Genomic DNA, 288,358 nt, shown 5'->3' with positions numbered 1-288,358 from the left:
GCATTAAGTAACAGGGTCTCCTGCTTGGGCAAGGGGTTGGATTAGAAGACCTCTGAGGTCCCCTTCCAACTCTGAAATTTCTGAAATCTCAGTTGCCACTCGTGTGCCTTGTACTTGTGATTTCTGTTAATTTGATTTCATTTTCATAGGAAGAGAATTGCTCTTTGTTCTCTTCTCACTCTCCCAACTTGGTTTGAAGGGGAGAACGCACCGGTTTGGGGAAACTCACTGAGTGAGAGGATATTCTGAAGAAATAGCATTAGGGAGAGGAGAACGTAGATAAGAATGGGGATGCCAAACAGAAGGAACTTTCTGAGTGCAAGAGAACCTCTTGACAGACAGACAAACATGCCAATAGGTAAAGGTAAAGGTTCCCCTCGCACATATGTGCTAGTCGTTCCCAACTCTAGGAGGCGGTTCTCATCTCCGTTTCAAAGCCCAAGAGCCAGCGCTGTCCGAAGACATCTCTGTGGTCATGTGGCCAGCATGACTCAATGCCAAAGGCACACAGAACGCTGTTTACCTTCCCACCAAAGGTGGTCCCTATTTTTCTACTCGCATTTTTTTAACGTGCTTTCGAACTGCTAGGTTGGCAGAAGCTGTGACAAGTCACAGGAGCTCATTCCGTTATGCGGCACTAGGGATTCGAACCGCCGAACTGCTGACCTTTCTGATCGACAAGCTCAGCATCTTAGCCACTGAGTGACCGTTTCCGATACCTACTGCAAAAAGACCACAAAGGGGGTATTTTAGCCCACAAAGACAGATAACTATGCAGCACAGATGGTCGGTGTTTAACCTGAGTTATCACAATGGATCCAGAGTTGGGTTTTTTCCCCCCCTAGAATTTAGCAGACATGCTGCAGACGCATCTCCTGATACCGAATTAAACTCATTTTATGGATGCACCCATTGAACAGTTTAAGTTGGCAGAAGACACTAATACCCATCCTTCTCCTGGTTAAAATTTACCTTGCACTGTAAGGCTGGTGGGCTTGGAAGAAGGATGTGTGTATGCTTGCGTATCAAAATAAGCAGGCAAGGATCATATATGCTAAATATTGGGGAAATGTGAACACCTCACCAGAGGAGGCTGTGATTCGAAAAATTTTAGACTGTGCCAAAATGGTTAGATTAACCTTCAAAATTAAGGATGAAGGAGACACCGAATATTATATGCTTTGGAATGAATTCTACGAACGGCTAGAGGCAAGAGGTGGGAATGAGAGAAAGTAAGATTCTAAAGGTTAGCACTGAAAATAGAGATGTATATAATTATAACTACCATAATCAATCAAAATGTAAATATGCTAATGTAAGAAGAAACTTAGCTAAAGACTTTTGGTTATATTATGACTATTGCTACTGTATCATCATTATTGGTATTAGTTCGTATGTTAATATTTAATACGGTACTTCTCTTTTGTGGGGGGGGGGTTTCTTCCTTGTTTGTAAATGCTATACCCTGACAATGCACTGTTTTCGAAAAAAAGGGTTTATGAATAAAGTGTATTTTTAAAAAAAAAATAAGCAGGGAAGCTTGGCACGGTTTGTGGATGCCATCTGCAGGTGTTGAAGCCACCCAACTAAACTGATCGTGGGAATGTCGCCATCGGTGGCCAATAAACAAGATACGAAAACAATCCCTGTTTTTTCCTGGATCAACCACCGAACCTCCCGAAAGGAAAATTCCTCTGGATTTGGATCATGCTTTAGAACAGGGGTCTCCAACCTTGGCAACTTTAAGCCTGGCGGGCTTCAGCTCCCAGAATTCCCCAGCTGGAGCTGAAGTCCGCCAGGCTTAAAGTTGCCAAGGTTGGAGACCCCTGCCTTAGATCACGCTGCCAAGAGCATGCGCACAAATGAATCTAACAGAGGCGAAAATCTCAGCGGGAAGGGTTTTTTCCCTCTCAAATGAGAAATGTTAAGGGAGGGCAGGAGAGGGAGCATTGATATGATTGTTATTGAGTTCAATTAAACTATTACTACTAAGATCACCGTCTTTCTCTTTTACACGGAACCTGCCTCTCTGTTAAAACCTTGCACGCTCTCTGGCTTGCCGTTCGTAAATGAGAATCCATTCTCACAACCAAATTCTTTAAGTTTTCTTTGCTGCCCACCCCCTCAGTTTTGGAATTCCAACACTAATAAGAAATTTGCAGAGCAAGTCAATATCTTCTTTCTTCCTTCCTTCCTTCTTTCCTTCCCTCCCCTCTCCTTTCCCCTTCCTTCCTTTCTTCCTTTCTTCTTTCCTTCCTTCCTTTCTTTCTTTCTTCCTTCCTTCTTTCCTTCCTTCCTTCCCTCCCCTCTCCTTTCCCCTTCCTTCCTTCCTTCCTTCCTTCCTTCTTTCCTTCCTTCCTTCTTTCCTTCCTTCCTTCCCTCCCTCCCCTCCCCTCTCCTTTCCCCTTCCTTCCTTCCTTCCTTCCTTCCTTCCTTTCTATGTCAGATGAAGATTTCTCGGTCTTAGGCTGATTTTTTCTTATTATTGTTGTTTTGTGACATTATTCATTTCTTAAGGACTGTCCAATCTGCATGTTGGGCATCTGTGCTAAGAAGGCTTAATGCATTTGAAGAATGGGGTATTAAAGTGTAAGTAAACACTCATAGATACCCTATGCAATTATATCTACGTTACAGGTTTCCTTCCTCACCTTCCAGGGAAACTTTCTGCAACTGTTTCTTAGGACTCTACTGTGCTCATTCTACACACGTCAACAGTGTAGAGTTACTCTGAGTAACTCAGAGGTAACTCCTGAGAGAAAAGAACCAGTTATTCTCAGTTTCAGAGCAGCCAGAGAAGGAGGCTGCTGTCTAATCCACGTGCCAATAAGGAATTGAATATAATACTTCCAACTGGCATAGAACAGCTACTCCCTTCGTCAAACGGTGCCAGAGTTAGAGGGGACCCTTTCTCAGAGGTTTACTCATAACATACACACACATCTTGCAAAGCCAACCTTTCTTTTTGCATGCCTTTATTTTCACTTGCCCCGCTGGGTTGGGAGAAGAACCGGTTGCTTCTGCACCCAATTCTCTCTTGGTTACCTACACAATGACCACTCTAAGCTAGGAGGACCTCAACTCAGCTCGGAAGTACGGTTCAAAGCCTTCCTTCCTTTGTGCACCCCGGAGTAGAAAGCCCAGTTTGCCGATCTTGTTAATCGGCTGGGGTTTTCCGCCCCCCGCCCCCCACGCCCTTCCTTTTTCTTTTTTCTGCTCCTGGGATGGCAACTGATATTGGGGAGACGTGGGGGATGGGAGAGACTGAAGGTCTGCTAAGGAGAACCGTTCCTTGGCAACCGCGAGTCTGCCCTAGCATGCTAATTGCGCCGGGCTTCGGCCGTAGCTGGCGACGCCGGGTGAGGCGGGAGGGCGGAGAGGGAGGAAGCGAAGGAAGGAGAAAACAACCTACGAACTGGCTGGAGAGCTGCGGGGGCCACGCAGTCCCGCCAAAGCCAACAGGGCAATTGTCACTGTCCAAGAGCTGCGAGACCCACACGAGAGGCAGGATCCAGGCAGGAAGCAGGCAACCTAGCTGGACTCGGCTGAGCGCATCCCGCCCACACACACACACACACACACACAGAGAGAGAGAGAGAGAGAGAGAGAGAGAGAGAGAGAGAGAGAGAGAGAGAGAGAGAGAGAGATCCCCTTAGATCGTTCAGATTCCTTGCTACCATCTCCCACCCACCCCTATTCTCCAGAGGGGAGCACCCAGCCTCTTCCCTAGTCCATAGGGTGCCTTGGTCCCGGTCCACGGGGAAACGCAGCCGCCTTCCTCCCCACCCCACCACCCCACCCCCACTTTCCACAAACAATGAAGACAGTCTTACCGATGGGGTTTTTGGAGCCAATACAGCCCATAATCGACGGGGGCAATTTAGGATGGAGGTAAACCGTTGCTCCAGACCGCAAACATTGCCACAATACCTCATGGGCCGGCAACTGGTAGGCAAACCGGGGAGCCGGTTGGATGACAAGACGAGCCCTCTTTTTTTTCCTGCGGGTGGTGGTGGTGGTTTGAGCTGCTGATTTGCCGCGAATGCCAGAGAGGTAGGTTGAGAAAACACGGGGGCGCGCGGGCGCGCGCGAGGGCGCGCACTTTCATAAACACACACATACACACACACAACCGCCAGCCTCCAGGAAGCGCGCTGGCTCGCTTGTCTCCTCCCCACTTCGGTTTCTGCCCCCCTCGACAAGCTGGCGTCTCGGGGACTTTGGGGCTGAGCCGCCTGCACGTTCGCCCACGTCACTGCTGCTAGCGCGAGTGGCGGGCGGGGGGGGGGGGATGAGAGAGAGAGAGAGAGAGAGAGAGAGAGAGAGAGAGAGAGAGAGAGAGAGAGAGAGAGAGAGAGAGAGAGAGAGAGAGAGAGAGAGAGAGAGAGAGAGAGAGAGAGAGAGAGAGAGAGAGAGAGAGAGAGAGAGAGAGAGTGTTGACGGGTTGGTTGACGCGCTGTTCGCTTTCAGCACTTTGGACAGCGGCGAGCGCACATGCCGGGTTGCCTTCAGCACCTTGGACAGCGCCACCGGCCCTGCAAACGGACTGTGGGAATTGAGAGAATCTTATTTTGTGTCCGCGATGGATCTCAGCAGTTGGATCAGCTTAACCAAGCCTCAAATTGGGCTCCCACGGCTCCTGAAAGTGGCTTTGAAAGGGCTTTGATCCTCCCTCCTGCCTGCATATCTTCTGCTCTGCCACTCCCAGATTCATTCTTCAGCTTAATGAAACTGAGTGAATTGACCCTGGAGGAGAAGGTGGTAGTCCCTCCAAGAAGACATTCCAGATGTGCAACAGGCATAGCGACCTTTCCCTTGAACTGATGATCTCTTGCTTTTTCTGACACTCTTTCTCCAAAACCCATGGCTGGCTTTTGAGGGGTTCCCCCCCACCCTGAGGCATCTAGAACTCCCAGGTCAAGTGGAGACACGACTTGTTTATTATTGCGATGCGCAACAATACGTGCTGTTGTGCCTCCTACAGTGAGAAGTACTGCATGGAGTGTGTAGGGTGTACCACACGTTCTTCTTGGGGTGGCTTTTTATTTATTTATACCAGCTAGTAATAGGGCTGGAAAGTCATCCCCATTCTCTTCGCCTTGCTCCCACATCTTATGCAATCCTTGAATCAATTTATCAGAATCTGCGGGTCCAGAGACAGTGACACACTACGCCTTTCTAATAATATTACCAAGAATGGCAAGACATAGACCGAGGGCTTAAAGATCAAATCCAATGAGTAAAAGCTGGGAGAGCTTTTGTCGCCCAGAGGAGAAATTACTAGGAGGTGATATGACTGCCATCGCCAAGTGCCACTTGAAGGATTGTGCGATGTTGTCTTATAATTCTACAAAGGTTAGCAACCAGACTAATTGGTTCAAAATATGTGTTCATGTAGCATGATTGTTAATGACTAACAGAATTATAGCTTGTTTAGTTCAGTTTCACTACGTTTGCATAATAACGGAATTATAAACCAATCCCCAGATAGGTTCCCATCACACAGCCAACTAAAGATGTGGTTTAGGATACTGTGCATTCTCAAAGTTGAAACAAAGACATTATCTAAAAATTAGGTACCTGTCAAGACTGACTTGAACTTTCACCTTTATTCCCCTTTGCTTGCAACTTGACACATGAATAGGGTGGGGGGGTGGGGTGGATAGGAATGCAAGGGTGAGGCGGAATGGCATCCAAGCATCGTTGGTTCCTGTGAAACATTGTCCCCCTCCCTCAAGGACGCCCAGCTGTCCCAGCATGGCTGATTGGTTCCCATAACAAAAGGAACGGAAGTGGTTGGTGGATATAATGGACTGTGGGTGGCCCGTGGCAAAAAGGGGGAATGAACTATGCACGGTTTTGCATGGGAAGTCCAGAGTTGGTTTTGCTTCTTCTTTACCAATGTGGATTTATTCAGTAAAGTTTGTACTCTTGGTAAAATAATGTCTCATGAGTTTCTTTTTCCGTATTCACCAACTGGACAGTTGACATTACCAATACAAAGAGAATATTTCTAGCCCGGGGCTGAAATGAGGGGTCCTTGGTGATCTCTGAGCTTGGTTTTCTTTTTCTTGCAGATGTTTCATTACCAAATTAAGTAATATCATCCATCAACCAATGATGCTTGGGTAATCAAATGTCTGCAAGAAAAGAACCAAGCTTAGAGAGCACAAACGATCCCTCAAAGATTAGGTAGAAACGCATTATGATACAAAGCCCTACAGTCTGAGAAACTAGTGAAGGGACCTTTAGTAGAGGTTTTTAAGCAGAAGTTGGATGGGAGCTTCATCATTTGAGACTTTCAAGAAGAGACTGGACTGCCATTTGTCAGAAATGGTAGAGGGTCTCCTGTTTGAGTGGGGGTTTGGACTAGTTGACCTACAAGGTCCCTTCCAACTCTGTTAATCTATTTAAAAGGATGACTGCTTTTCAAGAATGGGGTGTGCATTTTTTTCCACTACATGAGTAATGGTCTCTCATAGACTATGTGACTTTTGTGTTCCTGTTAAACTCCCAGATCCTCCGGGAAGGGACTATGGCATCTAGATCTCAGATCCCAAAGAATCTCAGCAACTTCTATGCTGAAAAATGAGGGCTGGTAAGACATCACTCATTCTTGATGGGCATCTCACCTTGATTTCTTTTCTGTGGCATGAAGAAATTACTCATGGGATTGGCACAAGGCAGAGGAAGTAATGTGCCCATTGCATTGTTCACTAATCTAGATCCCCAGTATTGCCAGGAGAGCATTGGCAAAGGGTAGGTTCCCACCATCATACTTTGCATTTCTAATTACTTGGCAAAGAAGGCAATGAGGAGGAGGATATTTAGACCACGCTGGCTCTTAAAATAGAGGGTAAAGATAGTTTCAAACCTGTTCAGTAGGAGGAGGAAGGGTTTCCAAAGCAACTGACTGCGAAACAGCTTTAACATTTTCCAAAAAGTTTCAGAAAGACTATACTTTGAATCCCGGGCCTGCTGCTAGTCAGTGTTTATACACAACCAGGTTGGTGATCTGATGACAACCAGGTCAACACTTGCTGAGTTTCCCCACTTTTCTTTTCTACTCATCTTTTCCAGAAATTTCAGGGACAGCAGCAAATGTTTCTGGGGTGGCCGACCAAATGGCCGAGTGAGTGGATGGATCTTTAGAAGGTTCTGGAGTTTGGCTATTGAGATGCTACAGGGGGTTGTGCAATGCAGTGAGCCTTGTGTCTTTTGCTATTCCGATGGTGGTAGGTAAATCCTATTATGGTGAAGTTTCCAAAAGATGACCTAATTATGACCTAATGTATTTCCATGACTACTATCAAGTTGACAATTATATCCTAAAGGTCTTGTCCTGTTCTTAGAATCTGGGTGTGTGTGTGTGGGGGGGTGTAAATTCTTAATCCCATCAGCTCCAGCTTTCTGTGGGAGCTATGGCTGATGGCATTTTATGAATAGATTGGCCCAGTCTTCTTGAAAGGATACCTAATCTCCATTCCAAAAGTCTCCACTGCTTGCTACTGTTTTCCTATGGCAGGAAGACTGGGGCTGCTTTCTGCCTTTAAGAACATGTCTCTCCATTTCTCCTTTGGGGAAATATTCTATCCTGCCTCTTTTGAATATTAAGAACAAAGAGTATTTTAATCTGGGGAGGAGAGACCTCCTTTTTGGGAATGATGGAAGGGAAAAGGAGAAGGAGATGGCAGAGGATGAGATGGTTACATAGTGCCCTCAACACAATGGTGTTGGTTACTATCTTCAAAGCGCTCCATGGCATGGGACCTAGTTACCTGCGGGATCGCATCTTACCTCACACATCCTCACGACCAATTCGCTCTCACAGGGAGGGACTCCTCCAGGTGCCATCCGCCAAGCAGTGCCAGCGGGTGGCGCCTAGGAGTAGAGTGTGATGGGCCCAACCCTCTGGAATGACCTCCCTCCCAATATTAGAACTACTAACGACCTCCGCTCCTTCCGACAGAAGCTTAAGACCCACCTGTTCCAATTAGCTGGCTTGACTGATGTATAGTCCCATCTTTAACCTCCTGGCAAACATCTTACTGTGTAATTTTTAAGGGAAATTTTAATTATATTTGTATTTTAATTTAAATTTGGTACAGCACATTCTACCTCCTCCGTTTATATGTTTATATGTTTATATATTTATGCACATCTATATTTTGTATCTATATGGTTTTTAATATGTCTGTACACCGCCCCGAGTCCTGTTTAGGAAAGGGCGCGGTTTAGAAATAAAAGTTTACTTACTTACTTACTTACAATGAACTTAAATTTGGCATACATTAAAATGAAATTTCATTGAATTCAGCTCTTCCATATATCCAAATCTATTATATGACACAGAGATACAACACAGTCTAGTTCGGATGTATATATGTACATGGCGAGAAAAACGAATCTTGCGAGTTTACCAGATGGATGGCATAGGGAGCAAAGCTGTTACAGAATCTGGTAGTCCTGCTAGAAATCAGAAGGGGAGCAACAGAAACAGACTATAAAGTGGGTGTGTGGGGTCTCTAACAATGCTTTGAGCTCTAAGCACATAATGCTTATAAGCAGTATCCTGAATAGTGGGAAGCGAGCTTCCTATACTCTTCTCGGTTGTCCTTACCACTCTCTGTATGGACTTTCTACCTGCGGTCCATGGGATCGCAAAGGGTCGGATATGATTTAACAACCGAACAACAATAGCAACAAAGCAGTGATTCCTGAGCCCTCAGGAAAGGGACTGAGACCACAACAATAAACCACAACAATAAAGTGACAAACAATTATACGACAAATACAAAAGGTGCATCAAGAATTAATACATGGCATTGCCTAGGCCCCCCCAAGTCTGCAATAAGGAATCAGCCAGGCCTAAGAATCAGCCAGCTCTTTTGATTAACTTTGATCTACATCTTTTTTTAACTATGATTTTATCCCTAAACATAAAATCTGTTTAACCCTAACATCAAAAATGTCATCAAAAAAGCACAACAAAGAATGTTCTTTCAGTGCCAACTCAGAAAGCTCAAATTGCCCAAGGATCTGCTAATTCAATTCTACGGAGGAATTATTGAGTCTGTTATCTGCACCTCCATAACTGGTTTGGCTCTGCAACCCAACAAGAGAGACACAGACTTCAGAGGAGAATCAGAACTGCAGAAAGAACAATGGCTACCAATCTGCCTTCCATTGAGGATCAGTATACTGAACAAGTCAAAAAGAGGGCTGTGAAAATATTTACAGATCCCTCACATCCTGGACTTAAATTGTTTCAACTTTTACCCTCAAAACGATGTTATAGGGCACTGCACACCAGAACAACTAGACACAAGGAGAGTTTTTCCCAAATGCCATCACTCTGTTTAACAACTAATTCAACCAACACTATCAAATTATTTACTAAGACTGTATTACTATTATTCTTCTCTTCCTTCCTAGTATCTATTTCCTCCCACTTATGACAGTTTTTTAACGATGATTTTAACCCTGAACATCAAAAATGTTTAACCCTAACATCAAAAATGTCATTAAAAAAGCACAACAAAGAATGTTCTTTCTGCACCAACTGGGAAAGCTCAAACTGCCCAAGGAGCTGCTGATTCAGTTCTACAGAGAAATTATTGAGTCTGTCTATCTTTAGAACTTATAATGTTTTATTTGATTCCTAGTATGAGTTGATTGCTTATTAGTAACCTATAGCTATCACTAAGTGTTGTATCTTATGATTCTTGATCACTGTGTTTTATTTTTCTTTATGCACACTGAGAGCATATGCATGAAAGACAAATTCCTTGTGCGTCCAATCACACTTGGCCAATAAAGAATTCTATTCTATGCTAATTCTATTCTATTCTATTCCACTCCATTCCATTAATTTTATATATTCTATTCTATTCCATTCCATTCCATTCCATTTGTTTTCTATATTCTATTCCATTCCATTCCATTCATTTTCTCTATTCTATTCTATTCCATTCCATTCCATTCGTTTTCTATATTCTATTCTGTTCTGTTCTATTCCATTCCATTCATTTTCTCTATTCTATTCTATTCCATTCCATTTGTTTTCTATATTCTATTCTGTTCTGTTTTACTCCATTCCATTCATTTTCTCTATTCTATTCTATTCTATTCTATTCCATTCCATTCCATTCCATTCATTTTTTATATTTTATTCTAATATAGTTAGTCTATTCCTATTCCATTCCGTTCCATTCCATTCCATTCCTATTCCTATTCCTATTGCATTCCAATCCATTCTATTTTATTTTATTCTATTTTCTATTCTATTCTATTAAGATATCAATTTTCCATGCTGCTTCCCAAAAACGCAAGCCAGCCTCTTATTATTTCCTTTTTCGCCTTGTTATTCGGGGTAATTTTCAACTGAATCAGAATTTCAAAGAACATCTTGAATCCCCATAACTTCCTTTCTATATAATTTTCTGCTGAGACAGGAAACATGATTGAAACATCAAAAACAACGCTTTAACGTTTATCTTTTTCTTTAAAAAAGGAATTTTAAACTGCTACAAGGTGAAACAGATGAAGGAATGCCCCCCCCAACCCTCTTGAGTTAAGTACAAGTAAATTGGATCAACAACATTTATGTTTCTGTGTTTGTGGCTGTTTATGAGGACAACGGTAGGACTTTGCATCGATGCATTCTTTGGATTCATTTATAGGTGTACAGATAGTCCTCAACTTACGACCCCAACCGAGCCCAACATTTCTGTTGCTAAATGAGACATTTATTGAGTTTTGCCCCATTTTACAACCTTTCTGGCCACAGCTGTTAAGCAAATCACTGCCGTTGTTAAGTTAGTAACACAGCTGTGAAGCACATATGGCTTTCCCATTGATTTTGCTGGTCAGAAGGTCGCAAAAGGGGACCACATGACACCAGGACACGGCGACCATCACAAATAGGAGACAGTTGCCAGGTGTCCGGATTTTGATCGCATGACCTTGGGGATGCCTGCTGCGGTTGTAAGTGGTCTTCAGTCAATTTTTTTTCAGTGCCATGGTAACTTTGAATGTTCACTCAATGAACTGTTGTAAGTCAAGGACAACATACGCTACACAAACATGACTAAATAAATATTATGCACATACCCACATATAGTATTATATGAGGCAGAGAAACACCACAGTCTAGTTCAGATGGATGCATGTGCATAGCGAGAAAAGTGAATCTTACTGACAACACTTCCACCAGGCATAAACCATGGATTATGTGTAACCAAGATAAGGAAATACAATACAATAAAATACAATAGCAGAGTTGGAAGGGACTTTGGAGGTCTTCTAGTCCAACCCCCTGCCTAGGCAGGAAACCCTGTATCGTTTCAGACAAATGGCTATCCAACATCTTCTTAAAGACTTCCAGTGTTGGGGCATTCACAATTTCTGGAGGCAATTTCTGTTCCACTGATTAATTGTTCTCACTGTCAGGAAATTTCTCCTCAGTTCTAAGTTGCTTCTCTCCTTGATTAGTTTCCACTCATTGCTTCTTGTTCTACCCTCAGGTGCCTTGGAGAATAGTTTGACTCCCTCTTCTTTGTGGCAACCCCTGAGATATTGGAAGACTGCTCTCCTGTCTCCCCTAGTCCTTCTTTTCATTAAACTAGACATACCAGTTTCAGCAACCGTTCTTCCTATGTTTTAGCCTCCAATCCCCTAATCCTCTTTGTTGCTCTTCTCTGCACTCTTTCTAAAGTCTCCACATCTTTTCTACATCGTGGCGACCAAAACTGGATGCAATATTCCAAGTGTGGCCTTACCAAGGCATTATAAAGTGTTATTAACACTTCACGTGACCTTGATTCTATCTGCAGCCTAGAACTGTGTTGGCTTCTTTGGCAGCTGCTGCACACGGCTGGCTCCTATTTAAATGGTTGTCCACTAGGACTCCAAGATCCCTTTCACAGTTATTACTATTGAGCAAGGTACCACCTATACTGTACCTGTGCATTCCGTTTTTCTTGCCTAAATGTAGAACCTTACTCTTAAAATAATAGAGAAATAGAAAATGTGATCTTTAGCAGGGGTGTGTATGTGCCTGCTTGTTTAGAAAAAACACAACACACAGGCTTTAGCTTCTCAGAGGCACAGATACTCTATAAATTATTTCCTCGTGTTATTGTAGCAGTGTGACTTGTCTATAAACCTGGAGAAGTTTATTGTCTTTCTCCTTGTGTAAATCAGCATGGCCAAATCTCCTTTAGACACACAGCACAGAGTCAAGAATACCAATCTTGCCAATGTTGTGGAGATTTGGTTAAAAGTCTGGGTGTGTTGGTAGGTTCGAAACCCGAGTGCTGCACGACAGGGTGAGTTCCCATCTTCGCCTCAGCTCCTGCCAACCTAGCAGTTCAAAAGCAGTCAACTGCAAGGAGATAAATAGGTACCACTCCATGGGAAAGGTAACCATGTTCCGTGACGTCAGACTGGCCACACGGGAATGTTGTCGGACAGCTCTGGCTCAATGGCCTTGAAAGGGAGATGAGCACCGCTCCCTATAGTGGGCAACTAGAAATGTGACCTTTCTTCAGAGTGAGATGAGAAAAAAGCTGCATTGCCAAATGAAAACTAAGCAGCTTCATGCAGGCTGCCAACTGTTACAGTCTTCTCTGCAGTTCACGGGGTTTATTGAAATACACACACACACACACACACACACACACACACACACACACATATGGGAGGGAGCTCACTACTCCCCCTTTCTGTCCTTCGGCTCATTACAGAGGACCATCCAGGCAGAAAACCATATTTTTATTTTTAATGTTGCCTTGTTATATTTGTGTTGTATTTGTGCTGATAAACCTGGTTCGATTCCCAGTAAGGGTATGGCTAGCTGATAAGAACTAAATATCTTGAAATAGATCTATACTAGTCTCCCTTTATTTATTTATCAGCACAAATACAACACACACACACACACAAACACATATACATACATACATACATACATACATACATACATACCAGTGACGTGCAGTCAGGTGAGGCAAGTGAGGCACGGCCTCACCACTCTCATCATGAAAAAAAAAGTAAAAGGAAAAAGCTGAGCTAGTTGCTGCCTCACCGTGGATGACTCTGTTTAACCTCACTGGTGCTCTCCCTCCTCAAGTGTAGTGACTTCCTCCCCAGGCCCCCATTCATTTCTCTCTCACACACACACAGCTGGATAAAACTATATAAAAATCTAGCCCAGCTTCACTGATTACAAGTTTGAAAGGGCAACGTGGCTCCACCTGCAATCAAACTACACTTGGGGAGGGAGAGCACAAGCGAGCACTGAGGAGACCACAGGAGGAGGCAGGAAGCCAGGCAAAGAGCCATGCTGTAGTACACACACTTCCCCCCAGCCTCTTTCTTTTGGAAGGCTCGGATCGGCTCCTCTCCGGCTTCTCTGCCTCTCCTTTCACCCCAGCCTGCCAGCAGGAGGTGGTGGGTGGGCTTTATTGTGTTCCAGGCATTTCCCACCCAGACAGCAGGCTGCATTTGCAATGGTGGAGGTGTTTGGGAAAGGCAGCAGGGGAATGGGGGGGGGATGGCAGAGGAGCTGCTTTCAAGCCACTGGAAAAGATATCCAATCCAACTTTTGTCTGTGGGGGGGTTTGTTTGAGAGTGAGTGAGAGAGGGAAGGGGTAGGAGAGATAGTCCAATCCAACTTGTGTGTGTGTGTGTGTGTGTGTGTGTGTGTGTGTGTGTTTGAGAGAGGGGGAGGAAGGGAGAGAGGGAGGAAGGAGGGGAAGGAGAAGAAAAAGAAAAAGAAAGAAGGAGCAAAGGAGAAAAACAAATGCTGTCGCTTTAAATTGGAACTGAGCATGCCTGGCTGTGGAATTCTGGGAGTTGAAGTCCACAAGTCTAAAAATATTTGAAACCCAGCACTGTGTCAGTGCCTCACCAGTCATAAACCTCACCGCACGTCACTGATACATACATACATACATACATACATACATACATACATACATACATACATACACATGCATGCCCCTGGGAAGTTGAGATCCTAATGGCCTTGAGGGTTTCCTGGTGATCTCCCATCTGAACACTAACCCATAGGTATGATCTCCTGAGATCCTCAAGATCAGCCAAGGTTGTTGTTGTTGTTAGTTGCGAAGTCATGTCCAACCCATCGCAAGTCTTAAAGTTGCAAAGGTTAGGCACCCCTTCCGTACAGAAAGAATACAGAATGAGTAAGGCAAAATTCAAAATAACCAAACATACAGAATTGGAATGTTGGCCACCGCTCCATTCTAAGCTCCCTTCGCCCCCTTCCTCACAGTCATGTCACCCAGTGCAGCTCCCCTCCCCTCCCTGCGCAAACATCCCCCGTGTATACACACACACACCCTCCATATCGAAGCACACCCCAAACCAACGGGCACTAAACCCGCTACAACTGTCAGAAAGGCTTGGACAAGCCCCACTCTGCAGGTTTTCCCTTCCTTTCCGTCCCGTTTTTAAGAAAAAATGGCCTTAGCTTGTAGGAAGTTAAAACCCACTCCTCTCCTAGGAAAATGAAATATCCTGGGAAATGTTGAAAAGGCAGAATATTACATTTCCCTGGATGTGAAAAGGGAGAAACATGTTTTAAAGACAAAGTAGCTCCCTGCAGCTTCCTGCCCCCATCCCCCTTTGTCCATGAGCCATTAAGATGCCCAAGCCAGTCTATTCTACATAATAAAGAGTTCTCCCCTTCAGCTCCAGGGGGATGGGATTAAGGCATGATAATATTAGCCCTTTACCCAACTCCCCACATGGCATCTGAGAACTCAACCAAACCTGGATTCAAAACGCAGCCTAGAGAGTTGCCTCTGCATGGCCCCATGGGAGTCTGACAACCAATCAGAATACAAGATCAAGATCAAAGGCCAGAGAGGGCATAAAATCAGGGACTTTCAGCATCTCAGCATCTCTTCTTCTTCCCAACATTGAAGCATGGGATCCCCATTTTCTGTGCAGGACCTCAAGTCATGTGATCCTGTCCACCATTAAACCATCTTTCCAAGCAACCTCCATGTCTCCAGTGTCTTTTTCCCCACTTGGAATTGGACCCAGGTGGACGTTTCTTTCATCAACCTCATGGATTTTTTCCCCCAAAGCTTTTCCTTTCGGCATCTCTAGCTAAATTTTGATGTTAAAAAGAAAAAAAAACTGGGTTTGTCTTTAACCAATGAACCCACCCACGATGTATATATATAGTTCTACAATTTATAGGTCGCCCAAATCCCAACGGCTCTGGGCTGCTTACAATTTAAAAGTTAAAAAAAAAAATTACAGAAGACAGAAATAATTTTTTTTTTATTTTAAAAAAAAAGTCTTCTTCCCTCTCGCTACCGATGAGCCTCTTCGGGCTTGGGTGATTTCTCTTTCTGCATTTGGCACCCGGCGCCATCTCTCTGCCATTGAGAGCTGCCAACTCCTGTCCTTGTCTAGGCACTTATGACAGGGGTGACGCAGCTGGGACAAAATGTCACACTCGGAAAAAACAATGACAAATGTGCCCAGTCAAGCAAGGTCCAGAAGGGAGCGCTGGCAGATGCGGGCAACCGAGACACAGAAGAGAAGCAGTCAGCACCAGGGCATCGCCTTGGCTCCTAGCCTGCCCCGTGCAAACAAAGGACCTAGGAAAATTGGGCAGCTGGAGGATCAACCTAAAGGTGCCCAGAAGTCAGCGTAAAACTCTGGCACAAGGAGAGTTAGGTTTTCCCAGCCAATCTGTGCAGAGAAAATCACAGACCAAGCAACTTTTTATCTTTTAAAAAAAGAATTCAACAATCAATAAAGGGGAATATTTGTAGCTCAAAGTTGGAACGAGGAGTCTCTTGCAGACCTTTCATTACCCACCTAGGCAACCTCATCAGTGCTAGTAGGGAGTAGGGTTTGCAGGGGGGGAGGAGCAGGAGGAGGAGGAAGAAGAGGAGGAGGAGGATTTTGAGGTCCTTGGTGCTCTCTGCGTTGGTTGTTTTCTTGCAGACATTTCATTACCCATCTAGACAACATCATCAGTGCTAGAAAGGAATGAGATTTGCAGAATGGAGGAGGAGAAAGGCTGTGGGCTCCTTGATGCTCTCTGAGTTGGCTGTTGTCTTCCAGACATTTCATTACCCAATTAGGTAACATTATCAGGACTAGCAGGGAGGGAGGTACAATAATACAATAATACAATAATACAATAGCAGAGTTGGAAGGGACCTTGGAGGTCTTCTAGTCCAACCCCCTGCCTAGGCAGGAAACCCTATACTGTTTCAGGCAAATGGCTATCCAACATCTTCTTAAAGACTTCCAGTGTTGGGGCATTCACAACTTCTGGAGGCAATTTCTGTTCCACTGAATGAGTTTGCACTCATTTTATAAAATTGCACAATTGCTTCTCCAAATCCTGCCTTGTGGGCTCCCTTCTTTCTCATCCGATGAATGGGTCTTTAAAAGGGATCTCTTAATTTTTTATAAAATGTGAACAAACCCCACTTCCTACTAGCCCTGAGGATGTTGTCTAGTTTGGTAATGAAACGCCTCAGGGGTAGTATTCACTTATCTTCGCTACTGGTTCGCAAATGTGAGCATGCACGAGACGTGATGATGTCTGGGCAGGTGGGCGGAGCCTCCCTCCGCCGCTACCGGTTCGTCCAAACCAGATAGAACTGGCTGAATAGCAGCACTGAAACATCTGCAAGAAAACAGCCAAGCTCAGAGAGCACCAAGGACCCCACAGTCCTCTCCCTCCTCCACTCTGCAAACCCCACTCCCTACTAGCACTGATGATGTTACCTAGTTGGGTCCTGAAACGTCTGCAAGAAAACAACCAAGCTCAGAGTGCCCCAAGGACCCCGTAATCCAACAATCATGATTAAAACTGGGTTGGTTTGTAAGGATAGTAGCCAAACCCATGCCATCAAACCTTGCCCTTTTGGTTTTATTGGTGATTACGGAAAACTGAGGTATACATTTGATGAAATATGATAATATTTAAAATACTAAAATATTGGTGATCTTATAGGGGTCAATAAACATATTGTAAGACATGAAACTGATGCTTAAATATATCTTTGGAGAAAGTGGTAAGGAAGCATTGAGAGAATAGTATTGTTTAAAGATAAAGAGATGAATGTGGAAGAACTCCAACAAGTGGGAGGGAGTATAATTTGGGAAAATAGTTGTGTGTGTGTTCCAGCATAACTCAAGCAATTTCAAGCAAACTTGGTACACAGGTGACTTACTCCCTGGAAACAAATACTATGGGGGTAAGACACCCCTAATATCCCTCGGAGGGAGGGGATGTTCTGTTAAGATACAGCCTGTTGTGCCTTAAAATGGCTTCTACTGTACAGCACAGCGGAGTTGCCATGGTAACAGCTTCACAGTACTCCACCAGGGGGCTCCCTCTGGTATGGGGAAAAATCCAACATTAGAAATTTCGTTTGGTCCGGACATTTGTGAATATCTAACCCAGGATTGGGATAAACAAATATCCGGGCAACGCCGGGTTAACAGCTAGTTGATAGAAAAAAGAATGTTTTGTACCCGTAATGAGTTTATTAAGTTAGAAGTCGGAAGACGAATGCTATGTATAGGTAATCGTAATATCACTGTTAGAGTTGTGTAAAAGTGTATTGACCCAGTCATCACACTGTCCACAAAATATATTGGTTGTTAAAGAAAAACTGCAAATAAAATATGTATTTAAAAAGAAACAATTTTGCCCTTTTTCACATGAGTTGTGAATGTCAATTCGTCTGGATTTTTGGTATATTTTTTAATAAAAAAAACAATAAGGTCAGAAGTGTAACTCTTGAAGAGATGACGGCTCCCTCAACAGCCTCGTCCCTTCAGGATGTGCTTAACCTACTTTTTTCCTCCTCTGGGGAAGAGGCAAGTATATAATTACAAAATGTAATACAGGATAGTCCTCTAGTGAGGATCACCATGCAGTCCAAATTTTCCATTGTTAAGCAAGGCCATCGTGAAGAGAGGACCCTATTTTACGGCCTCCTCGCCACGGTTGCCAAGCTGCCATTGTTAAGCGAACCACGTGGTCCTTAAGCAAACTTGGTGTCAGGGTTCCAAATAGCATCCCAAAGTAAATCAGAGCCCAAGGCAAAGTATTCCTCAAAGTTCCAATCTATTAAGAGATTCATGTTGGCACATCTGGGAAAACCCGAATCTGAAAGCTTCCCGGTTTTCCCCACCCAGTTGAAAGTTCATGATCTTGCCCCCACACCCACAAGTCCATTCCATGGCCCAATCTCCCACTGCCTTGCTGGCAGTTCTACCTATCCATTTCTGGTCAGGTGCAAGGGTGCAAAGACAAAGGATGACCTTGGCTTTCTAGAAAGAATTTTGCTTTGGCTATGTAGCATCTAACTCCGTACAATCCCCCCTCCCATTTTCCCACAATAGAAAAGGCATAGTAGAATAATAGAAAGTGTGGCAGGCTAAGACCCAAAAGGAATATGGCTGCAGGCCTGACATTTGGCTTCCTCCACCAACTTTGCTTGTCAGAATGGTCATCGCATCACCCTAGGACAGTGCAACTGTCATAAATAGCAACAGCACTTAGACTTAGATGCCGCTTCACAGTGCTTTACAGCCAGAGGTGGATTTCACATAATTTTATCAGGGATTCACCGTGCAACGAAAATGCGAGCGTGCGTGCACACTTGCTTCGATCGTGGCTGCGCTTTCCGTGCATGTATGCAGCCTTCCATGCATGTGCTTTGCTTGTGCGTGTGGCTTAGAAAACATGGCTAAATAGGATGGCATAGCGCCAGGTTGCCACTACCGGTTTGCCCGAACCAGTCCGAACTGGCTGAATACCACCACTGTTTACAGTCCTCTCTAAGCGGTTTACAGAGTCAGCCTATTGCCCCTCAACAATCTGGGTCCCCTCCCCTCCCCTCTCCTTTCCTTTCCTTTCCTTTCCTTTCCTTCCTTCCTTCCTTCCTTCCTTAGCACTTAGCATTAGCATTTATATACCACCCCACAGTGCTTTACGGCGCTCTCTAAGCGATTTCCAGAGTCACCGTATTACCCTTGACAATCTGGGTCCTCATTTTACCGACCTCGGAAGGACGGAAGCCTAAGTCAACCTTGAGCCAGTCAGGATCGAACTCCTAGCAGCGGGCAGAGTCCGCCTGCAATACTGCCTTCTCACCACTGCGCCACTGACATTTTACCGACCTTGGTGTCAAACATGTTTTTATGTTTGTTATTAAGTATTATAAAATATAACGTGCAAAAGAAAATAAAAGAGTAATAAAGTGGGAAGGAAATGGAGAAAGAGAAGTGAGGAAAGGTAGGGGAAAGAAAAGAAAAAGAATCATTGACTTCCAACTCTCTCTGTTGCAGTAAAATATGGTGTTAGCCTCAAATCACAGCTTTTTGCTTTTCCATAATAATATAACCAAGTCATTTCTATAAAGATCTATCAACAGAGATGATATTCAGCTGGTTCGGACCAATTCACCTGAACCGGTAGTGGAAATCGCAGGTGGGCCCGCTCCCCTCCTCCTCTATGCTGTCCTATTTAGGCATGTTGTCAAGCCAAAGCGCATGCATGCTCACATTTATGAACCAGTAGAGAAAGTAAGTGAATACCACCCCTGTTTATCAATCGAATCTATAAAACCCAGAATCAGAGTTTCATTCTTTTCCACATCAAGCATGAAGTTCAGAAGCGGTTTCCATGTGGAAAGTACTTGTGTTCTTTTCTTTAATCAGAGTAGTCAGTTTTGCCATTTACCGACTTTGGAAGGATGGAAGGCTGAGTCAACCTTGAGCTGCTGTGAATTGAACTGCTGACAGCTGGCGGTCAGCAGAAGTAGCCTGCAGGTACTGCAGGTTCTAAACACTGCACCACCATGGCTCTTACAGGTCAGTTGACCAACTTTTGATCACTTGACCCCAGGGACTGCTGCTACAGTCATAAACATGAAAACCGGTCATAAGTCCTCCCCTCCCCTCCTCCTTCCTTCCTTCCTTCCTTAGCACTTAGCAATAGCACTTATATACTGCTCCACTGTGCTTTATGGCCCTCTCTAAGCGATTTCCAGAGTCACCGTATTACCCTTGACAATCTGGGTCCCCATTTTACCGACCTCAGAAGGACGGAAGCTTGAGCCAGTTCAGGATCGAACTCCTAGCAGCGGGCAGAGTCAGCCTGCAATACCGCCTTCTCACCACTGCGCCACTGACATTTCACCGATGTGAGCGAAAATAAGAAAAGCAAGCCTTTGGTGTTAATGCTGACTTTTGAAAAATCTCTCCATTAACAGTGCACAACCTTTCCTGTTTGAAGAAAGTGAAGTGGACGTACTGTAAATAGCTTCGAAATCATTCGGTGTCAAAGAAAAGTGACATGTTTCCCCCCGTAAACTCCCAAATAACCTTTTAATCGCCACCTGAGCAGGGTGACAAAAAACCCCGGCCTCATTTTGACCAGCTCCATTATTTCTTTCATTGGAATGAATAAATCGCACCCTCCATTTACTCGGTTTCATCTTCCGTTCTTTTCCCAACAGAGAAGGTTGTTTACTCCTTCTTCCCAACCTTAAAGATAGCGGTGCAGAAATGATGTCATCATAATAACCCATCAATTATCTCCCGTGTAAATTAGACTTTTAACTATCGGAAGACTATTGCGTGGGATTTTCTGCCTCACCGAATACCAGCTCTGCTTCCTCATCACACAGAGAGTCCTTGACTTAAAACCACAACCGAACTCCAATGGGCATTGTTAAGTGAGCTGTGCCCCATTTTATGTCCATTCTTGCCTCTGTTGTTAAGCGAATGTTCAGGATAGGTGTGGCAGCTCAACATCACTCATATTAGGGCAGGGGTGTCCAAACTTGGCAACTTTAAGACTTGTGGACTTTAACTCCCAGAATTCTGGGAGTTGAAGTCCACAAGTCTTAAAGTTGCCAAGTTTGGACAGCCCTGTATTAGGGGAACCTGTGATGGCCAAGTGCTAAGGTAGGACTTCCCTCAGACCCTTACTCTCATTAGAATCTCCTCCCTCCCTCCCTTTTCTTCTTTTTCCTTCCCTCTTCATTCTCCTGTCTTCTTCCTCCCCTTCTTTCCTTCTTTTTCCTTCCTTGCTCCCTTCCCATCTTCTCTTCTTTTTCTTTCCTCTTTCCCTTTCTCCTTTCCTGTCCCTTCCTGCATGCTCAAATGCAAAAGGGGGAAAACAGTTCTCCTTTTGTTTTGTTTTTAGTTTGTTTAGCTCGCTGCCAGCGGAAGTGGAGAACGACGGCGGGGGCAGTGGTGGGTTGCTACCGGTTCGTACCGGTTCGGCCGAACCGGTAGTGGTATGAGGAACTGGAAGCAAATCAGGCCTGGCACGCCTCCGTACCGGTTCTCCAGTCGCCACCATTGCCATTGCTGCCGCCATCTTGCTTTTCAGTTCTGCACATGTACAGATCAATTTTAATTGAATTATGCATGCACATCCAGTGCGAGAGAGAGCGAACCGGCAATAAAGTCAGGCAGAGCCCACCCCTGGGTGGGGGCTGCACACCCTCATCTCCATGTCCTGTTTTCAGCCACGATAGCCTCCTGCAGCCCTCTGCCAGGGAAAATTGAGATCATGCATGGCCCTCCCAACCTCCGTTTTTGCTGGGAGAGGCAGCACACACCGATCCTTCGCTGTCTCCAAGGCAGCCCCGGATCTAAGCTCCCCATGGCCCAGATCCGGCCCACGGGCCTTGAGTTCGACACCCCTGCTGTATGGGAAATTTTCATCAGGTGTTTGACAAACATTCTTCCTTGGCATGATAAACAGTTATTTTCATTCAAAGGGGGGGGGGATTGAGAATACCGTATTTTTCGGAGTATAAGACACACTGTGGTAATAAGATGCACCAAGATTTTGAAGTGAATAAAAAAAAGCTTTTGCACTCTGCAGACCTCCCCCCAAAAAGGGCATGAATAGCCTTTCGGAGGCTTATAGAGTATTCCTGGGGGATGCTCCCCCCAAAAAAATGAATGCTCCCCCCCAAAAAATGAGCAAAAAGTGGCCCGTATTTTATGAAAACGGGTCCGTTTTTTGTCAAAAAAGTGCATGAATAGCCTTTAGGAGGCTTGTAGAATGCTCCTGGGGGCTGGGAGGGGGGGCAAAATTGAGCAAAAATCAGCCCGCTTTTTGCTCATTTCTGCCCTTCCCAGCCCCCAGGAGCACTCTGGAAGCCTTCTACAGGCTCTGCATGGCCATTTTGGCAAAGGGGGTGGGGGTTTCAGGAGGCCCAAAAATGCTGTATTCAGTGTATAAGATGCACCCAGATTTTCAGCCTCTTTTTTGAGGGAAAAAGGTGTGTCTTATACTCTGAAAAATATGGTAAGTTGTGAAGCAAAACCTGGCCTCAAGGCTGGATTTTAGTTTCAGGAATGCCATGGCACTTCTCTTATTATTTATGTCCTCATTTTATAAAGCTGTATGCAAGTTACTTTCCCATAGCTCTGGGCAGGTTGAAAAAATATATATAGTATATGCTAAAACTCCACTACCAGCAATACTGAGGAAGGGGGGAGGGGAAATCACTAAAATTGTTGAGTTTATTTATTACTAGCGGGATACCTGTGCTTCGCGATGAAACTATGAGATCAGGCAATGAAGTTGGATTTGGAGGTTCTCCAAACCGGACATAACGTTAGTTAGTACCCCTGTAGCAGCCCATCCCTGAACCTGTAACTGGGAGATGTCCAGAGCTGCTTACAGGATGAGCAGCAATACACCATATTTTTCAGCGTATAAGACGCACCTTTTTCCCTCAAAAAAGAGGGTGAAAATCTGGGTGCATCTTATATACTGAATACAGCATTTTTGGCCTCCCGAAACCCCACCCCTTTGCAAAAATGGCCATGCATAGCATTTAGGAGGCTTCCAGAGTGCTCCTGGGGGCTGGGGAGGGCAGAAATGAGCAACAAACGGGCTGTTTTTTGCTCATTTTTTTAACCCCCCCCCCCCCCAAGCCTCTAGGAGCATTCTGGAAGCTTCCTAAAGGCTATGCATGCCCTTTTTTTGACAAAAAATGGGCCTGTTTTCGTGAAAAATGGGCCATTTTGGGGAGGTCTGCAGAGTGCAAAACCTTTTTTTTCCCCTATGTGCCTGTTCAAAATCTTGGTGTGTCTTATACTCCGGTGCGTCTTATAGTCTGAAAATTACGGTAAATGTTTAAAATCCACCGATGGACCACAATGGACACCGTACTTGCATCATAATTTTGCCGGGGGCTAACTATGGGCTGACAATTCCCGCACAATGTCAGGACCCCACCTCTGATTGGTCTGAGGCAACCTCAGCTCCACCCTCTCACATACACCAGATACCTCTGCAGCAGACCCTGGCACAATTATGTCAAGGTTATACCGCTCGCTGGTAATCTCAGAGGGGCAGGGGAAGGGCTGCCAGGCTCTGCCCATCGTCTGATGTGCTGAATGAACTTGAAGCCCAAGAACAACATTGCGCATCAGGAAGGGAGCTGAGTCACCAGTTCCTTTGCTTTCAACGCATAGGCCAGGGGTGTCCAAACTTGGGAACTTTAAGACTTGTGGACTTCAACTCCCAGAATTCCCCAGCCAGCATGGCTGGCTGGGGAATTCTGGGAGTTGAAGTCCACAAGTCTTAAAGTTCCCAAGTTTGGACACCCCTGGCATAGGCAATAAAGGCTGGCATTCCATTTTTATTTTGACTTCTGTTTAGACATTTGTTTTCCTGCCTTCATTAGTTTTTACAAATAACCCAAGGTGGAGAACATGCCTAATAGTCCTTCCTCCTCCTATTTTCCCCAACAAGAACAACAACCCTGTGAAGTGGGCTAAGAAAGACGGATTGCCCCCAAGTCACCCAGCTGGCTTTCATACCTAAGGCAGGATTAGAACTCACCATCTCCTGGTGATTGGCCCAAAGTCACCCAATTGGCTTTCTTGCCTACGGTGGAACTGGAACTCACAGTCTCCTGGTGATTGGCCCAAAGTCACCCAGTCAGTTTTCATGCCTAAAGTGGGACTAGAACTCACAGACGTCTGGTGATTGGCTCAAAGCCATCCATCTATTTTCATGCCCAACGCAGGATTAGAACTTGTAGACTCCTGGTGATTGGCCAAAGTCATCCAGCCAGTTTCCGTGCCTAAGGTTAGGCTAGAACTCATAGTCACCTGGTGATTGGCCCAAAGGCATCCAATTAGTTTTCTAGCCTAAGGTGGAACTAGAACTCACAATCTCCTGGTGATTGGCCCAATGTTACCCAACTACTTTACAAGTCTAAGGAGGAACTAGAACTCACAGTCTCCTGGTGATTGGCTTAAGTGGAACTGTGCATGCACACTCACCACTCCCACAGTTCAGTTCTACCAAGACAGTGTGTGTGTGTGTGTGTGTGTGTGTGTGTGTGTGTGTGTTCCAGCATAACTCTGGAACGCCTCGAGCAATTTCAACCAAGCTTGGTACACAGATGACTTACTCTCTGGAAACAAATACTGTGGGGGTAAGACACACCTAACACCCCTCAGGGGTATGTGTTCTGTTAAGATACAGCCTGTTGTGCCTTGAAATGGCTTCTACTGTACAGCGCAGTGGAGTTGCCATGGTAACGGCTTCACGGTACCCCACAAGGGGTCTCCCTCTGGTAAGGGGGAATATCCAACATTAGAAATTAGGTTTGGTCCGTATATTTTCCCCCTATAAATAAATACCTGGACAGCAAGGAGTTATCACCTAGTGATTAGATAAAAGAAACCTCAGCCTGGGCTAGAACTGTAATCTGAGTGGGGGGGGGACACATATTACACTAGACTTTCCCTAGTTTTCATGAATGTGGAGGAGGAAGGGTATTCAGACTTGCAAGATTCTGTTGCTCTTAAGAGGGAATCTTCAATTTACAACCATACTTGAACTCAAAATTTCTGTTGCTAAGCAAGACAGTTGTTAAGAGAGCCCTGTCCCATTTTACAACCTTCCTTGCAACAGTTGTTGAGTGAATCCCTGCAGTCAAGTTCTGAAGTGAACCTGGCTTCCCAGTAGACTTTGCTTGTCGGGAGGTCGCCAATGGGGATCGCGTGACCCCAGGACCACGGTCATAAATATGGGTAAGTTGCCACATTTCCGAATTTTGATCCTGTGATCATGGGGACGCGGCAACTGTTGTGCGAAAAACGGCCGCAAGTCATTTTTCAGTGCCGTTGTCATTTCAAATGGTCACTAAAAGAACTGTTATAAGTCAAGGACTACCTGTACGTACTTTTTTTTTAATATCAAGAGCAGTGACTCTTATTGCTTTTCTACCACACCTTAAAATTTTGCAAGGCCCAGTCTCTGTCTCTTCTTCCAGCAGGTTTATCTACTTCCACTGATATGTTTTCAGCTCCAATTTTGTCTCCTGACATTATCAAGTGTGTCGTGGCCTGGAGCAGATCGGGAGATCATGAGCTGTAGGATTAAAAGGTGGAGGGGAAGGGAGACATTCACATTTTCTTCCCTACCGGTTCTGTGGACGTCGCTTGGGGGGGGGTTTCCTGTGACTGAGTGGGCATGGCCAACTCGATGTCACTCCCGCCCACTCAGTCACATGATCCCCACTACCACCAAGCCACGCCCGCAGAACCCGGTAGGGGAAAAAAATTTAATTTCTATCTGTCAAAGGCCTCCCACTTTCCCTTCGCCACGTGACGAGTCCTTACCTTCCTGCCATGGCTGACTGCCAGGGAAGTCCGAGTGGAGCGGCGCAGCAGGCAACAGTGGGCACATGTGCGTCAGCACATGGAACAGGGCATGGGCATGTTCAAGAAGTAAAGTGGCTCCGGTAATTTTTGCTGCAAGAAGCCTGCAGCCGCCGCAGCTTTCGGCGCAAGAAACACCTCTGGGCACACCAAAAAAAAAGAGGTTGCAGCTGCAGGCATCTCGCAACAAGGGGGGCAAGATGGGGGCTGGTGGGGAACCCAGCGGCAGTGGCCCAGCCGTGGCTTGCCTTTCCTAGCAGCCAGCCACGGGAGGAAGGTAAGGACGTGTCACGTGGCAAAGAGCAGGTGAGAGGCGGGAGGCGGCTGTGGGGCAAGGCCAGAAGGAAGGGCACATTCCCTGACCCGGTCAAGGTGGACAGTGGCTCCGGGGCCTTGGCGAATGGCTCATCCCTGGGCTCCGGGCCCCAACCCTAGGCATAGGGTGAGCAGGCAGCATGCATTGCTTATCTTTGGTGAACTAAGCGGGCAAGGCAACTGGAGAGGTGATTAGCTGGACCCTGAAGGCAACATATATAGGGCGGGGGTAGGTGGGTGGGTGGCAAGCAGTTGAGCGAGGGATGAGCGAGTGGCCAGAAGGGGTGAGCAGTGACCAGGCAAACAGGTGACCGGACGGGGGTGGGCGGGGCCAACCAGGGGTGTTTTTTACCAGTTCGGCCAATCACTTCAAATTGTCCCTACCGGTTCACCTGATCAGGTCTGATCCGGTGGAATTTCACCCCCTGGAGGAAGAGTGGAAAGAGTGAAGAGCTACCAGGATGATTAGGGGATTGGAGGCTAAAACATACGATGAACAGTTGCAGGAACTGGGCATGGCTAGTCTAGTGAAGAGAAGGACCAGGGGAGACATGATAGCAGTCTTCCAATATTTGAGGGGCTGCCACAGAGAGGAGGGGGAGTCAAGCTATTTTCCAAAGCACCTGAAGGCCAGACAAGGAATAATGGATGGAAACTGACCAAGGAGAGATTCAACCTGGAAATAAGGAGGAACTTTGTGACAGTGCGAACAATCAACCAATGGAACAGAAGTTCCCTTCGGAAGTTGTGGGAGCTTCATCACTTGAGATTTTGAATAAGAGATTGGATTGCCATCTGTCAGAAATGGGGTGGGGTCTCCTGTTCAAGCAAGAGGTTGGACTAGATGACCTAAAAGGTCCTTCCAACTCTGTTAATCTGCATCAAATGAATGGGTAAAGCAGCCATACCTCAAATCTAGAGGAAATGGCTGTCTTTGGGGAAACTACAAAGCATGGGGAAATTGAACGGGATTTTGGAATCTGCAGTTATGCCTCGTTTGCTGGCTGAGGAAATTTTGCAGCTATGCATTTTGTGTTTTTGTCTCCATCCGAGAAGCATCCTCTTTTAAGCGACAGGATTAAACAGGTGCTGGTAGTCATGGCATTAAGGGAAAAGGGAGCCTTTAAAAAAAAAACTTTAAATGCCCATCTGGAAACAGAGGGAGGGTGGGAGGATGGGAAGGGGAAAATTTAGCTGATCGTGTTAGATATGGAAAAATCTCCTTGGTACCCATCAGATGCTTTTCTACGAAAAGTAATATAAATGCATTCCCGTGTATTTTAATCTTACTTACTTCACCCCAGTAGTGGGATTTTAAAATGTTTTACTGCTGGTTCTGCGGGCGTGGCTTGGTGGGCATGGTGTGGCTTAGTGGGTGTGGCTTGGTGGATGTGGCAGGGGAAGGATACTGCAAAATCCTCATTCCCTCCCCACCCAACTAACCTGCTTTCCAGCTCAGTTCTCCTGTGCAGGGCAACAAAAAAGACCCAGCCGATCAGCTGGGAGGCAGACAATAGATGGGGCGGGGCCAGCCAGAGGTGGTATTTGCGGTTCTCCAAACTACTCAAAATTTCCGCTACCGGTTCTCCAGAACTGGTCAGAACCTGCTGAATCCCACCTCTGCTTCACCCCTTTCTTTGTACAGGTAGCTCTCAACTTAAAACAATCCAATTACGTCAGAATGGCACTGAAAAAGCAGTTTCTTGCAGATCCTCTCACTTACGACTGTCTCAGCATCCCTGTGACCACATGATCAAAATACTCCGGTGTGTATTTGTGACAGTTTGCAGCATCTTTGGGGAGGGGGGGGTGTCACGTGATCCCTGTTGGCAACTTTCCAAGCTGGTTTCCAATAAGGAGTCGATTTGCTTAACGACAGCATTATTCGCTTAACAACTGTGGTGATTTGCTTAGCCGCCATGGCAAGAAAAGGTCCTCAAATTGAACGTGACTCACTTAACAACTGCCTTGCTTAGCAACAGAAATTCTGATCTCAATCGGGGCTGCAATTTGAGGATTACCTGCAGGCAGATTCCTACAGAAATTTTAGCTGGGTCTGTGCAGTGATTTACGTAAAAGATATGAAGAACGGTTGCTGGAATTGGAGATACCTGGTTTAATGAAAGGAAGGATTAGGGGTGATGTGACAGCCGTCTTCCAATATTTGGGGAGATGGTGAGATGTAGATTTGTCAATATTTATTGATTGCAACTCAATGCTGTTTATTGTCAACCCCGAAGCTGACCTGACCCAAGCCATGTTGGAGCTTCAGTGCTACCACACTGGAGCTGAGGGAAAGGGAGGGGGATTAGAGATAGCTAAGGTCTTGTAGCCAAAACAAAATACTTTCTCTTGGGAACCAAGGACATTCTCACACCTGACCAGAGGAAGCAGTCTTCCAATATTTGGGGAGCTGCCACAAAGAAGAAAGGGTCAACCTATGACCCCAAAACACCTGAAGGCAGGACAAGGAGAAATGGATGGAAACTCATCAAGGAGAGAAGCAACTTAGATCTAAGGAGAAACTTCCTGACAGTGAGAACAATGAATCAGTGGAACAACTTGACTCCAGAAGTTATAAAAACTTTTTAAAAAGTTTTTAAGAAGAGATTGGACAACCATTTGTCTGAAATGGTATAAGGCCGTGGCCCACTACTGGGGCGTGGTCCATTCGTAACCAGACTGCACAAGTGACAGGTGAGTGTGAATGTGCTCTCAGCTCCACTCGTGCAAGCAGCGGGCACTTGCGCTCACCCAAATACATCTGTGCCCGTGCATGCCTGCCCCCCACCCAGAACCATCCCCTTGTTGCCCCTGCCTGCACTAAGCCGCCAACCAGGAATGCGTTCTGGCTGCTGCTATTCTGGTTCGCTCAGGGACGCACTTCGTGTGCAGCGCTTGATGCGGGCTGCACATGCATGCACAGTATTTTAAAAATTGTGTATGTGCAGAAGCAAAAAAACAAGATGGCGCCACCGAGAGAACTGGTTCATGGGCATGGCAGGCTGAGTCACTAACTACTCGGCTGAACCGGTCCGAACCAGTAGGAACCTACCTCTGCCACCAACCCCAAAAGGTTGGGCACTATCGGTATAGTGTTTCCCGCCCGAGCACAGGGTTGGACTAGAAACATGATGGCGAATCTATGGCACCTATGGCACGTGGAGCCATTTATTAGGGCACATGAGGTGTTGCTGGCCTTCTTTGGAGGCCGTTTTTCGCCCTCTAGATGTTTGGGAATGGTGACTTCCGGTTTTGTCTGTAGGGCCGATTGTTGACCTCCGGAGCCTTCAGGAGGCTTCCTTGAAGCCTCCGGAGCGTGAAAAACCAGCCTATTGGCAAACTAAAATTCAGGAACAGATTTCCGGTTTGTCTGTAGGGCCGATTTATGACTTCCGGAGCCTTCAGGAGGCTTCCCTAAAGGCCACAGAGGGTGAAAAATGGCCCTATGGACAAACCGGGAATCCGTTCCTGAAGTCACCATTCCCAAACTTCCAGGTTCCCAGTAGATCTGTTTTTTGACCTCTGGAGCCTTCGGAGAAGCTCTCTGTCTCTCTTTGGCCTCGGGGTTGGGGGGAGAGGCTGTTTTCGCCCTCCACAGGCTCCTAGAAAGCCTCTGGAGCCTGGGGAGGGAAAAAAAAGCACGCCAAAAGCGGAGGGGTTGCTGGTTGCACACACATGCGCATGGAGGGGGGGTGTCTCACGCATAGCACTATGGGTGTGGCATGCCCCTACACAGCCCCCCTGCTTTCCACCCCTGTTTTGGCACAGGAGCCAAAAAAGGTTAGCCATCACTGGACTAGAAGACCCCCAAGGTCCCTTCCTTTGTTCTGGGATTCCGTTGCTTAGGAAGAAGCCCCCCCCCCCCACTCCCTGAATTCAATAGGATTGACTTCTGAGTAGATCGGGTGGAGCAGCGGCTGCCGGCTGCCAAGCCCTCCCAGCAGAGAATATCGGATTAGCTTTTGTGCCGTAGAGCAGCGTGTTCTCTGCAGTCTTCAGGGGCAGCAACTGGAACTCAGAAAGGGCACTGGTGATTATTTATCCTCCTCGACCATCTCCGATGAGTCACCAGCCTGCCGTCTCACGCGTCTAGCCTAAAGCATATGTACAGGTCTTTTGCTATTGGACTGTTTCAAGCTGACAAACAACTGTTGCAAAAAAAATCAAAACCCGCAAAAGATGCTCAACAGCCAGAGATTGCATTGTCCTATCATTTAGCAGCATGGATACAATCATTGAGGGAATAGAATAAATATATCTTTATTACGGTCACAGACCAGCAATAGACATCACTTTTTACAATATATTAAATAATAATAATAATAATAGTACTGACATGAATAGTGGATAATAACATTCCTGTTAAGAAAATACATGTTTCTCAAACTGTTAGAGTCAACTCCCTAGTTTATGTGGATGAAAAGCCGATAAGTATCCGAGTAAATAGAATGTTCCAAAAATTGTTAAGAGATATCTCCCAAAAATTGGTACAAGTTGACAGCTATAATTCTGTAACCATTTTTTTTCTTGTGGACTTTGCAGCAACACAGAATTTTGCCACTGAATGCGTGGTTGAGGGGTTTGAGTCCTGGAGGAGAAAGCCTACATAAAAATGCTCTGTCCTCCCTGGCTATCTCTCTAGTAAGGGGAGAATAACTGCAGACCTATAAACTCTGTATAGCTCACAGTACAGTAAAACACGAGGGGTATGGATGGATGGATTGGTTTCACGTTGATTGACTGTGCTTGTGTACCACTCCAGTTGGTCTACAAGCCCTGCGTAAGGGAGAATAACAGAAGGACAGAGTTGGAAGGGACCTTGGAGGTCTTCTAGTCCAACCCTCAGGCAGGAAACCCCGTGCCAGGGGTGTCAAACCCATGGCCCATTGGCCAGATGCAGCCTGCAGGGCCAGTCTAGAAAATGTAAAGGGCTGGTCCGCATCGCTTCAGCCCAGTCTACCCAACGCGAAGAGGATGTCAAGGTTCCAAATAGCATCCAAAAGTAAATTAGAGCCCAAGGCAAAGTATTGCTCAACGTTTCAATTTATTACATGTTGGCACATCTGGGAAAACCCAAATCTCAAAGCTTCCCAGTTTCCCCCACCCAGTTGAAATTTCAAGACCTTGCCCCCACACCCACAAGTCCATCACATGGTCCAATCTCCCACTGCCATGCTGGCAGTTCCACCCATCCAGATGGGTCAGGTTCAGAGACAAAGGATGACCTTGGTTTTCTAGAAGGAATTTTGTTATGGCTACATCGCATCTCACTCCTTACAATCCCCCCTCCCGTTTTCCCACAGTAGAAAAGGCATAGTAGAATAATAGAAAGGGTGGCAGGTCAACGATCCAAAAGAAAGATGGCTGCAGACCTAACAGAGGAAACATGCCAGCAGTTTGGGGTGTGGCATCAAACCAGTGGTGAGTGGCAGGCAGTACACCCTGGCATGGGTGTACTGGAACCTACCTGGAGCACTGGATACCGTTCCGGTACGGTGCTCCAGAGGGCCCACCCACCCACCGGAGCTCCTTACCGGTCTTTTAAGTCTTCAGCGCTTCCACGCCTACGCATGGCGCATACAGCACCTGCATGATGCTCCACTGAGCAGGTGGAGTGTCATAAAGGCTCACACTAAGATGCATGCGTGCACAGCGCACATCCATGTGGATGCCGCTGGGCCCATTCCAACCGTACCAGTTGGAACAGGATCCAGAACCCACCACTGCATCAAACTGGCCACACCTAGCCAGTTGGCCACCCCAGGTGAGTGGCATCAAACTGGCGATGCCCATCCAGTTGGCCACACCCACCCGGTCAGCCACACCCACTGGGTACACTGAGGTTAACCACAGTCCTGATGCTGCCCTCAGTGAAATTGAGTTTGACACCCCTGCCCTCTACCATTGCAGACAAATGGTCATCCAGTCTCTCCTTTAAAATTCCAGGGTTGGTGCACCCACACATTTATTTGAAGACAAAAACCCACATCCCATCACCCGCTGCATCGGTGGTGACATGTAGATTCATCAATATTTATTGATTGCAACTCAATGCTCAACCCTGAAGCTGACCTGTCCCAAGCCATGTTGGAGCTTCAGTGCCACCACACTGGAGCTGAGGGAAAGGGAGGGGGGATTAGAGATAGCTGGGGTTTTGTAGCTAAAACAAAATACTTTCTCTTGGGAACCAAGGACATTCTCACACCTGGCCAGAGGAAGGAGGAGGGAGGTCTCCAGTTGATTAGACAGCGTCTTGATTGGACCATGTGACTGACCAAGTAAAACTTTTACTTTTAATTAGGTGAAAATCGTAGGAATCTTCAGAGTCGGTTTTCACCAGATCTGTGCAAATATGATATATCCAACAAAGCTCTTCTTTGAGGAATCTACCTGCCTCAGAGTTCTGTTTATTATGGGTCTATTACTTGGAACCCTGACATTTATTTTGTATTTGGGATCTTATTGTATGTATTTCTATTTTCCCCCATTTCACCTAATCCTGTTCCTTTAATAAAGCATGCAGATCTACGCACAGTCTGTTTTATTGGAGGATAAGGGGGTTTAGTTACATGTCAAGCTGCACACAGAGTAACGTGTAGTAAGGACAGAACAGTGGCCATGTGGCCAGCTTGACTATATGCCAAAGTGCACAGAATGCTGTTACTTTCCCACCAAAGTGGTGCCTGTTTATCTACTTGCATTTGCATGCTTTTGAACAGCTAGGTGGGCAGGAACTGGAGCAAGGAACAGGATGTTCTGACAGAGGCTTCCCAAGAGCATGAAGCAAACTCCTGGTCCCGACAAAAAACCCTTTTATTAATTTACTGTGAATTCTGCTCATTCACATCAAGCCAAGTCTTTCAAGGGAGGATTTACAGTCACAGACCTTCTCTGGCTTGGAGAGCTGGCAGGAGGTTATCTGAACCAATTAAGCAAACTAATTGTCTCCTGCAAACTCCACTCCCCTTTTGCTCTCTTTTCTTTCCTCTGGGAGGGGCCATTCATCATCCACCTGTGGCCTTACTCCCAAGTCAACCCCTGTTCTTTAGCTGTTCCCTTTGTCTGGCAACTCGGCACATGCACACACTGGGAACTGGCTCCAGCTGTTCATCTGCCTCACTGATGTCTGCCTCTGAAGGCTGCTGATAACTGGCATACGGCTCTGTCCCCCTCTCTGCCTCCAACACAGAACCCACATCAGAGCCTTCCCCAGACTCCAAGAATGGCCCAGGTTCCTCCTCAACCTCCTCACTGTCCAAATCTGCTGCCAGCTCCGCTGGCTGCTGGCAGGCCACAACACAGGAGCTCACCTCATTGGAAAGCGCTCAGGTCTTGAACCTGGCCTGACAGCTTTCTAGTTGGCAAACTCAGTGTCTTTACAGAGTCAGCACAGTGTCCCCCAACAATCTGGGTCCTCATTTTATTGACCTCGGAAGGATGGAAGGCTGAGTCAACCTTCAGCCGGTGAGAATCGAACTGTCGAGCTGATGGCAGTCAGCTGTCGGCAGAATTAGCCTGCAGTACTGCATTCTAACCACTATGCCACCAAACGGCTCTTCCTAACAAAAAGTCATAAAGTCATCACAAGGGAGATTGTAAGATAAGCAATTTAGAACCGCATTGAGAGACATTTTTTGAGAAATCGCATCGGAACTTTACATTACAGATCTCAGCTGTGTTCTCTGTTCTTTGGAACAGACTGTTCCTAGATGAAGCTGTTGCAGAAAAGGATTTGCCACAAAATCTGAGAACACCAACAAAAGTTTGTCATTAGACAGGCATTTAAAAAATGGATCCGTCTTTTAAAAATCAAGAAGGAAAATTAAGAAGGAATGCCAATTAGAGTAATTAGAAGGATTTCTTCTTACCGGTCTTACAAAAGAGTGGTTGGATTATTTTTTAAGGTTTGAAGTGGGTTGCAGCCAGTTGAACTGGTAGTAGAATTCAGGCTTGGGTCGCAGAACCAGCAGTGACCCAGCCCTGCCACGCCCCTGTAGCGGTTCCTTGCTGGCGCTTGGATGCCACCATTTTGAATTTTAGTGACTGCACGTGCGCAGTTCACTGTAAATTGATCTGAGCATGCGTGCAGAACAATTTACATTGAACAACGCATGCGTGTGGGTTGTGAACCAATAGTAACACTGACAGCCACCCACTCCTGGTTTGAAGAATTTCGAGACAAAAATTGACACTCACCTGAATGAAACAGCAAGATTGTCTTACACCAAAGGTAGGAATACGAAGTTGGTTTATTTGATCAGGGTTAAAATGGGACAAGTTGTTATTTTAGGTCTGTGATGGCAAACCTATGGCAAAGGTGGCACACAGAGCTCTCTCTGTGGGCATGCATGCTATCACCAGCTGCCCTTCTGGTTTCTAGCAGCTGGTCTTCATGAGCACCAGAGCGCCAGAAAATGGTCTGAAAATAACCCCCCAAACATACAAAAAAGAGGCTTTCTTGGGCTATTTCCAGGCTATTTGGGGGCCATTTTCGAGCCATTTTTTGGGCCAAATGGACCAAAAATGGCCTGAAAACAGCCCTAAAATGACAAAAAATCAGGCATGTGCATGCAGGCCAGCTGGTCTTCAGGTTTCCGATGATCTGTCATGCATGCACATGCATTCCAGTTTGGGCACTTGGTACCGAAAGGGTTTTCCATCACTGTTTTAGGTGGTTCGTTCTAGACTTGCTGACATCTAGCCTGAAAAATGTTGTTTATTGGATTTGCAGTTAACTTGGTGTTTAAGTCTTTTTCCCTACAGTCACTTTATGTATTCTATTCCAACAGCCTCTAATCTTATTGCATTCTTTGACAAAGTGACAAAATTAGTGGACCAGAGGAATGCCGTCGGTATAGTTTACTTGGACTTCAGTAAGGCTTTTGATAAGGTAGACCATAACCTACTACTAGATAAAGTAGAAGAATGTGGGTTGGACAGCTCAAAGTTCATGATCTTATCCCCACGCCCATAAATTCCATCACATGGTCCAATCTTCTTCGGCCACGCTGGCATCTCCACCCAGCTGGTTCCAGTCAGGTGTAGAGGTGCAGAGACAAAAGATGACCTTGGGCTTCTAGAAAAGAATGACAACACATTCCACAATTCTACTCCTTTCTATTCCCCCCTCCCAACTACTAATGAAACAGCACAATGAAATAATAGAAAGTGTGGCAGGCCAAAGATCCTAAAAGGAACATAACTACAGGCCTGACAGGTACCTAGAATAATAAAGTTGAAAGGGACCTTGGGGGTCTTCTAGTCCAATCCTTTGCTGAAGCAGGAAACCCTACACCACTTCAGACAAATGGCTATCCAACATCTTCTTAAAGACTTCCAGTGTTGGAGCATTCACAACTTCTGGAGGCAAGTTGTCCCACTGACTGATTGTTCTGTCAGGAAATCTCTTCTTAAAAACCTCCAGTGATGGAGAACCAATAACTTCTTAGGGCAAGCAGTTCCACTGGTTAATTGTCCTCACTGTTAGGAAATTTCTCCTCAGTTCTAAGTTGCTTCTCTCCTTGATTAGTTTCCACCCATTGCTTCTTGTTCTGTCCTCAGGTGCCTTGGAGAATAGTTTGACTCCCTCTTCTTTGTGGCAACCCCTGAGATATTGGAACACTGCTATCATGTCACCCTAGTCCCATGATAGCAAACCTATGGCACATGTGCCAGAAGTTGCACATGGAGCCAGCATTATGGGTACATGAGCCGTCGCCCGTTGCTCTTCCGGGTTCCGGCACACTAGCCATCTTGTCTTCACGTGTGTGTGGGAGCGCCAGAAACTGGAAGAGCAGCTGCCCAGGGTGCATGTGCCCACCAGGAAGATGATCTTCCAGTTTCTGGTGCGCACATGCACACTGGCCATCTGGTCTTCCAGTTTCTGGTGCGCACATGCACACTGGCCATCTGGTCTTCCAGTTTCTGGTGCGCACATGCACACTGGCCATCTGGTCTTTCAGTTTCTGGTGCGCACATGCACACTGGCCATCTGGTCTTCCAGTTTCTGGTGCGCACATGCACACTGGCCATCTGGTCTTCCAGTTTCTGGTGCGCACATGCACACTGGCCATCTGGTCTTCCAGTTTCTGGTGTGCTAATCATCTTTGTTGTTCTTCTCGCCACTCTTTCTAGAGTCTCAACCTCTTTTTTTACATCGTGGCGACCAAAACTGGATGCCGTATTCCAAGTGTGGCCTTACCAAGGCCTTATAAAGTGGTATTAACCCTTCACGTGATCTTGATTCTATCCCTCTGTTGATGTAGCCTAGGATTTTGTGCCAATGTTATTGTATAGTAAGCAACCCATTGGACCATAGTTTCAGAGATATTGCCTTACCTAAACAGAGAAAAAGAATGACCAACGATGAACTTAAAAAAACAGTGAGAATAAGAGACGCTTGATTTCCTACAGGCTTCCCCATTGCTTTTCCTCGTAGGAATATAGCAGGCATCATCATCAATGACAGTCAACATGACCGCGATTGATTGCAGCCATTTGGCAGCACTGAACTGGCCATAATTTTGCCAAATTTCACTCCCCCAGGAATGATGGCTCCTGGATTTTTGGACACATTCCATAAATTAGCCCATTTGAGGTATGTTGATTCAAAAATGGCTGTCCTCTGGCTAACAGTTTTGAAGGTTACAAACAATCAAACTGACAATCATGGCATGGCTAGAGAAGAGAAGGACCAGGAGAGACATGATAGCAGTGTTCCAATATTTGAGGGGCTGCCCTAGAGTGGAGGGGGTCATGCTATTTTCCAAAGCACCCAAAGGCCAGACAAGGAATAATGGATGGAAACTGAACAAGGAGAAAGATTCAACCTGGAAATAAGGAGAAATTTCCTGACAGGGAGAACAATCAACCCCTGGAACAGAAGTTGCCTTTAGAGGTTGTGGGAGCTTCATCACTGGAGGCTTTCAAGAAGAGACTGGACTGCCATTTAACAGAATTGGTGTAGGGTCTCCTGCTTGAGTGGGGTGGTGGTGGACTAGATGACCTGTGAGGTCCCTTCCAACTCTGTTAATCTGTTAAACAATCAAACTGACACAAAGGTTTTAGTAGAGCCTACATTGTAAAAGGCTCTTGGTCTCCCACCCGTACAAGTTCCAAAGCATGCCTCAGCTAAAAATGTTGGTTTAGGAACAGCTTGTCATCGTGAGGGACACAGATACAGTATGTAGAATTGGGCAAAGATCTATTACATATTCCGGCTATTTTGGCAGGGCTGTATTTATGGGAATTATATTCCATGATGGTTTGAGGATGCAGCTGCTAAGCAAACAATACCTCCAAATGAGGCTGAACAAATGCAACTGATCGTTGTACATCTTGTTTTTCCAAAAACACCCAATTGCTAATAATAGTCTGGGGAAAATTTCCAGGACTTGGGGAAAAGGCATCACAATTTATTTTTAATTTTTTTTTTTGTAGCAATGCAAAAACGATGGGAAAAGCTCACATCTAAAACGTGGACCCTAAACTGGGGTCCACATTTTAGATTATTTCTCAATATATTTTTCATGTATTAGCTGCTGTTGCACCCCTTGCTTAGTTATTTATCAGGTGGTCCTCGAATTACGACCACAATGGAACCCAAAATTTATGTTGCTCAGTCCATGTTTGGTTTGCTCCATTTCACGGCCTTTCGTGTCACAGTTGTTAAGCGAATCGGTGCGATTAGTAACATGGTTAAATGACACTGGCTTTCCCTTGGCTTCGCATGTCAGAAGGTCACAAAAGATGGTCTCGGTAGGCTAAAACCGTCACTAATATGAATCTGTTGCCAAGCACCTGAATGAATTTTGATCACATGACCATGGGGTTACTGCAAAAGTCATAAGTGGGAAAAACCCATTACAAATCATTTTATTTATGATTTATTTATTTATGAGAGGGATCTTGAAGTCCTAGTGGAGAACCATTTAAATATGAGCCAGCCGTGTGCAGCAGCTGCCAAAAAAGCCAACACAGTTCTAGGCTACATCAACAGAGGACAGAGAAGAGCAACAAAGAGGATTAGGGGACTGGAGACTAAAACATATGAAGAACGGTTGCAGGAACTGGGTATGTCTAGTTTAATGAGAAGAAAGACTAAGGGAGACATGATAGCAGTGTTCCAATATCTCAGGGGTTGCCACAAAGAAGAGGGAGTCAAGCTATTCTCCAAAGCACCTGAGGGCAGGACAAGAAGCAATGGGTGGAAACTAATCAAGGAGAGAAGCAACTTAGAACTGAGGAGAAATTTCCTGACAGTTAGAACAATGAATCAGTGGAACAACTTGCCTCCAAAAGTTGTGAATGCCCCAACACTGGAGGCTTTTAGATTGGACAACTATTTGTCTGAAATGATATTGGGCAGTGATGGCGAACCTTTTTTGGCTCATGTGCCAAAAGGGGGGGGGGTAGTGCAGGGGAGTTGTGCGTGTGCATGCCACACCCATAATGCAATGTGTGATCCCAGCGTGCAAGTGCGCATGACCAGCGCTTCGCCTCATTTTTTGCATGCTTTTTTCACTCTCCACAGGCTCCAGAGGCTTTATAGGAGCCTGGGGAAGGCAAAAGCAGCCTCCCCCCACCCCTCTGGAGGCCCTCCAGAGGCTTCAGGAGCTTCCCTGAAGCCTCCGGAGTGCAAAAAACCAGCCCTACGGGCAAACCGGAACTTCAGGACCAGGACTTGCTCGTAGGGTCGGTTTTAGCCCTCCGGAGCCTTCAGGGCCCTTCAGGAGGCTTCCCTGAAGACTCTGGAGGGCAAAAAACAACCCTATGAGCAAACCAGAGTCACTTCTGGTTTGTCTGTATGGCCGTTTTTGTCCTCTGGAGGCTTCAGGGAAGTCTCCTGAAGGTCTCTGAAGGCTCCGGAGGGTTAAAACCGGCCCTACGAGCAAACCGGAAGTCCATTCCCGAATATCTGGTTTTTCCATAGGGCTGTTTTTTTTGCGCTCTGGAGGCTTCAGGGAAGCTCCTCAAGCCTCCGGAGGGTCTCCAGAGGGGTGGGGGGAGAAGCTGTTTTCGCCCTCCCCAGGCTCCTATAAAGCCTCTGGAGCCTTGGGAGGGCGAAAAATGGGCTCAAAAAAAAGGCTGAAGTCAGCTGAGAGGACAACTCCTCGTGTGCCCTGACAAATGGCTCCCCGTGCCACCTATGGCACGCATGCCATACATTCACCATCCCGGGTATAGGGATATTCAATTCCTATTCTATTCAATTCAATTCTACTCTACTCTACTCTATTCTAGATTTTATATTCTATTCTATTGTATTTTCTATGTTCTATTCTATTTTATTTTCTGTACCCTACTCATGTTGTGCCATTTTTCCAGGTTGTAAACACTGCCACTAAATCATCCAGGGCTTATTGCTAAATTTCAAACAAATTCACTATAATCTTTCAAGTCCAGCCTTTCTCTTTACTCCAGTCCAGCTACTGATAATTCTCCAAAAGAGCACCTGTATAAACAAATCGTGCTCTTCCCACTGTTCCTTTCAGTAAACCAAGTCAAGGACTTTGAGATATAAAATATAAGTGTTCATAGGATTTAGTGTTTCCAAGCCTCCAGCTTCTAGGTGGCAGTGTTACTTCTTTTTCTTTTACTTTTAGCCCTTTCTTTGTTCCGAGTTTGAAACAAATTTTTTTAAAAGGTGAAATCCACCTGAATGTTACAAAAAGAAAGAGATTCTTCACAAATACAAAAAATGAGGAAAAATAGAAGAAGAAGGAAAAAAGAGACCACTCCCATTTAAAAAGAAAGAGGCATTTTTAAGAATTCCATCCAAAAAAAGAAAATGAAGTTAAGGAAATAAAGATAACACTCTAATTTTAACACAAGCTTAATTCGCCACTTGCTCTCTTCTGTCTTCAATTTTAATTTTGCTCTAAGTCTTTTGGGGTGTTCTCTTCTCCAATAATAAAATTTATCTCACCAATTTCGACAAACTCTCCCTCCTGTTCTGCTTCTGTTTCAGGGGTCTGTCCCAACATTGTGCAGCTTCAATGGCTTCTTCTCTTGTAGCCGGAGGAAAGAGCTTCTCCTGGATCGATCAGGGTCTTTGTGATGCTCCTGAGATCAGCAGGATGTGCCCCTCTCTATCACTGTCTCTTCAGGATGGTTTAGGTCCAAAAGGACCGTCCAGCAACAGAGATATCGACAGCAATCCTGGAGCACCAAGATTTCATGTGGTGTTGTAGCAACGTCAGTCCCACCTCCCCTATAGTTTATATTCTATTCTAATGTATTTTTCTATTCTATTCTATTTTATTTTACTGTACTGTACTCTATTCTATATTTTATATTCTATTCTATTTAGTGGTGGGTTTCAAAATTTTTTAGAACCTCTTCTGTAGGTGTGGCCTGCTTTGTGGGAGTGGCTTGCTGGCCATGTGACCAGGTGGGAGTGGCTTGCCAGTCATTTGATTTGGTGGGCATGGCCAACTTGTCAAATGTGGTGAAACTCACTTAACAACGTTCTTGCTTAGCAACCAAAATGTTGGCTCAGAAACTCTGGCATTTGAAGCACGCAAGTCTTAAAGCTGTCAAGTTACAAGACCCTTGCACCCCTAACCCTTTAGAAAAAAACCTCCAGGGGTGTTCAAACTTGACAGCTTTAAGACATGTGGACTTCAACTCCCAGAATTCCTCCTCCAGTCATGTTGGCTCAGGAACTCTGGCATTGAACTGTGCAAGTCTTAAAGCTATCAAGTTACAAGACCCTTGCACTCCTAACCCTTTAGAAAAGAAAACCCCAGGGGTGTTCAAACTTGACAGCTTTAAGACATGTGGACTTCAACTCCCAGAAGTCCTCCTCCAGTCATGTTGGCTCAGGAACTCTGGCATTGAACTGTGCAAGTCTTAAAGCTATCAAGTTACAAGACCCTTGCACTCCTAACCCTTTAGAAAAGAAAACCCCAGGGGTGTTCAAACTTGACAGCTTTAAGACTTGTGGATTTCAACTCCCAGAATTCCTCCTCTTGCTCTTCATCTTGATGATGTGTGGACGGGCAGGGGGAGGGAGCTGGAACCGGTTCTAAATGGCACAGTAGATTTGTGGAACCTCTTCTATAGAAGAGGTTAGAAGTGGCAGGAACCTACCCTTGATTCTATTGTATTTTCTATGTTTTATTCTATTCTATTTTATTTTATTGTACTCTATTCTATATTTTATATTCTATTCTACTGTATTTTCTATGTTCTTTTCTATTCTATTTTATTTTACTGTACTCTAGTCTACATTTTATATTCTATTCTACTGTATTTTCTATGTTTTAGTCTATTCTATTTTATTTTACTGTAGTCTAGTCTATATTTTATATTCTATTCTACTGTATTTTCTATGTTCTTTTCTATTCTATTCTATTTTACTGTACTCTAGTCTATTCTTTCAGTGCCATTGTAACTTTGAATAGTCACTATAGGAATGATTGTAAGTTAAGGACTGTTCGTACGGCCATCCATCTCACACCAAGGGACTTTACCGTTGTTGCTGCACTCATCCTGTTCCTGGTTCTATGCAACAGACTGCTCCCTAACCCAATTAAACAAGGTGGGTTAATGCACTCCGTACCACGAGGTCTTTATCTGAGTGGTTAAGTGTGTTGGGTCAACACAGCCAGAGAACCATGAAGGAACAGATGAGCTGAGTTCACACAACATCCTTTGAGTGCTCGGCCCCTTCCACAACGCACACGCAAACGGAAAAAAAGCTTGAAACTACTCGGCGGTGGCATGAAAGACGAGGGCAGGCGCTGGATTTAAAGAATCTTACCGGGCACATACAGATAGTCCCCGTCTTACGACAACAGAGCCCAAAATTTCTGTTGCTAAGCAAGACAGTTCTTAAGGAAGTTTCCCCCATTTTACGACCGTTCTTGCCACAGTTGTTAAGTGAATCATTGCAGTTGTGAAGTTAGTGACATGGTTCTTAAGTGAGTCTGGCTTTGTCAGAAGGTCACATGGCCCCAGGGCACTGCAAACCGTCATAAATATGAACCAGTTGCCCGGCACCCAAATTTGGATCGCAGGACCAGGGAGATGCTGCGATGGTCGTAAGTGTGAACAACGGTCATAAGTCACTTTTTCCTAGTGCCGTTGTAACTTGAAACAGGCAGTACATGAATAGTTACAAATCAGTGACTGCCTCTACTAAATCTTACCATACATACTCGTGGATAAGCCAATTCCTAATTAATTTGAACCCAATTTTTTTTGGGGGGGGGGGGAGCAGGTACATTTTGGCCCCTAAATGCTCAGATTATTAATGCATACTGTATATGTGACAAATAAATTGATTTAGATGCGATAAATCAGTTTGTTGCTTTTCACTCTTTTATAAAGTCAGAACATACTAGGCTCAATGGCTGAGACTCTGAGCTTGTCGATCAGAAAGGTCGGCAGTTCGGCAGTTCGAATCCCTAGCACCATGTAACGGAGTGAGCTCCCGTGACTTGTCCCAGCTTCTGCCAACCTAGCAGTTCAAAAGCGTCTAAAAATGCAAGTAGAAAAATAGGAACCACCTTTGGTGGGAAGGGATCAGTGCTCCGTTCACCTTCGGCGTTTAGTCATGCTGGTCACATGAGCCCGGAGATGTCCTCAGACAGCGCTGGCTCTTTGGCTTTGAAACAGAGATGAGCACTGCCCCCTAGAGTCGGGAACGGCTGGCACATATGTGCGAGGGGAACCTTTACCTTTATAAAGTCAAAGGCAGAAAGAAAGCAGCATTGATTTGCGCAGTTTGGTTGAATGCTTAGAAACAGGCCGTGCTCGACTTACGACCACAATATTTGTTGCTAAGTGAGACATTTGTGAAGTGACTTTTGCTAAGGGAGACATGTGTTATGTGCCTTTTGCCCCATTTGATGACATTTCTTGTCACAGTCGCAAAGTGAATCACTCCCATTGTTAACTTAGGGTCCTTAAGTCAGGGGTGTCCAAACTTGGGAACTTTAAGACTTGTGGACTTCAACTCCCAGCTGGCTGGGGAATTCTGGGAGTTGAAGTCCACAAGTCTTAAAGTTCCCAAGTTTGGACACCCCTGCCTTAAGTGAATCTGGTTCCTGCATGGACTTTGCTTGTAAGAAGGTCGCAAAAGGGGATCACAGGACCCCGTCGTAAATATGAGTCAGTTGCTGAGTGTTGGGACGTTGATCATGTGACCATGGGGAAGGATGCTGCCACGGTCACACCTGTGAAAAACGGTCATCGGTCCCTTTTTGCAGTTCCGTTGCAACTTTGAACGGTCGCTCAATGAACTGTTGTAAGTCGAGGACTACCTGGATTTAGCTTTGCAGTGCTGGAAAGGAAACCATGAAATGTTATAAATAAACACACAGAGCGCAACCTGAATTGAGCTGGTTGACAAGAAAGACCCTACTGTGGGACTCATCAATGCCAAATTGATGCACAATCACTTAGATATCAATCAATCAAAATACAGCTGGGAGGGACGTTGGAGGTCTTCTAGTCCAACCCCCTGCTCAAGTCCAAGACCCTGTACAATTTGAGACAAGTAGCTGCCTTTAAAGTCTCTTCTTTAAAAACCTCCAGTGATGAAGCTCCCATCCATGACTTCTGAAGGCAACTTCCGTTCCATTAGTTAATAGTTCCCACTGTTAGGAAGTTTATCCTTAATTCCAATTTGCTTCTCTCCTTCCTTAGTTTAACTAGTTTCATTAGTTTGATATGAGCTAAGAGTGCGTGATGACAGCCAAAAAAGTCAATGCAATTCTAGGCTGAGTTAAGAGATGGATAGAATCAAGATCACGTGAAGTGTTAATACCACTTTATAATGCCTTGGTAAGGCCACACTTGGAATACTGCATTCAGTTCTGGTCGCCAAGATGTAGAAAAGATGTGGAGACTCTAGAAAGAGTGCAGAGAAGAGCAACAAAGAGGATTAGGGGACTGGAGACTAAAACATATGAAGAACAGTTGCAGGAACTGGGTATGTCTAGTTTAATGAAAAGAAGGTCTAAGGGAGACATGATAGCAGTCTTCCAATATCTCAGGGGTTGCCACAAAGAAGAGGGAGTCAAACTATTCTCCAAAGCACCTGAGGGCAGAACAAGAAGCAATGGGTGGAAACTAATCAAGGAGAGAAGCAACCTGGAATTAAGAAGAAACTTCCTAACAGTGAGGACAATTAATCAATGGAATGAGTTGCCTTTAGACGTTGTAGGTGCTCCCTCACTGGAGGCTTTTAAGAAGAAATTGGACAACTATTTGGAAGGCAGCTACTTGTCTGGAATGGTATCTAGGATCTCCTGCTGAAGCAGAGGGTTGGACTAGAAGACCTCTGGGTGCCTTCCAGCTCTATTATTCTATGTTTTGTCCATGAATTGAAACCCCCTCCCATCTCTCCTCAGTCTTGGCTAATTGAGCCTTGCTTGTTCCAAAATGCGGCCTCTGAAGCTGGCAGAAAAGCTACTTTAGATGTCATGCTCCGAAAACAACAGCTTCTGAGCCATAGGGACAAGCTGTTAATTATTAATTATTCTGTTAATACCATCAGAAACTGTGTTTGCCTCACTGAGCACAGCACCGCTTGGCTTAGCTGCGCCGAGCACATGAGCGAGAGGTTCAATTGATCTTTAAAGGGCAAACTAATTTGGAGGAAAAACGATCCAGGCAGCCTTGAATGAAGCTCCGTTTCCTTCACCCAAACCATTTCCTTCCCAGCAGTCCGGCTTCTTCCAAGATGGATGGAGAGATGGGTGGGTGGGTGGGTGGGTGGGTGGAGGGAGGGAGGGAGGGAGGGAGGGAGGGAAGGAGGGAGGGAGGGAAGGAGGGAGAGATGATAGACAGACAGATAAGCAAACAGAAAGATAGTAGGTAGATAGAAGATAGAAAATAGATGATAGGTTGGTAGGTCGGTAGGTAGGTAGAGAGATAGAGATAGAGAGAGACAGACAGACAGACACATGGTAGGTAGGTAGGTAGGTAGGTAGGTAGGTAGGTAGAGAGAGAGAGAGAGAGACAGACAGACAGACAGACAGACAGACACATGGCAGGTAGGTAGGTAGGTAGGTAGGTCGGTAAGTAGGTAGGTAGGTAGGTAGGTAGGTAGGTAGGTAGATAGATAGATAGATAGATAGATAGATAGATAGATAGATAGATAGATAGATAGATAGATAGATAGATAGATAGATAAAGAGAGACAGGCAGACAGACACATGGTAGGTAGGTAGGTAGGTAGGTAGGTAGGTAGGTAGGTAGATGATAGATAGATAGATAGATAGATAGATAGATAGATAGATGATAGATAGATAGATAGATAGATAGATAGATAGATAGATAGAAAAAGAGAGACAGAGATAGATAGATGATAGATAGATAGATAGATAGATAGACAGACAGACAGACAGACAGACTGACTGACTGACTGACTGACTGACTGACTGACTGACTGACTGACTGACTGACTGATAGTAGGTAGATAGAAGATAGATGATAGATAGGTAGGTAGGTAGAGAGAGACAGAGAGACAGAGATAGACAGACAGTTGGTAGATAGACAAACAGACAGACAGACAGACAGATGATTGAAGTCCACACATGCTGATTGAGGAATTCTGGGAGTTGAAATTCATGCATGCTGACTGGGGAATTCCAAGAACTGAAGTTTCCGCAACTTAAAATTGCCAGGGTGGAGAAATACTGCTCTGGAAGAATTAATTTGACGACAGGAAAGAGCAGCAGAGAATATTATGCAGAAATTTTGTTCATTTATTTGTTATGACATCGATGTATGTATCAGCCAGCTCCCAAATCTCCAGGCAGTTTAGAATAACAAAAGAGCGGGTGTGGGCAATAATTGTCATAACAGAATCGCTTCTTCTAACATCATACATTAAATATTTAGGATGATGAGTAAGAAACACTTGTGAGATGGGCAACTATGTAAATGTGATGAATAAACAGATAAATTAAACCAGTTGAGACATTTAACAGCATTAATGAAGCAACGTCTATGGAGATTCTCGATCGTCTCCAGAGCAGGGTTGTCCCAACAGGATTTTCTTGATTTTTCCTTGAAGACGTTTCGTTTCTCATCCAAGAAGCTTCTTCAGTTCTGACTGAATGAGGGAGAATGGAAGGATTTGTATTCCTTGCAGTCATCTGATCGTTGGCACTCGTCCTGAGAATTATTGAGGCCACTTGGGGGTTTATCTGTACCCTCAAGGTCACAAATGAGTGTGGAACCTTCTTGGATCTGCTGAAAGGACTACATTATAAACAGGGGATAGATGGTATCGGATCCAATGAATTTAGAATTTAGAACAACAGAGTTGGAAGGGACCTTGGAGGTTTTCTAGTCCAACCTCCTGCTCAGACAGGAAACCCTGTACCACTACAGACAAATCGTTGTCCAATCTCTTCTTTTAAAACTTCCAGTGTTGGAGCATTCACAACCTCTGGAGGCAGGTTCTTCCACTGGTTCATTGATCTAAATTTCTCCTTACTTCTAGGTTGCTTCTCTCTTTGATTAGTTTCCATCCATTGCTTCTTGGCCTGCCTTCGGATGCTTTGGAGAACAGGTTGACCCCCCCTCTTCTTTGTGGCAACCCCTGAGCAGTGGTGGGATTCTAAAATGTTAGCAACCAGTTGTCTGCTCAGTTGCTGGGTTGGGAAGGGGGGGATTTTCACCCTCCCCAGGCTCTGGAGGCTTTCCCCCAGCCTTCAGGAGGGTGAGAATAATCTCCCCGGGCTCCAGAGGCCCCTCCGGAAGCCAGAAATAGGCTGCTTCCGGACTTCGGGTAGGTGCATTTCTTGCCCTCCCAAACCCTTCGCCCTCCCAGACCGCCCCTGCACTTACCTGGTGCGGTATGTCCCGGGTCTCCTCCGGGGGTGACCGCATCAAGGCGGACCCACTCAAGGGGAAGTGAAGACAAACACACGGTTTTTCGTCGGGGCGAGTGGGCCCAGAATGAATTCTGGACCCCCCTTTTATTAGCAGCGTATGCGGAAACAAAAGCATTCTGAATTATCATTGGTTACATACAATACATTTGCCTGTCGCTCAAGCGGTGCTTTTTGGTGTTAGTATCTTATCAGCTTGGACTGTGTGTTCCCTAGGCTGCTTTAGCCTGGAAAGTCTCTGTTATGCATTGTTCTATTTTGCAGACACAGCTTTCTAGATGGGGCCCTCCCAGTGGGCATCCAGCTCAACCCGCATTCAATACTCAATTTATTTCAGTCCCAAATTCCGTATATGTGTTCCAATCAGGAAAACTGATCTGCACACATACCATGGCAACCTCATTTCCACATCTGGTATCCAAAATGGGCTGTGTGGTGACTCCTGGGAGGGGTGGGATGGGGTGGGCAAGGCCATTTGGTCCTTTCAACTACCGTTCACCCACACCGGTGCAAACCGTCTGAAGCCCCTGAGACATTGGAACAATGCTATCATGTCTCCCCTAGTCCTTCTTTTCATTAAAGTAGACATACCCAGTTCCTGCAACCGTTCTTCACATGTTTTAGCCTCCAGTCCCCTGATCTTACCTCCACCTCTGTTGATATCTATCCTAATTGTTATCCCTGCCAGGAAAGTTCTCCTTAGTTCTAGGTTGCTTCTGTCCTTGATTAGTTTTCATCCCTTGCTTCTTGTCCTACCCTCCGGTGCTTTGGAAAACTGATCCTTTCTTTTTTGTGGCAGCCCCTCCAACATTGGAAGGCTGCTATCACGTCACATCATGTTTGGACACCTCCCTGTCTACCCCGTCAAAAAAAGAGGCCCGTTGAAGCTGGGACAGCAGCGGAACAACTCCTGTGGGGTGGTTGGCTTTCGATTCCAGCCCCCACAGTTCCTGTGCCTTGGCAATGGCAAGAGGAGTTGATGGGAGCGAAAAAATCTAAAATAGCTCAACCCTCCTGCCAAGAAACACCGACACAAAAAAACACAACAACCTCTGTGCAGATTAGAATTCACATTGGCAGGTCATTTTAAGATCTATAACGGTGATGGCTAACCTTTTATGGCTCGGGTGCCGAAACACCCATAATTCAATCCTCCCTCCCCCACGCACCCCCTGGGCATGGATGCACAACCCCCCTGCTGCCCCCCCCCTCCCTGCACGCATGCACTCTTAAAGCCTGGGGAGGGCGAAAATAGCCTTCCCCGGCCTGCCGGATGCCTGCCAGAAGCTGGAAATGGCCCGTTTCCAAACTTCCGGTAGCCCTGGTAGGCCTGTTTTTCGCCCTCCCCAGGTTTTGGAGGCTTTCTTGAAGACTGGGGAGGGCAAAAATGGCCTCTCCCACCCTCCGGAGGCTCTTCAAAGGGCGAAAATCAGCTGGCCAGTGTGCGCATTTGCGCTGCAGCTGACCTGGGGCAAGGGCTCACATGCCCTCAGAAATGGCTCCGCAGAGGTTCACCATCACGGATCTATAACAATCGGGAGGAAGTTGACAAGGGACCTTTGGCATCACAGCCGTCTTCGGGTGCCCGCAGCAGAAGCGAAGAAGTACATGTCGCTTCTGGACTTAGGGCCACAATTCTGCCACTAAATGAAACATTTGTTAAGTGAGTTTGCCCCATTTTACGACCTTTCTTGCCGCCGTTGTTAAGTGAATTGCTGCGGTTGTTGCATTAGTCAACTGTTGAGAAGGGACGCTGACTTCTGCATCGACTTTGCTTGTCGGAAGTTGGCAAAAGGGGATCGTGGGAGCCCAGGACGCTGCAAACCGTCATAAGTATGAGTCAATTGACAAGCGTCAAATAATAAAATAAAATAAAATAAAACAAAATAAAATAAAATATGAAATGAAATAAAATAATATAAAATAATATAAAATAATATAAAATAATATAAAATAATATAAAATAATATAAAATAATATAAAATAAAATAAAATAAAATAAAATAAAATAAAATAAAATAATAAAATAATAAAATAATAAAATAATAAAAAATAAAATTGTAAAATTGTAAAATTGTAAAATTGTAAAATTGTAAAATTGTAAAATTGTAAAATTGTAAAATTGTAAAATTGTAAAATTGTAAAATTGTAAAATTGTAAAATTGTAAAATTGTAAAATTGTAAAATTGTAAAATTGTAAAATTGTAAAATTGTAAAATTGTAAAATTGTAAAATTGTAAAATCGTAAAATCGTAAAATCGTAAAATCGTAAAATCGTAAAATAATCATAAAATCATAAAACAAATTATAAAATCATAAAATAAATGAAATGAAATGAAATAATGAAATGAAAAGAAATGAAAAGAAATGAAAAGAAATGAAATGAAATGAAATGAAATGAAATGAAATGAAAAGAGATAAATAGTGGCAATTATCACAATCCCACCCACAACATTCTAGACCTCATGGAATCTGCATGGAACAGGACATCCTTGCAAATGTGACAAAGATACATAAAAAAATGGGTTACAAGAAGCTTCTGACAACAGAGCAGCTATTTCTGCCACCAAGACACAAGAATATATATATATATATATATATTATTTAAAGCTATTTTAAATAAAGTTAAAAGTAGTTTTGTTTTCAGAAGAAATACTCTCAATAATAACCCGGACTCTCTTGTGTTTCTTAGTCCAATTAGAAATCTTTTTTCCCCCTTAATATGAAAATGCATTTTACCAAATGTTAGCGCAGCGCAGATAGGAACATTTCAACAGGGGTGGGGTGGGGGGGCTTAATGGGGCCTATTAATCATTTAAATGTTAAGTCCATTTCCTCATATAATCTCATTTTATCACCTCCTTTCTTCTTGCACTTTAGGGCCGGAGTGACTCAGGAGGGACGTATATTTTGTCACAACAATCCGTTTCGTGCATTTACCTCCACCGCTGTGCTAGCCAATTACCCTTCTTTGAGTTTTGTGGGTTTGTTGTTGTTTTTTTATATCTATATTGGTAATTGGTATTTGCTTTTGAGAACCAGGCAAAGTTTTCCGAGGTCTAAATTAGCCTGATTTATGAGTCAAAAGGACGGTGCGCCAGCAACGACGTCATAACCACAGCTGCCACAACTGGGGGTCTTTGGGAGCCATAAAGAGTTGAGGAGAGACCAGGAGGAGTCATTATCCCTGCTATTTTGTCACACAAAGAGGAACGCCATGGATGGGAAATGCAAGGCCTTAATGGCTGCCTGTAACAATCACTGCTTTTTCTCTTCAATACAGGTTGTCCCCAACTTAAGGGAAAGGTTCCCCTCACACATATGTGCTAGTCGTTCCTGACTCTCTCTCTCTCTGTGTGTGTGTTACAATGCAATACAATAGCAGAGTTGGAAGGGACCTTGGAGGTCTTCTAGTCCAACCCCCTGCCTAGGCAAGAAACCCTATACCGTTTCAGACAAATGGCTATCCAACATCTTGTTAAAGACTTCCAGTGTTGGGGCATTCACAACTTCTGGAGGCAAGCTGTTCCACTGATTAATTGTTCTAACTGTCAGGAAATTTCTCCTCAGTTCTAAGTTGCTTCTCTCCTTGATTAGTTTCCACCCATTGCTTCTTGTTCAACCCTCAGGTGCCTTGGAGAATAGTTTGACTCCCTCTTCTTTGTGGCAACCCCTGAGATATTGGGGTTGCCCCAAAGAAGAGGGAGTCAAACTATTTTCCTGTTTATTTTCCTGTTTCCTTTCCAGCTCAGCGAGGCTAAATCCAGGTAGTCCTCGACTTACAACAGTTCATTGAGCGACCGTTCAAAGTTTCAACGGAACTGCAAAAAGGGACTGATGACCGTTTTTCACAGTTGTGACTGTGGCAGCATCCTTCCTCACAGTCACATGATCAACATCCCAACACTCAGCAACTGATTCATATTTACGATGGGGTCCTGTGATCCCCTTTTGCGACCTTCTTACAAGCAAAGTCCATGCAGGAGCCAGATTCACTTAACAACCCTGTCGCTAAGTGAACAATGGGAGTGATTCACTTGGCGACTGTGACAAGAAATGTCATCAAATGGGGCAAAAGGCACATAACACATTAGCAAAAGGCACCTGAGGGTAGAACAAGAAGCAATGGGTGGAAACTAATCAAGGAGAGAAGCAACTTAGAACTGAGGAGAAACTTTCTGACAGTTAGAACAATTAATCAGTGGAACAGATGTTGCCTCCAGAAGTTGTGAATGCCCCAACACTGGAAGTTTTTAAGAAGATGTTGGAGAGCCATTTGTCTGAAACGGTATAAGGTTTCCTGCCTGGGCAGGGGGTTGGACTAGAAGACCTCCAATGTCCCTTCCAACTCTGCTATTGTATTGTATTGTATTCAACCAAACCGCACAAATCAATGCTGCTTTCTTTCTGCCTCTGACTTTATAAATGTAAAGGTTCCCCTCGCACATACAAGCTAGTCGTTCCCGACTCTAGGGGGCAGTGCTCATCTCCATTCCAAAGCTGAAGAGCCAGTGCTGTCCGAAGACGTCTCCGTGGTCATGTAGCTGGCATGACTCAACGCCGAAGGAGCACGGAACGCTGTTACCTTCCCACCAAAGGTGGTTCTTATTTTTCTACTTGCATTTTCTACGTGCTTCCGAACTGCTAGGTTGGCAGAAGCTGGGACAAGTCACAGGAGCTCACTCCGTTACGTGACGCTAGGGATTCGAACCGCTGAACCGCCAACCTTTCTGATCGACAAGCTCAGTATCTGAGCCACTGAGCCACTGCTTCCCTAGCCCTCAACTTACAATGGTTCATTTAGTGGCCATTCCCATTACATGGAGACGAAGTGACTTATGACTGTTTTTCACACTTCCGAAAGTTGCCACATCCCCCCATGGTCATGTGATCAAAAGTCACACGCTTGACAACTGACTCATATTTATGACGGTTGCAGCGTCTCGAGTTCATGCGGTTCCCTTTTACAGCCTCCTGACAAGCAAAGTCAATGGGGAAGCCAGATTCCTCTTGCAATTAGTGACACAACTGCAATAACTCACTTAACAACTGGAGCCAGTCAGGTCGTAAAATGTGTCAAAATTCAGTGAATTGTCTTACTTTGCAACATCAATGTTGGGCTCATTTTCGGCTGTAAGTCGAGGACTACCTGTAATCTGCAGTCATGTTGCGGCTTCTACAATACAGTCAATTCAATCAACTTACGACCACAACTGAGCCCGAATTTTACATTGTTAAGTGAGAAATTGGTTAAGTGAGTTTTGCCCCATTTTACAACTTTCCTTGCCACCTTTGTTAAGAACTACTGCAGTTCTTACCTTAGTAATATAGTTGTACAGTGAATCTGGCTTCTCCGTTGACTTTGCTTGTCAGAAAGTCGTAAAAGGGGATCACGTGACCTTGGGACAATGTGCCCGTCATAAGTGCGAGTCGGTTGTCAGGCATCCGAATGTAAACACATGACCATGGGGGGGGGGGGGTAGTACAATGGTTGTAAGTGTGAAAAAGAATCATAAGTCACTTTTTTTCAGTGATGTAGTGATTTTGAATGATCACTAAAGGAACTATTGTTAAGTTGAAGACTTCAATGGTTAGAATACAAAAATGTATTAGAACCGTTGCACCCCCACAATGTAATCCCAATACATGATGGATCTCAGGGTCTCAACTTTGAAGTAAGCCAGAGGTTTACCTACTTTAGATCCAAGAAGGCCTAAATGTTCTGACCGAGGATTCCCAAGAGCCTGGAGCAAACTCCTGGTCCTGACAAAACTCCCTTTTATTCATTGACTGTGAATTCTGCTCATTCACATCCAGCCAAGTCTTTCGAGGGAGGATTTAAAGTCACAGACCTTCTCTGGCTTGGAGAGCTGACAGGCCGATCTCTGCAAAACTTGGCAAGGAGTCTCGGAGAGTCACCAACCAATTAAGTGAACTAATTGTCTCCTGCAAACTCCACTCCCCTTTCGCTCCTCTTTTATTTCCTCTGGGAGGGGCCATTCATCCTCCACCTGTGGCCTTACTCCCAAGTCATCCTGTTCTTTAGCTGTTCCCTTCTCCTGGCAGCTCTGCACATGCGCACACTGGGAACAGGCTCCAGCTGTTCTTCTGCCTCATTGATGTCTGACTCCGAAGGCAGCTGATAACTGTCAGACGGCCCTGGCCCCCTCTCTGCCTCCGAGACAGAGCCCTCATCAGAGCCTCCCCCAGACTCCAGGACTGGCCCATGTTCCTCCCCAACCTCCTCACTGTTCGAATCTGCTGCCAGCTCCTCTGGCCGCTGGTGGGCCACAACATTAACAGCCTTCCCAAAGATGCTTTTTCAAGAGGCAACTGGACTTTCTGGGTTATTTTTCTTCGAAAACGTTTCACTTCTCAAACAAGAAGCTTCTTCAGCTCTAACTGGATGGTGAGCTGAAGAAGCTTCTTGGATGAGAAGCGAAACGTCTTCAAAGAAAAATAACCCAGACAGTCCAGTTGTCTCTTGAAAAAGTGTCTTTGGGACAACCATGACCTGGATGAGGGAGATTTGCCACAGACCCCTAAGAAGCTTTTGTTTTACTTGGGTGTATCAAAGAATATGGAGGATGGGCCAGAAAACCTCTTGCTGTGGGACCTGTTCAACACCAGCATGCTCAGAGAACAATTTATGGTTTGCCAGGTTTGGGTTGACTTGTATAATGTCAATAAGTGAGGGGATTTTGAGAATTGCACATTGTTGACCTCTGAAGGTGGAGCTCCGTGAGGCCATCTCCTCGATCCATGGAGCTGAGATTATCCGCATCCTGTCATTTGACAAGTTCTGGAGGAAAATGGACTAATTCTAAAACTAAAGTCAAAAACCATTTTCTGCAAGCATAGCAGAAGAATTTAAGAAGTTAAAAGCCTGCAGTGTTTTTTTAACAGTTTATTTGGCCTATTTTTTTAAAAAAATGGTTCCTGATTTTTTTTAATTTCTTCATGGCTTCTTGACCTATTTTATTGCTTTTATGAGGGAGGGAGGGAGGGAGGGAGGGAAGGAGGGAAGGAGGAGGGAGAGAGGGAAGGAAGGTGCATATGGGAATGAGGCAGGGAGAGAGGAAGGAAGGAATATGAAAGGGAGAGAGGGAGAGAGGGAAGGAATATGGAAGGGAGGAAGGGGGGAATATGGGAATGAGGGAGGAAGAAAGGAATATGGAAGGGCGGGAAGGAGGGAGGGGGGGGAAGAAAGGAAGGAATATGGAAGGGAGGGAAGAAGGGAGGGGAGGGAGGGAGGAATAGGGAAGGGAGGGAGAGATCGAAGGAAGGACGGAATATGGAAGGGAGGGATGGCAGGAAGGGAAGGAAGGAATATGGAAGGGAGGGAGGGAATGAGGGAGGGAGAGAGGAAGGAAGGAAAAAGGGAGGGAAGGAAGGAAAGAATATGGATGGGAGGGAGGGAAGGAAGGAAGGAATATGGCAGGGAGGGAAGGAGGGAGGGGAGGAAGGAATATGGAAGGGAGAGAAGGAGGGAGGGGAGGGAGGGAGGGAGGAATATGGAAGGGAGGGAGAGAGGGAGGGAAGGAAGGAATATGGAAGGGAGAGAAGGAGAGAGGGAGGGAAGGAAGGAATATGGAAGAGAGGGAAGGAGGGAGGGAGGAATGAGGGAGGGAGGGGAGGAAGGAATATGGAAGGGAGGGGAGGAGGGAGGGAAGGAAGGAATATGGAAGGGAGACGAGGGGGGAGGGGAGGGGAGGGAGAGAAGGAGGGAAGGGAGGGAGGAATATGGGAGGGAGGGAGAGAAGGAAGGAAGGAAGTTCCTAAAATTGGATAAGACTTGAAAGCAGAAAGGAAGCCAATAAATAGGAGGGTTAGGCTTTCACCCACGGACTGCTAGATTGTAAGAAGTTTGGAGCCTGAAGGAAACCAATTATCCGGAAACAAAACTAGATGTGAGAGATTTATTTCTGTAATAAAGTGGTCTTTAGCTGTCCTCTGGTGGATGCACACAAGCTGCATGCAATAAACACCATTTTAAGAGGTGTTTTAAGGCTATTTATGAGCTGTTTTTCTCTGGTTTTTGGACGCAGTTAATGTCTCTGTATGATGCAAAAGACATTAAAAAAAAAATACTCATAGCCGTATCATTCCACACACACACCCCCAAAAAAAAAACAGCCCCCAAACCAACAACTATTAGGAAAGATGTTTCTTAGAATGAATTAAAAAATGATAACCCAAATATTACAGTTCTCTGTGATTCTTCAACAGGTATAAAGTTATACAAGAGGAACCAATAGAATTTTGTCTACTATTTGTATTTCTTGGAGACTCTTATTTTGACCACTTGGGAGAGACAACCTATTCTCCAAAGAATCTGGGTGGGACAAAGGGGTGGAGCTTCTCTTGATGGACCTTTCTTCTCCGATTGGTTGAAGACCATGGCTTAGGCACAAAGGTGTGAGCCACACTCATCCTACAAGCCAGGTTGGACAATTTGGGATGGTTTCGGGCAACGGACGGAGGCCCCCGTTCCTGGCTCGGATCTCGATCCTGAATCCCCCGGGTGCCGAAAACCATGTCATTCCTCCGAAATGCTCCACTTAAATCCCAAGGAGTTCTGCCATCTTGGGGGACTCAATCCAGCGATCGGTCTACAAGGATCTCATTCAGTTGCTCCAAAGTGTTTCTTTACTCACTTCAACCCAGTGGTGGGTTGCAGGCAGTAACCCCCGGTATGGGCGTAGCGGAGCCTGCCCGGAGCACCGGATACCGTTCCGGTATGGTGCTCCGGAGGGCCCGCCCGCCTGTTCGAGCTCCTTACTGGTCTTTTAAGTCTTTGGCGCTTCCGCGCACACGTGCGGTGCGTACAACACCTACGCGATGCTCCACTGAGCAGCGGGAGCCTCGTGGAGGCTCGTGGAGGCGCTAAGATGCATACACACGCTGTGTGCATCTATGTGGACGACGCCAGGCCTGTTCCAACCGTACTGGTTGGAACGGGATCCAGAACCCACCACTGGCTTTATCCCAAATGAAGTCTAAGGGGGAATTCAGTTTTGAAAACAACCACTTAATTGAAGGCGGCTGCTGGGCAGCCTTCACAACGGAATCTGTGATCGTGAAGTCTGCCAATATTGCATCCATTACCGCCTCGTCCAAAGAATCTGAAGGCAAGACCAGAAGCAATGGATGGATATTCACCAAGGAGAGAAGCAACCTGGAATTAAGGAGAAACTTTCTAGCAGATTAACCAGTGGAACAGAAGTTGCCTTCAGAAGTTGTGGGTGCTCCACAGTGGTGGCTTACGACCGGTACGCCCCGGTATGGGCATACCGGTGCCTGCCGGGAGTACCGGGTACTGTTCCGGTACGGTGCTCTGGAGGGCCCACCCACCCGCTCGCGCTCTTTACCGGTATTTGAGTTCTTCAGGGCTTCCACGCAGAGCATACGGCACCTGCGCAATGCTCCGCCGAGCAACTGGAACGTCGCGTAGGCATCACGAAGCACAGCAGGCGGTAAGTATGCACTCTGAGCACGTTTATGTGGTGGATGCCGGGCCCCGTTGCACCATACCAGTTGCAATGAGATCCGGAACCCACCACTGGTGCTCCACCACTGGACAGTCATTTGTCTTGAATAATATAGGGTCACCTGATTGAGCAGGGGGTTGGGCTAGAAGACCTCCAAAGTCCCTTCCAACTCTGTTTTTTTGTTAATTTATTATAACCCATCTATCCAGTCTCCTAGACCAGGGGTCGGCAACCTTAAACACTCAAAGAGCCACAAAGGTCCTAACCGGAAGCTCCCCGTTCAATTCTGGAGCCGACCGGAAATCCAGTTTCCCCACCATAGAGTCTCCTCCTAGCGTGGCATCCTTTTTCTTCTGCCGATTGGAATTCCCGCTCCCCCACCATAGAGTCTCCTCCTAGCATGGCATCCTTTTTCTTCTGCCGTTTGGAATTCCCGTTCCCCCCACCATAGAGTCTCCTCCTAGCATGGCATCCTTTTTCTTCTGCCGATTGGAATTCCCGTTCCCCCACCATAGAGTCTCCTCCTAGCATGGTGTCCTTTTTCTTCTACCGTTTGGAATTCCCGTTCCCCCCACCATAGAGTCTCCTCCTAGCATGGCGTCCTTTTTCTTCTGCCGTTTGGAATTCCCGTTCCCCCCACCATAGAGTCTCCTCCTAGCATGGCATCCTTTTTCTTCTGCCGATTGGAATTCCCGTTCCCCCACCATAGAGTCTCCTCCTAGCATGGCATCCTTTTTCTTCTGCCGATTGGAATTCCCGTTCCCCCACCATAGAGTCTCCTCCTAGCATGGTGTCCTTTTTCTTCTACCGTTTGGAATTCCCGTTCCCCCCACCATAGAGTCTCCTCCTAGCATGGCGTCCTTTTTCTTCTGCCGTTTGGAATTCCCGTTCCCCCACCATAGAGTCTCCTCCTAGCATGGCATCCTTTTTCTTCTGCCGATTGGAATTCCCGTTCGCCCACCATAGTCTCCTTCTAGCACAGCATCCTTTTTCTTCTGCCTATTGGAATTCCTGTTCGCCCACCATAGTGTCTCCTCCTAGCGCGGTGTCCTTTTTCCTCTACCTGTCCTAACCGAAAGCCCTCTCAATTGTGGAGCCGAGCGGTGAACAGGGAGCCACAGCAGAGGGATGAAAAAGCCACATGCGGCTCCAGAGCCACGGGTTGCCGACCCCTCCCCTAGAACAACAAGAACAGGAGTGGCTTTCCTTTTTGCTACAGGTGGCTCTCGACTTACAACCAACGTTCACTTCATGACCATTCAAAGGTTGTGAAAAAAGTAACCTGTGGCCGGTTTTCTTACTTTACAACCATTGCACGGTTAGTTAATCAAAATTCGGATGCTAGGCACGTGTTTATGACCGTTGTAGTGTCCCAAGTTCACGTGACACACACACACACCCATTCGTGACCTTCTGACAAGCAAAGTCAATGGGGAAGCCAGATTCACTTAAGAACCGGGTTCCTAACATCACGGCTGCAATGATTCACTTAAGAACGGTGACAAGAAAGTTTGTCAAATGGAAGAAATGTCCTCCTGGGTTCAGTTCCGAGTGGGGAAAAAGACACTGGATTCATGGAAGTTGCTTGGAAACAAGGTTTATGGATGAGGGAGAGGACCACACGGTTTGAGATCCTGGGGGGAAAAAAGGGAAGAGGTGTTGGGGGTGCCTGGGTTTTATGCTCTCTGTTCGGCTTTGAATTTGAGCTTGTGTTCTGATTGGTTGTCAGATTCCCATGAGGCCATGCAGCGGCAACTCTGCAGGTTGTCTTTTGAGTCCCAGGCTTGGTTGACTCTTGCTGGGTGATGAAGGGGGTAGATCGTTGTTATGTAGAATAGACTGGCTCAGGCCTTAATGGCCCATTGACAAAGGTGGTGTGTGTGTGTGTGAGAGAGAGTGAGTTTCTGCCTCCCTTTTAGTGGAAAATATTCTGCCCTTTTAATATTTCCTAAAATATTTCATTTTCCTAGGGGAGGGGTGGGTGCCAACTTCCTAGAGAGCAAAAGTCATTTCACAACTGTCTTGCTGAGCAACAGAAATTTGGGGCTCAATTGTGGTCGTACGTAGAGGGGGGCTACCTGTAGTATCTTTTTTTTAGGCTTTTGAAGTATTGGAAGTTAGCACCCACCCCTCTCCTAGAAAAATGAAATCTCCTGGGAAATATTGAAAAGACAGAATATTTCCCTGGATCAGAAATAGAGAAACATGTTTTTAAGGCAGGAAACAGACTCACTCTTAATAGCCCCCACCTTTGTCAATGGGCCATTAAAAGGCTTGAGTTGGTCTATTCTACATAACAAAGATCTCCCCCTTTCAGCTCCAGGGTGATGAGATTAAAGCATGATAGTATTAGCCCTTTACCCATCTCTCCACAGGGCACCTGGGAAGAAGCAATGCTCAACCAAACTTGGACTCAAAGCCTAGAGAGTTGCCCCTGCATGGCCCCCTGGGAGTCTGACAACCAATCAGAATACAAGCTCAGGTTCAAAGCCCAGAGAGGGCATAAAACCAGGGACTTTCAGCATCTCTGTCTTTTCTTTTCTTCTTCACCCAACACCCGGAAGCATGGGGTCCCCCTTTTTCCCCAGGACCTCAAACCATGCGGTCCTGTGCACCATTAAAACCATCTTTCCAAGCAGCCTCCATCTTTCCAGTGTCTTTTTCCCCACAGATGGACATTTCTTCCAACGGAAGGATGCTTGAAAATCCCAGGTGTCCCTTCTTGAAGTGAAAAAAATCCCCATTCATGATTCCTTCCTTCTTTCTTCTTAAGACTCGGCTCAAAGTTGCTCGTCCTTTTGGTTGGAAGAAGAGTTTAGATCGAAGTCCAGCAGGGTAGGATCTAACACATTAGTCATGCTTCGGTCTAGCGATCCATCAAGATAGTATCAGATTTTAATTGCTAGGCCTTAGGACATACACAGAGAGAGAGAGACAGCAGAAGCAACCTGCTGTGAAGGCCAGGCCCATCTGCCAGAAGGCGCAATGACACTCAACAATTCTCATCCCCAGAAGAGACAGACGGGAATGCTGTTGTCAAGGAGAAAGTCGGGTCACTTTGCTAAGTAGAGGAAAATGTTAGGTTTTATTCAAAGGAAGGTTAGGAGCCCAGAGAGAGAGAGAGGCTTGGCACAGAACATAGGACCAACTATGGTAGCAGCTTCGGGAGAGAGACAAGGCAGGCGTTGGAGAAGTCCAGGAAATAGAAGCAGAAATCTTTTGCTTTAGAAAAGTTTCTACCTAGTTCTGTGGAAAAGGTCAGAGGTACTAGGCAAGAATTGGTTCTGTCTTTGATTGTGTGTGTGTGTGTGTGTGTGTGTGTGTGTGTGTGAGAGAGAGAGAGAGAGAGAGAGAGAGAGAGAGAGAGAGAAAGAGAGAGAAATGATAATGATGACAGATAGATTAGATAGATGATGATAGATACGTAGATACATGGATACAAGATATAGATAGATAGATAGATAGATAGATAGATAGATAGATAGATAGATAGATAGATAGATAGATGATAGATAGATAGATAGATAGATAGATGATAGATAGATAGATAGATAGATAGATAGATAGATAGATAGATAGATAGATGATAGATAGGATGGATGGATGGATGGATGGATTCGGACATACAGACGATAGATAGATAGATAGATAGATAGATAGATAGATAGATAGATAGATAGATAGATAGATAGATAGATATGGATGGATTCAAACATACAGACGATAGATAGATAGATAGATAGATAGATAGATAGATAGATAGATAGATGGATTCAAACATACAGACGATAGATAGATAGATAGATAGATGATAGACAGACAGACAGACAGACAGACAGACAGACAGACGGATGGATTCAAACATACAGACGATAGAGATAGACAGATAGATGGATGGATGGATGGATTTGGACATACAGACAATATAGATAGATGGATGGATGGATGGATAGATTCAAACATACAGACGATAGGTAGGTAGGTAGGTAGGTAGGTAGGTAGGTAGGTAGGTAGGTAGGTAGGTAGGTAGGTAGGTAGGTAGATGGATGGATTCAGATAGACAGATGATGGATAGATAGACAGACAGAGACAGACGATAGAGAGATGATGAGAGAACCTATAGCTAGATAATGATAGCTAGATAGATGGTCAGATGATCGGACAGACAGAGATGATTGATAGATAGATGTTCCCCCTTTCATTTTGCCCCACAACCAATAAAACTTTAGGGTGGCAATAGCATAACATTTCAAGAGACAGACCTACCTACGGATAGTTCTCAACTTACAAGCATCAAACATAGGGACTGTTACCACGGCGCTGGGGGAAAAAGTAACTCATGGCCAGTTTCCACACTTACGATCACCCCAGCAGCCTGATGGTCATGTGATCAATGAACTGATGGTCATGTGATCAAAATTCAGGTACTTGCCAACTGGCACATATTTGTGACAACTGTACTGTCCCGGTGTCATGCGATAGTCCTTTGCAACCTTCCCTGGCGGAGTCGGACAAGCAAAGTCAATGGGGAAAAGACAGATTCACTTAATGACCGCATGAGTCACTTAACAACTGAAGTGATTCAGAATTTGTGTTGAATACGCATTTACATTGTTAAGAACTACCATTAAACCAATGAAAGCACTGGAAGCTATTTCTAACGAATGCATAGTCAACATTTTTGGAGTTGAGTCAATTATTATAATTTGATTTGTTCAGTCTCTATTTGAAGAGAATATGCTACACAGTATAGCTAAAATACATCTACTTCTGGACCACTAAGCGTGTTTTAATAAGTTATAGTTTAGCTTTCTGCAGCTGGATTGGAAACATCTGTTCAGCATTGTCCATCACGTTATTGACATAGTACAAGTGCTTGGAAATTTTTTTTTTCTTTGTGTCTATCATTACTCTGGTTAGTATTTATATTTGTATATATTTTAAAAAAAGAAAAATTCTGTGGTTGCAAGATGAACTGCACTAGGTAACTGCATTGGTTTAAAAGAAATATATATTTGTTTAGGTAACTATGCTATTGGTTTCATGTATTTTATTATTGGAGTGTTTATTATTGTGCTGACAAAAATTAAATAAACTTCTATTAAAGTATAAAAAGACAACTGAAGTGACTCACTCAACTGGGGCATAGAGGTCATAAAATGGGGCACAATTGCTGCCTTGCTCAGCAGCTGAAATTTTGAGGTCAACTGTAGTCGTGATTTGAGGATTATCTATACTAAGAGACACAGGTGATTTATAAAATATGTAGAGAAAAAAAAATTAAGTAGGGTGTTACCTAATAACATTTCTAATAAGTAGCCTCTCTTACAAAATGGAAGTTATTCTATTTTTTAACTCTCCATGCAGGTTTAAGAACATTTGAGTTTTCTCTGCTTTCTTGGCCTCTTCTTCCGAACCAGAAAACTGATTTTGAAAACCTTCGTGTGACACGTTTTATGCTGAATTATTTAGAATTCCTTCAGGATGCTTTTATTGATACGGGGCAGAAAGAGGTTGGGATTTATTTTTCTGATTAATACACGCTTTAGCCTGGATTATACCTTCATTAGTTTCCAGTTTACCACAAAGTAACTGTGTAAGTTGAATATATTAAAATGCTTCATTTATTATGAAGCAGATAGATGGATGTTTTGGGGGACGTGTCACAGCTTTGCCTAACGTTTAAAATAGCTTTCCTTTTGGTGCAAACTTCATTCGTTCCTTCCAATGTAAGTTTCTTGAAGCAATCCAGGCAAAAGTGACCCAAACAACTTAGATTTCAACCACGTCAGTAAAAGGCCCAATATCCACATTCATCTATCATGGTTATTCTAACCTCCCTCTTTATCTGTGCTATCTGCAGGTTGCAAAGGATGTGCTTATGATCCAATGCAGAATATAAAACTACCTGTCCATTCTTGGATTCTTTCTAAATAGAAAAAAACTCAAAATTCTTCACGGGAAATTTACACCAGTCTCATGCTAATTTTAGTGCCATTCTCTTTTCTCAGTAACATTTTTTAGTTACTTCACCAACCTGTACAGGGCCGATAGGACCATAGTTTTGATAAAGATATTGCAATACATAGCAATTTTTCCCATACTTCCTTATTAAAGAGAACTTACCTTTCCTACAAATATTACTGGCTTTAAAAGGTAAAGGTTCCCCTCGCATATATGTGCTGGTCGTACCCGACCCGAGGGGGCAGTGCTCGTCTCTGTTTCAAAGCCGAAGAGCCAGCGCTGTCCGAAGACGTCTCTGCGGTCATGTGGCTGGCATATTTAAACACCAAAAGCGCACGGGATGCTGTTATCTTCCCACCAAAGGTGGTTCCTATTTTTCTACTTGCATTTTTACAAGCTTTCGAACCGCTAGGTTGGTAGAAGCTGGGACAAGTAATGGGCGTTCACTCCGTTACGCGGCACACGGGATTCAAACCACCGATCTTTCTGATCGACAAGTTTAGCGTCTTAGCCACTGCTTAGCCCTCCCCAAAATGTCTATCATTTCACATCATTCCATGAGTGAATTAGGTAAAGCAGGGGTGTCCAAACTTGGGAACTTTAAGACTTGTGGACTTCAACTCTGGCTGGGGAATTCTGGGAGTTGAAGTCCACAAGTCTTAAAGTTCCCAAGTTTGGACACCCTTGAGGTAAAGCTAGAAAAAGTGTGACCAGAGAGAGTGAATGGCTTCGGCTACTCACAATTTTATTTTTTACCACATTAACTGTTGGCCTTCTTCAAACAAAGTACTTGAGAATCTTTCATAATCCTTAAGTGATCTGTACCCAAAACCTTGTATATTGCAGTCTCCAAGTTACAACAGTTCATTTAGTGACCGTTCAAAGTTAAAACGGACACTGGATTTATTCACACTTATGACTGTTGTAGCATCCCCAGGGTCATGTGATCAAAACTTAATCCTAGAGACAAACATTTTGGTAAACCTAATGTATGCACCCATTACTCATCGCAATAAAAGTAACGGTTCCCCTCACACGTGTGCTTGTCGTTCCCGACTCTAGGGGGGCGGTGCTCATCTCCGTTTCAAAGCCGAAGAGCCAGCGCTGTCTGAAGACGTCTCCGTGGTCATGTGGCCGGCATGACTAAACGCCAAAGGCGCACAAAACGCTCTTAACTTCCCACCAAAGGTGGCTCCTATTTTTCCACTTGCATTTTTTACGTGCTTTCGCACTTGTAGGTTGCCAGAAACTGGGACAAGTCATGGGAGCTCACTCCGTTACACGGCGCTAGGGATTCGAACCGCCAAACAGCTGACTGTTCTGATCGACAAGCTCAGCGTCTTAGCCACTGCGTCCCTCTCATAGCAATAGCGATACTTGCATACCGCTTCACAGCCCTCTTCTCTAAGCAGTTTACAGTCAGCATATTCACCCCCAACAATTTGGGTCCTCATTTTACTCACCTCAGAAGGAAGGCAAGAGTCAACCTTGAGCCGGTGAGACTCGAACGCCTGGCCGTTGGCGGAATTACTTTGCAAATACAACATTCTAACCATTACGTCACCACGGCTCATTTCGTGTGGCAACATAAAATTGTACTTCCTGGCACGAAGTCCAGGAAACCACAGTAGTAGCCCCTACATCCCACCAGGTTTAGGTTTCGAAGGCTGAAGCCCATTCTAAAAACAGGGCTGGTGCTTTGCTGCTAATTCTGTAGGTCAAGATAGTGGGCAGCCGTTATAAAAAAAATAGTTTAATCACCCTTTTTTGCTTTGTGCAATCCAGAATATGCAAATCTCGCCGTAAGGAAAAAGCTGCTAATGCTTCATGCTTGAATTAAGAGCAGGGATTCCCCAACCGTGGTGACTTTTAAGATTTGTGGATTTGAACTTCCTACAATTCCCAAAGCCAGCCATGCTGGCTGAGAAATTCTGGGAGTTAAAAGTGCCCGTCTTTTTTTTTAAAAAATCACCAAGACCCCCTACTATGGAGATATACAGGTAGTCCTCGACTTGCAACCTCATTTGGGGTTCCAACATTTCCGCTGCTAAGGGAGATACTTGTTAAAAGTGAATTTTGCACCATTTTACGACCTTTCGTGCCACAGCTGTTAAGGGAATCGCCGCAGCTGTTAAGTGTGAAATGCTGCTGTTAAGTGAATCTGACTTCCCCGTTGGTTTTGATTAAGTCACAAAAGCTGATCACGTGACACTCCCCCCCCACCCCGGACACTGGAACCGTCATAAATGCGACTCAGTTGCCAAGCATTCAAATTTTGATCACGTGACTATGGGAGAAATACTCCAAACAGCCATTAAGTGTGGAAAACGGTTATAAGCCACTTTTCCAGTGCCGTTGCAATTTGAACAGTCACTAAATGAACTGTTGAGGACCACCTGTACTGGTAGTCCTTGACTTATGACCTCAATGAGCCCAATGTTTCTGTTGCTAAGTGAGACATGGGTTAAATGAGCTTTGCCCCATTTTACCTTTTGGTTAAGTTAATCACTGCAAGCTGTTAAATTAGCAAGGAAATCTGACTTCTCTACTGATTTTGCTTGTCAGAAGATCACAAAAGGGGATCAACTTGATCCCAGGACCCTGCCACCACCATAAACATCAGTTGACAAGGGTCTGAATTTTGATCGCCTGACCACGGAAATGGGCATAAGGGTGAAAAACAGCTGTAAGTGCCGTTGTAACTATTAACGGTCACTAAACATTACAATACCAATACAATAGTAGAGTTGGAAGGGACCTTGGAGGTCTTCTAGTCCAATCCCCTGCCTAGGCAGGAAACCCTATACCGTTTCAGACAAATTGGGGCTTTTACAACTTCTGGAAGCAAGTTGATCCACTGATTAATTGTTCTGTCAGGAAATTTCTCCTCAGTTCTAGGTTGCTTCTCTCCTTGATTAGTTTCCACCCATTGCTTCTTGTTCTACCCTCAGGTGCCTTGGAGAATAGCTTGACTCCCTCTTCTTTGTGGCAACCCCTGAGATATTGGAGGACTGCTATCATGTCTCCCCTAGTCCTTCTTTGCGTTCAACTAGACATACCCAGTTCCTGCAACCATTCTTCATTTGTTTTAGCCTCCAGTCCTCTAATCATCTTTGTTGCTCTTCTCTGCATTCTTTCTAGAGTCTTCCAAACTGTTTTAAGTTGAGGACTACCTGCGTGAAGTCCTAATCTGCCGTTTAGGATGGGAATACTTAATGCCCTTCAGTTTTAAGGACAAGAGTCGGCCTGCCAGAAGCCAGTCTAGAAAGTAGCAGGGCGATGGCTATTCAAGACTCAGACAAAAAACCCTGTGAAAATTTCAATTAAAACACCGTTAGACCGATCGTTGCGATTTGATATCCCCCCCCCCCCGCGAAACACAATTTGGGAGACAACGCTATAGGCTTCAAAGCTTGCAAGGAACCTGTCGAAAGACTTTATTTTCACGTCCCATCAAAATTATCCATGGCTGCCACGTAAATCATAAGCACCGTAGAACTTCTAAAATCCCTCCATCCTATGTTGCCTTTTTTCCTCGTCCTCGTGTCATTTCTTCAGGCCTATTCTTTCTCACATTACCTGCCCTTTCCCCCCACCAAAAGTAGCACACCTTCGGTTTCAAAAGGCTTCCAACAACATGTCAAATTGTTCCGTCTCGAGCAACTCAAACTTGGGGCAAGCGCCGAGCCCCCTCCCTCATTTTTTTTGGGGGGGGGGCAGGCTGGGTGATACGAGACGCCGCCGTTTTCTCTCTCCCAAAATCCCTGCCCCGATCAGGCAGGGGGCATTGCGACATCACCCACACGTCACCTTGGTTTAGCAATGTTCTTTTTTTTATTTTTTTATTTATTATTATTATTATTATTTCCAGTTTACGGTGAAAAGATGCTTTTTGTTTTTTTGAATCTTCAATTAAATACTCCGTAAAGAAAAAAAAAACGAAAAAGGAGGGGGAAAAAAAGAGAGGAGGAAAAAAAAATATTTACAAATTCACGTGACCGGTAATTGTATCCTTTTTGTGGTTTTTTTTGTTTGTTTTTGTTTTAAGTTTGTTTGTTTGTCGGTGGTTTCGTTGTAGTTTGCTTTTTTGTTTTCCTTTTTCGTTGACAAGCGCAGCTCCGTTTAACTATCCCAAGTGCAGGCGAAGCGGGTCGCAGCCGCCCCCTGATCCGTCCGCTTGGGAGGCGGGCACGAGGCAGGACGGTGAGGGTGCGAAGGGGTGAGGTTGCCCCCCCTCCCCGAAGGCCAAGGCAGCCGCGGTGAGCTTGTGGCGGGGAGGAGGGTCAGGGAAGCTCAGAGCCGCCCTCACCTCTTGGCCAATCAAACGCTGGCAACTCCCAAAGCAGCACAGGTGAAGGTTTGAAATGATTTCTGTTGCGCTTGCAAAACTGTTTTCCAAAGATCTCCGTTCTGGATTGCGGGATGGGTGGGTGGTTTTTAACGTTAATTCCAGGCGGTGATTTCCCTCCCCCCCCTCCCAAAAAAAAAGTGGGCGATGATCTGAGAGGATCGAGGGAAGAGCCATTTGTGGACAGTTTAAAGAGTTCTATTCTCCAACCTCAAAAAGATTTAATAAGTCTATATTTATATTTTATATATATATTTATATAATCTCTATATTTCAGCCATAAAGTGGAGAGGGAGGGGTGGGGGTGGGGAGGAGCAGGAGAGGAGAGAGGGAGAGATGGCAGGAGCGTAGGCATTGGGTTGGCTACCCACCCCCTTCCATCACAGACATGTGTTTCGAGGTGCTTTTGCACCAGCAGAATTGGGGGGGGGGGGTTGCCCCCGCTCATGAAAATCATTCAGGCGCCCGGGCTCGCGCCCGGACGGGGTGGGGGGCTGAGCGGAGCGCCCACAGCAACACCTACCTCCTTGAGCATCAATTTATTATCGTCAGACACAAACCAATACAGGCTGTTAAAACGAAAACAAAACAAAAAATAAGGAGAGAAAAAAAAAAATTCCCAACCAAAAAAGAAAAAAGAAAAAAAAAGGGAAAGAAAGAAAAAAAAAAAAAGAAGTCTTGTGAGGCCAGGCAGGAGAAAAGTTGGCAGGTCATCCCTGCGTCTCGTTCCCCACGCCAGCGCCCAAGGGAGTCCAGGCTCCGAGGAGGGGCCAGAGCAGTGGGGCAGGTTCGGTCTGCCCCCGCCACCCTCCCCTCTCGTGGGCGGCTCAATTGTTGTTGTCGGATTCGTCCTCAGCTTCACGCAACCAAGTGTAAAAGGCTGTGACCGACTTGAGGGCGACGCCTTTCCCTTGCTGCTCGGCTGGGTCCTTGCTCGACTCCCACTTGTAGAAGGCGTCCTCTTTAATGACGTCCTCATCGTACAAGGCATCGAAGAACATTCGGAGGAGATCTGGAAGCAAGGAGAGGACAGGGTCAAGCTTGGGAGGCCCTTTGGCCGCTGAGCCCCCATATACCGGTAAGTCCTCGACTTAACGACCATGGTTGAGCCCAACGTGCCTGTGGCTAAGTGAGTGTTGCCCCATTTTACCGCCATTGTTAAGGGAATTGCGGCAGTTGTTCACGTTAGTACAGGGAGTCCTCAACATATAACCCCCAACAATTCCCCAAAATAAGACCTCCCCGGATAATAAGCCCAATTGGGCTTTTGAGTACATGCGCTAAAATAAGCCCTCCCTGAAAATATTGCAACACAGCAGCAGCCAGGAGGTGACCACGCTTGCCACATCCTGCACCCCAAAAATAATAAGACCTCCTCGAAAATAAGGCCAAGCACTTATTTTGGTGGTGGAAAGAAAATAAGACCCTGTCTTATTTTCAGGGAAAACACGGTAGACATTGGTTAAGTGAGTTTCGCCCCATTTTGCAACCTTGGTCTTTCTTGCCACGTTTGTTAAGTGAATCACTGCGGGTGTTAAAATTAGGAACATGGTTGATAAAGTGAATCTTGCTAAGAAAGATGATTGTTAAGTGAGTTTTGCCCCATTTCACCATCTTTCTTGCCACAGTTGTTAAGTGAATCACTGCAATTAAGTTAGCAACACAGTTGTTAAGTGAATCTGACTTCCCCATTGACTTTGTCAGAGGGTCACAAGATGGGATCACATTTATGATGCTGCAACCGTCATAAATGCGAGTCAGTTGCCAACAAGGGTGGGTGGCTGCCAATTTTACTACCGGTTTGCAACCCGTGTGTGTGCACTTTTCAGCATAAATTGTTTTTCGTGCATGTGCAGGGGGCATGGTGGGAAGGCATTAACTTGTGGATGGGGGCACGTGAGTGCATGCGATAGTGCGCGCCCATGTGGTGAAAAGATTCGGCATCACTGTTCTAGGAAACTTCTTTTTGTTTTTATTCGCATAACCCTTTAATATCCACAAATCTACAGTGCCGCTTAGAACCGGTTCCAGCTCCCTCCCACCGCCCATCCGCACATCATCAAGATGAAGAGTGAGAGGAGGAATTCTGGGAGTTGAAGCCCACAAGTCTTAAAGCTGTCAAGTTTGAACACCCCTGTTTTTTTTTCTAAAGGGTTAGGGGTGCAAGGGTCTTGTAACTTGACAGCTTTAAGACTTGCGTGCTGTAAATTCCAGAGTTCCTGAGCCAACATGACTGGAGGAGGAATTCTGGGAGTTGAAGTCCACAAGTCTTAAAGCTGTCAAGTTTGAACACCCCTGGTGGTTTTTTCCTAAAGGATTAGGGGTGCAAGGGTCTTGTAACTTGACAGCTTTAAGACTTGCGTGCTTCAAATGCCAGAGTTTCTGAGCCAACATTTTGGTTGCTAAGCATCAAGACACTCCCACCCGGTCACATGGCTGGCAAGCCACTCCCCAAAAAGCAGGCCACACCTACAGAAGAGGTTCTAAAAAAAATTGAAACCCAACACTGCTTTAAGGATTTGGCAGCTGGCAATCAGTGTGTGAACATTTGAGAAACAGAAATAGAAATCAACTGTGCAATGGCCACTTTCGAGGGCTGTCCCTCCAAGGCTTTGGAGGATGGCATATAAACCTGGGGCTCAGGTAACATACACCTGATGTTGACTGTTAAGAGGCCCAATGGGAATTGGCACTGTTTGTGGGTTTTATTCCTTGCCAGGGAAACAGTGACTGTCAAACATTGTTAGTGCCTATCATTTAGCACTCCATTCCCAGAGAAATGGAAACAATGAGTGACCGTTCAAAGTTACAAAAGGTACTGAAAAAAAGTGACTTATGACCACTTTTCACACTTACGACCATTGCAGCATCCCCCAGGTCATGCGATCAACGTTCCGATGCTTGGCCACTGACTCATATTTATGACGGTTGCAAAGTTCCAGGGGGCATGTTCTCACAAGCAAAGCCAAGGGGGAAGCCAGGTTCGCTTAACAATTGTGTCACTAACTTTTACTTTACTTTACTTTTATTTAGATTTTTATACCACCCCCTCTCCCCAAAGGGACTCGGGGCGGTGTACAGTCAACTAACGTTAAGAAGTGCAGTGATTCACTTAATGACTGTGGGACGAGCGGTCCCAAAACGCAGCAAAAATGCACAACCTCTCTTGTTTAGCAACAGAAATTATGGACTCAGTTGTGGCTGTGAAGCAGAGGACAGCCTGTTATTATTTTTAACCTTATCAAAATTGCAAAATGCAGGAGGAAAAAGGCCAGCATTGAACAGCCCATTGATAATAAAGTTTGAAAATATATATATATATACCGTATTTTTCGGAGTATAAGACGTTCCAAAGTATAAGATGCACATAGGTTTTGGGGAGGAAAACGAGAGAAAAAAAAACTGCCTCTGCCTCCCAGCAATTTGCCTCCTTGCAGCAAACAGCCCGTTTCAGTTTCAGCACAGCCTGATTAGCACAAGCAACTGATTGTCGATTGTTCAGCTGTTTCAGGCTGCAGGGACTGCCATTGCCTATTACCGCCTCTGCGCGCCCCCTTTTCCGCCCGTTCTGGGCAACGGGGATCAGAATGGGCAGAAAACGGGGCATACGGAGGAGAAAAATGGGATGTGGAGGCCGAAAAGGGGGCACATAGAGGCGGCAATGGGCAATGGGAATCCCTGCAGCCTGAAACAGCTGATGGTCGGGAGGCTGATCCAACTGACAATCAGCTGCTTGTGCTAATCAGGCTCTGAAACAGGATGTTTGCTCTTTGCTGCAAGGAGACAAAAGCCAAAGGATGGGGGAGGAGCTACCTTCAGTGTATAAGATGCACCCAAATTATCACCCTCTTATATTCCAAAAAATGCGGTATATTCTAATCTTCCTATCTTTTTTGAAAACCTTCTGCCAGAACATCTTCAAAATTCAGCCTTAAGGCCCGATAATTTCAGACTACTTTCTGTCACGCTGATCAAAGGATGCTTCTCTATGTCTGTAATTTCCCCCCTTCCATTATAATCAGGCACATGTACCAAAAATATCAAAATCCTGCTATCGGAATACAAGATCAAGTGGAAGAGCACAGCTGGTCCCTAGGGCATCTAAGACCAATTTATCCCTCTTCTGATGCTTTCTGTTCTGCTTCAGGCAGGGTCCTGATTTGCTAATCTAAGGAGGACGGGGTTTAGGAAAAAAAAGTGGAAACTTAGTATTTTGGAAAGGCGCTGTCAAGTTTCCAAGTGATGAAACCCATTCAAAGAAGAAATGTGCAAAGTGCATCTTCGAAAACAAATTCTTAAGGTGGGGGGAGGAAAGAAGGTCACCTAGCCAAAACAATCCTCACTTATCTATTCGCTCCCCCTCCCCACCTTAAGTATGTGGCGAGCCCGAAACCACCCCCCACCCCCACTTATATAGTAAAGAAATAAACGAGTAGAATAGAGAGCTACCATATTTTTCAGACTATACGATGCACCGGTGTACAAGATGCACCAAGATTTAGAGGAGGTAAGTAAGGAAAAAAAAGGTTTTGTCCTCCCCGGCCCCCAGGAGCACTCTGCAGGCTTCAGCAGGGCTGGGGGGGAAGGCAAAAATGCAGTTTTTGCAAAAAAAAATGGGCCGTTATTTGCAGAAACGGGGGGCGTTTTTGCCTTCCCCCAGCCCAGCTGAAGCCTGCAGAGTGCTCCTGGGGGAAGGCAAAAACGCCTCCATTTTTGTGAAAAACATCCCGTTTTTCGCAAAATTGGGATGCAGGGCGGGGCTTCAGGAGGCTAAAAATGGCTGTATTCGGTGTATAAGACGCACCAACATTTCCATGCTCTTTTTGGAGGGGGGGGGAGAAAGGTGCATCTTATACTGCGAAAAATATGGTAAATAAAATAGCTACACATATTTCAAATTCGTGCTCGACGGGCATATGGGCTTGGGATGGTTTGAAAAGTCCAGTATCACAGCACTGGGCGAATTTCCCCCCCCCCCTTTCCATTTGATCTTCATCTAAGCAACTAATGATTTCAGAGATCTAGTGGATTTTAGTAAAAGGTCAGGTAATCTCTGACTTACAACAGTTTGTTTAGGGATCGTTTGAAGTTTTAATGGCGCTGAAAGAAAAATGACTCACGACTTTCCCCACAATCATGTCATCGAAATTAAAATGCTTGTCAGCTGGTTCAGATTGAGGACCTTTGTGTCCCAAGGACCATGTGATCATTTTTTGTGACCTCCTGACGAGAAAAGTCAATGAGGAAGACAGATTCACTTAACAACCGGGTTACTAAGGCAATAACGGCAGCGATTGGGTGAAAAAGTTTGGCAAGAAAGGTCGTAAAATGGGGCAAAACTCACTTAACAGCTGTCTCAATTAGAAACAGATGTGTTGGACTCAATTGGAGTCAAGGACTATCTGAACAACATATCCAAAAAAGGGGGCCAGATCGTAAGGGCATCAGGCGACTCAGAATTTTATTTTGACCTGACTTGTCCTTTAGTCCTGAAGATGGTTTTTTTGTTTCTTTGAAAACGTTTTGCCTCTCATCCAAGAAGCTTCTTCAGTTCAGAACTGAAGAAGCTTCTTGGATGAGAAGTGAAATGTTTTTAAAGAAAAAAAAAACAACGCAAGAAAGTCCAGTTGCCTTTTGGGGAAAGGACCCTTTGGGACAGAGAATGACCTGGGTAATTGTGAACCTCCAAAGACGCCTGTCCTTTACGATTCAAAGTCCAATTCTCACAAGACAGAAACAAGCATGCTGAGTGAGTAAAGCTTACGCCGTTTCCCAGAAAATAAGAGTCGGGTGGAAAATACCGTATTTTTCAGACTATAAGACGCACCGGAGTATAAGACGCACCATGATTTTGAAGAAGTAAATTTTTAAAAAAGGTTTCTGCATTCTGCAGGTCTCCCAAACCCTCTGCACGCCTCATTTTTTTGAAAAAAAAAGGGGGGTGGGTGAGTGGGGATGGGGGTGAGGCATGCAGAGCTTTGGGAGGCTTTTAGAGTGCTCCTGGGGGCTGGGACAAAAACGAGCAAAAAACAGCCTGTTTTTTGCAAAAAAAGGGGGGGCATGTAGAGGCTTTGGGAGGCTTGTAGGGTGCTCCTGGGGGTGGGGGGAAACGAGCAAAAACGGTCCAATTTTTGCTCGTTTTTGCCCTCCCCAGCCTCCAGGAGCACTTTGCAAGCCTCCCAAATCCTCTGCACCTCCATTTTTGCAAAGGGGGTGGAGTTTCAGGAGGCCAAAAATGCTGTATTCGGTGTATAAGACGCACCCAGATTTTCACCCTCTTTTGGTGCGTCTTATACTCCGGAAAATATGGTAAGACCTAATATGAATTTCTCAGGATACTTGTAATATATGCCCTACCCCTAAAATAAGCCTCAGTTAAGGTTATCAGCTAGACGAACACATTCAGTACCGTATTTCTCCGAAAATAAGTCCTAACGTGTCTTTTGGAGCAAAAATTAATATAAGACCCAGTCTTATTTTCAGGGAAATGAATTTCCGGTTTTCTACTCAGGATGAGTTCTGCTCGGTTTCTACATTTTTGGATGGGGGAATTCATGCCACTGACTTCCTGTCCTTCCCTCCCTCCTTGTCCCGGTTAGGATCATTTTGTGGAACGGAGAAGACACTTACTCGCTGGCTGGTCCAGCTTCACCACTAGGGCTTGTAAAGCATAAAGGGCCTGGAGCTCCTTATCTTCATCGCTCAAGTATTTCTGCAGCAGCTTGGCTCGGTTCTTAATCACAAGATTGTCCATCCGGAAAGGATTCTCGACTGTAGCTGAGGAAGAAAGGAGAGGGGGAAAATGAACAAATGGACAGGGGACAGCTTTCTGCGTAGCCCCAAGGACGATGCTAGCAACTTTCACAACCCCTTCCCCATGGCCCTCCCTCTGCTTCCATAATAGGATCCTGGGAGTGTCGGGGGGGGGGGGGGGGGTTGTCTCATTCCCAAACATGCCTGCTATGACAACAGTCTATTCTAACTCTGGACCAGTCCCTATCAAACACGACTCGATTCGGTGAAAGATTAAACTTGGCCAGGGTTTGCACTGTCCTCTCCACCTCTCACACTGTGGGGAATCACCAGCTATGCTGGCTGGAGAATTCTGGGAGTTAAAGTCCACAAGTCTTAAAGTTGCCAAGTTGGAAGACCTCTGTTTTAAGTTGTTCCAAAGGTGCTTTTTCTCTGCCCCCCCCCCCCACCCTCCCCTGAATGGCAACCACACTTTCTTGTTTTTTTCTCTATGAAAACGTTTTGCTTCCCATCCAGTTCTAACTGAGATTAGAACGGAAGAAGCTTCTTGGATGAGAAGCGAAACCTTTTCAAAGGAAAAAAAAAAGTCCAGTTGATATTTGGAGGGGGAGATGCACCTTTGGGACACCCATCGCCTGGATGGTTGAGAATCTCCATAGCTCTCTCTTCCTTAAAGTGGAGCCCATCGATGTGAGTGACGTTGAGTTGGCCACACTCACACGGTCACATGACCGCTGAGCCACGCCTACCCAGCTGGTCATTAGGAACAGACAACCGGTTGTTAAATTATTTGAATCCCACCACTGCCCCCACCCCACCCGCCCATTGATAACAGTAAAGGCTTACAGACTACGGCGGAATGGCACACTGACATCATCAGGGCCCTGATAAACATAATGGAGGAGACCTGTTGTTCACTCAGGTTTACCTGGCAGGAGAGGAAAAAAAGGCTCAAAATCAGTGGTCAGTGTTAGGAATGCAAGCTAACAGTTGGGTCGGCAGTATATAAACTAGGATGGTAGTACTGTAGTTTTAAGTACTGCTGTAAAATGTGATTGGTTGCTGTTACCTCAAGCAGCCATAAGAGGGAGCCAGAATGACTGTTAGCTCTCTGTTTGTTAGATGCTGATCGGTGGATGTATCGTGAGGTACTGTGTTTTTGCTACTGTTAGCTGCTTTGTGTGCTGAACTGACTGAACCATGTATGACTTGGACTGTTTGATGAACTCTGAACACCTCTATTTTCCACATAAGTAAAATACTATCACTTTTACTATTCGGTGTCCCTGTATGCTGGTTTGTGCGTGTTCTTTCACACCACTCTCATTACGCTTCTCTGCACACTCGCTCTCCTAACGGGGAGCTTGCTTACCTAACAGTTCCATTGTTATAAATACAGTCAGAAATACAGACATAGTCCTCAACTTATAGCAGTTCATTTAAGGATCGTTTGATGTTAAAATGGCACTGAAAAAGTGACCGTTTCTCAAGAGTTATGACCGTTCCAGCATCCCCATGGACACTCGATCAAAATTCAGACGCTTGTCAACTGACTCATACTTATGACGGTTGCAGTTACAGCCTTGTGACCAAGCAAAGGAAAACAGTTTCACTTAACAGCCGGGTTACTAATCTAACAACTGCAGTGATTCACTTAACCATGGTGGTAAGAAAGGACGTAAAATGGGGCAAAGCTCGCTCAACGAATGTTGGGCTCAGTTATAGTTGTACGTTGAGGACTACCTGCATAATGTCATGTTACAGCCTGGTCGGTTCTTAAAGAGACGGAAGGAACGAGGAAGACTGCCATGCTATCTCTCAGCAAACTGGCAGAATTGGCTAAGGCAGTGTTTCTCAAACCTCGGCAACTTTTTAAGACGTGTGGACTTCAGTTCCCAGGATTCCTCAGCCAGCAGAGCATAACATTCTGGGAGTTGAAGTCCACATGCCTTAAAGTTGCCAAGATTGAGATACGTTGGTCTAGGAACGCAATAGTAAAGGTAAAGTTTCCCCTCACATGTGCGCTAGTCGTTGCCGACTCTAGGGGGGGTGGTACTCATCTCCGTTTCAAAGCCGAAGCGCCAGCGCTGTCCGAAAACGTCTCTGTGGTCATGTGGCCAGCATGACTCAACGCCAAAGGTGCACAGAATGCTTTTACCTTCCCACCAAAGGTGGTCCCTATTTTTCTACTTGCATTTTTACATGCTTTTAAACTTCTAGGTTGGCAGAAGCTGGGACAAGTCACGGGAGCTCACTCCGTTACGCGGCACTAGGGATTCGAACTGCCGACCTTTCTGATGGACAAGCTCAGCGTCTTAGCCACTGAGTCACCACGTCCCTCTCAGGAATACAATACATTGAGATAAACTGGCCTAAGAAAATAATACATTGATGGTCTGTTCAACCGCTTCCATCCTATGCCCAGAGGCTGCTGGTTTTTTGCACTGGGCTAACCCTGCACCCTGCAGGGCTAATTTATGGGAAAGCACTCCTCCTTCCTATTGAAGTGCAATCCCTCAAAAATTGTCAGGGACTCTCACTCCTTTTGTGTTTAGGTCAACGCTGACCCGTTACCACATGGCCAGCACTTGCATCCTGCCTCCCCCATGGAAAAATATAATTTTTTATTGGCCAAGTGTGATGGTCTCCCGTGCATAGGCTCTCAGAGTACACACCAACAGAGTGATGGGTCATAGATCACAATCATAGTTACAGTCATTACTCGTAAGGTGCAAACAAGTGACAGATCATAAGATACTAATAGGAGAAGGAAACAGGAGAAGAGGAGGAGGAGAATAGCAATAAGGCCTACTACAAGCTCCTGTTGCAGGCCTCCAAAGGATTCCTCACCTCAATCCAATCATATATTCTTTGGTTATCGGCATTTTCTTTTAATAGCTTATCTAATTGTTTGCAGAGTTCTTCAGAGGTCAGCTCCTTCCGACTAGGGGCATCCGAACTGTCGCCCATGGTATATTCGACTTTCTGGAAACAGAAAAAACAGGGGAGCAGATCTGGTTAGGACAGGGGTGGCAAACTCGATTTCATTGAGAGCCGCATCAGGATTGTGTCTGACCTTGGGGGCCGGGGGGGGGCATGGCCAGCTCGATATCACTCGTGTCGGAGGTGCCTGTGGTGGCCCGAGCTCTCTGCCAGAGAAAACGGGCTCCACAACTCCATTTTTGGCTGCAACCAACGGCCTCCTGCAACCCCTGCCAGCAAAAATGGATCTTGAGAGGGCCGTGTTTTCACTGGCAGAGGCACCATGCCAGGCCGGTCCTTCGTTATTTTCATGGCCGCCTGAATCTGAGTACCCCATGGACCTGATCTGGCCCCTAGCCTTGAGCCCAGGGTTAGGATAACAGGTGACAGGCACCACTGGATGTCTATAGCAGTGGTGGGTTGCAGGCGGTACACCCTGGAACGGACGTACCAGAGCCTGCCCGGAGCACCGGATACGGTTCCGGTACGGTGTTCCGGAGGGCCCACCCGCCTGCCCTCCTTACCTGTCCTTTAAGCCTTTGGCGCTTCCGCGCACAGCACGTACGGCGCCTGCGTGACGCTCCGCCGAGCAGCTGGAGCGTCGTGGAGGCTTGCGGAGGCATTGCAGGCAGGTACGTTACATGCGCACGCCACAAGCATTTGCACATCGCCATGTGGGCGATGCCGGGCCCGTTCCGACTGTACCGGTTGGAACGGGATCCAGAAACCACCACTGGTCTATAGGTTGTCCCAAAGGTGCTTTTTGAAGAGGCAATTAGACTTTCTGGTTGTTGCTGCTGTTTTTTGGAAGACGTTGCGCTTCTCATCCAGTCAGAGCTGAAGGAGCTTCTTGGATGAGAAGTGAAAGATCTTCAAAGAAAAACCAGAAAGTTCAGTTGCCTCTTGAAAAAGCACTTTTGGGGCTTTTCATAGGTATTGTTTTGTTCTCTGCTTGCTTGCTGGTCTGTAATTTCAATTTTTTAAAAACTTATGTATTATTAATTTGTTTTTAGCTTTTTCCTTCTCTGTGATTTGCATGGTTATGAGGTGCACGCCCTGATTGTCTCGAGTTGAGGGGTTCTTGCCGGCAGACCGGGCTAACCAGCGCGCCCGCCAAACTCGTAAACATTACAGACCGAAATAAATAACGGAAAGAATTCAATACCTGTGACTGCTAAGAAAATCCAAAGGAGAAAGTTACAGGAGGAGATGTGACTACGTCCCTTTAGGCAGACTGAATTGAAAAACTGATGGGACGAGAGAAAAAGGGAATTGTGGCCAAGTTTATTCAATTCAGTCTCTAGGCAACCAGACCAAAATTAACCCATTCCTTTGGATTCTCTAAGCAGCGCACTGGAGAATTGCAGAGTGCAAAAACTTTTTTTCCCCTTTTGGAAAGCTCTTTAACTGATTGATGAGAATTAGAACGATCAAGTGCTGTGCCAGCAGAAACACCTCCCTATGTACGTATTTCTCTCTCTCTATCCCTTTACCTACCAACCTACCTACTCTCTCTCTTTCTCTCCCTATCTACTGTATTTCTCTCTCTCTATCCCTCTATCCCTACGTACCTACCCACACAAACACTCTCTCCCTACCTATCTACTGTCTTTCTCTCTCCCCCTCCCTTTATCTACCTACCTACCTAACTACTACACTCTCTCTCCCTATCTACTGTATTTCTCTCTCTCTCTCTATTTCTCTCTCTCTATCCCTCTACCTACTTACCTATGCTCTCTCTCTCTCTCCCTACCTACCTACGGTATTTCTCTCTCTATTTCTCTCTCTCTCTCCCTTTATCTACCTACCTACCTAACTACTCTCTCTCTCTCCCTACCTATCTACTGTATTTCTCTCTCTCTTTCTATTTCTCTCTCTCTCTATCCCTCTACCTACTTACCTATACTCTCTCTCCGCCTACCTACCTACAGTATTTCTCTCTCTCCCCCTTTATCTACCTACCTACCTAACTACTCTCTCTCTCCCTACCTATCTAATGTATTTCTCTCTTTGTATTTCTCTCTCTATCCCTCTATCTACCTACACACCCTCTCTTTCTCTCTCTTTCTCTCTCTCTCTATCCCTTATCTACCTACCTACCTACTCTCTCTCTCCCTACCTACCCACTGTATTTCTCTGTATTTCTCTCCCTGTCTATCCCTCTATCTACCTACCTACTTTTTTTAAAAAAATTGCCTCTTCAAAATCTTGGTGTGCCTTATACTCCAGTGCATCTTATACTCCGAAAAAATACGGTACATTTTCTTGACTATAGGTTTCTCGTAAGATCCCCAACAGGAATATTTCAGGTTTCAAGTCAATATGTTGTTTCGGGTTAATGTCAGGATTCCAAATAGCATCCCAAAGTTTATCAGAGTCCGAGCCAAAAGTTTCCTCAAAGTTCCAATTTATTAAGAGGGCCATGTTGGCACATCTAGGAAAACCCGAATCCGAAAAGCTTCCAGGTTCTACACATCTCCACCACATATGATAATATGAGCCAGGTGAAGAGAATTGTGTTCTTCAAGACTTCTGGAAAGCGAGCAGAGCAGAGGGAAGGGCTTTTCCAGAGGGAATGCGCGACAGCAGAGGACCTTGCCAGGTGACACTGCTTAATCGGCAGTGCCCCAAGTGCGTGAACTCTGCCGGAGCTGGGAGAAACAATTGCAGATAGGCAGTCCTGCAACCAACCTGGCTCAGTGCCATGCAGGGATTTCTAAAATGGCAGCCACCACCCTGATTTGCACCCAGGTGCCAGGGTAGCTTGCAGAGAGGTGGTGTTACACGGGCAAATGAAAAACGTGCCCAGAACTTCACTATTACTGCATTAAGCTTAGATTTATACCCGGCCTCTTGTTAATAATAATAATCTCTATATATAAAAATGGCTCTGTGTGTGGCAGGGGGTTGGACTAGAAGACCTCCAAGGTCCCTTCTAATTCTACTATTGTATTATATTGTGTGTGTTTCAGCATAACTCTGGAACGCCTCAAGCAATTTCAACCAAATCTGGCACACAGATGACTTACTCTCTGGAAACAAATAATGAGGATAAGACACCCCTTAACACCCCTCGTGGTGTGTGTTCTGTTAAGCTACATCCTGTTTTGCCTTAACATGGCTTCTACTGTACAGCACAGTGGAGTTGTCATGGTTAACGGCTTCACAATACTCCACAAGGGGGCTCCCTTTGGTAATGTAGCTGACTGGGGGGATTCTGGGAGTTGAGTCTCCACGTATCTTCAAACAGCCAAAGTTGACAAACACCGCTCAAAGCCATAACACAAACTCTCTCCCCACACTTTCTCCTGATCCAACACTTTAGCTAATACTAGGACCCCTGATGGCACAGTACCCTGTTTCCCCTAAAATAAGACCTCCCGGGATAATAAGCCCAATTGGGCTTTTGAGCGCATGCGCTAAAATAAGACCTCCCCTGAAAATAAGCCCGCCCTTAAAATATTTAACTCCATGCGCAGTTGGTTCCCACCATTTCCCGGGGGAGCGGAAGGGGGTGGGGCATGCCCGATGTGCCCCACATGCGCCTACCATCCATGCGCAACAGCCTTGCAGAGGCCACTCCCACAAACCCTAGCTACTGCGCCCCTTCTCTTAGAAGCGGCCGCAAAAAGAGCAGCAGGACCAGGGACACTAGGGCTGGCAAGAGTGTGCCAGAAACAGAGACAGAACTTCCGGCCCTCTCTGGATCAGTTGGTCTATGGGGCCTCCTGCACCTCAAAAATAATAAGATCTCCCCGAAAATAAGGCTAAGCGCTTATTTCGGGGGACAGGGGTGTCAAAAGACCCGAGTCCTTTGGGAGAAGGGCGGCTTATAAATCCAATAAAAACAAACAAGAAAATAAAACCCTGTCTTATTTTCGGGGAAACCGCGGTAGTTAAAAGTGCAGTATTGCAAGCAAATTCTGCCCATAGTCTCAAGTTCGATCCCATCCTTCCGAAGTTGGTAAAATGAGTACCCAGATAGTCAGGAGGGAAAAAGCTGGCTTTGTAAATTGTTCAGAGATGCTGTAAACCCTGATGGAGCAATATACAGATATAAATGTTATTGCTATTGCTACGACTATACCCCAAAATGCTGGTTTTCACAAATGTGATAAAAGTGTTTATGTCCTCCTTGTCGGAGACCCATAAGCGTCCCATGGGAATAATATTGCTGGACTTCACCCTACTTCAGGGTGAGCAATGAGAAAGCAGAAGGCTTAAAGCAGAGTTTTAATCTTAATATTCTGCCATTTGGATATTACCGTTTCCCCGAAAATAAGCCCGGGTCTTATATTATTTTTTGCTCCAAAAGATGCATTAGGGCTCAATTGCATCCATCTGGCTGATGATCTTAACTGGGGCTTATTTTTGGGATAGGGCTTATGTTGTGGCCCCAGCAGGATCTGGTTGAGCTGCTGATGGACTCGGATAGCGAGGAACCGTATGAGTCTGCCCTGGACGATGTGGAGGACCCTGGGAAGGGTTCAGACTCAAGAGCAGGGACCAGAGAGGTTGGTTGGCCACCAGGAGGCACCTGAGGCATGGTGCAGTGGAGAGGATCAAAGGCAGTTTGTCCCTGATGCTAGATTGAGAAGGGCTGAGAAACGGAAGCAGCAACTCCATAGGCAGACTCACAGAAGATGATTAAGCACAGGTGGTTGTGGACTGGCCCCTCCCAAGAGAGTTTACAGGTGAGACGTTGGGAGGGGACATTTGCAGGAAACAACCATTCAAATTAGCAGTGAAGAAAATCTGTCTGTGTATTCTAGCCGTGTCTGTTCGTTTGGAATATTTGCGTTGCTTCATTTGAACTATCTGGGTTGCTGCCATGCTATTTGAAAGTGAGTTGCCTGGGCTCTCAGCCAAAGGATTCGTTATCTCAGTAATTAAACAGTGGTAAACAGCCAAGCCTGTGTTCTGGTTTATTCACAGGTGGGGGGAGGGGGGGTGCAGAACAGGCTTATATTACGAGCATCCTGAAAAATCATGCTAGGGTCTTATTTATGGAGAAACGGGGTATCACCAATCTTACTACCCAAGAACTTTCTCCTTACCTGTTCTGTGATGAACTTATTGATATCCTGGTTCTCCGGCAGGAACTCTTTCCAACTCAATCCACCTTCTCTCCATAATGTTCCGGCCTTCTTGTGGCTCTACAAGGAAGAGAGACAAACTTGGAACCCTTCTGCGTACAATCTCACTGAAAGGACAGCCGTCCTGCACCCCCTGCTTCGTCATGAAGCCTACACTGATAGAGACCCCATAGCTTTACACCCAATATATCCACAAACCTCAGGTGCTATGAATTTGTATTGTGTATTTGGGGCAACAGACTCAAAACAGCATCTGCAGTATATCTAAGATCTAAAGCAGAGGTCCCCAAAGTTGGCAACTTTAAGACTTGTGGACTTCAACTCCCAGAATGCTGGCTGGGGAATTCTGGGAGTTGAAGTCCACAAGTCTTAAAGTTCCCAACTTTGGACACCCCTGACTTAGGGAGTTCATTTAACTACCACCTGGATTGTCAACAAAAATTCTGATTCCAATTGTGTTCCTAAAGCTAAGGACTACCTATCCATCATCCACCAAGAAGGCCCTGCTATCAACTCCCACCAAACCACCTGCTCCGAGCTCACGGATCTTCTCTAGATGTGGAAGGAGAGTGAAACATTGCGTTAGGTGGCATTTTGGCTCAAGGGAACCAAAAACTGTGAAATACAAAGCCTCCTAGATCAGCTGTGGCAAACCTTTTTGTCGTCCATAATGCAAAACCTGTGCGACGCCACCACTCCGCTCCCCTGCGCATGTGTGCGTGACCCTCCTGCGCCCATGCCTGCGCACGCAAATCCACATGCTCCCCCGTGCATGCGAGCATGAACACACACCCCTGTGCACTGTTTTGGGCTAGTAGGCCTCCCGGCAGCCTCCATGCACAGGCATGTGCAACCCCCCTACACTCCGCACATGTGTGCGCATCTTTCTCATGCGCCCCATCCCCCGCGCATGTGTGGCAGAAACCTGAAAATCCGCTGGCTGGTGGGAGGCGCGCGCGCATGTGCAATTGAGCTGAGCTGGGGCAACAGCTCGTGTGCCCGCAGAGAGGACTCTGCCTGCCGCCTGTGGCACAGGCGCCATAGGTTTGCCATCACGGTTTTGAGCCTGATTTATCTGAAGGGGTTTCATCCAGGTAGCCCAAAGACAGGGGCTCATGATGGTGCTAAGGCAGCTAAGGGAACAAGCGACCCACAACGGCCAATCTTCTCACTCCTTCACAGAGGCCATTAAGCAGACGGTTGCTTGCAGGGGAACATACCATTCCTTTGCAAAGTAGGCCCAGGATTTCCACTAATAGAGTTGTGGCCTTGCCAATAGGGACTAGGGGCTTGGCGATCTCCCTGGAAAAAAAAAAAAAAGCAGAAAGGGAAAAGAAGGTCAGACAACAGGAAGCAGGAGCAGAAAACGCAGGGAGTGTTTATGGAGATTCTCAATTGATCCAGGTCACGATTTATCCCAAAGGTGCTTTTCCAAAAAAGGCATTTGGACTTCCTTGTTTGTTTGCTTTTTTAAAAAAAAAAGGTTTCGCTGTTTACCCAAGAAGCTTCTTCAGTTCTAACGTAAGAATTCCCCACCATTCAGTTAGAACCAAAAGAAGCTTCTTGGATGAGAAGCGAAACTTTTTTTTAAAAAAAAGAACCACCACCACCACCACAGACGACCAGTTGCCTTTTTGGAAAAACACTTTTGGGACAAAATGCAGGGCTGTCGCTCGGCTTACCTGAAGAGCTCCTCCATGGGAATCCCGCCTTCTCTCAAAATGGGGGTGATAATCTCTGCCAGGTACAGCCATATATGGGGTATATCAATCTCCATGTCTTCCCCGATCTCCAGGATCTCTTGCAACCTGGAAATCAAAACGCAGGCATGAGGATCGGGCCAGCCTCTAGGATTCCTGGCGGTGTATCGTCGCCCCTCCCTCCCCTCCCCTCCCAACCCTTCCCCAGCTTTTCCTGGCGAGACGCAGCCCCCCCCTCACCCTTACCCTTTGTAGTACTGTTCCTTGGAGAGGTGGCTTGCTTTGACCAAGTGGTAGAGCAGCAGGCCCATGTGCTCGCGTGCGATGGTGCTTCGCTCTAACGTGGACTCGATGCCATTCCGGACAAAGATGTAGAGCTGAGTGGGGCAGCCCAGTTCCTGTACGCACTGCAGAGCTTCCTGGAAAGAGAAAGAAGGGAGATATGGGGGGGGGGGGGGAGCGCTTCAGAACCTGATGCAGATCGCACCAGCAGACCAAGGTCGGGCCAAAACAAGCGAGTTGGAAGAGACCTTGGAGGTCTTCTAGTCCTCTAGCAGGAGACCTTGGACAATTCCAGACAAGAAGCTGTCCAATCTCTTCTTGAGAACCTCGAGTGTTAGAGCACCCACCATTTCTGAAGGCAAGCAGTTTTCACCGACTGTCCCTACTGATAGGAAATTTCTCCTTTGTTCTGGGTTGCTGTTGTGGCCAGCCGGCAGCCAATGAAGCTGGCAGCAGAGTTCAGGCAGTGAGGAGATTGGGGAGGAACATGGGCTATTCTTGGGGGCTGAGGGAAGCTCAGACAAGGGCTCTGTGCCGGAGACAGAGATGGGGCCGAGGCCGTCTGGCAGTTCTCAGCTGCCTCTGGAGCTAGACAGCAGTGAGGCAGAGGAACAGCTGGAGCCTGTTCCCAGTGTGTGCGTGCGCAGAGCTGCCAGGAGAAAAGAACAGCTCAGAAATCAGGGTCGACTTGGGAGTAAAGCCGCAGGCGGACGGCGAATGGCCCCTCCCACGGGAAATAAAAGAGGGGCGAAAGGGGAGTGGGCTTTTGCAGGAAACAATTCATTCATTCATTTCAGGAGTGTGAAGATCTGTCCGTGAATCTCAGAGACTCTGTGCCAAGTCTTTTCTTGCACAGCACCTCATTTGGGAAATATTTACATGGCAGCTTTCCAAGATAGATAAGGTCTGTGGTCATAAATATTCCTTTGAATGACTCTTTACCAGACCTCTGCTGAATGTGAATGAGAGGGGTTTTGTCGGGACCACGAATGACCTAGGAAGCCTAGGTCAGAACACCCAGGCCAGAACAAACCTTCATATCATTGATGTGGAGGTATTCCTCAGTGATGGCCTTGGCTTTCTTCTCCAGCTCTTCCTCGGATAAGGCAGGTTTGGCGGGCGGTTCGGGAGCCACCGGCTCACGCTTGGCTACTGGGAGAGTGAGAAAAGCAGAGAAAGGGAACGGCTGCAATTAGATCGTCACTGGTCACTGTGTCGGCCAATCGTTCCCGAGTCATGGTGGTTCTATCCGGCGGACCGGGGAAAACCAGCGCACGCACCCCGCAGCCAAACAATCACAAGTAACCCTTAGTAATTCATAATTAAGAAATTGCAGAGGGAAAAAACTGAAAATAAATACACCAATTCAAATAATGTTTGCTTAGAAAAATTATTTACGTCTTTCCAAGGCTGGACTGAGTTAAAAAACTGGGTTCTACCAGCTAGAGGGGGTGTGGCCAGGACTTTTAAAACTCAGCCTCAAGGCTATTGGACAAAACCCAGGCTTGGATTCTCCAAGCGGCGCACAGGAGAAATATTGGGAGTAGGATTCACGTCATAATACCGACGATTCTGTAGGATTCTGTACAGCCTGGGTGGTGGCAGTGGTTAGATTGCAGCATTGCAGGCTAATTCTGCCAACTGCCAGCAGTTCGATCCTGACCAGTTCAAGGTTGACTCAGCCTTCCATCCTTCCGAGATGGAGACAGTGAAAACTCAAGATTGTTGGAAGCAATATGCTGGCCCTGCAAACTGCTTAGAGAGGGCTGTGAAGCGGTGTATGAGTCTAAGTGCTACTGCTATTCTCAAGGTGAGTATAAAGATAACACCAGTATGTGGTTATGTATTAAATCTTGGTATATTTTATGATGAAGGACGTCTAAACAATTATAGTCAAATGAAAACGGAGGTATGATGATGGTAACATATTTATACATGTTTAACTCATATATGAGTTAAAATACTTGAGTTCATATGAATTATGTTTGTTGCCTGTGGAAGAGATGCACGAAAGCCTTTTTGAAACCAACTGATACACTTTCTTACAGTATGTAAAGAAGGATGTGTTGTGCTTGTTTTGAAAAATAAAAAATAAAAAAATTTATTTTTAAAAAAGATAATACCAGAGATTTTTTTCTTTTGGGTTTAATGGAGAATGACTTTGAAAGAAAATGTGGGACTTTGAGGCTATATATGTGGATGGCAGCAAGATTACTTTATGCACACAAATGGAAGGACACTTTGATTCCCACAATGGACAAACGGCTGCAAAAGTTAATGGAGCTATCAGAGGTGGTTAAATGACCACTTTGATTAAAGGAAACAATTAATTTGGAAACCGCTTTTGGGTTTTGTGCTTCAGAGGGGGAAGAAATGAAACTCTTGATTTCGGGTTTGCTGATTTGATAGGGTAGTCTATATATTATTATATAAAAAGTTGAGCTTTTATGCTATGACCTTATTCTACTGCATCAAAAGGAGTCAGAAGTTAATGCCTTCTTTCCCCCTGCCCTCTGACCTACACTTTTTGATAAACTAATAAAATTTTGAAATGGAAAAAGGAAGACAAGAGAAAGAGAAGTCAGAGCTCCTTCTGGGCTGGAATTGGGATGGGAGGGAGGGGGGGAGAGGAAGGAAGAGGGAAGGAGAGGGAGAGGGGGGAAAGACAGAGGGAGAGGGGTGGAAAGGGAGAGAGAGGGGAGAGAGGGGTGAGAGAAGGGAAGGAGAGGGGGGTGAGAGAAGGGAAGAAGAGGGGGGAAAGATAGAGGGAGGGGGAGGAAAGGGGTGGAAAGGGAGAGAGAGAGCGAGAGGAAAAGGGAGGGAGGGAGAGGGAAAGGGAGAGAGGGGAGAGAGGGAGATCCTGTTTCACTTCCTGTTTGCACCCCCACTGCTACCCCCACTCACCAGGTTCCCTGCTTCGATCCCGCTCTTCCGTCATGCTAGCCACTTTGCGCACCGTTTCAAGGACTCCTTGCCGTTCGCGCTCCCGGCTCCGGTCGTCCATTTCTTTGCTGAAGCTGCGCTTGGTGATCGGGGTTCGGTTTCTCTCCATCCGCTCTACCCTCTCGGATCGCTCCACGCGGTCGCCTCGCTCCGCCCGCTCTACCCTCTCGCTTCGCTCGCTGCCTTTCTCAGAGCGGTCGCGGCTGCTGCTGCTTCTGCAAACAGAGCAAATACAGCTCCTTGTCAGAGTTTGTTGCGGAAATCAAATCCAGAAAGTACACACAGGTAACTGATTCAGCAGGATTCATTAACTCCTTTATATACATAATAACACATGAATAAATGTACAATACCAACATCAGATTCTTCCAACGTGGTAGAGGAGAGATTCATTTCCAGTTTCAATTAAGAGAGCAGGCTAGATTAGTTCTCTTGCACAGACTCAGAGCTACATAGGTAAGCCACTCCCAGGCTCCGAGCCATCTGGCATGGCTCTCAGTCACCAAATAGTTCCCATTGGTTGACCCAGTTGCCATGCCTATACATTGGCTGACTTTGTTATCATGTCCTATTCCAGCCAGTCCCCAATGGCTGGCCTGTAGCTATGGCCTATTCCAGTTCATGAATATTCTGACATCCCTCCTTTAGGTGAGAGCACCCGTTCCAGCCCTTCATGGAAGAACCCAGAACTCTCTCCAACGGAGTGGAAAGGTGCCCTCATAAGGATCACCCATCACTTAATGCCCCCATTGCATTAAGTGGTACAACAGAAGAGTTAAATAAAACTCCAAGGCAATCCCAAATCAGGAACAGACATATCATCATTTCCCAAGTATCTAAAAAGGTTACATCATGATTAACTAGACCAAAGTTTATTAAACTGGTGTTTTTCTACTCATCCAATTAACGAAATGAAACATTTTAGTTAGGCAGGGAGTCATTGGAATGTACCAACTTGCCATACTGATTGTAGGGTTTCTTCCCAAAATGAAATGCAATATGTAAATGAAGACTCAATTGTCCAGGCCAAAACTACCCCAAGAGGTGAAATCATGGCAAATGCAATGACGTTTATTAAACTGAGACATTGCATTACTCATCCAGGTGACCTCATCAGTAAAAATGAAGTTATGTTGTATGTGACATCATACAAATACCGTATTTTTCAGAGTATAAGACGCACCTTTTTCCCTCAAAACAAAAGGGTGAATATCTGGGTGCGTCTTATACAAGGAACACAGCATTTTTGGCCTCCCGAAACCCCGCCCCCTTTGCAAAAATGGCCGTGCATAGTTTTTAGGCGGCTTCCAGAGCACTCCTGGGGACTGGGGAGGGCAAAAATGGGCAACAAAAGGGCCATTTTCTGCTCGTTTTTGCCCCACTCCCCAGCCCCCAGGAGCACTCTACAAGCCTCCTAAAGGCTATGCATGTCCTTTTTTTGACAAAAAAGGGCCCATTTTTGCGAAAAATGGGCCATTTGGGGGAGGTCTTTTTTTTTAATTTGCCTCTTCAAAATCTTGGTGCATCCTATACTCCGATGCGTCTTATATTCCCCAAAATACAGTACATCCAGATCATTTCTCAAGGGAATGAAAAGACCTCCAGAAGCTGCTGCTTTTAATTGCACTGAGAAAGCCAGAGTTTATTCTATAAAAACAATGTTGGTGGAAGGCAAAGGGAATAAATCTACTCAAGAATATATGTTGCTTTGTAGGGGAAAAGGGCCCAATTGGAATATATTGTATATCTTTTAGTCGTTACAGAAGAAGAAATACAAGGGGAGAAATGGTCTCGGGTGTTTGTGTGGGCACCGTAATATTTGTACTTTTTATTCCTTTTTTGTATTTAGATTTATATGTACTATGTTTGCACTATTTGTATTTAAGATAAAATTTAAAAAAATAATTTTTTAAAAAAAATAAAGCCAGAGTTTAAGCAAAATTCACTTTCCTTCAGGCCTGGTAGATGAAATGCAAATATTCATGTGGAAGTCGTTTCGATTTCCTATGCTGTTAGAACCCAATACATTTTGCAAATTGGATCAATGAACTAAGCGGCGTTTTTAAATTGCACCACTCAACTGCTGATAGCATCAAGCCATGATGGTTTTGACCACGGTTCCCCAAACAACCCGGAATCTGACAGTAATGGTCTGCTTGACCGACACTCTCTATTTATGTCTGCCAGTATTAATCAACACCTTAGCAGCTGTGGATGAGAATTCTGCCCGGGTTGTTAAAAAGGGAGCTTGGTGGGATTAAGTACTCTTTAAGTGTATGCTATGTTTTCAACCTCATGTCAGTGGAGGAAAATGTGAGGCTTTTTAAAACTGTGATTGCATATCTGTGGATCGTGTACGCAAGATTTATGGTTTGAATTGCTCTTTGGGACAGTTCTATATTACAGATTTTCCAGCTTGGTTCGCATTAACCTTGGCTAAATTGTGTTAACTCAAGTGTGGAAACCCAGCCCATTTGACAAGGGTTAATGTATTGTGCAAACCGAGAAGACGGTTTAATTCAGAAAAAAACAGTTGCAACCAGCTTGCCTTCCACTGAAAACCTGTATACTGCACGAGCCAGAATGAGGTCTGAGAAAATATCTACATCTATCTCAGCTTCTGACCTCAGGATGCGTGATCTATCTCAGCTTCTGACCTCAGGATGCCGCGATAGGACACTGCATGCCAAAACAACTGAACATAAAGGTAATCCCCCCCCCCCCGGTGCCATCTCTCTGCTGGACACATAATCTCCACAGCACTGTCTCATTTCTCATCCTTCCTACTACCTTCCCCTATTGCAGTGACGGCTAAACTTTTTGTCGTTGTGTGCCGAAAGCGTGCACGTTAAGCTGTTAAATGTGCCCATGCCCACAATGCAATGCACGTGCCTGCCCCCCCCGCATGCACGCAACTGCCCCACGTTGTGCCCTGTCCCCCGTATATGCACTGCCCCCCAGGAGCATGCGCAGCAGAAACCCGAAGACCAGTTGGCCAGAGGGAGGTGTGGATGCATGGGCAGTGAAGCTGGCCTGGCACAATGGCTGGCGTGCCCTCAGAGAGGGCTCTGCATGCCACCTGTAGCACGCATGTCATAGGTTCGCCATCACGGCCCTGTTGGCTTATGATTTATCAATTGTTGTTTGTAATTTATAATTAATTATTGTAAACTCTCATTTATGATCTATGACCTATGACTTGCTGTTTAGATATACACTATGAGCTTATGCACCGTAGACAAATTCCTTGTGTGTTCGATCATTCTTGGCCAATAAAGAATTCTATTCTATTTTATTCTAGTCTACTAATTTTCTCTATTCTATTCTATACATTCTATTCTATTCTACTCATTTTCTCTATTCTATTCTACTCTACATTCTATTCTATTCTACTCATTTTCTCCATTCTATTCTATTTTATTCTATATTCTATTCTACTCATTTTCTCTATTCTATTCATTTTATTCTATTCTACTCATTTATTCTATTCTAGTCTATTCTATTCTATTCTACATTCTATTCTATTCTATTCTACTCATTTTCTCCATTCTATTCTAGTTACTCATTTTCTCCATTCTATTCTATTTTATTCTATATTCTATTCTATTCTACTCATTTACTCTATTCTATTCATTTTATTCTATTCTACTCATTTTATTCTATTCTACTCATTTATTCTATTCTATTCTACTCATTTATTCTATTCTATTCTATTCTACTCATTTATTCTATTCTATTCTATTCTATTCTATTTATTCTACTCATTTACTCTATTCTACTCATTTTATTCTATTCTACTCATTTTATTCTATTCTACTCATTTATTCTATTCTACTCATTTATTCTATTCTATTCTATTCTACTCATTTATTCTATTCTATTCTATTCTATTCTATTTATTCTACTCATTTTCTCCTATCCTATTCTACTCTACTCTACTCTAATTTATTCTATTCCTATTCGGTCATTCGGTCAAGGGTGTTTTGTGAGCACAGCCCCTGTGTGACCAAAACCTCTTCATTCCACCAGCTCACATATTCCGAAGGAGCAACCACAATGTTGTCAAGGGCCCTGAAACCCAGAACAGGCCCTTCCGCCCCTCTCTTAAGCCACCCTCAAACACCAGGGGAAATTCCGCCCACAGAAGCGAAAAGGAGACAACCAACCTTTGAATCACACGCCGAACATCTTGGCTCTCTGCAGGAGCCGACTGTTGTAAGGCTGAGAAACGATTCAAAGTACTCGTGGCTGGACGGGTGGTGTCAGCAGCTACTGGAAGGAAAACGGTGGGTTAGACGAGTTCAGAATTTCCATGGCATCGCGGATTTCGCAAACGTTCAGTTGCCACCTTACCTGGTTCAGGAGGTTTGGCACCCGAACCACCACTGCTGCCTTTGCCCCAGCTCAGTCGTCCGCCAGGTGCAAACAGCTGACTATTAGTGTCAATTGAACTAGGCTGTAAAATGGAGAAAGACAAGACACAGTTCATTTGATTACCATTACCGTATTTTTTGGACTATAAGACGCACCGGTATATAAGACCTAACCAAGATTTTGAAGAGGTAAGTAGGAAAAAAAAGGTTTTTGTCCTTCATGGCCTCCAGCAGCATTCTGCAGGCTTCAGCAGGGCTGGGGGAAAGCAAAAACACAATTTTTGCGGAAAACAGGCCGTTTTTCACAAAAATGGAGGCATTTTTGCCTTCCCCAGCTCTACTGAAGCCTGCAGAGTGCTTCTGGGGGTTGGGGGGAAGGCAAAAACGCCTCCGATTTTGACAGCCCATTTTTTGTAAAAATGGGATGCAGGGGCAGAGCTTCAGGAGACCAAAAATGGCTGTATTCGGTGCCTAAGACGCACCAACATTTCCACGCTCTTTTAGGGGGCGAGGGAGGGAAAGGTGTGTCTTATACTCCGAAAAATACGGTAGTTAAGTATGCGTGCTTTTCTGCTCCCTTAATTATGCCATCTCCATCATAGGCAAAAAGGTAACAGCTTCAATAAGCATCTAAAACATTACAAAATCCATCAAATATGTTGCAACTAAGTGATACTTATGGCAATTCGAAGTACTACTCAGTGCCCTTATTTATCCCAGGTGAAGTCCCAAAGGTGTTTTTTCAAGAGGCAAATAAATTTTCTTGCGTTTTGTTTTTAAGACTTCCACAAATCTTCTTCAGCTCTGACTGGATGTTGGCGAATGGAAGGATTTATATTCCTTGCAGACAGCTGGTCATTTGCATCCTTTTAGACGAGTGGTTCTCAACCTGTGGGTCGGGACCCCTTTGGGGGTCGAACGATCCTTTCACAGGGGTTGCCTAAGACCAAAGGAAAACACATATTTTCAATGGTCTTAGGAACCGAGACACCAATTTTATGGTTGGGGGTCACCACAATACAATACAATACAATAGCAGAGTTGGAAGGGACCTTGGAGGTCTTCTAGTCCAACCCCCTCCCTAAGCAGGAAACCCTATACCGTTTCAGACAAATAGCTATCCAACATCTTCTTAAAGACTTCCAGTGTTGGGGCATTCACAACTTCTGGAGGCAACTTCTGTTCCACTGATTAATTGTTCTGTCAGGAAATTTCTCCTCAGTTCTAAGTTGCTTCTCTCCTTGGTTAGTTTCCACCCATTGCTTCTTGTTCTACCCTCAGGTGCCTTGGAGAATAGTTTGACTCCCTATTCTTTGTGGCAACCCCTGAGATATTGGAAGACTGCTATCCTGTCTCCCCTAGTCCTTCTTTTCATTAAACTAGACATACCCAGTTCCTGCAACCGTTCTTCGTATGTTTTAGTCTCCAGTCCCCTAATCATCTTTGTTGCTCTTCTCTGCACTCTTTCTAGAGTCTCCACATCTTTTTTACATCGTGGCAACCAAAACTGAATGCAGTATTCCAAGTGTGGCCTTACCAAAGGATTATAAAGTGGTATTAACCCTTCACGTGATCTTGATTCTATCCCTCTGTTGATGCAGCCTAGAACTGTGTTGGCTTTTTTGGCAGCTGCTGCACACGGCTGGCTCCTATTTCAATGGTTGTCCACTAGGACTCCAAGATCCCTCTCACAGTTACTACCGTTGAGAAAGGTACCACCTGTTCTTTACCTGTGCATTTCGTTTTTCTTGCCTAAATGTAGAACCTTACCACAACATGAGGAACTCTATTAAAGGGTCGCGGCATTGGGAAGGTTGAGAACCATTGTTTTAGACAGTTGTTGAGGTCACTTGGAGGTTTTATCTGTGTCCTCAGGGTCACCTAAATAGTGCAAATGGGTGTTTTTCTGCTTAAGGCTCTACATCCATATGCATTACTCAGGTGACCCCGAGGACAGAGATAAAACCTCCAAGTGACCTCAACAACTGTCTAAAAGGATGCAAATGACCAGCTGTCTGCAAGGAATATAAATCCTTCCATTCCCCACCATCCAGTCAGAACTGAAGAAGCTTCTTGGAGAAGTAAAACGTTTTTCAAAGAAAAACCAGAAAGTCCAGTTGCCTCTTGAAAAAAGCACCTTTGGGGCAATCATGACCTCCATAGACATCTCAAGTGAAGGTCTCATTTATTTAACACATTATTTAACTTATTTACTTAACTCATCGTGCAGGTTTATGTGAAAGATAAGGCAGGATGCATTTATAAGCATTATAACGTAGTGAACAATAAAATTTTGAGCCTTGACCCTTTAAAAATAAAAACTAGAACATGTTATCCCAAAGACTATCAAAAATCAAGGTGGGTGGATATATTCTTTAAATGTGTGTGTATTTTCTTCTTGCAGGTTAGTAGTCCTGCTTTCTGTTGCTAGAATATTTGTCAGATCTCACTTTCCACGTTCACATTAAAAAATACTCCAAACTTATAAATAGAATTCATCTGGAGGAGATGCAAAGGCAGTTTAAATAAGACTTGGGTTCCCTGCTTTCCCAAATCCCAGGAAAAGGCAACGTTGTTCAGTATTATGTTGGTTAGCATAATGACCATCACATCCAACGGTCATAAAAAGTAATCTAGATTTTTGGTGACCTAGGCAATCTCACATCAGGCTGATTCTTGAGACTTTACTTTCCGTCATCTAGAAAAAGAAGACACCCTCCCCCAGCCCCAATTTTAGGTAAAAGTTCCCCTCACACATATGTGCTAGTCGTTCCGGATCTAGGGGGCGGTGCTCATCTCCATTTCAAAGCCGAAGAGCCAGTGCTGTCTGAAGACGCCTCCGTGGTCAAGTGACAACGGGGCACGGAACGCTGTTACCTTCCCACCAAAGGTGCCCCCTATTTTCCTACTTGCATTTTTGCATGCTTTCAAACCGCTAGGTTGGCGGAAGCTGGGACAAGTCACAGGAGCTCACTCCGTCACGTGGCGCTAGGGATTCAAACCGCCCAATGGCCAACCTTTCTGATTGACAAGTTCAGCGTCTTCGCCACTGAGCCACCACGTTCCGCCAATATTACTAGTACCCAAAACCTGTGACCAACTTACCTTAGTGATCTTGGTTAACCTGCTGGGGTCAAGGGGCCTGTTGCCCTTGCTGATGGGAACGGTATTCCAACCGTCGTCTGATACCAAGTTTCCTCGTCCCCCTGCAGAGATAACGCAAGTCAAGAATTCGTCTTTGAAATTATTTGAGAGCACCAGCTGTCCTCCTGGCCAAGTCTGGACTTTGGGGAAAGCTAGAACTCTACTTCCACTGGAGCCAAGAATTTGCCACTTTTGGAGTACAGGCGGTCCTCGACTTATGACCACAATTGAGCCCAAAATTTCTGTTGCTAAGCAAGAAAGGTGAATCTTGCCCAATTTTATGCCCTTTCTTGCCACAGTGGGTTAAGTGAAGCACTGCAGTTGTTACGTTAGCCGCCCTTCAATGAACGTGGCTTCCCCGTTGACTTTGCTTGCCAGAAGATCGCAAAAGGGGATCACATGACCCAGGGACACTGCAAAAGTTTTAAGTGTGTATGCCGAGTGTCTGAATTTTAAAACATGTGATCACGGGGATGCAGCAACGGTCTTAAGTGTGAAAAAACAGCCATCAGCCGCTTTTTTCACTGCCGTTGTAGCTTCGGTCACTAAATTGTAACTGGAACTCTGGCAGCAGATTCGGACAGTGGGGAGGTTGGGGAGGAACCTTGGCCAGTCCTGGAGTCTGGGGAAGGCTCTGATGAGGGCTCTGTGTCGGAGGCAGAGGGGGGGCTAAGGCCGTATGCCAGTTATCAGCTGCCTTCAGAGTCAGACATCAGTGGGGCAGAAGAACAGCTGGAGCCTGTTCCCAGTGTGTGTATGTGCAGAGCTGCCAGGAGAAGGGAACAGCTAAGGAACAAGGGTCAACTCAGGAGTAAAGCCACAGGTGGACGGTGAATGGCCCCTCCCATAGGGAATAAAAGAGGAGCAAAAGGGGAGTGGAGTTTGCAGGAGACAATGAGTTCAATTCGATAGGGTGAAGGTCTGTTCCTGACTTCTTGCCAAGTAATTGCTGCTACAGAGTGGCGTTTGGAAGATATCGGCCTGGCAGCTCTCCAAGCCTGATAAAGGTCTGTAGTTGTGAAATCTCTTGTTGGCTGGGACTTTGCTGGAGAGGAATTCCCTTTAACCTAAACAAAAGGGGTTTTATCGGGACGAGGAGTCGGCTTCATGATCTTGGGAAGCCTCGGTCAGAACGTTGGAAAACACTCCAGGCAGCATCTATTTCTCTTGGATTCCGCCTCACCTGCAGATGGGCCTGGAGGGCCTCTCCTGTTGTCCTTCTTGGACATCAGCTGTTGCACTTTAATGTGCTCCCGGTGCTCCTCCATCTCGGCTTCCTTGTGAATCTGGTCAATGGTCTTAGGACCCTGATCCCCTCTCCTTGGCACCCAACTGTTCTGCAAAAGGCATAAGGAAAAGCAGGGAGAGGCATTACCGCAGGCAGATCGCTCGGCTGCGTGAAACTGACGCTGGCAGACCGGGGATGAGAGAAAAGGGTGATGGGCAACACAGCTCCTGGCCATATTCCTAGGTTAGTCTTTCTTTCCTGTATCGATTGCACTTCAATTCTTTAAAACAGGGCCGTCCAAAGTTGAGAATTTTAAGACTTGTGGACTTCAATTCCCAGAATTCCCCAGCCAGCATTGAAAGGACAATTTCCAACTAGGCCTGTTTGGGTAAAGATGGCTTAGGGCAGATTTTCCCAGTTAGATGTCTCTTTCTCTACCCCACTTTTTTGCCCCCCCCCCCCAATTTTAATCTTGACCCAAGAGTGGTCAAATTGGTGCCTGCTGCCGCCACCCTGGTTTCTCACACTTTTATGTGTGCTAAATCAGGGGTCGCCAAACTTAGCAAACTTGAAGACTTGTGCACTTCAACTCCTAGAATTCTTCAGCCAGCCATGCTATGCTAGCTGAGGAATCTTGGGAGTTGAAGTCCACTTTAAGAAAGTTAAGAAAGTTGGTAGGATTGAGACACAGTGATATAAGGTGATAGGAAAGCAGGAGAGAAGGTATTAACCTCTACCATTAATAATTCCACTCTGGCTAGTCAAAAAAAAAAAAAAAAGCATAGCAATTAAAGTATTGAAGCGGACACGAGACGATGGATAGATGATTTTTTTTTACTGTTGTTTTGATTCGTTTTTCCCTTTCCCTCTCCTTTTAAAGCGTAGCAATTAAAGTATTGAAGCGGGCAAGAGACGATGGATAGTTTCTCTTTTTTGTTGTTGTTTTGATTTGCCTTTCCTTTTCTCTCTCTCTCCTTTTTTTTTAGGTAGGTGACATGATTAGAAGTTAGATAGGAAAGAAAGAAAAAGTTGTTTAACAAAGGGTGACGCGATTAAAAGCTAGAACAAGTGATAGAAATAAGAGAAGAGGGAATATTGGTGTATTCATTTATATATAACAAAATGAAAGTAATAACAAGAGAAAATGTGGAACGATTGAACAATGATCAACTGTAACCTAACGTAAATGTGTATTATTATTATTAGAAATACATGAGTTGATTGAATGTAATAATTATGGTTAGCTTTATTGGGTTTATTTGCATTAGAATATATGACACTCGGGTGCCACACTGTTCACGCACTCATTTGAGATATTTATAAAAAAATAAAAACTGGGGGAAATAGTTCCACTCTTGCACTGATGATGTTACTAGTTTGGGTAATGAAACGTCTGCAAGAATACAAGCAAGCACAGAGGGAGCCAAGGCCCCCCAATTCCACCCAGCTAGCCTTGGGTGGTAGAGGCTTGTAATTTATTTACCCAGCTGGCCTGTCCCAGAAGAGAGGAAGGGGACTGTCCAGGGTCCAAAACTGAGCTGCTACCTGCACCTTACCCGCCTGAGGTCAATCACATCCTGCAGCATGAAACGGATCCGCGAGGACGTTTTCTTCTCCTTAATTATTTTCTCCATCTGGTTGAAGTACTGATCCATTCGAGGCTGAAGAGCAAGAAATGGAATGTTTGTTTTGTTTATTTGGTGTATGACAAAAAGAAATGAATAGAGACGACACGATAGAAACAGTACAGGCTGTTCTTGAGTTACAACGGTTCCTTTGAACGACCGTTCCAAGTTACAACAGCACTGGAAAAAGCTGAAACAATAATTAGAAAGGATTATTATAAAATATGGCACAGAATGTATCAGTGGCTAGAAAACAGTGGCTAGAAGCCAAAACAGGAAATTGAAGGGTTTTGTGTTTTTTTGCTTTTTCTAAACTAGTATTGAATAAAAATTAACCAAGAGTTACTAATTACTATCAAACTTAAAGTATCGACCATAATGTAAATATAATGGTGATATGAACCATTATTGTTACAACTGTGAGTACAACTGTTACTACACTATTACAGATGTTAAAACCGATAGGAAGGCAATGTAGAATAGAGAATAATATTATAAAAGTATTGTTTTTTAGGCTTTTATAATACTATAAAAGCTAAAAGCCTAAGTAGTGGAGATGGATGTGGAGCTTTTAAGTTAAGCAGAAAGCACAGCTCCAGACCCCTTTACACTACTTGGGTGACCCTGAGGACACAGAGAACTCTCCCCCCCCCCAAAGTGGCCTCAACGACTATCTAAAACTGTTTCTCAACCTTGACAACTTGAAGATGTCTGGACTTCAACTCCCAGAATTCCCCAGCTGGCTGGGGAATTCTGGGAGTTGAAGTCCAGACATCTTCAAGTTGCCAAGGTTGAGAAACACTGATCTAAAAGGATGCAAATGACCAGCTGCCTTGCAAGGAGTATAAATCCTTCCATTCTCCACCATCCAGTCAGAGCTGAAGAAGCTTCTTGGATGGGAAGTGAAACGTCTTCAAAAAAACAACAACAAGGAAGTCCACTTGCCTCTTGGAGAGAAAAAAAGAAAGCCCCTTTGGGACACCCACGATCTGGGTGACTTGAGAATCTCTATAGGTAGTAACTAAAACACAAGGGGCATCTAATGCTCCTTAAAAGATAAGAGAATTGCTGCTTTCTCCCTTCCGCGGCAAAGGGGGTGAAGTACCTTGGCCTTCTCAAAGTCCAGGTCTTTGCCGATGGTCGTCAGCAACCGACAGAGACACTCCAGGGACTCCTCGTCGTGGTTCTTCAGCAGCTTGACCACGCAGTCGTGCATGATGGCCTCCGTCAGCATCTTGAGCTTGAAGAGCTCCCCGATGAACTTGATGTTGCCAAGAGAGCGCCGTCTGGCTTTGTCCCGGGCGTCATCCAGCTCCTCTTTTAGGCGGGTTTTCTCCTCAGGCTGCAGAAAGAAAGAGGAGATGCAATGGTTGACGGTGGATAACATGACTTTTCAAAAGTCTTAACTTAAAAACGACCCGTCGCAGCCATTTTTTTTTTAACAATCCCAGAGTCTAGAGACGTTGTGCATTAAATGAATGGGATGTGGCCCGATACGTTGTCCGTTTGAGTCTAGTGAGATTCAAATCAATTCTCCTTTTCCCAACAGCAGACCTGTGAACTTCACCTCCTAGAGCAGTGATGGCGAACCTTTTTCACCTGGGGTGCTAAAAGCACACGCACGCCCACCCCCATAATTTAATGTCCCCGCCACACGCCGTGCCCCCTGCACAGGTGTGCGTGGACCCACACCCGCTGCCCCGCGCATGGCTTCCTTGGAGCCTGGGGAAGGCGAAAACAGACTCCCCTCAGAGGCCCTTGGGAAGCCAGAAATGGCCTGTTTTCCTACTTCCAGTGGGCTCAGTAGGTCCCTTTTTTGCTCTCACCAGGCTCCAGAGGCTTTCTAGGAGCCTGGGGAGGGCGTAAAACAGCCCAACACGCAATCCGGAAGTTTGGGAATTGACGTCCGGGTTGTACGTTGGGCTGTTTTTCTCCCTCCGGAGGCTTCAGGAAGTTTCCTTGAAGCCTCCGGAGGGCGAAAAACAGCCCAATGTGCAAACCGGAAGTTTGGTAATGAACTTTTGGGTTGCCCGTTGGGCCATTTTTCTCCTTCCGGAGGCTTCAGGAAGCTTTGTTGAAGCCTCCGGAGGGCGAAAAACAGCTCAACGCGCAAACCAGAAGTCCGTTGCCAAGTAGCTTCAGGGAAGCCTCCGGAGGGCGAAAAACGGCCAAAAATCAAGGCCGAAAATCAGCTGGCCAGCACCCACATGAGCGCTGGAGCTGACAGGGCAACGCCTCGCGTGCCCTCAGAAATGGCTCCACGTGCCAGCTGTGTCACGCGTGCCATAGTTTCGCCATCACCGTCCTAGAGTCAGGATTTCTGCATTACGTATCTCTAGTGACACATAGCAAGCTCCTAACACACAATCAATACCAACATAACCACACCCTCTACCTCCTCTCAATAGGATGTGTGGCAGGCTTTCAGTCAAGTCACTTGTCTGTCCAATCAAAGAAGTCCAAGTGCTCCTATCATTCCTTTCTACCCAATAGAAATCCTTTTCGACATTCCAGAAGGACATCCAGTCTTGGCTATGCCATCAGGCCTGGAGTTGCAGTGACCTGAAGAGATGCTTAGGTGACTCCATTGTTGAGGCCCCTATTTTTATCCTCTCTTCGCTGGGGGGCTTCATGCTTGGTTTTTTTTAAATACCATTTATTCTTCAATGCAGATTTTTGTAGATTTTATACCTGCTGTTTTTATATTTTTATATTGCACCAGTGAGGTTAAAACCAATTTTGATGTATACATGATGTACAATGACAATAAAGATTTGTTATTTTAATCTGATTGTTATGTGCCTCCTAGTGTTGCTTTTGGTGAGATGGGGAGCTAAGCAAATTAGATAAATGAGATAGATAGATAGATAGATAGATAGATAGATAGATAGATAGATAGATAGATAGATAGAGATGGATGGATGGATGGATGGATGGATGGATGGATAGATGGATGGATGGATGGATGGATAGATATAGACACATACATACATGAAATGATAGCTATAAATAAATGATAGAAATGATTGATAAGTGATAGATAATGATAGAAATAGAGGCAGGAAGATGCTAGCTGATAGATGATTGATAGGTGAATGATACATGATGTAGATGGATGGATGGATAGATATAGACAGATAGATAATGACAGACAATGAGAGGGAGGGAGGGAGGGAGGGAGGGAGGGAAGGAAGGAAGGAAGGAAGGAAGGAAGGAAGGAAGGAAGGAAGGAAGGAAGGAAGGAAGGAAGGAAAGAAAGAAAGAAAGAAGGAAAGAAAGAAGCCAAAAATGTCAGAATCCTTTAGGCCTTGGAACCCAAGCGGAAGATCCATATGTTCAAGCTCACTTACAGTAGCCGCTTCATCCATCTCCTTCTGCTTCTTCTCAAAAATCTCATCATCATCCTTGTCTTTCTCAAACTCTTTCTGGCAGCGGTTCAAGAGTACCTTCCGAAAGTTCACCATGACGGTAGGTTTATCAGTGGTGGGGACTTTTAGCTAAAGAATAAGATAGTTGAGGATCACCATGACAAGACAGCCAGATAAGCTCTCCAAATGCCCATTAGTCCAAGCAACGCATACAAGAAATTAATTATCTGGTCGCAATCCTACCACAACATAGGGTTTATGCTCATAGAACATTAACCTGTTTACTGCCCTATTTCCCTGAAAATAAGACCTCCCCAGATAATAAGCCCAATCAGGCTTTTGAGCACATGGGCTAAGCTCTCCCCGAAAATAAGCCCTCCTGGAAAATATTGCAACACAGCAGCAGCCATGAAGTGACCACGCTCGCCACCTCCTGTATCTCAAAAATAATAAGACCTCCCCAAAAAGAAGGCCAAGTGCTTATTTCAGAAGGGGGGGGCGTGTCAAAAGAAAATAAGACCCTGTCTTATTTTGGGGGAAACACGGTAAATGAGTCCATTTTTAGGATTCCAAATACACTGATATACATACATTCGCCACAAAAATCCTAATTTAGGGTAACACTAGCTAAGCTTTACCTGTTGTGGTAGAGCCAACTAGGCCAGTGGTCTCCAAGCTTTCCGGCTTTGGGGACCGGTGGGAGGGGAGAGAGGGAATGGGTCCGTGCAAGCAGAAGGTGCCTGTAGGCTCAGCTCCATTTGTGCAAGGGGAGGGCACGCGTGCTTGTCGCTCACACAACTAGAGATGTGTGCACACACACTAACTGTCAGAATATTCATGAACTGGAATAGGCCATAGCAACAGGTCAGCCACTGGCGACTGGCTGGAATAGGGCATGGTAACAAGGTCAGCCAATGTATAGGCATGGCAACTGGGTCAGCCAATGGGAACTATTTGATGACTGAGAGCCATGCCAGACGGCTCAGAGCCTGGGCGTGGCTTATCTATGCAGCTCTGAGTCAGTGCAAGTACCATATTTTTCGGAGTATAAAACGCACCGGAGTATAAGATGCACCAAGATTTTGAAGAGGCAAATTTATAAAAGATTTTGCACTCTGCAGACCTCCCAAAAATGGCCCGTTTTTCACGAAAGCATGGATAGCCTTTAGGAGGCTTATAGAGTACTCCCGGGGGTCCCCCCAAAAATGAGCAAAAAACAGTCTGTTTTTTCTGAAAAAAAGGGCATGCATAGCCTTTAGAAGGCTTATAGAGTACTCCTAGGGGCTGGAGGAGGGGGAAACAGTTTTCCGCTCATTTCTGCCCTCCCCTGCAGCACTCTGGAAGCCTCTTAAAGGCTATGCACGCCCTTTTTTTGGTGAAGGGGGTGGGGTTTCGGGAGGCCAACAATGCTGTATTCAGCATATAAGACGCACCCAGATTTTCACCCCCACTTTTTTTAGGGAAAAGGGTGCGTCTTATACTCCGAAAAATACGGTCATCTAGTCTCCTGCCTGAATTGAAACTACTTACAATCTCTCCTCTCTACCACGTTGGTATTGTACATTTGTTCCTGTGTTATAATGTATATAAAGAAGTTAATGAATCCTGCTGAATCAGTTATCTGTGTGTGTTTTCCGGATGTGATTTCTCCTGCAAACTCTTTACACTAACCTGCCACTTTCACGGCCCAGTTCTGAACAGACCACGGCCCAGTAGTAGGCCACAAACTTAGGGTTGGGGACTCCTGAACTAGGTAACTTCTAGCAACTCGGTTATTGGGGACTTCTAAATTCTGGGAATGGATCTCCCCACTTACCTATAGTATCTAAGTCAAGGTTTCCCAACTTTTTGACATTTTAAGATTTGTGGACTTCAACTCCCAGAATTCCCCTGCCAGCCTGGCTGGGGAATTCTGGGAGTTGAAGTCCACACAACTTAAAATGGCCGTGGTTGGGAAACCCTGATCTAAGTGGAGATGCTATATGTAACAACTGGGTTACAACCACCAGTTATCAGCATCTACACACCCTATCGTGGAAGGCACTTAAATCCACTGTACTTTAGAAGGGTAGGGGGGAGCATGTAACATTTGTGAGAATTGGTGGGCCTTGATTTCTGAAGAGCTTACCCCCATAAGGCAACGGCACATGTTGGCATAGGCAACGGAGAAGTTTGGCTCAGAGATGGCCTTCTCGAAGATGAGGTCAATGACGCCCTTGAGACGTTCTTCCGTGTCAATGGACAACTCCGTGACCTGCTTCATCAGCTGCTGGAACATCTGCGGTGTCAACTTGTTGAGGATGCTGCGCACCCGTCGGAATAGCTCCTGTGGGCAGAGGGAATGTAAGGGCTGATAAGCGCTATGTGCTTAGAGCTCGAAGCAATGCCAGAGACCCCACACAACCACTTCCATGGTCTGTGTTAAGTAATTAAGCTCCCCGTTGGGAGAGCGAGTATGCAGAGAAGCGTAGTGAGAGTGATATGGAATAACACACACAAACCAGCATACAGAGACACTGAATAGTATAAAAATATAGTACTTTACTATGTAGAATTATAGAGGTATGCAGAGTCCGGTTAACAGTCCAAGTCATACACGGTTCAGTCAGTCAGCCACCAAATAGTCAGTCCAGCACACAAAAATATAGCTAACAGTCGCAAACCACAACACCTCACAAAACACCGACCAGCTTCCAACAAAACAGAGAGAGATCTAACAGCCATTCTGGCTCCCTCTTATAGCTGCTTGAGGTAACAAGCCAATTACATCTGTTAAAGCATTTAAAGTAACAGTAAAGTAATCATAGCTTATATACATTGCCAAGCCAAGCCTAGGATGATATCCCTAACAGTCTGTTTCTGTTTGCACCATCCCAGGGTCCTGTAATCACCAGCTGTGGCCTTCCCACATCAGTAAAATCCATGCCAGATCTGTTTGACAACGGTGCGATCCACTGAACTGCAGCGTTATGCTTAACGACCCTGGCAAGAAAGGTCATAAAATTTCAGGCGCAACTCATTTAGTAACCACCTTACCTAGCCGTGGAAAAGTTGGTTCCAATTCAGTTCTGCCTGTACAGATAGTCCTTGACGTACGACTACAATTGAGCCCAGAGTTTATATTGCTAAGTGAGAAATTTGTGAAGGGAGTTTTGCCCAGTGGTGGGATTCAATTTTTTTTTTACTACCGATTCTATGGGCGTGGCTTGGTGGGCATGGCATTGCTTGCTGGGCGTGGCTTGCTGGGCGTGGCAAGGGAGAGATACTGCAAAATCCCCATTTCCTCCCTATCAGCTGGGACTCGGGAGGCAGAGAATAGATGGGGGCGGGGCCAGTCAGAGGTGGTATTTATCAGTTCTTTGAACTACTCAACATTTCCGTTACCGGTTCTCCAGAATGGTCAGAACCTGCTGAATGCCACCTCTAGTTTTGTCCCATTTTACGACTTTTCTTACCACATTTGTTAAGTGAAATTAGGAACAGGTTTGTTAAGTGAACCTGGCTTCCCCATTGACTTTGCTTGTCAGAAGGTCGCAAAAGGGGGATCATGTGATCCCGGGACACAGCGAAGGTCATAAATAGGAACCAGTTGTCAAACTTCCGAATGTAAATCACATGACCGGGTTGTGTGAAAGATGGTCGTAAGTCATTTTCTTCAGTGCCGTAACTTCAAACGGCCACTCAATGAACGGTTGTTAAGTCAAGGACTACCTGAATATGATTGCATGGGCTGGTCAGCAGGAAGGCAGCCTAGCAGCTACATCGGAATGCTGGATTTGTGCTCAGGGAGCATTCACGTTTGTGTGCTCTACCTCCTTCCTGCTACCTTCCTGTTGGGAGCTTCAATCCAACTGCCTAAGTCTAATTTCTTCCCATTTTCAGCCGTGGCTTACTCATGTCGCCCTCGGGCAGCACATCTCAAACCTTCTTTCTCCTCGACACACTTGGGAAAGCCACATCCGAAAGAGAACAGACAATCTTTGTACATCTTCTGTGATCTTATCTTTGTAAACCTTCAGAGCAAGTGTAAACCAACCGTTGACTTCCCTAAACAAAATCTCTGCGATCCAAGCTGGCAGTCTAAAGAGCTGCCCACTCCCACTCCAGGACGCTAGGAAGTGGGGGGGGGGGGGGAATAAAAGCTGTAAAACAGATTCAGCGGCAACAAGAGGTCGCAAACTCCATGAGAGAAGCAACCTGGAATTAAGGAGAAACTTCCCAACAATTAATCAACGGAACAGGTTGCCTCCGGAAGTTGTAGGGTTCCTCCAATCCTGGAGGTTTTTAAGAAGAGACTGGACAAGCACCTGTCTGCAATGGTATAGTGTCTCCTATTTGAGCAGAGGGTTGCACTAGAAGACCTCTAAGGTCCCTTCCAGCTCTATTATGATTGATTGACTGATGGATTAATACCTACCTGAGTTTTTATGTTCTCAGGATCTTCTACTTCACTGGCCCGCTTGCTGCTGGGCTTCCAAGCCTTCTCAGCCTTGTTCAACTTGACATCTTCATTCAGAGACATTGTGGTAATAATCTTCCGAGGTTCCTTCCGCAGGCTTTGCTGGGAACGCCGTTGTCCTGGCCCAGGCGGCTGTGATGCAGGACAGGGAGAGGGAGAGAGAGAGAGAGGGAGAGAGGGGGGGAAGAGAGAGAGAGGGAGAGAGAGAAGGGGAGAGAGAGAAAGAGAAGAGAGAGGGAGAGAAATAAAAGAGGGAGAGAGAAAGAGAAGAGGGGGGAGAGAAAGAGAGGGAGAAGGAGAGAGAGAGAAAGAGAAGAGGGAGAAAGAGAAGATGGAGGGAGGGAGGGAGAGGGAGGGAGAGAAAGAGAAGAGGGAGAGAGAAAGAAAAGAGGGGTGAGAGAAAGAGAGGGAAAGAGAAGAGGGAGAAGGAGAGAGAGAAGAGGGAGAAAGAGAAGAGGAAGGGAGGGAGAGAAATAGAAGAGGGAGGGAGGGAGAAAGAGAAGAGGGGAGAGAGAAAGAAAAGACGGAGAGGGAGAAAGAAAGATTGATTTTACAAACATTGCCAAAACAAGCATGCTAAAGAGAAGCATGGGCTCCATAGTTGGAAGCTATTCCCCCCCCCCCCCCCCAAAAAGCTATGTTCGGGTAAAACAACTTGGGCTGCCAGATCAGTTCCTCGGTTCCATCACAGAGCATCAGTGGCCCAGACACGATGGCGCTAATTCGGAGTTCATCATGCAGACCCAGAGGGCAGGAAATACCGCACCAGGGTAAGGCCTCAAAGGAACGTACCGGCCCACGGTTGGGTGGGGTTGGACGGCCCAGATTGGCAAAAGAGGGTGTGAAGTCTGGTCCACAGTTCATGGTGCTCAAACGTACAGGGTCGAGGGGACGCAGGGGCATCTTGTTCACCTAGAAGACAAAAAGCAGGACCTATTAACGTGAAAGGCCGATGATGGTTTGCAAAAGAGTTGATTGCCTATAACCGCGCCTTAACATTCTGTGACTTCAAAAGAACTGTAGATCCATCACAACTTTCTGGGACAAATCATAGCACAGTCTTTATTATCCCACCATCTCAAGGTAAAGGTTCCCCTCGCACATATGTGCTAGTCGTTCCCAACTCTAGAAGGCAGTGCTCATCTCGGTTTCAAAGCCGAAGAGCCAGCGCTGTCCGAAGATGTCTCTGTGGTCATGTGGCCGGCATGACTCAACTCCAGAAGGCGCACGGAACACTGTTGCCTTCCCACCAAAGGTGGTTCCTATTTTTCTACTTGCATTTTTATCTGCTTTCGAACTACTAGGTTGGCAGAAGCTGGGACAAGTCACGGGAGCTCACTCCGTTACACGGCGCTAGGGATTCGAGTCACTGAACTGCCGACCTTTCTGATCGACAAGCTCAGCGTCTTAGCCACTGAGCCACCACATCCCACGGGTCTGCATTTAATGGATCGTGTTGCCTAGAACTGGGATGGGCAATTTTGCCTTGGTCAGAGTCCACCATTCAATTCATACCTCAGCTAAGAGCTGGGCATGACATCCCTGGAAGGGACCAGAGGTCAACCTGTAGTTTCTGTTTCCTAGTTTTTGGGCGAAAGTTTAATTTTTTATTTACCTGCATCCCGCCTTTATTATTTTTAGAAATAACTCGAGGTAGAACAACAACACAACCTACCTTCCTCTTCGTATTCTCCCCCCCTCCACAACAACCCTGTGAAGATGGATGGGGTGAGTGTGTGACTAGCCAAAAGTCACTCAGCTAGTTTTCATGTGTATGGCAAGACTATAGAACTCACATTCGCCTCGTGATTGGCCTAAAATCACCAAGCCAGCTTTTATACCTAAGGCACAACTGGAACTCCCAGTCTCCTGTCGATAGGCCTAAAGTCACCCAGCCAGCTTTCCATGCCTAAGACACAACTGGAACTCCCAGTCTCCTGGTGACTGGCCCAAAGTCACCCAGCCCGCTTTCCATGCCTAAGACACAACTGGAACTCCCAGTCTCCTGGCGACTGGCCCAAAGTCACCCAGCCCGCTTTCCATGCCTAAGACACAACTGGAACTCCCAGTCTCCTGGCGACTGGCCCAAAGTCACCCAGCCTGCTTTCCATGCCTAAGACACAACTGGAACTCCCAGTCTCCTGTCGATAGGCCTAAAGTCACCCAGCCAGCTTTCCATGCCTAAGACACAACTGGAACTCCCAGTCTCCTGTCGATAGGCCCAAAGTCACCCAGCCAGCTTTCCATGCCTAAGACACAACTGGAACTCCCAGTCTCCTGTCGATAGGCCTAAAGTCACTCAGCCAGCTTCCCATGCCTAAGACACAACTGGAACTTCCAGTCTCCTGTCGATAGGCCCAAAGTCACCCAGCCAGCTTTCCATGCCTAAGACACAACTGGAACTCTCAGTCTCCTGGTGACTGGCCCAAAGTCACCCAGCCCACTTTCCATGCCTAAGACACAACTGGAACTCCCAGTCTCCTGTCGATAGGCCCAAAGTCACCCAGCCAGCTTTCCATGCCTAAGACACAACTGGAACTCTCAGTCTCCTGGTGACTGGCCCAAAGTCACCCAGCCAGCTTTCCATGCCTAAGACACAACTGGAACTCCCAGTCTCCTGGTGACTGGCCCAAAGTCACCCAGCCCGCTTTCATGCTTATGGCAGGACTAGAACTCACTGTCACGTTCTGATTGGCCCAAAGTCACCCAGCCAGCTTTCATGTTTAAGACAGGACTAAAACTCACAGTCTCTTGCTCTACCCCGATGTTTTTAAACGCTAGATCAAATTGGCTCTTTAATGGGCATGGGAAACCTCTGGAGAAGACACACTGTTTTGACTGCCAATCCTAAACTGCTGAATCCACAGATTAGAGCACAAACATATGAGGAACGGTTGCAGGAACTGGGTATGTCTAGTTTAATGAAAAGAAGGACCAGGGGAGACATGATAGCAGTCTTCCAATATCTCAGGGGTTGCCACAAAGAAGAGGGAGTCAAACTATTCTCCAAGGCACCTGAGGGTAGAACAAGAAGCAATGGGTGGAAACTAATCAAGGAGAGAAGCAACTTAGAACTGAGAAATTTCCTGACAGTGAGAACAATGAATCAGTGGGACAGAAGTTGCCTCCAGAAGTTGTGAATGATCCAACACTGGAAGTCTTTAAGAAGATGTTGGATAGCCATTTGCCTGAAACGGTATAGGGTTTCCTGCCTAGGCAGGGGGTTGGACTAGAAGACCTCCAAGGTCCCTTCCAACTCTACTATTGTATTGTATTGTATTGACCGAACGTCAGTGAGGGATTTAGAGATGGATTTGGGGTCGGGGGGGACCCTGGAAGTTGGGACATAACCATGGAAACAGAAACACTTTCTGGATTTGTCTTGCTACTTGCTAATCTGAACTTTCTCTGGGTGGGATTATGGGGAGGAATAAACAGTAGAAAGAAGAATGATTTATGTCCAGAAGTCAACAACCATTTTTGGTGGTGGTTGTCATCTTGTTGAGGGAGATACGGGGGGGGGGGGGGGGGGGGGGGGGGGGGGGGGGGGGGGGGGGGGGGAAGGAACGGGACTCTAGCAAAGGAATTGTTCGATCATCTCATACGAGAGGGGGGGGGGGATTCTGATGGACATCCGAGGAAAAGGAAGTGGAGGGACAGACCTTTTCCAAGACCACGTCGCTGATGTGGGGCAACCCTTCCGGCTTTTGCATGCTGGCAAACATGAACTGACATCCCAGCAGGAATTCCCGGTCGTATCTCTTCTTTTCTTCTGGGTTCAAGGGCTTCCACTGCTCTGTTAAGGGAAGCAAGGTAAAGAGAGCACAAAGGCTGACATCGGAGCATCCTTCAAGTAGGTCATATATACAGGATTGGCGGCCCTGAACTTATCGGGGAAGCAGGGTTCTGTAGAGGGAGGGTTTTTTCCCGTGGACCGGAAGGGGGGGGGGGGCTGGTTTCGTGTGCTGCCTGCATCCCGCGGACGGGCCTTTGCTTGTTTGCACGGCCACTGTTTTTCAACTATAACCACTTTAAAATGTGTGGACTCGACATATAATGCTCTGGGGATCAGTGTTTCTCAATCTTGGCAACTTGAAGATGTCCGGACTTCAACGCCCAGAATTCCCCAGCCAGCGAATGCTGGCTGGGGAATTCTGGGAGTTGAAGTCCGGACATCTTCAAGTTGCCAAGATTGAGAAGCACTGCTCTAGATGTTTGCAGGCTTTAACACTCAAATGTGTTACCGTGTTTCCCCGAAAATAAGACCCAATCGGAGAATAAGCTCTAGCGTGATTTTTTTCCAGGATGCTCGTAATATAAGCCCTACCCCTCCCAAAAAAAGCCCAAGTTTAAGATGGTTAGCCAGACGGACGCATTTAATCCAGTGGTGGTATTCAGCAGTTTCTGACCAGTTCTGGGGAACCAGTAGCAGACACTTTGAGTAGTTCAGGGAACCAGTAAATACCACCTCTGACTAGCCCCGCCTCCACCTATTCTCTGTCTCCTGAGTCCCAGCTGATCGGGAGGGAATGGGGATTTTGCAGTAACTTTCCCCTGGAGTGGGGAGGGGATGGGGATTTTGCAGTATCCTTCCTCTGCAGTGGGAAGGGAATGGGGATTTTGCAGTAACTTTCCCCTGGAGTGGGGAGGGGATGGGGATTTTGCAGTATCCTTCCTCTGCAGTGGGAAGGGAATGGGGATTTTGCAGTAACTTTCCCCTGGAGTGGGGAGGGGATGGGGATTTTGCAGTATCCTTCCTCTGCAGTGGGAAGGGAATGGGGATTTTGCAGTAACTTTCCCCTGGAGTGGGGAGGGGATGGGGATTTTGCAGTAACTTTCCCCTGGAGTGGGGAGGGGATGGGGATTTTGCAGTATCCTTCCTCTGCAGTGGGAAGGGAATGGGGATTTTGCAGTAACTTTCCCCTGGAGTGGGGAGGGGATGGGGATGTTGCAGTATCCTTCCTCTGCCATGTCCAGAGAAACAATAGTAAAAAATTTTGAATCCCACCACTGATTTAGTACCATATTTTCCCCAAAAGACGCTATAGGGCACTGCACACCAGAACAACTAGACACAAGGACAGGTCCCCCCCCCCCTCTATGCCATCATTTTGCTAAACAACTAATTCCCACCACACTGTCAAGCTATCTAGAAAGGCAGTATTACGATCATTATTTTCATCTTCCTTATTACCTATCTCTTTATCTTCTTAGGACTACAACCTGATTGCTTGTATGTTACGATTTATATTGTGTATTTAGTAGCTTAGTATGATTGATGTTCTTTGCTTATTTAGGATCCGTGACTATCACTAAGTGCCGTATCTAATGTTTTATGATGACTCTATTTTTACAATGACTATGATAATGATCCATTACTATTGTTGTATGTACAGAGAGCTTATGCACCAGAGACCAATTCCTTGTCTGGCTAATCACTTGCCCAATAAAGAATTTTAATTCTAATTAAGACCTAACTGGAAAGCAAGCCCTAATTTGTCTTTTGGAGCAAAAATTAACATAAGACCCGGACTTATTTTCAGGGAAACAAGGTGTATGTAATGGCAAAAAAGTCCTGTGAAACTGTTCTGAGCCAGGCTTCCTTAACAAGAAAGAAGGAAAAGCAGGAGGAAAAAAAGTTGCCAAATCAATTGAAGGAATCTTGAGATTTTACAACAGGGATGGTGTTTTAACGCAGACTTCCTTAGAAACCAAGAAGCAAAGTCTTGGTCCCTGCAAAACCTCTTTTATTTAGACGACTGTGAATTCCTTTCATTCACAGCCAGCAAAGCTTAGCAAACAGTCTCTCAGAGGGTTGTTTATCAAACACGAACCTTATCTCGTTTGGCGAGCTGCCAAAGTAATACTTCCAAACGCAGGGCAAGGCAACACTTGGCGCAGAATCTCTTATAGTGACAAACAGAACTTTTCTCTCTTGAACATGACGGAATTAACTTATTGTTTCCTGCAAAAGCCCCCTCCCCATTCGCTCCTCTTTTGTTTCCCAAAGGAGGGGCCAATCACCTCCAAGGTGTGGCTTTACTCCCACGTCGGCCCTGCTTTCTTAGTTGTTCTTGTCTTCTGGCAGCTCTGTGCATGCGCGCACTGGGAACAGGCTCCAGCTGTTCCTCTGCCTCACTGCTGTCTAGCTCCCTCTCAGAGCCTTCATCTGAGATTTACTCAAGCCTCAGGACTGGCCCATGCTCCTCCCCAACCGCCCCCCCCCCCCACTGTCTGCTCTGCTGCCAGCTCCATTGGCTGCTGGTGGGCCACGTCAAAACCATGGCAGTAATCTAAGAAAAGCCAACCACTCCTTGGGTAATGAGTCTGCTCAGATCCTCAGTTCCATCAGAGTTATCAGTGGCCCAGACACGATGGCTCAAAAGGGAGGTCATCACAGAAGGCTCAATGGGAAGTCCGCCCCCCCCCTCACCCTTCCCCAAATTGTAAGTGCTGCTCAGACCTGGCTCACCTTCCTTGTAGCGGTACTTTTGATCCGCTTGCTTGAGCTTCTCGGGATCCATCTTGTCCTCCTTCTGTTCCCAGGTCTCCTCGGCTTCCTCCTGGGAACGAGCTGGGGCAGGTTCCTCAGGCTCCGGGGCTGGCACTGGGGGGTTGTTCTCGGTCTCAGAGCCCCCCTCGCTGACCTAAGAGGGGTAAAGCCAAAGAGATCCTATGAACTAGGTGGCAACAAACGCCTTTCTCTGCAGGAGGTGGAGGAGTGTTCATCTCTCACCTCCAGGCTCAAAAGGAAATTGGTGTGTTCTTCAACAGCAACACAATGACAACTGAAACCCACAAGGTTCACAGGGAGTTCATGACTTGAAAAGCGCTGTGACAGATAGATGGATGGATGGACGGTGATAAAAGGATAAACAGATAGATATGATAGATAATTATAGATAGGACAGAGATAATGATAGAGGATATATGGATGGATGGATGGTGATAAAATGATAGACAGGTAGATATGATAGATAATTATAGATAGGATAGAGACGATTATAGATAGGATAGAGAATGGATGGATGGATGGATGGATGGATGGATGGTGATAAAAGGATAGACAGATATATATGATAGATAATTATAGATGGGATAGAGATAATGATAGAGGATAGATAGATAGATGGATGGATGGTTGGATGGTGATAAAAGGATAGACTGATAGATATGATAATTATAGATAGGATAGAGATAATGATAGGTAGATAGATGGATGGATGGTGATAAAAGTAAAGAGTGATAGATATGATAGATAATTATAGATAGGATAGAAATAATGAAAGAGGATAGATGGAGGGAGGGAGGGAGGGAGGAAGGGAGATAGATAGATAGATAGATGATAGATAGATAGATAGATAGATAGATAGATAGATAGATAGATAGATAGATAGATAGATAGATGATAGATAGATAGATAGATAGATAGATAGATAGATAGATAGATAGTGTTGTGGTCTGCCACCAGCCTCGCAGCAGATTCGGACAGTGAGGAGGTTGGGGAGCAAATGAGCCAGTCCTGGAGTCTGGGGAAGGCTCAGACGAGGGGTCTGCATCGGAGGCAGAGAGGAGGCCAGGGCCATCTGGGAGTTATGTGCTGCCTCCGGAGCCTCCAGAGTCGGACATGAGCGAGGCAGAGGACCAGGGGGAGCCTGTTCCCAGTGCGCGCATGCGCAGAGCTGCCAGAAGGCAAGAACGGTTAAGACAAATGGGATGACTCAGGGGTAAGGCTTGGAGATGATCAGTCCCTCCCATAAGACATAAAGGAGGAGCAAAGGCACGTGAGCCTTTGCGGGAAGCAACTTTAGTTCGTTCTGGTCGGTTTAAAGTCTAAAGGTCCGTTTTGACTCTGCGCTCTGTGTGGCCTTGCAAAGCTAATTGGCAATTAGGTCTTTGGCAGCGTTTCAAGGGAGAGAAAGGTGGGTGCTTCTCAGCCTTATCCCAAAACACTTTGGCAGACTTCTGTCGGACTCTTTACAAACTATTTGTGACTCATTACGGGCTGTAAATGAACATAATTCACAGCCAATGAAAAGAGTGGTTTGGGGACTAAGCATAAGCTTTTTACCGTCTCAGGAAGCCTAGGTCAGAATGAATAGATAGATAGATAGGATAGAAATAAATATAAATTGTTTGTGTTTATAATTCTTGGTCTTGCTGATCCTTCTTCCCTTAACAATTGTGGCAGGAAACGCTGTAAAATGGGGCATAACTCACTGAACAACTGCCTCACTTAGCAGCAGAAAGTTTGGGCTCAGTTGTGGACATAAGTCGAGGACTACCTGCATTGCTTTCTATCCTAACAAATGTGTACAAGATCCAATTGGTTGAACCTGCAGGATGCTTAGAAGATGAGGACTCCTTCTAAGTAGAACAAAACTGAAGGGCCTACAAAACAGTGACCATAGCTTACACAGAGGTTTCTCAAAACAACAGCTATGCATGTGTAAAGATAAAGGTCCCCACATTCATACCCCCACCCAACCCCACCCCACCCCCACCCAAGAATGGCACAAACATTTACTGTATTTTTGGAGCATAAGATGCTCCGAAGTATAAGACGCAACTAGCTTTTGGAGAGGAAAACAAGAAAAGAAAAAATCTGCCTTTGTCTCCCAGCAATTTGCCTCCTTGCAGCAAACAGCCTATTTCTGTTTCAGCACAGCCTTTTTTAGCACAAGAAAAAAAAAATCTGCCTCTGCCTCCAAGCAATTTGTCTCCTGCAGCAAACAGACTGTTTCAGTTTTAGTTTCAGCACAGCCTGATTAGCACAAGCAGCTGATTGTCGGTTGGATGATCAGCTGTTTCAGGCTGCAGGGATCTCCTAGCCTATTGCCGTCTCCATGCATCCCATTTTCTGCCTGTTCTAGGCAGCGGGCATCAGAATGGGTGGAAAATGGGGTGTGCAGAGGCTGAAAACTGGGCGGTGGAGGCCAAAAATGGGATGTGGAGGCCGAAAAATGGGGCGCGTAGAGGCAGCAATAGGCAATGGCAATCCCTGCAGCCTGAAACAGCTGATGGTCGGGAGGCCGATCCAACCAACAATCAGCTGCTTGTACTAATCAAGCTGTGCTGAAGCTGAAACAGGCTGTTTGCTGCAAGGAGGCAAATTGCTGGGAGACAGAGGGCAAAGGGTGGGGGCAGGACTACATTCGGTGTATAAGGCGCACCCAAATTTTCACCCTCTTTTGGGGTGGGGGGGAGTGCGTCTTATACTCTGAAAAATATGGTAAGTACGGTACGATGGAAAACAGCGAGGAGAGTCAAAAAGGGATAAGCATGGCACTGAACTCCTTTCCTCCGATTTCTACAAATTCTGCTCCGTGGGCATCTTTTGGCATGAAAAGCGAGCTTCTCGGAATGCTGAAATCTGAAGCCAGTGTTATGGTGCGGGGCTGTGATGGAGCAGGGGTACTCAGACAATCTAAATCCTATCCAAATTGCCCTCCAAAGCTTACTTTAAAAACCACAATGAATTTAAGCGCCTTGGCAATAGGGGGGCCCATCCAAATTCCCTGTCACCCCTTGTCACCGGCAAGGACATGTCATCTGCTACAGGCTGGCTGGGGAATTCTGGGAGGTGAAGTCCAGCCATCTTAAAGAGTTGCAAAGGTTCAGAAACATTGCATTAATCATTGCATTAGTCATTTAATTAATTTCCCCCTGGTAACGTGCAGGCTACGCACCTCTTTGAACGCATCCAGCAAATCTCCTACGGCTTCCTTCTTGTTCAGATCCTTCAACTTTCGCTTCTTCTTTGGCACCGATACGGCTACTAGGGAATTATACAGAAGGATGGAGAGACACAAGAGCTACGGGTAAGTCCAGATTAACGGGGAAAGGCACTCCAGGCAACAAACAAGAAGTTAGTGCGAAGTCCTGCTCTGAAGCCATTTTCCAGGGATAGAAAAAGAAGCATAGCTCACGGCAGAGATAAGAGGATGTTGCATCCCAGGAAGAAGCCGTGGCATCTATCGTATCTATCTGGGATATTTTGGGACATCAGCCCTTGAACCTTTTATAAGATGGGAAAGGGACCAACCAGCAAAGGCAGAAGTGCTTAAACGCTCGGAAGACAATAAATGCCTTGGTGTACAGAAAATACCTCTTGTGGCCGGCCAGGGGAGCTGGCAGCAGATTCGGACAGTGAGGATGTTGGGGAGGAACCTGGGCCAGTCCTGGAGTCTGAGGAAGCCTCTGATGAGGGCTCTGTGTCGGAGGCAGAGAGGGGGTCAGGGTCGTATGCCAGTTATCAGCTGCCTTCAGAGTCAGACATCAGTGAGGCAGAAGAACAGCTGGAGCCTGTTCCCAGTGTGTGCATGCACAGAGTTGCCAGACGAAGGGAACAGCTAAAGAACAGGGGTCGACTTGGGAGTAAGGCCACAGGTGGACGATGAATGGCCCCTCCCAGAGGAAATAAAAGGGGAGCGAAAGGGGAGTGGAGTTTGCAGGAGACAATTAGTTCGCTTAATCGGTTCGTCACTCTCCGAGACTCCTTGCCAAGTTCTGCAGAGATCGGCCTGGCAGCTCTCCAAGCCAGAGAAGGTCTGTGACTGTAAATCCTCCCTCGAAAGACTTGGCTGGATGTGAATGAGCAGAATTCACAGTAAATTAATAAAAGGGGTTTTAGTCAGGAGAAGGACTTTGCTTCATGCTCTTGGGAACCCTAGGTCAGAGGTTAGTAAAAGGTTCCCCCTCACACATTCCCGACTCTAGGGGGCGGTGCTCATCTCCATTTCAAAGCCAAAGAGCCAGCGCCATTCAAAGATGTCTTCGTGGTCATGTGGCCAGCATGACTCAAAGCCAACGCTGTGACCTTCCCACCAAAGGTGGTCCCTATTTTTCTACTTGCATTTTTACATGCTTTCGAACTGCTAGGTTGGCAGAAACTGAGACAAATAACGGGAGCTCACTCCGTTATGCAGCCCCTAGGGATTCGAACCACCGAACTGTCGACTTTTCTCATCGGCAAGCTCAGCGTCTTAGCCACTGAGCCACCGGGCCCCTCAATACCACCCAGAAGAGAGAATATTTGCAATTCAGGGTTAAACTGTGGGGTCCTGGGTGCTCTCTGAGTTTGGATGCTTTCTTGCAGACATTTCGTTACCCAACTAGGCAACATTATCAGTTCCGAAAGGAAGTGGGGTTTGTTCTCTGTTGATATACAAGGCTCAGTGTTGGTGGGAGTGTTCTTGGCAATTCCTTGATTAGCTCTTGCTGACTGTTGATAATGCCAACTCAGGAACTAGCAACTCAGGAGCTACCAGCTAAGCTCCAACGAGCCCGTAAATATCACCCACATACGGCAGCCCGTGGTGAAAAGCAGAAGTAACCAACCCAAAGCCTTCTGGTACCACTGAACGGAGTCCTCTAAGATGGCACCCTGCAAAAATACCATGCAAAGCTAAAGCTACAGGGAAGGATCTTAATTTAGCCCAAACTGATTCTGTCAATGGCTTGTGGAAATTGTTCTACGTAATCCTACTCAGCCAGGCCTTGTGATAGATGCTGGATGCTTTAGTTCAGGGGTGTCCAAACTTGAGAACTTTAAGACTTGTGGACTTCAACTCCCAGAATTCCCCAGCCAGCATAGCTGGCTGGGGAATTCTGGGAGTTGAAGTCCACAAGTCTTAAAGTTCCCAAGTTTGGACACCCCTGCTTTAGTTTAAGGGTCGGCAACCTTAAACACTCAAAGAGCCACAAAGGTCCTAAATGGAAGCCCCCCGTTCAATTCTGGAGCCGACCGGAAGTCCGGTTGCCCCCACTATAGAGTCTTCTCCTAGCACGGCACCATTTTTCCTCTGCTGACCAGAGGTCCAGTTCCCCCACCATAGAGTCTCCTCCTAGCACGGCGTCCTTTTTCCTCTGGTGACCAAAGTCTGGTTCCCCCCACCATAGAGTCTCCTCCTAGCACAGCGTCCTTTTTCCTCTGGTGACCAAAGTCTGGTTCCCCCCACCATAGAGTCTCCTCCTAGCACGGCGTCCTTTTTCCTCTGGTGACCAGAAGTCCGGTTCCCCCCACCATAGAGTCTCCTCCTAGCACGGCGTCCTTTTTCCTCTGGTGACCAAAGTCTGGTTCCCCCCACCATAGAGTCTCCTCCTAGCACGGCATCCTTTTTCCTCTGGTGACCAAAGTCTGGTTCCCACCACCATAGAGTCTCCTCCTAGCACGGCGTCCTTTTTCCTCTGGTAACCAAAATCTGGTTCCCCCCCACACACCATAGAGTCTCCTCCTAGCACGGCATCCTTTTTCCTCTACCTGTCCTAACCGGAAGCTCTTATCAATTGTGGAGCCGACTGGCAACAGGGAGCCACAGCCGAAAGGTGAAAGAGCCGCACGAGGCTCCAGAGCTGCAGGTTGCTGGCCCCTGCTTTAGTGCAACCAACCTGGAAGACTTGAAATTTCTATCTCTATATTACAAAAGGGAAAAATAAAGATTCCTGCATATCAACAAAAGAGAATATTTGTAGTTCTGGGTTGAAATGATGTGGGGGGGGGTCCTTGAGGCTCTCTGAGCTTGGCTGTTTTTTCTTGCAGACATTTCATTACCCAAACTAGGGAGCGTCATCAGTGCTAGCAAAGAGTAGGCTTTGCTCTCAGTTGATAGAGAGTAGCTTGCCCTGCTGCTGTTGGTGGAGGTGTAGCTTTCCTCCTTGTAGTTTGTACTTCTCCAGCGATCAACACAGAGATAAGCAGGGATTAACCCCAGACAAAGCAGCAAAAACAATAACTTAAATCGGGGAACTAACAAGGAGAAAAACTACACTTCCACCAATACCGGCAGGGCAAGCTACTAAACTGAGAACAAACCCCACTCCTTACCAGCACTGATGATGTTACCTAGTTTGGCTAATGAGATGTCTGGAAGAAAACAGCCAAGCTCAAGAGAGCACCAAGGACCCCCTCATTCTTCTTAAAGATAGCATCCAGCTGGGTGGGAAAACGTGCTTTGGATACTCACCTTGCATCGTCACTTCCATGGTCTCCAAGGGCGCAGCCACCGGCTCGGCACTCTGCTCTGGGACCTCGGCCGTTTCCTCCACTTCCTCCTCTGGCTCCGCCTCCTCTTCTACAGCAGGCGCGGCCGCTGGGACAATCACCTCCTCAGGGGGCTTCACCTCTTCGGGTTCAGAGATGGGGCTGATATCCGATTCGGGCTGTTCCTCCGCCTCTTCGGCCTCTTGCTTCTCTGGGGTTTCAATCCCCGCAGGTATTGCCTGCTCTTCCGGCTGAGCAATGGGGGATTCCATGGCCGGTTCTGGTTCACACGGGGGCACCTCGGGCATCGCCTCCAGCAGCTCCTCCTCTAAGACCCCATTCGACTCCACGGCCTCCCCTTCGGCCACCTCCTCCGGCGGAGGAGAAGGAACGGGAGGGGTGCACGGCAGCGTTATGGGAGGCTCCTCGGGTTGAAGCGCCTCCTGGTGGGTAACCACTGTCTCTTCTTCTGCTACCGCCTCTTCATCCACCTGCGTTTCTGGGGGTGGCTGGGAAGGAATCTCCAAAACAGGGCTAGCAGCGACCTCTTCCCGAGGTTCTGTGTCCAAAATGATGGACTCCGGAGGGGGCACGAGGCCTCCTGGCACTGTAGTGGTGGTACTAACGGGCTCGAGGATGTCTTCAGGGACCTCCAGCAGCTCCTCTCTAGTGTCCACAGCAACAGGGCTCTCTGGGCGCACCAGCGTCACAGTGGCCGGCTGCACAGGCTCCGCCTCGGTCAGGGGCGGAGGGGGAGATGGGGAAGCCGATTTACTAGTCTCCAAGGATACCGGTTTACTTACTACTGGGCCGGTCTTGGAACGGTCATCTGGTGGGAAAGAGAAGGAAGAGGGTTGAGGGGAGGTGCATCGTATACTCCCAAAAAATACGGTATGTTTAGAAAACGGTGGTTCCTATAAACAGCACTTAGCAATAGCCCTTAAGATTTACGTACTGCTCCATAGGATTTTACAACCCTCTTGAAACAGTTTGCAGTGACAGCATATTGACCCCTACATTGTAGGTCCCCATTTTACCGAAGTCAAACTTGAGCCGGTCAGGATCGAACTCCTGACAGCAGGCAGAGTCATCCTGTAAATACTGTATTTTAGCCACCAGGGGCTGCAGCACCAAGGGCTGGTAAAGGAAGCAGGGGGTTGGACTAGACGACCTCCAAGGTCCCTTCCAACTCTGTTATTCTATTCTATTCTATTTCTGGCTCAGGGTTGAAATGAGGTTTTCTCTGAGCCTGGTGGCTTTCTTGCAGACATTTCATTACCCAAAGTAGGTAGCAGCATCAGTGCTAGTGAGGGTGGTTCATCTCCAAGGACTTAAGGACCCAAACCCTCTAAACCACAGGCTGGCAAAGCCATGACCGGCCATTCGTAGTGAGAAATAACTGGCTACAATGGCCAAGTTGGTTGTGTTCTATTTTCCTTTCATGTCTGGATAATCTTCCTGGATTCAGACAAGCAAAAGGTAGTTTTAAATGCACACATCTTGGGATGAAGGTCTTCCCTAGATTATCACCCGTGCAATGCGCTTCCTGATGAATCTGCCCACACTCTTACATCTGTTCGCTTTCGTCCTGAGTGGCTGAGGCCATAACAAGATGCTATGCCTTTGTTACTAGAGTTTAGCATGAGATGCAAACAAAAAACACCTCTTTTTCTTAGAGCTCTGTTTTAATTTCCTGGAAGAACCCAGGAAAGGCAGCCATAGTTTGACCGTAGTTTCTTAGCGGCTTAATTCTCTTCTAACTCTTAACAGTAGCTGCTGAAATAATAGATCATTGTTGGCTTCACTGCTAAGGATGGGCAAGTACTAGATTTGGTACTAGTGCAGGGGGTTCCCCAACCTTTCGGACCTCAGGGACAACTAAATCCATAATTTTAAATCCCTCGGACCACTAATATGATCTGCCTAATGACCGGCTGGGTGGGTGTGGCTAGGTGGTCATGTGATTGGGTGGGCATGGCCAACTCGATGTCACTCACGTTGAGGGGCACCTCGCCAGCCTCTATTCGCCCCTCCCCTCCCAGTCACTCCTCGCTTGCCCGCCCGGGCTCCTTAGGGCCCCGACAGGAAGAGTTGCTGAAACTAAGCAGCCACCAGGAGAAAGAGTTGGCAAAACAGCTCAGTTCAAATTGGATCTGACCGAGAAGAAGGCTCAGTAGAAGCGCCTCACTGAGGACTAGGAGCATAGGCTTTCCAAGCAGAGGGAAGACCTGTGGGAATGCAAGGCCAGGTACCGGCGCCTGGAGGCTCAGTGGGCTGAGATGGTCAGCCAGTTCCAGGCCATGATGCGGTCCCACTGGAACGAGGCCCTCTGGCTCTTTGCCACCAGCGACTCTTCCCTCCAGCCTTCTCCCAAAATCCAGGAGGCTGAAGCAGACCCCAAGTTGGAATTTTCTGCCCCCCTCCAACCTGCACAAAGAGACCCAAAAGAGAGAGACTCTCTGCAGCAACACAAATGTTCATTGCACTCATCAGGCCCAGGGGCCGTCGTTTGAGGACCCCGGATTTAGTGCAATGTAACGAATGCAAAAAATTTTTATCGCGGACCAGCAGCTGGTGACCGCTGTACTAGAGCGCTAGGCTGCAATAGCCGCCTAAGAATACTGAGAGAATACAGCAGGGGCTCAGAGGAAAACTGGACTAGGCTACAGGTGGTCCTTGACATACGACCACAGTTGAGCCCAACATTTATGTTGCTAAAATGAGACAGTCGTCAAGTGAGTTTTGATCCATTTTACGACCTTTCTTGCCACAGTCGTTGAGTGAATCGTTGCAGTTGTTAAGTTGGTAACACTCTTGTTAAGTGAATCTGGTTTCCCCATTGACTCTTGCTTGTTAGGGGGTCGCAAAAGGGAGTTACGTGGCCCTGGGGATGCAGCACCCGTTTTAAGTGTGAAAAATGAGTCGTAAGTCACTTTTTTCAATCATGCCGTAACTTTGAATGGTCACTAAATGAACTGTTGTAAGTCGAGGACTACCTGTCCAAGTAGCCCTCGACTTAACAACCACAATTGATCGTAGGTAACAATAGTTTGACTCATTTAACAACTACAGTGATTCAGTGATAACAACTGTAGCAGGAACGGTCATAAAACTGGGCAAAGCTCACTTAATAACTGTCTCGCTTGGCAACAGGAAATTTTGGGCTTAATTGTGGCCGTAAGTCAAGGATCACCTGTACAGTAGCAATAGCACTTAACACTTATATGCTGCTTTACAGCCCTTTCTAAATGGTTTACAGAGTCAACATATTTGGGGCAAATATCTGAGTCCTCATTTTACCCACCTCGGAAGGATGGAAGGCTGAGTCGACCTTGAATCTGGTGAGATTTGAACCACCAAATTGCAGGCAGCCGGCAGAAGTAGCCTGCAGTACTGCACTCTAACCACTGCGCCACCGTGGCTCAGTATTTCTCACTCCTGTCTTGGCTGACTCATTTTAAAAGGGTCTGCCTCCTAGTGGCCATAGACTAGAAAGCACATAGGATCTTTCTTGCACAGGTTGTCTGAACTGAACTGATAACCATACATTCATAATGCTACAGATAGTCCATGATTCAGAACAGTTCATTTAGTGACCGTTCAAAGTTACAACGGCAATGAAAAAAGTGACATGACCTTTGTCATAGTTAAGACCTTAGCTGCATCCCCATGGTCGTGTGATCAAATTTCAAATGCTTGGCAGCTGTTTCATACTTACGACCGTTGCTGTGTCCCAAGGTCATGTGAGCCCCTTTTGCGACTTTCCGACAAGCCAAAGTCAATGAGGAAGCCAGATTCACTTAACAACCTTGTTACTAATTTATCAACTGCAGTGATTCACTTAACAAGGGTGGCCAAAAAGGCCGTAAAATGAGGCAAATCTCACTTAACAAATGCCTTACTTAACAACAGAAACGTTGGGCTCCATTGTGGTCGTGGGTTAAGAACTACCTGTATTTCCTTTCGGACTCAATAATGCAAAACAAAGCATAGAAAGGGAGGAAATAAAATTACTGCATAAGGCAAAGAAACTGAGGCACAAGTCAAAAGAACGAAAAGGAAATACAGCTTCCTTTAGAATCATAGAGTAATTCTCTATAAAAGGGAATATAGAGTTAATAAACCTATTTTGCCTTTGTATTTATTCACTATACCACTCTTGTTTTTCTCCACCTTGCCAAACACATCCATGTAACATTTCAAACTGCTTTTGTTTTTTAACAAATAGATATAGATAGATAGATAGATAGATAGATAGATGATAGATAAATAGATAGATGATGATATAGATAGATAGATAGATAGATAGATAGATAGATAGATAGATAGATAGATAGATAGATATGACTGGAGAGAGATGGATAGGTAGGTAGGTAGGTAGGTAGGTAGGTAGGTAGGTAGGTAGGTAGGTAGGTAGGTATGATGAGAGAGATGGAGGTAGGTAGGTAGGTAGGTAGGTAGGTAGGTAGGTAGGTAGGTAGGTAGGTAGGCAGGTAGGTATGACTGGAGAAAAATGGAGATGATAAGATAGATAGATAGATAGATAGATAGATAGATAGATAGATAGATAGATAGATAGATAGATGATAGATACATAGATACATAGATACATAGATGATAGATAGATAGATAGATAGATAGATAGATAGATAGATACATAGATACATAGATACATAGATAGATGATAGATAGATAGATAGATAGATAGATGATGATAGATAGATAGATAGATAGATAGATAGATAGATAGATAGATAGATAGATGATACATACATACATACATACATACATACATACATACATACATACATACATACATACATAATGACTGGACATGTAATATATATGAGAAATTGGCTATGGCCACATATCTCAGCAGTGATTCCTTTTTAAGCCAGTGTAAGATGAAAAAGTGTAAAATGAAAAATGGGGAGACATGATAGCAGTGTTCCAATAATTTGAGGGGCTCCTACAAAGACGAGGGGATCGACCTATTTCTCAAAGCACCTGGTGACAGGAGGAGAAGCGACCCAGAACTAAGGAGAAATTTCCTACAATTAACCAGTGGAACAGCCTTCAGAAGTTGTGGGTGCTTCATTACTGGAGGTATTTAAGAAGAGACTGGACAGACATTTATCTGAAGGGGGTTGGGGTTGGACTAGAAGATCTTCAAGGTCCCTTCCAACTCTTATTATTCTATGTTCTATGAACCTCCAACTACAGATAGCCGACTTACAACAGTTCATTTAGTGACCATTTGAAGTTACAACGGCACTGAAAAGAAATGACTTATGACCATTTTTCACACTTATGACCGTTGCAGCATTTCCATGGTCCTGTGATCCAAATTGAGACGCTTGGCAACTGGCTCATATTTATGACGGCTGCAGCGTCCTGGAGTCATGTGACTACCTTTTGCGACCTTCTGACAAGCGAAGACAATGGGGAAGCCAAGTTCACTTAACGACTGTGTTACCGCGTTTCCCCGAAAATACAACCTGTCCCGAAACTAAACCTTTGCCACATTTTTCGCGTGGGCAAAAATATAAGCCCACCCCCAAAAATAAACCCCCTGGACAACCCCTCCCTCCGGCCAGGCAGAGGACCGCTCACTGACCTAGCGTTATCCCTAAAACGCCAAGTCGCAGGAGCCAGGGGGGGGAGCGCTCACGTTGCTTGCCGCCTTCGGGATACCGCTAGGTTGGGGAGTGGCATTCTGTCTGGCCAGAGGGGAGAGTTGCCGGGCGGCTGCTCCCTTGTGAACTGGCTCCCGAAGAGCCGGGCACAGCCTCAGGGGCGAAGCAGCCATGAGGTAACCATGCCCACGAGCTGTTGCCCGGCAAATCCCCTCTCCATCCGGGAAGAGCGCCATTCACTGACCTAGGGGGTATCCCTAAAGTGCCAAGCCATGTGGTGCTCTGCCCGACCCCCAGCTTCCGCGGCTTGGCACATTCGGGATACCCCCTAGGTCAGTGCATGGAGCTCTGCCTGGCTGGAGAAGGGGGTTGCGCGAGCGCCTGTTCCGCCCGCAGCTTCATCAAGCCCTTGCGCAGCTCTCCCAGGCCACCGCCGCTGCCCGCTGCTGCCCACTGCCGCCCCGCTCCGAGCATAACTTCCAAACTCCAAAACTCGAGGCCGAGTCTTCCAGCATCAGCCGTTCTAGCAGTGCTCTCTATGGTGGGCCGGCTGCTGGAAGACTCTGTCCAGAAGACTCTCTGTCGAGCAGCCGGCCCACCATAGAGAGCACTCCTAGAGCGGCTGATGCTGGAAAACTCGGACCTGAGTTTTGGAGTTTGGAAGTTATGCTCGGAGCGGGGCGGCAGCGGGCGGCGGCGAGCAGCAGTGGCCAGCGGCAGTGGCCTGGGAGAGCTGCGCAAGGGCTTGGTGAAGCTGCGGGTGGAACAGGCGCTCGCACAACCCCCTTCTCCAGCCGGGCAGAGCTCCATTCACTGACCTAGGGGGTATCCCGAATGTGCCAAGCCGCGGGAGCTGGGGGATGGGCAGAGCGCCACATGGCTTGGCACTTTAGGGATACCCCCTAGGTCAGTGAATGGCGCTCTTCCCGGCTGGAGAGGGGATTTGCCAGGCAACAGCTCGTGGGCATGGTTACCTCATGGCTGCTTCGCCCCTGAGGCTGTGCCTGGCTCTTCGGGAGCCAGTTCACAAGGGAGCAGCCGCCCGGCAGCCCCAAAACAATAAGCCCTCCCTGATAATAAGCCCACGGGCATATTTCGTGGGGCAAAAGAAAATAAGCCCCTGTCGTATTTTCGGGGAAACACGGTACTAATTGAACAGCTGCAGTGATTCACTTAGCCAACGTGGCAAGGAAAATCGCAAAATGGGACAAACCTCTCACTTAGCAACCTAAATTCTGGGCTTTATTGTGGTCATAAGTCAAGGACTATCTGTACACGAGTCAGAGCAGTTACTCTCATTAGTAAGAAACGATTTACTTCAAGTTACACATTATTCCTATATAGATACAGAAGTTTACTATAGATCCCTATGAGAACAGGAATGAATTCAAGCCAACAGGCAAAAAACGATGTCTTCAGCTTCAGCCAATCAATTACCTTTTGCATTGACTGGTGTCTACGCATTCACAAAAGAAGGCATAGAGTACGGATAAATGAGACACAAACAGGAGCCGGAATTCCTGCTTTAAATATTGATGGCACTTAGGGAAGATACACCCCAGATTAAGAATGGGGCCTTCCAACATCTGAGAACTTGTTTTTCCGTAAAGTAACATTCCAAACAAATTAATTTTAATGGAATGTTAATACTTTAATATTAATTAATTAAATATTAAGGTAATCATTTTCCTAAAAAAAATACTTAGGAATAAAAGCAGTAGCCACCAAGGAACTGCATCGGTCATTGAAATTGCTCTGCAGTTGGATCAACTATATGCAGCTCTTCTATTTATTTATTTGTACATCTTAAACCAAGCTTTCTTCTAACATTGGTTTAAAAACCAAACGCCACGGCAAACTCTTAAACCCGGGGCCGCCAAACGTGGCAACTTTAATAAGATTTGGGGACTTCAACTCCCAGAATTCCTCAACTCCTTTGGAAAAAGATCAGAGAAGAGCAACTAAGATGATCAAAGGCCCGGAGACTAAAATATATCAAGAACAGTTGCAGGCTTTGGGTGTGGCTAGTCTAGAGAAAAGAAAAAGTTGGGGTGACATGATAGCAGTGTTCTAGTATTTGAGCGGTTGCCACAAAGGAGGAGGAATCAAATTATTTTCCAAAGCACCTGAAGGCAAGACAAGGGGAAAAAAATGTATGGAAACTAATCAAAGAGAGAAGCAACCTGGAATTAAGGACAAAGTTCCTAACAGTGAGGACAATTATCCAGTGGAACAGCTTGCCTCCAGAAGTTGGGGGGGGGGGGGGTTCATCCCTGGAGGATTTTAAGAAGAGCCTAGAGCAGGGGTGTCCAAACTTGGGAACTTTAAGACTTGTGGACTTCAACTCCCAGAATTCCCCAGCCAGCATGGCTGGCTGGGGAATTCTGGGAGTTGAAGTCCACAAGTCTTAAAGTTCCCAAGTTTGGACACCCCTGGCCTAGAGAGTCACTTGTATAGATTCTCCTGCTTGGGAAAGGGGCTGGACTAGAAGACCTCCAGGACCCCTTCCAACTCTGTTATTCTATTCTATTCTATTCTCCTTGCCAAATACGAGCCAGTTGCCAAGCGTCTGGATTTTGATCATGTGACCATAGGGATGCTGCAATGGTCAGTGCTGCTGTAACATCAAACTGTCACTAAATGAGCTCGTTAAGTCAAGGACTAACAGTACTGAGTAGAGCTCCTAAAAGTCTTGGACACCGAAGAGGAACAAAAGACAACCTGTTTTTCTTTCTGATTGCATGGGAAACAGCAATAGCGATAGCCCTTAGACTTATATACCGCTTCACAGTGCTTTTACAGCCCTCTCTAAGCGGGTTACAGAGTCAGCGTATTTGCCCCCAACAATCTGGGTCCTTAATTTATCCACCTCGGAAGGATGAACGGCTGAGTCAACCTTGAGCGGGACAGAATCGAACTGACCGCAGAATTAGCCTGCAAATACTGCATTCTAACCTCCAAGCCACCATGGGTCTTTTAACTCTTATAAATTCAACTCCAATCCTCTCTATGGACAGACAAAAGTGAGGTTGAGTCTGCACTTCACACAAACACACACACACACACATCATCCAGTTCAGCCCTATCAATGTTCCATCGTACCTTGGCGGACAATAACTGCTACATGAGGTGTCTCCCCGTTGGCCTGTGGCTCTGAACCGCTTCCGGCCTAGGAAAACAGAGGAGGAAAGAAGGATTAGCAAGACTAAGAAAACAAATATGAATCTCTCGCTCTCTTCCCCTCCCTCTCTTCCCTTCTCTCTCTCTCTCTCTCTCTCTTGCATAAAGAATAAAATATACTTTGATATAAAACTTCTCACGCCATCTTTAACGGAACCACGGTTTATGCCGTCTACTCAACTTGGATCATGTGACTGATTGGTTGGGAAAAGGGAGGAAAACTTTCACTTTTAATTAGGTGAAAACCGTGGGAAACTTGAGAGTCGGTTTTTAGACACCCTGGTGTAGAGTACACGAGGAAATGCCAGCTGGAACCACCACTAGTAGCAACTGTTTGGGAGAAGGATGAAAACCTGTGTGCAGATCAAGTCGTATTATCTTCCTGTATACAGGTAGTCCTCGACTTACGACCACAATTGAACCCAAAATTTAGGTTGCTAAGTGAAACAATTGCTAAGTGAGTTTGCCCCCTTTGAAGACTTTTCCTGCCCCAGTTGTTAACAGTTGGAACATTGCATTTGTTAAATAAGTCACACGGTTAAGTGAATCTGGATTCCCTACTGACTTTGCTTGTTTAATTTTTATAAATTTGTACAGGGGATATTTAATTCAATTTTAGTTATGTATATTATCGAGTGTATGGTTTTTAAATTTGTACCTGTACACCGCCCCAAGTCCCTTCGGGGAGAGGGGGCGGTCTAGAAGTTTAATAAATAAATAAATTAATTAATTAAGGTCGAAAAAGGGGGTCACAGCAACAGTCCCAAAATGGTCACAAATATGAACCAGTCCCCGAGCATCGGAATTTTGATCAAGAGATCATAGGGATGCTACAACGGTTGTCAGTGTGAAAAGCGGTCGTAAGTCAATTTTCCAGTGCCACTGTCACTAAATGAATTGTTGTAAGTCAAGGACTTACCTGTATTATGTGAAAGCAACACAGGATAGAAAATTGCCACCCCACAATATCAAGGTTTGTCTTCACCTTGAAAAAACACACACACCTGATTTGACCAGCCTGTGCAATATGGACAAAAACTGAGCCGAATTCCCACTGGCCGTGAGAGGCCTGCTGAGGCCCCCTATAAGTGTGGCAAAATGGCCTCCCCGAATTGCGACTGTGGGGCCGAAAAACCAATTATCCAACATATAGCATCAGAGTGACAAAACAAACTTTATAATGGAGACTTTGCTCGTTTCCTGGCTGTGACGAAGCAGAAAAAATATTATCTGTAATCTAGACATTGCATTTGTAGCATTTTATATTTCACATTTTTCATTTTTATCTGTGCGTTTTAACCAAAATGTGATGTGAATGTGCCATACGATAAATAACAAATCATCCCAATATCTCAGGGGTTGCCACAAACTATTCTCCAAGGCACCTGAGGGTAGAACAAGAAGCAATGGGTGGGAACTAATCAAGGAGAGAAGCAACATAAGGAGAAACTTCCTGACAGTTAGAACAATTAATCAGGGGAACAGCTTGCTTCCAGAAGTTGTGAATGCCCCAACACTGGAAGTTTTTAAGAAGATGTTGGACAGCCATTTGTCTGAAGTGGTGTAGGGTTTCCTGCCTAGGCAGGGGGTTGGACTAGAAGACCTCCAAGGTCCCTTCCAACTCTTAGATTGCTACTAGAGCTCACCCATAGCAAAAGTTGGCTGTGATTTAGTCCCGGAACTTTTGTATTATAAACACGAGGGGGGGGAAAAGGTACTTGTTATCAGCCTAAAAGCGGGACACGTTTGGAAGAGAAATGGAGTTGAGGAACGAAACTGCCTTACCTGAGGAGGAGTTGGGGTAGAAGAAGTTCTAGCGCCAGACATTATTTCATCTGTGATATCTTTACCACCCTGATTTGGATCTCGTATTCGGATCTGCTGGACAAGAAAGTGGGGGGGGGGGGGGAAATATGCTTTACGCAGGGCAGACAAAGCTTAGAGAGATGCCTACAAGCATTTTGGGTCTAGTGTAACCATTAGAATATAAGCATTGACCACAACCCTTAATCCAGGGATCCCCGATTCTCGGGCCAATAGCAGTAGCACTTAAGACTTATACACTGCTTTACAGCCCTCTCTAAGTGGTTTACAGTCAGCATATTTGCCCCCAACAATCTGGGTCCTCATTTTACCCACCTCGGAAGGATGGAAGGCTGAGTCAACCATGAGGATCGAACTGCCGAACTGCCGGCAGCGGGTGATCAGCAGAAGTAGCCTGCAGTACTGCACTCTAACCACTGCGCCACCAAGGTGCCTTGGAACCGGGTAGCAGAAGTGAGAGGCGAGTACACCCGCGAATCCTCATTTGCGCGAGGAAGCGTGTAGGCCTGCGTTCCATTTGCGTAAGGAGTGGGTGCAGGGGCCCGTCGATTGTGTAAATGGAACTGCACGGGTGCTTGCTGGAACCGTCTCCCCCCCCCCCCTTTCAGCCAGTCCACAAAGCCGGAAAAGTTGGAGAGAATTCTGCCTTAATGGGTCTAACCTACCCCCACCCCCCAATTCCTCAGTGCAGCATAGTTACCGTATTTGTTGGACTATAAGATGCACCAGAGTATAAGACGCACAAAGATTTTGAAGAGGTACATTTTTTAAAAAAGTTTTTTGCACTCTGCAGGCCTCACAAACCCTCTGCACGCCCATTTTTTTTTGTGTGAAAAATGGGGCATGCAGAGAGTTTGAGAGGCCTGCAAAGTGCTCCTGTGGGCTGGGGGGGGGCGTTTTTTTGTGAAAATGGGCCCATAGATTTTGTGAAAAAAACAGGGCATGCGTAGGCTTTGGAAAGCTTGTAGAGTGCTCCTGGGGACTGGGGGAAAGGGGGGGGGGGGCAAAAGCGAGCAAACAATGGCCCTTTTTTCACTTGTTTTTGGCCTCCCCAGCCCCTAAGACTACTTTGCAGGCCTCCCAAACCCTCTGCACGTCCATTTTTGCAAAAAACGGGATGCGCGGGGGGCAGGGTTTCAGGAGGCCAAGAATGTTGGATTCAATGTACAAGACACATCCAGATATTCACCCTCTTGGGGGGGGGGGTGCGTCTTATACTCTGAAAAATATGGTTAGTTCCAAGAATAGTAGCACAAAAAAATGACCCATGAGCAGAGAATGCCTGCGGGTGCTTAGGATGTATTTCAAGCTACCACTCCTCGGGATGTTGTTAAGACTCTCTGGGAATATTCTCGTTTCTTGACTTCTGTGGCCTTCTCTAATCTCACCTTACAGGCTGCACGACGACGTAAAAGAGATTCTGGCCCACGAGATATTTTACAAGGAGAGACAATCTTGAAGGCGGAGGTGAGGAAAAGGAACTGCCAGCTGCCCGTGGACCACGTCAAGGCCTGAAGTCAACCAACAACAACTTGTCCTTGGCAAGGGCTTCACGCTACCCATGACAGGGGGCTAACCTCCCGGAAGCCAGCTGCCATGTCTTTCAAAACTTGGCACTTCTCCCGGACTCGCCCTCCCTCCGCCCTACCACAGGGCTGAGGCCAGGAGGAAGCACTTTCTTCCTCCTGGCCCTAAACGCCCAGGGTGGGTGGCTGCTGGAGGGAGGGAAGGGAAGGCAGATCCTTAGCAGCCAACGATGAGGTCACAACCAAGCACTGTTTGGCACACCTGGACACAGTAGCTGAGTGAGCAAATCAAAGCCTTCATTAGGGCTCAGGAGCCAGGAGGCACAACCATTAAATACAGAGACCTGATATTGTGAACACAGCTTTAAAAAAAAAAAAACTGCACTAAAAACATGTAAGATACAGTCAGTGTGTTGTCGTTAGTTGCGAAGTCATGTCCAACACATCGCAACCCTATGGACAACATTCCTCCAGGCCTTCCTGTCCTCTACCATCCTCTAGAGTCCATTTAATCTCACGCCTACTGCTTTGGTGACTCCATCCAGCCACCTCATTCTCTGCCGTCCCCTTCTTCTTTTGCCCTCAGTCTTTCCCAGCCTGAGGCTCTTCTCCAGGGAGTCCTTCCTTCTCATTAGGTGGCCAAAGTATTTGAGTTTCCTCTTCAGGATCTGGCCTTTTTTTTGAATATATTTTTTATTATTTTTACATTTAAAACAATGCAGTACCACGAAGTCGAAGTGACCATACATTCACATTATATACAGCTAGTCTCAACCATTAACTATTAGCCTACTTAATACATTGTCTATCCTTCCGTCCAATCACAATATATACAGTTTGTTCCAGTCTTGTCACCTTGTCCTATACCAATCATAAAATCTGTTCCAGACTTCAAAATATTCTGATTCCCCTTTATTTTTAAGTTCAAGAGTGAGCCTATCTGCTTCCGCACAGGACAACACTTTTCTGATTATATCTAGCTCTGATGGTGTATTTTCTTTTTTCCAATATTGTGCAAAAGTTATGCGAGCCACAGTTATAGGATCCTCTAACACAAACACTAGATCGTGCGCAAAAGCCTGTAACTTAAATTGCTCCTTTTTAATTTCTAGTCCCTTTAGCTGTTCCGCTTTACGTACATTCCTGGCTAAAACTTCTAAGGTTAATATAAACAGCAGTGGGGATAGGGGACAACCTTGTCTTGTACCGTTCTGGATTGCTATACTTTGCGTTAATTCACCATTTATTATTACTTTGGGTTTTTGATTTGTATATATTGCTCTAATCGTGTTTATAAATTTATACCCAGATTCCATGTGTTCCAATTGTTGATGCAAAAATTCCCAGTTCACATTATCAAATGCCTTTTGGGCATCGAGAAAAAATAGTGCAACCTGCTTTTCATTATGCACTTCATAATATTCGAGAATGTTCAGCATAATTCTCATATTGTTTTTAATTTGTTTTCTGGGGAGGAATCCATTTTTATCTGTGTGGATGAATGATGTAAGGAATTTTTTCAACCGTTCTGCTATTATTAAGAGCAAAAATTTTGTAGTCTGCATTTAGCAGTGAGATTGGTCTGTAATTTTGTATAAACATCTGGTCTGTGTCCACCTTAGGTAATAATACAATATTAGCCTCCGTCCATGATAATGGTATCTTCGCCTCTTTCAACTAAACTTCCAACAGCGTTGATATCCTGGAATTCTTTATATATTTCCACTGGCAGTCCATCCGGCCCTGCAGCTTTATTATTCTTTTGTTTTTGTATGGCCTCAATTATCTCTGATGTTTTAATTTCTTCATTGAGCATATCTTTTATTTCCTCTTCTATCTTTGGCAGAGGATCTGGCCTTCTAAAGAACAGTCAGGGTTGATCTCCTCTAGGACTGACCGGTTGGATGGCCTTGCAGTCCAAGGGACTCAATGCAGGAGTCTTCTCCAGCACCAGAGTTCAAAGGCCTCCATTCTTTGGTGCTCAGCCTTCCTTATGGTCCAACCTTCACAGCCATCCATTGCAACTGGGAAAACCATAGCTTTGACTATAGGCACTTTTATTGGCAGGGTGATCTCTCTGCTTTTTAATATGCTGTCTAGATTTCCCATCGCTTTCCTCCCCAGAAGCGTCTTTTGATTTCTTGGTTGCGGTGATCTTGGAGCCCAGGAAAATAAAATCTGTCACTACCTTCATTTCTTCCCCATCTATTTGTCAGGAATTGTGAGGGCCTGATGCCATGATCTTAGTGTGTAATGTACACTAACTGAGATACAAACGGCACTGGCAATTACAAAAATGTGTGAATGTCTGCAGAGACCCTCAATCCTCCAGTCATGGTTGTTCCAAAGGTGGTTTCCACCCCCAAAAAAGTTAACTGGGCTTTCTTGGGGTTCCCTCTCCCCCCATTGGAAAACCTTTTTTGCTTCTCATCAAATAAGATTTCCTTGGTTCTTCTGAACTTCAGTTCTTCTGAGGAAGCGTCTTAGATTAGAAGCAAAACAAAACAAAATGTTCTCCAAAAACGTTTGGGGTGACCAAAAATGTGTGCGAAACTTCATCCGTGGGTAGGACAGATACGACAATGATAGCGCCAAATTGGGCAGCCTGGCGTGATCTGTCCAGGTTGCAAACAGACAAAAACTGTGATGGAGATTGTGCTTTTTACACAGCAAATTGTTTAAAATGGGATCCATTTTAAACCCTTCCTTGATCCCCTCTAGAGAGGGCAATAAAAAAAGCACTTGGCTTAGGTGAGCATCTCTCTCTCCATGCAAACATAGATACTGCTGAAAAGGAGTAATTTTTATATCATCTCCGCAGGACTGCAGAGTGTGGACCATCCACCCTGGTTAAGGTGAAGGCCTGATGAAATTTCAGAATTAAGTATAATGGCACACAGCCATTTGAGACGAATGTCAGGCCTGCAGCCATTTTTTCTTTTGGATCCTTGGCCTGCCACACTTTCTAATATTCGACTATGCATTTTCTATTGTGGGAAAATGGGAGGGGGGATTATAAGAGTGAGATGCGTTGTAGTCATAACAAAATTCTTTCTAGAAAGCCAAGGTCATCGTTTGTCTTTGCACCTCTGCACCTGACCGGATCTGGATGGGTGGAAGCTGCCAGCATGGCAGTGGGAGATTGGACCATGTGATGGACTTGTGGGTGTGGTGGGCAAGATCCTGAACTTTCAACTAGGTGGGGAAAACCGGGAAACTTTCAGATTCAGGTTTTCCCAGATGTGCCAACATGGCTCTCTTAATAAATTGGAAAAAATTTGAGCAAAACTTTGCCTTGGACTCCAATTTACATTTGGATGTTATTTGACACCCTGACATTGACAAGGCTTTCCTAAAGGCTTCTGCAGCCGATAACAGAGCTCTGGATCGATCCTCAGCTCTGTTATTGGCTGCAGAAGCCTTTCATGAAAGCCTTGCCGGCTGCAGAAGAAGTTCCTGAAGGCCTCTGAGAGCGAAAAGGAGGCCAGGGGCAACGTGCACAAGTTGAGTCAGTGGATAACATCTCCTCTCCCCCCCAAAAATACAACCTGGTGCCTTTTTGGGTGCCCCCCCAAAAGACAGGGTCTTATTTTCGGGGAAACACGGTAGGTTTACACTGGTTCGAAAATCAATATGCCATATCCTACCATCGCATCCTACCCTGATGGTGTTACCTAGTTGGGTAATGAAAGGTCTACAAGGAAACAAGCAAGCTCAGAGGGCACCAAGGACCCTTCATTTCAACCCTGAGCTACAAATATCCAATTTTGTTGTATTTATTTTATACAATGACAATAAAGGCTATGCTAATACTAAAATATCCTCCTTTTGTTAGTAACAATATCCCATAGTTTAAGATGACACATGGCATTTTCAAATGGACAGACATTTTCCACCAAAGGTACTAAGGACTGTGGAGTTTGCCATTTCCTTTTCTTAGCCAAGCTGATTTAAAACGGTCTCTGAGAATCAGTGGAGAGATAAGTGGAGAGATAAGAAAATCAGCGGAGAGATTTAAAAAAAAAACCAATGTCAACCGGCAATTAAGAAGATAGAACTGGGGTTTGGCACTCACAGAAACCAAATCTGTCTCTAATCGTAAAATAGCATTCTTGGTGCATTGTGGAGCTGTGAGTGCTGCCGTTATAAATTTGGATTGGAAAGTTTCCGGGATATTCAACTTTGTCGAAATGCAAATTGGAATACCATAAAGAAGCCGAGAGATGACCTCAACAAGAAAAGCCTTGCAAGCTGCAGAATAAAAGGTGTTCCCCCTTTAAAACAGAACATCTCAAAGGCAGCTGTGAAGTTACATTAGATCACTTGCCCAATAATTAAACATATGTCCCCCAAGATAAGGAAGCCCGAAACCGCACCCCCAAAATATTTAAAATATGTACCACATCTACGGGGGGTCCCTTTTAATTTGCCATTTATGTAACCTATTATTGGGTCATGCAAACACTACGGATTTTGATACAGCTAAGTCCTCAATTGACCAGAATTTCTGTTTGCTAAAGGAAGGCAGGTGTTACATCCATTGTGCCCATTCTGGCAAGGTGTTTTTTTTTTCTTTTGCTATGGTTGTATCAGTGCCAATTTGGCTTCCTCCGTTGACTTAGCTTGTTGGAAGCCCGCTGAGGAGGTTGGCGAGCATATGAGCCCCGGGATGCTGCAACCGTCACAAGTACATGCCAGTTGCCAAGCAGCAGAATTTTGATCAGAATTGTGACAGTTAGTTGCAAGGTTTTGCAAGTCCCGTTCTTCAGTGCCGTCGCAACTGCAAACGGTCGTTAAGTAAATGGTTGCAAGTAGAGGACTGCCGGTTGTTTACTACAAGTTGTTCTTTAAGGCAGGGGTCTCCAGCCTTGACAACTTGTGGACTTCCTCAGCCAGTGAATTTTGGTTGCTGAGTAAGGTATTTGCTAAACGGGTCATGTCCCGTTTTACAACCTTCTTTTTTTGCCATGGTTGTTAAAGCGAACGTGCATTCTATTGCACTTTTTTTAAAAAGACAAAAGTCGTCACTTTTTCCCCCCTTTACATTTTTCTCTTTCTTGTATTTTTCTGGTTTTTTTTTTTTTCAATCTTGTAATGAAAGCAAATAAAATTGATTGAAAAGGGGGGGAGAAAGATGGAGAGCAACCTGATTTAATTACGAGGAGCGGGTAAGCTTTGATGAGGTAACTTTTTTGACTGCTTGCACACCTCTGTCAGCAATCCTGTTCACACCTTGATTAGCTTGTGATTTATTGTTGCTCAATCCTGAGGAAAGTTTCCTCGTGAAATTTTCGGTTTGGGCTTAAAAGGCAGAGAATTTTCCCTTATGCTTTTGTGCAAAGCCCCTCAAGAGTCGCTTTTCAGTAGCTCCAAGTTATTTTTAAAGGAGGCAAATGGCTGAAATGCTGAAATAACAGTTGCTGCGGCAAGCAAGACCTGTTTTGCCATGAATTCAGTTAAGCCAGGGGTGTCCAAACTTGGCAACTTTAAGACTTGTGGACTTCAACTCCCAGAACTCCCCAGCCAGCAGAGCTGGCTGGGGAATTCTGGGAGTTGAAGTCCACAAGTCTTAAAGTTGCCAAGTTTGGACACTCCTGAGTTAAGCCATCCAGTGACCATCGCTTCTCCCCTTCCTTGCCCTGTGCAGTCCTGTTCTTACGGTCTGCAGAAGATACAGGATAACTAGTAGAATATGGACTGCAAAATTCTAGGGCAGTATGAGTCCAGTCTCTAAAATCACCTCTTAGGAGAAACAGACAGCTCCAAATATTTCCTGTTTTTCCTCATTTCTGTTTTTAGGTTCCGTTCGAGAGCCTCAAAATTATTACAGATGGAAAATGGGGTTAATTTACTTACTCTACCTCTGTGATGGCAAACCTTTAGCACGCGTCCCGCCGGCCAGCTGATTTTTAGGTCTCTACTGTGGGAGACACATGCACATGCACAGGGGGGCTGGGGGAGCATGGGGGTGTGCGCCCCCTACCCATGTCCCATTTTTCATCCTAGGAAGATGCAAGGAGGCCTCCTAGGCCCAAAACGGGGCACGGAGGGATATGATGCGGGCACCCCCACAGCCCGTTTTTGGTTCCAGGAGGCCTGCTAGGCGGCCCAAAACGGGGTGCAGGGAGGGGTTGCAGACGCATGTGGGGGGGGAGTGCTGGGGGGGAAGTCACACGTGTATTCACTGGGGGGGGCACGCGCGTGCATTGCATTATGGGTGCATGTACACCTGCGCTTTCGCCACACAATGAGAAAAAGGTAAGCCATTACCGCTCGCTCTAATTTATATCTATCAAATATCTATCTTTTTATCTATGTATCTAATTTGTACCTGTCATCTCTCTATATATCATCTATCTGTATCTATCTCTCTCTCTCTCTCCATCCATCCATCATCTATCAGTCTCTCTCTTCTCTCGCGCTCCCTCTCGCCCTCTGCCTCCCATCTCTCAAATTCAAGTAGCTGCCCATCTCACAAGAAGTGGCTCAGGGTGGCATCCCATGGTCAATTTGAAAAAGTATGTGTACAAAAACAGATCTTTAAATCAGAAAAATTAACATTAAAATGGAAACGACTAAAACTAAAAAGATATACAAACCCTAAGGAGAGAGGGGGAGGGAATAGATCCAGCTCTTTTTCTCTTACGGCAGGGGTGTCCAAACTTGAGAACTTTAAGACTTGTGGACTTCAATTCCCAGAATTCCCCAGCCAGCATGTCTTAAAGTTCCCAAGTTTGGACACCCCTGTCTTACAGAAAAGACCAGCCATTTATGGCAGTTTGACTAGGTTGGAGGAGTGCTGTGAGGTCCTTGGTTCTCCTCGATGCTTTCTTGCAGACATTTCATTACCAAACTAAGTAACCTTATCAGTGCTACAAGGGAGATGCTGTGAGTCCTGTAAGCCCCCATCTCTCAATTATAAGTCTATTTCTCCTCCCTTCTCAGTGCCTGACTCCTACCTTTTTTTCTCTTTCCTAGGACGTTATACCATCTGCTTATTTTAATAAGTCTTAACCAACACTAAACCAGAGGGACAGGAAGAAAAAACAAGAGTTCAGAGATAAGGATGTTCATAGGTTGTCATTTTGTTTCTCACTCTTTTTGCTGAGTGAGCAAAGGCCAGGGATGGGCACCCTCCTTACATCAAGGTGTGAAACTTGTTAGTGACACAGGGACATCACAGAGCTTTGAAAACCAAATCATTTGCAAACGCCTGCAATTTGTATTCTTCCTTTTTTATTTCCACGCCCGTTATCTCTTTATCCTGTCTTACATTTCTATGTAGTACTTCTAAGGTCAATAACAATAATGGGGACAGCGGACATCCTTGCCTTATACCTTTCATAAGCCTTTCAGTCATATCTCCATTTACCATCACATTTGCACTTTGTTTATAACATATTGTCTTAATCATATTCATAAATCTCTCCCCCAAATCCATAACTTTTAGTTGCATCAACATAAACTGCCAGTTCACATTATCAAACGCCTTCTGTGCATCGAGAAAACCAATGCCATTTGTTTCTCTGGATGTGCTTCATAATACTCCAATGTCCTAGCTCCCAAAAGGGAGAGGTTGGACACCTAGATTTCTTTTTTAGCACCAGGCAATAAATCTCTTTTTTCTACAACCTTTTAAGGATATTGATTCGTGCCCAGGAATTCACTGGAGAAAGCAATTGCGTTTGGAATAATAGTGAGCTACACAAGTAGTCCTCGACTTACAGCCACAATTGAGCCCCAAATTTCTGTTGCTAAGTGCGGCATTTGTTAAGTCCCCATTTTACAACCTTTCTTGCTGCATTTGTTAAATGAGTCATTCCAAGTTGTTAAGTTAGCAACACGGTTGTTATATGAATCAGACCTCCCCACTGACTTAGCTTATCAGATGTTCGCAACAGGGGAATCATCGCATGACCCTGGGACACTGTAACCGTCATAAATATGAGTCAGTTGCCAAGCGGCTGGAATTTTGAACACACGGTCCGGGGATACTGCAATGGTCTTAAGTGTCCCTTCTTTCAGCGCACTTGTAACTTCAAATGGTTGCTAAATACACTGCTGTAAGTCGAGGACTACCTGTGAAAGGAAACCAGGCTACAAGAGAACAGGGTGGCTGAACACCATCAAAGCTGACACCAGCCAGAGCAGAGAACAAATCAAAGTAGTAGTGAGTAGTAGGAGTAGAGCCTTCTCTGTGATGGGCCCAACCCTCTGGAATGACCTCCCCCCCGACATCAGAACCACCACCGACTTCCGCTCCTTCCGTCAAAAACTAAAGACTCACCTGTTTCGACTAGCCGGCTTGGCCCATTCATAGTTTTATCTTACCTCCTGGCAGATATTTTTAACTGGGAATTTTTAGGTTATTATTTTAATTTTAACTTTTCGGGATATTTTTAGGGGTTATTTTATATACTGTTTTTAATCGCTTTACTTTATGATACAGTTTTATAGCCTCCTCATCTAAGTATTTAAGGTTTTATGTATTTATCTATTTATTTTCATGTATTCTGTGTGTTTTAATTTGACTGTACACCGCCCCGAGTCCCTTTTGGGAGAGGGGGCGGTCTAGAAATTTAAAATAAAGTAAAGTAAAGTAAAAGAGAAATGGGAAGATGTGGAGAGATGGGGCCCATGGGATCGGCAAGAGTTGGACACAACAAAATGGTTAAATGATCATCTTCATCAAAGAAGATGGATTTGTGTTCACTTTGGTTCTGAATTTATTTTCCACATCCTATTGGCAGGTTAATACTGTGTTTCCCAAAAAGTAAGACCGGGTCTTATATTATTTTTTGCTCCCAAAGATGTGTTAGGGCTTATTTTCTGGCTGGGTCTTATTTTTGGGGGAAACATGATTATCTTTCCACCAAACATGAGGTTGTATCCATTTTTCTCTTGGCCTTAAAATAAGGTGCAGGCAATTTATAAGTGTGCCAGGATGGTAATTTATCCCTTCCTGACTTGTTAACAGCCATAGCAGCAAAACCTGTTTTACCACAAATGGCCGTTTCTTTGATGGCGAATAGGAAGGAAGCCTCCCACTCGCTGTTTTAAATGCATTTCTTTTTTCAGGGAACGGGAAAAACCGCCTCACTGAAGTTCAGTCCCCTAGAATTAAAATTTTGAGAGAACCACTTCAAGTACTGCAAACGAGGTTTTGGGAATCACCCCTTCCATAAAACAAAATAGGAAATTAAATGCAGTTTTGAAAAAAAAAGTGATGGAGCTGGCACAAGTATGGCAAAATTAACCATTTTAAACAAGAGAAAAGAATGTAGTTTTATTTCTATTTGGAAGCCACTTCTAGGCTCAAAACAAGAAATATATATATGAAATTTTGACTGTGGGTTGAATAGGATGGGACAGGACAGAACAGAGTAGAATAGAATGGAACAAAATGGAACTGAACAGAGTAGAATAAAATATTCTTTATTGGCCAAGTATAATTAGACACACGAGGAATTTGTCTCTGGTGTGGAAGCTTTTAGTATACATCCAAAGCAACTGAATAATAATAATAATAATAATACCTATTAGAGGGGACAGTAAAGACGCGGATAATAATAATAATTCATTTGCTGTTAAAGAAATGGAAAGGATTTACTAAACATGTCAACATAAAAAGTTGAGGCTGTAATTCTATTTTGTATTTTACTGGACTGAAAAACTCAATGCTTTTCTTTTTTCTTTTCTACTTATCCTACACTCCTCTTCACCTTCCCCATTTCCCTATTCTCTTTATTTTAATTTGTATTTTATATTATCTCAAAACAAAATGTATGTATGTATGTATGTGTGTGTGTGTGTGCGTGCACACACACACACACACACACACACACATATACGTTCCCTTTTCTCGTCCATTCCACTTAAGAGTTTATTCAAAAGGTGACCACCAGTAAAGCACAGAGTAGCGGTCTCCAACCTTGGCAACTTTAAGCCTTATGGACTTCAATTCCCAGAATTCCTCAGCCAATCTTAGCAACTTTAAAACTTGTGGACTTCAACTCCCAGAATTCCTCAGCCAACCTTGGCAACTTTTAAGACTTGTGGACTTCAATTCCCAGAATTCCTCAGCCAACCTTGGCAACTTTTAAGACTTGTGGACTTCAATTCCCAGAATTCCTCAGCCAACCTTAGCAACTTTAAGGCTTGTGGACTTCAACTCCCAGAATTCCTCAGCCAACCTTGGCAACTTTAAGGATTGTGGACTTCAACTCCCAGAATTCCTCAGCCAACCTTAGCAACTTTAAGGCTTGTGGACTTCAACTCCCAGAATTCCTCAGCCAACCTTGGCAACTTTAAGGCTTGTGGACTTCAACTCCCAGAATTCCTCAGCCAACCTTGGCAACTTTAAGGCTTGTGGACTTCAACTCCCAGAATTCCTCAGCCAATCTTGGCAACTTTAAGGCTTGTGGACTTCAACTCCCAGAATTCCTCAGCCAACCTTGGCAACTTTAAGGCTTATGGACTTCAACTCCCAGAATTCCTCAGCCAATCTTGGCAACTTTAAGGCTTGTGGACTTCAACTCCCAGAATTCCTCAGCCAACCTTGGCAACTTTAAGCCTTGTGGACTTCAACTCCCAGAATTCCTCAGCCAGTCTTGGCAACTTTAAGGCTTGTGGACTTCAACTCCCAGAATTCCTCAGCCAACCTTGGCAACTTTAAGGCTTGTGGACTTCAACTCCCAGAATTCCTCAGCCAACCTTAGCAACTTTAAGGCTTGTGGACTACAACTCCTAGAATTCCTCAGCCAACCTTGGCAACTTTAAGGATTGTGGACTTCAACTCCCAGAATTCCTCAGCCAACCTTGGCAACTTTAAGGATTGTGGACTTCAACTCCCAGAATTCCTCAGCCAACCTTGGCAACTTTAAGGATTGTGGACTTCAACTCCCAGAATTCCTCAGCCAACGTTAGCAACTTTAAGGCTTGTGGACTTCAACTCCCAGAATTCCTCAGCCAACCTTGGCAACTTTAAGGCTTGTGGACTTCAACTCCCAGAATTCCTCAGCCAACCTTGGCAACTTTAAGGCTTGTGGACTTCAACTCCCAGAATTCCTCAGCCAACCTTGGCAACTTTAAGGATTGTGGACTTCAACTCCCAGAATTCCTCAGCCAACCTTGGCAACTTTAAGGCTTGTGGACTTCAACTCCCAGAATTCCTCAGCCAACCTTAGCAACTTTAAGGCTTGTGGACTACAACTCCTAGAATTCCTCAGCCAACCTTGGCAACTTTAAGGATTGTGGACTTCAACTCCCAGAATTCCTCAGCCAACCTTAGCAACTTTAAGGCTTGTGGCCTTCAACTCCCAGAATTCCTCAGCCAACCTTGGCAACTTTAAGGATTGTGGACTACAACTCCTAGAATTCCTCAGCCAGCAAAGCTGCAACCAGCAAAGTCTTAAAGGTTGCCAAGGTTGGACACCCCTGGCATAGAGAGTTTAGGGCAGGGATCCCCAACCTCCCTGGTCCATGGACCAACACCAGGCCGTGGCATGCCATAAACCAGGCCACAAAAACAAGTGAAGCCCCATCTGCGGGATGCAGGCAGCACATGAAACCACAGTTCTACCGGTCCATGGAAAAACCTCTCTCCAAAGATATGGACCCCAGTGTCCAAAAGATTGGAGGCCGCTTGCCTAGGGAAGGGGTCGGCAACTTTAAACTCCCAAAGAGCCACAAAGGTCCTAAATGGAAGCCCCCCCATTCAATTCTGGAGCCAACCGGAAGTCCGGTTGCCCCCACTATAGAGTCTTCTCCTAGCGCGGCACCATTTTTCCTCTGCTGACCAGAAGTCCAGTTCCCCCCACCACAGAGTCTCCTCCTAGCACAGCATCCTTTTTCCTCTGCTGACCAGAAGTCCGGTTCCCCCCACCACAGAGTCTCCTCCTAGTACGGCATCCTTTTTCCTCTGGTGACCAAAAACTGGTTCCCCCCACCATAGAGTCTCCTCCTAGCACGACGTCCTTTTTTCCTCTACCTGTCCTAACCGAAAGCCCTATCAATTGTGGAGCCAACCGGTGACAAGGAGCTGCAGCAGAGGGATGAAAGAGCCACATGCAGCTCCAGAGCTGTGGGTTACTGATCCCTGATCCAGATCATGGTTGCCCCAATGGTGCTTCCCCCCGCCCCCCCCAAAAAAGCCTGTCCTAGGAGGTGGTTTTTCCATAAATAGTGCAGTGAATCCAAATTCAAAAAGGCTTCCCAGAGCAATTCAGAACATAAGTGGTCCCCAACTTACGACCACAACTGAGCCCAATATTTCCATCACTAAGCAAGACAGATGTGAAGTAAATTTTGACCCATTTTGCAGCCATTATTGCCACAGGCGTTAGGCAAATCACTGCAGTGGTTTAAATTAGTGACATGGTCGTTAAATGAACCTGGCTTCCCCATTGGCTTTGCTTGTCAGTAGGTCTCAAAAAGTGGAGCACACAACCCCAGGACTCAGAAACCGTCATAAATATGAGAGAATCATCAAGTCTCTGAATTGTGACCACATGACCAAAGGGATGCTAGAATGGTGGTTAAGTATGAAAAACGGTCATAAGCCACTTTTTTCAAGGCCTTTATAACTTCAGATGGTCATTAAATAAACCGTTGTAAGTTGAGGATTAGTGTTGTGGCTCGCCAGCAGAGTTGGCAGCAGATTCAGACAGTGATGAGGTTGGGGAGGAACATGGGTCAGTCCTGGAGTCTGGGGAAGGCTCTGGTGAGGGCTCTGTGTCGGAGGCAGAGAAGGGGCCAGAGCCGTCTGACAGTTATCAGCTGCCTTCAGAGTCAGACATCAGTGAGGCAGAGGAACAGCTGGAGCCTGTTCCCAGTGTGCACATGAGCAGAGTTGCCAGACGAAGGGAACAGCTAAAGAACAGGGGTCGACTTGGGAGGAAAGCCACACCTTGAAGGTGATTGGCCCCTCCCAGAGGAAACAAAAGAGGAGTGAATGGGGAGGGGGATTTTGCAGGAAACAATTCGTTCCTTCGGTCGGTTCAAGAGTGGAAAGTTCTTTTTGTGATTATAAGTGATGTCTTGCCCGAAGTTTGGAAACTAGTTATCTGGCAGCTCACAAAGCGAGATAAGGTGCATGTGGATAAACATTCCTCTGAAAGACTGTTTGCCCAGCCTTGCTGACTCTGAATGAAAGGAATTCACAGTCGTCTAAATAAAAGAGGTTTAGCCAGGACCCAGACCCTTCTTCATGCTTTTTAAGGAAGCCTGGGTCAGAACAGCCACCACACTGGAGCTGAGGGATAGGGAGGGGGGATTAGAGATAGCTGGGGTGTTGTAGCTAAAATAAAATATTTTCCCCTGGGAACCAAGGACATTCTCATGGTTGGAGGAAGGAGGAGTGAGCTCCCCAAACCATCACACTGCGGCTTGATTGGACCATGTGATTGTTTGAGGTTGAGAGAAAAACTTTTACTTTTAATTAAGTGAAAAACCGTGGGACTTTTCAGAGTCGGTTTTCACCAGATATGTGCCAATATGATATATCCAATAAAGTTATTGGATTATTATTATTATTATTATTATTATTATTATTATTATTATTATTATTATTATTATTATTATTATTATTATTATTATTATTTATTATTATTATTAGCGTTTATATACCGCCCCCTCTCCCGAAAGGGACTCGGGGCAGTGTACAGTCCGTATCAAAATACAACAGATTAAAACATAGAAATAACTACATAAATACATGTATGAAAGGAGGATAAAATATGCCAAACTGTACAGCTAAATAAATAAATCGATACAAAAGTTTAAAATATCAGGTTAAATTTAAAACACTATCCCTCTAAAAACCAGTAAGAATGTGTATGCCAGGAGGTAGACGTTATAAATTATGCCAAACCAGCCAGTCGGAACACGTATGTCTTCAGTTTCTGTCGGAAGGAGCGGAGGTCAGTAGTGGTTCTAATGTCGGGGGGGAGGTCATTCCAGAGGGTTGGGCCCATCACAGAGAAGGCCCTACTCCTTGGTGTCGCCCGTTGGCATTGCCTCGTGGACGGCACCAGAAGAAGGCCCTCCCTGTGAGAGCGGATTGGCCGCAGGGATGTATGTGGGAGGATGCGATCCCGCAGGTAACTAGGCCCTATGCCATGGAGCGCTTTAAAGATGGTGATCAGAACCTTGAAACGCACCCGAAAGACCACAGGCAGCCAGTGCAGCTCGCGCAGGAGAGGTGTTACGTGGGAGTACCTAGTACTCCCCATGACTACCCGCTCGGCTGCGTTCTGGACTAGCTGCAGTCTTCGGGCGCGTCCCAAGGGAAGCCCCATGTAGAGAGCGTTACAGTAGTCCAGGCGAGACGTCACCAGTGCATGAGTGACTGTGCGTAGGGCATCACAGTCCAGAAGGGGGCGCAATTGGCGCACCAGGCGAACCTGGTGGAACGCCCCCCTTGCCACGGCTGCCACATGATCATCCATTGACAGCCGGGCGTCTAGGAGGACGCCCAAATTGCGCACCCGTTCCACAGGGGGCAATTGTTCGCCCCCTATGGCCAGTGATGGAATCAGCTGGCTGAACCGAGGTGCCGGTAGCCACAGCCACTCAGTCTTGGAGGGGTTGAGTTTGAGTCTGTTGTCCCCCATCCAGACCCCGATGGCTTCCAAACACCGGGACATCACTTCGACAGCCTCGTTGGGGTGGCTTGGGGTTGAGATGTACAACTGAGTATCATCAGCGTACAGATGGTACTCAACCCCAAAACCACGGATGATCTCACCCAGCGGCTTCACATATGCGTTGAACAAAAGGGGCGAGAGGACCGACCCCTGCGGCACCCCACAAGAGAGTGGCCTCGGGGTCGACCTCTGCCCCCCAGTCAACACATATTGCATCCGGCCGGAGAGGTAGGAGCCGAACCACCATAAAACGGTGCCTCTGACTCCCATCCCCTCCAGCCGGCGCAGTAGGATACCATGGTCGATGGTATCAAAAGCCGCTGAGAGGTCTAATAGGACCAGGATAGAGGAGCAACCTCTATCTCTGGCCCTCCAGAGATCATCCACCAACGCGACCAAGGCTGTCTCGGTGCTGTGCCCGGGTCGGAAGCCGGACTGGCGTGGGTCTAGATATACGGATTCGTCGAGGTGACATGGAAATTGCTGCGCCACCACATTCTCAACAACCTTCGCTAAAAAGGGGAGGTTGGAGACTGGACGGTAATTAGCTAGCTCCGTTGGGTCAAGTGAAGGCCTCTTGAGCAGGGGCCTCACCACCGCCTCTTTCAAGGCAGTCGGTAAGGAACCCTCGCTCAATGAGGCGTTCACCAGGCCCAGAAGCCAGCCTCGCGTCACCTCCCAGGATGCCAGTACCAACCAGGAGGGGCACGGGTCCATTGAACATGTGGTGGGTCGCAGCTGTCCACGCAACCCATCTAAATCCTCGGGGGCAACAGAGTCAAACTCCTCCCAGAGTGGGCTCACAAGACTCACTGATGACGGCTCGTCCGGTCCACTGGGGGGGGGGGGCATCCGCTCCGGATCTGAGCGACTTTGTCTTGCAGATATTCCCCAAACTCCTCTACTCTTCCCTGCAAGGGTGCCTCCCGCGTCTCCTGCGACAGGAGAGAGCGGGTCACCCTAAACAGGGCGGCAGGGCGGTTATCCGCAGACGCAATGAGAGCGGCACAATGTCTACGTTTGGCCGCTCTCAATGCCACAAGGTAGGTCCGTAAATAGGCTCTTACCTGTGTTCGGTCAGATTCGGAGCGTGAGGACCTCCACCTGCTCTCTAGACGTCTCCTATGGCGCTTCATCACCCTAAGCTCCTCGGTGTACCAGGGAGCCCGGGTGGGTTGCTGCCGTAGGAGAGGTCGCAGAGGCGCAACCCGGTCCAAGGCCCCCGCCATCGCCCTATTCCAGGCGTCGACTAGGTCCTCCGACCGAGCGCGGGTCAGGGCTACAGGTAATGGCCCAAGCTCCGTCTGGAACCTATCCGGTTTCATCAAGTGCTTGGGGCGGTACCAGCTTGAACAAACTGGCTCCACCTCCTCGCGGTGGAGGGTAGCGCCAGGGAAGTCCAGCCGGAGACATGAGTGATCTGACCATGACAGGGGCGTAATCTCTAAATCCCCTATTCCCAGATCACTCGTCCACTGCTCAGATACAAAGATAAGGTCCAGTGTGTGGCCGCCTTCGTGTGTGGGGCCCTGAATTAGTTGGGTCAGGCCCATGGCTGTCATGGAAGCCATGAACTCCCGTGCCACCTCGGACGTTGCTCCCGTCGACGGCAGGTTGAAATCCCCCATAACCAGAAGTTTGGGTATCTCAACCGCCATCTCCGAGACCAGCTCGAGGAGCTCGGGCAGGGCCGCTGACGTATAGCGAGGAGCCAAGTATACAATCAGCAGACCCCACTGCCTCCCTGGGCCCCATTTCATACCCAGCGACTCACACCCGGGTATCTGAGGAACAGTGAACTCCCTCGGCTCTAGACAATCCCGTATAACTACCGCCACCCCACCACCCTTACCCAGGGCCCGAGGCTGATGGAATGCACGGAAACCCGGTGGGCACATTTCCACGAGGGGTAAACCACCCTCGTGACCCAACCAGGTCTCCGTTATCCCTGCAAGGTCCAGCTCCCCCTCCGAGATCAACTCGTTAATGAGGGGGGCCTTGTTGGTCACGGACCTTGCATTGCAGAGCATCAGCCTCAGGCCCTGGCTCTGTAGTTCCCGACCACCTAGGCTGCGGGGGTTGGTACAAACGACCGGGCGTAGCCAGCAGCCACAGTCTCCCAACCGACCTTGCGATCTTTTCTTGTCCTCGCATCCCCCCCTCCCCGCGACCGTTGTAATAAAACAACCCTCTACTGGAATAACTTGTTCCCTCTCCCCCCTCACCCCGCTCACTTCCTTCGTAGACTCACCTGTTTGTCTGGCGTTGGCTTCCCTCCTGGCCTGGTTATCCCCCCTCCCCTTCCTAGAACCCCTAAAAACACAATAAAACATTTTGATAAAAAGCCCCTCAGCTTCCTTTTCTTCCACCTCTCGGGGTTCACAAACCCGTCATCAAGGCTGGCCCTTGAAAGAGCCAGGGGCCATACCTGCGAGAGAGGGGCCTCTCGCAGGTGGAGCAGGTCTAACCTCGAGTAAATTGTTGAATAATAAAAGTCCCAGTAGGGTAAGGTGCTGATAAAACAAAGTTAATAGGTAATAGCCGGCAGGGCTAGGGTCTCAATGAAGGACCAAGAGTCTTAAAGTCTAGATGGTAAATAATGTCTAGATGGTAACTTCAGAGGAAGATGGTAAGTAATAGATGGTAAGTCGATGATAAATAATGTCTAGATGGTAACTTCAGAGGAAGATGGTAAGTAATAGATGGTAAGTCGATGGTAAATAATGTCTAGATGGTAACTTCAGAGGAAGGGGGGGGGAAATGGGAGGTATTCAAGTGTCGCAAATGGTGGAGAGAGGCGAAGATGGTAAATGGGAGAAAGATGGTTCAAATGGTCCCAGGTGAATATAAATTCCTTAATGGGTGGGGGGGGGGGCCTTCTTGTCCCGATTGTTTGATGAATCCAATTGCCTTGAAATGGATTTATTACTTGGAACCCTGACAAAGAGGTAGTTCATAAGGTTCAAACGCTGGGCTGCCGATCGGCAGGTTTGTCGCATTCGAGATCCGTTGCTGCTATAGGGCGGGGTGAGCACCCATCACAAGCTCCATTTCCTGTTCACCTGCCAGTTCAAAAAAGAGCGACTGCGAGTAGATTAATGGGTATCACTTCGATGGGCAACTTCACGGGGACACCAAAGGAAACCCCCAATTAGGCGTCCCCTGGGGAATGGTCATATCACCAGCAAGGAGCAGTGGTTAAAATGCAAACTTGCAGGCTAACTCTGCCCACTGCCAGGAGTTCAATCCTAATTGGTTCAAGGTTGACTCAGCCTTCCATCCTTCCGAGATCAGCAAAATGAGGACCCCGATTGTCGGGGGCAAATATGCTGACCCTGTAAACCTCTTAGAGAGGGGTATAAAGTACTGTGAAGTGGTATGTAAGTCTAAGGGCTATTGCTAAATCCTTTTGCCACAGAAATACTTTGATGCTTCCAACTTAAAGGAGAACTTAAAACATGCCTGACTAAGAATACCACTGACTCCTCTCCAAGCGCAGGAGTTCCCTTGCATAAACATTTACCAGCCATTAACTCAAGGCTTCCTAATGGAGCTTGAAGTGGCTGGATGGAGTCACTGAAGCAGTTGGATGGTAGAGGACAGGAAGGCCTGGAGGAACGTGGTCCATGGGGGTTGCGATGGGTCGGACACGACTTCACAACTAACAACAACAACCACCTATCTCCAAAGGCCAGTTGCATCAATGGGTGTGCCCTTCTGAAAATTCCCACTGTATTCCTCCATCTCTACACAACGATGCACGTTGTGAGATGAGAACCACATATTTTAACATTTAACCAAGAGAAAAATCGTCTTTTGGGATTATGTTATCCGTGCTTCCTTGCTTAATTATTCTACAAGAAACTTATTCCCGGAAAATGAATACCTGAACAATAAGGGGTTCTCCAAAATATTGTGATTGGTGTTTCAGGAAGTCTTTCGACTTACAACAGTTCAGTGACCAAAGTTACAACAGCACTGAAAAAAGGGACTTGTGACCATTTTTCACACGTATGACTGTTGCAGCATCTCCATGGTCACGTGATTTATATTTGGATGATTGACACCTGACTCACATTTATGACGGTTGCTGTGTCCCTGCGACACATGACCTGTTTTGGCGACCTCCGGACATGCAAAGTCAATGGAGAAACCAGATTCACTTAACAGCAATGGGGAAAAACTCACTTAAGTTTCTCAGTTAGCAACATAAATTTTGGGCTCAATTGTGGTCGTAAATCGAGGGCTGCCTATCGCAGTTCCAACCCAGTCCCAACCCTTCCTTTACGGCGGCTGTAATCTGAATGAAACTCCAGAGATTTTATTTACTGAAGTTTCAATCTAATTTCTTAATTGCAGAATCTTGACGAATGCACCTTAAAACAAATAAGGCTTCCAAAAAAAGATGAATAAGAGACTCACAAAACTCACCACAAAATTGTTGGGATATTATAGGAAAACCAGCCTAAAGCTGGTGACAGAAGAAGCGCAGGGCCAAAAATGTTTGCAAAAACAGTAATTTTCATATACTCTTGTGAGTGGTTTTTAACATTCCTTTTGCAGAGGAAATTCAAAGATAGCCGCTCTCGCTAAAACTGGGAGCAAGATTTGGGTGGACAGTATTGTGTTTGGCCTGTCTACTCAAACTTAAAGCTTTGGGGCGATTGATTGATTCGTCAACAAGTACAAGTATGAAAACACATGAAAAAATGGCACAAATAACTGGATATCAATAAGCAAAACATAAACACATAAAAAGAGGACATAGCAATGGGGACAGTAGGACAGGGATGGTAGGCACACTGGTGCGCTTATGCACGCCCCCTTAGGAACCACTTAAGAAATGCGTAAGGTCCACGGTAGACACCTTAAGGCAGGGGTGTCCAAACTTGGCAACTTTAAGACTTGTGGACTTCAACTCGTCCACAAGTCTTAAAGTTGCCAAGTTTGGACACCCCTGCCTTAAGGTAAAAGGTATGGGGGTTAGAGGAACCCACAACAGGATCGGGTAGGGTGTTCCACCCATTTACTACACTATTGCTAAAGTTGTTTTTCCTGCAATGACGATTAGAATGGATTGCATTTAGTTCCTTTCAATTCCTTTCTCAGCCCAACCCACATCACAGGGCTGTTGTGGGAAAAATAGGAAGGAAGGAATATGTTGAGATTTTTGGGGGGGAAGAAAGCACAGAGAAGAGCAACTGAATGACTAAAGGCCTGGAGTCTAAAACATACGAAGAACCGTTGCAGGAATTAGATTTGCTTAGTCTAGTGCAGCAATCTGCAGCTCCGGAGCCACATGTGGCTCTTTCCTCCCTCTGTTGCGGCTCCATCACCGGTCGGCGCCACAATTTTGAGAGGAGCTTCCGGTGGGGGGGGAAGCACAGTGCGCCAGGAGAAGACACTACGGCAAGGGGAGGGTTTTCCAGTTGTCTCCACAATTGATAGGGCTTTCGGTTATGACAGGTAGAGGAAAAAGTACGCCGCGCTAGGAGGAGACTCTATGGTGGGGTAACTGAGCTTCCGGTCAGCTCCAGAATTGAACAGGGGGCTTCCGGTTAGGACCTTTGTGGCTCCCGATGTTTTTTTTCCTGTGGGAAACGGGTCCAAATGGCTCTTTGAGTGTTTAAGTTTGCCGACCCCTGGACTAGACAGACGAAGGACTAGCAAGTCTTCCAGTATTTGAGGGGCTGCCAGGAAGAAGAGGGGGTCAAACTATTTTCCAAAGCACCCGAAGGCAGGACAGGAAGCAATGGATGGAAACTGATCAAGGAGAGAAGCAACTTGGAATTAAGGAGAAACATCCTAACAGTTAACCAGTGGAACAGGAGTTACCTTCAGAGGTTGTGGGTTCTCCATCACTGGGGGTTTTTAAGAAGAGACTGGAAAGCCATTTGTCTGAAATGGGACATAGGGTCTCCTGCTTGAGCAGGGGGCTGGACTAGAAGACCCCCAAGGTCCTTTCCAGCTCTATTCTGATTGATTAGGTATCGAGTCACTTTTAATAAAGGCGAGATCAGAATAAAATAAGCATGTGCATTTTTTTAAAGAAACCAAGCAAAGGAAGGGAAAAACGAAGGGGGGAACATACGGGGAGTGGTCCCCTCAATGTGGATTGCGCCAGCTTTTCCTTGGTCGAGAAAAACAAATTCCAATTACTGATTTATCTCACCTGATTCTCCTCCTCCTCCTCCTCCTCCTCCTCCTCCTCCTCCTCCTCCAATGCTACAGGAAGGACCTACATCATGTGGCATGAGAGCAACTTCTGCAGAAATATTCAGGCCATAAAAGAGAAGCAGTCCTGCATTCAACAGCCTGTCTCTCTGCAGAGTTCCAGCCTGCTGCTTGGGATCAGTGCACCCTTCTGGACTTTTGTACCTCGCCGAACTCTGACCTATCTTGCGACATTCCCCACGGATAGCTTGCAGGCACACACACACACACACACACACACAGAGAGGGCGGGGCCTGTTTCTCCTGCTAAATCCACATCTGGAATCTTCCAAAGGTGAGAAGCAGCTGCTTCCCACCAGGCTAAACTATTCTTAATTTTTTATGAATTATTTTTTTATCCCGCCATTTCTTGTTTTTAGGGACGCGGTGGCTCAGTGGGCAAGACGCTGAGCTTGTCTGTCGGAAAGGTCGGCAGTTCGGCGGTTCGAATCCCTAGCGCCGCGTAATGACTTGTCCCGGCTTCTGACAAACTAGCAGTTCGAGAGCAAGTAAAAAATGCAAGTAGAAAAATAGGGACCACCTTTGGGGAGAAGGTCACAGCCTTCCGTGCCCCTTCGGTGTTTAGTCATGCCGGCCACATGACCACGGAGACGTCTTCGGACAGTGCTAGCTCTTCAGCTTTGAAACGGAGATAAGCACCGTCCCCTAGAGTCGGGAACGGCTAGCACATATGTGCGAGGGGAACCTTTACCTTAACCTTTTACCTTATTGCAGGGGTGTCCAAACTTGGGAACTTTAAGACTTGTGGACTTGGCATGGCTGGCTGGGGAATTCTGGGAGTTGAATCCACAAGTCTTAAAGTTCCCAAGTTTGGACACCCCTGCCTTATTGTTTTCATACAGTAAATAACTCATGGTGTTGAACACAACCAATATTCCTTCTTCCTTCTATTTTCTCCACAACCACCACAGACTCTGTGCCAATATGATATAGCCAATAAAGCTATTCTTTTGAGGAATTCACCGGCCTCGGAGTCTATTACTTGGAACCCTGACGTTAAACCAACTCTGAAGGTTTCCGCTGTTTTCACCTAACTAAAAGTTTCCCCTCAACCCCAAACAATCAGTCAAATGGTCCAATCAAGGTGCTGTCTGCTTGCCTGATGACATCACTCCTCCTTCCTCTGGCCAGGTGTGAGGATGTCCTTGGTTCCCAAGAGAAAGTATTTTGTTTTGGCTACAAAACCCCAGCTAACTCTAATCCCACCCCCCTCCCTTTCGCTCAGCTCCAGTGTGGCAAGACTGAAGCTTTCAAGATGGTTTCGGTCAGGTCGGCTTCAGAGTTGACACCATCCTGTGAGGTGAGCTGAAGGGACAGTGAGGGACTGGTCCAAAGTCACCTAATCAGCTTCAGTGCATAGCAGGACTAGAACTCACCTTCTCCTGGTGACCGGCCTGAAGTCCCTCAGTTGGCCTTCATGCCTAAGGTGGAACTAGAACTCACACGTTCCTGAAGATTGGTCTGACATCACCCAGTGGCTTTCAAGCCCAAGATGGACTAGAACTCAAGAGACTGCAGGTGACTGCCCCAAACTCACTCAGTCAGCTTGCATGCCTAACGTGGGAGTGAAATTTGCAGCCTCCTGGTGATTGGCCCAAAGTTGCCCAGCCAGCTTCATACTTAAGGCGGGACTAGAACTCACGGTCTCCTGCTGATTGGCCCAAAGTCACCCAGCCGGCTATCTTGCCTAAGGCGGGATTGAAACTCAGTGTCTCAGCTTCTAGCCTGGTGCCTTAATCACTTACCTAGCTAGAGCAGAGCTCACTATACCTGTTACACAAGGTAGGGAAGAGCATCACTATGCAAAGCCCCAAGGGAAAGAACCAGGAGATGCCAAGGATGGCCTTTTATGAACTTCCCAGTTCTGCATATAAAATAGGCCGAACTGACTTTTGGGGGGGGGGGGTTGCCCAACAGTTTCATTCAGAGGAATGAAGTCTGCCGGACACACCCCGGAAAACATGGGTCGGTATGAGCCAGAGAATGACCCCGAAGAGGGAGACTCTCTGCCCCAATGCAAGCATTCATTGCACGCGCAGTATAAAAATGCAAATTATTTTTTCTGCGAACCACCAAATTTTTCTCAGGGACCACCAGTGGTCCACAGGCCATCAGTTGGTGACCGCTGTTCTGGAGAATATTAAGGTTTTAACACACCTGGTAAGAACTATAAATGGAAGTTTAATTTAAGGGGACCAGGACGGGCAAGAGGGTGACCATTATTTCCAACTATCCATTAAATCAGAATAACAATCCTGCAGCAGTGACATCAGTATGCAGCCGACATAAATGGTATTATTTGTGTCAGTGGAGATTGTGTGTGGGATATCACGCAAACAATCCGATTCTGTCAAATTACCTACTAAGACTCTACTACTATTATTATTATCCTCTTCCTTCTAGTACCTATCTCTTCCCACATATGGCTATAACCATGTTGCTTGTATCTTTAAATTTTATATTGTTTTGTTTCCTAGGATAATTTGATTGCTTATTAGTAAACTATGACTTTCACTAAGTGTTCTACACTACATTGCCAAAAATATTCGCTCACCTGCCTTTCCTCGCATATGAACTTACTGTAAGTGACATCCCATTCCTAACCCACAGGGTTCAATATGACGTCAGTCCACCCTTGGCAGCTATAACAGCTTCAACTCTTCTGGGAAGGCTCTCCACAAGGTTCAGGAGTGTGTTTATGGGAATTTTTGACCATTCTTCCAGAAGCACATTTGTGAGCTCACACACTGATGTTGGACGGGTTTACGTGGCCTACCACTTCGTGGCTGAGTTGCTGTCGTTCCCAAACACTTCCACGTTCTTATAATACAGCTGACAGTGGACTGTGGAATATTTAGGAGCAAGGAAATTTCACGACTAGATTTGTTGCACAGGTGGCATCCTATCACAGTTCCACGCTGGAATTCACTGAGCTCCTGAGAGCCACCCATTCTTTCACAAATGTTTGTAAAAACAGTCTGCATGCCTAGGTACTTGATAGCCCGAGCATGTAAAGATGAAGTGAGGAAAGCTACGGAAACTACAGACCTATCAGCCTGACCTCAATACCAGGAAAGATTCTGGAAAAGATAATCAAGCAACGAATTAGCAAACACCTAGAAGCAAACAAAGTAATAGCCAAAAGCCAACATGGGTTTGTCAAAAACAGATCATGCCAGACTAATCTTATTGCATTCTTTGACAAAGGGACAAAATTAGTGGACCAGAGGAATGCCGTCGATATAGTTTACTTGGACTTCAGTAAGGCTTTTGATAAGGTAGACCATAACCTACTACTAGATAAAGTAGAAGAATGTGGGTTAGATAGCATCACCACCAGATGGATTCATAACTGGCTGACCAACCGCACTCAACATGTAGTCCTCAATGGAACTGCATCTACATGGAGGGAGGTATGCAGTGGAGTACCCCAAGGCTCTGTTTTGGGCCCAGTACTCTTCAACATCTTCATCAATGATTTGGATGAGGGAATAAATGGGGAACTCATCAAATTTGCAGATGACACCAAGCTGGCAGGAATAGCCAACACTCCAGAAGATAGGCTTAAGATACAGAAGGATCTTGACAAACCTGAACATTGGGCACTATCTAACAAAATGAAATTCAATGGTGAAAAGAGTAAGGTTCTACATTTGGGCAAGAAAAATGAAATGCACAGGTACAATATAGATGTACAAAGATGATTAGGGGACTGGAGACTAAAACATATGAAGAACGGTTGCAGGAACTGACTATGTCTAGTTTAATAGAAAGAAGGACGAGGTGAGACAGGATAGCAGTGTTCCAATATCTCAGGGGTTGCCACAAAGAAGAGGGAGTCAAACTATTCTCCAAGGCACCCGAGGGTAGAACAAGAAGCAATGGGTGGAAACTAATCAAGGAGAGAAGCAACTTAGAACGGAGGAGAAATTTCCTGACAGAACAATTAATCAGTGGAACAGCTTGCCTCCAGAAGTTGTGAATGCCCCAACACTGGAAGTCTTTAAGAAGATGTTAAATAGCCATTTGTCTGAAATGGTATAGGGTTTCCTGCCTGGGCAGGGGGTTGGACTAGAAGACCTCCAAGGTCCCTTCCAACTCTGCTATTGTATTGTATTAAAATGACAACATCAGTGTGTTCTCTCTATCTAGGTGTGTGCAGGTGTTTGGAGGGTCACTCTGTACTCCCGCTGGCAGATGACTCTATGGTTGGGATGGCTGGGGCAGAAACTAGCATCCTAGCGCCAGCCCCCTCAGGTAGATCCTGCAGGAGGCCAAGGTTTATTTTTAAGCTCTCAACCGCCGCATTTTGAACGTGGGAAGAACAGAGAAACTGAGGACAAAAGGTTACAAGCCGCCTATAATTGTGCCGTAGGCCTGGTTCCCGCCCGACCCTCCGTTGCTTTATTGCTGCAAACTCCAATTGCCCATAGCAATTTGCTCCCAGTTGGGAATTGCCTCTGGAAAAACCTCCACTTTTTCTGCTTTAGAATTTGATGTTTCCTGAATGCTAGGATGGAAAACCCTGAACTGCTCTGCTCTGACCCGTGGAGTTGTTTTTATTTAGGGTGCAAACATGTTTCCGTGAGAAGGAATAGAATAGAATAGAATAGAATAGGAATAAGGAATAGATTAGAATAGGGAATAGAATAGAATAGAATAGAATAGAATAGAATAGAATAGGAATAAAGAATAGAATAGGAATAAGGAATACAATAGAATAGGAATAAGGAATAGAATGGGAATAAGGAATACAATAGAATAGGAATAAGGAATAGAATGGGAATAAGCAATAGAATAGAATAGGGGATAGAATAGGAATAAGGAATAGAATAGGAATAAGGAATACAATAGAATAGGAATAAGGAATAGAATGGGAATAAGGAATACAATAGAATAGGAATAAGGAATAGAATGGGAATAAGCAATAGAATAGAATAGGGGATAGAATAGGAATAAGGAATAGAATAGGAATAAGGAATAAAATAGGAATAAGGAAGAGAATAGAATAGGGAATAGAATAGAATAGGAATAAGGAACAGAAAAAATAGGACAACTTACGACTACAATTGAGAACAGAATTTCTATTGCTAAACAAGCAAGCTGTTTGTAAAGAATTTTTATTGCTAAGCGAGGCGGCTGTTCCGTGAACCGGGCCCTATTTTATGAACTTCCTTCTTGCCTCAGCGGTTAAGCGAATCGCCACGGTTGTTAAATGAATCACTTGGCTGTTAAGTGAATCCAGCTTCCCCCTGGGAAGACTCTGATTGTAGGAAGCCAGCTGGGAAAATTGCAGAGGGCAATCACATGACCCAGAGATGCTGCAACTGTAAAATAAGTGTCAATTGCTAAGTGCATCCATTTTGATCACGTGGCCGTGGGGATGGCTGGAAGGATCGTAAGTGCAAGAACCAGTTGTAAGTCACACTCTTTTCCGTGCGGTTGTAACTTCAAACAGTTGCAAAATAAATGCACGTCTCTCTGTACTTAGGTCCTGAAAACGCAACCAATTTCGTTGCATTTAAGTACAATGACAATGAAGATTATACTTATAATATAATGTACCGCTTGTTTTCTTGCAGATGCAAACAGATAAAGAGCACCTACCGCAGAACCTAGCAGTATTTAGCTCCAGGATTTAAATCCTGGTTCTTTCTTCTTCCCTTGCACCCGTGATGGCGAACCGATACCAAGCGTGCCAGAAGTGGCACACAGAGCCATCTCTCAGGGCATGCCAGATGTCGCCCCTTGCTCTTCTGGGTTCCAGCCAGCTGGCCTTCGCGCGCAAGGAAGGGTTGCATACCGGAAGGGCAACTCCCCAGCGTGCATGCATGCGCCGGGAAGCTGAGATTCCGGTCTGGGGGGGTGGGGCGCATGCACTCCAGCCAGCTGGTCTTCACGCATGCCTGAAACTGGGAGACCAGATGACCTGCATGCATGCATACATTGGAAACTGGAAGATCAGTTTACCTATGAACACATGCATGCCGAGGAGCTGCTCTTCCAGTTTAAGGCGCTCCCGCATGTGCACGCCAAGGACCTGCTCTTTTGGTTTCTGGTGCTCTCTCTCTCTCTCTCTCTCACACACACACACACACACACACACACTGTCCCGTTTCGAAAAAGTTCACAAACACTGCCTTACACAGTAAAGGAATTGTTGCTGCTTCCTTCTCAAGTGTAGATCCTGAAACCAATTGCAGAGCATTTGGTTAAAGCCTCACCTGGTCTTACAATGTTTGCTTGTAACTACCGTTTCTTTTGGAGTATAAGACGCACCTTTTTCCCTCAAAAAAGAGGCTGAAAATCTGGGTGCGTCTTATACACTGAATAAAGCATTTTTTGCCTCCCAAAACCTCACCCCCTTCACCAAAATGGCCGTGCATAGCCTTTAGGAGGCGTCCAGAGCGCTCCTGGGGGCTGGGGAGGGCAGACATGAGCAAAAAACGGGCCGTTTTTGCTCAATGTGCCCCCCCAGCCCCCAGGAGTACTCTATAAGCCTCCTAAAGGCTATCCTTGCATTTATTTTGACAAAAAAACGGGCCCGTTTTTGTGGAAAATGGCCCATTTTTTTGCTCATTTTTGCCCCTCCCCCAAAGCAGCCTGCAAGCCCCCTAAAGGCTATTCATGCCTTTTGGGGGGGGGGAAACGGGCCCGTTTTCGCAAAAAAAAGGGCCGTTTCGGGAGGTTTGCAGAGTCCAAAAACTTTTTATTTTAAAATTTGCCTCTTCAAAACCTTGGTGCGGTTTATACTCCGGTGCGTCTTATACTCCCAAAAATACGTTATGTAGGCTTCACTCCTCCCTGTCCCAAGCTGTTAACTTGGTTCTTCCTTAACGCATTTACACTACCCATAAACCATCCCCTAGCTAGCAGAACCTCCTTCTGGTCTGGACTAAATGTCAGTTAAGGAGAACCTTCCTAATAGCGAGAACAATTCACCAGTGGAACAGCTTGCCTCCAGAAGTTGTAGGTTAGGGGTGTCAAACTCAGGGCCCGGGGATCGGGGTCAGCCCACGGGTTGCTTAGATGTGGCCCATGGGGGCTAGTTTGGAAACAGCAAAGGACTGGCCGGCGGTGCCTATGCCAATATTTTACGACCTTGCTTGCCACAGTCGTTAAGTGAATCACTGCAGCTCTTAAAGTTAGTCGCACATTTGTTAAGTCAGGGGTGTCCAAACTTGGGAACTTTAAGACTTGTGGACTTCAACTCCCAGAATTCCCCAGCCAGCATGGCTGGCTGGGGAATTCTGGGAGTTGAAGTCCACAAGTCTTAAAGTTCCCAAGTTTGGACACCCCTGTGTTAAGTGAATCTGGCTTCCCCATTGACTTTTGCTTGTCAGAAAGCAGTTCAAGTGACCCCAGGACACTACGACCGTCATAAATATGAGTCAATTGCCAAGCGTCTGAATTTGGATCACACGATGCTGCAACGTATGGAAGTATGAAAAAGGGTTATAACTCATTTTTTTTCAGTGTCATTGTAACTCTGAAGAGTTGCTAAAAGAACTGTTGTAAGTTGAGACTATCTGTACTAATAAGCTCTGAATCACAACCACTGGAACCCAAACATAGATATATTTGATACGAATATCAAAGCAAACTGAATTTTGCATGTAAACAAGCAAGCTCAGAGAACAGCAAGGACCCTTCGTTTCAACCCTAAGCTACAAATATTCTCATTTATGGGTGCAACTGAATTTTCAACAACAGCCTGACGTTGATTTCTAGCATCTTGGCAAACAGAAGGCCTTCTCAGTTCATTTCATCTCTTTTAGTATTGACGTTGTCAATTCGAAACAGTATTTTAAAATGGCGATAAAGTATTTGTTTCAAAAGCAAGGTATAAATAGTATGCATAAAACAATAAATAACACGAAGTGATGTAAGTTACGATAAAGGGAACGGCTGGGAATGTGAGAGAAGTGAACAAACCAACCAACAAGGTCTGAATACTGCGTTTCCCTGAAAATAAGACCCAGTAGTCTTATTTTCTCTTGGGCTCAAAAATAAGACACCAGGTCTTATTTTTGAGGGATGTCTTATTTTTTTTCCCCACCATGTACTTTAAGAGTACACGGGAGGCCCACTTCTTCTCCTGCCTCACGAGCCTCGCAACAGCTTACCTCAGGACCCCCACAGCGGGGCCACCTACAGCCCGCTAACTGCCTCGCCTTGCTTCCCTGAGGTAAGCCAGTGCAGGGCGCGTGGGGTAGCTCCACCCGCTGCCTCGTGAGCACCAGGGGTGGGCTCCAGCTGCTGCTACTGCCAGTTCACTCAGGGACGCACTACCCATGCATGTGCAGTACTAAAAGAAATGCTTCTACGCATGCACAGAAGCAGAAAACAAGATGGCGGCACCTATGGCGCCACCAAGAAAACCCATTCGGGGGCGTGGCAGGTCGAGTTACTACCTACTCGGCCGAACCGGTAGCAACCCACCTCTGGCGGCCACGGCACCACATACAACCAGATGGAATGGGCAGCCGGCCAGCTGCGCAGGTACTTATGTGGGTCTTATTTGGAGGGATAGGGCTTATATTAGACTCACATGCAAAAAACACACCCCATGGTAGGACTAATTATCAGGTTAGGTCTTATTTTCAAGGAAACACGTAATCGATACTTTATTGTCCCACCCAGCTGCCGCTTCCCCCCCCCCCCCTTTCTCTTACTGTCTTGCGCTCTCGCTTTGGCGGGACCGGTGGTTGAGGATTCATCATGACTTGGGAAGTTGGGAATTGTTGCACGTTCTGCGCAGGATAATATGCACCAGCTGAAAGAGAAAAGGAGAAATTTTGAAATAAAATAAATAAATAAATGTCAGTGGTCAAGCAAACCCAATGGAGGCTGGACTAGCATCTCTAAAGTGTTCAACCTTTGTATAGGTGGTCGTCGAGTTACGGCCACATGTGAGCTTGAAATGTATGCTGCTAGGTGAAATGTTTGTTTTGCCCCATTTTACAACTTTTCTTGCCACAGTTGTTACGTGAATCATTCCATTTGTTAATTTGCTAGCATGGTTGTTAAGTGAATCTGGATTTCCCATGGATTTTGCTGGTCAGGAGGTCTCAAAAGGGGATCACGTGACCCTGGGGCATATCCAAATTTGGATCATGTGATTCCAGGGATGCTGTAATGGTCATAAGTGTGAAAATGAGCGTTGGTTCTACCTGAACGCTGTTTTTCCTCCAACGGGGAGAAAGAAGTAGTCACGTCACTTTTTCAGTGCCGTTGTAACTTTGAACGGTCACTACATGAACTGTTGTAAGTCGAGGATTACCTGTACACACCTGCACAGTGCAAAAGCTCTCATGCAACCTGCAGGTAATCCTCGACTTACAACTACAATGGGAGCCCAGAATTACTATTGCTAAAGGAAGCCGATTGTTGAGCCACATCGGATTTTACAACCTTCTAACCATGCTTGTTAAGCAAATAATACAATAATACAATAGCAGAGTTGAAAGGGAACTTGGAGGTCTTCTAGTCCAACCCCCTGCCTAGGCAGGAAACCCTATACCGTTTCAGACAAATGGCGATCCAACATCTTCTTAAAGACTTCCAAATTTCTGTAATTGCTTCGTGAATCGTGCACTTATTAAACAACGCTGGCTTTGATCGTTGGAAATTGGCTGGGAAGATTGCCCATGACAAACACACGACCCCTGGATGCTACAACAATGGAAAATACCATGTTTCCCCCAAAATAAGACTGGGTGCTATATTAATGTTTGCTCCAAAAGACGTGTAAGGGCTTATTTTCCGGATTAGGTCTTATTTTCAGGGAAATACGGTATTAAATGCATCCTTGCAGCTGACAATAGTAACAGGGGTTTATTTTGGGGGTAGGGCTTATATTACAAGCATCCTGAAAAATCACGCAAGGGCTTACTTTTCCAATTGGATCTTATTTTCGGGGAAACAGGGGTAACACCTGGATTTTGATCAGGTGATTGTTGGGAGGCTGCAACAGTCATTAAGTGGGAAGATTGTCCGTAAGTAACTATTTGCAGGCCTGTTTAACTGTCACTAAACCAATTTTATAACTGTAAGACAAACCACTGTTTGTTGGGCCTCCCATATGAGAGAAAGCGGTTCACTTCCTGAGAGTCTCTCAAAAATTACTTTTCTTTCGTGGCGAAAGTTTCTCTCCCCATTGCTAAACTTCACGTGATCTTAGGCAAGCAGTGCCTCCGACGTGCCCTAAAAAGATGGCTTTTCCAGCAAGCCGGTCTGGCCTGTTAATTTTATCCAATTTTAAAAATGTTAGTGTTATATTAATTCGGTTTGTTTCTTGGATTGTGTCTAATTTTCTTAAGTTTTGTAATATTTCTTTTTTAATGCTGTACGCCGCCCTGAGTCCTTTGGGAGAAGGGCAGCATATAAATCCAATAAAACAAAACAAACAAACAAGCATGCCAAAACCATGCATGACTTTGCAGTGAGAACTAACGGCATCATCTTTCAGCTATTTTGAAACAAATGGGACAAGTGCACCTCTGCGGCATGATGCAAAATTGTGCGATTATCCCTGGATAAGTTGACAACTGTTGCCCTATACACATACACGCTAGATAACTCTTCCTCAAACAGTTTATAAATTATAAATTGTGCTTATAAATTATGGAAGTTCCTCACAGAGGTGGGAGAACATGCACATCTCCGGCATCGGCCAGAAATGTCAAAAAACTGACCCAACAAGCACAAAGAAAGAATGTCTCAGCTTGCTTCTGCCCTCCCCAAGCCACCCCACTTCACCACCCTTAATTTGAAGCTGCCACACCCTTGTCCCTACAGAGATCAAGATTTTCTTCATAGCACAGTTGGATGACGCTTAAATTCGCAAACAGACGAATTGGAGATGGGGAGGAAGAATAAAGAACAGGTAGTCCTCAAACTCGCAAGCACAATTGAGCCTACCATTTCTGTTGCTAAGCGAGACACTTTGGGGGTGAATTTTGCCCCCTTTTTCTCGCCACCGTTAAGTGAATCGCCACAGATGTTTTAGTAAGTAACACGGTTGTTAAACGAGGCAGGCTTCCCCATTTCCTTTGCTTGTCAGGAGGTCAGAAAAAGGGGATTGCGTGACCCCAGGACGCTGCAACGATCATAAATACGAGACGGTTGCCAAGCATGTGAACTTTAATCACATGGCTATGGGGATGATGCAATGGTGGTTAAGTGTGAGATACAGCTGTAAGTCGCTTTTGGCTATGCTGTTGTAACTCTGAAGGGTCACTAAATGAATTTTTGTAACATGTGGACTGCCTGGGGACAATGGCTATCGACTGGAAGAATGTTTCAGAGAAGGCCCTGGATCATTTGCTTTTCCAAAATGACAGATAAAGGAAAACCAATTCAGAAACCAGGGTTAGTTCAGAATCAGAATAGAGCTGGAAGGGACCTTGGAGTTCTAATCCAACCCTTTTATCAAGCAGCAGACCCTATCCCATTTCGGAGAAACGTTGTCCAATCTCTTCTTAAAAGCTTCCAGTGTTGGAGCATTCACAACTTCTGGAGGCACGTACCGTATTTTTCAGAGTATAAGACGCACTGGAGTATAAGATGCACCAAGATTTTGAAGAGGAAAATTTTAAAAAAAGTTTTTGCACTCTGCAGACCTCCCCAAAAAACTTTTTCTTTTTTGTCAAAAAAGGGCATGCATAGCCTTTAGGAGGCTTGTAGAGTGCTCCTGGGGGCTGGGGGGGAGGGCAAAAAACGACCCATTTTTCACGAAAATGGGCCCATTTTTTGGTCAAAAAGAGCATGCATAGCCTTTAGGAGGCTTATAGAGTGCTCATGGGGGCTGAGCGTGGTGGCAAAAGTAAGCAAAAAAGGCCCATTTTTTGCTCATTTTTGCCCTCCCCAGCCCTCAGGAAGCCTCCTAAAGGCTATGCACAGCCATTTTTGCAAAGGGAACGGGGTTTCGGGAGGCCAAAAATGCTGTATTCAGTGTATAAGACGCACCCAGATTTCCCCCTCCTTTTTAAGGGAAAAAGGCGCGTCTTGTACGCCGAAAATACGGTAGTTCCACTGGTTGATTGTCCTCACTGTTAGGAAGTTTCTCCCTTAATTCCAGGTTGCTTCTCTCCTTGATTAGTTTCCATCCCTTGCTTCTTTCCTGCCTTCAGGTGTTTTGGAGAATAAGTTGACCCACACCTTCTTGAATGAATGAATGAATGAATGAAGGCTACCACAAAACTGCATTCATGCGTTGACCACAGCTTGATCCCAAGAAGGCCATGAAATGAGGCAGGTGAGATGAAGCTTCAATGGAGGCCTTAGGTGATCTTGTGGCCCTATCATATAGGGTAAACATATGCCTAAATTCTCAGCAGCGCATTTATCAGATTTGCCTTTATCAAGGCAGGCATCTTGAGATGCCACTTCCAGTGTTCGGCCTACAACACCCACAATTCCTTGTCGCCGGCCCCACGGAGTAGAGCTGGTGAAGTCCCAAAAAACAGTTAAGATGCACCTGGCTGCCTTTGCCAACCTGCCATCTTTCCATGCATTTTTCTGTAGGGAGGGCTGCCCGCTGAAGGTCATATACATTTTCCCACCTTTCCCAAAAAATAAAATTTGAAAAGACAAGAGCAATGGCAGAACGGGGAAAATCATTTCATGTTGCCTTGTGACTATGGCAATATATAACGTTTATACCTGGATTTTAAGGAATTTGAATTTAAGCCACTCTTTGATTTCATCTTAGAAAGCAGAAATATTAGAAGGTTGGGGCTTTTTAGAAGAAGGAGGGGAGGGGATAAGAAGAGGAGGAGGAGAAAAGGAGGAGGAGAAAAAGAAAAGAAGAGGAGAAAAAGAAAAAAAGAAGAGGAGGAGGAAGGGAATGAGAAGAGGAGGAGGGAATGAGAAGAAGAAGAAGAGGAGGAGGGAATGAGAAGAAGAAGAGGAGAAAGAGGAGGATAAAAAGAAGAGGAGAAAGAGGAGGAGAAAAAGAAGTAGAAGAGGAGGAGAGGAGGAAAAGAAGAAGAAGACACTGCATGAAAAGAAGAAGAAGGAAGAGGAGGAGGAGGAGGAGGAAGAAAGAGAAGAAACTGCATGAAACCCAGGACAAGCTTTCTGGGCAACTCCCTTGTTGTTCAGAAATTTGCCACCCGGTGCTCTGAGTGTTACCGCAATTCCTCAGCCGCAACTCCTCAGTCCTTGGAAAAAGAGAGACTACGTGGGGTTGGGGGGGGGGGGAGGCAGGATTCCTCCCAGCTGCTGCACTGACTGGTCGAGCCTGTTTCGAGCACATGGAGGCAGCAACCAGGGCTCTGCTGAGTCATCTGGCCTAATAAACTTTATGGGTGGGGAGGGAGTGCGGTAGCACACACTGGTGACAGCCACCTGGGATGCTGCTGCAGCTCAGCCAGCCATCGGGGCCACCTTGGCTTGCCATTGTGGGGGGGATGAGCTTTGCTAACCCATGCCTGTCCTTTAAGGGAGGGGTCCCCAAACCCTGGGATGCCGCCCACTAACAGGCTGCGGTCTGTTCGAAACCGGTTCTTAGGAGAGGTGGGCAAGGAATGCGCATGTGAAGCGCCGCGCATGCAACTCAGTGGTGGGATTCAGCCGGTTCGCACCTATTCGGGAGAACCGGTTGTTAACTTTCTAAGCAGTTGGGAGAACCGGTTGTTGAAAGAAACCTTATTTTGTTTTTTTCCCACTTTACAGGGCTAATCCTATAAGGAAGGCAGGAAGGAAGGAAACATTCCGCTGTTGTTTCTAGCCTCATCTTGATTGCCCTGCTTACAGAAACTGCCTCTTCAGTTAACCCTTGCTACATTGTAACAGCTAAGGGGAAGCCTCCATCGACCTGAGTGACGTTGAGTTCGCCCGCATGGTCACATGACTACCAAGCCACGCCTACCCAGCTGGTCATTAGGACAAAGAACCGGTTGTCACATTATTTGAATCCCACCACTGATGCAAGTGGAGGACAATTGCGCACGTGGGTGAAGCCCACTTCGCGTGCAAGCACAAGTGCCGTTTGCTCGTACAAGGGGAGCTTCGTGCACGAACGCAAGCCCTTTCCGCTTGCTGGCGAAGCTCCATTCCCACGAGCGGAGGGTGCGCACACAAACACACACACACACACACACACGGACACGGACAAATGGGGTTGCATGAGCTTGTGACTTACGACCCATCCACCCCCATGCCAGGTCACCATGCTGGGAATGTTGGAGACCACTGCTTTAAAGAGTTGGGTGGAGATGAGAAAAGTCCACCAAATTCACCTTCTCCTGCCAACTCGGTCCTAACCGGGATTGCCATCCCAACCTTCTTGCTCTGCCCATCTTAAAAAAGAGACCTCAGGATTCAAAAAAACAAAAACAAAACCCACCCCAACCCTGCCATTCTCGTTATGAAAGATCCCACTGCTAGAAACCTTTGTTACATCCAAGGCCGAGTCAAGCAATATGGCCCTCTTGCTGGCAATACAGCCGGCCACCAAAGGGCCAAACATACCTACCTTTCGGTAAGGGGGTGAAAACTGATGGTTCCTCCCCTCCCCCCACTGTTGGATTAGTAAATAAACAAGGATCTGCAGAAAGGTGGGTGGGACAGGGGCCTCCTCGGCTCACATTTCTGAGCCTGCAGGAGCTGCTGGGCCAGCTCCAGGCTAAATATAGGAAGATCTGTCAGGGAGCATGTGAGCATCATGTTGGGAGAGGAATCCGAACGGCAAACAAGTCAGGAACCAAGGAGTGTTGGAGAAATGATCAGGGGCAGGTGAGGAATAGTGAGAGTTCAAAGTGCAACCATTCTCAATGAGCCAGTTCCTGTCCTGTGAATGCGTGGGTGTTCATTGACCCTCAAACGGCTCCTAGAAAGAGATTAAAGGTGCAACTGGATCAAGAGTTGTCCATAATCCCACCTTTGGATTCTCGGCTATTGTAACTCGGACAAGTAAGCCGGGGCTAAAGTCTGCCCAACAGCTCCCGGTCAGTCAGTTAAACATTAAACTAGTCCCACCAGAAAGAAAGGAAGGAATTGGCAGAAGAGGCCCCTGGAACAGGACGGCGGAGTTTTCCAGCTTTTCTGAATAAATGTGATCCAGGAAAGATTCTCCCTGCAAACACATTTGGGGAAGGGAGACTGAAAAAAAGGGCTAGAAATGTACAAACTAAGAGCAGAGAAAGAATGTACAGCTAGTCCTCGACGTAAGACCACAATTGAGCCCAAAATTCCCGTCGTTAAATGAGACATTTGTTAAGTGAGTTTTGCCCCGTTTTACAATCTTTTTCGCCACCACTGTTAAGGGAATCATTGCAGTTGATAAGTTAGTAACCAATGGTTAAGTGAATCTGGCTTCCCCATTGCGTTTGCTTGTGAGGCCGCAAAAGCTAATCACAGGACATGAGGACACAGCAGCGGTCGTAAATATGAGCCAGTTGCCAAGAATGCTGGCTACATGATCGTGGGGATGCTAACTGTGAAAAATGGCCATAAGTCACTCTTTTCAGAGCCATTGTAACTTTGAATGGCACTAAATCAATTGTTGTGTGTCACGGGCTACACTGTAAGTTGAAGGAAGTGGTGTGGAATTTGCATTTCCTTCCCTGGGATCTCTTGCAAAACCTCCCAGCGACCGATCTGATTGCCTACTGAGTCAAACCAATCTACCAATATTCCACATTAGGTCTGGTTTTAAAAACGTCCTCGAAAGATCCACTTTTCAAAGGTGCCAACTAAGAGGCTAACCTTGGGACCTTTCCAGAAATCTCCCTCTATTAATATTCCAGAAAACGCTGGTCCAGAAAGGATTCTGGAACAAGCTATGACAGGGTGGAAGGTTAAGCAGGAGGAGGAAAAAAAAGTTGCCGAATCAATTAAAGGAATCTTGACATTTTACAAGAGGGATGGTGTTCGGACCCAAGCTTCCTTAGAAAGCAAGAAGCAAAGACTTGGTCCCTGCAAAACCTCTTTTATTTACACGACTGTGAATTCCTTTCATTCACAGTAAGCAAGGCTTAGCAAACAGACTTTCCAAGGAACGTTTATCCACACACGCCTTATCTCATTTGGAGTGCTGCCAAATAACTAGTTTCCCAACACAGGGCAAGGCAAAACTTGGCACCGAGTCTCTTAAAGCCACACACAGAACTTTCCACTCTTGAACTGACCGAAGGAACGAATTGTTTCCTGCAAATGCCCACTCCCCGTTCGTTCCTCTTTTGTTTCCTCTGGGAGGGGCCAATCACCTCCAAGGTGTGGCTTTACTCTTAAGTCAACCCTGCTTTCTTAGTTGTTCTTGTCTTCTGGCAGCTCTGCTCATGCGCACACTGGGAACAGGCTCCAGCTGTTCCTCTGCCTCGCTGCTGTTCTAGCTCCCTCTCAGAGCCTTCATCTGAGATTTACTCAAGCCTCAGGACTGGCCCATGCTCCTCCCCAACCTCCTCACTGTCTAACTCTGCTGCCAGCTCCCCTGGCTGCCGGCGGGGCACAACAGATGGCACCGAACGAAAAAGAGCAGAACTGATGGAACAACTGGACGAACTAAATTAGTTGATTGTAGCGCCACACTTCTCGGAATTCCGCCATTCCATAAGAATGTATGTTATTCAGGTAGTCCTCGAATTATAAACATTCAATCAGTGAGCATTCGGAATTACAATGCCACTGAAAAAAGTGACTTATGACTTGTTTTCATACTTATGATTGCTGCAGCCTCTCTATAGTCGTGTGATCAAAATCTGGGGGCTTGGCGACTGGCATGCATTTAAATCAGTTGCACTGTTCCGGTGGTTATGGGAACAACAAGGAAAGTCAATGGAATATAGAATATAGAATAACAAGAGTTGGAAGGGACCTTGGAGGTCTTCTAGTCCAATCCCCTGCTCAGGCAGGAGATGCCATACTATTTCAGACTTTCAGGTTGTCCAATCTCTTCTTAAAAACTTCCAGTGTTGGAGTACCCACAACTTCTGGAGGCAAGTCATTCCACAGATTAAATTGTTCTAATGTTAAGGAAATTTCTAGGTGGGTTCCCTCCTTGGTTAGTTTCCACCCATTGCTTCTTGTCCTGCCTTCAAGTGCTTTGGAGAATAGCTTGACTCCCTCTTCTTTGGGGCAGCCCCTGAGATATCGGAAGACTGCTATCATGTCTCCCCCGGTCCGTCTTTTCATTAAATTAGACATACGTCCCAAAGGTGCCTTTTCAGGAGGCAACTGGACTCTCTTGTTCTTTCTTTGAAGACATTTTGCTTCTCATCCAAGAGACTTCTTCAGCTCTGACAGGATAAGTGGGGAATGGTCAGAGCTGAGGAAGCTTCTTGGATGAGAAGCAAAATGTCTTCAAAGAAAAAAGTCCAGCTGCCTCCTGGAAAGGGACCTTTGGGACAAACATGACCAGGATGACTAAGAATCGCTACAGACTTGTAGATTAAGGTAAAGGTTCCCCTCGCACGTATGTGCTAGTTGTTTCCGACTCTAGGGGGCAGTACTCATCTCCGTTTCAAAGCCGAAGAGCCAGCGCTGTCCAAAGACGTCTCCGTGGTCATGTGGCCGGCATGACTCAACGCCAAAGGCACATGGAACGCTGTTACCTTCCCACCAAAGGTGGTCCCTATTTTTCCACTTGCATTTTTACATGCTTTCGAACTGCTAGGTTGGCAGAAGCTGGGAGCTCATTCCGTTACGCAGTGCTAGGGATTCGAACAGCCGACCTTTCTGATCGACAAGCTCAGCGTCTTAGCCACTGAGCCACCGCGTCCCTTGACTTTTAGACAGACATACCTCATTTCTGCCATTGTTCTTCCTATGGCTTAGCCTCTCATCGTCTTTGGTGCCCTTCTTTGCACTCTTTCTAGAGTCTCAACATCTTTTTTACCTCGTGGAGAAGCTGGAGTCACTTAACAACCATGTTACAAACCCATGTTCACTTAACAACTGGAGCAAAAATGGTCGTAAAACGGTGCAAAATTAGCAAATGTTTCACTTAGCCACAGAAATATTGGGCTCAACCGTGGTCGCAAGTCGAGGACTGCCTGTACTTACGTATCAGGAGCAAGGCTAAGCTGCAAGCCAATTATCCATGATGAAGGTAACACCAGGTTTTCCTGGCCATGATCTCTGTGTATCTTCCCAAGTATTAGCCATGGTTTCGCCTGAGAACAAAATAAAACAATACTCCTACCTATCAGAGCAAAGCCCCTATATTCAAGGATAATATTGCAAAGGCCAAAAGATACAGGAGATGGAGATGGAAAAGTGAGAATTACAGAAGGACTGAACAGAAGCCATCGTGAAGCAGCTAATTTCATTAGCAGGCCAAGAACTCCTCACTCGATGTTTCATTAACATTTCTCAATTCTGTCTCCGAGCCAGATAAATTCCCATGTGCGGGTAGTTCTCAACTTAAAACCGCTTGTTTAGTGACCGTGAAGATACAAAGGCAATGAAAAAAAGGGTCTTATGACTGCTTGTCTGAACTACTACTGCTGTAGCCTCCCCATGGGGTGCTTAGCGCCTGGTTCATATTTATAACGGTTGCAGTGTCCCGGGATGATGTGATCTCCTTTTTGCGACAAGCCAAGTCAATGGGGAAGCCAGATTCACTCAACAACCATGTTACTTAACAACTGCAGTGATTTACCATATTTTTCAGAGTATAAGACGCACCTTTTTCCCTCAAAAAAGAGGCTGAAAATCTGGGTGCGTCTTATACACTGAATACAGCATTTTTGCCTCCCAAAACCCCACCCCCTTCACCAAAATGGCTGTGCATAGCCTTTAGGAGACTTTCAGAGAGCTCCTGCGGGCTGGGGAGGGCAGAATCGTGTGAAAAACGGGTCGGTTTTTGCTCAATTTCCCACTCCCAGCCCCCAGGAGTACTCTGTAAGCCTCCTAAAGGCTATGCATGCAATTATTTTGACAAAAAATGGGCCCGTTTTCGCAATAAAAGGCCGTTTTTTGCTCGTTTTGGAGAGGGCCACCCCCCCAGAAGCATTCTGCAAGCTCCCTAAAGGCCATTCATGCCCTTTGGGGAGAGGAAATGGGGCCGTTTTTGTGAAAAACGGGCTGTTTTTGGAAGGTTTGCAGAGTGCAAAAACCTTTTTTTTTTAATTTGCCTCTTCAAAACCTTGGTCCGTCTTATACTCCGAAAGATACGGTACTGAACTACTGTGGCAAGAAAAGTCGTAAAGTGAGACAAAACGCACTTAACAAAATGTCTCACTGAGCAACATAAATTTTGGACAGTTATGGTCGCAAGTCGAGGGTTACCTATGCAGGTCCTCGTTTAATGACCATTTGTTTGGTAAAGTTACAATGGAAGGAAAGTGACTTTGTATTGGGTTTTTTTTTCACACTTACTACCATTGCAGCAATCCCATGGTCAGATGATCCAAATTTGGCCACTTAGTGGCTGACTCACTTTTATGACGGTGGCAGCAACCCGGGGTTCCCGTTCTGCGACCTTCTGACAAGCAAAGTCCGTGGGGAAGACACACTTACTTAGCCACCGTGCTACTACCGTGTTTCCCCCAAAATAAAATATTTTCTTTTGACCTCCGAAATAAGCGCTTGGCCTTATTTTCAGGGTTCGTCTTATTATTTTTGAGGTGCAGGAGGTGGAGAGCGTGGTCACCTCGTGGCTGCTGCCGTGTTGCAATATTTTCAGAGGAGGGCTTAATTTAGTGCATGCGCCTCAAAAGCCCGGTTGGGATTATTATCCGGGGAGGAGTTATTTTCGGGGAAACAGGCTAGCTTAACAATGGCAGTGATTCACTTACCAACCGTAGAAAGAAAGATTGTAAGATTGGGCAAAACTCACTTAGCAACAGAAATTGTAGGGTCAATTGTGGTTGTAAAGTTGAGGACTACCTTTACCTTCAACACCCCCCCCCACTGGAAAGGTTGGCCATCTTAGGGGTGAAAACCGAAGTAGCATCTGCAGGTATGCGTCTAGGTCAGTGTTTCTCAAATTTGGCAACTCTAAGGCATGTGGACTTCAACTCCCAGAATTCCCCAGCCAGCTCAGCTGGCTGGGGAATTCTGGGAGTTGAAGTCCACATGCCTTAGAGTTGCCAAATTTGAGAAACACTGGTCTAGGTGGACTTACCGAAAGTGCCAAATTCTGTAGGGTTGGCTCCGGGGTAAAAGCTGGGGGCACCAGGTTGGACAGGATACTGTTGCGTCGGAACAACGTATGTGTTGCGACCCTAGAAGAGGAGGAGAAATGGAGCAGGTGAGCCTTCAAGACAACACTGAACTTAAGTCTCCTCCAACCTTAGCAACATTAGGTCTGTAGGACATCAACTCCCAGAATTCCCCAGCCAGTAAAGCTTCTGCAGCTCTGAGAGGATGGTGGGGAATGGAAGGATTTATATTCCTTGCAGACAGCTGGTCATTTGCATCCTTTTAGGCCGCTTGGAGGTTTATCTGTGTCCTCGGGGTCACCTGAGTGGTGCAAATGGATGTGGAGTCTTCTTGGAACTGTTGAAAGGACTGTATTGGAGATAGATGAGGTCTATCCTTTTCCCCTCTATTGAGAGAGGGCTGTTCAATTTTGACATAGATGGACTCTTTGACCCCTCTTTCAAACCAGCAGTCCTGTCTGTCCAAAATGTGGACTTTGCTGTCTTCAAAAGATGGCCTTTGTCTTTTAAATGCAAATGGACTGCTGAACTACGGATGGGTTTGTTCTCCTGCAAATGACCAGCTGTCTGCAATAAGTATAAATCCTTCCATTCCCCACCATCCAATCAGAGCTGAAGAAGCTCCCTGGAGGAGATGCAAAACGTCTTCGTAGAAAAACCAGAAAGTCCAGTGGCCTCTTGAAAAAAAGCACCTCTGGGACAACCATGACCGGAATGGCTGAGAATCTCCTTAGACATTCCACTCTGCTGCTTTTGCAGGGAGAACACAGGGGACAAAAGCAGTGGTGGGATAAGTGTAAGTATAATCTTTATGGTCGTTGTACTTAAGTACAACGAAATTGGTTTTCACCTCACTGGTGCAAAATTATAGCAGAAACGAAAAAAGAAAGAAAAAGAAAAAAACTAGCCTGTGCATGGAGTGATTGTGGTTGTTTTTAAAAGTCTCACAGCCCAAGGAGAGAAACTATCTTTAAACCTCTTTGTTCGGCTGGCTATGCTTTGATGTCTTCTGTCCGATGGTAGAAGTGCGAAGAGACACTGACCAGGGTGTGAAATCTCTGAGTATCTTCCTTACTCTGCTAAGGCAGCGAGACCTGGCGATGTCATCCAGTGGTGTCAGAGGGCAACCAATGGTTTCTTGTGCCGAATTGATCACTCTCTGTAGTGCCTTCCTGTCCGCAGCTGTTAAACCAGCATACCATACTGTAACGCAATATGTGAGGACCCTTGGACCGATAGAAAGAGGTCATCAGATGTTGTTCCACCTGATTTTTTCGCAGGACTCTAAGGAAATGAAGTCTCCGTTGGGCCTTTCCAATCACCAAATCACCAATCAAATAATTTAACAATTGGTTCTCTGTCCTAATGACCAGCTGGGTGGGGGTGGCTCAGTGGTCATGTGACTGGGTGGGCGTGGCCAACTCAACGTCACTCGATGGAGGCTTCCCCTTAGCTATTACAATGTGACGAAGGTTAACCGGAGAGGCAGTTTCTGCAAACAGGGCAATCATGATTAGGCTAGAAACAACAGCAGAATGTTTCCTTCCTGCCTTCCTTACAGGATTAGCCCCGTAAAGTGGGAAAAAACAAAAGGAGATTTCTTCCAACAACTGGTTCTCCCGAATAGGTGCGAACCGGCTGAATCCCACCACTGGACAAAAGGTAATGAACCCTGTGATTTAAGCAGCGTTCTGCAATCACTTCTCCCTGAAAGGAGACCCGCCTCTATCTGAGACTCTCTGCCTCTTGTACCGTATCTCACAAGGCAATTATGAGGTTCTCCTGCGCGTCTCCGCCAGCATCAAATTTGACCTGCTAGACACACCTCTTGGGATGCTTAGGGTGAGGCCCTCGCAACTACGGGATAACGTGGCCTAAATTAAGAGTTTGGAAGAGGCAAAGAATAGCAGGAGAGGGAACTGGATGGCCTTGCAATGGAAGAGCTCAGGTGGAGCTGAAGGGAACCTAGCAAGATTTCATTATAATTTTCACATGGACTAAAGTGTATGTATCATCAATATAAAGCAGGGGTGTCGAAAGTTGGGAACTTTTAAGACCTGTGGACTTCAATTCCCAGAATTCCCCAGCCAGGCTGGCAGGGGAATTCTGGGAGTTGAAGTCCACAAGTCTTAAAAGTTCCCAACTTTCGACACCCCTGATATAAAGCGATCCCAAACCCACACAATGTGTTTCACGAGAAGCTGCAGGAGGCATCACCTGTGGGGTATTTCCCTTTCCCTTTTATATGTAGGTGGCCTCCATTTTCTAAAACTATGCTTTCCATCTGCAGAGCCTGCGTGATTAAAAGCATTACCACTTTGTTTTAAGCTGGTCTAGATGTCACTCGTATTTATTACAGTGTTGTGGTCAGCCAGCAGACAACAGAGCTGGCAGCAAAGTCGGACAGTGAGGAGGTTGGGAAGGAGCATGGACCAGTCCTGGAGGCTGGGGAAGGCTCGGACGAGGGCTCTGCATCATCAGAAGCAGAGATGGGGCCAAGGGCGTCTGGCAGTGATCAGGTGCCTACAGAACTAGACAGCAATGAGGCAGAGGAACAGCTGGAGCCTGTTCCCAGCGTGCGCATGTGCAGAGCTGCCAGAAGAAAAGAATAACTCAGAAATCAGGGCCAACTTAGGAGTAAAGCCACAGATGGACGGTGAATGGCCGCTCCCATAGGCAATAGAAGAGGAGTGAAAGGGGAGTGGGCTTTTGCAGGAAACAATTCGTTCGGTCAGTCATTAGATTCATTTCAGGAGTGTGAAGATCTGTCCTTGAATCTCAGAGACTCTGTGCCCAGTCTTTCCTTGCACAGCACCTCATTTGGGAAATATTTACATGGCAGCTTTCCAAGATAGATAAGGTCTGTGGCCATAAATATTCCTTTGAAAGACTGTTTGCCGGGCCTTTGCTGGATGGGAATGAGAGGAATTCACATTCGTTTAATAAAAGGGGTTTGGTCGGGACCAGGACTCTGCCTGGTGCTTTTGGGGGAAGCCTAGGTCAGAACACACAAGAACTGGCTGCAGTTGAATAGCCTGGGACAGAATCTTAAAGAGACACCACCCATGTAACTTCTTGACCTTCAAGAGCAATCAGAAACATGTTCACATGTGAACTATTGAGATTAGACAGTAGGTTTGCAGGAGTTCACTTAAGGCGTCCTTAACAGGTCATTCCTCAGTCCTGGACAAGCTACGGAAATCAAGCCAAGCTCATTTCCTTTAAAATAGTGCCAAAATAGGTAATTTTTCTTCCAAATGGCTTGGGACAGATAAGAAAAGGAAGGTGGGAGGAGTCGTCCTTTGGTACCAACTTGGGGTTAGAGCTGTGAAATCCCGTAACATAAAATAATCGGCTCAGAAGCTGGGTTGTACAAGCAGCTCCATTAAGTAGGGGGTCAAGTCCCGTCAGGTAACCCCAATCTCTGCTGTTTATTTCCTCGCCCCAAATGATTTTCTGTGGTCTCTGAGGCCAGCAACACATTCCTACCTTAACAGATAACAGATTAACAGAGTTGGAAGGGACCTTATAGGTCATCTAGTCCAACCCCTCGCTCAAGCAGGAGGCCCCACACCATTTCTGACAAATGGCAGTCCAGTCTCTTCTTGAAAGTCTCAAGTAATGAAGCTCCCACAACTTCCGAAGGCAACTTCTGTTCCAGGGGTTGATTGTTCTCACTTGTCAGAAAGTTCCTCTTTATTTCTCTCCTTGGTCAGTTTCCATCCATTGTTCCTTGTCTGGCCTTTGGGTGCTTTGGAAAATAGCTTGACCCCCTCCTCTCTGTGGCAGCCCTTCAAATATTGGAACATTGCTATCACGTCTCCTCTGGTCCTTCTCTTCTCTAGACTAGTCATGCCCAGTTCCTGCAACCGTTCTTCATATGTTTTAGCCTCCTGGTTGCCGTTCTTCATATGTTTTTCTAGAGTCTCAACATCTTTTTTTATAGTGTGGTGACCAAAACTAGATGTAGTACTCTAGGTGTGGCCTTACTAGGGCATTATAGAGTGGTGTTAGTACCTCCCTTGATATTGATTGTATCCCTCTGTTAATGCAACTTAGGATTGCATTTTTCGCCTTCCCCATTGGCGAAAGGCATTTGCATACATCGACAATGTTGAAAATTTTACCGGTGTGTGTTTGTTTTACCAAATAAAAGCTATCTCCCCGGACAAAAGACAACAAAGACTGTAGGGTTACAGGCAGCTGGAGCCATGACTGGGATGCTATCTGTTGACGGGCAGGAGGGCAGACCAGAAACTTACCCCTCCTCCTTCTTACACCAACCCCAGAGGGAAGGCGAGCTACACACCAGTTCCAGGAGACACAGATCGCTTGGGAAAACACCCACAAGCTCTCCGCCGCTCCACAATGAAAAAGGCCGCAGGCCCGGTCTAGCCCTCACCTGTCCAGGGATGTAGTAGGCACCTTGCGAAGCAGGATAGGAGATCTGTGAAGGGATCATCATGACCTGGGAAGCAGCTGGATAAACATGAGTGGGTGGGCCAGGCCGAGCCGACGTGTTACTCTGCACCCGGGAAGCACTGGTCGGTGGCTGGGCCCTGCTCTGGTAGAAATGCTTCAAGAGAGAAAGGAGAGAGGGACGTGCTTAGTTAGTAAGGCCAGGCCTAAGGTATCCCAGCTGCTTCCCCTACTCTAGCTAGCCCCACCGTAGGCCTCTTGAGACTGCGTGTGGCAGGAATCTGCCCCGGGTCGAAATACAGGTAGCCCTCAACTTACGAACACCATCGAGCCCCAACCTTTTATGTGGTTATGCGAGACATTCGTTGTTTTGCCCCATTTTTCACGATTCTTCTCGGCCAAGCGAAGCACCGCTAAGGTTCAGCGGATCGTTGACTTTGCTCGTCCGAAGGTCGCAAAAGGGGACGCCGCAACCGTCATCAGCGCGAGTCAGTCGTCAAGCACCGGGATGTAAATCACGCTGACCGTGGGGAGGCTTGCTGCAACGGTCGTTAAGTGTGGAAAAACGACCGCACGTCGCTTTCGTTCCTCCCCAAGTACTGTGGGTAACTTCAAAACGGTCATTAAACGAGCGGTTGTAAGTCGAGGACTACCTGTACAAGGACAGCCGCTGCTGGGAGATTGTCTGAATTTTCAGGATGTACCAATTCGCTCCTGAATGAGCGAAAGCTGACTTAGAGCCGAGAAGGATGCCAACGAAAGGCTTGGATGAAAAGCCATCAGGGTTACGCTTCGCCCAAGTCTTCCGAGAGAAAGACAACGGACCCCGATAACAAACTCTCTGTTGACATACACGGTTTCCCCAAAAAATAAACCCTGGCATGATTTTTCAGGATGCTCTTAATATAAGCTCTACCCCCAAAATAAGCCCCAGTTTAAGATAATCAGCCAGATGGATGCAATTAGTACCATATTTCACCCAAAATAAGACCTAACCAGAAAATAAGCCTTAAATGCATCTTTTGAAGCAAATAATAATAATAATAAAAGACCCGGTCTTATTTTTGAGGAAACACGGTAGTCGTGAATAAGAGGCAAGGAAAGACAAGGGAGAGAGGAAAAATTAGCTTAGTTTAAGCTTAGTGGCTTCTCTCTGTGGATTCTCTATACTGGGCTGCATTTATATAGGTGCATAAGTTCCCTTCCCCATATGGACCGAGTTGTGTAAAGCAGGCGTGTCCGACCTTGGCAACTTGTAGACGTCAACTCCCAGAATTATCCTGGCTGAGGAGCTTTGGGAGTTGAAGTCCACAAGTCTTAAAGTTGCCAAGGTTGGACACTTCTGATGGGAAATAAACCTGATTACCATGGACACATGGTGAAAATGCATACAGGTGGTACTCCTCCACTTATACCCACTCGGTTACTTAACCGTTGCATGGTTGAACTTACAACCGTTCAAAGTTACAGCGGCACTGAAACAAAAATGACTTTCTCACACTTACAACCGTTGCGGCATCCCCATGGTCACATGATCAAAATTCGGAGGCTTAGCAACCGACTCGTATTTATGACGGTTTGCAGCGTCCCGGGGTGATGGCGTGTCCGTCATGTGATCCTCTTATGCGACCTTCTGACGAGCAATTTGCTGAACAGCAGGGCTACTGACTTAACGACGGCAGTGACTCGCTTTAACTACCAGGGCAGGAAAGGTGGCAAAATAGGGCAAAGTTCACTCAACAGCTGTCTTGCTTAGCAACGGGAATGTTGGGCTCAGTGGCGGTCGTAACTCAAGGACTATCTGTCATGCCAATGTTCCTATCCTATAAAGATAGAATTATTTGACCCTTTCCCCCTATCAGCCAAACAAAGGACCAGAAAAGTACAAGTTATATTTAATGGAAGTTGATAATGATACTGTGTTTCCCCGAAAATAAGACAGGGTCTTATTTTCTTTTGTCGTCGTCCCCGAAATAAGCACTTGGGCCTCATTTTTGGGGAGGTCTTATTATTTTTGAGGTGCAGGAGGCGGCAAGCGTGGTAGCCTCATGGCTGCTGTTGTGTTGCAATATTTTCGGGGGCTTATTTTAGCATTTGAGCTTAAAAGCCCGATAGGGCTTATTATCCAAGGTGGTCTTATTTTCGGGGAAACAGGATAGGATATTAAAAACCCTAGAAACGTTTGCCACATTTCAGTCAGCTAGTCTAGGAAACTAACATGGAATCAATGTATAACACTTGTAGGGCACATTGACATTAAATGCCCTGGGACATAACAGTCATTTTCTTTAACCTGGTGTCCTGAAAGCCATCCTTTCCCATTTGAATTAATTTTTAACATTGCTTTTCATCACCCTTGTCTCTGTTTAAATTTTAACTGCTCTGTTTATTTTTTTCACTTTAGCATTTTAATTGCACACCGCCCAGAGTTCCTCTGGTGAGGATGAGACACGGGCCAGTCCCAAAATGTGATAAAATAAATTACGTTTCGAGAATTCCTGGTTAGCATGGGTTAATCTGTGAGTAGGGTTTGAGGAGTTGGGGGAAAACCGCTGTAACGCAACACTTAAGAGTGGGAGGAGAAGGGGGGGAGTAGAAGAGTGAAAAGACGAAACGAAATAGAGGAAAAGGATGCATAGGGAGAAGTCAGACGTATGTGGAAAGCAAAGGAAGGCCATTATGAATCACAGGAATTCAGTAACCCATCCCACTTCTCCAGACGTTTATGCAACATGGGATTGGGTTAAAAAAAAACACACACACACCATCATCTTTTAAGACAGAGGTCCCCAAACTTGGCAACTTTAAGACTTGTGGACTTCAACTCCCAGAATTCCTCAGCCAATCTTGGCAACTTTAAGACTTGTGGACTTCAACTCCCAGAATTCCGCAGCCAATCTTGGCAAATTTAAGACTTGTGGACTTCAACTCCCAGAATTCCTCAGCCAATCTTGGCAACTTTAAGACTTGTGGACTTCAACTCCCAGAATTCCTCAGCCAATCTTGGCAACTTTAAGACTTGTGGACTTCAACTCCCAGAATTCCTCAGCCAATCTTGGCAACTTTAAGACTTGTGGACTTCAACTCCCAGAATTCCTCAGCCAATCTTGGCAACTTTAAGACTTGTGGACTTCAACTCCCAGAATTCAGGGAGTTGAAGTCCACAAGTCTTAAAATTGCCACGTTTTGGGGACCTCTGTTCTAAGATCTCATGATCCCTATGGTCTAAATAACAGCTGTTTTTTTAACAGAACCGCAAACTGCAATTACAGCACAAAGGGGTGTGAAGGTACTTCCACTCACACTGGAGGGGGGGGGGGGGTGACGACTCCTCCCACTCCCAACCAGAGTAGGATTATAGAAAAGGGAATTTACCTGGAGAGACCTGAATCCGCCCTGTTAGCAAACACACACACACAACACAGACACACAACACACAGAGACACACACCACACACACACACACACACACACACACAAGGAGAAAAGGGAGAAGAGAGAAAGAAGAGAGAGAAGTTACCTACAGCCATACATGTTACCAGGCACCTGGGAAGACCCCCAACACTCAGCAAGAAAGCAACTGCAGCCATGGGGAACAGAAGCTGGAATGGGGTTGGGAAGGGGGTGGAGGGTGGGGAGAAGAGCAGGTCAATAGGACACACGGCTTGCACCCCAAAAAAAGGGAATAGGAGGGGTGGGGGGAGCAGGGAATGCAGGCAGCAGAGATGGCATCGGCTTGTTCTGGTATCAATCCAGTTTGAAAGTAGTTCTAGAAATACCCGAAATTTTGAATCCCCCCCCACAAACAGAGGCCTGAATGGAGAGTAGGGCTGGTGGGCTGCATGCATCTAATAACAGAGTTGGAAGGGACCCTGGAGGTCTTCTAGTCCAACCCCCCTAAGCAGGAGATCCTCTTCAAGCGGGGATCCTATACCAAGTGGTTGTCTAGTCAAAAGCCTCCAGTGATGGGAGCACCCACAACTTCTGGAGGCAACTTCTGTTCCACTGATTAATTGTTCTGTCAGAAAATTTCTCCTCAGTTCTAGGTTGCTTCTCTCCTTGATTAGTTTCCACCCATTGCTTCTTGTTCTACTCTCAGGTGCCTTGGAGAATAGTTTGACTCCCTCTTCTTTGTGGCAACCCCTGAGATATTGGAACAATGCTATCATGTCTCCCCTAGAGTCCTTCTTTCTCTTAAGCTAAACATACCCAGTTCCTGCAACCGTCCTTCATATGTTTTAGTCTCCAGTCCCCTAATCCTCTTTGTTGCCCTTCTCTGCACTTCTTCTAGAATCTCAACATCTTTTTCATATGGTAGCAACCAAAGCCGGGTGCACTATTCCAGGTTTGGCCTTATTTAAAGGATTATAAATAGCTACCAACATTTCAGATGATCTTGAGTCTATCCCTCTGTTAATGCAGCCTCTGCTTCTCCTCTTTCCCTAAGACTGTGATGGCGAACCTATGGTACATGTGCCAACACTGGTCCACGTGGTCGCCAGAGTGCTGCAAATGGCCCGAAAAACAGTCAAAAACAGGCTGTTTTTCATGCCGCTTTCCAGGCCGTTTCAGGCTGTTTTTCGGGTCATTTTTGGTCCATTTTTGACCCACAAAAGGCTCCAAAAATGGCATGAAACAGTCTGACAAGCGGCCTGAAAATGGTCCAAAAAAACAGCCTGAAAATGCTCCAAAAGCAGGTATGCATGCACCAGTCAGCTGGTCTTTGGGTTTCCGGCACTCCGATACGCGCACATGCATACACATGCATGCGCATTCCAGTTTGGGTGCCGAAAAGGTTCCCCATCCCTACCCTAGGACTATTCTTTTCTTCAAAGCTCTCCATTTCCACATTTCAACTCACTTCCAACTCACTCTTCTGCCCGCCCACCCACCCGTTCTTTCTTTCTCTCCTCTCTTTTCCCAGTGGTGACTTCCTGTTCTGTTTCCATTCGGACTTTAGCCAACCTAGGGCCTGATCCTGATATGTTGGAATTAATGTCTACCTAGCCAAGAATTCTAGAATACAGGTAGCCCTCGACTTACAACAGGGGTGACATTCAATTTCTCTCTCTACTGGTTCTCTGAGTGTGGCGGGGGGTGGGGGTCGTCCTGTGACTGAGTGGGTGTGGCCAACTTGGTGACACTCACGGCCTTGCCCACTGAGTCACAGGACACCCCCCCCCCACCAAACCACGCACACAGAACCCGACAGGAAAAAATGTGTGTATGAGAACGAGAGAAGCCGAACGTTTCTCCCGCTATTCACAGCAAAACTGCTGCTCCCTTTATGGTCCTCCCCCGGGGCCCCCCTCCCTCCCGGGGACTATCTTAAAGGGACAGGCTGGAGCAGCTCCGCTGTGAATGTAGGGAGAAACATTCGGATTGGGTGAGTGGGTCAAGCAGGCGGAAGAGGTGAGCGGCGACTGGGCGACCGAGCGGGAGAACGTGGGCGGGGCCAACCAGGGGTGATTTCTACCGGTTCAGGGAACCGATTCAAATCGTACCTAGCGGTTTGCCACAGCCAGTCTGATCCGGCCAAATTTCACCCCTGCTTATGACCATTTTTCAGAGTTATAACCGTTGCAGTATCCCCCATGGTCACGTGATCAAAATTCAGAGGCTTGGCAACTGATTTCTGTTTCTGACGGTTTCGGTCTCCCAAGGTCACGTGATCACCTTTTGCGACCTTCTGACAAGCGAAATCAACGGGGAAGCCAGATTCGCTTAACAACCGTGTGGCTTATTTAACAACTGGAGTGATTCACTTAACAACTGTGGCAAGGCTGGTCGTAAAATGGGGCAAAATTAAGAGGTTTTACTTAGCAACAAAAGTGTTGGGCTCCATTGTGGTCAAGGACTCCCCGTACAGGCATTCTTTTCCCCACTATTTCTTCCATGGTTTGTCCCCAGGCTTCCACACAGAGATATAGTGTGGAGGGAATGGCCCAATAGTTGTACGGTGTCATTGGGCTGCCTTTGCTTGAGGTCATCCATACGGAAGCTTTCAGCAAAGCCACTTAAAGGGGCCGTCTCCAAAGCCCGCAGCGTTATTTGCAGAGGTGGGTTCCTACCAGTTCGGACTGGTTCAGCCCAACCGGTAGTGGTTTGCTGGCCTGGGTCGCCGGAACCGGCAGCGACCCAGGCCTGCCACACCTCCAAACCTGTTCCCTGATCGGCACGACATTTTTTTTCCATTGTTTAACGTTTTGCGCATGCGCCGACCTATTTAGACACACCGAACCGGCAATAATGCCAGCAGCAACCCAGCCCTGGTTATCGGTTGCTACCGTTGCACTGCAGAACTCACAGCTCACAAGAAACTTCGTCAAAAGACCCAGATGATGCGCAACAACCCATCTGAAGTCTCCGCAGGACAGGGTTGAGATAAAAACTTTTAGAAAGCGTGCCAAAAAAACCCCAGCACGCCACCTCTAGCCTCAGAAATGAAGGGCTTGCTTAATTCGATCGTGTCACGAGAGCTCTGGTGCTTCTAAAGAAATAAATAAGATGAAGCTTCAAACTCTTTTACGGATCAAGAGTTTTAACACAGATCTTAAGGCTGCTACCTGCGTCCCCTTCCGAGAATGTCCCATTAAACCTTTTACTCGTCTATGCAAGCTGTCCATCCAAGATGACCTTAAATGATGGTTTTTGTTGTACTCATTAAGAAGTAGCCAAATCAGTGAAATATTCAATTTCGAAACTGTTGTACTAAGTTTTTTTTAAAAATGGCTTCCCTGTGAATATCTTTATACAGTTTGAGGCGTGTTTTAATGGTCTCAAGACTGTTATATGCAAAACATTGAAAAGTGGCCTTTACCCCGGGGAAAATACCCACGGCTTAAGGAAGTGAGGCGACTTATTTATTTTGGCTAAGGCTATAGTTTATCAGAGATTGCTGATAACGGTATGAAAACTTAAAAAGTTTGCTTGCAGTTTCAACTATTATGTAACGGCAAATTTTCAGGTTGCAAATAGAGCTGGGCAATATATGAATGTAAAAATAAAATGTTTATATACATATACATATACATATACATATACATATATGTTACTGTGAAAGTCCGAAATCTGGTGAATGTCGACATTCACCGGTGAATGTCGACATTCACATAGTCGCTTGGTGTATGTGCGAAATATTTGCTAAATACCCTTATCCTCTCGACACCCTTACCCTAATACCCTTACCCTAATACCTCGGCTCCTCGCTTCCTTTTAAGCGTCTTCTATTCGCGGACTTTTTTAAAAAAAAAACTGCGATCCTGCGGGGTTAGAACGAGTAGTTTCCAGGACCGCGAATTGAAAAGCAAAAGTAAAGCGTTACGCTGACTCGTTATATATATGTCACCGTGAAAGACCGAAATTGGTATGTGTCGACATTCACCAGTGAATGTCGACATTCACCAACATTCACCGGTGAATGTCGACATTGACCGGTGAATGTCGACATTCACCAATTTCGGTCTTTCACGGTGACATATATATATAAAAATAAAATGCAGGTTGTCCTCTACTTACAACAGTTCGTTTAGTGAACAATCAAAGTTAAGACAGCAATTTTAAAAAAGTTACCTAGGACCGTTTTTCTCACGACCGTTTCAGCCTCTCCATGGTCGTGTGATCTAAAATTCAAACACTTGGCCGACTGACTCATATTTATGGCGGTTGCAGCATGCCGGGGTCACGTGATCCACTTCTGCGACTTTCTGACAAGCATAAGTCAGTGGCAAAGCCAGATTCCCTGAACAACTTGTGCTACTAACTTAACCCTTGCCGTGATCCACTTAACAACGGTGGCAAGAAAGCTCGTAACACGGGAGCAAAACTCTTGTTATCGATTGCTCTGCTGAGCGACATAAATTTTGGGCTCTCTTGTGGTCGTTCAGTCAAGGACTATCTGTTCCTCTTGCAAGGCCTTAACAAACTTGGGGAGGGAAGAAACTTAAGGGAAAAAATTAAAATGTCTAGAAGGAGGGGTCCCCCAGGATATAAACCTTTTGAGTATAATACCCAGGAGAGGAAAGAACAATTACCCCTTAGAACAGTGCCCCCCCCAACTTTTTGGACATCAGGGGCCAGTTCCGTGGAAAGGGGTTTTTCTGTGGACCGGGGGGGGGGGGGGTGGCTTTGCATGCTGCTTGCATCCTGCGGATGGGGCTTCACTTGTCTGAGCGGCCTGGTTTCTGGCATGCCGTGTGGACCGGTGCCAGTCAGCGCAACGGGGTTTGGACTTAGAATATCATCACCTAAGTCTCCAAAAACATTAAGCTGCAAAGGGGAAATATCTGTGTATGTGTTCTGGCCTAGGCTTCACCAGAGCCTGAAGCCAACTCCTTGTCCCGACAAAAAACCCTTTTACTAATACACTGAGAATTCTGCTCATTCACATCCAGCAAAGTCTTTCAAGGGAGGATTTATAGTCACAGACCTTATCTGGCTTGGAGAGCTGCCAGGCCGATCTCTGCAAAACCTGGCAAGGAGTCTCGGAGAATCACGAACCAATTAAGCGAACTGATTGTCTCCTGCAAACTCCACTCCTCTTTCGCTCCTCTTTTATTCCCTCTGGGAGGGGCCATTCATCGTCCACCTGTGGCCTTACTCCCAAGTCGACCCCTGTTCTTTAGCTGTTCCCTTCTCCTGGCAGCTCTGCGCCAGGTGTATGAGGAAGAAGAATCAGCCTTAGGAGACTAAAAGAGCATCTATGGAACTGCCACCCATTGAGCAAAGTGTCAGGGTAAGGACACAACGCTATGGGAGAATGTCTACAGAACGAAACAGAGCCTCGGGAATTAGCTAAGGGAAAGCTCTAATCCAGGGTTTGCAACCCTTGTGACTTTAAGACAGGTGGACTTCAACTCCCAGAATTCCCCCAGCCAGAAGTTGAAGTCCACCTGTATTAAAGTCACCAAGGTTGCAAAGTCCTGTTCTAAGCCGATCCCAAGAAGCAAGGAGATAATTGGAAGGTCAAGACTGCAGTAGAGGTTGGTCTATGACAATCCAGTCATCAGTGCTCAATCAACCCTTGTAGCTCTCATAAGGTCTGTGCTCTTTTAAGCCCCTCGCCATGAGTTTCATCTGCAACATTCTGTATCGCAATTCTGCCCCGAACTTCAATTTCTCAATGGGGCAGTGACACACAGTTGCGGTGGATGTCATCCTGCTTTCTGACCCTCCCCAGGTGCCCTTGCAGATTTGCTGTGGATTCTGAGCATGGAGAGGCCACGTCTAACGGCCAACCCCCATGGGGAATTGTGAACAGCGCCAATGAGCCGTTAAGGAGGGTGATGACTATTAGAAGTTGATAACTGATCGTTTCCCCCCAAAAAAACTGAAAGGAGGGACAGAAATGAGATGAATTACAGGTAGTCCTCGACCTACGACCACAACGGAGCCCAACGTTTCTGTCGGTAAGCGAGAAATTTCCCAAGTAAGTTTTGCCCCCATTTTACGACTTTACTTGTCACGTAACTTAAGTGAGTCGCTGCCATTATTAAGTTAGCAACCCAGGTTGTTCAGTGACCTCCACATTGAGGTGGCTTGTCAGAAGGTCGCAAAAGGGGATCGAGAGACCCCGGGACAACGCTGCGACTGTCATAAATACAAACCTCTGTTCAAGCATCCAAATGTCAATCATGCGACCAGGAGGAGGCTGCAACCATCGTGTGAAAAACAACTACCACATTTTTCTGACTATAAAACGCACCTAAATTTAGAAGAGGAAAACAATAAAAAGGGTTTGGGGCCTCTGCGCGCCTCATTTTTGGCCCTTTTGGGGGGGGGCTTTTTTGGCCCTTTTCCAGCCTTTTTTCTACCCATTTTGGGTTTTTTTGTTCCTTTTGGGGGGGCGTTGACCTGTTTTGGGGGCTTTTTCCGGCTTTTTTGGCCCGTTTTTGAAGCTTTTTTGGCCCGGGGGGGGCAAAAAACCTCAAAAATGGCCCCCAAAGCCTCAAAAACGGCCTGAAAAAAAGCCTTGAAAATGGGCCCAAGAAAAGCCTTGAAAATGGCCCAAGAAAAGCCTTGAAAATGGGCCCCAAAAGCTTCAAAAATGGGCCAAAAAAAGCCTCCAACCAGTCCCAAAAAAGGGGCCAAAAAGGGCTGGAAAGGGAGACGTGCAGAGGCCAAAATATGGCCGATGAGTGGGCAGAGCTTCAGCAATATTTGGTCTATAAGACGCACAGCCCTTTTCGCCCCCTTTTGGGAGACAAAAAAGTGCGTCTTATAGTCCAAAAAATATGGTCTTTGTTTCCAATCCGGTTATAACTTCGAGCGGTCACTCAACGAACTGTTGTAAGTTGAGGACGGCCTGCCATTCGTTCCCGTCCCTCTGATGATGTGTGAAGACTTCCACTGCCGGAATCCTGAGTTAGACTGATCTATCATCCAATGAGCGTAGAGCAAGGGTGTCCAAATTTGGGAACTTTAAGACTTGAGGACTTCAACTCCCAGAATTCCCCAGCCAGCCATGCTGGCTGGGGAATTCTGGGAGTTGAAGTCCACAAGGAGTTGTGGGAGTTGAAGTCCACAAGTCTTAAAAGTTCCCAAGTTTGGACACCCCTGGCATAGAGAGATGCTCGACTGGGGGAAGAAAGAGACTCTGAAAGCAGAGGCGCAAAGCACCCGATTTCCAAAGCCTGCTAGCGGTTAACATTAAGATTTAGGCCGGGATTGTCCACCAAGAGTGACAGATGCTTAAGAGACGGTGGCTTGCTAAGATCCCTCGCTGAGATGGCTGTAGTAATCATCTATGAACCGGACTTCCTCTTTCGTCTCCCAATCTCTCCGCGGAGACTGGATGGACCAGGAGGACAAGACCAGCGGAAGCTTTGATCTGACTCAGAAGCTTTCCCGCGGAGGATCATGGCGGCGTCTAGTTCTTCCCGAACGTCAAACTGCAGCCAGAAAGGAAAGCCAGCTCTCCAAAAGTGGCAGTTTGGCTCAGACAAAACAGGCCACTCAATTCGGGCCGTGAGGATACAATCCTATCAATTCACCACGTCGGAGAAGTTTAAGATACAATGACGGGTGGGTTGAGCGCTTAGATAAACCAAGCAGGATGGAGAGCAAACTCCACTGAGATTCATAGCTGGCCATTTTTTTAAAAAAAGTAAGTTTTTAAATAAATTGAGGTTTTTTTTTAAAAAAAAAACGAACAAACAGCTGCCGGCCAGATTGAGGAGAGCATGTTACCGCATCACACGGGAACTGTCTCTCAAAGCCCGCTGCCGAGATCTTGCCTGGGTTAACACCAGCTCAGTTCCCACGTCTCAAACTAAGGGGACAGGGTGAAACCTCCTGTCGTTCCCTCGACCTTCGCTCCCAATCAAGCAAGTTCTCCGACAACCGGATATGATTGGAGGGACAGAGCCCATCCACCCGCCACCCCCCACATAGCCAAGGGGGGATGTAGGGGTGAAATTTGGGGACAATGGAGGACAGAGTCCTTCTGGGAGTCTGCACAAAAGAGACTGGAGCTCTGGAAGACGTGCAACACACCGAAAGGGAATGAGAGGGGTGAGGGAGAAAGGGCGTTGGTACTTACCTGATACGCCTCTTCTCATAGTGGGGGAAGAGGTATCCAGGATGGGACAGGATGGGTTGACCTTGTCCTCTCATTGATTGGGCTGTGTCAGATAAGCTCTTTGGGCCACGCCCTAGTCACCAGGTTCCACCCAGTTATCGGAGAAGAACCTTATCCGACTCGCTGTGTCATCCACTCCAGACTTTTTCAACCTTTATTTATTTCTTCAACAGAACAGCTCAACCATCAAACATAACACTCATGTAACATAACCCTATCAGGGAGGGGCTGGATACTCCTCCCCCACTATGAGAAGAGGCGCATCAGGTAAGTACCAACACCCTTTCTCCATAGTGAGGGGAGCGGTATCCAGGATGGGACGTACCAAAGCTTCCACATCCCTAGGGAGGGTTACCCATGTTAAGAGCTCGCGCAAACCTTATGCCTGGTGAGGCGTCACCTCCGCCCTGTGCCCAGCCTGCAACACCCTACGCCCGAATGAAGCCTCTGCAGAGGCAAAGGAGTCCAGTTTGTAGTTCCTCACGAATGGTGAGGGGGAAGACCACGTAGCTGCTCTACAGATCTCAGTCAATGAAGCCTGGGTGGCCCAGGCCGTTGAGGTGGCCGCACTTCGTGTGGAATGTGCTGTAATGGAGCTCGGTGTTTGCAGACCCCGTGCTTGGTAGGCGGTAACAATACAGGCTCGTAACCACCTGCCTATGGTGGTGGGTGTCACCTTGTTCCCCAGGGATCCCGGCTGGAAAGAGACAAACAGGGCTTCAGACTTCCTGTTCGGCCGGGTTCTTCTGAGGTAAATCCTCAGAACCCTCCTTACGTCTAGGGTGTGCCACTTCCTCTCCAATGGGTGAGAGGGGTCCGGGCAGAAATTGGGCAATATCAATTCCTGCGAGCGATGGAAGCAGGAGCACACCTTAGGGATGAAGGAGGGGTCCAACCTTAGTACCACTCTGTCCTGGTAGAACACGTAGAGATCCTCCCTGGACAACAGAGCCTGTAGTTCAGATATCCGCCTGGCTGCGGTGATGGCCACCAGAAAGGCCACTTTAAGAGTCAAAAACTTAAGACACACAGTTCGCAAGGGTTTGAAAGGAGGGCCTGTCAGAGCGTCCAACACCTTATGAAAGTCCCAGGAGGGGACTGTGTACCGTAGGTGGCTTACGATTGGATTCCCCCCTTGAGGAATCGCCTGACCATGGGGTGGTGAGTCAAGGTCTGAGACCTACCGCACAGAAGTATCGATGAAATGGCCGTGATCTGTCTCTTAATCGCTTTGGGAGCTAACCTCTGTCCAGGCCCGCCTGAAGGAAGTCCAGAACCTGCGGGATTGTGGCTCGAACTGGATCGTGGCCCCTGGAGCTGCACCATGTTGAAAAGGCATGCCAAGTAGCGCCGTAAATGCGCTCCGTGGAAGGTCTGCGAGCCGCCTGAATAGTCTGTATCACCCTGGGGGAGAAGTGGCCTTCCCTCAGGATGCTCCGCTCAAGCGCCAAGCGGTCAACTGAAGCCACTGAGGGTCCGGGTGCTCCAGCGATCCCTGGCTGAGGGAGATCCTCTCCTGGGGGATCCTCCAGGCCCTGTCCACCGAGAGAGATTGGAGATCGGCAAATCAAGGCCTCCGAGGCCAGTGTTGGGCAATCACCACCTCCGACCCCTCCCACAAGATTTTTTGTATGACCCTGGGGATCAGGGGTAAGGGTGGATAGGCATAGAGGAGCCCCCGGGGCCATGGGCATCGGAGAGCGTTCATCCCCTCTGCCCCCCGTGTCTGATATCTGGAATAAAACCTCGGGAGCTGGGCGTTGAGAGGGGTGGTGAATATGTCGACCTCCGGGCGTCCGAAGTGCCTTGCTACTTCCTCGAATATCGCCAGCTGCAGCCTTCACTCTGAATTGTCCACCCCGGTCCGGCTGAGCCAGTCGGCTCTGATGTTGTCCACCCACGCTAGATGTTCCGCAGTCAATGACAGAAGGTTCCTTTCAGCCCACTGTCCCAGTCGTTTGGCCTCCTTCATGAGGGCCTTCGATCTGGTCCCCCCCCCCCTCCCGGTCTCTTTATATGAGCCTTGGTGGTGATGTTGTCTGTGAGGACTAAGATATGGCTGCCCCTGACAAGGTGACAAAATTGAAGGAGGGCCCGGCGGACCGCCCTGAGCTCCAACCAGTTTATGTTGTGAGTCAGTTCCGCCTGGTTCCATTGTCCTTGCGCCATCTGAGCCCGCAGATGGGCGCCCCATCCGAACAGGCTTGCGTTCGTTGTTACCGCCACCCTGTCTGGCGTTCTGAAGATCTCGCCCTTGGAGATTGCCGGGGACGTCCACAAAGTCAGTGAGCGGGATACTTCTGTGGGCAGAAGAACCTTGGTCTGAGAGTAGCTCATGCCCTTCGCTGGAAAGGCAAAAGGAACTATTGGAGGTCTCTGGTGTGGAACCGAGCCCAAGGGACAATGCCAATGGCAGACACCATGGTGCCAAGCAGCTTGGACAGTGTGGCTAAGGATACCTTACGCCCCCTGGCTACCTGAGCGGCTAGCTGCCTGTCTTTCTGATGACAGAGAAACCGTGCCTGCCTCTGTATCTATCAGGGCTCCTAGGTGGACCAGACTAGTGGAGGGATGAAGGTGGCTTTTGGCCAGGTTTACCGAAAACCCGTGGTCTCTCAGGACTGCCATAGTAGTGTCTAGATCCCGCAGCGCACCCTTGAAGGAGGACGACCGCAACAGCAGGTCATCTAAATAACATTGAATTCGAACAGGAACCTGCCTCAGGTGAGCTGCCAATGCCGCCATTACCTTCGTGAAAACTCGAGGGGCGGACGACAACCCCAAAGGCAGGGCTCGATACTGGAAGTGGTGCCCTAGGTAGCAGAAACTGAGGTGTTTACGGGGTTCCGGGGCTTTGGGTATATGCAGGTAGGCCTCTCCGAGGTCTATGGAGGTGAGGAAATCTCCCTGCCTAATCCCTTCCAGGATGGAATGCAGTGAATGCATCTTAAACCTCCGATAGCGGATGAAACGGTTCAGGTGCTTCAAGTCAAGCATCGCTCTCCAGCCGCCCGAGGCCTTAGGAATTACAAAGAGAGTAGAGTAATACCCCTGGCCTTGCTGCTCTAGAGGCACTGGCTGGATGGCCCTGATGCCCAACAGGGGTTGGATGCCCTCCTGCATCAGCAACCTCCGGGTCGGGTTGCTTGAGACAGGGCAGCTCCGAAAGGAACTCGGAGGGTTGGAGGGGAACTCGAGTGAGAGACCGTACCGAATGGTGTTCTGGACCCATTTGTCGGAGGAGGTTAAGCCCCAGCGGTCGGCGAAGCACGCCAAGCGCCCCCCAATGGGAGGTGAGCTAGGTCTAGGTCTAGTTCTTGCGGAAGGAGCACCCGCCACCGCCTCCTCCGCCCCCTCGAAAGGGCCTCTTCTGCTGCCTGCTCCTCTGCTGTCTATCTGCCTGGATGAAAAACCTCCCTGGTACTGCCTGGGGCCCGAGTACCCAAACTGCGACCCCCTGATAGAATCCTGACCCCAGAAGGAGGACCAGAAATTCTACCCCCGGGAATTGGGGCGTCTAGGGTATGGCGCCGCCCTGAAGTTGGACTTCTTGTGAACGGTGGGGAGCCCCTTCCGCTTGTCCTTGTTCTCTACCAGGAATGGGTCGAGGGCTGCTCCAAAGAGGGATTCTCCCGTGAAGGGGGCTGATGCCAGGTGCCATTTGTGGCGTACTTCCGCGTGCCACTGCTTCAGCCAAAGCAGCCTGCGAGATGCCGCAGATGAGGCGATCGCCCTGGAGGCAAACCTGGTTGCAGCTAAGGTAACATCTGAGGAGAATTGGGTGGCGGCCACCAGCTTGTTGATAATCTTGGTGGGCCCTGCCATCCGATATGGGGATTCGCTGCTGCAGGTCTTGCAGCCACAGCAGAGACGACCGGTTGCAGGAGGCAGCGGTGGTGGCTGCTCTCACTGCCCAGGCCGCTGCTTGATGCGTCCTCTGTAAGGTGGGGTCAGCTTTTTTTTGTCTTCCGCCTTCAGGGCTTCCTCTGGTTCCCCTGGCATGTTAGTAGGCGTATGCAGGGCCGTGACAGCCGCGTCGATGGTGGGTTGCAAAAGGACCTGGGCCATGTACGTATCCACATTGAAGGTCTTGTCCGTGGAAGTGGGCATGGGGCCTGCCGTGGGAGACCGCTTGGTCATGTCTAGGAAAGACTTGGGTGTGGGCACCGTGTCTGCCTCGATGGCCTGCTCCTCAAAAATGTTTTCCGCTGAAAACCCCTGGGGTTGTACCGGGGCTTCTGTTGGCCTGTTGCCAAGCTTGGCAGATGTCTTGGCCTTGAACAGAAGGGATTTGTACAAAGAGGGCTCGAACAATCCAGAGAAGGTAGGTTTGGAGGAGGCATGCCTTCGTCCTCTGATTTCGCCCTCTTCGGAATCCGAATCGCTGTCCCCCTGGGAGGCGGCAGGTGATTCCTCCTGAACCTCTAGCCTTTCCGAGACCCTAGGCACGGGGGCTGCCTGGGTCTGCATCTGTGGCTGCTGAAAGGTTGCTGCCATGCACTGCTGGAAGGCCCGCATCATCATATCCTGGAAGTTGGGTGGTATTCCCGCCCATGTGCCAGCAGGTGTGGACGAGAAGGGCCGTGGCGAGGGTCCCACTGCTGTGGGGCATGGGGGTGATTGCCATCTTTGTGCAGCCCCCCAAGATGCCCGAAATATCAAAGGGAATCCTCACCTGTGGGGGGGTGGGAATTTCCCATCTGCAGTCCTGCCAGGAGAAAGAATCCCTGGAAATCCTTCCCCAGGTTCCTGGCCAGGGGTAGCCCTCTTGCTGCTGGCCTTGTGGCAAATGCGCTCCAAGGCTCGGTGCCTCCGCCTTTCGTATTTGGAGCCAGACTTTGGGGGCTTGGAGCTGCAGCCTGCCGCTTTGGCCCCCTTGCTTTCTCTTTGCCTTTGCCTTGCCCCCTCCTCTTCCCTTAGCAGCCTCTGTAGCAGTCTCTGACCTGGTTAGCTGCTCCTCTGCTCCTCCGGTGGGGCTGCTGGCTGCTGGGCTGGAGGCTTGAGTCCTGCCGGCATCCTCTGTGCTGCTAGGTGCCGCCATCTTGGATCACGTGGTTCCAAAATGGCCACCGGCTCCAAATTCCAAAAGTTCCTCTCCCTGGGAGCACGTGGAAGCGGCTTGTGCCTTTGGGGCTGCCGCGCGGCTTCCGCTGCCGCTCGAGAGCTCTCTCTCTCTCGCTTCCTCCGCTCTCTTCCGAGCTTTGCGAGCTCCTGAGGGCCGCTATGTCTCTCCGGCACTTGCAGGCAGGCGCAAGCTCTCCGCTGCGTTTAGAAACGCTGCGGTTCGCCGCTTGACTCCCGGGGGGGAGTGGCGGAACGCTCCGGCGCCGGCTGAGCCTCTCCGACATGATTACCTTCCCCGGGCTTCCAGGGGAGCGTCCCCTCGCCTGCAGTCTCGATTAGTGCCCTAGGTCTCACTTTATGACCTGGGCTACGCATTGCCCTGAAGGGCTTGCTGCATGTGCTTTCTTTCTTTCTCTGTTCCCGGCCAGGGACTCAGCCAAGAGCCAGTTACTCACTCAGGCAGGAAGGCAACAAATGAAATCAAGCAAACAGTGAGTTCAATCCTTTCTTTGAAATTTTCCAGGAGCTTGGGATGATCACAGCCGCCCGTTGAGGGGCTGAGTCAATAACTGGGTGGTACCTGGTGACCAGGGCGTGGCCCAAAGAGCTTATCTGACTCAGCCCAATCAATGAGAGGACAAGGTCAACCCATCCTGTCCCATCCTGGATACTCCTCCCCTCACTATGGAGAAGAGAAGGATTCCAGGAGAACCAGCCCTGGGAAGTGTATTCGAGGGGAAGGGAGGAAGGAGGAGGAGGAGGAGGAGGAGGAGGAGCACCAAACGGGGAAGCCAGACAGCAGGAGTGGAGCAAAAATGAGAAACAGTGGCAAGAGAAGCACTTCCATGAGTCAGAGGCCATGCAAGTCACAAGGGAAGTGGAGAAGCTACTGGGCTGTGGACACTGCAGTCAAACTGGCCCTAACCTGTCGGTCTTAAACTCAAGAGGAAAGATGAGCCTCCGCGTGCCTGCCCTGCCCCATGCGATAGTTGCTCTTCTCCAGGTTTTCTTCTCTTCTCTGACGGCAGGGACCTCCTGTTCCTTTTTCCCCACCCCAACAATCTCTCCTCCCCGCAGGCTTAAAAAAAAGAGCTTGGGGGATCCACAAAACGATCAGCTCCCCCTTTCAAATGTGTTTAAAGCATCGAAACCAAAAGGCCTCTGACTAGTCATCTTAAAATAATAATAATAATAATAATAATAATAATAATAATAATAATAATAATAATAATAATAATACAGGTAGTCCTTGAATGACAACCATGTGTTGGGCGACTGTCAGAAGTTAACGTTGGCACTGAAAAAAAGGGGACTTACAACCCGTTTTCATCCTCATGACTGCCCCCCGCAGCATCCCGTTACGTGATCAAAATTCATACGCTTGGCAACTGGCTCATATTTACAACGGTTGCAGCGTCCCGTGGGGGGAAGGGGGGGGTGGGGTTGGCGGCCTTTCAGCTAACCAAATCAACAGGGAAGCCATGTTCACTTAACCACCGTGTTAGCAACTGAATAGCCGCAGCGATTCACTTAAGAACGGTGACTAGAAAGCCCGTAAAACGGAGGCAAGGCTCAAACGAGCAACCATCTTGCTCAGCAACGGGTACCTGGGGCTCAATTTGTGGTCGTCAAGTCGAGGACTACCTGTATTATTATCTCTCTCTCTCTCTCTCTTAAAAAACAGGGAAGGGAGAGAGTGAAGGGGGGGGGGGAGAAAACCTCCTGTAAGACGGGAGAGTTCACAGGGGACGCGGAGGAGGGTTCACTCTCATCACCTCAGGCGCCCCTCCAGCCCTGCGGTCAAGTTGCCCTGCAGTGTCCAAGCACGAGCGCTGACCCGAAGGGCCCCCTCCCTCCCCCCTAGGATGGCATCCAGCATGCAGTGAGGCAAGCGGAGGGAGGTTAGTACCTGATGTAAAGAACGCGGCCCTGCTGGAAACTAAGACGAGAACGAGCGCGGGGGAAAGGAGACAAGAGGAGAACATCACCGACAGTTACAGGCACCCCTGTCTACGCCCTGCTTTCCACCACCACCCCTCCCCAAATTCCTCTCTCCTCTGGGCAGCTGAGCCGCCCTCCCTGCCTCCTCACCGCCACTTTCCATGCCAACCCGACCTAGGCATCTCTTATAAGCTGGCGGCTGGCTCCGTCGGGCTCCTTTCCCCAACCCTCATCCCCACCTGGCACAGGCCGCAGATGCACTCCTGAGTCAGTGGCGCCTGCAGACCGAGTCAGCCTGCAGGGCTGCTTGTGCCCTTGCCAGCCCCCGAGCCAAACCGAAGAACCTGTTTGGCAACACATCAGAAGAGGCTTGGCTGACACCTTCCAAGAGAGTCCTGCAGCTCCCAGAGCCGCAGTCCCCGGTGGGCTGTCGCTGCCTTCTTACCGGTCGAGGCTGGGAAGGCGTATTCATTTGGGTAGCTTGTGCTGGGTTAAAAACCACAGGTGCCGCCTGGCCAGGAGGAAATGCTGACTGCTAGGAGAAGGGAGAAGAGAAGAAGCAGGTTAGAAGCTTCGCGGCAGCTGCCCCAAACCTCCAACCACACCTGAGGCAGTGTTTGAGGAATCGAAAGCCATTGACTCTAAGATGCATGGGAGAAATGGAATTAAAACGGCATCGGTCAACCTGACGAAGGTTTGTCCTTCCCCTCTACAAAAGCAAGCCAGTAGGCCAAAGGCAAGCAAACTACAGGAGCGTCCATTTCGGCTACAAACATAAAATAAAATTGGAGCAGTTAGAGCAGGGTTGAGGGACACTGGCCCTTTAAGGACTTGTGGACTCCATGCTGGCTCAGGAATTCTGGGAGTTGAAGTCCACAAGTCCTAAAAGGGTCATAGTGCCCCCACCTCTGCTAGAGGACCTACCGTATTTTTCAAAATATAAGACGCACTGGAGTATAAGATGCACCGAAATTTTGAAGAGGCAATTTAAAAAATAAAACGTTTTTGCACTCTGCGGGCCTCCCAAGCCCTCTGCACGCGTTTTTTGTGAAAAACGGGGCATGCAGAGAGTTTGAGAGCCTGCAAAGTGCTCCTGGGGTCTGGGGGCAAAATCAAGCAAGAAACGGCCTGTTTTTTGCTCGTTTCTGCCCTCCCCAGCCCCCAGGACCACTCTGGAAGCTTCCTAAAGACTCTGCACGTCCATTTTGGTGAAAGGGGCGAGGTTTCGGGAGGCCAAAATTGCTGTATTCAGTGTATAAGACGCACCCAGATTTTCACCCTCTTTTTTGAGGGAAAAAGGTGCGTCTTACAATCCGAAAAATACAGTACCTCTCAAGCCACGCCTGGGAAGGAGAATCCTTACCTGTGGAAGTCCAGGAGAAGGGGAGGGGTGTGGGGCTGATGGGGTTCCTCCTGAGGGCTGTGGAGCTTTGTTCATTTCACGTGTTGCTGCATAAGGATCCCTTTACTATCTGCAGAGGGGGAGAAGGAGAGAAGCGTCATCAAAAGGAACAGGGGAAGAAGCAGACAGGGTGAAATGCTGAGGTACACCATACAAAGTGAGAGGCATCTGTAGGAATAGCTGAATTATGTCAATTTACCACAAACACTTTTGTGACCTGCCAGAGGCCAGCAGAGCTGGCATCAGATTCGGACAGTGAGGAGGTTGGGGAGGAACATGGCCCAGTCCTGGAGTTTGGCGAAGGCTCTGTGTCGGAGGCAGAGATAGGGCCAGGGCCCTCTGACAGTTATCAGCTGCCTTCGGAGTCAGACATCAGTGAGGCAGAAGAACAGCTGGAGCCTGTTCTCAGTGTGCGCATGCACAGAGCTGCCAGACGAAGGGAACAGCTAAAGAACAGGGGTCGACTTGGGAGGAAGGCCACAGGTGGACAATGAATGCCCCCTCCCAGAGGAAATAAAAGAGGAGCAAAAGGGGAGTGGAGTTTGCAGGAGACCATTAGTTCACTTAATTAGTTCATGACTTTCTGAGTCTCCTTGCCAGGTTTTGCAGAGATCGGCCTGGCAGCTCTCCAAGCCAGATAAAGTCTGTGGCTGTAAATCCTCCCTTGAAAGACTTTTGCTTTGTGAAGGAGCAGAATTCACAGTGCATTAGTAAAAGGGGTTTTTGTCGTGACAAGGAATTTGCTTCATGCTCTCGGGAAGCCTCGATCAGAACAGACGCACCCTCCTAAAGCGTATTAAAAAGGGTATTTTTTCAGAAATCTGCGACCTGACGATGTTTTTTTAAAAAATATTATTTGTATTAAGAAAAAGTGCAGTCAAAAAGTGTGCCCAAGGACAAAGTCTTCAGAAACATCATCACTCAAGGAAAGTAATAAACAGAGCAGGAAGAACATGTGTAAAACAGTATGAAGCAGGGATGAAAGATATGTTGAAACCCTAAACCGATATAGAAACCTTGGGGTAAAATGGTAAACCAGCCCCAGAAGTAATTAGACTAGCCTTCCTTCCTTCCCTTCTTCCACTCAAAAGAAGGAAAGTCATATAACTCTCACTTCAAATGCTGTGGAATACGGGTAGTCCTCAACTCACGACCACAATGAAGCCCGACATTTCCGTTGCTACGCAAGATGGTCACTGAGTTTTCCCCCCATTTCACAACTTTTCTTGCCATAATTGAAGCACTGCGGTTAGTAACACGGTTGTTAAGTGAACCTGGCTTCCCCATTGGCTTTGCTTGTCAGCAAATCGTAAAAGAGGATCATGGGACCCTGGGACTAAACCTAAAACCTACAGTATGAAGAATGCTGGCAGAATTTGGGTACCGTATGGCAATTCTAGACAAAAGGAGTTCTGGGGAGGGGGAGGAGACACGATAGCAGTCTTCCACTATGTAAGGGTCTGCCATAAAGAGGAAGGTCAACCCATTTACCAAACCACCTGAAGGCAAGACAAGAAAACAGTGGATGGGAACTAACCAAGGAGAGAAGCGACCTGGGACTTAGAAGCATCCTTTCAAGGTCCCTTCCGACAGGATAGCAGCATTCCAGTATTTGAGGGACTACCACAAAGAAGAGGAGGTCAAGCTATTTTCCAAAGCACCAGAAGGCACCACAAGAAACAATGGATGGAAACTAATCAAGGAGAGAAGCAACTTGGAAATAAAGGAGAAACTTCCTAACAGTTAGCCAGTGGAACGGAAGTCGCCTTCAGAGGTTGTGGGTTCTCTATCACTGGGGGTTTTTAAGAAGAGAATGGACAAACACTTGTTTGAAATGGTATAGAGATTCCTGCTTGAGCAAGGGGCTGGACTAGAAGACCTCCAGGGTCCCTTCCAGCTCTATTCTGATTCTCTCCACCTGAAGTTGGGTGGTACATACACAATGCTACTTATGGGATATGCTCTGTGTCTCTGAAATCTTGAGAAGCAGATTTTGGTACCCAGAAATGCTACCAAGATTTTGGAAAATTGACTTTGGGGCTCACTAGGTCCCACAGATTTAACTGGAAAGGGATGAAGTATGGACACCAAATCTGCTCATCAAGCCACCTCACCTTGTAGCAATCAAATGGAAAGGGATGGGAGGTGGTATTCGAATTACAGGTAGACGTCGACTATGACCATAATTGAGTGACCTAAACTTCTCTGCTGCCAAGCGAGACAGTTGTTAAGTAAAGTTTCCCTCACATTACCGCACAAGTGAAAGTTTAGCTCGAAAGTCCTACCTAGTACAACTTATCGCTCCACACTTGTTAAGTGAACTGCTGCAATTGAGTTAGCAACACGGCTGTTAAGTGAATCTGACTTCCCCACTGACTTTGCTTGTCAGAAAGAAGGTCGCAAAAGGGGATCAGGGGACACCGCAGCCGTCAGAAGCATGAGTCAGCGTCCAAGCATCTGGATTTTGATCACTTCACCACGGTGTGGAAAAGGTCGTAAGTCACTTTTCTCTGTGCCCTTGTAACTTCAAACAGTCACTAAACAAGTGGTTATAAGTCGAGGACTACCTGTACTTAAAACATCACCAATTTCTTTTGTTTTCTTCAACTTTTATGTTCTGTTCTACCTACCTTCAACTATCTCTGTCCTACAACAGGTGTATCTTTCCCAAAAATGAAACTTTCTGATGTAGCATCCCATCAAAAGAGGCCCTGGATCAGCTATAAATTGACGCTCAGGAGGAATTTCAGAGAATGGAGTGAAAGAGTCCCATATTCCTCCTCCCACAGGAGGGCAGGCTCCTAGCAGAGCGATTCCCGGAAAAATATAATACTTGTCCATCTTTGGCTAAAACAGTGACGCAGTCCAATTTCCATCAGCTGGTTAAACAGTACATACCATATAGCAGTGTTGGCTAACCTTTTTTGGCACCAAGTGCTGAAACAGAACGCGCATTCATGTGCCGGAAACCGGAAGAGCAGCTAACTGGTGCACATGCGTGCGCTGGCCAGCTGGTCCTTCATGCGCACAGGAGCGCACAGAACCTGAAGAGCAGCTGGCTGGCACACGTGCCCAGAGAGAGGGCTCTATGTATCAACTCTGGCACGTATGCCAAAGGTTCACCATCACTGTCATATACACTCTATGTAATCGTGAGTTTCAAATCACAACCACAACAATCTTATAAACGGCCTTCTTTAATTGTAAAGGACATTCGGAGGCATGTTCTACAGCCACAGAGACAAGAGTTTCTAAGTAAGTTTTTTTGCCCCCCCCCCCAACCTTGGCAACTTTAAAAAGTTGTGTGGACTTCCAATTCCCGCCCTGTTGAATTATGGGAGTTGAAGTCCACAGGTCGTAAAACTGCCATAGTTGCCCGTCCTTGCTCCAGAGCAGTGTTTCTCAACCTTGGCAACTTGAAGATGTCTGGACTTCAACTCCGGACATTTTCAAGTTGCCACGGTTGAGAAACACTGCTCTGGAGCGTTGACAAATTGTTGGAAGTTGAAGCCTGTGAGTTGTTCAAAGACGCCTGGCCCAAAGTCACTCATTCCCTTCCTCCGCACTAACTTCTTCCCCCCCCCCCCAAAAAAGGGGAGTTCCATCTTCCTTAGCCTTTTGAGCTGCATGATGGACCAGGAGTCCAAGACGTCAACACCCCCCCCCCCCCGAAACATTTGCATCGTTTAGTCCAGGCTGTCTTTGGGTGCCTTTGCACGTGCTGTGTCTCGGGGGAGGGGGGGAGGTGGATTTCGCTGCTCTGGACACAACTGCACCATCTGCAATAATTCTCCCCCCCCCCCTTTCCCCTTGCCCAGCAGCCAATGTCCCTGTAGTGCATCCTCACACCCAGGTGTGGAGAGGGAGGGGGCCTGCAGCATCTCGTGCTACAGGAAGTCACTGGGGGCTAAGTCAATCAAGAGGTGTCGTCTCAAATGACCCCTGCTTTACGGACCAAAATACTAATCTCCTTCTAATCCGGGACAACAAATGTCCAGGGCAGGCAACCAACCCTTTGGGTGAACGAGCAGGAGAGCCGCTCGGAAGCCAAGGCGGGGGTCCCAGGGACGGCTAGGAAGCCCAGGGTCCGGGTACCACTGTTGGGAGGCTGAGAAAGTCCTAAATTAACCATCTACCCAGATTCTCAATCATCCAAGGCAGAGTTGTCTCTAAAATAACTATATACCCCCCTCTCCATCATTCCCCAGGAGGCAAAAGGAACTTCTGAAGATCACAAAACAGGCAGAGCAGTAGAAGTATAACCATGGGGCACCCCCCCATTCCCCGCTTTCTACCCAAGTTATGCCACCTTGCACAAATGAGCTCTTGGGAAAGGCCAAAGAGACTTTTTTTTTTAACCACAGGCCCAATCCCCACCAATACGTTTGCAAGACACACAAAAAAAAACAGAAGGAAAAACAAAACTGCTTTGGAACTTATTTTCCCACCCCTTTATTACCCACCCCTCCTCCCCGAATCCTTCGCCCCAAAAAGAAAGAGGCTCTTTGGGAGGAAAGCAGCCTCCTTATCCCATTCCTAACTCAAGGCTTGCACCGAATAAGAGCCGCAGCAGAAGCCAGCAAGGAGAATAATACTCACCCCCAAGGAGGAAAACCCCAGGCCGGATTTTTGCAAGCGGTGGAGACTTTTCATCTGCCTGAGTTTCCCGAAAGGGATCGGTGGGGAGAAGAGGGGAGGGGAGGGGAGGGAGAAGGGGGAAGAAAAGATCAGCCTGCAAACCGGCTGGTGCATGGCACGGAGGTCCTCCGGTCTCGCCAAACATGGGCAAGGCAGGGGACAGCCCCCCGCCCCCACCCTGGGAAGGCCGGGAACATGAGTGCCGGGGAGCTGCCGCTGGTGCTGCTGGCGGTGTCAGATCGCAGAGTCTGCTGCACTGCAGAGACATAGAGAGAGGAGAGGAGATGAGACGAAGGAGAACCAGGGATACCTCAAAGCCCCACCCAGTCGCAGCAGCCATCCGGTCTGGTTCAGCACTGCCCAAACCAGTTGGGAGGAAGCCTCACGCCCAAGTGCCTGAGTCACCAGCTCCAGCAGCGGGAGGGAAGAGGGCTGGCAGCCGTAGGGCTCACATTAGCCCAGCCAACACCCGTCCGGGTGCCCACAGTGAGCACCAGAGAAAGGCAAAGGGAAACTGGATGAGGTGCCAACACCGGGCGCTTACGCCCACAGGAGGCCTGCCCTCCCTCTCTCACCAGGGAACATGCCCCATCTCACCTCCGCTCCGAAGGGCAGAAGAAGCAGAAGGTTGAGGAAAGGGAACTGCCGTTATCTTAATCAGCTGCTTGGGGACAGTTCATTCAGTTCATATGGTCATCCCCCCCCCCCAAAAAAAAAAGACTTATGGCCGTTTTCCATGCTTACGACCGTTGCAACATCCCCGTGTGAAATTCGTCACACGGTCAGCTGGATGTTTAGACTGGATTGGGCAGTGCTGGTGCTCCTTGGGCTTACGAAGGTTCACTTAGTGACTTAATACAATAGTAGAGTTGGAAGGGACCTTGGAGGCCTTCTAGTCCAACCCCCTGCCTAGGCAGGAAACCCTATACCGTTTCAGACAGATGGCTATCCAACATCTTCTTAAAGACTTCCAGTGTTGGGGCATTCACAACTTCTGGAGGCAATTTCTGTCCCACTGATTAATTCTTCTAACTGTCAGGAATTTTCTCCTCAGTTCTAAGTGGCTTCTCTCCTTGATTAGTTTCCACCCATTGCTTCTTGTTCTACCCTCAGGTGCCTTGGAGAATAGTTGGACTCCCTCTTCTTTGTGGCAACTCCTGAGATATTGGAACACTGCTATCATGTCTCCCCTAGTCCTTCCTTTCATTAAACTAGACATACCCAGTTCCTGCAACCGTTCTTCATATGTTTTAGTCTCCAGTCCCCTAATCATCTTTGTTGCTCTTCTCTGCACTCTTTCTAGAGTCTCCACATCCTTTCTATATCGTGGCGACCAAAACTGAATGCCCTATTCCAAGTGTGGCCTTACCAAGGCCTTATAAAGTGGTATTAACACTTCACCTGATCTTAATTCTATCCCTCTGTTGATGCAGCCTAGAACTGTGTTGGCTTTTTTGGCAGCTGCTGCACACGGCTGGCTCATATTTAAATGGTTTGAAGTTATAACGGCATTGGGGGGAAAAAGTGTGGCTTATGAATGTTTTTCACACTTACGACCGTTGCAGCATCCCTGTGATCAAACGTCAGCTGCTCGGCAACTGAATTCATATTTATGACGGTCGCAGCGTCCCCAGGGGGGTCACATGATCCCTTCTTGCAACCTTCTGACAAGCCAAATCAATGAGGAAGCCTGATTCACCGCCCCCCTTAACTGCAGGGATTCCCGTAACAATTGTGGCAAGAAAGGTGGTAAATTGGGGCAAAGCTCACATTAACAGCCGTCTCGCTTCGCAACAGACATTTTGGGTTCGATTACAGTTGCTGAGTCAAGGACTACCCGAAAATAAAACAGGGTCTTATTTTCCTTTGACCCCCCCGAAATAAACGATTGGCCTTGTTTTCGGGGAGGTCTTATTATTTTTGAGGTGCAGGAGGAGGAGGTGAGCGTGGTCACCTCATGGCTGCTGCTGTGTTGCAATATTTTCGGGGAGAGCTTATTTTAGTGCAGGGGTGTCCAAACTTGGGAACTTTTAAGACTTGTGGACTTCAACTTCCAGAATTCCCCAGCCAGCTCTGCTGGCTGGGGAATTCTGGGAGTTGAAGTCCACAAGTCTTAAAGTTGCCAAGTTTGGACACCCCTGTTTTAGTGCATGCGCTCAAAAGCCCGATTGGGCTTATTATCCAGAGAGGTCTTATTTTCGGGGAAACAGGGTACACAAATGCAAGGACTAGGGGAAAGGGGTGACGGCAGGGGAGCAATGAATATGATTTTGAACAAATTCCGGCAGACGCTGGAGGAAGGGGCTGGGGGCTGGCGTGCTAGGGGGCCACGGGGTTGCAAACACGAGGACACCGCTCAGCAAATAAACAACAACTACAACCCCAAAAAGTGCATTTCAGGTCATCTAGCAAACAATATAGACCTGTGAGTATTTGGAGAGGTGAGGATATATGAATTAAGGAGGAAGCGTGCGTGGAGAGAGAAGCAATAGCTTCTTCCTTTCAAACGCTCCACTTTGGGCCCAGGAGAAACGGTGAAGACCATTTGCAGGATGTCTCATAATTTACTTTGCTTTAGGCAACATCGCTCTCAGCCTCAGTTATCCCTCCGGGGAAAAAAAGGGGGGGGGGAGTAAGAGCAACCCGGGTTTTCTTTGCAAAACATAGACAGAACACAAAGCACGGGGAAAAATCAGTACCCGGGGCCTAGCCATATCGCAACCACGGTCTCTCCAGGAACTTCGCACGGACAGTTAGCTTCTAAGGACTAAACTGGCATCATGGATTCAACGCATGCAATTGCCGCCTTCAGCTCCAGGTCGGGGATTAAGATCCTCTCTCCCCCAGTGGGGAAGAGTTCCAGAGGCAGAATAAAAAGAAGGGGAGGATGGGAAGCCAACGCAAGTTGGGTGACCTTCGCAGCAACAGAGGAAAAGAGGTGAAGAATTCAGGGTTTGTCCAAGGTCCCTTCCAACTCTGTTTATTCTATTCTATTCTATTCCCTATTCTATTCTATTCCTTATTCTATTGCATTCCTTATTCTATTCCACTCCCTATTCTGTTCTATTTTATTCCTTATTCCAATTCTATTCTATTCTATTCCCTATTCTATTCCTTATTCCTATTCTATTCCTTATTCCTATTCTATTCCTTATTCCTATTCTTTCCATTCCTTATCCCTATTCTATTCTATTCCCTATTCTATTCCTTATTCCTATTTTATTCCTTATTCCTATTCTATTCCTTATTCCTATTCTATTCTATTCCTTATTCCTATTCTATTGTATTCCCTATTCTATTCTATTCCCTATTCTATTCTATTCCTTATTCCTATTCTATTCCCCATTCTATTCCTTATTCCTATTTTATTCCTTATTCCTATTCTATTCCTTATTCCTATTCTATTCCTTATTCCTATTTTTTCTATTCCTTATTCCTATTTTTTCTATTCCTTATTCCTATTCTATTCCCTATTCTATTCTATTCCTTATTCCTATTTTATTCCTTATTCCTATTCTATTCTCTTCCTTATTCCTATTTTATTCCTTATTCCTATTCTATTGTATTCCCTATTCTATTCCTTATTCCTATTCTATCCCCTATTCTATTCCTTATTCCTATTCTATTCTATTCCTTATTCCTATTCTATTCTATTCCCTATTCTATTCTATTCCCTATTCTAATCTATTCCTTATTCCTTATTCCTATTCTATTCTATTCCTTCTCACAGAAACATGTTTGCACCCTAAATAAAAACAACTCCACGGGTCAGAGCAGAGCAGTTCAGGGTTTTCCATCCTAGCATTCAGGAAACATCAAATTCTAAAGCAGAAAAAGTGGAGGTTTTTCCAGAGGCAATTCCCAACTGGGAGCGAATTGCTATGGGCAATTGGAGTTTGCAGCAATAAAGCAACGGAGGGTCGGGCGGGAACCAGGCCTACGGCACAATTATAGGCGGCTTGTAACCTTTTGTCCTCAGTTTCTCTGTTCTTCCCACGTTCAAAATGCGGAGGTTGAGAGCTTAAAAATAAACCTTGGCCTCCTGCAGGATCTACCTGAGGGGGCTGGCGCTAGGATGCTAGTTTCTGCCCCAGCCATCCCAACCATAGAGTCATCTGCCAGCGGGAGTAGAGTGACCCTCCAAACACCTGCACACACCAAGATAGAGAGAACACACTGATGTTGTCATTTTAATACAATACAATACAATACAATACAATAGCAGAGTTGGAAGGGACCTTGGAGGCCTTCTAGTCCAACCCCCTGCCTAGGCAGGAAAGCCTATACCATTTCAGACAAATGGCTATCCAACAGCTTCTTAAAGACTTCCATTGTTGGGGCATTCGCAACTTCTGGAGGCAAGCTGTTCCACTGATTAATTGTTCTAACTGTCAGGAAGTTTCTCCTCAGTTCTAAGTTGCTTCTCTCCTTGATTAGTTTCCACCCATTACTTCTTGTTCTACCCTCAGGTGCCTTGGAGAATAGTTGGACTCCCTCTTCTTTGCGGCAACCCCTAAGATATTGGAACACTGCTATCATGTCTCCCCTAGTCCTTCTTTTCATTAAACTAGACATACCCAGTTCCTGCAACCGTTCCTCATATGTTTTAGTCTCCAGTCCTCTAATCATCTTTGTTGCTCTTCTCTGCACTCTTTCTAGACTCTCCACATTTTTTCTACATCGTGGCGACCAAAACTGAATGCAGTATTCCAAGTGTGGCCTTACCAAGGCATTATAAAGTGGTATTAACACTTCATGTGATCTTGATTCTATCCCTCTGTTGATGCAGCCTAGAACTGTGTTGGCTTTTTTGGCAGCTGCTGCACACTGCTGGCTCTTATTTAAATGGTTGTCCACTAGGACTCCAAGATCCCTCTCACAGTTACTACTATTGAGGAAGGTACCACCTATATTGTACCTGTGCATTTCATTTTTCTTGCCCAAATGTAGAACCTTACTCTTTTCACCATTAAATTTCATTTTATTAGATAGGGCCCAATGTTCAAGTTTGTCAAGATCCTTCTGTATCTTTAGCCTATCTTCTGGAGTGTTGGCTATTCCTGCCAGCTTGGTGTCATCTGCAAATTTATTCCCTCATCCAAATCATTGATGAAGATGTTGAAGAGTACTGGGCCCAAAACAGAGCCTTGGGGTACTCCACTGCATACTTCCCTCCATGTAGATGCAGTTCCATTGAGGACTACATGTTGAGTGCGGTTGGTCAGCCAGTTATGAATCCATCTGGTGGTGATGCTGTCCATCCCACATTCTTCTACTCTAGTAGTAGGTTATGGTCTACCTTATCAAATGCCTTACTGAAGTCCAAGTAAACTATATTGACGGTATTCCTCTGGTCCACTAATTTTGTCACTTTGTCAAAGAATGCAATAAGATTAGTCTGGCATGATCTGTTTTTGACAAATCCATGTTGGCTTTTGGCTATTATTTTGTTTACTTCTAGGTGTTCGCGAATTCGTTGCTTGATTATCTTTTCCAGAATCTTTCCTGGTATTGAGGTCAGGCTGATAGGTCTGTAGTTTCCTGGATCTATTTTTTTCCCTATTTTGAAGATGGGAACCACATCAGCTCTTTTCCAGTCTTCTGGCAGTTCCCCGGTGTTCCAGGATCTCTGAAAGATATAGTTCAGTGGTTCTGAGATCTCGTCTGCCAGTTCCTTCAGAACCCTGGGGTGTAATCCATCCGGTCCTGGTGATCTGAACTCGTCTAGGGTAGACAGATGTTCACTTACCATTTTCTTCCCTATTTCAGTTTGCGTTCCTAATCTGATTTTTGTGGTGCTGTTTTTGATAGGTTGGACAGTTTTATCCCTTTGTGTAAAGACAGATGCGAAACATGAGTTAAATAGTTCTGCTTTCTCCCTGTTGCTTGTCCCCTTCTTGCCACTTTCACCCAGCAATGGACCAATTGTTTCCTTAACCTTTTTCTTGTTTTTTTCATTTTCTTCATTTAGTCTCCAAACTTGGCAAGTTTAAGATATGTGGATTTCAACTCCCAGAATTCCTCAGCCAGCTTTGGGAGAAGAGCCATAGCCACACCAGGAAGGGGGAATTCTGGCAGAGTTCTTCTTACAGGGGGCATTTATAGGAGAGAAAGTACTACCGGCTTGGTCCCACATTTAGGCAGCCAACCTAAATTTTCTGGATTCCCCTTCTGTCAGTCCTTGGCAGTGTATCAGTGACAAGGAACTGTGGGAGCTCCCAAAGATGTGGAGAGGGTCCATTCTCTATCTAGATAAAGGTAAAGGTTCCCCTCGCACATATGTGCTAGTCGTTCCCAACTCTAGGGGGCGGTGCTCATCTCCATTTCAAAGCCAAAGAGCCAGCGCTGTCCGAAGACGTCTCCGTGGTCATGTGGCCGGCATGACTAAACGCCGAAGGCGCACGGAACACTGTTACCTTCCCACCAAAGGTGGTCCCTATTTTTCTACTTGCATGTTTTACATGCTTTCGAACGGTTAGGTTGGCAGAAGCTGGAACAAGTAGCGGGAACTCGCTCTGTTATGCAGGGAGCCGAACCACCTTTCTGATCGACTTTAGTCACTGAGCCACCGCGTCCCACATTCACTACCCCTAATTTATGTCAAAGTTGCTCAAAGCAGACTCAGAAGTATATCAGGAGGACAAAACTTTTCATATAGAACAGGGGTGTCCAAACTTGGGAACTTTAAGACTTGTGGACTCCATGCTGGCTGGGGAATTCTGGGAATTGAAGTCCACAAGTCTTAAAGTTCTCAAGTTTGGACACCCCTGATATAGACCAAGGATCTTCAAACTTGGCAACTTGGCAATTCCTGAGGAATTCTGGGAGCTGAAGTCCACAAGTCTTAAAAGTTACCAAGTATGGAGATCCCTGGTATAGATGTCGCCAAACGGGCACATTAAGTCTCCACTTCCTAGAATCCCTGCATCTGGTGGTAAGGGAAGGCAACTGGGATGGGGACCTGGAGATAACAGGAATGGGGAAGGTCGTTTTTGGAGAGCCCCAAAGTGGAATAAGGGTAGAATGGGGCTCACAATCCACAGCTAAGGTACCCCAAAATCCACGGAGCTCAAACTGCAAAGAGGAAACTAGAATAGTGGCTACGTTTTGGAGGGATAAACCCACAACTTCAACAATTTAGAAAAACATACGGAGGAAGATGGAAGGAAGAGTCCATTATCCCAAGGAAAAGGAATGGCTGAAATATGCTAACGATCCACCAATGTCCCCGTCAGCGACATGACCCAAGTAGCTATTTATTCCTAGACCAAAGTCCAGTCCAGCCTCATCCAAAATGGTCCTTGATTGGCCCTGTTGAGGGAGGAAAAGTGGCATACATACACACACACACCCCAACGGCTGCTTCCCACAAAAGCCAGCCAGCTGACTGTGGTTAGTTTCACACTCCTCCAAGACTTCATCTATTCAAGGTCTTCTGACACAACAGAATTACTCAGGCCAGCCCATTAAGCAAACACTTGAAGGTTAAAGCCTGCAAAAGCAAGGAGGAGGAGGAGGAGGAGGAGGAGAGCAGCCACAAGCCAGGGTCTTCTGTCACGTGCTCAAGGCCAAACTCTGATGCTTTAAGGGCTGCGTACATCGTGAAGACAAGAGAAGATGGAAGGCGAGCAATCACCTTGGGCAAATCTATTGGCCTTCCCCATACAGCTGCTCCTTAACGTGTTAAAATTTCAGCTCCCATCACCCTCCAGAGAGGACCACGGTTGGTTTAAAAGGAAACACAAATCCACTTTTGGACTGCAAGGTGATCCAACTGGTCAGTCCTAGAGGAGATCAACCCTGGCTGCTCTTTAGAAGGCTGAAGAACCTGAAGATGAAACTCAAAATACTTTGGCCACCTAATGAGAAGGAAGGACTCATTGGAGAAGAGCTGGATGCTGGGAAAAACAGAGGGCAAAAGGAGAAGGGGACAGCAGAGAATGAGGTGGCTGGATGGAGTCACCGAAGCAGTCGGCATGAGCTTAAATGGACTCCAGAGGTTGGTAGAGGACAGGAAGGCCTGGAGGAACGTTGTCCATGGGGGGTCATGATGGGTCAGACACGACTTCGCAACTAACAACAACAACATTTCAACTGCTCTTTCTTTAGCAATAGCACTTACTTATACACCGGTTCATAGTGCTTTCTCACTCTCTCTAAGCTATATTTTACAGAGTCAGCATGTTACCCCTAACAATCTGGGTCCTTGTTTTAGCGACCTTGGAAGGATGGAGGGCTGAGTCAACATTGAGCTGGTCAGAATCGAACTACGGGCAGTGGGCTGAATTAGCCTGCAATATTGTCTTCTAACCACTGCACCACCTTTTAAGGGCTCTTTTAAGGTAATGATCAACGTGATCATTAAACTATTAAACCCACTGTGGTCAGTTGGAATAAGTATGTCAGGATTGTAACTCAATTATCAGGCCAAGCAGGTCAGTTATAGTGTCGATTTAAACACACACACACACAAAAAAAACCCAGAAGTGGTCAATAGGGCTAAGGCCTGGTCTACTTTTATGAAACAAGAGGTTGTGTAATTTAAAACAATTACAGGATTTGCATTTGCCAGAGTGCAATCTTATTGCTTTAAAATTCCCCATTTGCAAAACCGCTGACAGTGAATACGAGCTGCCCAAGAACTCACAAAACAGGAATAGCAGTTTCTTTTTTAACGACAGGGCTTAGGATAGCTTCCTACAGTATTCTCCGAGCCAATCGCTTTTGCGTCTATGGTTAATTCGGCCATATTTATTCTTTCGAAGCAATTCGGAAGAAAAACGTTCATGAAATATGTTACTTAGCTCACCAGAACCTAAGGAATCCAAAATTGTGTAAATTATTGTGTTCACATTTCTTTCCCTTTATCCAGCCAGTTTCCCTGTCTCATCAAGTTTTTTTTTCCTCAAATGCCATCACTCTGCTTAACAAATCATTCCCACAACACTGTCAATAATTTACCAAGAATGCATTACTATTATTCTTTTCTTCCTTCCTAGTATCCATCTCTCCCCACTTATGGCTATAATCATGTTGCTGTATCTTTCCATTTATATTATTTTTATTGTTTCCTAGTACAATTTGATAGCTTATTAGTAACCTTGACTATCACTAAGTGTTGTATCTTTTTATTCTTGATGAATGTATATTTATTCTCCTTATGTATACCGAGAGCTTATGTATCAAAGACAAATTCCTTGTGTCCAATCACACTTGGCCAATAAGGAATTCTATTCTATTCTATTCTATTATATTCCATTCCTCCCTATGCTAGCACCAATACAATAGAATACAATAGAGAGCTGGAAGGGACCTTGGAGGTCTTCTAGTCCAACCCCCTGCCTAGGCAGGAAAACCTATATACCATTTCAGACAAATGGCTATCCTAAATCATTTAAATAGTTTAAGACTGTAAAGGCATTGGGACAGAATGTAAAGGCATTGAGACAGAAGTCACTTCTTTTCTTTTAAACGTTATATAGGAACCCCAAAGGTGCTTTTTCAAAAGGCAACTGGACTTTGTTTTTCCTTGAAGACATTTTGCTTCTCGTCCAAGAAGCTTCTTCAGTTCTGTTCTTCAATTCAGTTCTTCAATCAGAACTGGAGAAGCTTCTTGGATGAGAAGTGAAACATCTTCAAGGAAAAACAAAGAAAGTGCAGTTGCCTTTTCAAAAAGCACCTTTGGGGACAACCATGACCTGGATGACTGAGAATCTCCATAGACATTTGTTATATAGGTCGTCCTCAACTTAGAATCACAAATGAAGCTGGGATTTCCATCGCTAACTCACGGGGCCGTAAAAGTGTGGCTGCAAGGCTTAGCAGTAGCAATCCCTTGCAGTCCTGACTGTGGTTGTTAACTGAATCCCACAGTTGTTAGGCAAGGCAACTTCCTGCCAGGTATCCACAAGAAAAATTGCCAATCCAAGGCCTGCAGGTACGCAAGTGGCTGCTGATGGGTGGGCGAGGGGTGGAGTATACACAGGTGCAGGAGAGGTGGGTATGGGAGGGGAGACACAGGGAGTCAGAGAGGGTAACTGGGGCAGGCCCAAGGTGCCACATGGGTTTGGAAGTGGGGGCATGGCATTGTATAAGAAGCACCTTGCAGGTCAGTAGTATTAAAGAGTGCAAGAGGCACCAGGCAAATTGTGGAGGGGGCAAGTAGGTGCATGACAGACACTGCACAAGGGTGCATAGAATTGTGCCAAAGGCACTACAGAAGTTGAGAAGAGTGTGCAGGGACAGTGCAGCTGCACTACTGTTCATTGTGGTCCAAGTGCAGAGAGACTTGGGGAGGTTGGGTGAGGGAGGCATATTATCCCAGTAACTTGTGACATTTCCCAGCCGGCTTCCCCACTGACTTTCTGGGGAAGCCTGCGGGGAAAGTTGCCAATGGTGATTATTTACCATAAAGACACTTGGATAGCCATAACACTGAGGACCAGTCATGACTACCAATTATTCAGCACCATTATAACTTCAAGGGGTTGCTGAATGAATAGACAGACATTGGCACTGAAAAAACAGACCGTTTATTCTTGTTTTTTCATAATTACGACCATTGGTCCCCATGGTCATGTGATTGAAATTTGGGACACGGGACCCCTGGCATGTATTTACGACAGTTTCAGTCTCCTGGGGTCATGTGATCCCCTTTTGCAACTTTCTGACAAGCAAAGTCAATCAGGAAGCCAGATTCACTTACTAACAACGGTAGTGATTCACTTAACAACTGGGGCAAGAAAGGTCGTAAAATGGAGCAAAATTCACTTAACAAATGTCTCACTTAAATTCTGGGCTCAGAATAGAACTCTTTATTGGCCAAGTGTGATTGGAAGCACAAGGAATTTGTCTTTGGTGCAGATGCTCTCAGTGTACATAAAGAAAATTAAAATAGAAGGAAGGGCAGGATATAAATCTAACAAAACAATAAATATTGTATGTTAATGAAGATTCTCAGTCATCCAGGGACATTTGTCTGGAAGTCGAGTCATGCCAACTGGACGTTTCGCTGCTTATCCAAGTAGCTTCTTCAGTCTGAGGACAAGACAATCTGCTAGAGAGGAAGTTCCTTGTAGATGGGCTCCAGAACGAGTCCAAGAGCTCAGAACCTCTGGTCCCAGTTACCGACCCAAATTGGATCCTGCCATGACTCAACTTCCAGACAATAAATATTCTAAGTATTTAAGAAACTTACCAATGTTATTTAAGTGCTTCCTTCTGCTATTTTAGGATTTAGAGCAGGGGCGTCCAAACTTGGGAACTTTAAGACTTGTGGACTTCAACTCCCAGAATTCCCCAGCCAGCATGGAGTCCACAAGTCTTAAAGTTCCCAAGTTTGGACACCCCTGATTTAGAGAGAAAAAACTGCAGAAGGCTGTTTACATTAGAGAAAACAGTCGATACACTTTACTAAGTAATAAGGTTGATTCCCTATAATTTAGAGTTGGATAAATATATATGGCAGCCAAATGAATCTAGAGGCCACCAAGTTTAGGCATCAACGGGTACATTCAAAAGGCTTATGAGATTTTGTTTTGTTTTGTTTTTACTGCAGTGAAAGTATTTCCAGTACCGGGGGTAAAATATAGGCTATAAGAAGACAAAAATTAGATGTCATTTAAAAGGGAGGGAAAATGTGACAGCTATAAAAATAATAATACAAATTCTGTATGAATGAAAAAAGGAACTGCGCGGAGACATTGTCAAATAGCTACAAACACTAGAGAGGCAGTTGGGTGTAGTGGTTTTAAGGTGTTGCCTTAGAACAGGGGTGTCCAAACTTGGGAACTTTAAGACTTGTGGACTTCAACTCCCAGAATTCCCCAGCCGGCTGGGGAATTCTGGGAGTTGAAGTCCACAAGTCTTAAAGTTCCCAAGTTTGGACACCCCTGCCTTAGAAAGTGGGAGATTGTGAGTTCTAAGCCTCCCTTAGGCATGAAAGTTGGATGGGTGATTTTGGGACCGTCCCTCTCGAGCTCACCTCACAGGGTTGTTGTTGAAGGGAAAACAGGAGGCAGAAACATGATATACCATGTTTCCCTGAATTTTGACCCCTGAAATAAGCGCTTGGCCTTATTTTCGGGGAGGTCTTATTTATTTTTGAGGCGCAGGAGGCAGCAAGCATGGCCACCTCATGGCTGCTGCTGTGTTGCAATATTTTCGGGGAGGGCTTATTTTTGTGGAGGGGGCTTATTTTAGCACATGCGCTCAAAAGCCCAATTGGGCTTATTATCCGGGGAGGTCTTATTTTCGGGGAAACAGGGTACGTTGTGAGTTTAAGCACCATCACCACCTAAAGGTAGTCCTGGACTTATACAGTTGAGCCCCAAATTTCTGTTGTTCATCGACAGAATTGTTAAAGAGAATTTTGCCTCATTTTACCACCTTTCCTGCCTCTGTTGTTAAGTGAGTCACTGCGGCTGTTAGCAACGCGATTGTTAAGCGAATCCGGCTCCCCCAGTGAATTTATATGTCAAAATGTATTTACTTTAAATACATTGCAATTCTAAGTAAATAGCAAGAATATTACTTATTCCAAAAAAAAAACCAACGTTTTGTGGGTTATCTACTCCCTCCTCCAGCCCACAAAGGGTCATTGAAATCGTTAATTTAGAAGACATTCTATGGTGTGATTGCACAACGTCCTTACGGAGGGCTGGCAAACCACAACGTACTCAATTATCTCAATTTTCTGGGTTCACATAACACACTGTACCCTAGTCTGACCCGATGGACTAGATTCCCACAAGATACCAGATTAAAATGCGGCTGACTACATTACGGTTTAGTCTCTCGTGAAAAGGGAAGCCGTTACATAGACGAGATCTTTTCTCTTGAGTTTATTTAGGAGCCTGCAGTGAAGAGCCGTGGTGGCCCAGTGGTTAGAATGCAGCATTGCAGGCTAACTCTGCCGACTGGAAGCAGTTCGATCCTCACCAGGTTGACTCAGCCTTCCATCCTTCCGAGGTTGATAAAATGAGGACTCAGATTGTTGGGGCAAATATGCTGACTCTGTAAACTGCTTAGAGAGGGCTGTAAAGGACTGTGAAGCATTATATGTGCAATTGCTATTAAGATCCCGTCTCCTTCACTGAGAATAGGATGTCCTCGACTTATGACAACAGCTGAACCCCCAAATTTCCTTATTAAGCAAGGTAATTGTTAAGTGAGTTTTGCCCCATTTTATGATCCCAGTTGTTAAGTGAGTCAACGCAGTTGCTAAGTGAAACCCCATTGAGTCTGCTTGTCAGAACAAGGCAAAAAGTGATCATATGACCTGCAACCATCATATAAGATAGTCCGCGACTTGCAATCATTTATTTAGTGATGGGTTCAAAGTTATATCATCACTGGAAAAAAAGTGACTCATGGCTGTTTTTTCATACTTCACTTCACCACTTCAACATTCCCACGGTCATGTGACCAAGATTCGAACCCTTGGCAACTGACTCATATTTATGACGGGTGCAGTGTCCCAGGCCCACGTGCTCATCTTTTGCGACCTTCTGACAAGCAAACTCAATGGGGAAGTCAGATTCATTTAACAACCTTGTCACTAATGAAATTACAATGATTCACATAACAATTGTGGCAAGAAAGGTCATACAGTGGGGCAAAATTCACTTAACAACTGCCTCACTTAGCAACAGAAATTTTGAGCGGTTGTAGGTGGAGGGACTACCTGTATTTAGTTTGTTTTACTGGCATATACTGTTCTTCTTTTGCATTTTTGCTTAATGTGGACCAAAGTCATGTTTTGAGTTGGGAAACTATATAAATATTCTAATTAAATAAATGGCAATAGCACTTAGACCCATATACTGCTTCGCAGCGTTTTACTGCCCTCTCTGAGCAGTTGTACAGTCAGCCTATTTGCCCCCAACAATCTGGGTCCTCATTTGACCCACCTTGGGAGAATGGAAGGATAAGTCAACCTTGAGCCTGGTGAGATTTGAACACCCAAACTGCAGACAGCCGGCAGTCAGCAGAAGTAGCCTGCAGAACTGTACTCTAACCACTGCGCCACCGTGGCTCATAAACCCGAATTTGGGGGAATCAATAAGGAGAGAGTTCCCAATTTGCTTATTTATGCAATGGCAGTCGATATGCTGCAGATCGGGGACGAAATGGGACGAAATGACGCAGGCATTTGCCCTGCTTTGGCAAGACTCCTTTAATTAATAGGAAGACTGGACTAACAGCCCCGTGACTGCAATGAGATTCCTATCGGAGGCTTCCTGGCTCATAAGTCCACCTCGCTTCTCAAGCCATACTTATTTCGACAAGAGCAGAATTAAAAGGAAGAACGTATTTATTTGTTTCTCCCTTGCCTCTGGGTTATATCATTTCCTCTAATGTCCTTTCCAAGGAGGTACCTGAAGAATGACCAAAAACCTGGATAGCAAGATTTTCTTCAAGTAAGGAGGATGAGAAAGGGGAAAAGGGAACATTTTGCACCTCCTCCCTATTTTAGGGTTCTTTTTCCTGCTGCTCCTAAAGTTAAAAGACGATTTATTGGGCTGTGTGATTGGAAGTAACTAGGGACCAAGGGAAAAACAGGGAGAGGGGATGATAGGAAAAGGTCCTCTGGAATGAGAGGACGCCTCAAAAGACTATAAAATATTCCGCTGAACAAGTTTAAAAATAAATACGGGTAGTCCTCAACTTACGACCGCCATGGAACATTTCCATTGCTAAGCAAAACAGTTAAGTGTGTTTTTGCCCCATTGTACGACATTGCCACAGTTTGTTAAGTGAATCATTGCAATTGTTAACACGATTGTTTAAGGGCGTCCCATTTCTACAAACTTTGCTTATTAAAAGGTCACAAAAGCGGATCATAGGACACTGCAACGGTCATAAGTATGAGCCGGTTGCCAAGCCTCCAAATTTTTTATCACATGACTGTGGGGATGCTGCAACGGTCATAAGTCACTTTCTCAGTGCTGTTGTAACTTTGAACAGTCCCTAAACCAAATGTTATAAGTGGAGGACTACCTGTATATCATTTACCTAGGGCAGGGGTCAGCCAACTGCGGCTCCGGAGCCGCATGTGGCTCTTTCCTCCCTCTGCTGCGGCTCCGTCACCGGTCGGCGCCACAATTTTGACAGGAGCTTCCGGGGGGGGGGGGGGGGGGAAGCACAGTGCGCCAGGAGAAGACTCTATGGCAAGGGGAGGGTTTTCCAGTTGTCTCCACCATTGATAGGGCTTTCGGTTATGACAGGCAGAGGAAAAAGTACGCCGCGCTAGGAGGAGACTCTATGGTGGGGTAACTGAACTTCCGGTCAGCTCCAGAATTGAACAGGGGGCTTCCGGTTAGGACCTTTGTGGCTCCCGGTGTCTTTTCTGTGGGAAACGTGTCCAAATGCATCTTTTGAGTGTTTAAGTTTGCCGACCCCTGGCCTAGGGATATTGTGTGATTAAAGACTGCAAATATCAGTCGCCCTGTTTCTATACAGAAAATTATACACACATTTTTGCACATGAAAAACGGACTTAAGTTTGTCAACCAAGATATGGACGGTTTCTATGAAGTTTTTTCGTTGTACACAGAGATGTGTATCTTAACACCATTGAGCCCAGTGTACAAGTAACCCTCAAATTACAACAGTTCATTTTAGTGAACGTTCAAAGATACAGCAGCACACGGGGGGGGGGGGGGGGGGAGTGTTATGACCATTTTTCACACTTACGACCATTGCAGCATGCCTATGGTCACAGGATCAGAATTCAGATGCTTGGCAACTGGTTCGTATTTATGACAAGTTGCCATGTCGTGGGGTCACGCGATTCCCTTTTGTGACCTCCTGACAAAGCACAATCAATCACTTAACCGCCGTGTTACTCATTTTAAGGATTGCAATGATTTACTTAACAACAGGGGCAAGAAATGTCGTAAAGCGAGCCAAGACTCACTCAATGAATGTTTTATCTCGCAGTATAAAATTTGGGCTGAATTGTGGTCGTAAGTCAAGGACTAGCTGCAGTCGGTGTAGCAGAGGTGTCTAACCCGATGGATTGGGATAACAGGCAAGGCCTCACACAGAATCACAAAGGGGACTGGGGGACTTGTGGGGCCAGTCACTCTCCCACACTGTTGTCTCAAAGGTCCTTTTTCCCTTCAAAGGGCAACGGGAATGTTTTTCTTTGAAAGAGAAGAAAAAACGTTTTGCTTCTCAAGGAAAAACCAGTTCAGTTGCCTTTTGAGGGGGGGAAAGCACCTTTGAGACAATTATGAAACTTGGATAACTGAGAATCTCCATGTAATCTCCATGTACTGTTGTTGTTGTTGGGATAAAGTTACGCACGATGCCTTGATTCTCGGAGAACGCATATATACAATATCAATGCCATAAAGTAATGACAGGGTAAAAAGGATGCATGTAATTCCCCAGATATTAAACCAGCTGGGTGAAAGGCAGCTACTGTGGCAAGAAGAACGGGGTTATGTCCTTGGACCCCTTGAAAAGGGCCTTGGGCTAAAATCCAGCTGGGTCACAAACTCACTTTTCACAAGCCCTGCGGAAGCCACAATCCCACAAGATCAGCTCCTGAACTGCTTCATGGAAACAGGAATACTTAAAAAAATATTTATACAGGACGCTTTTTGCACACCGAATCGAAACAAAGAAAAGACGAAGAAATCAAATACGAATTAACGGTATTATGCTCCTATTTCAGAACAAGGACCTACAGTGGTTTGTCAAATAACTTACATGCCACCCCACCCCACCCCCCTTTTCTTCCATTGGGGAATTTCAGACTGCACTGACAGGAGTCGCCAGATGCCATCCACCGCCAACACCCCCAGCATTGGTTCTTAATCATGAGAATACTAGAGGTGAGTATTTTTAGGTAAAGGTTCCCCTCTCACATATGTGCTAGTCGTTCCCGACTCTAGGGAGCAGTGCTCAAAGCGCTGTCCAAAGACGTCTCCGTGGTCATGTAGCCGGCATGACTCAACGCCAAAGGCGCACGGAACGCTGTTACCTTCCCACCAAAAGGTGGTTCCTATTTTCCTACTTGCATTGTTTTTTTTTTACATGCTTTCGAACTGCTAGGTTGGCAAAAGCTGGGACAAGTAACAGGAGCTCACTCCGTTACGCGGCGCTAGAGATTCGAACCGTTGAACTGCCAACCTTTCTGATCGACAAGCTCAGCGTCTTATCCACTGAGCCACCTTTGCATTTTGGGGGGGGGGGGGTATTTTGTATTTTTACTAGCACCTAAATTGTTTGTTTTTACTTATTCATTTTTATATTTCTAATTTATCTATTTTTTAATTTATTAAATTTATAGGATACCCGTCTCACAGGCAAACTCATGGTCTATTACCACTTATTCTTGTAACCCATAAATGTCAATGATAGAAACACAATCCATTGGGGATACTTGGGAAGGGCCTCAAATTCATCAGGCAGCGGACAGGACTACTCAAAGGGGGGGGGGGGGCAGTAAGAAAACAAAACTTTGGCTGCAAGGAAACAAACAAGCTCAGACAGCAACAGGGACCCCATATTTCTACCCCAAGCTACAAACCTTCTCCCTTTACCAACATAGGTAGTCCTGGACTTTTACAGCAGTTTGCATGGCGACCGTTTGAAATGACAACGGCACTGAAAAAGGGGGGCCTCAAGATTCATTTTTCACACTTACGTCCATTGCAACGTCCCCACGTGATTTACATTCGGATGCTTGACAAGCGACTCACATTTGCGACAGCTGGGGTGTCCCAGGGGCACGTGATCCCGCTTCTGACAGGCAAAGTCAATGGGGAAACTAGGTTCACTTAACAGCCGCGTTACTTATTTAACAACTGTCATTCACTTAACAAATGTGGAAAGGAAGGTCCTAAAATCGGGTAAAATTCACTTCACAAAGATCTCACTTAGCAACAAAAACTTTTTGGGCTTTATTGCGGTCCTAAGTTGAGGATTACCTGTACTTGAAATACAGTGGAAGGCACCTTATAAATGGTAACTTTACCATCTATCTTCATCCTGTATACCCTGGTTTTCTAAAACTTACTTGCCAGGACTTTGCTGGCTACTGATCAGGGATGAAAAAGCAGGTAACTGTTTTTTTTTACAGAGTGTCACTCCTTCCATCCTTAGTCAGGGCTCCTTCCTAAATGTCTTTATCCTGTAGCTTAGGAATTTCAAATATTTCCCCAGCCCTTTTTTTGAGGCACACACCCATGTCTCCGGAGTTAGAAAGGAGAACCTCTGTATTCCCTTCAGCACAGCCTTTCTTGCTAGAGAGGGGGGGGGGGGTGTTCAATTACAACATTGCTCTTCCTTCTAACTAATCCAATACGCTCTTTATCAAAATAAGCATGGATGCTGCCCATTGCCAGGCGTAGGCTGGGGGGGGGGGGGGAGAGCTGGCTAGGAGGAAATGTGAACTTGTTTTAAGTTACCAACTTTCCCCTTGGAACCCGGCTTCCCTGAAAGGCTTGACTTCAGAAAACCAGGAAATGTGCAGGAGAGATTCAAAATGTCCTCCTTCCCCCATTAAGGAGAGCCGGGAGCTGCTCCACCCGGCAAATTCTCTTTAATCCCCATAGGATCCCACCTCCGTCCAGCTTTACGAAGGAAAGGAGTGTTTTAACTGCAGGCACCACGTCTGTCGATACAAACACCTGTCAAAGCCAAGCCAGACATTCCAAGGGAAGCCTGGGAAAAACAAGGTTAAGATAAACCTCCCTCGGCCCAGAACAGGGGCCAACATATGGTTGAGGCTGGGGAGGCAAGGGCACACCGCCGTTCCCCACCCCTCCCGGCCACCACCACCCCAAAAATATCGGGAGACCCACCGAATAAAAGGATTTAGAAGAGGAGCAGCGAAGGCGAGATGCCAAGCGCTTATTTATCCTTCCCACCTTTACAAAGGGAGAGAGGCTCTACTCTCAAGAGCCCCTCTGGGAAAGGGGGAGGGAGGAAGCTGAGAAAAGGAGGGGCAGGGCCCTTTTTGGGGAGGCAGCCCCCAGCAGAGAAATAAAAGCCCACTTCCCTCCTCTCTTCCAACCCCCCCCCCCAAAAAATCCGGGCAGAAAGGCGAGACCCCTCCCAGGGAGAGCACGTGGGGCCGAAGAGGGGTCTCCCCACCCTCCTCTCCTTTTCCCCCCTTGGCTTCGGAGACGGCTTTACCTCCTTTGCCTCCCCCCCACAAGCACCGGCCGGCCCGGCTGCCGGAAAAGCCAGGCCAGATCCGCCTGATCCAAGGACACGTGTCCCAGGCGGGCGGCCCCAGAGGGGGAAGAAGTCAAGGCGATCGGCAGGCCCACGCGGCGGCGAGATCCAAGCCTCGGTTGCAAGAGAAAGCCGGGAGGAGGAGGAGGAAGAGGAGGTGGCCGCTTCCCTTTCTTCTCCTCCTCCTCCTTCTTCCCCGATCCGTCTTACCGATTTCGGCCCGAAGCACGTGGGGCCGGGCCGGATCGCAGAAGGCGGACGCCGATCCGACGGCCGGCGCGGTGGCAGCCAGCGAGAGAGAGGAGGGGAAGGGAGGAGAGAGCGAGAGAGAGGAGGAGGAGCCGCGCCAAGGCCAGCCCCGCCACGGCCTCGGGCAAGGCGAGGAACGGAGGCAGAAAGGAAGGAAGAGGAAGGAGAGGGAGAGCACGTGGGGCCGGCGGGCTTTGGGCCTAGCCAGGCAAAGGAGGAGGAGGAGACTCCGGGCCTGGCGCCGGTGCCAAGGAAGGGAGCCGGCCGCAAAGCGGGTCTGCTGCTGTTTCCCCCCACCACGTGCGCGCCAGCCAGAAAGGAAAAGTAGCTGGGGGAGGGAGAGGGGGAGGCGTTTGGGGTCCGCTCAAGGGGGATCCCCTCTTTCTCAACAGCCGTAGCCGCTTCTCTTCCCTTGCCCTCCTCCCCTCCCCAAACGCACGTAGGGGGTGGGGGGGGAAAGGGGTGTCTAAGCTCCTCGGAACACACAGGGGAGGGAGGGACACGGGAGGTTGCAAAATAGTCTCTGCACGTAGGAAGGGCCACACCGACACACAAACATAAGAAACACGTCTGACAAAGGCTATCTCCCCCCCCCCCATAGCAACAGCAATATATCTTTAACAATCACAGTAAATACCGTTCGTCTCCTGCATTTTTGCTTAACGTGGCCCAAAGTCATGTTTTGTTTTGAGTTGGGCAGCTATATAAATATTCTAAATAAATAAATAGCAATAGAACTTAGACTTATAAACCGCTTCAGGGTGCTTTTAGAGCCCCTCTCTAAGCGGTTTTACAGAGTCAGCATTATTTGCCCCCAACAATCTGGGTCCTCATTTTACCCACCTCGGGAAGGCTGAGTCAACCTTGAGCCTGGTGAGATTTGAACTGGCAAAGGAGCTGGAGTACAATTACAGGTAGTCCTCGACTTATGACAGTTCGTACAGTGACCATTTGATGTTTACAACGGCACTGAGAAAAGTGACTTGTTACTGCTTTTCACTTTATGACTGTTGCAGCATCTGCCATGGTCATGTGATTTACATTCGGATGCTTGGCAACCAACTCAGGTTGACGACGGTCTTTGGCGATCTTCTGACAAGCAAAGTTCAACGGGAAAGCCAGATTCACTTAATGACTGGGTGACTAAGAACTGCAGTGATTCACTTAACTGTGGAAAAGAAGGTCGCAAACTGGGACCAAACTCACTGAACAAATGTCTTGTTTAACGTAGATTTTTGGCCTCAATTGTGATCCACCTGTACTATACTATCTGGGGAGGATGGAAGCCATGCTCTTTAAGCCTTCCATCCTTCCGAGGTCGGTAAAATGAGGACCCAGGTTATCGGGGCAATACGGTGACTCTGTAAAACCACTTAGAGGGGGCTGTAAAGCATTATAAAGCAGCATATAAGTCTGTGCAATTGCTATTAGCACATCTGGAGGGCACTAAGCTGAGGGCACTCAGACTGATCCATGTTTCAAATACTTTTCTTTCCCCTCCTGATGGGAGGGGGAAGTGGGGGAGCAAGGAGTGAGAAGCCCCCGATATTCTATGGCTTTCCTACCCGAGGGGGAGGAAAATGAAACTGGGACAGTAAGATCAGACTCCCATAAATAGAACATCGTGGGAGAGGATTTCTGACATACAGGCAGTCCTCAAGTTACAACAGTTTGTTTATTGACCATTCAAAATTACAACCACCCTGAAAAAACTGACTTAGGGCCATTTTTCTTGCCACCGCTGCAGCAGCCCCATGGTCGCATGATCACAATTTGGCAACCGGCATATATTAATGAGTTTCAGGGTCCAAGGTCATGCAGTCACATTTTGCGACCTGCCAGTATGGAAGACAGATTCACTTAACAACCGTGTTACTAACTTAACTGCAGGATTCACTTAACAATTGCGGCATGAAAAGTTTTAAAAATGGGACAGAAATGTACTTAACGTCTTACTTAGCAACAGAAATTTGGGGCTCAATTGTGATCGTTAAGTCGAGGACTGCAAACGCAAACCGAGAAAGTACACAATGTTTAAAAATGGCAATGTTGAGGAGGAGGGGGAAGTTTACCGGAATTGCCCAATACAACAAGGGAGTGCCAGATGAGACAACGATTAGCCCAGGGGTGTCCAAACTTGGGAACTTTAAGACTTGTGGACTTCAACTCCCAGAATTCTGGGAGTTGAAGTCCACAAGTCTTAAAGTTCCCAAGTTTGGACACCCCTGGGTTAGCCTGAGTTTACTTATGCTCAGGAAAGTAGCATAAGTTTTGAGTGACCTTAAGTTTACAAAAAGAGTTAGTGGGCTGTCAAACTTACAGAAGGCAATGGAGAGGGAAAGCAAATGCCACTTTGGGTGTTCCATCTTTACAGGATGGGATTATTTCCTAACATTTGTACATCGCTAATTCACATTTAATTGCAGAGGAGAAAACCCTCCCACAGCTTTACAAGGAACTTGCTCAACCTGGCAAATGGTCAGGAGCCTGGTCAAGTTTTAATAAAAGGCATAAGCCTTCATGAAACATGAAACCTGCTCAAGGTGGTGACAAGCAAGATCTTTGGGAGCCACATCTAAGGTCACTGGGTTTAAAGTGGCTTTACCCCCTGAAGAAAAAGAGGGCAGGTTCTGAATTAAAGTACCAGGGAAAATCCAAGCTCACACCTCGATTTACAACACAGGGAAGGGTTTGCAAGAAGTAAACATGCCTATAAAACCTTTAACTCTTTCAAAAAAAGTGTGTTGGGGGCTCATTTTCAAAATAATATTTCTCTGTTTGAAAGTAAACCCCAACTGTTTTTCTAAACCACGGGATTCTATAAGCGTCTTTACTTCTTTGGAAACCTTTCTGTGTGTTACAAGTTGAGGTAGGAGCTTGAATTCTATAGCCAGATGATCTGGCTATAGGGAAGTACAATAGTCCTCAACGTAGGACCACAATTGGCCCCAGAATTTGCACTGCTAAGCAATGCAGTTGTTAAGTGAATCATGTCCAAATTTACAATCTACTTTACCAGGATTGTTAAGCAAATCTTGCAGTCATTAAACAAAGGTGGTATCCCCCCCCTCTCTCTCTGCTTGTTGAAAGTGTTTTGGGAAGATTGGAGATTGTGACCACTTGACCCTGGGATACTACAATCATCGTGAATACCAGCCAATTGTCAAGTGACCAAATTGTTTCCTGATTGCTTATTTGTACCCTATGACTATCATTAAGTGTTGTACCTTATGATTCTTGATGAATGTATCTTGTCTTTTTATGTGTACTGAGAGCATATCCACGAAAGACAAATTCCTTGTGTGTCCAGTCACACTTGGCCAATAAAGAATTCCATATATATGATATGATAACTGTGGGGATGCTGCAATGGTCCTAAGTGTAAGGACTGGTCATAAGTCCCTTTTTTCAGCACCAGCGTAACTTTTAATGGTTATTACATGTATGGTCATAAATTAAGGACTACCTGTAGTTTTCTTGGAAACAACATGAAGATATTTTATCATGGCCACCATCATGTGATATGATTTGACATAGCTTTTAGAGATCAATGAAGTCCTGGAAGGAAGAGAGTAAGTGATCTGACATTGCAAACATAAGTTTTTCATTTAAGTAAAACCATTCTCCCTTCCCCCCCCCAAAAAAAAATCACTTAAAGGCTTAGAAACACATCAAGAGGAGTGCAATTTGTGAAATCAGGCCAACCCTTTATGATATCCACATTTTAAGTTAGGATGATACATAGGTCACTTTAAAAAAAGCAAAATCTCATGCTGCTATAAATTCAGAGGTACATTAAATGTGATAGTAACAACCACAGTAATTTGTCTCATAGACACTGGCTGAAAAATGAATCAGACTACTGGCTGCTTATACTTGGTATACTTATACATTATAGACTGAGGTCATTCTACAAATATTACCAATATTGCTAACAACTGGCTCAGGTTCTCCAAATTTTGTGCAAGAACATAGCAAATACATCCTAGATAGTGTGTGCCTGAAGATTCTGGGTTCTACAGATAAGATGGGAGGGGACAGGAACACAAACTCATGTAAGAGAGCAATGGGTGGAGAAAGAGTTTTTGTCTAAGAATATGTGTTATATAAGCAGCTGGCTTTACTTCAAACACCAAACTAAGGAACTATCATTACAGAGATTGTAGCTTTGCTGCTCCAAGGTAGCAAGGCACCTCATAAATTCTCTGTGTTTACATGGTCTCAGTTTTTGTTAGACACTACTGGTATGACAAAATTGATGACAGTCCAAATAATGTTCTCTGGTAGGGGATTCTGGGTCCCCAGGAGTCAGGCTCATGGTTTCAGGTGCAATGAATGGTTCAGGGAATAGGAGTTTATGCCTTCAACAAGCCATGATTCAAGAGTGGGAGGGACTTCCACCCCCAAGGATGTTTGCAGGGAAAAGCCAGCTGCAGAACTGGATGTTCCGTATATACCGGTAGATTCATTAATCATTTGTATAGTACTTCACCAGTGCAAAATTATTTACAATTCTTGCTCAATTTGGCTAATACACAAAAGTAGGCCTTTGGACTTATCCCAACAAGTAAAAGTGTAAGAAGAGAGGCCAGAACCAATTTGGTCTAGTGCTCAAGGTACCAGTCTAGAAAGCTGGAGACCATGAGTTCAAGTCCTGCCTTAGGCATGAAAGCCAGCTGGGTGACTTTGGGCCAGTCAACTTTTATCATCAGCCCAACTCACCTCACAGGGTTGTTGTTGGGGGGGGGGGGTTGAATACATTGGTGGCCATGTTAAGGCTTGTGGGTGGCCTTGTTAAGACTTGTGGATTTGAACACCAGCCAGGCTGGAGAATTCTGGGAGTTGAAGTCCACAAGTCTTAGTTGCCAAGTTTGGGGACCTCCGACATAAAGAATGGTGACTCCCTAGGAAACGTTTTGATTTGTACAATTCTTTTGTTATTGCATGAGAGGGCATAGCTAACAGGGATGGTAGGGCTATGAGCTTATAGCGAGAAGGGAAAGCAAATAGTAATTTTCGAATAACAAATCAAATTAAGGCTCTCTGCAGTTTTTCCAAAAGGACACAAGAAGAGCTCTTCATCTCAGTATAATACTCCCATGGCTGTTTGCTTCTGAAACTCAAGCTTTCCAACGATGAATATAGCACAGAAAATACATAAAAGAAGACAACTGGCTGCAAATAAACTTCATAAGCAATGAATAATGATAAACCAGGTTTTTGTGTGCCTCAAATCCCCGTCATTCCTGGCTCGCAGAGATCTCAGCACATGTAAAAGGTTAAAGGGGAAAAAAGCTACATTTACTCAGAGGAAGGGCAGAGTGGCTACATTTCCTAAGAGTCCCTAAGGCAATAAATCCTGAATTTGTTGGAGTGGGGGTGGGGGGTAAGAACAGGTTTCCTGGCAGGAAATTCAGAGTCGGTTCTTGGCGGCCGCCAAGGAGGTTTGAGAGGTCAGAGTCCAGAAAGCCAAAGGGCAAGAGAGAGAATGAGACAAAGAGAATGAGAGAGAGAGAGAGAAAATGAAAGACAAAATGACAGAGAGAATGACAGATAGAATGAGAGAAAAAGAGAATGAGAATGAGAGAGAAAATGAGAAAGAATGAGAAAGAGAATGAGAGAAAAAGACAGAATGAATGGGACAAAGAGAGACTGATGGACAGAATGAGAAAGAGAGAAAATGAGAGAATGAGAGAAAATGAGAGACAGAATGAGAAAGAAAGAGAGAAAATGAGAGAAAGACAGAATGAGAGAAAATGAAAGAAAAATGAAAGAGAAAGAATGAGAGGAAGAATGATGGATAGAATGAGAAAGAGAGAAAATGAGAGGAGAGAAAGGGAGAAAATGAGAGATAGAATGAGAGAAAATGAAAGACAGAATGAGAAAGAGAAAATGAGAAAGAAAAATGAAAGTGAGAGAGACAGAATGAAAGAGAATGAGAAAGATGGACAGAATGAGAGAAAGAATGAGAAAGAGAGAAAGAATGAGAGAGAAAATGAAAGACAGAACGAGAGAAAGAATGAGAGAAAATGAGAGACAGAATGAGAGAGAGAAAATGAGAGACAGAATGAGAGAAAATGAGAGAAAGACAGAATGAGAAAGAGAAAATGAGAGAAAGAAAAATGAAAGAGAGACAGAATGAAAGAGAATGAGAGAAAGAATGAGAAAGAGAGGAGAAAGAATGAGAGAAAGAGAGAAAATGAAAGACAGAATGAGAGAAAGAGAGACAGAGACCGACCGAGTCAGGCCTCCAGAGCAGCCGTTCTTGGGCTCTCAACCAGCCGGAGGCCCTTTGTAGGGAAGCCCATACCGGCTGGGGTGAGTGTGTGTTGTTGAACCCTTTAATTCAGGCCGTCGTTCCTCCTCACAGCTTTAACCCGGCGGCGGCTGAGGCGGGGCCCCCATCCCCAGGACGCCCTCAGTCAGCCCCACCGACCCAACTACGGAGCACGTTGGCCGGGGGAAGGGAGGAAGAAAAGGGTCTGGGCGATGGGAAGCGGAGGGAGACAAAATGGAGCGTGGGGCCGAAGGGAAGAGCCGGCCTTGAAGAGGGGAGGGGGCATAGAGTTCCACGCGGCCTGTCCCGGGCAGGGCCTCCTCCTCCTCCTCCAGCGCCTGGGCTCCCACGTGGTGCTGAGGCGAGGCCTGGCAGGCGGGTGGGAGGGAAGGAGGGAGCAATGGCGGCCGAGGTTCCCGGCAAGGCGCGACGACGCGGCTGAGGAAGAGAAGGCGAAGAGCCCGGCGGAGGAGTGGGCGGGGCTTAGCCTGGACCCCGCCCCGCCACCGTCTCTCTCTTTTTCTCTCTCTCTCTCTCTCTCTCTCTCTCTCTCTCTCCCCCTCCCACACACACACTTCCACCCGCGCCGCGGCCTACTCTTCGCGCGCCCCTCCGGACGCTCCCCCCGACTCCCCGTCCCCGCCCGCGCCTGTTACCTTTCAGTCGCCTCCAGTCTGGGGAGCGAGGCCCAACGCAGCCGCAGCGAAGCCCAGCACGACCATTTCCGGAGCCGCTCCAAGGGGAGGGGCGGGGCCGGGAGGGGAGGAGGGCCGGTCACGGGGCGAGGGCCAGAAGAAGGAGGGGGGGTGGAAGGAGGCGGAGCTCGCCTGAAGCCTCGCTCGGGAGGAGAAGGGGGTGGAGGGTTTTTTTTTTAAAAAGAGGACGCCCTCGTCACGTGACCCGCGCCATGCTTTTTTTCCCCCTCCCCCTCCTCCCCACCTTGCGTGGCCTCGAGGAGAGAAGAAAGGGCGCCCAGGCGGGTCAGCTGATCGCTACTCGGGCAGCCAATCGCCCACGAGGGAGGACTGTGTCTGCGTCACGTGACGCCCGACGGCTTCCGGCCCTTTTTTTTGCCGCCGCAGCTGCTGCGCTGCCGGTGGGAGGACACGTGTTGTTGGCGTGTGAACGGTTCCCATTCCAATAATAATAAATAATTTTATTTGATTAGCCGCAACCCTCTCCCGAAGGACTCGGGGTGGCGTACAATCAAAACAGATAAAATACAGATAAAGACAAACATATATACATAAAGAACAAAGACATATACATGTGCATGGAGGAGGTAGACTCATAAGTGAAAGGGGGCTTTTGTAGCGGATCGCGCGTCTTCAACAGCGGTTGGGGTTGAGTCCCCGTGAAGTAGAAGGGCCAACGAGCCGGCAGCCGCCCAGCTATAAAAAAATCTCTTTTAAATTAATATGATTAATAATAATAGTTCATTCAAGATGTGTTACAATACAACACACCAAAACGTTGAAAAAAAGATAAACACAACAAACAAAACATATTAATCAACATTCAATTAGGGAAGGTGTCCTGTATTTTTAATAGATATGTGCTATATATGTGGGTTAATCTTTTTAAAGACACTTTTTAAATGTCCAGCTATAAAGTTAAAGGGATGTGGTGGCTCAATGGCTAAGACGCTGAGCTTGTCGATCAGAAAGGTCAGTTGGGCGGTTCGAATCCCTAGCGCCGCTTAACGGAGTGAGCTCCCGTTACTTGTCCCAGCTTCTGCCAACCTAGCAGTCCGAAAGCACATAAAAAATGCAAGTAGAAAAATAGGGACCACCTTTGGTGTTTAATCATGCCGGCCACATGACCATGGAGACGTCTTCGGACAGTGCTGGCTCTTTGGCTTTGAAACGGAAATGAGCACCGCCCCCCAGAGTTGGGAACAACTAGCACATACGTCCGAGGGGAACCTTTACCATATAAAGTTTTTAATCCGGTTACAGAATAGCAGTTTCATGAGGCCATCACCTATGAAATCCTTAGGATTAACCGCCTTCCCCCAAGAAACTGCCTTTTTAAAAATCATAACTCTTCAGATGAGTCTTTTCTGAAATAATGACCCAATTAGGAGACTGCAGCCTAAAATGCAAATCCTAAGGCCCCTGCGCCTTTAAACTGACTTTAATTAACCTGCTTTTTGGATTGCCCTAATAACATGTTTCTCAACCTTCGTGGTTTTACAATTTGCCAACTTCAAATCCCAGAATTCCCCACAGAGTGGGAAGTCTGCAGATCTTGAAGCAAGCAAGATTGAGAAACACGGCTGTGATACGGCTCCAGCCTTTGCCCAAAGTCCCATACCAGGAGGTTGAAGCAGACCCCAATTTGGAATTTCTGTCCCCCTCCAACCCGCACAAAAGACCCCGAAGGGGGAGACTCTCTGCAGCAACACAAGCATTTATTGCACGTATCCAGTCCAGGGGCTGTAGTTTGAGGACCCCTGATTTAGTGCTATATAAAAAATGCAAATAATTTTTCTGCGGACCACCAAAATTTTGTCACGGATCATCAGTTGGTTACCACTGCTCTAGAAGGCAGGCCAAGAGGCAGGGAATAAAGTAAAACTTACTTGAATTTCCTATTTTGCAGTAACTGAGAAGCAAGTTGCACTGATATTTATAGTGGTTGATTTACATGATTTCTAGAGCTGCCTATCTCAGAGTAAGGATTCTGGTTCATGCATGTAAAATTAAAAGCCCCAGAATATACTTAACTAAACTACACAGGAAATGACATTCACCCATTAAACAGAGTCAACCGACTGTGGCTTATTTAAGTTACGCAAACCAAGTTCATTCAGTTAGGGGCTCAACGTATAATAATAAATAATAATAAATAAATAAATATTTATTTCTTAGCCGCACCCTCTCCCGAAGGACTCGGGGCGGCGTACAATGAAACATATGAAATAAATATGTGGACAAAACAAACATATAACAGAGACATATACCGAGACATACACAAGGAGGAGGTCGGCTGATGAATAAAAAACAATTAGAATACAGTGATTAAAAAACCCCTAAATAATTAAATATAATTAAAATACCCAATTAAAAACCCATCAGGAGCGATATGGTTAGATCAAAGTTGAGCCAGGCCAGCTACTTGGAATAGGTGGGTCTTATTATTTATTTATTTATTTATAAATGCTTGTGTTGCTGCAGAGAGTCTCCCCCTTCGGGGTCTTTTGTGCGGGTTGGAGGGGGACAGAAATTCCAAATTGGGGTCTGCTTCAACCTCCTGGTATGGGACTTTGGGCAAAGGCTGGAGGGAAGTGCCGCTGGTGGCGAAGAACCAGAGGGCCGTGTTCCAGTGGGACTGCACTGCATCATGGCCTGGAACCAGCTGAACATCTCAGCCCGCTGAGCTTCCAGATGCTGGCACCTGGCCTTGCACTCCTGCAGATCTTCCCTCTGCTTAGAAAGCCTATGCTCCTAGTCCTCAGTGAGATGCTTCTGCTGGGCCTCCTCCATGGTCAGATCCAATTTGAACTGAGCTGTTTTGCCAACTCTTTCTCATGGTGGCTGCTTAGCTTCAGCAACTGCTTCCTGTCGGGGCCCTAAGGAGCCCGGGCGGGAGGGGAGGGGCGAGGAGAGGCCGGTGAGGCGCCCGACGTGAGTGACATCAAGTTTGCCACGCCCACCCAGTCACATGGCCACTTAAGCGCCCACCCAGCCAATCATTAGGCAGATCATATTAGTGGTCCCTGGGATTTAAAATTTTGAATTTATCTGAGGATAATAAGAGATCTGAGGATCACTTAACTCAGTGATCCCTGAGGTCCAAAAGGTTGGGGACCCCTGTTCTAGAGTCTAAATCTTAATACTTTATAAGAAGGCAGCCCTACAATGTGTCCTTTCCATTGTAATGTTTTATGTAATTCAGACATAAGTTACAACAAATGAAATCTCTGGGTTCTGAGGTGCCAGCTGCATTCATACAGCAGCATACTAAATTCTTACATAGCCTTTTTTGCTGCTTAGGCATTTTATTAGATTTTTTTTAAATCCTGTCTTTATTACTTGATATATAAATAACTCAAGGCAGTGGAGATACCTAATGTTCCTTTCTCCTCCTATTTCCCCCCCAAGCAACCCCATGAGGTAGGTTGGACTGAAAGAGAATGACCAGCCCAAAGTCAGACAGATGGCTTTCGTACCTAAAATGGGAGTAGAAGCCACAGTCTCCCGGTTTCTGGGCTGGTGCCTTAATCATTAGGCCAAACCAGCTGTTTAACATAACATACAAATGGGTGTGCAACCAGATTTTTGCTCTTCAACAGCAAAAAGTTCCCGAGCTGTTATGGCGCAGTGGTTGGAAAGCCGTATTGCAGGCCAACTCTGCCCAGAGCCAAGAGATTGATCCTGATAAGCTCAAGGTTGACCTTACTTCCTTCCAAGGTTGGGAAATGACCCAGATTGGGGGGAAATAAGCTGACATTGTAAACCGCTTAGAGAGTGCTGTAAAGCATTATAAAGTTGTAATATTTCCCGAACGCCATCACTCTGCAATTTCCTTAACACTGTCAAACTATTAACTAAGTCTGCATTACTATTAATCTTCTCATTGTTCCTATCACCCATCTCCTCCCACTTATGTATGACTGTAACCTTGTTGCTTGTATCCTTACGATTTATATTGTTTCCTAGTATTTGATTGCTTATTTGTACCTTGACTATCATTAAGTGCTGTACCTTATGACTCTTTAAGAATGTATATTTTCTTTTATGTAAACTGAGCGCATATGCACCATAGAGAAATTCCTTGTGTGTCCAATCACACTTGGCCAATGAAGAATTCTATCTATCTATCTGCTACTGCTGATGTACCTTAGTAATGCTTTAGATATATGTTCAACACCGTATTGTGGAAACTGACTGGCTTTCTCCTTTAGCTTAACTTGGAGCTTAAACTTTTCCACAATCAGTACCTGGCCACATCTTTGATGCTATATTGAGCTCTCAAACTTCTTTTAGGCAATAATATAGTCCATTTTATTTTTGTATATTACATCTGGCGATGTCCAAGTATATTGCTTCTTTGAAGACATTTGAAGAAATCATCGGAATGTCAAAAAATTGGTGTAAATTAGTTCTCCTGCTCTGTTTCAATTTCTTAAGCCATGCAGTCCAACTACGTTTTCCTTTTTCATATTTTTACTTTGGTATTCCAAGAAAAATTGCAGGATAGCATTTGACTGTTAGAAGGAAGGAATATAAAGTTGGCTTATTTGATCAAGTTTAAAATGAACTTTTGTTTTGGTTTTTTTTAATTGACCTTTTGTTGACATTAGGATTGAAAATTTGATTTTTTATATATATTTGCCAATAATAAGGGCTCCAACGGGTGGGGCAGAAAGGCTTAAAGATACCTGGAAAGCTGTCCGCCCGGGTTCAAGACCCAAACAATGTCTGATAGGATGAGGTGAGGTTCCTTTCTCCATATCCTGCCCACCTAGCAGTTTGAAAGCATGCAAATAAATGTGTGGTGGGCAGGGCATGTTCAGGGGTCATGTGTGCAGGGGGTACGCGGGGGGCCAATGTACAGGGGGCACCTGTGTGTTGCATTTTGGGGGTTCAGGCGCGCATGTGGGCTTTGGGCACTCAGTCTGGAAAAGGTTAGCCATCACTGGTATAAGGACTCCTGCTTGAGCAGGGGGCTAGACTAGAAGACCTCCGGGGTACTTTGTATTGTTTGTTTGTTTGTTTTGTTTGTTTTATTGGATTTATATGCCGCCCTTCTCCCAAAGGACTCAGGGCGGCGTACAACATTAAAAAACACATATTACAAAACTTAAAAGAAAATTAGAAACAATCCAAGAAACAAACCGAATTAATATAACACTAACATTTTAAAAATTGGATAAAATTAACAGGCCAGGCCGGCTTGCTGGAAAAGCCAACTTTTTAGGGCGCGTCGGAAGGACCGGAGGTTGGGGATTATGCGAAGCTCCGGGGCAGCTCATTCCAGAGGGAAGGCGCTCCCACAGAGAAGGCTCTCCCACTGGGGGTCACAAGCTGACACTGTCTGGCTGACGGCACCCTAAGGAGGCCAATTCTGTGGGATTCTACTGGACAGTGGGGGGCTACTGGTGGCAGTAGGTGGTCTCGCAGGTACCCTGGGCCTAAGCCATGGAGTACTTTAAAGGTCATAATTAGTACCTTGAATCGCACCCGGAAAACAACCGGCAACCAGTGCAGGCCGCCTAAAAGGGGTGTAACATGGGAGCACCTAGGTACCCCCATGATAACCCGCGCGGCCGCATTCTGGACCAGCTGAAGCCTCCGGGTGCTCTTCAAGGGCAGCCCCATGTAGAGAGTGTTGCAGTAGTCCAGGCGAGAAAGGACGAGGGCATGAGTGACTGTGCATAGAGCATCCCGATCCAGGAAGGGGCACAACTGACGTACCAGGTGAACCTGGTAAAAGGCCCCCCTGGTCACGGGCGTCAGGTGATCTTCGAAATTAAGCAGCGTGTACAGGAGGACTCCCAGATTGCGGGCCCTCTCTGAGGGGGCTAAAATTTCTCCCCCTATCATCAAAGATGGAACAAGATGCACAAATCGGGATGAAGGAAACCACAGCCACTCAGTCTTGGAGGGATTGAGCTTGAGCCTGTTCCTCCCCATCCAGATCCACACAGCCTCCAGGCATCGGGACATCACGTCGAGGGCATCGTTTGGGTGGTTTGGGGTAGAGATGAAAAGTTGGGTATCATCAGCATATTGATGATATCGTACCCCAAAACCACGGATGATCTCGCCCAGCGGTTTCATATATATGTTGAACAGGAGGGGTGAGAGAACCGACCCCTGGGGCACCCAAGTGACGCACCTCGGGGTTGATCCCTGCCCTCCAGTCAGCACGAACTGCGACTGATCCGACAGGTAGGAGAACCACTGTAAAACAGTGCCCCCCACTCCCAACCCCCCGAGTCGTCGCAGTAAGATACCATGGTCGATGGTATCGAAAGCCGCCGAGAGGTCTAATAGGACCAGGACAGAGGAGCAGCCCGTCCCAGGCCCGCCAAAGATCATAAACCAATGCAACCAATGCGGTATCCGTGCTGTACCCAGGCCTGAAACCCGACTGAAACGGATCCAGGTAGACAGCTTCATCCAGGTACTGGGGAAGCTGACGTGCTACCACACTCTCGACAACCTTTGCTATAAAGCGAAGGTTGGAGATCGGACGATAGTTGGCTAAAGAAGCTGGGTCCAGGGAAGGCTTCTTAAGGAGGGGCCTCACCACCGCCTCCTTCAAGGCGGTGGGAAAGAACCCCTCTCTCAATGAAACGTTGGTAATCGCCTGGAGCCAGTCTTGTGTCACCTCCCAGGAAGTCGAAACTAACCAAGAGGAACACGGGTCCAGCACACAAGTGGCAGCACGGAGTCTCCCTATAATCCTGTCCATGCCCTCACAGGATCAAACTCATCCCAGATTGTCTCCACAAGATTCATCCCCATTGACTCGCCCGAATCTACCCAGTCAGAGTCCAAGCCTGTCCGGATCTGAGCGATTTTATCCTGCAGATACTGAACAAATTCTTCAGCCCTACCCTGCAAGGGGTCTTCCCCAGTTCCTTGGTTAAGTAAGGAGCGGGTCACCCTAAACAGGGCGGCTGGGCAGTTATCTGCAGACGCGATAAGAGCGGGAAAATGTTGCCATTTTGCTGCTTTTATAGCCACTAAGTAGGATTTAATATGAATTCTTACTAGTGTTCGATCAGATTCGGACCGGCTGGCCCTCCAGCCACTCTCTAGGCATCTTTTCTGGCGTTTCATCTCCCGGAGCTCCTCGGTAAACCAGGGAGCCACCCGGGATCGACACCGGGTCAGAGGCCGCGAAGGCACAATGCGATTCAAGGCCCCAGTGGCCGCCCTATCCCAGGCTTCCACTAGGGCTTCGGTCGAGTTGTGAGCAAGGGATTCAGGAAAAGTCCCTAGTTCCATCAGGAACTTGCAGCCAAGAAATTAAGACGCTTGCTCCTGGGGAGGAAAGCTATGGCAAATCTAGACAGCATACTATAAAGCAGAGACATCACCCTGCCAACAAAAGTGCCTATAGTCAAGGCTATGGTTTTCCCAGTTGCGATGGATGGCTGTGAAGTTTGGACCATAAGGAAGGCTGAGTGCCAAAGAATGGAGGCCTTTGAACTCTGGTGCTGGAGAAGACTCCTGCGAGTCCCTTGGACTGCAAGGCGATCAAACCGGTCAGTCCTAGAGGAGCTCAACCCTGACTGCTCTTTAGAAGGCCAGATCCTGAAGAGGAAACTCAAAGACTTTGGCCACCTAATGAGAAGGAAGGACTCCCTGGAGAAGAGCCTCATGCTGGGAAAGATTGAAGGCAAAAGAAGAAGGGGACGACAGAGAATGAGGTGGCTGGATGGAGTCACCGAAGCAGTAGGCATGAGCTTAAATGGACTCCAGGGGATGGTAGAGGATAGGAAGACCTGGAGGAACATTGTCCATAGGGGTGCAACGAGTCAGACACAACTTTGCAACTAACAACAACAAAATGTTCCAGTTTGGGATGTTTTTACTTCTGTTGAAAACAGTCTGCAACCTGTGATCAGTATGAGAAGATATTCACAGGGCAAAGGAGGCTTCATATATGGTTGCTCATTCCATCAAAAAAGAAACATAGTAAAGGTCCCCCTCATGTGTGCTAGTCGTTCCCGACTCTAGGGGGCGATGCTCATCTCCGTTTGAAAGCCGAAGAGCCAGCGCTGTCCGAAGACGTCTCCGTGGTCATGTGGCCGGCATGACTCAATGCCGAAGGTGAACAGAACGCTGTTACTTTCCCACCAAAGGTGGTTCCTATTTTTCTACTTGCATTTTTACGTGCTTTCAAACTGCTAGGCTGGCAGAAGCTGGGATAAGTAACGGGAGCTCACTGTTATGCGGTGCTAGGGATTCGAACCACCCCAGCTTTCTGATCGACAAACTCAGCGTCTTAGCCATTGAGCCACCCCGTCCCATAAAAAGGGACACGTTGGCGCATAAATCCCTGGCACAAAGATCATCGCTACACTCTTGGCAGCCTCTCCTGCGTAGTAGAGTGCACCTTCCCCAAAAGAGCAGAAGTTTATGACTCGGCTGAAACGCTTGGAGAGAAAGGAAAAAGATCCTTTTCCCCACTGCGGCCTGTTCCTCAGCTGACGCAGAGCACCAACTGGGCCTGACTCAGCAATCCAATCAGCTAAACATAGCAGGGTTCTTCCCCGCCACCAGCATCCCATTCCTTCCACAGACGGAGCCTCGAGGTACGGAACTCGCTTGTTTCCTTGTAGACGTTGCATTACCCACTGATGGAAGTTACCTAGTTTGGATAATGAAACATCTGCAAAAAAACCAACAACTACCCAGGAACATTTAGAGGGGGGGTCCTCCAATCTTGGCAACTTTTAAGCCTGGTGGATTTAAAGATACTACAAAGGCTCAAGGCAACCCCAACTCAAGGGGTTTAAGACCAACTTCTTCAAGCCTTACCTTTTCCCAACCCTGCAGCCAAAATACAAGAGCTCCCATCTTATTTTCCCCCTTAATGAGCCACGGTGGCGCAGTGGTTAGAAGTGCAGTACTTCAGGCTATTTCTGCTGACTGCCGGCTGCCTGAAATTTGGCAGTTCGAATCTCACCAGGCTCAAGGGTGACTCAGCCTTCCGCCCTTCCGAGGTGGGTAAAAGGAGGACCCAGATTGTTGGGGGCAAATAGGCTGACTCTGTAAACCGCTTAGAGGGGGCTGTAAAAGCACTGTGAAGCAGTATATAAGTTTAAATGCTATTAAATAAAAAGAAGCCTTATTCTGAAGGCAGTTTATTTTCCTTCGACAAACAATTTATGTAACAAAACAAAAGAGAGAGAGAGAGAGAGAGAGAGGGGAGAGAGAGAGAGAACCGTCCTGTCCTCCACCACCTGCATCCCATCCCCCAGGCAACTCAGACGTCATAGTTGGGGTTCTTGCGCAGGATTACAAAGCCTTCCAGGATAGGTGTGACAGGTATGTGCTCTTCCGTAGCCAGCTCTGCTCGCTCGCCGTGTGCCAGCAGCACTGGGGTTGTGTGAGTCTGGAAGCCGGTGATCGTCTTTGGCTTCCCAGCTTGCCCGACCACATCCACCGCCTGCAGTGAGGAGGGGGAGGAGCAGGCATTAGTAGGGGCAAAACATTCAGACAACCATCCCCCAAGTTCAAAACCAAGGTCCCCGCAACAGGGCACAAAATACTGAAGTGGTCCAGGATCCCCAAGTCTCCCTGGGACCCTCTCCACCCCTGGCTGGTTGCTCTCTTGGAGACCACTTACCTGCCCCACCCTCACCGACACTGGCAGCGGGCGCAGCTCCTCATCAAAAGTCACAAGCATGCGTGGCTGCATTGCAGCCACAAGGCCATAGAGCACGTAGTGGGACTTCCCAAGGATGACTAGAAGAGAGAGGAGGACAAGGGACAAAGTTTGAGGAGACTGGACCAAAACTGGAAGGGCTTTCTCCATACTGCTGTAATATTGTTCATTTTGACAGTAGCGTAATGTGGTTTATGTGATGGACCTGGACTGTGAAAAAACGTTTTCATGTCCATCTTTTGCTTGGGCTCCGGTTAATTATTTTGTCGTAGGTTAGTCCACTTCACAAAATTGCTGTGGTTGAGGTTAAGTTAGGGATGACCCACTCTGAAATTCACCTTGAGTTCCGAAGGGAAAGAGGGGATATAAATGCAATAAACAAATATCCCTGAACGAGGCCTCGTCTCTCACTTAGGTACGGTGCCCTAAACAGAGATGGAGTCAGCCACGCATAGTTCCCAGGAAGGGACACAGAAGTAATAGAGAGGCTGGTTTCTCTCGGATGCTTTGCATTTTGCCAAGAAGAAGGGTTTTTCCTATCTGGCGCAAAGCAAGAGGGTTGTAACCAAGCATCTCTAACCAAACCCTAATCGTAAAATAAAATATGGCTCAAACATACAGAGAAAGAGACCTCTTAAAATACAGGAACTACTTAGATCAGGGGTATCCAAACTTGGGAACTTTAAGACTTGTGGACTTCAACTCCCAGAATTCCCCAGCCAGCCTGGCTGGCTGGGGAATTCTAGGAGTTGAAGTCCACAAGTCTTAAAGTTCCCAAGTTTGGACACCCCTGACTTAGATCAACTAATAATAACAGTCTCTCCGGGTTCAAGCCTGGCAGCCCTCTTTTAAATTTGGGTCTTCAAGCCTGCCACATTTAATGCTGTGGGAAAATGGGAGGGGGGGATTATACAGAGTATGGGAGATATATAGTCAAAATAACATCCCTTTCTCAGAGAGTCAAGGACATTCTACTCTGCACCCGGAGGGGTGTGACTGGGAGGCATCTCCAGTTGGGACAGTGCATTGATTGGACCCTGTGACAGACATGGGGGTGCTGGGCTTGGACTTTCATTTGGGTGGGGAAAACCTGTAAAAACTTTCAGGTTCGGGTTTTCCCAGATGTGCCAATATAACCATGTCTAATAAAATGGAGAAGGGACGTGGTGGCTGAGTGACTATGACGCTGAGCTTGTTGATCAGAAAGAGCGGATGCTCGGCGGTTCGAATCCCTAGATTCAAAGTAACTCCTGTTACTTGTCCCAGCTTCTGCCAACCTAGCAGTTCGAAAGCATGTAAAAATGCAAGCAGAAAAACAGGGACCGCCTTTGCCTTTGGCGTTGAGTCATGCCGGCCACATGACCATGGAGACGTCTTCGGACAGCGCTGGCACTTTGGTTTTTGAAACGGAGATGAGCCCCGCCCGCTAGAGCCGGGAACGACTAGCACATATGTGCGAGGGGAACCTTTACCTTTTACCTAATAAAACAGAACTCTGAAGAAACTCAAGCCTCAGAGTCTTCTTTCGTTGAGGGTTTGCTTTGAACGCTGACACTTGCTTGGCTATTCAACCTACCAACCAAGGATGCGTTTCAGAGGCAGGGACAGAGGGAGACCGAAAAGTGCTATCGGTTGTTCCTCTCCACTGGATATCCTCCCCAAGTGGCTGGTTCAGTGAAGCAAGGCAGCCTTGGGCTTTGGTGAAACTACAGAAAAGATGTCCCAGAACTGGCAGGAGGACATTCTCTAGGGTTGGCAGGCGCATTGCAGCAGACCGATGCAACTGTGACCATAAATATGGACCCTGAGCCATTTTGCCAAAACTTCCCCCCCCCCTCCCTTCCTACAATGGGAGGCAGACTTTTAACAAGGATGTCTACTTTTATCCGCAAGCAATCAGGAAATCCAAAAGGGGCACTTACTGTTACGGACATCCAGGAAAGAGACCAGCACGGTCAAGAGGCCGGCCACAGCAACCTGGCTCATGAGCTGCCGGTCACTGTGGTAAGGACAGAGGGTAAGCGTTCCTTTCCCAAGGTGGGTCAGACCCTGCGCAGCGAAATCAAAAGTCAGAGGTTGGTAAAACATCCTCCCGAACTGGACTCGAGCAACGGCTTTCATCACTAACTCCGCAGGCCCTGAGCAAGAGGCAGGCCAGGAGAAGCTGTGCCAGTTGCTCCCCCACTCGTAACGCGAACTGAGCTTCTCAGTTTCCTTCCATAATTGTCAGTTATTACCATTTTTTTCCAGGTGTAAATCAATGCTTTTCCTTTAAAATATTTACCGTATTTTTCGGAGTATAAGACGCACCAAGGCTTTGAAGAGGCAAATTTTTTAAAAAAGTTTTTGCAGTCTGCAAACCTCCCCAAAACGGCTCGTTTTTTGCAAAAATGGGCCCGTTTCTTTCCCAAAAAAAGGGCATGAATAGCCTTTAGGAGGCTTGTAGAGTGCTCCTGCGGGGGGGGGGGGATTGCAAAAACAAGCAAAAAACAGCCCGTTTTTCACAGAAACGGGCCTATTTTTTGCCCCCCCAAAAGGGCATGGATAGCCTTTAGGAAGCTTGTAAAGTGCTCCTGGGGGCTGGGGGGGGGGAATTGAGCAAAAAAGGGCCCATTTATTGCTCATTTCTGCCCTCCCCAGCCCCCAGGAGCTCTCTAAAAGCTTCCTAGAGGCTCTGCACAGCCACTTTGGTGAAGGGGGAGGGTGTTTCGGGAGGCAAAAAATGCTGCATTCAGTGTATAAGACGCACCCAGATTTTCAGCCTCTTTTTTGAGGGAAAAAGGTGCATCTTATACTCCGAAAAATACAGTACCTAAAAATGAAGGGGTGTGTTATACACAGGGGGCCTAGAGAACTACGGTTGCGAAACTGCCAATACCTTATCTCTGCAAACTAGCCTCATGAGCGAAACTTCGGATTGAAGAGACAAGCCAACAGGTTTCCCCGAAAATAAGACAGGGTCTTACTTTCTTTTGACGCCCCCCCCCCCGAAATAAGCTCTTGGGCCTTATTTTCGGGGATGTCTTATTATTTTGGAGGTGCAGGAGGCGGCGAGTGGGGTCACCTCATGGCTGCTGCTGTGTTGCAATATTTTCGGGGAGGGCCCGATTGAGCTTATTATCCGGGGAGGTCTTGTTTTGGGGGAAACAGGGTAACAGGTTTCCTCCAATGATGAGCCTTACGCAACTGACGTCATCTGATGCTGTAGAGAGCATGTAGCCAGTGCCCAGAAGTGACAAGCGATAATGCCGGAGCGTTCTGAGCCCATAAAAAATGTCAGAAAAAAACCCCCCAATATCATTAAGCGAATGTCTTACTCTACAAAATAAATGTCTCCTATTTAATGTTTAAAATATTGATTTCTGAATTTTGGGTAAATGCGGGGGGGATGGGGGGTGGCGTCCAATACCTGGTGCTTGTCTTATAGATGGAAAAATACGATAAGTACCGCACTGTACTAATTAATGTCAATAGAGGGGGTTTTGAGTTGCCTTGAACGATGCTTCATTGAAACTTGAGATGGAAGAGAAAGGAAGGAAGGATGGATAGATAGATGGATCCAGGCAAGGAGGTATTCAGAAGATACAATAGAGAGAGAGATAGTAATAGCAATAGCTCCTTGTTCCTCTCCACCACCACCAAAAGTAAAATAAAAATAAAGTCTAAACTGTTATCAGCTGGAGAAGAGGATTTGCAAAACATTGCTAGCTGTCTGCCTTAAACATGCTTTTTTCAGGAGGCGACTGGACTTCCTTGTTTTTTCTTTGAAGACCTTTCGCTTCTCATCCAAAAAGCTTCTTCAGCTCTGACTGGATGATGGGGAATGGAAGGTTTTATACTCCTTGCAGACAGCTGGTCATTTGCCATCCTTTTTGGAGGGTTGTTGAGGCCACTTGGAGGTTTACCTGTGTCTTTAAGGTCACCTGAGTGGTGCAAGTAGGTGTGGAGCCTTCTTGGAATGGCTGAAAAGACTGCGTTGTGGAGCTGTGCTTTCGGCAGGATGTGTTCTGCCCTGTGTCCCTTCACTGTTGAACACAGGCGCAGGCTGTCTGTATTGTCTGCATCTCAAGCTGAAGTGCAAATGGTTCCTATAGCCTGAATTTTTTCTGGGAATTCATCGAAGAAAAACAAAGGAAGTCCGGTTGCCTCTTGAAAAAAAACACCTTTGGGACAACCTGGATGACTGAGGCATAGCTAACAGTGGTCTGCTGTGTGGGTCTCAGGCGTGAGCCAAAGGTAAGTCTCTCAGGTGCGATTAAAGGTTAAGCGATGCTTAACGCCACAGAGAAATCCTGAATATTCGGCATAGCCAAATGATAAAGATGCTCATTACTCTGGGTGTTTCCCTTAAGCTTAAGGATGCCCTAAGCCGTTTATTGGGGCAGAGGTGAGACTGCACATTACCTGAGCCAACCGCACCATGAAAAGGTTATTGGGATCCTTAGCGTGATATTGTGCCAGCTGTCTCAGCATTGCAGCCAGGCGAGCATTGTTGGTACCTATGGACAGAGACAGATAGGGTCAGGCAAGCAAAAAAAGAAAAGAAAGTACTTAAGGAGAGGAGGAAAAAAGGATGCCCTATTCCAGTTCAGGGAGCTTCATCCAGAATACATGTGTAAATAAACCTACTGAGAGTGTTAAGCCGTCAGAAAAAATCCAGAAACTTTCAAGCTACATTACTTGGTTTTTAATTACACTAAATGGACAACAATCACTGAAGTAAGTGGATCAATCAGGTGTTTACGGTACTTTTTAAAAAAACCATGCATGACCCCCGTGAAAAAAATTCCAAGATTACTGTATGCACAAAAATAGAAGGATATTTCCATTCCCACCATGGTTGATGGAAGCTGGCAGAGATGGCTAAATTGTCTGTTTTGAGTCAAGAAAAGAATATAAGCACTTTGGTTGCTACGGGGACACAGCTTCTGGACTTTGTGCTTGAGGTGGGAAAAAAGTGAAACTTTGATTTTGGGTTTTAATGATTAGGCTGATTTTGTTGCTTTTGAAGTAAAAAGTTGAGGTTCGATGTTAATGCTGTATTCTACTGAAACAGAGGGAGTTGGAAGTCAAGGCTTTCTGATTCCCCCCCCCCTTCCTCCTCTCCTTACTTTTCTTTTCCCTTTTCCTTCCCATTGTGTCATATTTTTGTGATTTTATTCTATAATCTAATAATACAAAATGTTTTTTTTTAATTCCAGGTTCTATCTCCAGCAACAAATTTAGGCAGTGCTAGAAAAAGCTTTTAACGCTCAAGAGAGACCAGGCCAACGAGAATAATAACTGGACAATTTGAAATGGTCTGGGTAGCTTTCTACACCACAAATCCCTAAGTCTCCAATTTCCCCAAAGCTCTGTTTTTGGTACAAAAGTTTTGTTGTGTCTCGCTAGCAGCCAGCGAAGCTGGCAGCAGATTCGGACAGTGAGGAAGTTGGGGAGGAAGATGGGCCAGTCCTGGAGTCTGAGGAAGGCTCTGATGAGGGCTCTGTGTTGGAGGCAGAGAGGGGGCCAGAGTTTGCCAGTTATCAGCTGCCTTCGGAGTCAGACATCAGTGAGGCAGAGGAACAGCTGGAGCCTGTTCCCAGTGTGCGCATGCGCAGAGTTGCCAGACGAAGGGAACAGCTAAAGAACAGGGGTTGAGTTCCGGTTCCGGCGGCGGCGGCGACGGGCAGCTCTTTGCCCGCTCCGGCTCCCCGGTGGGCTTCCCCACTCCTCGGGGGGCACAGGACACCCCGCAGAGGGGTCCTGCCGGAGGGGCGGCATCGCGGAGGACTCCTGCAGCGGCGGCGGCCGGCGGGAGGTCTCTCGCGCGCCCAAGGCACCGGGGAGCAAGCTCGGAGGACGCTTTGCGTTTCTGCGCCTCGCGCCTCGCTAAAGCCGACCGGAGAATGCAACAATAGAAGGAAGCAGCTGCAGGGCGGTGAGGTTGCTTCTCTCTTCATTCCCTACTTTGCATGAAGAACTATTCAGCTTTTTTTAAAGATTTTTACTTTCGGAGCATTTTGGAGGCGCGGCTGGAGGGAGGGGGGGTTTCCCCCCCCCCCCTTGGACAAGCGGCGAGGAACAATTCTGCTCTCAGCCCCCGGGGAAGGAGGAGGGGGGAGAGCCAACGAATGAAGCCTCACCCAGGCTGAGATGATTTTCTCTTCAACTTATTTCTACATATTACTGTGATTTGAGGACTTTTGGAACTTTTTAAAACTTTGTTATGCCTCTGTGCCCAAAACTGGCAGGGCAAAATGGCACACTTCCGTTGTCTTTATGAACTGTGAAACCTGACTCCACCTTTAAAATTAAGGCTTCCGGTCTTTGTCTCCGTGTCTCCCAGAGGAATCTCTTGTGGATTGGTATTTTTTAAACCTTCTAGGGGAAATTTTCTATCTATTGCCAGACTTATTGGAGAGATTCTCTTCTGCCTGGTTCTTCTGCTCCCGGATTCACCTGGCTACCCTTCTTTTCTAACTGTTTACTTCATATTTGGACTGAACTTCTAACGTTATAAAGGATGGCATCCAAAAGACCCCCTCCTGGAAAACCTGGCTTTGCCACTTCTGCTCCAACATCCGCAACATCCAGTCCAGCCACACAGTCAAAGATATCAGAACTGATGCAACCTAAGACTACAGAGATGGACTTTCAACAAATGCTTCAACAAATTCTACAGGGCCAGGAGGAAATTAAGAAACAGCTAAGGGAAATGAAAGATGAAATTAAAGAAAATCAAGCCCAAATATATAAGAACTCACAAAGACTGAATCTTGTGGAAGGGGGGGTGGAGGAGGTGAGGGGGGGGTAGAAGCTGTGCAGAAAGGGAACAAAGATCTTGACCTCTGGAGGGCCAAAGATAGGGGCTGTTCCTCTATCCTGGTCCTATTAGATCTCTCGGCGGCGTTCGATACCATCGACCATGGTATCCTGTTGCACCGGCTGGAGGGCCTGGGAGTCAGGGGCACCGTTTTACGGTGGTTTGGCTCCTACCTCTCTGACCGGACGCAACGTGTGTTGGCAGGGGAGCAGAGATCGACCCGGAGGTCACTCACATGTGGGGTGCCTCAGGGGTCGGTGCTCTCGCCTCTCCTGTTCAACACATACATGAAACCGCTGGGCGAGATCATCCGTGGCTTTGGGGTGGGATATCATCTGTATGCTGTTGATACTCAGCTATACATTTCCACCCCGAACCACCCCAATGAGGCCGTCGAAAGGATGTCCCGGTGTTTGGAGGCCGTACGGGTCTGGATGGATGACAACCGACTAAAACTCAACCCTTCCAAGACGGAGTGGCTGTGGCTTCCGGCCTCCCGGTTCAACCAGTTGCTTCCATCTCTGGCCATCGGGGGCGTGCAACTGGCCCCCATGGAACAGGTGCGCAATTTGGGCGTCCTCCTAGATGCCCGGCTGTCCATGGATGACCATGTAACAGCCGTGGCAAGGGGGGCGTTCCATCAGGTTCGCCTGATGCGCCAATTGCGCCCCTCATTGGACCGGGATGCCCTACGCACAGTCACCCATGCGCTAGTGACGTCTCGCCTGGACTACTGCAATGCTCTCTACATGGGGCTTCCCTTGAGATGCACTCGGAGACTGCAGTTGGTCCAGAACGCGGCCGCGCAGGTGATTATGGGGAGGACTAGATACTCCCCTGTAACACCTCTCCTGCGCGAGCTGCACTGGCTTCCTGTAGTCTACCGAGTGCGTTTCAAGGTTTTGATTATGATCTTTAAAGCGCTTCATGGCACAGGGCCTAGTTACATGCAGGATCGCATCCTGCCCCATACATCCCTACGACCAATCCGCTCACACAGAGAGGGACTTCTTCGGGTGCCGTCCGCCAAACAGTGCCGGGGGGCGACACCCAGGAGCAGAGCCTTCTCTGTGACGGGCCCAGCCCTGTGGAATGACCTCCCCCATGACATCAGGACTACGTCCGATCTCCGCTCCTTCCGTGTACAGCTGAAGACCCACCTCTTTCAATTATCTGGCCTGGCTCAACCGTAAACTTTTCTTACTCCTCCTGACAGTTCTTTTAAATTTTAAAAACCTTAAATTTTAAATTGTGCTTTACAATTGGGGTATTTTTAATGGTGACTTTTAATTGTCCAATGTGATGTAATTTGTTACCTCCTCCGTGTATGTATGTCCTGTATATATGTATGTTTATGTGTTGTATATGTTTTATATGCCCCACTGTACGCCGCCCCGAGTCCTGTCTGGAAAGGGAGCGGCTAATAAATTTAAATTTATTATTATTATTATTATTGACATCCAACAGATGAAAATAGAATTTGAGAGAATGTCCTATTACCTTAGATTTCAAAATGTTATAGAAGAAGATGGGGAAAACATAAAGGACATCATGACAAACATCCTGGCTGACTACACACACAAAGAAAAACAACAGATGGGGTGGGATATAGACCTGGTTTATAGAGTGAACTCAGCTTATGCTAGAACACACAATGTACCTAGGGAGGTTCACATTAAATTTCTTAGAAAAAGCACAAGAGATGAAATTCTGGGTGTACAAAGGGGGCAAGCATTGACATACCATGATATGGAGATAACCATTCTGAAGCAGATCCCTAAGAAGATTAGAGAAAAAAGGAAGAATTATTCGCAATTAGCGAATAAATTATACCAGAAAGGGGTGTGGTTTAGATGGTTGATGCCTGAAGGTATGCTGATATTCTGGGAGGAGACAAGAATCAGAATCAATTCACCCATAGAGGCGCAGGCCTTTATGGAAAAAAACAAAACACTCCTAGAAAAAACACAAGACACTACAACGGACACACAGGACACGGGAGGGGCCAGAGCTCTGCCAGTGGAGGGAGATGGGGCAATAGCAAGAAGACTCAGATCACAAAAATAAACAAGAAAATCATATTATTATAAACTGACCGAAAGTGATAATGGAATTATATCTGGATTTTATACTGTAATGTCTAATCTGATTGAATTTAGTAATAGAACTAATATGCTGATTGTAATCAATTATATACCAATGCATTATATATAAATGTATACTATGAGTATGGAGGGAGGGACGCCTGCCACATTTTGCAACTGCCAAAATTTGTATACCTGTCCATTTACCCTTTTCCCTATAAATGTTGAAAAACCAATTGTAGGAAGTTATCACCCAGCCCTCTCCCAGAAAAATAAAATATCCTAGGAAATATTGATAAGGCAGAATATTATATTTTCCTGAATGTGAAAAAGGGAGAAACACATTTTAAACACTAAATTCCTACAGCTTCCTGCCCATCCCCACTTTGTCAATGGGCCATTAAGAAGGCCAAGCTAGTCCACTTTACATAATAAAGAGTTCAGCTCCAGGGGGATGGGTGTAGAGTTCTGGCAGTGACAATGAAGGCATGATAATATAAGCCTTTACTCAACTGACCACATGGCATCTGAACTCAATCAAACCTGAATTCAAAACAGCCTAGAGGGTTGCCCCTGCATGGGCCCATGTGAGTCTGGCAACCAATCAGAATACATTTCTTACACAGGAACAGGAAACAGATAGGTGGGACTGAACAGGTTATAAAAATCCCTGCAAGCCCTTCTTGTCTGCTCTTCTCCTTCCCTTCTCTTCCCTTCTCTTCTCTTCTCCACCAACATTGAAGCATGTGATCACCTTTTCTGTTCAGGGCTCAAGCCATGTGGTCCTGTCCACCATTAAACCATCTTTCCAAGCAGCCTCCATGACTCCAGTGTCTTTTTCCCCACTTGGAGCCGAACCCAGAAGGACATTTCTTCCAACAATTGGCACCCCAGATGGGACTCCAAGCTAGCCTAACAAATGGATATGGCCCAGGTAAGCCTCCCATGCCAGCACAGACCCCATTGATTCTGTGGGTGGACTTTATCTTGGCCTTAGCCATTTGGATCTAGGCTTTAAAGGGGTTTTGAGTTTGAGCTCAAAGGCTGCCTGGAAAGAAGGTGAGTACCTCTAAATTTTAATTCTCTAAAATTTAATTTTAAAGCATGGGAAATGTGTGTATGCCTGCCTGTGTGTGACTAGTGTGTGTGAAAATGGATGGAAAAGTGAATGGTTGTTTTTTGTTGTTGTTGTTGCTGCTGTTTTTGTCCTGTGAGAGAAAAAAGCTAAAGACCATAAGAAAGTTAGTGAGAAAAAGGGAGGTACGCATACCCGCTCCGACAGCACCCCTCCTGGGTCACTGTGCGGCTGGTCCTCCGGGTCTCTTTCCCCAAGACTTGAAACTGTAAGAAAAGTCCCTGCGTGAAAGGGCGCGAATCGAGAGAAGGTTCCCGCGGTGAGGAACGCGTCAAAAGTCCCTCCGAAAGGCACCCCCAGAAAAGTCCCTCCGAAGGGCACCAATAAGACCCTCCGAAGGGCAAACAGAGAAAGTCCCTTCAAAAGGGCGCGAAAGGTCCTCTAAGGACGCGAAAGTAAAGTGGGGAAATACGAAGTGGCAAACCCGGCTAGGACGAAGTGAACCCACATCTAAACGGGATCATGGGAAGCGGTAGCTCGAGGGTAGCCATGGAAACCCCCCTAGGGGAGTTGTTGGGGGCCTGGGACGAAAAGCAAATGCCCGTCCTGGCCGGAATGAAGAAAAAAAAGAGCAGATTGTAGAAAATGGGCTTTGCTGAAAGATGATACAGGAAAAACTAATTTGGCTGAAAAGGTACTTAAAAGGAAATGGTGGGATTTCTTTTTTTTTTTTTCCTCTTGTCTGTCTCTTTCTCTGTCTTCTATATAACCACGTGGTTTTTGTTTCTTAAGATTTGTGCCTTCCCCAATTTAACTGAAATTCATGGTGGGAATGATTTTGTTTTTCCCTCTTTGTCTGTCTGTGTGTATGTCTAAGTCTTTGTGCACCCTCAAGGTAATTGTAACTAAGATGTCTCCAATCCAAAAGACAAGAAGAAGGGCTTGCAGGGATTTTTATAACCTGTTCAGTCCCACCTATCTGTTTCCTGTTCCTGTGTAAGAAATGTATTCTGATTGGTTGCCAGACTCCCATGGGCCCATGCAGGGGCAACCCTCTAGCTGAGTTTGAATCCAGGTTTGATTGAGTTTAGATGCCATGTGGTCAGTTGAGTAAAAGGCAATATTATCCTGCCTTCATTGTCACTGCCAGAACTCTACACCCATCCCCCTGGAGCTGAACTCTTTATTATGTAAAGTGGACTAGCTTGGCCTTCTTAATGGCCCATTGACAAAGTGGGGATGGGCAGGAAGCTGTAGGAATTTAGTGTTTAAAATGTGTTTCTCCCTTTTTCACATTCAGGAAAATATAATATTCTGCCTTATCAATATTTCCTAGGATATTTTATTTTTCTGGGAGAGGGCTGGGTGATAACTTCCTACACAATAAAAAATTTTTATTAAAAAAAAAACAAAAACAAGGGTTGACTTGGGAGTAAGGCCACAGGTGGACGATGAATGGCCCCTCCCAGAGGAAAGAAAAGGGGAGCGAAAGGGGAGTGGAGTTTGCAGGAGACAATCAATTCGCTTAATTGGTTCGTGACTCTCCAAGACTCCTTGCCAAGTTTTGCAGAGATCGGCCTGCCAGCTCTCCAAGCCAGAGAAGGTCTGTGACTGTAAATCCCCCCTTGAAAGACTTGGCTAGATGTGAATGAGCAGAATTCGCAGCAAATTAATAAAAGGGTTTTTTTTTGTCAGGACAAGGAGTTTGCTTCATGCTCTTGGGAAGCCTCGGTCAGAACAAGATTAACTTTACTACTACTCTAGAAGAGCCCCAAAAGGAAATGAGCTATAAACCAACTGAAGTTGGATTCCCGTTTCAAATCCACTCTCAAGTACTACTGCATATCCGGCCAAGTTCACATGGCACTCTCTCTAGGCCTCCACTCCCATCTGTAGTTCAGTAGTTCTCGTTCCTCGTTGCCCTTCTTCCCTTCTCACTCACTGCCTTTTCCTGAAAATGCACCGTTCTGGTTCAATTAGTTTTATGTCGGCTAGTTCTCTGGAATATATTTAAGTCAGATAATCCTCAAGTTACGACTGTTAACTGAGCCTGCCATTTCAGTTGTAGCCATGACGGTGTAGGAAGTTATCACCTAGCCCTCTCCCAGAAAAATGAAATATCCTAGGAAATATTGATAAGACAGAATATTATATTTTCCTGGATGTGGAAAAGGGAGAAACACATTTTAAACACAGAGTAAATTCCTGCAGCTTCCCCGCTTTGTCAATGGGCCATTAAGAAGGCCAAGCTAGTCCACTTTACATAATAAAGAGTTCTCCTCTTCAGCTGTGATGGGATTAAGGCAGGATAATAAGCCTTTACTCAACTGACCACATGGCATCTGAACTCAATCAAACCTGAATTCAAAACAGCCTAGAGGGTTGCCCCTGCATGGGCCCATGTGAGTCTGGCAACCAATCAGAATACATTTCTTACACAGGAACAGAAAACAGATAGGTGGGGCAGAACAGATTATAAAAATCCCTGCAAGCCCTTCTTCTTGTCTGCTCTTCTCCTTCTCTTCCCTTCTCTTCTCCACCAACATTGAACCATGTGATCACCTTTTCTGTTCAGGGCTCAAGCCATGTGGTCCTGTCCACCATTAAAACCATCTTTCCAAGCAGCCTCCATGTCTCCAGTGTCTTTTTCCCCACTTGGAGCCGAACCCAGAAGGACATTTCTTCCAACAACGGTAACAAAGCAAGTCACTATGTGACCATGCCCAATTTTATGATCGTTTTGGAGGCAGTTGTTAAGGAAATGCCACATTGGAGTGGTTTTTTTTGCCAGAAATTGGAAGTACATGATGGTTTCCAGCAAAAACATCAGAAACTCTGATCAAGTGACCACGGCTGTAAATGGCTGTAAATGCAGGCCAGACAGCGTCCAAAATATGGATATATAACTGGGAGATAGCAGATGTTTTAGTTCACATCTGTGTCGCAAGTAGCTTTTTCAGGGTCCCTCGTAAGTTCGAATGGTCACTGAGCAACCGGTCATAAATTGAGGACAATCTGTAATGCCAGTGATCAGTATCTCCAAGCACCAGCAATCTCCAAGCACCAAGGATACACTAAGGAAGTGTAACTTGTCCACCCCAAGGATAAAACACCCAGACACAAATTGAGCAACGGGGTATATGCAGTAAGTCACGTGCAGATCTGTATACTGGGGAAACAAAACACCCACTTCATAAACGCATGGCACAACATAGGAGAACATACCCATCAGGTCAAGATTCAGCAGTCTGCATTTAACAGACAAAGGCCAGTCTTTTGAAGACAGCAACGTCTACATTTTGGGCAGAGGGGACCGCTGGTTTGAAAGAGGTCATTTACGTCCAAATTGAACAGCCCTCTCTCAACAGAAGGGGAGGGAGGGAAACAACATCATCTATCTCCAGTCTACAACACGGTCCTTTCAGCAGTTCCAAGAAGGCTCCCCACCCATTTGCACCTCTCCGGTGACCCCGGGGACACAGATAAACCTCCAAGTGGCCTCAACGGCTCTCTAAAAGAATGCAAATGACCACAAATAAAATGAATATAAATCCTTCTATTTCCCATCATCCAATTAGAGCTGAAGAAGTTTTTTGGCTGAGAAGCGACAAAAACATCTTTGGGACAAATCTTGACCTGGAGTCATTGAGAATCTCCGTAGACATTAAGCACCAGTAATGCCCTCCCTGCACCAGTACCCTGGACAGGCTTACCGCTGCCCACCATGCCCATGGCGAAGATAGAGTTGTAGGACACCTCGGGGTCAGCATCGTGGGAAAACTTGCTGAGAGTGTCAAGGATGTTGAGGCGAGGGTTGGACACGGAGATGAGAGCCAGAGCTAATGGAACAGCTCGTCGAAGAGTCGGTTCCCCATATCGTAGCTGGGGAAAAAAAGAGGACCGTTAAAGCATCAGGGCCTTTTACTGCGGACCATTGCGGTCTCTAATCCTACCACAACAACACACCCTCGACAAAAATAAGCTCTTTGATCAGGTCAGAACAAAAACTGTAATGTCCCCCGAGGCTACTTAAGAGAACAACGGGAAGTCATTACATTCACCCAAAGATGCTTTTTCAAATTTTAGTTCTGAACTGAAGAAGCTTCTTGGATGAGAAGCGAAACGTCCTCAAGAAAAAACAAAGAAAGCCCAGTTTCCTTTTGAAAAAGCACCTTTGGGACAGGTGCCTCCTGCACCTCAAAAATAAAAAGACCTCCCCGAAAATAAGGCCAAGAGCTTATTTCGGGGGTCAAAAGAAAATAAGACCATGTATTATTTTCTGGGAAACACGGTATACTTAAACTATACTTAAGTTGAAATCCACCTATTATCTTTACTGCCCCCCCCACGTTCCAGGTGTCATCAGCCTCCTACTCACCAGGTGACCAAAGGTACGTAGAGCCATCTCTGCCCCGATCTCCTCGCCCATAGCGATGAGCGCAATCCCCAGCACCGCCACACCCTGCAGCAGGAAAGACCTCATATGAAAACCACAGGACACCTTGTAACATTGCTAAATATAGGAATTTTATTTTATTTTTTTACTGGAGAATAAACGCGCTGGCCCAGCGGCTCAAGGCAAGACAAAGCTTCAAACCAGGTTGTCTTGGAAAAGGAGAGAAGGGAAGAGAAGCAGGTTTACTGAATTGAGTAAACACTCAGCCTGCTAACAATCCATGGCATCCCTCCGTTTTAACCAGGGTTCTGTTTATTACGTAACTCTAACATGCAAGGGTCAAATTTGGGAATAAAGCACAGTTTCCGCTTCTTGTAGTTTGATGGGTAAAAGCCAAATGAATTTTTGCTGCTTCGGGCAAGAGAGTTGCGGAGCATTTGCACCAACACCTGAATGAGGTTTCAGTATCTCATTTGTCTGTCTGCTCTCCTGGTAACTATCAGAAAAAGAAACTATGAATGCAAGACAAGACAAAAACAGTACCGTATTCCTGTAAAAAAGTCAAAGCATTTTGGATAAAAATATGGTGGGTTATTCAAAATATTTTGAAAAGAGGATAAAGTTCACACCCCAGTTGTTTCTGTTAGGCATAGTTTCAGACTGTACTGTTATAGAGACTAATTTGATCTTGAACCTAACGACGGCAACAAGATTGTTGGTGGCGCAATACTGGAAGAAGGAAGAGTTGCCCGCTATCCAAGAATGGACGTTAAAAGTAGTAAACTTAGCAGAGATGGCCAAAATTTCAGCGTATCTGAAGGATCACTCAGATGAAAAGTACAAGCTGGACTGGAGAAGATGGATTGACTATATTCAAAACAAATACCGGACTAAAAAATTTCAGTTAGCTTATGGATGAAGGCATAAGGAATGCTACAACTTATTCAAAGTTAGCTTAATAAAGGGGGAGTTAAAGCACAAGAATAGTAACATGTTAAAATTAGTTAGCTTATGTTAGCGTATGGTTGTTAAATGTTTATACCCTGTATTTTGCTCTGGGAGGTCGGGGGGAGGTCGGGTGGGAAGAGGGAAGGGTAAGGAGGGTGATAATTGTAAAATTCATTAAAAAAAAAATTAATAATAAAAAAAAAGTACCGTATTTTTCAGAGTATAAGACGCACCTCAGTTTTTTGGGAGGAAAATAATAAGAAGAAAAATTCTGCCTCTACCTACCAGCATCCATGGTATTCAGCTGACCCATGGTAGCAAGGTCAGCCAATGAATAGGCATAGCAACTAAGTCAGCCAATGAGGGCTATTCGGACTCTGAAACAGTATTTGCTGTGTGAGCAAGGAGGAGACAGGAAGGAGCCTTAGCCGAGAACTGAAAGTGAAACTGCTTGTGCTTTGCTTGTATTTACCGCTACCTTGGAAAACCTGCTTTTGGTAATGTATTGTACATTATTATTATTTTGAATTCTGCTGAATCAGTTACTGTGCTTTCTGAATGTGATTGCTGCTGCAAACTCTGACCAGCCAGGTCAGCTTTAGCACTTATGGCAGCCTGATTCAGCACAGCTGATTGGCGGGTGGATCTGACTGCCGGAATACCCCCAATCAGCTGTTCCAGGCTGCAGGGATTTGCCATAGACCAGAGGTTCCCAATCTTTTTCGGTTTGCGGCTCCCATAACACTTCGGATTTTTTCCGCGGCTCCCTTAATAGGTACATCCGATTTTTTTTAATTTTTGACTTTTTAAGGATTTGGAAATCTACTTTTTAGTTCGTTAAGGTTAGGTTAATTGAAAAATAAATTAAACACGAGCTTTAAATTCACAATTTATTGAACATCGTTTAATGATTTAAAATTATTAATGGGATGGATGGGCTTGTTGTTCGCTGCACAACTTCTCAAATCTTGGATCAGAAAAATAGCTTTTGAAAAGTAACTTAACCACCACACTAGCCCAGTGGTGGGCAATCTTTTTTTTCAACTGAGCCAAATCTCGCCAAAACCACGATTGAAATTTATTTGGAGAGCCGCTCTTGCTTAGCAACCAAAATTTTGGGCTCAATTGTGGTCATATGTTGTTTTTCTTTCTTTCTTTCTTTCATCTCTCTCTCCCACTTTCTTTCTTTTTTTCTTTTTCTTTCTCTTTCTCTCTCTGGCTCTTTGTCTCTCTCTCCCTCCCTCCCTCTCTGTCTCCCACTGTCATTTTCTCTGGGTGTCTATCTCTCTCTCTCTCTCTCTCTCTCTCTCTCTGTATCTCTGCCTCTCTCTCCTCCTTCCCCCATCTCTGTCACTCTGTGTGTGTGGGTGTGTCTGTCTCTCACTCATTCACTTAATCACTCACTCTCTGTGTGTCTCTCTGTCTATCTTTCTCTCCCTCCCTCCCCCTCTCTGTCTCTCTGTCTGTGTGTGTGTGTGTGTGTGTGTCTCCCTCTGTCTCTCTCCCCTCCCTTCCTCTCTCTCTGTCACTCTGTGTATGTGGGTGTGTCTGTCTCTCACTCATTCACTTAATCACTCACTCTGTGTGTGTGTCTCTCTGTCTGTCTGTCTATCTTTCTCCCCCTCCCTCCCCCTCTGTGTGTGTGTGTGTGTGTGTGTGTCTGTCAGTCTCTCTCTGATTCCCTCCCTCACTCCCTCTCTCTGTTCCTCTCTCTGTCTGTCTGTCTCACTCACTCAACAGAGAGAGGGAGTGAGAGAGGGAATCAGAGAGAGACTGACAGAGACGAATCAGAGACGTACTTTTAGCTACCTGGCAGCGGCGTTTTGCCTTGGGGGGCTCCTCAGAACTTCCCAAGACTTCGGAGGGAAGTTTACAGCCCTCCCTCGGAACGCTTCGGAGGGAAGCTTCTGCCAAGGCGAGTGGCAACAAGTCTCCCAGGCTTTAATTTGCCGAGCTGTGCGCACGCGCCTGTTTTCCACGGCGTGGAGCAGCGGCGAGATTCTGCGTGGCGAGCGATGATTCCAGGGGCCATCCGGGAAGATGAGGAACACGAGGGGGACCCTGCCCCCCCCACTGATGCCCCCCGGAATCATCGCTCGCCGCCCAGAATCTCGCCGCTGCTCCACACCGTGGAAAACAGGCGCGTGCGTACAGCTCGGCAAATTTCAGCCTGGGAGACTTGTCATGCCCGGGCTTTTGCAGAAGCTTCCCTCCAAAACCCTTATGACGATAGCGCGGCTCCCCAGGGAGCCGCGGCGCACACTTTGGGAATCACTGCCATAGACCATCTCTGCCTCTATGCATCACGTTTTTGGCCTCTGGTGGGGGTGGGTGGGGCTACATTTGGTGTATAAGACGCACACAAATTTTCACCCTCCTTTTTTGGGGAAAAAAAAGAGTATCAGAAGACCGCAATTACGTTTTTGTCCTGTTAACTGAACACCAAACTCAGAGGCAAAGTGCAAAAAATGGGCCGAAGTCATTACCTGGTGAGCGCCCATGTCAGCCGCATTATCTTTCTTCTCTTTGTCCTTTTTCTCCTTCTTCTCTTTCTCCTCCTCCTTCTCTTTGGAATCAAAATGCTCGCTGCAGATATGAAGCAGCTGCTGAACCTTCAACACGTTCCCAGATCCTGCAGGGGACAACACAAACTTGTGATTCGAATTCGCATGGCATGCGTCAACATCATGCAATTGCATTTGTCTTGGGTTGCACGTCGCATGCTCTGCTGAGAAAATGCCCTTGCAAAATAAGCGTGCTAGATCTTCAGCCGAGTTCGCGGCGTGTTTTGCGAATGCAGACCAGGAATAATAAAAAAGGACAGGATTCTCCCCAACCTCCCATTCCCACACCAGACTGACCTGCGTAGGCGCAGATGTCCACAAGGGTGTTGGCAAAGCTACGGAAAGGTTCGGACACGACCTGCAGGGCCGCCAGGATTGCTTCAATGGCCTCACCCTTTCCTGTAAAAATTGGGTGCGAAAATACTTCAGCATCCACTCAAGCGACCGATGTTGTATTTTTTTTAAAAAATATCATTTTTATTTTATTATAGAAAATATGGGGGGGGGGGGGAAGGAAAGAAAATAGGAAATTAAGGGTGGGAAAAGAGACAGGGAAAAGGGAGTGTGAGATACAAGGGGGAAGAAAAGAAAGAAAGAAAAGGTAGCATTGATTTCTAACCCTTCCCACCACAGGACAAGATAAACAGCCTCCAGCCACAACTTTTTGCTTTTACACATTAATATAAATCTAGCCATTTCTATAACACCAAATCTTTCTAATCAACAAAACTAACACTTCGTGTTTTCTTCTTCACAAGCACAAATTCCAGAAGTGATATCCAAATAAGAACATATTTTCCCTCTTTAAATAAAGTAACCCACTTAACCCAGAGGTGTCCAAACTTGGGAACTTTAACAACAGTTGAAGTCCACAAGTCTTAAAGTTCCCAAGTTTGGACACCCCTGACTTAACCATTCCTGCTTTATCTTCCTTGTTATGGAAATGCCGTATTTTTCGGAGTATAAGACGCATCAGAGTATAAGACACACCAAGGTTTTGAAGAGGCAAATTTTTTAAAAAAAACATGTTTTTGCACTCTGCAAACCTCCCAACAAAAACCGGGGCCATTTTTTGTCAAGAAAATTGCATGCATAGACTTTAGAAGGCTTATAAAGTACTCCTGGGGGCTGGGGGGGGGGGCAAAAGTGAGCAAAAAACAACCCATTTTTCACCCATTTCTGCCCTCCCCAGCCCCCAAGAACACTCTGAAACCCTCCTAAAGGCTTTGCACGTCCATTTTGGTGAAGGTGGCGGGGATCTGGAGGCAAAAAATGCTGTATTCAGTGTATAAGACGCACACAGATTTTCAGCCTCTTTTTTGAGGGAAAAAGGTGTGTCTTATACTCTGAAAAATACGGTAATGTGTATTTCTCTTTGCACCTAGTAATCGTTATGAACTGTCACCATTTTTACTTACAAAATTTATTGTATTCTCTATAATTCTTTGGCCTAAAAAAAAAGAGGAAAAAAAAGAGAGGGGAACTTTTTTTTTCCCTTTTCACCCTCCTTTTTTTCCTTCAAAGTACTAAACTTCTTAAGAGTTTTGTAAAAAGGGGCAAAACTCACTTAACAAAATGTTTCATTTAGCGAGATATTTTTGGGCCCAGCAACATATATTTTGGACTCAATTATGGCCGTAACTCGAGGACTACCTGTACCTATGATTAGCATTCAAGGGAACCTCCCTCTTAGTTATCCAGGCCCTTTTCTGACATTCAGGGACCATCGGAGAGGATTTACTTACCCAGGTGGTTCAGGCCCAGGCCGAGAGGCAGCCATCTGGCATAGGTGTCCTTCAGCTCCGTCTCGGACTTCTCCATAATGGTTTGGAGGATGGTGGAGGTGACATCTCCATTGCAAGAGCCCACGGCAATGATTCCGCAGGCCAGGGCTGTCACACCAGACACCTGGAGAAAGAATAGAATAGAACAGGGGTGTCCAAACTTGGGAACTTTAAGACTTGTGGACTTCCAACTCCCAGAATTCCCCAGCCAGCATGGCTGGCTGGGGAATTCTGGGAGTTGAAGTCCACAAGTCTTAAAGTTCCCAAGTTTGGATACCCCTGGAATAGAACAACAGAGGTGGAAGGGACCTTGGAGGTCTTCTAGTCCAGGGCTCGGCAAACACTCAGAGCCATTTGGACCCAAAAGAAAACACCGGGCTCCACAAAAACCTTCCCGTGCCTGACTCTTTCCTAAGCGGCCACAGAACTCGCATATGTAGTTGAATTAAACGTTCCGTTTTCTTCTGAAATCTTTCTTGGATTTATCCATGGCTGGCCTACCTGGGGTCAAAAAGCTCAATCACGGGCCGGCAGGTGTCACACATTGGCGGTTGTGATGCATATGTTGAGCCACAGGGAGCCGGAGCAAGAGGGATGAAGGAGCCACCTGCAGCTCCAAAGCCACAGATTGCTGATCCCTGTTCTAGTCCAACCCCGTTTAGGCAGGAAACCTTATACCATTTCAGACAAATGGTTGTCCAATCTCTCTTCCAGGGGGAAGTTTTTCCAAAGAGAGAGAGGGCCCAGTTCACACCATCACCTTCATAGGTTCTTAGAAGAAACCACACGGGGGAGGAGGGGGGGGGAGTTATCAGGCAGAGTCTTGCAAGAAAAGGCTATTTCTTGCAAGCTACAGCAGGGTCTCCAAACATGGTAACTTTAAGTCCTGTGGGCTTCAACTCCCAGAATTTCTCAGCCAGGTCATGCTGGCTTGGGAATTCTGGGAGTTGAAGTCCACACGTTTTGCCATCCTTTGCCCTCAGAACGTTTTGTGAAAAAGCCCCATTTAGGTGGAGATCAAGGATCCCCGATTCCGTATCCTCGCTCCTTTCCCACCACAGATCTCTCAGCCAATCTTGATTTCTTCTCTCTCACCTCCATGCTGGATTTGGAATCTCCCATCACAGGAAGCAGCAACGTCAGGACATCTTCTCGGTTGGAGCCCGCGTACGCCAGCCCCAGCCTGCCAAGAGAGCACAACGTGGTTTGAAGAATATATAGTCTGTTCTATGTGAGGAAGAAATTGAATGTTGTGGCCCGCCAGAAGCCAGCGGAGCTGGCAGCAGATTCGGACAGTGAGGAGGTTGGGGAGGAACCTGGACCAGTCCTGGAGTCTGGGGAAGGCTCGGCCGAGGGCTCTGTGTCAGCCAGAGCCATATGCCAGTTATCAGCTGCCTTTGGAGTCAGACATCAGTGAGGCAGAGGAACAGCTGGAGCCTGTTCCCAGTGTGCACATGCGCAGTTGCCAGACAAAGGGAACAGCTAAAGAACAGGGGTTGACTTGGGAGTAAGGCCCCAGGTGGACGATGAATGGCCCCTCCCAGAGGAAAGAAAAGAGGAGCGAAAGGGGAGTGGAGTTTGCAGGAGACAATTAGTTCACTTAATCGGTTCGTGACTCTCTGAGACTCCTTGCCAAGTCTTGCAGATATCGGCCTGGCAGCTCTCCAAGCCAGAGAAGGTCTGTGACTGTAAATCCTCTCTTGAAAGACTTTGCTGGATGTGAATGAGCAAAATTCACAGTAAATTAATAAAAGGTTTTTTTTGTCAGGACAAGAAGTTTGCTTCAGGCTCTTGGGAAGCCTCAGTTAGAACATGAAAGATTAGGCAGACTGAGGAGGGCCTAGACTGTTGGGGGAGGGAGGGGCGTAGGCCGACTTTGTAAACCGCTTAAGAGAGGGCCGTGAAGCATCGTATAACTCTAAGTGATGTTGCTGTTCTCACCCAAAGATGGCACCAATGCGCATGGTGTTACTGTTGTGAAGGATGTAGTCGGAGAGCAGCGCAAGGGCTGGGTCGCATTCATTCCTCACACCAGAGTTCACGATGCCACAAGCCAGGAGAGCCCCTGACTGGAGGAAAGACAAGGAAGGAAAATATGGTTCAGGATACAGGATACAAGAGATATATCTAAAAGATTAATATGTACAAACAGATGTTGTTGTTGTTGTTGTTGTTGTTGTTGTTGTTATTATTATTTGATTAATCTTTGGTGAGACTCACAGCCTTTGGGGCTGGTTGGTAGCTCAACAGCTCGAGTCCTAACCAAGGACCTAGGAACTGTTAGGGCAGTGTTTCTCAAACTTGGCGACTTTAAGTCCTGTGGACTTCAACTCCCAGAATCCCCCAGCCAGCATAGCTGGCTGGGGAATTCTGGGAGTTGAAGTCCACAGGACTTAAAGTCGCCAAGTTTGAGAAACACTGTGTTAGGGTAACGTCGAAGGATATAAGCTGTTCCAAGTAGGGTGGTTTTTTGTAGAGTCAGAATGTTCAAATCTAATAAATTTAAAATTTCCAAATAGCGAGGTAGTCCTTTAGGTATTGCTCCAAGGTCTCCAATTACAATTGGGACAACACATGATTTCTTTTTCCACAGTCGCTCAACCTCAATTTGCAAGTCCCGGTATTTTGTGATTTTTTCTTGCTGCTTATCTTTATCTCGCACATCACCAGGTATTGCAATGTCAATTGACCATACTTTTTTCTTTTCAACTATTGTTATGTCAGGTGTGTTGTGGGCCAAGTGCCTGTCAGTCTGGATTCTGAAGTCCCACAAGATCTTGACTTTCTCATTCTCTAAAACCTTCTCAACCTGATGGTCCCAGTGGTTTTTGCTGTACTAAAATCCAAACTTTTGGCACAATTTCCAGTTGTTGTTGTTGTTATTATTATTTATAAAATGTTTTTACTTTTAGACAAACATAAAAAGACAAAACATAAAACATAAAGCCATCTTCCACTACATACATTGTGTCGATTGGTTACAAGGTTTTTGTGCATCCTTTCCGTAGTCATCCCTTACAATTTATATAAAACCACATATTATCAAATCACATATATTTGTATACATTATTATTATTGTACCTCATTTGTTTGACTAACACTATTATTTCTTCATTTTAAATGAGATATACTAAATATTGGGCTCATTTATATTATAACAATTCATTACATCATCTTAAATATCTCCAATAATAAAGTACTATTATGTTATATTCTGTATCGTTATATTATTCTTATATTGACAACATTCTCTAATAACTTTCATTTCCATGGTTTTTTATTTATTATTTATTTATTTATTTATTTATTTATTTATTTATTTATTTTTTATTTATTTATTTATTTATTTATTTATTTATTTATTTATTTATTTATTTATTTATTTATTTATTTATTTATTTATTTATTTATTTATTTATTTATTTATTTATTAGACTTGTTAGCCGCTCCCTCTCCACGAAGGGACTCGGGGCGGCGTACAATAAATAAATCACATGTTACACGATTAGACATTACACGGTTGGACATTACACGGAGGAGGTATAAAATCACAACAATTGTTACAATACATAAACAACAATAATAGTAAGGTTAAAAATTAAAATACCCCGATTTAAAATTTTAAAATGTAAAAGTTTAAAATGCCAGGAGGATTAGAGATAGAACTATAGTTGAGCCAGGCCAGCTAGTTGGAAAAGGTGGGTCTTGAGTTTTGTACGGAAGGAGCGGAGGTCGGTAGTAATCCTAATGTCGGGGGGGGGGGAGGTCATTCCAGAGGGCTGGGCCCATCACAGAGAAGGCCCTGCTCCTGGGCGCCGCCCTTTGGCACTGCTTAGTGGACGGCACCCGGAGGAGTCCCTCTCTGTGAGAGCGGATTGGTCGTAGGGATGTATGGGGCAGGATGCGATCCTGCAAGTAACTAGGTCCTGTGCCATGGAGCGCTTTAAAGATGGTGATCAGCACCTTGAAACGCACACGATAGACCACAGGAAGCCAGTGCAGCTCGCGCGGGAGAGGTGTTATATGGGAGTATCTAAGCACTGATAAAATAAATCCCATATCCTATAGAATTGTTTATCTTCTTGTTCTCTAATTTCAAATGTCAATTTACGCATTTCAGCACCATTATTATTATTATGTACAACATAAATTGACCCAGACAATACAGTTTTCCAAGCACTAATGTATGTTTACAGAAAAGTGTACAATTTTTTTTAAAAAAGATATAATTAATGATAAATGAGCCTCACCCCCCCCCCCCAACAAAAACTGCTCAGAGATGAACGGGAGAGGGACTGATAGCACGAAAACGGAGGTTCAACATTTTTTATATCCATATGAAACATTAGGGGGAAAAAAGGAGTTTCAGTTTAAAGGACCTAAGGGCAACTGACAGAAGAGCCATCTTTAACGCCTGCATCCTGCTGATGTCACTAACGAAGCAACGGGCATCGCAGAGAAGGAAAACTCCTGAGTTCAATCACCTACATGTGGCCAAAAGTTTTAGATTCAGTCCCTGCATCTCCACAGAGAGTTGGGAAATATGAAAATGGCTTCCCTAGAACAGGGGTGTCCAAACTTGGCAACTTTAAGAAGCAGAGCTGGCTGGGGAATTTTGGGAGTTGAAGTCCACAAGTCTTAAAGTTGCCAAGTTTGGACACCCCTACCCTAGAATGTTCCAGAAGGTGGCTGAGACAAATGTTTTCCCCAAAATAGAGAAAAATGGCCTGAAAAAATTTTTCAGGGCATTTTCAGGCTGTTTTCAGGTTGGTTTTGGCCTGAGAAATGGATAAAAAACACCCCAAAAGTAGCCCCCAAAACAGCCCCAAAACAGGTATGTGTGTGCCAGCCAGCTGGTCTTTGGATTTCGGTGCTCCGGCAGGTGCGAAGACCAGTTGGCTGGCGCGCATGCATGTGCCAGAAACCAGAAGACCAGCTGGCCGGCATGCGCATGCACCCCGGCCAGCTGGTTTTCGGATTTCCAGTGCTGCAACATGCGCGCATGCATGCACATTCCAGTTTGGGCACTCAGTGCCGAAAAGGTTTGCCATCACTGCCCTGGGTCCTCTCCATCTAAATCCTGTTCAAGAGGAGTTGCCTAACTGAAGGTATTTTTTACCTGTGGGAGTATTTAGGTTAGCAGTAGGGTTGCTCACCTTGATGTAGTCTTCTGAGGAATACAGGTACTTGTCAATTTGGGTGAGGCCCCCATCCACATCCCACAAGAGGATCATCCCCAACGAAGCAGCAGCACTCAGCATCCCTGCAGAGTAAATGGGGGTCATGAAAAGACCAGCACGTATGCAAAGTGTTAAGTAAGTAAGCTCCCCGTTAGGAAAGCGAGTGTGCAGAGAAGCGTAATGAGAGTGGTATGGAAGAACACGCACAAACCAGCATACAGGGACACCGAATAGTATAAAACATAGTAATTTACTATGTGGAAATATAGAGGTATTCAGAGTTCACGATGGCCATTTTTACTCCTTTCTGTTTTACTCCCTGCCAGCATTAATCAATTCTGGGTAATGAACAACTTGGGATATCTTGCATCCATCCACCTCCAGCTATTCACAATACATTGTGATTCCTGGGGCTGTCCTAATTCGCATACGTTCGAAGGGTACGGGATGAAGAAGGGAATGTCAGGGTTCCAAATAGCATCCAAAATTAAGTCAATGTCCGAGGCAAAGGATTCCTCAAAGTTCCAATTTATTAAGAGAGCCGTGTTGGCTTATCTGGGAAAACCCAAATCTGAAAGCTTCCCGGTTTTCCCCACCCAGTTGAAAGTTCAAGATCTTGACCCCACACCCACAAGTCCATCATATGGTCCAATCTGCCACTGACAGTTCCACCTATCCAGATCCGGTCAGGTCCAGAGGCGCAAAGACAAAGGATGACCTTGACTTTCTAGAAGGAATTTTGTTATGGCTACATATCATCTAACTCCATACAATCCCGCCTCCCGTTTTCCCACAATAGAAAATGCATAGTAGAGTAATAGAAAGTGTGGCAGGCCAAAGATCCAAAAGAAAAGATGGCTGCAGGCCTGAAAGGGAGGGTATGAAGATATATGTGGGGAGTGGTTGCTCACCCCTGCATTCATTCCAAGTAGCCAATTGTTTAAGCTCAATTCAAGGCATGGAAGAGAAGGCAAAATGCCTGAAAGAATGGATGAGTGGGAAGGGAAGCCTTTATAAAAGGGCATCTGCCCTTGTAAATATTAGGATAAGACCTGCTGCAAAAAATACAGACTGCCCCTAGAGGCAGCAGTGAGATACAAGCAGCTGCTCTTTGTTGCCATCTAGGGACAAGAACTCTAAATTAAACTTCCCACTACACCTATTTTTAAGATTGTCCTGTGTAAATCAACTGTCTGGATAGCATTGTGTAGCGTTCTGTCATATTCAACTCGTAGCTGGGGGTCCTTAATGCTTTCTGATCTTGGTGGGGTTTTTTTTTTTTTTGCAGATGTTTCACTATCCGACTAGGTAACATGATCAGTGCTAGAAGGGGGTAGGTTTTGCTCTTATTTTTTTATATCAGAGGTACCTTGGTTTATATACCAAACGAATGACCCACTGCGATCCCCATATCAAAACAACTCACTTTATGTGTGGCCAGAACCTGGAAATAACATTTAACACAGCACAGTACAGGACAAAATGGTTCGGTTGAGATCTGCATATGTGGAACTGACTGGGGTAAATCGCAGGGGTGACACTGAAATATAATTTTATCATATTTTATCTATGTCATAAATTATTGTATTGTATTCCAATTCCATTTTAAATTGTATTTTATTCCAATTCCATTTTAAATCGTATTTTATTCCAATTCCATTTTAAATTGTATTTTTATCAAATTCCATTTTAAATTGCCTTTATCAAATTTTAGTAATAATTTGTTTCTGGAATTTTGCACTTTGATATGGCCCAAGGGCTAATCAATAAAGACTCAATGTCAATGTCAGTATATCAGAGGTGTCAAACTCACGCCCTACGGGCCAGATGGGTCACATGCTGGCCCCGCCCCTGCTTGGTTTAGTAAATGGAGGGAAAGTTCCGATACGTCATGTGACGCCACTGTGACGAGGTGAGTTGGACACCCCTGTTCTATATGCTATTGGCTTGCTCTACAGTGTTGGTGGAAGTGTTGACAGGAGCCACTAGTGAATGAGTGAGTGAGTGAGAGAGACAGAGGGGGGGAGAAGGAATGAGAATAAGAGCAAAGACCATTTTCTTCTAATACTGATGATATCTACTTTGGTAATGAAATGTTTGCAAAAAACAACAACCACCCACCGGGCTGAAAGCACCAAGGACCCCATAGTTCAAACTGAGCTGCAAATATTCTATCAGTATCTTAGCATTCACACTACCAATAAAATAAAAGGCAATTTGAATCAATCTTCGAGTCCAACCAGACTAACGATAGCTTTAAAGGACACGTCCATGCAATATTTTTGGCAGCACTACGCAAATGACCGTCAATTCCTTCTGGCAGAAGAATCCTGCCATCCCAGTTCTGGAGTTTCCTGGTGATTTACCATCCTGATTCTCATTAGACCTGACCCTCTAGATTTCTGAGTTCCGGCAAAATCAAACCGAGTTGTGCCACTTCCTGAGTGACACCAGTGAGTTTCCAGGATCTTAGAAAATGGAGTATGGAAGCAGAGTTCTAAATTCTACCCAAGAATGAATTCGTTGCCAGAGAGCAGCTCTTGCGAGTGCAAAAGCTCCCACTCTGGAGCAAAGTGATCTCTTCTCCACCCCCCACCCCCCAGCCCAGATTGTGAGTTGTTGTCCTCACTCACCGTGGTCCTTGTTTTTGTAGAGCCACTTGTTGCCATCATCCGTCAGCAGCTTGTCCTGCCCGAAAGCAGCATTCACAAAACCGTTCACGAAGGAGGAAGCCAAATTCATGCGGGCCGAATCCACTTGCGAACCGCTACCGCCAAACCCTGAGGGAACAGAGAACGCCAAGGATGAACGAACGGGTTGCTCCTGCCTCAGATCGGAACTGTGAAACCTCTCTGTGCTGTGCCAGAAAGATCGTTTCTAATACGTTGCAGCCTAGCCAACATCAAAACAATGTCAATGACTGCCCTGCCGAAGAGACAAAAGTTGCCTGGATTTTGTAATTCGCAAACCATGGGCAAATGGGGGTGAGGGAGCAGGGGGGTTGATCTAGAGCAGAGGTGTCAAACTCGATTTCATTGAGGGCCGCATCGGGGTTGCGTTTGACTTCAAGGGAGGCAGAGTGGGCATGGCCAGCTTGACGTCACTCATGTCAGGGTCACCTGTGGTGGCCCCGAGTGCTCTGCCAGCGAAAACAGGCTCCTGAGCTCTGTTTTCGGCTGCAACGGCCTCCTACAACCCTCTGCAAGTGAAAACAGAGCTGGGGTGAGGGGGAGGCGCACATATGAGACTAAAACATATGAAGAACAACCGTTGCTGGAACTGGGTATGTCTAGTTTAATGAAAAGAAGGACTAGGGGAGACATGATAGCAGTCTTCCAATATCTAAGGGGTTGCCACAAAGAACAGGGAGTCAAACTATTCTCCAAGGCACCCGAGGGTAGAACAAGAAGCAATGGGTGGAAACTAATCAAGGAGAGAAGCAACTTAGAACTGAGGAGAAACTTCCTGACAGTTAGAACAATTAATCAGTGGAACAGAAGTTGCCTCCAGAAGTTGTGAATGCCCCAACACTGGAAGTCTTTAAGAAGATGTTGGATAGCCATCTGTCTGAAACGGTATAGGGTTTCCTGCCTAGGCAGGGGGTTGGACTAGAAGACCTCCAAGGTCCCTTCCAACTCTGCTATTGTATTGTATTGTATTGTATATGGCCCTCGTGAGCTGCACTACGGGCTGGTCCTTCATTATTTCCAGGGTAGCTCTGCGGGCAGATCTAAGGACCCTGCAGGCCAGATCTGGCCCCCGGGCCTTGAGTTTGACACCCCTGATCTAGAGTGAAACAGTATGCCTACTTTTCAAATTGTTGGAGGCCTCCCGACTCCCCAGATAATGGCTTAGCGACGGAAGAATGTTTTCCAGTAGAAGCATAGAACCTTTCCCCTCAAAAGTGGCCAGACTCCCAAATAAAGTTGGCGCTATCTTAAACCTTAAAAACAGATTCTAATGGGAGAGAATGTTACTTCTGGACTTGACTCTGTAACGTGTTGCGCTTGGATTAACTTTAAAAACACTTTGGAATGGGCCTTTCTTCCAGAGCACTTGTTCATCCCCCTCGAAAAGAGGCCCTCCAATTGATCTTTGCTCCCACTGTCCCTCTCAGCTCAATTTTCTTGGGAGGTTGTATGGTTTGTGGTTCATACTGAAAATCTATCTGCATAGGTTCGTTTTGTCCTTTGAAGTCCATCTAAGCCAGGAGCCCAAAATAGCTATGGAATGGCCTTGGAGAAGACGAGGCAGAGCGGGGAAGGGGGGGGGGGGGCAGAGTCAAGAGAGGAATCAGCCTGGGTTAACGGTTGCATAGCATTAAGTCAGTGCTGTTGGCTGACTAAATTCGTGAGTCCAGGCATGAGCAATAAATCAGTTTAACTGGAACTTAATGCGTGGTCTTGCTTTTTCGTTGCCTGACAGCCTTCTCCTGTTAATAATTGTAATTTGTCAAAGTAATGGTTCTGAAAACAGAAATATGCTTATGTCGCAATGCCTTTGATGGTCATTCCGTTTTAAAAAACCCTAAACTTTCAGGTTCAAACTACTACAGATACTTTCCACAGCAATCAAAATCGGAAAATTTATATAGTTTCCTACTCCGTGGCAAAAAAAAGAGAGAGAGAGAGAGAGAGAGAGCCTCAGAATGTGAATCAGGAATTTGGGGGGAAAGGGACACATTTAATGACTATGACCAGCTATAGATAAGTTTGCAAAAGAAAATTCAAATAGAACTGGGCTATTATATCTGAAGAGGCATCGTGATATAGTTAGTACTGCCCCTCTCTATACTCCAATTAAATCCAAACGGTGTGAATTAACTGATGACAAAGAGGTACAACCAACCAAGATATTCCATCAATTTTCCAGTGAACCCAGAGTCAGCAAGGGCCCCACTATTTTAAAGCCCAGCACTTACGGTTATTTTCTAGATGTGTTTTGTAAATGTCATCTGGCACCTTGGGCTCCATGATGTCCAGCTGGAGGCAAAAGAAAGAGTTATCTTTGATGTCTTTAATGTATAAAACAAGTCTTCACCTGATTGGTAAATTAATCCACTGTCCATGTTTAAAATATATATGGAATCACAGAATGCCCAAACTAGGTGTGGTTCACAAGTTCCCCCCTCCCCCCCAAAAAATCTAAAATCAAGGTTAAGGTAAAGGTTCCCCTCTCACATATGTGCTAGTCGTTCCCGACTCTAGGGGGCCGGTGCTCATCTCCGTTTCAAAACCGAAGAGCCAGCGCTGTCCGAAGACCTCTCTGTGGTCATGTGGCCGCGGCATGACTAAACGCCGAAGGTGCACAAAATGCTCTTAACTTCCCACCAAAGGTGGTTCCTATTTTTCTACTTGCATTTTTTAAGTGCTTTCAAACTGATGGTTGGCAGAAGCTGAGACAAGTAACGGGAGCTCACTCCGTTACAAGGCACTAGGGATTCAAACCGCCGAACTGTCGACCTTTCTGATCGACAAGCTCAGCATCGTAGCCACTGAGCCACCGTGTCCCCAGAAAAATCAAGGTTAATGCTATTCCAATATAATATATTGAACACACTTACTTGCAGAATAAGCATACATTGGTAAAGTAATAACTAAGTTACAGCCTCATTTAGATGGGGGGGAGGGACACTGAAAATTCATCTAATTTATCACCCATGTCCTACTGTCACCCCAAATCAAAGCTTTGATTTTCCATGATGTAACATCCCACAGTCACTTTGAGAAAAATACAACTTTCTTAGCGCTGCCTGTATCTTCCCAGAGGATCACAGCAAATCATTTTAAAACCACAGTTGGCAAGAAGTTGGTTTACTGTATAATTTTTCTGTTACTCAATTGCTCTCCACTTTTCAACCATTGCAATTGGGGGAAACTGGGGGTAAAAAAATGAGTTTTGAGGAGCTATCAGTAGCACAGGAGTCTCAAGTTCCCTGCAGTGTTGGATGAATGCCCAAATCAAAGAAAAGATTTACTGAAAACTAAAAAAAAAACATTTCTTTTTCACTCTTGCTGAACACAGATGCCCCGTTGAGCATTTCTGTTCATTAGAAATGCGAAAGATGTTGAATTTGAAATGTTATGATCTTGAAATAACTGTTTCAAGTTAGACCAGGTTGCTCTGACCTTGCTGGAAATATTTTGAGCTCAACGTCGCTGTTTTATATTCAGAATGCTTTCTGGTATCTCGGTCAGGTTGCCAGGATATTCCAGGTGAGCTCAGCACAGCTCTTTCAAGGAACTGTTTTGAATTCAAAATATTTTGCACCCTGCTGCAAAGAGCGGTCACAAAAAGGGTTAGAATCAAATAACTGATCACCCCACACAAGTATACGGAGATCAAAAAAGACTCCATGACTACAAATCCTGTTTTATCTGTAATGGAAATTTAGAAATTGGGACAGGTATTGGAAATCTTGAGATGCCATTTTTTACACTAAGTTGTCCAGATAGCATTTAATGTCGAATAAGTAGCCTTTACTATTAGAAGAGGTGAGATACCTAAGCAGACCAACACTATATTTCTGTCCAGACAACTTTAGTGCAACATATTTAGCTGAGTGGTTTGTATCATGCACAAGTTTTAACCTGTATACTCCTTTTTATAATTTGCTAAATCTTTCCAGATTCTAATTACATTTCCATGCCACTGCACCATCCAGGATATCAACAATATCCTGATTGTTGAAAACAAGGGAGTCTTGTAAAATATCCAAGTTAAAACAAAAACAAAAAAAAGAACCCGCAGCAAAATTGATATGTTGAGAAACCTTCCATGCCTGAGAACTGATTAAAACTCATCCTTGCATCAAATTAAAAACAGTGGAAACATCTATGCAAATGTTCAATCTGGCTTAAATCTGAGGAAGTATCGCAGGCAGTCCTTGTTTAGCAACCACAATTGGGACAGCGCACTTGGTTGTTAAGCAAAGCGGCTGCTAAGTGAAAGCGCAACTGTGCTTGTGATCTTATTTCAGCTGTCCTTTGCATTACAGACCTGCAACAATCATAAATGTGAGGACTTGGTCATAAAATTACTCTATAACTACCATTTTAACTGTCAACTGTTGCTAAACAAAGCAGTCACTAAACAAGGTTGACCTGTATTATTCCTTAACATTTTACCTTCTTTTCAAAAACATTAACGGCCATTGTGGGGGGCGGGAAATAAACTGACAGTATCGGCAGGCTGCATTCTCAGCTCTTGTTTGCCACAGCAGATGGCCCTAAGACGCAAAATAATGCTACAGGATGGGGATAAGGAGGCATTGTGAAAGTTGGACCATAAGAAAGGCTGAGCACCATAGAATTGAGGTCGTTGAATTATGGTGCTGGAGAAGACTCCTGCGAGTCCCTTGGACTGCAAGGCGATCCAACCGGTCAGTCCTAGAGGAGATCAACCCTGACTGCTCTTTAGAAGGCCAGATCATGAAGAGGAAACTCAAGCCACCTAAGGAGAAGGAAGGACTCCCTGGAGAAGAGCCTGATGCTGGGAAAGACGGAGGGCAAAAGAAGAAGGGGACGACAGAGAATGAGGTGGCTGGATGGAGTCCCCAAAGCGGTAGATGTGAGCTTAAATGGTAGAGGACAGGAAGGCCTGGAGGAATGTTGTCCATGAGGTTGTAATGGGTTGGACATGACTTCGCAACTAACAACAACAACAAGGAGGCATTTCTTAAAATTAAGCCAGACTGCTTGAAAAGCTTTCCCAGGAGCCTATATCTCACTGTCATTCAGTCAATATTTATCCCTTGCCTTGCTCTAAATCAGGGGTGTCCAACTGGCGTCGCCATGGGACGTATCACAACTTTTTTCCCCTTCACTAAACTGGGCATGGGCATGGCCAGCCTGTAACGCATCCGGCCCGCGGGCCATGAGTTTGACCACCCGTTCTAATTGGATCTTCTGCAAGTCATTTCCACACACTGCTCCTTTTCCAAGATTCGAAATCCTACGGGGGGATGCGGGTGGGGGGGGACGGACCTTGTGATTGTGCGAGAGAACTTACTTCCCTGGCCAAGGCCAGAAAATTACTGTTGAGCTGGACATTAGACATGATCTCTGTAAGATCCTCGTATTCCTCGACATCCTCACTTAGCTCCAGAAAGACACCGTGGCGGCCCAGCATGAAGGCCATTTGTTTCTGAACCACTCTGCAAAAAAAACAAAACCCCAAAACCAGTCAGCAAATGAAAAATGTTTTAGCAAGAGTGGACTATAAGATGATGAAGCCGAACTGTCGTTTATTAAATCTCAGCAAAATCCTGTTGGTGACCTTCATTATTATTATTATTATTATTATTATTTTTGAAGAGTCAGTGCTTCGCAGGAGTAACGGCATCCCCCAGAGCAGAGGTCTACAACCTTGGCAACTTTTAAGACTTGTGGACTTCAAGGCCCACCATTCCTCAACCAGCAAAGCTTGGAGGTTGGAGACCGCTGCCCCAGAGGGATGGATGGGGCTCAGTCTTCCAGGGTTTCCAAAATAGCAATGGCACTTAAGACTTATATAACTCTTTACAGCTCTCTCTAAGCCAGGGGTGTCCAAACTTGGGAACTTTAAGACTTGTGGACTTCAACTCCCAGAATTCCCCAGCCAGCATAGCTGGCTGGGGAATTCTGGGAGTTGAAGTCCACAAGTCTTAAAGTTCCCAAGTTTGGACACCCCTGCTCTAAGCGGTTTACAGTCAGCCTATTGTCCCCAACAATCTGGGTCCTCATTTTACCCACCTCGAAAGGATGAGTCAACTTTGAGCCTGGTGAGATTCGAACTGCCAAATTGCAGCCAGCCGGGCAGGCAGCAGAAGTTAGGGTTAAATCCCTTAAAACCTAATTTTGCTCGCAGGGGAAGTCTGCATTTTAATGGCTATTTTTAGGCCAGACTCGTGTTTTGTCTATGTTTTTAATTAACAATGGATTCTGTCAGCAGCCCAGAGCCTGCTGGAGTGGGCAGCCATAACAAATGTAATGCAATAAATAAGGCATCCCATCTCAGGAAGATAATCATGATTACCGATAATGTTGGCAAGTTTCATTTAAAGTCACTGTTCCTCACCTGAGTTTCCAAACATTGAGAGCAGTATCAATTTCAATTAAGCAACATTTTAATTTCCACCAGAAGTTTGTAATATTGGACCTGGAGGATCAATCTTGGATTTATTTACGATTCATTGTTTTATTTTGTACATCTATTGCTTCTATTCTGGAATGAAAGCTTGGTACTTAATAGAGGTTCTAAACTAAGTCCTCATAATTCTTTCTGATTGGTCATTGTACATAGAGCCAAATTATTAAAAAGATAACTGGGAATATGTGAAGCTTTGACATAATCATGTTCAGATTCCTTTGTAGAAGATTGTGTTCTCGGTTTAAAAAAAAGAAAAAAAAGTATGCATGATAGCAATAGCCCTTAAGACTTATATACTGCTTTACAGCCCCTCTCTAAGCGATTTACAGAGTCAGCCTCTTGCCACCAACCATCTGGGGCCTCATTTTACCCACCTCGGAAGGATGGAAGGCTGAGTCAACCTTGAGCCGGTCAGGATCGAACTGCCGGTTACTGCATTCTAACCACAGCTCCACTGTGGCTCTTAAACTAGACATACCCAGTTCCTGCAACCATTCTGTGGGTTTTATCCTCCGGTCTGCTAATCAACTTTGTAGTTCTTCTCTGCACATTTTCTAGAGCTCAGCATCCCTTTTTATACATGTGAATCAAATGGTCTTTGGACAAGACTCTAGACCAGCGGTTACTAAATGGTGGTCCGTGGACCACTGGTGGTCTGAGAGAAAATGTTGGTGGTCCTCAGAAAAATTACTTGCATTTTTTATATTGCACTAAATCAGGGATCCTCAAACGACGGCCCCTGGGACGGATACGTGCAATGGACGCTTGTGTTGCTGCAGAGAGTCTCCCCCTTCGGGGTCTTTTTGTGCAGGTTGGAGGGGACAGAAATTCCAAATTGGGGTCTGCCTCAGCCTCCTGGTGTGGGGCTTTGGGCGAAGGATGGAGGGAAGCGCCGCTGGTGGCAAAGAGCCAGAGGGCCTCGTTCCAGCGGGACTGCATCATGGCCTGGAACTGGCTGACCATCCAAGCCCGCTGAGCCTCCAGGGGCTGGTACTTGGCCTTGCGTTCCTGCAGGTCTTCCCTCTGCTTGGAAAGCCTATGCCCCTAGTCCTCAGTGAGGTGCTTCTGCTGAGCCTCCTTCTCGGTCAGATCCAATTTGAACTGAGTTTTTTTGCCAACTCTTTCTCATGGTGGCTGCTCAGCTCCAGCAACTGCTTCCTGTTGGGGTCCTAAGGAGCCTGGGTGGGGAAGCGAGGAGTGGTTGGGAGGGGAGGGGAGAATAGAGGCTGGTGAGGCGCTTCTCAACGTGAGTGACATGGAGTTGACCATGTCCACCCAGCCACATGACCACCTATGTCCACCCAGCCGAACATTAGGCAGATCGTATTAGTGGTCGGCGGGATTTAAAATTCTGACTTTAGTGGTCCCTGAGGTCTGAAAGATTGGTGACCCCTGCTGAAGACTTAACCATTCTCAGTTCGGCTAACCCTGAGCCCTGTGGATCTGTCCCCAGCACCCCAATTCTAGGGAGTGCTACTTACACATCTTTGCAGGAAATGAAGATGTTCTCTGCCAATTCCATGTCATTCAGCATAAGGGCCAAACGCAGGGCTTCAGGATAGCGATTGAACTTGCGGAAGATGCTAAGGGAACAACGAAGCAGGGCAGAATTCTCTGGCTCGGGAACATAGCTCACACAGCTTGAAAAAATAAGAACGGGAAAGGCAGAAAATGAAGTTTGGTTAGTACTACAGCTGTTCGCCAACTGTTCCTTTTTTCACAAATGTTACACAGTCCCTTGGGGTAGCTCCCCAAACCTTCGCGTGGCTGCTGTCAAATTAAAGTTTTCAACGTGCGATGGGGAAAATCATTCAACTTATGAAAAATATCCTATAGATGATCTGAAAGAGGGGGGGGGGGAATTGCAATATGCGTATTGAGCCATAGGGGAGCCACGATTTTGTCATAATCTCATCATGGAAGAGTTAAAGTAGACAGAAATCCTACTGAACAGCAAATATAGAAGTTAACCTAAGTTAGGAATTCGTTCCTTTAAATGGGGGAGGGGGGAACATTTTGTAAAATGAGCTGGTTGATAAAAAGAATTATCTTTTTAGAATTAGAATTATGGCTATTTATATCTTTATCATCAGATCCAGGTGAATTTCAGCATGCATTTTTATTTTTGCATGTGTAAATGAATGCAAACCTGTCACAATCAATCAGGATTTGGGCTCAGAATACCCTAGATCAGGGATTTCCCAACTTGGCAACTTAAAGTTGGCATCTTAAAGGTGCCAAGATTGGGAAACACTGCCCTACCCTTAAGGTCCTGCATTTCCTTGCAATTCTTTGTCATATTGGACTGCCTCAGTAAAATGACCGTTTCTTATAGAATAGAATTCTTTATTGGCCAAGTGTGATTGGACACACAAGGAATTTGCCTTTGGTGCAAATGCTCTCAGTGTACATAAAAGATACATTTGTCACAAATCATTAGGTACAACACTTAAAGATAGTCATAGGCTACAAATAAGCAATCAAATCATACTAGAAAACAATCAATGTAAATCATAAGGATACAAGCAACAAAGTTAGTCATACAGTCATAAGTGGGAGGAGATGGGTGATAGGAACGATGAGAAGATTAATAGTATTGCAGACTTAGTAAATAGTTTGACAGTGTTGAGGGAATTATTTATTATTATTATTATTATTATTATTATTATTATTATTATTATTATTATTATTATTATTATTATTATTATAAATAATTATTCTATTATTTCTAAAGGAAATAGTTCCACTTTGAGTACTTTTCTGAACTCCACCCTTAAAGAAGAAAAGGTACAAAAGCTAAGAGAGAGAAAAGGTTCATTTGGATTTTAGAAGAATAAGATAGGAAGGAACTGGAAACATATAGTTTTGAGCAGGTAGAGAGGCGGATAGCATTCCTTATGAATCTGAAAAGATATCACACAGAAGAAGATTAAGATCTGTTCTGCACTGTTTCAGAGTGCAGAAAAAGAATAAAGGATCTGAGGGACAGGAATGTCATTTCCAATTAAGTCTTGGAGGGGGGTGGGAAGCCTTTGGTAATTGAACTGTATTTTGAATTGAATTATGCAAAGAAATTTGGTTTGGATAGCCACTGACCATGAATGTTTTAATCTGGATCTCTGTCTTCATCCAGGGATTGGTCTCCATGGCCTAATTCAGCCTTGCCAACTCTTATGAATTCCACAAATTGACAAACTCCACGAACCCAAGAAAGTACAGTTCCCTCACCTGGTCAAATAGAGACAAACTTTGGCATAGGCATTGTCATCAATATATTCCTCCAGCATATCCATCTGCTCAATTTCCATCAACAAATCACAGGCCTCGTGCTCTGCATTATGGGCCATGTTGTACGGCACAATCTCCTTCACAAGAGTTAGAAGTGTGTCCTTCTGGGTCTTGTCTGCCTCGTCAATTTCCTGCCACTCCTTGGCGACTTCGCCTGCTAGATGCCTGCAGTGGCAACGGAAGGAAAATAGTATGATTTTAAAATAAAACAAGTACAGTAGGTCATTTGGGGGGGGGGGGGGGGTTCCTGGCAAATTTATAGCTTGTCTTTCAGCCCATGAAATGGAGGTACCTTTACTGAACTTGGGGCTTAAATCTTCCCGTCTGCTTTATTGTAAGGAACACTTCAAATAAGAGTTTAGAGTTAAGAGTTTAATTTATTGATTAGCCCTTGGGCCATATCAAAGAGCAGAGTTCCAGACACAAATTATTGCTAAAATCTGATAAAAAATTTAAAATGGTATTTGATAAAATACAATTTAAAATGAAATTGGAATAAAATACAATAACTTAATATATATATGATAAAATTATATTTTGGGTAAATTGACAATTTACCCACATGACAATTATACCTTACAATCTACCCCAATCAGTCCCACATATGACAATTTCAATCGAACTATTTTGCTTACCGTATTTTTCAGAGTATAAGACGCACCTTTTTTCCTCAAAAAAGAGGCTGAAAATCTGGGTGCATCTTATAAACAGAATACAGCAATTTTTGCCTTCTGAAGCCCCGCCCCCTTCACCAAAATGGCCATGCATACTCTTATGGAGGCTTTCAGAGCTCCTGGGGGCTGGGGAGGGCAGAAATGAGCAAAAAACGGGCCATCCCCCTCCCCCCAGCACTCTATAAGCCTCCATAAGGCTATGCAGGCAATTTCTTTGACCAAAAATGGGCCCGTTTTCACGAAAAACTAATCGTTTTTTGCTTGTTTTTGCCCCCCCCCCCCGGAGCACTCTGCAAGCCCCCCCATTCACGCCTTTTTTAAAAAAATGGGCCCATTTTCGTGAAAAACGGGCCAGTTTTGGGAGGTTTGCAGAGTTCAAAACCTTTTTTTCCCCTTTTGGAAAGCTCTTTAACTGATTGATGAGAATTACATTGATCAAGTGCTATGCCAGAAGAAACACCTATCTATTTACTGTATTTCTCTCTCTCTTTCTCTCTCTCTTTCTATATATATATCCCTCTACCTACCTACCTACCTACACACACTCTCTCCCTACCTACCTACTGTATTTCTCTCTTTCTCTCTCTCTTTCTCTCTTCTCCATCCCTTTACCTACCTTACTCTCTCTCTCTCTCTCTCCCTACCTATCTACTGTAGTTCTCTCTCTCTATTTCTCTCTCTATCCCTCTACCTACCAACCTACCTACTCTCTCTCCCTACCTATCTATCTACTGTATTTCTCTCTATCTCTTTCTATTTCTCTCTATCCCTCTACCTACCAACCTATCTACACACACACTCTCTCTCCCTATCTACTGTATTTCTCTCTATCTCTTTCTATTTCTCTCTCTATCCCTCTACCTACCAACCTATCTACACACACTCTCTCTCTCCCTACCTACCTACTGTATTTCTCTCTCTTTCTCTCTATCCCTTTATCTATCTACCTACCTAACTACTCTCTCCCTACCTACCTACTGTATTTCTCTCTCTTTCTCTCCCTGTCTCTCCCTCTATCTACCTACCTACTTTTTAAAAAATATTGCCTCTTCAAAACCTTGGTGCGTCTTATACTCTGGTGCGTCTTATACTCCGAAAAATACGGGTAAGTATTGTACTGTGTTAAATGTTCTTTTCAGATCCTGGCCGCACCTAAGGTAAGCTGTTTTGAGATGGGGATCCCAATGGGTCACTCATTTGGTATGTAGAAAATAAGAGATTATTTGTCCATCATCCATCTTGGTTAATAAAACACCTGCTGCAAGAGACTGTCCTGAAGAAACTACTACTATAAACAAAGCTCAGGCAATGTGGATTGGGGGCAACACCTGAGGGTTTCCCATTTGCTGTGTTTGGCTCTGCAGATGGAAGGTGATGTTTAACAATGAAAAAGAACGATGAAGTTCAAAAGAACTGTACAGGTAGTCCTCGACCTACAACAGTTCACTTAGTGATCATTCAAAGTTACAACGCACTGACTCTGGACCATTTTTCACACGAGCGTTGCTGCATCACCAGGTGATTTACATTTGGATGTTTGACAGCTGATTCACGTTTATGAATTCCCTTATCCTCCGTATTACTAAATGTCTGTAGAGATTCTCAGTCATCCAGGTCATGGGTGTCCCAAAGGTGCTTTTTTCAAGAGGCAACTGGAGCTTCTGTTTTTTCTTTCGAAGACATTTCGCTTCTCATCCAAGAAGCTTCTTCAGCTCTGACTGGATGGGGGGGAATGGAAAGATTTATATTCCTTGCAGACAGCTGGTTATTTGCATCCTTTTTAGAAGGTTGTTCTGTAAAGGACCAGCTGTCTGCAAGGAATATAAATCCTTCCATTCCCCGCTATTCTGCCAGAGCTGAAGAAGCTTCTTGGATGACAAGCGAAACGCCTTCAAAGAAAAACAGAAAGTCCAGTTGCCTCTTGAAAAAAAGCACCTTTGGGACATCTGTATTACTAATTTAACCGCTGCAGTGATTCACCGAACAAATGTGGCAAGAACAGTTGTAAAATGGGTCAAGACTCACTTAACAAATTTCTCACTTAACAACATAAATTCGGGGCTCAGCTGCAGTCATAAGTGGAGGATTACCTGTATTACTGACTTCTAGATCATCAAACATCTGAGCTTGCTCCTTACCTCACGTATTCATGTCCCCAGGAAGCTAAGGGCTCCTGAGACCCCACCAACCGGTATTTCAGACACTCTCGCTCTCCACTCATTGTCATGGCCAGAACAGATATAATGTCTGCAGCAAAACGCTGTAAGAAGAAAGAAATGTTCAGAGTGCATCAAACAAGACCTCTGGCTAAAACCCCTTAAAACAGAAAAATGGCAACAGCACTCTGTGTTAAGACACTATGTGTGAATAAATAACAGTATTTCAATTCAGACTCTCCAGGGATGGCTACAGAGTGTCTTAGATTTACTACCATTTTTTCTGTGACCGCTCGAAGTTACGGCCCTGGAAAAGAGATTTAATCCAGGTGTTTGGCAATTGACATGTATTTATGGCCCAAGATCATGTGGTCACCATTTGTAATCTTCCCAATTGGCCTCCGACAAGTAAAATCAATGGTGGAAGCCGGATTCGCTTAATGACATGATTGACAACTGCTGTGATTCCCTTAACAACTGTGGCACCAAAGGTCATAAAATGGGACAAAGCTTGCTTAGCAATGGAAATTTTGGGCTCAATTGTGGCCATGCGTCAAGGACTACCTGTACACAACATTAAGAAGGTCCTCTCCTAACATAAAGATGTGATTGGCTATTTAAAGCTTTAAAAAAAAAACCTCCAGGTCTTCCTGTGCCCCCTTCTCAAAGGAAACAGCAACACATTCGCTCTCCTTATGAATACGTCCTCTTATACCCCAACTATAACAGGGAGCTTTTAATTCACACTGGAGGAGCCCTTTTGGGTACCATCTCATCTGCCACCCATTTTTATTTTCTTCCTAGCAAGTGCTTTTTCCAGCTCAACTTGAGGGTTGATCCATGGATTGTGAAAGGAAGGGACCCACTGGCTTGTCAACCAAGGTTGACAGGAGCTTGTGAGAGAGTGACTGGTCTAGTCACCCAACTGGCTTCCATTGCCTATGGTGGGACTAGAACTCAGAGTCTCCCAGGAACTAGCCTGAAGCCAAATGGGCACTCATTTGCCACCCAGTTTATGTTCTGCTATTTTGTTTGTTTAGAAAATGTATATTGCTGCCTATTTGCAATGGCGACTCAAGGCAGTTTACAAGGACATCAAAGCACAATATAAAAGAAAAAGTAACAATAATAAAACATAAAAATAATAGAATAATAACCCCCACCCTCTCATCTCGGCGACAACACACATGCATGCCAGCCATTTAATGGGCTCCATCCCACTCTGGGTTCTCCAGGCCTGTTGGTAGCCCACATCTTCAGGGCCTTCTGAAAGAGTGTTAGAGAGGGGGCCAGTCTAATATCTGGGGGGATGATATTCCAGTGAGGGAGCCACCATGGAGAAGGCCCTTCTTCTGGGTCCCACCAGGTGTATCTCCTTAGGGGCGGGACCCGCAACGGTCCTTGCCTCCCCACTCTAGCGGGGCGGGGTACAGTGACTGGCCAGAGGCTGGTCTCAAGCAATGAAGTATTTAAAGGTGACAACCAGCACCTTGAATTACACCAGGAAGCAAATCGGCAATCAATGCAGCTCCCGCAAGAGAGGTTGGATTGGATTGGATTTATATGCCGCCCTTCTCCCAAAGTGATACATGCTCACACCAAGGTCTGCACAAAACCATGTTGGAGATCATGGGGTGCTCTACTGTGAATAGACTGATCCTTGAAGCAAAGAAGGAGCAAAGCAAGTAAATCGGTATTTAGATTTTTGACAACCAGGGACCGATTTGCTAGCTAGCTAGCTATTAGAAAGGACAAAAAGAAAATAAGGTAAAGTAGCACCAGAACTTCTCTCAAATCAATCCAAGCTACGAACCTTGTTTTCCCCTGCGGCCATATTTTCATAGATCTCTTTCAATTTGCCGTAATGTGGCCGCAGGAACTTCAAGGGCTTGGGTACGGAAGTCATGGAGGTTGTGGAAGAGCGTATCTGCCTGCGAAGTTCCTCCAGGGCAGGACGATAAAGAGCTGTGTCTTGCTCCTGCAATCAGATCGGTTGTTATTAGGAAGGAAACAAAATTTTACCTGCCAAGCCCTTCCTGCAAAATTACCGCTTTGGTTAAATGTGGCCAGTAGGAATCAGCTCAAAACTTTGCTATGGGACCTGCACTAAGAGCATATTTACTAGAAACGGGCATAACTGTTTCGTTAAGAAGAGTCCTGGCAGGTTAGGCAACTGTCTATCCATCATTTTTGCTCACACAATAACAAAAAAACTCCCTTTTCATGACCCTGTGGTCCCTATTCAGGTGGAGTCAGGGCAATTGCATGGAGCTGAGCATTTACTGACCAGATGCCCTTCCTGATGCCTATGTGGAGTTCACAGCAGATATTTTTTTTCTTTGAGCCGTAGGAAAGAAACATCCGTCGCTACTTCGGATTGAACTCTCAACCTCCAAAGTGGGAAGGGACGGTCTTGACCACTAGGCCTCCATACTGTTCTTGGTCACACAGTAGTCAGACAAAAATCACCAAGAACCTCACAAATATTAGAACAATGCTGAGAGCTTTCTTCCACGTTACTCTCTTAACTGCTAAATAACTGTTGAAGGTGTCTGGAATCCTCCCTTTTACAAATAAAGCATATGATAATTGTCCCATTTTATTTTGTGCTGCTTTGGAGATCATCTAAGAATGCAGTTAATATACATAAATTTGAAATTTAAAAAATGAGCCAAAGGAAGTTTTAGATTTATGACCACTAGGAGCCAATCAAAACATCTGTTTTCCAAAGTACTAAAATTGGGTCCAGTCAATATAGGTGATTCAACTTACAATCGTCGTGACTTACAATGAAAATTCTGGGGTCCGTTACAGTCACAAGTTGAGGACTATAGGTACACTGTTGACAGTCTTACTTAAAATACCATTTTTATAAACAGCAAGTTATTGTTTTAGGTGGATCAACACTGTCAATGTCAAAATTAATTTTATTACGAGAATAGGGTAGAACCAACAACATGACATTATTGTTGTCAGAAATAATATACAGGTAGCCCTCACTATACAACAGTTTGTTTAGTGACTGTTTGAAGTTATAACAGCACTGAAAAAGTCACTTTATCACCATTTTTCATACTTATGACCCATCTTTTGACATCTTATCACAAGCAATCTTGTTACTAATTTTACAACTGCAGTGATTCATTTAACAGCTGTAGGAAGAAAGGTCATAAAACAGGGCAGACCTCACAATAAATGTCTTACTTAGCCACAGAAATTTTGCACTCAATTGTAGTCATGAGGACTACCTGTATTATACATAGGATTGTCACTACAATACAGCGTGAACTTTATTGCTGTTTGAAGCTCCATCGTTTCTGGACTTAGAAAATTAGTATAGTCTGATATCTCACAAGTTCACAGTGAAGAACTTACTCCCAAGCGTTCCACAAGCATTTCCAGCTCATCTTGTAGCTGTTTGTCTTCCTCAGACTGTAAAGAATGAAGGAAAAAAAATGTGAAAATCCAGGCCTCTCCGAAAGTCTAAATCTTTCAACTATTCTGAACTGTAACTGAACTGATGGATGAAACAGGAATACAAAGCTATTCAACAGCAAGGTGATGGTGGCACTATAATTTACATTTAATCATAAATATATCCAACTGAAGACAGAAATATATGAAATTCAAGTGGTGAGAGAAATCCCCATTAAGCCAACTGAGAAAAATAGCGATAAACTACAGGCTTAACATAACAAATGTCAGCATTCCTTTGAAATTCAGGCAGATCTAGCAACCAGGAAAGCACACAGAAGCATCCCAACTGCTCCTTATTGTTGTTCTAAGTATTTCATCCCCCACAAGCCACCATCACATTAGAATGCATCCAGTTTTGGTCACCACAATATAAAAAAGCTGTTGAGACTCTACAAAGATTGCAGAGAAGAGCAACAAAGATGATTTGGGGGACTGGAGGCTAAAACGTATGAGGAATAGTTACAGGAATTGGGTATATCTAGTTTAATGAAAAGAAGGGCCAGGGGAGACATGATAGCAGTGTTTCGATAACTCAGGGGCTGCCACAAAGAAGAGGGAGTCAACCTGTTCTCCAAAACACCTGAGGGTAGAAGCAGCAGCAATGGGTGAAAATTAATCAAGGAGAGAAGCAATCTAGAACTAAGGAAGAATTCCCTAAGAACGAGAACAATTAAACAGTGGAACAACTTGCCTCCAGAAGTTGTGGGTGCTCCAATATTGGAGGTTTTAAAGAAGAGATTGGCAATCATTTGTCTGGAATGGTATAGGATTTTCTGCCCGAGCAAGGGATTGGATTAGAAGACCTTCACGGTCCCTTCTGACATTATTATTCTGTTCATCTCGGTAACAGGTTTTTAATGACAAGGCCTCTGTTTAACTCCCCAGGGTGGAAATTCTGGGAAAACCACTGAAGATTTGGAAATGTGTCAGTGACCAAAGAGGGCCTGAGAACTTAGAATAACTTTGTCACTTTAAATGTACACTAATCAGCAACCATTCAAATGAATTTCATTGCATACAGCTCTCAAAGGGTCACCGTCTCCAAAAGACACTACATAAACATCAAAATAAATAAAAGTAATCCTATGGCTTTCAAGCTCATTGCCAACACTGGGAAGGATCTCCTTTAAAGGGATATAGGGCAGCTCTTTCGTCATCATCCCCATCCTCCAAAGCCTCATTTTGCTGCTCTCTTGAGGTCACCTGTTCCGTAACACAGGCTGGGGCTTTGGCCCACATGCCCAACCCCTGGATCTTCACCGGCCATTCATCCGCTTCTCTCAAAAGGTGGAGGAGGGCTCACTGATCTAGCACAAAGTCAGGCTAGAACAGGTGCTGCTAAAGATGCAGCCCTGGAACTACGCCTTTCCCGGGGATAGGGGTGGGTGGGTTTGAGATTGTTTATTTATTTATACAGGTAGTCCTCAACTTCCAACAGTTTTAGTGACTGTTCAAAGTTCCGTCACGGAGAGAAGTGACTTATGACCATTTTTCACACTTGTGACCATAGCAGCATCCCCCACCGTCACGTGATCCAAACTCAGATGTTTGGCAACTTGACTCATATTTATGACGGTTCAGGGTCCCCGGGGTGTGTGTGTGTCACACGATCCCTTTTTGCGACCTTCTGACAAGCCAAGTCAGTGGGGAAGCCGGATTCGCTTAACAACCCTGTGATTAACTTAACTGTTTCTATTCACTTAACAACTAAGCGAATAACAGATTTGGAAGGGACCTTGGAGGTCTTCTAGTCCAACCCCCTGCCTAGGTCGGAACCCTATACCGTTTCAGACAAATGGCTATCCAACATCATCTTAAAGACTTCCAGTGTTGGGGCATTCACAACTTCTGGAGGCAAGCTGTTCCACTGATTAATTGTTCTCACTCTTAGGAAGTTTATATAAATCAAGGACTATATATATAGGATTTCCAAGGAAACTCCTGGTGCCTTTATTCCACATTATTGATGCTCCTATTGGAGGGGGAAAAACAGGATTTAGTCCCTGGTAAAGAATGTCATCGCCCCATTCACACATGCCATCCTGGGTTAATTTTAACCTCTGTCAGCAAGCAAGGCCGTAACATGGGACAAAAAACCCACTTAACAAACATTTCGTATACTTCTTTTTTACATAATCTATTAGTATACTAATTTAGCTACCTTATATCCATATATATATATATATATGTACTTATACTTCTCTTACACAGATTAAAGTATACGCACACATGTATGGATAAAAATGGTATAATGGAGGTATACCGATGTGGAAATGTTGCAAAGATGACAATTATGTTAAAAAAAACTCAAAAAAAACCTGTTCAATCAAAATAATAATAATTTTAAAAAAACAGTTTCCCTTAGCAATTCAAACGTTGGGGCCCGTTGTGGTCGTAAGTCGAGCACTACCCATATCCCGCCTTTGTTCTCTTTATAAGATGCCTCCAAGGCGGCCAACTTGCATAACGGCTCCTGTTTTCATCGTAACAATAACCCTGCGAGGTGGGCTGGGCCAAGTGCGAGTGACCCGGCCCCAAACCCATGCCGCCACTCTGCACATGCTCAGAGGTGGGCGAGTTTCTCTATCAGCCCTGGCCGGCGAAGGAAGGGCTCCGCGCAGGGTCTCCAGCCCGGGCTGCGGATGATGGGCCGGGTTTAAGGCGCGTTTCCCGGCTCCGGGCCTGGCCGTGACTCAGCGCGGCTTTTTGCGGCAGCCCCGCCGGCCTCTCACCAGCTCCTGCTCCTTGTCCGCCACGGGGGCGTTGGGGTCCTTCTTGTCTTTGCTCCAGGGCCCTGCCAGCTTGTCGTCCCCGGAGCCGGGCGTCGAGCCCCCGGCCTGGGACCGCCTTTGACAACTGCTACCTCCTCTGTCCTCCATCGCAAGCCGCTTCCTCTCAGAGGCTGACGGAGGCTCTGCGCATGCGCCGGCTGCCGTAGACGGGGCGGAGCCTCAGCCAGCCAATCCGTGCCTCGGGAGAGGGAAAGGAGGGGGCGCGAGGCCGGCGGACGCAGGGTGCGTCGAGGGACGTAGGAGGGGCGGTGGAGTAGGGGAGGGGCCAGGCTAATAGAGGGGGCGGGGCGGGGCAAAGGGCCACGTGCAGCTCGCTCTGCAGGTGGGTTTCTTGGCTCCCGTTTCCAGGTTACATATTATGCCGATTAACAGAGTTGGAAGGGACCTTGGAGGACATCTAGTCCAACCCCCTGCTGAAGAGAGGAGACCCTACATTCTCCAGCCAGCATAGAATTCTGGGAGTTGAAGTCCACAAGTATTAAAGTTGCCAAATTTGGGGACCCCTGCCCTACATGATTTCTGACAGGTGGCAGTCCAGTCTCTTCTTGAACATCCTCATGGTCACATGATCAAAGTTTATACACTTTGCAACTGGTTTCTATTCAGGTTGCCGTATCCTAGGATCACGGGATCGCTTTTTGTGATGATGACGATGATGAAATACCGCGACCTGGCCATCGAAACTACGTGATTATGAATGAAACATGTAAGAGTGATACCCATTGTCATCAGGGCACTTGGTACCATGTCCAAGAATTTTATAAGATACATCCACAAATTGCAGCTTCCTGCAATAACACCAGCGGAACTGCAAAAAAACTGCGCTACTCAGAACATCTTATATTTTAAGAAGGTACTTGGTTGATACCTAGGACGCTGGCAGCAAACTGTATCGGGCATCAGCGCCAGTCAGTGGTATATTAGCAAATGCAGGGATTCCCTTAATAACTGTGGCCAGAAAGAAAAGAAGGACAAAACTCTCTTAACTGCCTCATTTAGCAACAGAAATTTTAGGGCTGAGTTGTGGTCATAAGTTGAGGATTACCTGTAAGTAGTAAACAACCTCATAGGTGCTTAGCTTAAGATCTGGGGACTTCAAGATCTGAATTCTGGAACTCAGATACAGATACACATTAACAAAGTTGGAAGGGACTTTGTAGGTCATCTAGTCCAAACCCCTGCTCAAGCAGGAGACCCAACACCTGGGATGGTGAATCTATGGCATGCGTGCCACAGGTGGCACGCGGAGCCATTTGTCAGGGCACGTGAGCCAAAAAAGGTTCGCCATCGCTGCCCTATCCTATTGTATTCTAATTTGTCAGCTGGCCAGCTGAGTTCAACCTTTTTTAAAGCCATTTTTTGCTCTCCCCAAACTCCAGAGGCTTTATAGGAGCCTCCCCCGCATCCCCAGAGGCCCTCCGGAGGCTTCAGGAGCTTCCCTGAATCCTCCGGAGCGCAAAAGAACGGCCCTATGGGCAAACAGGAAGTTCGAGAACTGACTTCCGGTTTGCTCGTAGGGCCGGTTTATGTCCTCCGGAGCCATCAGGGGCCTTCCGGAGGCTTCCCTGAAGGCTCCGGAGGACAAAAAACAACCCAACGGATAAACCAGAAGGCTCCAGAGGGCTTAAACCGGCCCTACGAGCAAACCGGAAGTCCGTTCCCAAACTTCCAGTTTGCCCGTAGGACTGTTTTTTTGTGCTCTGGAGGCTTCAGGGAAGCTCCTGAATCCTCTGGAGGGCCTCCGGGTGGGGGAGGCTGTTTTTGCCCTCCCCAGGCTCCTATAAAGCCTCTGGAGCCTGAAGAGGGCGAAAAAAGCATGCAAAAAATGGGGGGGGGTTGCACCTGTCATGCATGCTGGGGGCTGCGCATTGCATTCTGTGTGCAGTATGCCCGCACATGACCCCCCTGCTCTTCCCCCGCTTATGGCATGAGAGCCAAAAAAGATTTACCATCGCTCCCCTATGTCATTTCTGTTAAATGGTAGTCCAGTCTCTTCTTGAAAGCCTCCAGGGATGAAGCTCCCACAACTTCTGTTCCATGGGTTGATTGTTCTCATTCTCAGAAAATTTATCCTTATTTCCAGGTTGAATCTCTCCTTGCTCAGTTTCCATCCATTATTCCTTGTCTGGCCTTCAGGTGCTTTGGAAAATAGCTTGACCCCCTCCTCTCTGTGGCAGCCCCACAAATAATGGAAGACTGCTATCATGTCTCCCCTGGTCCTTCTCTTCCCTAGACTAGCCATGCCCAGTTCCTGCAACCATTCATCGTATGTTTTAGTGTCTAGTCCCCTGATCATCTTTGTTACTCTTCTCTGCACTTTTTGAGTTTCAACATCTTTTTTACAGTCTGATGACCAAAATGATGCAGTATTTTAGGCGTGGGCTTACTAAGGCTTAGTAAGGTACTCACCTTATGACCACAATATTCTAAAAGTTGGCTGTTCTTTCTAACATTAGCCAAGATAACTCCAACTTCCCAGGGATCAGGGGTTGGTTCCTACCAGTTCCCCAAATCTATCATGCTGTTTAGAACCGGTTCCAGCTCCCTCCCCCCACCCACGTCTGCACCACGCTTTCCCCGCCCACCACTCACTGATTGGCTGGCTGACCAATCACCCCACCCGCCTCTAAGAGTCCTATCTAAATCTTAAAGTCTTCTTAAAGCTGTCAAGTTTGAACATCCCTGGTTTTTTTTTTCTAAAGGGTTAGGGGTGCAAGGGTCTTGTAACTTGACAGCTTTAAGACTTGCACACTTCAATACCAGAGTTCCTGAGCCAACATGACTGGAGGAGGAATTCTGGGAGTTGAAGTCCACAAGTCTTAAAGCTGTCAATTTTGAACACCCCTGGGTTTCTTTTTCTAAAGAGTTAGCGGTGCGAGGGTCTTGTAACTTGACAGCTTTAAGACTTGCGTTCTTCAAATGCCAGAGTTCTTGAGCCATCATTTTGGTTGCTAAGCAAGAGCGTTGTTAAGTGAGTTTCACCACGTTTTACAAGTTGGCCACGCCCACCCAGTCACATGACTGCCAAGCCACTCCCACAAAGCAGGCCATACCTAAAGAAGAGCGTACATCAAGGTATTTTGTCCCGTGCTTGTGTTGGAAGAAATGTCCTGGGTTCAGCTCCAAGTGGGGAAAAAGACACTGGAAACATGGAGGCTACTTAGAAAGATGGTTTAATGGCGGACAGGGTCACATGGCTTGAGCTCCTGAACAGAAAAGGGGGATCACATGCTTCAACATATTGGGTGAAGAAGAAAAGGGGAAAGAAGGGGCTTGCTGAGAGTTCCTGTGTTTTTTATACTCTCTGTTCGGCCCCACCTCTTTGTTTCCTATTCCTGTGTAAGAAATGTATTCTGATTGGTTGTCAGACTCCCATGGGTGGAGGTGAGGAGTGGGGTCTTAGCTAACTTTGTAGCTTGTGTGTCTTTTGAGTCCCAAGCTTGGTTGAGTTCCCAGAGGCCATGTGGTGAGTTTCTGTTGCAGGTGGGTCTGCCCGAAAGGGGGATATCTTTGTTATGTAGAATAGACAGATCAGGCATTGTAATGGGCCATTGACAAAGGTGGGGGCTATTAAGAGTGAGTCTGTGTCATGCCTAAAAGCATGTGTCTCCATTTCTTATCCAGGGAAATATAATATTCTGTCTTTTTAATATTTCCCAGGATATTTCATTTTTGTAGGAGAGGGAGGGGTGGGTGCTAACTTCCTGCACTTCCTGCTCTTGATGCACAATTCATGAAATTGTATGCGCAATGTGGCAGGATTATAAAATAAATAGGAATTAATGAATAATGAAAATGTAGGTGAGTCAGCCCCCACCCCTCTCCTAGAAAAAATGAAATATTTTAGGAAATATTAAAAGGACAGAATATTTCCCCTAAAAGGGAAGCAGAAACTCAGCCCCACCACCAACACGTTTGTCAATAGGCCATTAAGGCCTGAGCCAGCCTATTCTACATAACAAAGATCTACCTCCTTCAGGCAGAGCCATAGTAGGAATTGCTCAAAGCCCATTCATTACATCATCACCCAGCAAGAATCAACCAAGCTTGGGACTCAGGACAGCCTACAGCAGTGAGGGGGAACCTTTTCGGCACTGAGTGCCAAAAAATGCACTCATCTGGACAGCGACTCGGAAGAGGAGTCTCCTAGGGGGCATGCAGGCATGCACATGCCAGAAAATGAGCTTCCAGTTTCCAGCGTGTGCATATGTGCCAGCAAGCAAGTCCTCCAGTTACTGGTAGGCATGTGCGCGCGACGATCAGTTGGCCAGCACGAAAAATGGAAAAGCAGCTCGCACAAAAACCAGCTAATCATTGCATGTGCGTGTGTGCCAGAAACCCAGAACAGGAACGGGTGACGCCGTGCGTGCCGTGGCTCTGTGTGCCACTTCGAGCATGCATGCCATAGGTTCGCCATCACGGGCCTACAGAATTGCCCCTGCACGGCCTCATGGGAGTCTGACAACCGATCAGAATACAAGCTCAAATTCAAAAGCCTAGGAAGGATCTAAAACTCAGGCTCTCTCAGCATCTCTTTCCTTTTTTGCCCAGAACGTTAAACCTGTCCATCATCAAATAAACCATCTTTCCAAACAGCAACCATGTTTCCAGTGTCTTTCTCCCCACTTGGAACTGAACCCAGATGGACATTTCTTGCCCTGAAAATAAAAGGAAACGGCTTTATGGGGTGGGGAAAACCTTTTCCATGAGCTGACCTTGAGCCCAAGGTTTTGCCTGGTATAAGTCAACAGTCGAGGGCAGGCAGCCACCGGAAAATAAAATTCTCCAAATTGATTTATGTCCGCTGCAGAATTCTATTTCTTAATCTGTTGCTTCTTACGTTGATGCCTAACAAGGTTAGGATGTACCAAGTGGCCCAACGGAAGCACAGCAAATGAGGACATAAACCGATTTGTGAAAGGAAGGGAACCATCTCGCTCTGCAGGCAAACAGTTCAGTTTTCAGCTGTTCCCGTAGAATGGCCCAAATTAAAAGGTCAGAACGGCGATTTTGTTGATCAAGGATCGGGAGACGTTTCCTATAACAAAATTTCTTTTTTAAAAAAAAAAATTGTTTATACAAACATAACATCTTTGCAACACATACTTCTTTTACATATCCATTGAGTTTCCTTTGTCTGAACATGTAAATCTTATATAACTCTATCTATCTATATCTATATCTATATCTATCTATCTATCTATCTATCTATCTATCTATCTATCTATCTATCATCTATCATCTATCTTTCTATCATCTATCTATCTATCTATCTATCTATCTATCTATCTATCTATCTATCTATCTATCTATCTATCTTATCATCTCCATTTTTCTCCAGTCATACCTACCTACCTACCTACCTACCTACCTACCTACCTACCTACCTACCTACCTATCTCCATCTCTCTCGTCATACCTACCTACCTACCTACCTACCTACCTACCTACCTACCTATCTATCCATCTATCCATCTCTCTCCAGTCATATCTATCTATCATCTATCTATCATCTATCTATCTATCTATCTATCTATCTATCTATCTATCTATCTATCTATCTATCATCTATCTATCTATCATCTATCTATCTATCTATCTATCTATCTATCTATCTATCATCTATCTATCTATCTATCTATCTATCTATATCTGTACCTGTACCTGTACCTGTACTTATATCTCTATCTCTCTCTATATCTATCCATCCATCCATCCAACCATCTATCTGATCAATCAATCAATCAATCTATGTATATACATACATATTTTGTTTCATATATCTCTTCTATCAGTTCCATATATAACAACCTTTATATAAATTTAAGTCATCTTATGTCTCTTATTTCCTACTATTTTTGTCTATGGTCTATTTTGTAGCTCAAGAAACTACAAAACAAATAGGAAACCAGAGAATGAATAAGAGGTGGAAATACAAAATAGGCTGTAACAAAATTTCTAACTGGAGTCCTCTTTCCTCCCCTTAAACAATTTCTGCCCGTGTACAAGTGCTCTCAATTTTGGATATATCCAGTAGGAGGCAACATACATAGCTGATGGTGAATCCTTTGCAAGGCCTGAGATCATGAAATAAGGTCTC

At 46.1% G+C, this 288,358-nt stretch overlaps 4 protein-coding genes across 21 annotated transcripts in view; 1 reads left to right on the top strand and 3 right to left on the bottom strand.

Moving 5' to 3' along the window:
• Positions 1-4,101, bottom strand: part of FAM131A (family with sequence similarity 131 member A) — an 87,887-nt gene extending 83,786 nt beyond the window's left edge. For both annotated transcript variants that reach the window (XR_014175444.1, XM_081953638.1), the window contains exon 1: positions 3,834-4,101. Coding sequence is in view for 1 of the 2 variants with exons in the window: in XM_081953638.1 (XP_081809764.1) it covers positions 3,834-3,935 (102 nt within the window). In the remaining variant the exon portion in view is untranslated. The remainder of the gene's footprint in view (positions 1-3,833) is intronic.
• Positions 4,102-66,242: 62,141 nt separating this feature from the next.
• Positions 66,243-226,381, bottom strand: EIF4G1 (eukaryotic translation initiation factor 4 gamma 1). 17 transcript variants are annotated; one of them, XM_081953613.1, is made up of 32 exons: positions 226,210-226,381; positions 195,157-195,265; positions 194,239-194,328; positions 175,195-175,368; positions 170,756-170,855; positions 159,357-159,457; positions 128,238-128,333; positions 126,375-126,441; positions 117,620-118,465; positions 114,344-114,432; positions 111,118-111,301; positions 108,317-108,450; positions 105,447-105,566; positions 104,613-104,786; positions 102,324-102,521; positions 100,178-100,324; positions 97,933-98,169; positions 96,759-96,863; positions 95,158-95,311; positions 93,936-94,036; positions 90,811-90,913; positions 90,624-90,729; positions 86,419-86,672; positions 84,548-84,663; positions 83,479-83,651; positions 83,215-83,340; positions 82,753-82,834; positions 81,494-81,592; positions 76,305-76,439; positions 74,301-74,382; positions 73,332-73,478; positions 66,243-67,713 (listed from the first exon to the last, which is right to left on the bottom strand). In XM_081953613.1, the coding sequence occupies exons 2-32, from the start codon at positions 195,229-195,231 to the stop codon at positions 67,529-67,531; spliced, it is 4,800 nt and encodes a 1,599-aa protein (XP_081809739.1). In that variant the 5' UTR covers positions 195,232-195,265; positions 226,210-226,381; the 3' UTR covers positions 66,243-67,528. The 17 variants fall into 17 exon arrangements, with proteins under 17 accessions (XP_081809739.1, XP_081809726.1, XP_081809740.1 ...); XM_081953600.1 differs by having other exon boundaries at positions 90,624-90,726; XM_081953614.1 differs by having other exon boundaries at positions 84,548-84,666; positions 114,344-114,429.
• Positions 202,061-204,669, top strand: LOC309393957 (uncharacterized protein). The gene is made up of 2 exons (XM_081956576.1): positions 202,061-202,465; positions 202,646-204,669. Exon 2 carries the CDS (start codon positions 202,721-202,723, stop codon positions 203,633-203,635), a length of 915 nt encoding a protein of 304 aa, XP_081812702.1. The 5' UTR covers positions 202,061-202,465; positions 202,646-202,720; the 3' UTR covers positions 203,636-204,669.
• Positions 226,382-235,366: 8,985 nt separating the features above from the next.
• PSMD2 (proteasome 26S subunit ubiquitin receptor, non-ATPase 2) lies at positions 235,367-282,392 on the bottom strand. The gene is made up of 21 exons (XM_081953623.1): positions 282,199-282,392; positions 279,365-279,421; positions 277,803-277,967; positions 275,972-276,093; positions 273,100-273,324; positions 271,353-271,511; positions 268,753-268,897; positions 265,664-265,724; positions 263,376-263,522; positions 260,719-260,825; positions 257,504-257,631; positions 256,658-256,745; positions 255,524-255,686; positions 254,076-254,177; positions 253,701-253,846; positions 250,249-250,332; positions 249,584-249,752; positions 240,311-240,405; positions 237,829-237,955; positions 235,868-235,986; positions 235,367-235,687 (listed from the first exon to the last, which is right to left on the bottom strand). The coding sequence occupies exons 1-21, from the start codon at positions 282,343-282,345 to the stop codon at positions 235,505-235,507; spliced, it is 2,739 nt and encodes a 912-aa protein (XP_081809749.1). The 5' UTR covers positions 282,346-282,392; the 3' UTR covers positions 235,367-235,504.
• Positions 282,393-288,358: the final 5,966 nt, after the last annotated feature.

The sequence above is a fragment of the Natrix helvetica genome (genome assembly GCF_964273705.1).
Source record: "Natrix helvetica genome assembly, chromosome: 5".
In the NCBI taxonomy this organism is placed as follows: domain Eukaryota; kingdom Metazoa; phylum Chordata; class Lepidosauria; order Squamata; family Natricidae; genus Natrix; species Natrix helvetica.
Note: the sequence above shows the minus strand (reverse complement) of the source record. Positions and strands in the feature narration are given on the sequence as shown.

Excerpts from the sequence above, each read along its gene's own strand:
- EIF4G1 (XM_081953599.1), bottom strand. The coding sequence starts at position 195,231 with ATGAACAAAGCTCCACAGCCCTCAGGAGGAACCCCATCAGCCCCACAC. Across the intron at positions 194,329-195,156 it reads CTTCTCCTGGACTTCCACAG|CAGTCAGCATTTCCTCCTGG; the intron begins GTAAGGATTCTC and ends CCCTTCTCCTAG. Across the intron at positions 102,522-104,612 it reads CTGAGAACATAAAAACTCAG|GAGCTATTCCGACGGGTGCG; the intron begins GTAGGTATTAAT and ends CTCTGCCCACAG.
- LOC309393957 (XM_081956576.1), top strand. The coding sequence starts at position 202,721 with ATGGGAAGCCAACGCAAGTTGGGTGACCTTCGCAGCAACAGAGGAAAA.
- PSMD2 (XM_081953623.1), bottom strand. The coding sequence starts at position 282,345 with ATGGAGGACAGAGGAGGTAGCAGTTGTCAAAGGCGGTCCCAGGCCGGG. Across the intron at positions 250,333-253,700 it reads CTGACATGGGCGCTCACCAG|GGTGTGGCGGTGCTGGGGAT; the intron begins GTAATGACTTCG and ends TTCCTGCTGCAG. Across the intron at positions 240,406-249,583 it reads CATGGGCATGGTGGGCAGCG|GTACCAACAATGCTCGCCTG; the intron begins GTAAGCCTGTCC and ends CTCTGTCCATAG.